General features: G+C 40.8%; 1 protein-coding gene and 1 long non-coding RNA gene across 2 annotated transcripts; both read right to left on the reverse strand.

Moving 5' to 3' along the window:
• Positions 1 to 106,408: 106,408 nt before the first annotated feature.
• LOC133773662 (uncharacterized) lies at positions 106,409 to 108,851 on the reverse strand. The gene is made up of 3 exons (XR_009867951.1): positions 108,766 to 108,851; positions 106,815 to 106,885; positions 106,409 to 106,494 (listed from the first exon to the last, which is right to left on the reverse strand). It is a non-coding gene; the product is annotated as an uncharacterized LOC133773662 (long non-coding RNA).
• A 321-nt stretch (positions 108,852 to 109,172) lies between these two features.
• On the reverse strand, positions 109,173 to 230,649 carry LOC133773479 (ankyrin repeat domain-containing protein 26-like). The gene is made up of 21 exons (XM_062210807.1): positions 230,590 to 230,649; positions 212,081 to 212,195; positions 211,756 to 211,929; positions 201,830 to 201,936; positions 197,266 to 197,336; positions 193,019 to 193,049; positions 189,821 to 189,893; positions 189,477 to 189,606; positions 189,144 to 189,199; positions 184,507 to 184,630; positions 184,181 to 184,233; positions 182,836 to 182,956; positions 182,497 to 182,537; positions 180,994 to 181,066; positions 144,768 to 144,860; positions 143,872 to 144,000; positions 138,093 to 138,277; positions 119,359 to 119,490; positions 114,762 to 114,844; positions 114,360 to 114,453; positions 109,173 to 109,271 (listed from the first exon to the last, which is right to left on the reverse strand). Exons 1-21 carry the CDS (start codon positions 230,643 to 230,645, stop codon positions 109,173 to 109,175), a joined length of 2,040 nt encoding a protein of 679 aa, XP_062066791.1. The 5' UTR covers positions 230,646 to 230,649.
• Positions 230,650 to 288,358: the final 57,709 nt, after the last annotated feature.

Consider the following 288,358-nt stretch of genomic DNA (forward strand, 5'->3'; position numbering starts at 1 on the left):
AAACCCACACAGGCACAGGCAGCTGAAGCCAAATTTTTTTTTCATTTATTAAACTTTTATTTAATAAATATAAATTTCCAAAGTACAGCTTATGGGTTACAATGGCTTCCCCCCTCCCAAAACTTCCCTCCCACCCACAACCCTCCCCTTTCCTGCTCCCTCTCCCCTTCCATTCACATCATGATTCATTTTCAATTCTCTTTATATACAGAAGATCAGCTTAGTATATATTAAGTAAAAATTTCAACAGTTTGCCCCCATATAGCAACACAAAGTGAAAAAAAAATACTGTTGGAGTACTAGTTATAGTATTAAATAACAGTGTACAGCACATTAAAGACAGAGATCCTACATAATATTTTTTAAATTAATTAATTTTCTATGCCATTTCCAATTTAACACCAGGTTTTTTTTTCATTTCCAATTCTCTTTATATACAGAAGATCGATTCAGTATATAATTAGTAAAGATCTCATCAGTTTGTACCACGCAGAAACACAAAGTGTAAAAATACTGTTTCAGTACTAGTTACAGCATCACTGCACATTACATAACACATTAAGGACAGATCCCACATGGGATGTAAGTACACAGTGATTCCTGTTGCTGACTTAACAATTTGACACTCCTGTTCATGGCGTCAGTAATCTCCCTAGGCTCTAGTCATGAGTTGCCAGGGCTATGGAAGCCTTTAGAGTTCACTGACTTTGGTCTTATTCTGATAGGGTCATAGTCAAAGTGGAAGTTCTCTCCTCCCTTCAGAGAAAGGTACCTCCTTCTTTGATGGCCCTGTTCTTTCCACTGGGATCTCACTAACAGAGGTCTTTCATGTAGGTCTTCTTTTTTTTCTTTTCCATGGTATCTTGGCTTTCCATGCCTACAATACTTTCATAGGCTCTTCAGCCAGATCTGAATGCCTTAAGGGCTGATTCTGAGGCCAGAGTGTTGTTTAGGACATCTGCCATTCTATGAGTCTGCTGTGTATCCTGTGAAGCCAAAATTAACATCTGGGATTACATCAAATTGAGAAGTTTCTGCACAGAAAAAAAAATAATAAAAAAACCAGGAAAGTGAAGAGGCAACTTACAGGAGAGGAAAATTATTTGCAAAGTATGCAATTGATAAAGGATTAATAACCAGAATCTATGAAGAGATCAAGAAACTCCACAATAACAAAACAAACAACCCACTTAAGAGATGGGCCAAAGACTTAAAGACATTTTTCAAAACAGGAAATACAAATGGCCAACAGACACATGAAAAAATGTTCAGGATCACTAGCTGTCAGGGAAATGCAAATCAAAACCACAATGAGGTTTCACCTCACCCTGGTTAGAATGGCATTCATACAGAAATCAGCAAACAACAAATGCTGACGAGGAAATCAGGAAAAAGGCACACTAACGCACTGTTGTTGAGAATGTAAACTAGTAAAGCTACTATATAGGACATTATGGAGATACCTCAGGAATCTGCATATAACCTGATAACAGGACCCAGCCATCCCACTCCTCAGAATTTACCCAAGGGAAATTGGAAAACAAAAGAGCTATCTGTACCTCCACGTTTATTGCAGCTCAATTTACAACAGCTAAGACATGGAACCAACCTAAATTCCTGTCAATGGAAGACTGGATAAAGAAATTATAGGATATGTACTCTACGGAATACTACACAGTGGTTAACAAAATGAAATCTGGTCATTGGTAACAAAATGGATGAACCTGGAAATCATCATGCTGAGTGAAATAAGCCAGCCCAAATGGAAAAATATCATGTTTCCCAAGATCTGTGACAACTAACTGACACCTAAAAGGAAACCTGTAGAAATGAAAAGGACACTATGAGAAGCAATGACTTGATCAGCCCATGTCCTGACTGTTGAGGAAAAACTTACTATTTTATTTCTTTTTACTATTTTATTTTTCTATTTAAATCCATTTGTTGAATTCTTTACTTAACACAGAATTATTCTTAGTGTTTAAATGCAATTGAAAATTGATCCCTGTAAAAAGTAAGAGAATAAGAGAGGGAGGAGATAAACATTTTGGCACATGTTCCCATGGACTTTCACCTAAGGGTAAAGCTAAATATTTGCTATGGGACTCCAAATTCTATTAAGTTGGCAGGTACTAATGCCATTCATGTTAAGTGTGTAACCAATCATACAGATAGGAATAAGTATCAAAGAGATCACATAAATAAGACCAAGTATGTGGTAATAACAATAGATAGAATTAAAAGGTAGAGAATGATCCAACATGGAAAGTAGGCCATAGAATGACCAATGTGCTAAATAGCACCCTGACCTCAAAATCAACCCTTCAAGCATCCAGATCTGGTTGAAAAGCCCATGAGAGCATTTCGGCATGGAAATCCAAGACACTGTGGCAAAAAAATTGTCTACATGAAGGATCTCTGTGAGTGAGATCCCCGTGGAAAGAAGGGGCCATCAAAAAAGGATGTACTTTTTTCTAAAGGGAGGAGAGAACTTCAACGTTGCTTATGTACCCTGCCTAAATACAGACAGAATTTCTGGACTCAAAAGGCTTCCTCAGCCTTCGCAGCTCATGACAAAAGCCTCAGGTGATCACTGACGTCATAAATAAAAGTATCAATTGTTAAATCAACAGGAGTCACTGTGCACTTGCTCCATGTGTAATACCTCTGTCCTTAATGAGCTGTACTATAAGAATTAATGATGCAACATGTATTCAAACAGTACTTTATACTTTGTGCATCTGTGTGAGTGCAAACTGTTGAAATCTTTGCTTAGTATAGAGTTGATCTTCTGTATATAAAGATAATTAAAAATGAATGTTAATGAAGAATGCTATAAAAGAGGGAGTAGGAGGTGGGATGGTTTGGGGGTGAGAGGGTGGGGATGGGGGGAAGAACCACTATATTCCAAAAAGCTGTACCTATGAAATCTATATTTATTAAATAAAAGCTTTCTAAATAAATAAATTTATAAAAATATTCAAAAATGTTTTCAGAAAACTTAATAGAAAAAAAAGAAAATGTAGTAAATACAGAAACAACAACTATAACATTCAGGTGGAAAATGAGGAAGGAAATTATCATGTAATTAAAAACCAAAATTAAAGTTATATAACAATTTTATGTTAGCTTTTAAATAAAATATATAGGCCAGTGCCACGGCTCAATAGGCTAATCCTCTGCCTTGCGGCACTGGCACACCGGGTTCTAGTCCTAGTCAGGGTGTCGGATTCTGTCCTGGTTGCCCCTCTTCCAGGCCAGCTCTCTGCTGTGGCCAGGGAGTGCAGTGGAGGATGGCCCAAGTGCTTGGGCCCTGCACCCCATGGGAGACCAGGAGAAGCACCTGGCTCCTGCCATCGGATCAGCGTGGTGCGCTGGCCACAGCATGCCGGCCACGGCGGCCATTGGAGGGTGAACCAATGGCAAAAAGGAAGACCTTTCTCTCTGTCTCTTTCTCACTGTCCACTCTGCCTTTCAAAAAAAATAAAATAAAAAAAGAATAAAATATATAAAATTCAGCCATACATTTTATAAAATTATAAAAACATCTAGTTGCTAAAGGCCTGAAACTTTTATGTTACACACTTATACAAATTTTTGAAACAATGACCAGTTTGGGAAGGAAGTTATAGGGGGGGCGAGCCATTGTAATCCATAAGCTGTACTTTGGAAATTTATATTCATAAAATAAAAGTTAAAAAGAATCAAAAACAAAGCAAATAAAGCAATACAGTGAATACAAGTAAAAGTACTAGAAAAAAAAATTATGTTTGTCCCTGGACATAATATTAACAATTTGCTTTCAAAATAAACTCAACATGAGTTTTTGACTTTAGGCTTCTAAGGTGTTCTGCATGCAAGAGGTCTTTAACCTCTGGTAAGTATTCACAGAGCTGACTACCTATCAACACCAAGACAGAAAGGCAGTTTTTATTTTTGTTTTAAATGAATTAAGATGATTGGTGATGAAAACACCTGTCCTCTTCTATTTAAAATATAATGGTACTTTGCTCTTGAAAAATAGTCTCAGGTAAATGCCTTCCATCTGTCAAACATACTTTCAGGTCTAACAAAATGACATTCTTCAGAGGCTTCTTGGGGGTTTTTCCTCCTACTGGTCAAAATAACCATTCTATTTAAAGTCTTTAATAAAATCTGAAATATTTTGCTTTTTTCACAGCTTAAGATATACCTTTGGTGGGTAAGTTTTTAACTAATTATTACTTGAAAATAAATATTTCAAATAATCACATGTTCTCCTTTTGGGAAATAATCTAGTAGAAACACCATGATGAAGGCTGACTATAGATTCCCAGAATGTATTACAATTTAAGTCTAAAATTAGATTGGCCAATGCAGCCTATATTCATAAGTCATCCACAGAGTGGAAAGCCAATGAAATGGAATGTTGAGATCTGTACAGGAATAAAAATGTACATATAGTTTTCCTATTTGACAAAACTGGAGGGACTTTTAAATTATTAAGGTGATAGTATTTTATATTTTTTCATTACTGTAAGGTTCTTAAAATCAGATACTATTTTTTCAAATGCCCAAACTGTCTAGAATCCTATTTCTTGTACTTGTGATACAATAAAAATATGGTTTGATAAGGAGTAGGTGGTGTTGTGCAGCTGCTTAAGCTTCCACTTGTGACACTCACATCTCAGACTGGAGTGCTAGTTTAATTCCTGGCTGCTCTGCTTCAGATCTGCTCTCTGATAATGACTCTAGGAAAGCAGTGAATGATAGCCCAAGTACTTGGGCCCTTGTCACCCACATGAGAGGCTTGAAAAGAGCTTCAGGCTTTTGGCTTTGGCCTTAACCAGTCCTGGCTATTGTGGGCATTTGGTGAGTGAATTGGAAGATCTCTGATGGAAGATTTCTCTCTCTCTCCTGCTCCCTTCCTCTCACCTTCCCTTTCTAGTAGATGAAAATAAATAAGCACACCATTTTAGAAATTTGGGGTTGATAGTTATGAGGCTAAATGAAAACATTTCTGCATCATTTGCTATTTGCTGCAATTAACACATGTTCAGTAGATTTTTCTCTGTAAAAATAGTATTATCCTTCAAAGAGCATGTCTTCCTTTAGACTTAATCTGATAACTGATTTCTTTTCTTTAGAGCAAGATTTGAAACTCAAATGCCTGAAAAGGCTTGGCAGGTTAACAGAGTGCAAGGGAATCAAGGGAATGAATGGGGCATGGTGGCAGGCTGTGTCACTAACTCAACTAATGCAGAAGCACTCTTCAGCTCCTGCTGAGTGCTCTATGCAATTATTTCTGTCTGCTGTATGCAAATCAACAGAAGTCAGAAAATAGGACTTACTAGAACTACTCTCAACTACTAGATGTTAGCGATTAATTAGAAAAAAAATATTAAACTTCACATAATAATGTGGGCATTTTATCCTATATAAGTACAACATATCATGGAAAACCAAACTGTGTGAGTGAAGTAAACATGTGCAGGATGCACTCATCCCACAGAGTAAAGTAACTGGTGGGCTGTCAAACCCTGTGAAATATAATGCAAGGTTGTCTCTCTATGTTCAGATTATGTCTTAAAATAACATTTACTATTGTACATTTTAGTCAACAAGTGTTCCCAAAAGTAAGGTCTTTAGGTTATTCTTATAACTATACATTATTTTTATTTATATTCTTTTATGTATAGTATTAGTGCCAGATACTTAATTTTTTTGACAGGCGGAGTTAGACAGTGAGAGAGAGAGACAGAGAGAAAGGTCTTCCTTCCATTGGTTCACCCCCCAAATGTCCGCTATAGCCGGCATGCTGTGGCGGGTGAAGCCAGGAGCCAGGTGCTTCTTCCTGGTCTCCCATGTGGGTGCAGGGCCCAAGGACCTGGGCCATCCTCCACTGCACTCTTGGGCCACAACAGAGAGCTGGACTGGAAGAGGAGCAACTGGGACAGAATCTGGCATCCCAACCGGGACTAGAACCTGGTGTGCCGGCGCCACAGCCGGAGGATTAGCCAAGTGAGCCACGGTGCCGGGATGCCAGATACTTAATTAGACACAACTTACTTCTTTGGTACAAGAATCCACTTCATGTAAAGCATCAGACTTGGGTACTAATTATTCTTTAGGCTCAACTGGAGAATATCTCTAATAGGTACAGACTAACCACACCCAGTTATTTTCTTAATTCCTAACATAGAAAAGAGGAAGTGTTACAGATACATTATAGTTGTTTTCTAAATTTCAGGTACTTTCAAGAAATATTGTGCCTTTTCCTATATTTCTTCATTTATTTTAAATTTTTTAAAAATATTTGTTTATTTGAAAAGTTAAATATGAGAGAGAGAGGGAGAGAGAAGAGGGAAATTTTCCATCTCCTGGATCACTCCCCAAAGTCCCATGAAAACCAAGGCTGGGCAGGCCAAAGCCTGGAACCAAGAACTTTGTCAAGGTCTCCCACATGAGAGGCAAAGACCCAGGTATTTGAGCCATCATCTGCTCTTCTCAGGATGTACTATCAGGAAGCTGGATTGGAAGGAAATGTAGGACTCAATCCCAGGCAACAATATGGGATGCAAGCATCCCAAATGATAGCTTAACTTTTCACAGCAATCACCTCTAACTTTAGACAACGGAAATTTTTAAGTTTCCTGTTATTTACTCAGTTTTGAAAATGAAAGTACTCATTAAATATCCTGTCACTGTGGGGTGCTCAAGTATGTTTTTTATAAATCCAGGCATAAAACAATTCCAAGCAAGTTACAAACAATCAGCTATAGAACTGCATTTACATTTGATCAGCTATAAAGTAGCATGCTATATATCTGAAGAACAGTGCTACCAGAACAGTGTGGACAGGCTGTAAAATCAAAGCTTCTGGATAAGAACACAGAGTTTGCTCTCTTGGCCCTGATCAGACCACTGTCTGTCTTGGTTAGTTCAACAGACCTCAGACCTTTCTCTGATTCCTTCACTTTACCTAATTAAAACCAGTGTCTCTAACACAGAGAACTGTCAACACAGGGTGGAGGAGCCGGGGGCAGAAGCTGCAAATAATTCTAAATACTCAAGCACAAATGTTTACTGAGAAACTGGCTGTTGTGTATCAGGCACTAGGCTGTGCATACTTCATGAATATTAAATAATATATCTTGCAGATATATGTACAGAAAATCTTCCAATAGATATAAATGACAAAAGGATGAATAAAATTCACACTTAGAAGAAATGCTGAATTTACAACAGATTTTTGTCATTAAATTTCTTCCAACTGATATTAAAAAGAATGTCTTTGAGATAGCCATTTTACCTAGCAGCTAGTACATGTTAAGATGCCCATATCAGGGGTTAGTGTTGTGGCACAGTGGGTTAAGCCACCACCTTCAGAGCCAGTATCCCATATAGGGCTTGGTTCAAGCCTTGGCTGCTCCATTACTGACTCTTCTCTCTGCTATGGCCTCAAAAAGCAGTGGAAGGTGGCCTAAGTTCTTGGAGGCCTGCATCCATTTGGGAAATCCAGAAGCCCTGGCTCCTGGCTTCAAATTGGCCCAGCTCCAGCTGTTGTGGCCATTTGGGTGGTGAACCAGTGGATGGAAGATATCTCTCCCTCTCTCTCTCCCCCCTCTCTCCCCCTTTCACCCTTCACCCTCTGTAACTCTGCCTTTCGAATAGATAAATAAATCTTAAAAAAAAAAAAACATCCACATCCATACAGAGTACCTGGGTTTGATACTCACCTACAGTAATTTTTAAAGATTTTTTTCAACTTTTATTTAATAAATATAAGTTTCCAAAATACAACTTTTGGATTATAGTGGCTTTCACCCCCATAACCTCCCTCCCACCCATAACCATCTCATCTCCTACTACCCTCTCCCATCCCATTCTTCATCAAGATTCATTTTCAATTATCTTTTTTTAAAAGTTTATTTATTTATTTATTTATTTTTATTTTTGACAGGCAGAGTGGACAGTGAGAGAGAGAGACAGAGAGAAAGGTCTTCCTTTTGCCGTTGGTTCACCCTCCAATGGCCACCGCGGCTGGCGCGCTGCGGCCGGTGCACCGTGCTGATCTGATGGCAGGAGCCAGGTGCTTCTCCTGGTCTCCCATGGGGTGCAGGGCCCAAGTATTTGGGCCATCCTCCACTGCACTCCCTGGGCACAGCAGAGAGCTGGCCTCAAGAGGGGCAACCGGACAGCATCCGGTGCCCCAACCGGGACTAGAACCCGGTGTGCTGGCGCCGCAAGGCGGAGGATTAGCCTATTGAGCCGCGTCACCGGCCTCAATTATCTTTATATACAGAAGATCATCTTACTATATACTAAGTAAAGATTTCAACAGTTTGCACCCACACAGATATACAAAGTATAAAGTACTGTTTGGGTTGTAGTTTTACCATTAATTTGCATAGTACAACACATTAAGGACAGAGATCCTACATGCGGAGTAGGTGCACAGTGATTCCCGTTGTTGATTTAACAACTGACCCTCTTATTTATGATGTCAGTAATCACCCAAGGCTCTTGTCATGAGCTGCCAAGGCTATGGAAGCCTCTTGAGTTCGCCGACTTTGATATTTAGACAAGGCCATAGTCAAAGTGGAAGTTCTCTCTTCCCTTCAGAGAAAGGTACCTCATTTTTTGATGGCCCATTCTTTCCGTTGGGATCTCATTCATAGAGATCTTTCAATTAGGTCATTTTTTTTCTTGCCAGAGTGTCTTGGCTTTCCATGCCTGAGAAACTCTCATGGGCTTTTTAGCCAGATCCAACTGCCTAAAGGGCTGATTCTGAGGCCAGAGGGCTGTTTAGGACATCTGCCAGTCTGAGTCTGCTGTGTATCCCACTTCCCATGTTGGATAGTTCTCTCTTTTTTAATTCTATCAATTATTATCAGCAGGCACTAGTCTAGTTTATGTGATCTGTTTGACACTTAATCCTATTTTTATGATCAATTATGAACTGAAACGGATCACTTTGACTAGTAGGATGGCATTGGTACATGTCACCTTGATGGGACTGAACTGGAACTTCACTTAGGCTTCCCATCACACAGTGAGCCATCTATCACTGCCCTTGCAGGTGCACTAGCAGTGAGCTGGATTGGAAGTGGGGCAGCCAGAACTTGAACTGATACTCATATAGAATGGCTGCATCATACGCAACAGCTTAACCCACTAATACGTGACACTAACCCCAGAAATTTATATTTTATGTAAAATCCTGTATGTCCAGAATTATGTTCCCCATTGTCTTCTGTGAAATATGTGAGGCCTTCTATGACCATAGCAACATTTTTCATAGTAAAACAAAAGTAGAAACCATGCCAATGTCCATCAATTAATGAAAGGATACAAAAGTTATACTGTAAATAAATACTCGATTTTCATGTATCACAATTTTGAATTGAAATCTTACTTGAATAATCAATTTTACAAATTCGGTCCATTCTTTCTATAAAGTTAAGTGGCCATGAACCAGTAGTAGCAGCAGTAGGTGTATGAGTACACAACACACACTTATCAATGAGAATTGTACGTTACTTGAAATAGTTACAATCTTCTAACAAAATCTCCCTTTTGGTATGGCAAAAGTTAAAAGATTGGCAAATGTTAAAAGTTAAAGATATTCTTGATATCCAGATATGAGTATTTGTATAATAAAACTGCACTATACCTGTTGTCATTTAAAGGAACTAATCAGTAAATCAAAGACCTCATTGATGTATCTCAGTGTTTACATGTGATCTTGTGATTGTAATTTTTATGAAAAATGATAGGATAATCCTCTTTTTCATGATAAATAGTTACACAGTTTTCACTATCCATCAATAAATTTGAATCCTGGATTATGCATCAATCTTGTGAGACTGAACTAAGACTATAAAGGCTAATGAACACAGACAAATGGGGAAAATTTTGTTTCTAAAACCTGCAAGGTCTCAGAGCTCTATTTCACCTTGCAAGTCAATGCTGGAGAAGTCCATTCTATTTCCTAACATCTATTTTCTTTTAAAAATTGGAAGATGTAACATCTTCCCTGTGGTACAAATCGTGTATAATGAATTAGTATCTATTCTGCACAGGGAATACAATTTACACATCAGAAAGGAATCCATTCTCAAAATCACACTGATAAGTTTAAATTCAACAAAACAGATTCAGAATTAAGTCCAAATCATTACTCAACCAAATTGGCATTTAAAGACATTGTGAATATTAGCCAGAACACCAAGTGGTAGCTGTACACTTGTGACCATAGCAACATATTTCTTAGTAGTCCAAAGATAGAAATCATGGAAGTGTCCATCAATTGATGAAAGGATACAAAGGGATATTGTAAATTAAATATTGGTTTTTGATGTATCACGATTTGAATCAAAATATTACTAGGAAAATAATTAATTTTGTGAAGTCTGTCCATTCCTTCTACAAAGCTAAATGGGCTTTTCCTGGTAGTAGCAAATAGTGTCTATCAATTCAAAAAACATATTTATCAATGAGAACTTTCATATTAGCTAAAATATTGTTGCAATCTTTAAAACTTTCTTTCCCTTTGGTCTGAAAGGGAGGTTTTTTTTTTTTCTACTTACTGTATACTTCGCTGATGGCGATGTGAATCTAGCTATGAGATTATTATTTAAGCTCTTATTTTGGCTATGCTATTACAGAAAAATGTTAGCCATCTCTTATAAGGTCTAAAGATTAAATTGTGCATCCTACAGATTCCTTCATAATAGAATTAGTTCCCTACCTTGAAGAGAATAGAGAAATGAAAGAACAAGTTGGGCTTAGAATAGAGAAATGAGGGAGCAAGTCCTAGATCACTTGCTGACAATAGCAATATTACATGAATACTTAGCAAACCGTTTATTTTCCTCATGGGCATTGTCTACCTTAGAAAAAGTACTACAGAACATGCCTGTGACTATAGACTTGTAGTTCAGGCCACCGAAGATTAGAGATGGGACATGGGCACTCCCTTGACTTGCATCCTCTGGTCTGCTTTAACACAAACCAGGAGGAAAAGAAAGCTAGGCATCAGAAGCAATGGGTGGCAGGCCTATTAATGGCTGATCTGTACGGTGATCTGCCCTCAAGGAGACCCAACAGGCCAGTCCACTGCAGTGGCTTTCAATGTGGTAAGCCTGGGCTTCAGCAGAAGTCAGCTTGTGAAGAGCCCTGGCAGCTCTGCCAAGAGTTGGATCACTGGAAATGGACCTGCCCTGGAGTCGAAGGATGCCCAGGTCAGAGCCACAAATCTTATTGGCTCCAAGCTGAAAAGCCCTTCACTCAGCCCAACTTCCAAAGTGACCACTGCAGCTGAGGGGATGGTCAAGTAGGGTCAGCAACATTGCAGGCAGAACTGTAAATTTCTTGTTAGAGATGCCACCTGCCTTTACCTGGCCAGCTCTCCTCCCAGGCCAGCCAAGTAATGAAAGTCAACAGAGTGCCTTCCCCTAGGAGGTTCACACCTCCCTTAGGATATACCCCATGTGAAGAGATAGATAGGTCTGGGCCTCTTAACTTACAAGGCCTAAAGCCCACCAGATTATTATCAAGCCCCTTCTATCAGGTTCCATTTGCCTCTCAATCAGAAAACTTAATTGTAGCTTAGCACCTTTCTTAGCTCCTCTAATAATGACTCTGTCCTTTGTTCTAGACCCTGTCTAGTGCACTTGGGCCTCATTCCTTTGTAATCATAACCTCTACTCTACCACCAATGACTCTACTCCCAACCTGTGTGTACTGATGGTCCTCTTCCCCACTTAATGCTGTATAATTGTTCAGACCTGGTAAATGCCACTCTTAGGATCATTGGTTACTATCCTCACCCTGTCTTTTATGACCTTGTCTAAATATGATCAGAGTCGGGGAACTTGGAAGGCTTCCATAGCCTTGGCAACTCATGACGACAGCCTAGGGTGGTTACTGGTGCCATAAACTAGAGTGTCAATTTGTTGGGTCAACAACAGGAGCCACTGTGCGCTTGCTCCTGATGTGGGATCTCTGTCCTTAATGTACTGTACATTTTGATTTAATGCTATAACTAGTACTCAAACAGTATGTTTCACTTTGTGTTTCTATGTGGGTGCAAACTGTTGAAATATTTACTTAATGTATACTAAATTGATCTTCTGTATATAAAGAGAATTGAAAATGAATCTTAATGTGAATGGAAGGGGAGAGGGAGCGGGAGAGGGGAGGGTTGCCGGTGGGAGGGAAATTATGGGAAGGGGAAGCCATTGTAATCCATAAGCTGTATACTGGAAATTTATATTCATTAAATAAAAGTTGAAAAAAAAAGAAAATTAGCACAAAAAAATATTGTTGCAATCTCTTAACAGAAGAATAAAACTCCTTTTTAGTGTGACAGAACTGGAGAGATTGACTTACTGAACCTGGTCTTAGCAGGTTTTTCTATAGTTCTTCAGTTCTGCCTTCTTTCTTTTGGAGGATACGTTTTAAATCCAAAATTTCCAATTCAAGCCTAAAATGTACAATCAAAAATAGTCACACATAATCTCTTAATAAACATCAGGAGGTATAATTATGTAAATTCAGAAAAATTTGGAAAGGAAATGTTTTGGCAACTATATCATGTCTGCTTGCATTTTGTGGATAATGTGTAATGAATGTTTATGGAGTATGTGCAAAATTTATGCATTTCGATGGAGTTGAAAGCTGAAATTTTACTCTGGCTTCACATAGATGTATTTATGATGATAAACAGGTGGTCTATTTCTCATTGTTTGTAGCTCCTGTGCTGTATAAAGATTCAAGGTATTTTACATGATATCTTGAATTACAATGCTTCCAGTGGTTTTGTGATGTCTTCAACTTTTGTACCACTTCTTGGTGCTAAGCTTCTGTCTCTTGGAACTAAAACAAATGATAACAAAAAGATTTGTACAATGACCAGGTACAAATATGCTCTTTAACTGTTTTTTTGGCTGTTTTTGTTTTTTCACAAAGATTTATTTATTTGAATGACAGAGTTAGAGAGAGAGAGAGAGAGAGAGAGAGAGAGAGAGAGAGAGATGTTTCATCTGCTGCTTTATTCAAAAATGGCTGTGATGAGTAGGGCTGGGCCAGCCTGAAGCCATGAGACAGGAGCTTCATCTGATTTTCCCATGTTAATGGCATTGTCCAAGTACTTGGGGTTCTTACTACTGCCTTCCCAGGTACATTAGCATGGAGCTGGATAAGAAATGGAGTGGTGAGGATTAAATGTGGTGACCATATGGGATGCCAGCATCACAGGCTGCAGCTTATCCCACTATGCCAAAGTGTTGACTCCTAATGCCTGCTTTTGTAACTGAAATTTTATTGATGGAGTGACATTGTGCCATAGTGGGATAAGGTGTAGCCTATCAAATCCCAGCTGCTCAGTTTCCAATCCAGCTCTCTGCTAATGCTCCTGGGAAAGTAGTGGAGGATGGCTTAACTGCTTGGGCCTCTGTATCCACATGGGAGACACAGAACAGACTTCTGGGTCCTGGTTTTGGGCTGATTCAAGGCCCAGCTTTGCAGCCATTTGGGGAGGAAACCAGAAGATGAAAGATCTCTCTCTCTCTCTCTCTCTCTCTCTCTCTCTCTCTCTCTCCTATTCTGCCTTTCAAATAAATAAAATAAATCTTTAAAAAATACATAAAAATGGGGTCAGTGTTGTGGCTTAGCATGCTAAGCCACCTTCTGTGACAGCAGCATCCCATATTGCACTGGGAAATTCAGCAGAGGCTGTCCCATGTGTGTGGGCCCCTGCATCCCCTTGTGAGACTTGGATGAAGCTTCTGGCTTTGGCCTGGCCCAGCCATAGCTATTGCAGCCATCTGGGGAGTGAACCTGCCAATGAAAGATCTCACTCTCATATCTCCCCTCTTTCTGTAAGTCTGACTTTCAAATAAATAAAATAAATCTTTAAATAAATGAAAATATGAATTATTATTATAACACACAAATGCCTATTCCTTTACACACTGCTCATAGATACATTTATGCTGTTACTGACAGTTCTCTTATTGCAACAGATACCACCTGGCAAAATACCAACATTTTATGGTCAAGAATAATTAACATTAATATATAATACTTGTATACCTTAAATATATATTTGTATTTTTTATTTGACAGAGTTAGACAGTGAGAGAGAGAGAGAGAGAAATTTCTTCCTTCCATTGGTTCACCCCTCAAATGGCTGCTATGGCCGGAACTATGCCGATCTGAAGCCAGAAGCCAGGTGCTTCCTCCTGGTCTCCCATGTGGGTGCAGGGGCCCAAGGACTTGGGCCATCCTCCACTGCCTTCCTGGGCCACAGCAGAAAGCTGGACTGGAAGAGGAGCAACTGGGACTAGAACCCGGTGCCCATATGGGATGCTGGCACTGCAGGCAGAAGATTAACCATGTGAGTCATGGAGCCGGCCCCAGCTAAAGCAATCTTAAGGAAGAAAAAAAAAAAAACAAAGGTGTAACCATCAGAATATCAGATTTCAAGACAGACTACAGGGCAGTTATAATCCAAACAGCCTAGCACAAAAGTAGACATGTAGATCAATGGAGTACTACTGAATCCCCAGATTAGTTAACCCATGCATCTACAATTCAAAAGGCCAACAGACACATGGAAAAATGCTCAGGCTAACCAGCCATTAGGAAAATGGAAATATAAACCAAAATGAGGCTTCATCTTACACCACTTAGAATGAGCATTCATTCAACAATCAAAGAAGAAGAATGTGGTACAAAGGTGCCCTAATGCACTGTTGTGGGAATGTAAATTAGTACAACCATTATATAAGACAGTATGGAGATTCCTCAATCTGAAAACATATAAACCTCATGACTCAGCCATCCAACTCCTGGATATTAATCCAAACCAAATGAAATCAGTATGTCAAAGGGTTATCTGTACTCCCATGTTTATTGCAGCTCAATTCATAATAGCAAAGATATGGAATCAATCCAGATGTCCATCAGCTGATGACTGAATAAAGAAAATGGGGTGTATATAAACTATGGACTCTATTCAGACAATAAAAGAAGGAAATCTTGTCATTTGCGACAAAGTGGATATACCCAAAAATCATGAAGCTTAATGATACAAGCCAGTTCCGCAGAGACAAATATCACATTTTTCTGATATGTTTCAGTTAATGTAGAATATAAAAAAATTACAGGAATGAAATGGACATCTTGTGATTTGCTTGTTGTTTTAAATCCCTTGTTTATACTCCTTTGGAACTGTGGTCTTCCTACTTTTTATTTGTTGAATATTATGCTTAGTGGTGAATTTTTTAAAAAAGAAATATTTTCTAAATAATATTTTCTAAATAATTCTCTGATTAATCTGACTTGCTTACCAATAAAAATAAACCTGAATAGAAAAAAGTCCTTCATTTTCTGTGAAAAAATGTTATATTTTTCAATTTCTAAACAGTGAATATAATTTTAATAAACAATGTAATTATAATAATAGACTTAGAGTTTAAGAAATAAGTGCATTGTAATAATCAGATGGTACTAAAATTTTAATATTCAAAAAATACTTAAATTTATATCCCAAAACTCTTACATCATTTAACAAGCTCTAGAATTCCTACTGACATGTTAAATATTATACGTACTTTTCTATTGATGTTACCTAATTTGTTCATTAGATACTTTGTCTTATGTTTTAACTTAAGATAATACTGTTTCATATTTTTCATTGATGCCTCTGATTCAGACTGCCTTTCCTCAATGTCATCATGTTTCTATAGCAGGTACTTCAGATCTACCAAATAAGGTAATTCTCTTACCATTTCATAAACAACCTTGCTGTTAAATAATGTTTATATTTTGATCAGAGTCGGCAAACTCAAAAGGCCTCCATACCTTCGGCAACTCATGACAAGAGCCTAGGGTGATTACTGATGCCATAAACAGGAGTGTCAATTTGTTAAGTCAACAACAGGAGTCACTGTGCACTTACTCCTCATGTAGGATCTCTGTCCTTAATGTGCTGTACATCGCGATTTAATGCTATAACTAATACTCAAACAGTATTTTTCACTTTGTGTTTCTGTGTGGGTACAAACTGTTGAAAGCTTTACTTAACATATGCTAAATTGATCTTCTGTATATAAAGATAATTGAAAATGAATCTTGATGTGAATGGAACGGGAGAGGGGAGGGTTGTGGGTGGGAGGGAAGTCATGGGGGGAAAAAAGCCATTATAATCCATAAGCTGTACTTTGGAAATTTATATTCATTAAATAAAAGTTTAAAAAAATTTAAAAAAGAACATCTACAAAAAAAGTTTATATTTAATTCAAAGGTATATACAACTGGTTTTATAGTTGTGATAGTTTGACATATAATTGTTCATCTTTATGATGGCACACAAGTGCTAAGCATTCATTGGACACATACTATGAAGTTTGATTTTTTCCTGAGGTAGCAACATGCCACACTATATGCTCTCAGAATGCTAAACAGCAGTAGTGAGTTCCAACTCCTACTCAACCACACAAACACAAGGGCAAATGTCCAACACTCAACAGTAGAATGTGTCAAGCCAGGATGTTGAGGATGTTAGATACATTATAAACATTGTTGATATACTTTATTTTTATATGCATTTAAGTTATACAAGTTTCATATACTTTCAATTTAACAATGAAATTATCAGAGAATCTTCCCATCAAATGTCAAGCAGCATCTATACTTTGGATAATATCACCATATACACCACTTAACCTTCTTTTCCTCAAGAATACACATTCTTGATGATTATTGTAATCAGGCAAGAGAGAAAGTGTCATCTTCCTTCACAATCAGTATTATGTTACTTAGCCAACAGTCTCAGTTCTCTATTTCTATCCTGATAAATTTGCAACACTTAACAACCTACAGAAGTATCACAGTGCAATGCTATCTGGGTAGAACAAAGGCTCTCATAGTTCTACAAGCTTGAACTCCTTTCCTCTTTTTAGTAACTTCACAACTCTTTACATTGTAAATTCTTTGCTGAAGTTCTTCAAATAGATTCCTACTTCAGAGCAAGAATGAAATTTCAGTGGATTACTTTGAAGGAATAAAAGCAAATTCATGAACTAAAGAAATCCATACATGACGTGCATGAAAATTTTTTCCCATGAAATTGAGATTTTTAAAGAGAAATCAAAATGAAATAATGGAAATGAAGAATTCAATAGAATAAATAAAAAATAGGTGGAAAGCCTTAAGAACAGACTCAGTGAGGCAGAAGAAAGAATATCTGAATTAGAAGACAAATCTCTGGAAATTTTGCAGTCTGAACAAAAAAAGAAGAAATTAGGAAACTAAAAAAGGGTATCGGAGATTTATGGGATGCTATCAAATGACGCAATATACAGCTCTTAGGAATTCTTGAAGGAATGGGAAGAGTAAATGGATTAGACGGTCTTTTCGGTGAGATAATTACAGAAAACTTCCCTAATTTGGAGAAAGAAAAGGACATTCAAGTACAGGAAGCACATAGAATTCCTAACAGACATGACCAGAAAAGATCTTTATCATGACACATTTTAGTCAAACTCTCCACAGTAAAGCATAAAGAAAAGATTTTAAAATGTGCCCCAGAGAAACATCAGCTTACTTTCAGAGTATCTCTGATTAGATTCACAACTGACTTCTCATCAGAAATCCTAGAGGCCAGGAGAAAATGTCAAGATATATTCCAAGTTTAAGAGAAAAAAAAAACTGTCAACCTGGAACATAGGTTGAATGAACTAAAAAACTAAGACCTACGTATTTGCTGCCTACAAGAAACACATCTCACCAACAAAAGACAAGCACAAACTGAAAGTGAAAGTAAGGAAAAAGATATTCCATGCTAAACGAAAGCAAAAAAAAAAAATTGCAGGTACAGCCATTCTAATACCAGAATAAATAGACTTTACAAAAAACCTTTAGAAGAGACAAAGAAGGGCATTATGTAATGATTAAGGGATCATTCAACAGGAAGATGTAACTATTATAAATTTATATGTATCTAATTACAGAACACCTGTCTATTTAAAAGAAATGCTAATGGATCTAAAGGGAGACATAGACTCCAATACAATGATAATGGGGAACTTCAATATTCCACTTTCTGCAATGGGCAGACGAACCAGACAAAAAAAAAATCACCAAGAGGCCGGCGCCAAGGCTCACTAGGCTAATCCTCAGCCTGCGGTGCTGGTACCTGTGTTCTAGTCCCGGTTGGGGCACCAGATTCTGTCCCGATTGTTCTTCTTCCAGTCCAGCTCTCTGCTGTGGCCCGGGGAGGGCAGTGAAGGATGGCCCAAGTGCTTGGGCCCTGCACCTGCACGGGAGACCAGGAGGAAGCACCTGGCTCCTGGCTTCGCATCAGCACAGCGCACCAGCCATAGCAGCCATTTGGAGGTGAACCAATAGAAGGAAGACCTTTCTCTCTGTCTCTCTCTCTCTCCCACTGTCTAACTCTGCCTGTCAAAAAAATCACCAAGAAAACAATAGAGATAATTGACACTATGGAATAAATGGACAAAATGGATACCTGCAGAATTTTTCATCCTACAGATTCAAAATACACATTCTTCTTACCAGTGCATGGAACTTTCTCTAGGATTGACCACATGTGAGGCCATAAAGCAAGTCTCAGAAAATAAAAAAATAAATAAAAAATTAATCATGCATCTTCTCTGACCACAATGGAATGAAGCTGGAAATCAACAACTCAAGACTCTCTAGAACATATGCAAACACATGGAGACTGAACAACATGCTCCAGAATGAACAGTGGGTCATAGAAGAAATCAAAAGAGAAATCAAAAAATTTCTGGAAACGACTGAAGACAACAATACAACATATCAAAACATATGTGACATAACAAAAGCAGTGTTAAGATAAAGTTTATAGAAATAGGTGCCTACATCAAGAAATTGGAAAGTCACCAAAAAAAAAAAAAATCTATCAATGTATCTCAAGGACCTAGAAAAACAACAGCAAACCAAACCCAAAACTAGTAGGAGAAAAGAAATAATTAAGATCAGAGAAGAAATAAACAAATTTGAGGCCGGCGCTGTGGCTTAACAGGCTAATCCTCCACCTTGCGGCGCTGGCACACCGGGTTCTAGTCCTGGTTGGGGCACCGGATTCTATCCCAGTTGCCCTTCTTCCAGGTCAGCTCTCTGCTATGGCCCAGGAAGGCAGTGGAGGATGGCCCAAGTGCTTGGGCCCTGCACCCGCATGGGAGACCAGGAGAAGCACCTGGCTCCTGGCTTCGGATCAGCAAGATGCGCCGGCCGCAGTGGCCATTGGAGGGTGAACCAACGGCAAAAAGGAAAACCTTTCTCTCTGTCTCTCTCTCTCACTATCCACTCTGCCTGTCAAAAAGAAAAAAAATTTGAAACAAAATAATATAAAAGATCAATGAAATGAAAAGCTGTTTTTTTGAAAAAATAAACAAAATTGACATACCATTGGCCCAACTAACCAAAAAAACAAAAAAATAGAGAGAGGACACAAGTCAATAAAGTTAGAGATGAAAAAGGAAATGTAAGGCTGGCGCCATGGCTCAATAGGCTAATCCTCAGCCTGCGGCACCGGCACACCGGGTTCTAGTCCCAGTCGGGGCGCCAGATTCTGTCCTGGTTGCTCCTCTTCCAGTCCAGCTCTCTGCTGTGGCCCGGGAGTGCAGTGGAGGATGGCCCAAGTGCTTGGGCCCTGCACCCGCCTGGGAGACCAGGAGAAGCACCTAGCTCCTGGCTTCAGATCAGTGAGGTGCGCCGGCCACCATGCACTGGCTGCAGCGGCCATTGTGGGGTGAACCAACGGAAAAGGAAGACCTTTCACTCTGTCTGTCTCTCTCTCACTGTCCACTCTGCCTGTCAAAAAAAAAAGAGAGGAAAAAAAAAAGAAAAAGAAAATGCAACAACAGACATCACAGAAATAAAAAGAATCATCAGAAATTACTACAAAGAGCTAGATGCCAACAAATAAGGAAAACTAGAAGAAATGGACAGATTCCTGGACACATTAACGCTACCTAAACTGAGCCATAAAGATATCGAAAACCTAAACAGACCAATATCCAACACAGAACTTGAAACAGTATGGGGCCGGTGCTGTGGCATAGCAGGTAATGCCACTGTCCGCAGTGCCGGCATCACATATGGGTGCTGGTTAGAGACCTGACTGCTCCACTTCCTATCCAGCTCTCTGCTATGGCCTGGGAAACAGTGGAAGATGGCCCAAGACCCAGAAGAAGCTCCTGGCTCTTGCCTTCAGATCAGCACAGCTCTGGTTTTGGTGGCCATCTGGGGAGAGAACCAGCAGATGGAAGACCTCTCTCTGTCTCTCTCTCTCTTTCTGTGTGTGTGTGTGTGTCATTCTCTGTGTAACTCTGACTTTCAAATAAATAAATAAGTCTTTCAAAAAAAGAAAGAAATTGAAACAGTAATAAAAACCCTCCTAGCAAAGAAAAGACCAAGACCAAATGGCTTCACTGCTGAATTCTATCAGACATTTAAAGAAACTCCAATAATTTCAATTCTTCTCAAGCTATTCAAAACAATTGAAAGGGAAGGAATCATCCCAAATTCCCTCCATGAAGCCAATATCTTTTATTTAATTATTTTATTCCTAAATCTGAAAAAGAAGACAACAGACCAATTTCTTTGATGAACATAGGTGCAGAAATCCTCAATTAAATACTAGTCAATCAAATCCAACAACATATCAGGAAGATCATTCACCTGGACCAAGTGAGATTTATTCCAGGTATGTAGGAATAGAACATTCATCAATCAATGTGGTACATAACATTAACAAGTTGAAGAACAAAAACCATATGATTACTTCAATAGATGCAGAGAAAGCATTTGATAAAACACAACACCCTTTTATGAAGAAAACTCTAAACAAATTGGGTACAGAAGGAACATTCCTCAACACAATCAAGGCAGTTTATTACAATCCCATGTCCAGTGCCATATTGAATGGGTTGGGAGGGTTTATAAAATGAGAAGATGAAACCCTATTTAGGAATTTCTTTGTCTCTATTCCAAGGACAATAATTAGCTATACCATACTATTTGTTTTCCAATGAGCTAAAATGTATTAAATTAGATATGAAATTGGAAACTATTGGTTCTGAAAGAATAGGTTGAAGGGGAATTTCACTTGCTGTATTATATGTTATTAAAGCAAACAAAACAGTATGAAACCAGATATTTAAATTCAAATCTTGATATAACTGTGGTTGATTATGTTCACTTCTTTCAAGGCATTCTTAGGTGTTGTTTGTAAGTCATTGTGTGTTGGAGAACTGACACATTCCAATTCAGCTGCCTCACTTTCATGGATACCAATTCTGCAATGGCTACACAACAGCTTCTTGAACATAGTCCATTTTGGTGTTCTTTCCTTGTTACTGTCTATAACAGCAAAAACACTGGGTCTTATTATTGGAATCAGACCCTTCAATTCTTTGCTGTGGGTAAGCCTCAAATCCAGAAGGCTCTCTAAACCACAATAGTGAGACAAATGTCTAGTATTTACTCAAATATGTTATTTTAACTAGCCATATTTTGGCATTTGTATTACTATGTCTAGAAACCCTGAAAGATCTACATTGTTAGTTAAATATATTACTTAGCATAGTATGATGAAAGCCTTAATTTTTTAAAATAGAAAGTAAGACTTATTTTTATCTTCTCAACTCAGAGTTTATGATTAAGCTTTCACTGACAGTTTATCTCTTCATGAAGAGATTTATTTTACTTCTTTGACAGGTGGAATTATACAGACAGAAAGATACACAGTTTCTATCTGCTGGTTCACTCTGCAAATGGCCTCAACAGCAAGTGCTTGGCTAGGCTAAAACCAGGAACCTGCAACTCCATCTGGATCTCCGGCTTGGGTGCCAGGGGTCCCATATCCTTGGGGCACTCTTCTGTTTTCCAGGGACTTTATCAGGGAGCTGTATATGAGGTGAACCAGCTGGGGACAAAATGGTGCTTCTATCAAATGCCAGCATCACAGTTAGCATTATAACCTACATTGACATGCTGCTGGCCCAAAAACTCTGCTTCTTTAAAAATGATAACAGACTTCTTGAGAAGACACTAGACATCTTCTTGTGTTATGAAAACTGGTTTAGGTGCTATGCTTTTAAATTGCACTGTCTTGGAACTACAAAAGTCATGAAGAAACAATGGCAAACAAGTCACTTGGGTAGGTCAGTACCTTTGTGGGTTACTGTCACTACCCTGGAGAAAATTGACAACTTCTTTCAAAGTCCATGTGAATTCAATAGAGAAGAAAGAAAGCAACACTCTAGGGGTGAGTACTTTTATATGATTTATTACTACATATCTGTTCATATGACTGATGCAGAACACTGCAATAACTGACACCTACAGTAGCACACACTTTTTATACTGTTAATGAAGACTGAAGGTTCTACTAGAATTAATATAGATTTTCATGTTATCTTAACATGATATAGTATTCTTTTTCTTAAGATTCACTTTATTTATTTTAAAGGACAAGTTATAGACAGAGTGGGAGAGACAGAGAGGTATTCCATCCACTGGTTGACTCCCCAAATGGCCTCAACAGTCAGGGCTGGACCAGGCTGAATCCAGGAGCCAGGAGATTCTTCTGGGTCTCTCACATGGATGCAGGGGCCCAAGCACCTGGGCCATCCTCTGCTGCTTTCCCAGGTGCATTAGCAGGGAGCTGAACTGGAAGTGGAGCAGCTCAGACTACAATCAGCATCATGGAATTTCTGTGCTGCAGGCTGCAGCTTATCCCACTGCTCTGCATTGCCGGTCTCTCTCTCTCTCTCTCTCTCTCTCTCTCTCTCTGACTTTTTAAAATAAAGAAATAAATCTTCAGATAAATGGGTTACTGCTCTCATGTCTATTGAAATACATCAATGTGCATATTCGTATTTAAACGTTTTCAGTTTTAATTTCTTATAGAGTAATTATGAGAATGAAAAGAATCTTACAATCTTCAACATATTAAAATAAAGAACCCCAAGTCCAAAATATCTGCAAATGGTTCAAAAGACAGCCTACCAGATAGTCACTAAGGAATGATTGAGTAGTTTGCCTATTTTATATGCACACACACAAGGATCTACTAAATAGAACATCAGGTAGGCTGAAGATCAGTGTAACAAAACTAAGATGATAGAATTAAAGTACAATGGACATGCTAGTTAATAATGCTTTTCTCTAGATAAAGATATAAATTTCCTAGCATTTTAAAGCATTAAATAGTTCTTAGTTGGGGCTGGTATTGTGGCAAAGCAGGCAAAGTTGTCACCTGCAACACCAGCATCCCATGTGGGTGGCAGTTTGAGTATTGGTGCTCCACAAATTTTTTAAAGATTTTTGTTTATTTACTAGACAGGTAGAGTTGCAGAGAGAGGAAGATAGAGGGAGAAATGTCTTCCATCCGCTGGTTCACACCCTAAATGGCCACAACAGCTGGAGCTGAGCTGATCTGAAGCCAGGAGCCCGGAGCTTCCAGGGTCCCACACAGGTGTGGGGCCCCAAGCACATGGGGCCATCTTCTACTGCTTTCCCAAACCATAGCAGAGCTGGATTGAAAGAAGAGCAGCTGTGACTAGAACCAGAACCAATAAGGGATGCTGGTACCACAGGCGGAGGCTTAGCCTATGGCACCACAGTGCTGGGCCCTGCTCCACTTCTGATCCAACTTCCTGCTAATGTGTCTGGGAAAGCAGCAGAAGATGCCCTAGTTGCTTGGGCCCCTGCATCCATGTGAGAGACCCGGAAGAAGCTCCTGGATGCAGTCTGGTCCAGTACTGGCCTTCGCAGTCATTTGAGCATTTGAGGAGTGAATCTTCAGATGGAAGACCTATTTCTGTCTCCCCATCTCTCTCTCTCTCTCTCTCTCTCTCTCTCTCTCTCTCTCTCTCTAACTCTGCCTTTCAAAAAATAAAATAAAAATTTAAAAAACAGTTCTTAGTATGTTAACTAGCTTTGGTGAATCCACATAAAACACAGGATTTTGAATTTCAGACTTCAGAATGTCAAAATACAAAGTACAGAAAGCTTAAACTTTTAAACCTCTTTATCGCATGCTAGTAAATATATTGTTTTTCAAAGGTGAATATGTAAGATGATATCAACATTATTTATCTCATATCCTTCTATCAAACTTGGAAAAATAGAATTTGAGCACAGAGGGGCAATTGAAATGTTTTCCAATGTCTTTTCCAGAGTAAAATTTGCTTTGCAAAATATATCTGATTTGGATGTACAGTCTTCATTCCTCTGGATTCATTCTGGTCACAATCTTGCATTTAAATGGAGGACTGAATTAATAATGCATATTTCCTACAATGTGTACTTAATATTTAAGATACAATATAGAAGTTATTACCTTCAAATTAGAGTAATTCTCAGGAGACTCTAAAAAGAAAAACCAGCATGTAATGAATTATATGCACATATGCCAGGCCAACCGTACAGTTTTGCCGGAGTTAACACCAAGATCAACCCTGTGTTTGGTTATAGAAATAGTTATTTCATGTGTGGAGACTTGCTTCTGAGTTTGGGTGGGAGGCAGGGTTGGGGGGAGGGCAGTGACAAGAGAAATACATGAACAAAATTCCAAGTAGGAGTTAGTTTGAAAGAATAAGTTTCTAGAGTTACACAGCAGAGTTGAATGTGTTTATAATAACTTAGTAAATATTTCATGAGCCAAAAATAAGGAGTTCCAACCTTGCAATCAAAAAATAATGTCAGGCCAGCGCTGTGCCACTGCAGGTTAAGCCACAGCCTGCAGTGCCAGCATCCCATATGTGTTCTGGTTCAAGTCCCAGCTGCAGCACTTCCAATCCAGCTCCCTAATAATGAGCCTGGGAAAGCAGCAGAGGATGGACCAAATAGTTGGGCCCCTGCACCCATGTAGGAGACCTGGAAAAAGCTCTTGGCTCCTGGCTTTGGCCTGGCCCAGCCCTGGTTGTTGTGGACATTTGGGGAATAAAACAGTGGATGGAAAATTTCTCTGTCTCTCCTTGTCTCTCTCTCTAACTCTGCCTTTCAAATAAAATAAAATAAATATCAAAAATGGGAAACTGATTACACTGATTTCACTGGTACATAGTTTACATACTTTGAAATGTCCCATTTATATATACATTATATATATATTATATAAATATACATAAGCTGATATAAACTATAGATATAAATCGCTAATATAAGTAAAATTTTAAAAATCTGATAAATTTGAATAAATAACCATATAGTTTTAATAAAACATGTTGTTTAAACTTCAAAAGTATGATTATGATTCAGAGAGGTGCAAATAAAATTTAAAGGCGCCCATATATCAATGTGAACATGCTGAATACTGGGGAGGAAGTGATCTTTAATCAGAAGAACAAATCAGGATCCTGAGAGGAGAACTGTGAAACCTGGTGAGAGAATGCATCAGCATGCCATTACTGTAACCCATCAGAACCATTTGTACAATTATGCTACAATCATGTCTTTCAGTGCTTCCTGTAATTTAGGAAATACATGTTTGTGATAACTGTGAACCTGAATATGTAAATAACTCGTAAGCAGAGCAACTTCTCAGCTGAGCAGCTTGGATATTTTTTAGAAGATTCATTAACAAGAATCATCCTATTTTTTCATACACATATTGATTGCTGCTATGCCTCTATAGTCTGCACCCTCTAGGTATTTTTAAAACATGATTGCAAACTTATCTATTTGAAATGCAGAAGTAGTGAGACAGATAGAGACAATAAAGAGAAGCAGTGAGCAAAATATCTTCCGTACTCCACAATAGCCATGGTTAGGTCAGGTTGAAGCCAGAAGCCTGGAATTCCACCTGGGTCTCACACATGTGTTGCAGGATCCCAACTACTTTGTCATCATCCACTACATCCAAGACACACTAACAGGGAGCTGGATCACAAGCATGTAGGAGCCAGGCCTTGAATCTGAACTTGAGCAGGATGCAGGCCTCCCAAGGGGAGGCTTAACTCATTGCACCATAATGCTTAACCCTCATTCAATTATCTTATGTTTCTTGATCCATTAGGCAAGAAGTTATATAAAACATATCTAACTAATAATGCATTATAAGATTTCAATACTGAAATATATTTATCAGAAAAGAAAAACATAGTTGATCTGTCACAGAATTTATTAGTACCATTTTAGATTTCAGTATTTGGGTAATATCTAATAAATATAATTTTGGTATGAAAGAATGAATTCTACAATGTCTTTCATTTACAAAAGTCACTTCATTTGGTGTGTTATATTAGTCTTCTAAAGGATTTGATGTAGGGTCCAGTGCTATGGCTCAGTAGGCTAAGCCTCTGCCTGGGGCACCTGCATCCTATATGGGTACCAGTTCATGTCCCAGCTGCTCCTCTTCCCATCCAGTTCTCTGCTATGGTCTGGGAAAGCAGTAGAAGATGGCCCAAGTGCTTGGATCCCTGCACCCACATGGGCAACCTGGAAGAAGCTCCTGTCTCCTGGCTTTGGATGGGCTCAGCTCCTGCCATTGTGGCCATTTGTGGAGTGAGCCAGTGGACGGAAGATCTTTCTCTCTGTCTCTCCCTCTCTCTCTGACTGTAATTCTACCTCTCAAATGAACAAACAAAACCTTTTTAAAAAGTATTTGATGTAGCATCTAATTTGTAAAACACTAGCTATTAGAAAACAAGTTGGCCGGCGCTGTGGCTCACTAGGCTAATCCTCTGCCTGTGGTGCCGGTACTCTGAGTTCTAGTCCCAGTTGGGATGCCAGATTCTGTCCCGGTTGCTCCTCTTCCAGTCCAGCTCTCTGCTGTGTCCCAGGAAGGCAGTGGAGGATGGCCCAAGTCCTTGGGCCTTGCACCCACATGGGAGACCGGGAAGAAGCACCTGGTTCCTGGCTTCTGATCGGCGCAGCATAGCGGCCATTTGGGGGGTGAACCAACGGAGGGAAGACCTCTCTCTCTGTCTCTCTCTCTCACTAACTCTGCCTGTCAAAAAAAAAGAAAGAAAGAAAACAAGTCAAAGTTTCAATCTTCAAATGACTCTCAGCTGAATAACTAATCTCCATGAAAAGTTGGTAATCATTGCTTGAGAGTTTTGTAAAGGAGAAATGAGTGCCTACAGTGTATTCCAATGGCAGCACACCATCTTGCTTTTAGTAATCTCTGGAATAGCAATAACCTAACCTTCTGCTTGCAGAAGCCAACATCCAATGGATTTCAATGTCCATTTTGAATGAGGTTCCCTGGTGATACTTAACATTGGATGATCTCTAGTCTTTACTGAGTATGCTTCCAAATTTTTTCCCTAATTTACATTTTTAGAATCTAACCTCAAGCTCTTCCATATCACATCTCCAAAGCTGAAGCAGCAGAAGACAGTAAAATATTATCCTGGACTATTTCTTGGGTATTAGCTTTCTTGATTTGTCCATAACTGACTGCTTTCTGTTACCTTCCCAAGTTAATTTTTGGCTTAAAATACTATGCAATGAAGTAGCAATATTTTATACAACACCAAATTATATATAAAGATGGATGACCATATACAAATTATTTTACGTTATCACCCTAAAGTATATATACTTGCTTCATTCCTTTCCTTTATTTCCTATGCTCTCTAATTTTCTCCTTCATTTCTTTCATTACTCTTGTTATCTTTATTTTCCTGGGTTTACTCACAGCATACATTATTTTTAACTGGAACTAATATTTCAAATTCATTAGAAGCACACAATTTAATTCATTGTTGACAACTAAGAAGGTACAGAGCAGCATGACAAGAGCCTTGGGTGATTACTGACATCATAAATAAGAGTGTCAATTGTTAAATCAACAACTGGAGTCACTGAGCACTTACTCCCCTTGTAGGATCTCTTTCCTTAATGTGTTATATTGTGAGAATTAATGGAAAAACTGGTCTTCAAACAGTACTTTATACTTTGTGTATAAAGTAGGCCTGGACCAGTCTTAAACCAGTGTCCAGAATCCATCATGCTCTACCACATGGGTGGCAGGGACTCAGACAGAGGAGTCATTGTTGGCTGCCCCCGGGATGTGCATTATGAGGAAGCAGAGCAGCAGGACTTGGGGTTAGACACTCCCATGTGGGATTCCAGCATCTCAAGCAGGGAACATAGACCACTGTACTGCACCGTCTGTCCAGCCTGGTACATTGTGAAACTAAAATAATAACTACAATAATTTATCTGCTCTTATTAAAGATTTCTGTGCCTTAAGATAATTCTTAGCTCAGAAAGAGTTACATTCATACCTAGTACAAGTATTTCCTTACTATTATTTGATCATTATGTACAAGAAAGTTTTTCTGAGCACCTCGACATTTGATTCAATCATCCTTCCTGTCAGTAAAAGTTTTAGGAACAATCTTCAGGAGGACAAGCTTTTGCCCTAATGATTCATCTTCCTGTTGTGGTGCCCACATTTCCTGTCTGGGTTCCTGGGTTTTTGTCCTGTTTCTGCTCCCAATTCCAGTTTCCTGCCAATGCCATTCTGGAATGCCTAGGTAATATCTCAAGTAGTTGGGTCCCTGACATGGGAGACTTGGATTGAGTTCTTGGGTCCTGGCATTGGGTGGCCTTTGCAAGCATGTTGGAGACAACCAGTAGATGGAACCTTTCTGTCTTGACTGCTGCTTTCTCCCTATCTGTCTCTGTCTATTCCTCATCCTATTTCTTGATATGTGTGTGTATTTTCAAGGTTTTCCAAATACTAAAAAAGTAAAAAAGAAAAAAAAGAAACCCAACACAAAATGGATGTCAAAATAAGTTTTTTACACATTTTTAAAGCTTCCTCATTATTCTATTATCACATACACATGTTCATTCTATTATTTAAGTCTTCAAAATTACTTTTAGAAGACTCATATCGCCTTGGATTGATGTCATAAAACTGAATCTTTTTTAAGCCATAAAACTTTTTATTACTCAAAGAATAAACAAATTTAAAAGGCAATCAATAAATAAGGGAAATGAAAATCAAAAGCATAATGAGGTTTCACCTCACCCCGGTTAGAATGGCTTACATACACTAATCAACCAAGAGTAGAGGCTTTCTAAGATGTGGGGGGAAAGGCACACTAACCCACTGTTGGTGGGGATGCAAACTGGTAAAGCCACTATGGAAGACAAGTTTGGAGATACCTCAAAATCTGAACATAGCCATACCATACGGCCCAGCCATCCCACTCCTCAAAATTTACCCAAGGGAAATTAAATTGGCAAATAAATGAGCAATCTGCACCTCAAGGCTTATTACTGCAGTTCAACTTACAATAGCTAAGAAATGGAATCAACATAAATGCTCAATAACAGTAGACTGGATAAGGAAATTATGAGATATGTACTCTATACAATACTATACAGCAGCAAAAAAAAAAGATATCTGGTCATTTGTAACAAAATGGAGGAATCTAGAAAACATCATGCTGAGTGAAATAAGCCAATCCCAAAGGGAGAAATATCATATGTTCTCCCTGATCGGTGACATCTAACTGAGCACCAAAAAGGAAACCTGTTGAAGTGAAATGGACACTATGAGAAACAATGACTTGATTAGCCTTTGTCCTGACTGTCGAGGAACAGCTTACTATTATATTCCTTTTATTTTTTTTTATTCTACTTAATACCACTGGTTAAACTCTTTAATTAACACACAATTATTCTTAGGTGTTTAAATCCAATTGAATATTGATCCCTGTTAAAAATAAGAGTGGGAATAAGAGAGGGAGGAGATATACAGTTCGGCACATGCACATTCGGACATACATCTAATGGCAGAGCTAGAATTTTGCCATGGGACTCTAAATCCCATTAAGTTGGCATGTACCATTGCCATCTAACTAGTTAAAATGTTCAATTTAAGTTCATAATTGATCATAAAGTTAGGATTAATTGTCAAAGGGATCACATAAACAAGACCAGTGTCTGTTGATAATAATTAATAGAATTAAAAAGGAGAGAATGATCCACCATGGGAAGTGGGATACACAGCAGACTCATAGAATGGCAAAAGCCCTAAACAGCACTCTGGTCTCAGAATCAGCCCTTAAGGCATTCAGATCTGGCTGAAGAGCCCATGAGAGTATTTTAGGCATGGAAAGCCAAGACACTCTGGCAAGAAAAAAACAGGCCTAAAAGAAAGATCTCTGTGAGTAAGATCCCAGTGGAAAGAACGGGGCCATCAAAGAAGGAGGTACCTTTCTCTGAAGGGAGGAGAGAACGTCCACTTTGAATATGGCCTTGTCTAAATAAGATCAGAGTGGGTGAACTCAAGAGGCTTCCATAGCCTTGGCAGCTCATGATAAGAGCCTCGAGAGACGTCATGAATTAGAGTGTCAATTGTTAAATCAACAACGGGAGTCACTGTGCACCTGCTCCCCATGTAGGAACTCTGCCCTTAATGTGCTGTACTATGAGAATGGTAAGACTGCTACTCAAACCGTACTCTTACTTTGGTTGTCTGTGTGGGTGCAGTCTGTTGAAATCTTTACTTAGTATATACTATGTTGATTTTCTGTATATAAAGATAATTGAAAATGAATCATGATGAAGAATGGGATGGGAGAGGGAGTGGGAGATGGGATGGATGTGGGTGGGAGGGAGGTTTTAGGGGGAAAAGCTGCTATAATTCTAAAGTTGTATTTTGGAAATTTATATTTACTAAATCAAAGTTGAAAAAAATAAAAGAGAAAAGAAAAAAAAGTCATCAATACCACTGCCATCAGGCAAATAGAAGCCAACACCACAATAAGATATCACCTCACCTCTTTTAGAATGACCATTATCAAAAACAAAGATACAACAAATTCTGCCTAGGATGAGAAGAAAAGAGAACACAGCTAGAGGGCATGTAAATTAGTGCAGCCACCAGGAAAACAGTATGGAGATTTCATAAAACTCTAAAAACAAAACTACCATATTATCCAGGAATGCTACCACTGGGTATCTCTCCAAAAGCCATAAAACCATTGTATCAAAGAAATACCTGGAGCCACATGTTTATTCCAACACTGTTCACAATACAGAAGTTACGGTTGGGGCCGGCACTGTGGCGCAATGGTTAAAGCCCTGGCCTGAAGCGCCGGCATCCCATATGAGCATTGGTTCTAGGCCTGGTAGCTCCTCTTCTGACCCAGCTCTCTGCTATGGCCTGGGAAAGCACTGGAAAATGGCCCAGGTCCTTGGGCCCCTGCACCCATATGGGAGACCTGGAAGAAGCTCCTGACTCCTAGCTTCAGATTGGCTCAGCTCCAGCCATTGCAGCCATTTGGGAAGTGAACCATTGATGGAAGCCCTCTGTTTCTCTCTCTACCTCTCTCTATAACTCTGTTACTTCAAATCAATAAAAATAAACCTTTAAAATATACAAATTATGGAATCAGTGAAGGTACCCATCATCAGATTAATGGACAAAAGAAATATGGTGACAGTGGCTGTGGATTCAAAAGGCTTCCCTATTCTTGGCAGCTCATGTCAAGAGCCTCAGGTGATCACTGTTGTCATATATAAGAGTGTTGATTGTTAAATTAACAACAGGAGACACTGTGCACTTACTTCCCATACAGGACTTCTGTCCTCAAAGAGTTGTATTATGGGAATTCACTATAAAACTTGTTCTCATAGAACAAGTTGTGTGTGCAAACTGTTGAAATCTTTACTTAGTATAGAGTTGGTCCTCTGTATATAAAGTTAATTGAAAGTGAATCTTCATTGAGAATGGGACTGGGAATTGGGAGGCGGCAGTGGGGGTGGGAGGGCAGGTATGGTGGGTTAGAATTACTATATTCCTAAAGTTGTACTTATGAGGCCGCCGCGGCTCAATAGGCTAATCCTCCACCTTGCGGCGCCAGCACACCAGGTTCTAGTCCCGGTCGGGGCACCGGATTCTGTCCCGGTTGCCCTTCTTCCAGGCCAGCTCTCTGCTGCGGCCCGGGAGTGCAGTGGAGGATGGCCCAAGTGCTAGGGCCCTGCACCCCATGGGAGACCAGGAGAAGCACCTGGCTTCTGCCATCAGATCAGCGCAGTGCACCGGCTGCAGCGTGCTGGCCGCGCCGGCCATTGGAGGGTGAACCAACGGCAAAGGAAGACCTTTCTCTCTATCTCCCTCTCTCACTCTCCACTCTGCCTGTCCAAAAAAAAAAAAAAAGACAAGCCCTAATGAGCGTGAGTGAGGTTTGCTGTTGTGGGTTTTGGTTAAAAAAAAAGTTGTAGTTATGAAATTTGTAAATGAAAGGTCTTTTTGGAACAAAAAAAGAAAGAAATATGATCTACATACAAACAATGGAATGCCATTCAACCATAAAAAGTACAAAATTCTGTCATTTACAGCAAAATGATAGAACTGGAGATATTAAGTGAAATAAGCCAGACACAGACAGACAAATACCACATGTTCTCTTTCATATGTGGCGACTAAAAAGAAACTCAATTCAAACACAAAATTGTGACTACTAAGAGCTGTGTTGGGCTGGAAGGATAGAGGGGGCAGATGAGTGTGGTTCATTAATTGTGACAAATATACTAATAAGAGACATAAAAATAAATGAAAATTTTAAACAGTTATCAAGTCCCAGTATTCTGATCTGTTTTCTATAACCTGCCCTCTGGAGCCAGCATCGCAGTATAGTAGCTTAAGCCCATCCCATATGGGTACCAGTTCAAGTAATGGCTGCTCTACTTCCCACCCAGCTCACTGATAATGTACCTGGGAAAGCAGCAGAACAACCCCCAGGTCCTTCAGCCACTGCAACCCATATGGAACACCTGGATGGGACTCCAGGCTCCTGCTCTGGTCTGTCCCAGGCCCAGCCTTTGAGACCATTTGAGCAGTAAACCAGGAGAGGAAAGTTGTCTCCCAGTCTCTGTCTCTCCCTCTCTCTGTTCATTTTACCTTTCAAGTAAATCAATAAATTTTTTAAATAAAAAAATCTTCCTTCTATGCAGTGTTTTTCCTCTGCAAACTAGCAGTTGCCTTTGAATTCCATTCTGGTCTTCTTTCATTGGGGTTCTTCTAATTCTTTTCTTATCTTCTTCTGTTGGGCACACCAGGCCATCTACCCCTCTAATTAAAACACACACATTTACAGCATGATAAAGCATGGGTACTGGCCTTAAAATGCAGGAAACTGGGTGCCTGCTTTGTGATAGAGTGGGCAAAGCTGCTACTTGCACGGCCGGCACCGTGGCTTAACAGGCTAATCCTCCGCCTTGCGGCGCCGGCACACCGGGTTCTAGTCCGGGTTGGGGCACCGGATTCTATCCCAGTTGCCCCCCTTCCAGGCCAGCTCTCTGCTATGGCCCAGGAAGGCAGTGGAGGATGGCCCAAGTGCTTGGGCCCTGCACCCGCATGGGAGACCAGGAGAAGCACCTGGCTCCTGGCTTCGGATCAGCGAGATGCACTGGCCGCAGCGGCCATTGGAGGGTGAACCAACGGCAAAAAGGAGACCTTTCTCTCTGTCTCTCTCTCTCTCACTATCCACTCTGCCTGTCAAAAAAAAAAAAGCTGTTACTTGCAATATTGACATCCCATATGGCTGCTGGTTCAGGTCCTGGCTGCTAACCTTCCAAAGGTCTCAGAAAAGCAGTGCAAGATGGCCCAAATGTTTGGGCCCCTGCCACCCATGAGAGACCCCTATATGGAGCTCTGGGCTTTGGCCCAGTCCAGTGCTGCCTTTTTTTTTATGACCATCTAGGGAGTGAACCACTGAACAGAAGATAGCTTTCTCTCCATTTCTATGACTTCCGAAATAAATAAATAAAAATTTATAAATGGGGGGGTACAGTAACTTCAAATCTCATTTCTGCCACTTATTCTACCCAGATAAATCACTTTAAAATCTGAGTTTCAGGTGTTCTACCTGAACAACCACTTGGCTAGGATGTGAGGCACAGGTTGGAGTACTATTGGGTTTTTTGATTATTTTCTAAGAGTCCTTAAGATTTTAACATTCTATGTGTTTTTGTTCTATCTATAAAAACTTGGAAATACTCACCAGGCAAACATGCAAAAAAAATAGAAGAACAAAATGACAAGAATGCAGGAAAGAAAATGCATGACAAAAATTTTAGAAATATCAAGGAAAGAGAAAAATATAACTGTAAAAAATATATAACTTGTTATAAAAGCACAAAACTACATGGCATTAAGGCAGGAGTCCTGGCCTGAAAGGAAAAACTACCCTGGAAAGATGATAAGTAGAGATTTCAATTAGAAATACCCTCTAAATAGAAGCTAAAAATATATTAACATAATATAGCCTATTGTGAGATATTCTTTCTCTCAGTAAAGATTAGAACTTGCCTAATCTTGGGAGAGCAGCAAGATGGCGGAATAGGAAGGGAGCACATTGATAGTTCGTCAAGACACACGTTAATATAAGTGGAGATACTGCAGGGTCAAGGAAGAGTAGGGGAAGAAACAGCAGAGGAAACTCTTCCGGAACTAGTGATTCACAGTGGACCTGCGTGGAGAGCGTGGGAGCCCAAGTTCGGGACACCAGTGGCAGACTCAACACACCAGCGCTGGAACGCGAGGTGAGCCGAACCTCAATAGCCCGAGACACCAGCGGGCAAGCGGAAACAGGAGACTAGAGGGAACGAGGCTTGAAACTCCGTGGGGAAAAGTTCACCAGGCTAACTAGAAGAGAGAGAGGAAAAAAAAAAAGTGACCGATACGGACACGAGTTTCTCTCTCTCCGCTCACCTCTCAAAGGCTAGCAAGACAAAGAGCAGGCGCCATTTTGGACATACGTCATAAGCAGGGCGACCTCAGGTCTGCATCGGCCCTGAGCCTAGCAGAAAAACCTACTCTGGGGGGAGGGGTGAAATAACAGGAGATTAGCATCTAACTTGGCAACCCAGTGGGAGACTGCAGGAGAATTGGAGCCCACACTGAGGGCAGCACAGATTCCCTGTGTGGTCCTTGGGAAAGAGCTTCTGATCTCTGGCTCCTGTGGGTATATCATTTGCCTGCTAACTACCTCCAATTATATTCAGCTGTGCGGAATTACTTCCCTTTTGAATCAAAAAAAGAAAGAAAGAAAGAGAGATTTACCACACCTAACCTGGGAGTGTCATCTTTGACACACCCTCAGCCCTGAGGAACCAAACACAGCTCTCAGTCCACACTCATCTCAAGCCTCTAAGGCTCCACCGAAAGCAGACAGTCCACTTAATATAGAGCCATAGTGTAACAAGAAAAAACACCACAGTGAAGAAACCAAATATCTCCAACATGCCAAACAACAAATGCAAAAATCGAGGTAACAAGAACAAGGAAGACACTATGACGCCCCCAAATGAAAAAGACACCCCAATGCAAGATTATGAAGATGATGAGATAGAAGAAATGCAAGAAGCGGATCTCAAAAAATTGATAAGAACATTAAGAAGTTCTCAAAAACAAATTCTTGAACTACAGAAATCCTTAATGGACAAGATAGAAAATCTCTCTCGTGAAAATGAAATATTAAGGAGGAATCAAAATGAAATGAAACAACTAGTGGAACAAGAAACTGAGATAGTGACGAGAAATCATAATGAAATGAAGAATTCAATAGATCAAATGTCAAACACATTAGAGAGCCTTAAAAACAGAATGGGTGAAGCAGAAGAGAGAATATCGGACTTAGAAGACAGAGAACAGGAAAGGAAACAGGCAAACCAAAGAAAAGAAGAAGAAATTAGAAATCTAAAAAATATTGTCGGGAATCTGCAGGATACTATTAAAAAACCCAACATTCGGGTTCTAGGAGTTCCTGAAGGCATGGAGAGGGAGAAAGGATTAGAAGGCATTTTCAGTGAGATACTAGCAGAAAATTTCCCAGGTTTGGAGAAGGACAGAGGCATCTTAGTACAGGAAGCTCCTAGAACCCCTAATAAACATGACCAAAAGAGATCCTCACCACGACATGTTGTAATCAAACTCACCACAGTGAAACATAAAGAAAAGATCCTAAAATGTGCAAGAGAGAAACGTCAGATGACTCTTAGAGGATCTCCAATTAGACTCACAGCAGACTTCTCATCAGAAACCCTACAAGCTAGAAGGGAATGGCGAGACATAGCCCAGGTCCTAAGAGAGAAAAACTGCCAGCCCAGAATACTATATCCTGCAAAGCTCTCATTTGTGAATGAAGGTGAAATTAAGACTTTTCATAGCAAACCGAAACTGAAAGAATTTGTTGCCACTCATCCTGCCCTGCAAAAGATGCTTAAAGATGTCTTACACACAGAAACACAGAAACATGGTCACCAATATGAAAGAAGGTAAAGGAAGGAAACCTCACAGCAAAAGATCACAGGAAGCTCAATTTCTCTTTGACATAGAATTAAACTCTGATGCTCTGTTAAAGCAATGTGTTAAAGTAATCTATTATGTTCTCTTGATGTCTGTTAAATTCTAATTGTTCAAAAACAGCTGAATTTTTATTAAGAGCTACGGGTTATGTAAATATGTGCTTATTTTCAAAGATTTGAATAATCACCTTGTAACAAGATCAAATTTGGTCTATGTTATGTCATGATTTTAAGGAATCTTATTTCAACCAGATATTTTCGATTTTGAGCCTTGTTGGCATTCTTGACAGGCATTCAAAAAATCAAAGTTTCAAACAATCTGGTCTGTAAAATTTCCAGTAAATCCTGTGTAAGACCCCTCGGCAGGTGTCTCACAATTCGACCGACTCCAGATGCACAGACTCCACTCCAATCGATGCAAAGAGCATGAGGAAGTTTATTACATTTGCAAATGGGCCATCTCAAAGTACAACAACACCCTCGGGTGCCGTGCAAAAAGAGAGGCCCCGATCATCAATCGCACAAAGTATTTAAGGCTTAAAACCACAATATTAGCATATTATGAAAAATTACAAAATAAAGGGTTTTTTCAGGGTAAAAAGGAACAAAGTACAGGGGGTTTCCAAAAGGGAACAAGTTATATGCTGTACATGCCTTGGGGTTTTTCCAATTTTTACTTGAGCAAGCAAGGACAGGGGGTCAACATGGTGTAACAGGACATGAGTTGGGTATATTTTCGGTTAACTTCTGCCTTTATAGTTCCTAAAACCTTAGCATAGTTCCTAAATCAGCTAAAATTCAGTTATCTTATGAAAGCATTTTGCAAGCAAGTTGGATTTTAAATTGGAACCCAGGATTGTAATCAGAAACATAAAACCTTAAGCCCCAAGTTCTTCCCCTTTTCCAGTCAGCAACGTTGGCTGCCTTTTTCCCTTTTTCTGTGAAGGAAATATTGAGGGGCATAGAGCAGTTGGGATCTCTCCCAGGAATAAAGTTACGGTGCACAGTAATCCAGTCCCAACTAGAGGAGGGTTTCCAATTTGCATGACCAGTGGTCTCACATCCCCAGGCCTTACAGTAAAAGGATTCTGCTCCCCCGCATCGCCTCTTTTCTTTAGTAGACCTGCCATCCTTAGGGCACACGTAAAATTCCTGTTGTTGTAATTGGCATCTTTTTGTCTTGGATCCACACCCAAGCCGCGGGGGGCCATGGACTAATGCGCCAGGGGCGAACGCGGCACCGTAAACCACAGGGATCCGCCCTCTAGCGGGGCCGGCAGGGTTTCCTGGGGTTTGGCTAGGTTCCCGTCTGGTGTATCCCAGGTGTCTATCCCTGCCACCAACCTGCATATATCAGGGTGTAGTGCAGGCCACCATGTCCCAGAGGGGGCCACGCGGGTAATGGACCACACGACCTCAGCAGTACCAGATTGCACCTCCCACGTGAGCCTCCCTGGGGCATGCAGGCCGCCCATAATAGGGGTAAGGAAAATTAAAAGTAGTACTAGACAGTTTTTAAGATTCTTATCTTGAGTGGGTTTTGAGTGCGTTGCAGTCTCCATTTCGGTATCGGCTCGTCGGCAGGGCTGTTGGTCTCTTGATTCTGTTCAGCTGCCGCCCTCTTGACGTGCAACACGTGAATCCAGGCGGCGATTCCGTCCACCTTTACCGCTGTCGGCGTGGTCAATAGTACTGTGTAAGGTCCCTTCCAACGTGGTTCAAGCGTCTTAGTCTGATGTCTGCGGACGTAGACAACGTCCCCAATCTGGAACGGGTGCGGGAGCGCGGGGCACTTGGACTGGTATACGGCAGTTAGCTGCTTCCCTATATGCTTATGAATTAGCTGCAAGGCATGGAAGCGGGTCTGCAAAGTAGAGGATGTTGCAAAAGAATCAATACTAGGTCCCAACAAATCTGCCGCAGGTGGAGGACCTCCGTACAATATTTCATAGGGTGTTAATCCACATACAGAAGGCGTGTTACGAGCCCTAAACAAGGCCATCGGCAGTAGCTCGACCCAGTCTCTAGTGCCAGTCTCCATTATTAATTTAGTTAAGGTCTCCTTAATTGTCCTGTTCATACGTTCTACCTGACCTGAACTTTGGGGCCTGTACGCACAATGTAATTTCCAATCAATCCCCAACACTTTGGTCACCAACTGACTTACCCGGGAGACGAAGGCGGGTCCGTTGTCTGACCCCAATACCTTAGGTAGGCCAAACCGCGGGAAGATTTCTTCTAATAACTTCTTGACCACAACTTGTGCCGTCTCCTTCTTTACTGGAAATGCTTCAGGCCAACCGGAAAAGGTGTCTACAAATACTAGAAGGTACTTAATTCCATATTTGCTCGGGCGAACCTCGGTGAAATCTACCTCCCAATTAACTCCAGGCCTAGCTCCCCGCATCCGGACTCCTTTAGGTATTTTAGAACATCTGGGATTCACCTTGGCACATGGGATGCAGGCCTCTATGGTCTGTTTTACTGCTGTGTTTAGTCCCAATAGAAAGTGAGAAATTTCCTCCCTATCCAGCAAGGTTTTTAGTTTCTTATACCCTAAGTGTGTCCATCTGTGTAAATCTTACACTAATCTTCTAGTTTCTTTTGCGGGCAGCACTACTTTGTCCTGTATTTTCCAGCTTTTAGTGGTCTCATCGTAGGTTCCTCCTAGCCGTTGTATGGCTGCCACATCTTGTTCTGTATAAGTCCACCTTGGCTCCTGGCTGGAAGGGTCCTGCGGGTCCTGCGCATCAATGTTTAACACATAGCTACTCAAGGCACTAGTTCTGGCCACCTCATCCGCCATCCGGTTACCCTGTGCCACCGGGTCCTCTCCTTTTTGGTGGCCTGGACAATGTATGATGCTTACCTTCTTTGGCCAGAAGAGGGCCTGCAGGAGGTCTAGGATTTCCTGTTTATTTTTGATTTCTCTGCCTCCTGAAGTCAACAGTCCCCTTCTTTTATATATTTCACCATGTACATGCGCAGTAGCGAAGGCGTATCGGCTGTCCGTATAAATATTTACCCTCTTCCCTTTTGCCTGTTTTAAGGCCTGAGTCAGTGCCACCAGCTCGGCTTTTTGTGCTGAAGTGCCTGGTGGTAAGGCGGAGGCCCAAACAATAGCCTTCCCGTTGACCACCGCCGCCCCTGCCCTCCTCTCACCTTGATGGAGGAAGCTACTGCCATCTGTATACCAGGTGTACTCTGCATCTGGCAGGGGCTGATCTGTCAAATCCTCGCGGGCTCCATGGACTTCAGCCAGCACCTGTTGGCAATTGTGGCTAACCTGCGTCTGGTCTCCCGGTTCCGGTAGCAGAGTGGCGGGGTTGAGAGAGGCTGTCGTTCCAAACCGGATGCGCTCGGGGTTGAGCAACATCGCCTGGTAGTGGGTAATTCTGGCATTTGATAGCCATCGATCAGGTGGCTGACGTATGACCACCTCGATGGCATGAGACGTTACTACAGTCAGGTGGCTGTCCCAAAGTCAGTTTATCAGCGTCTTTTACAACCGTGGCCACTGCCGCTATCATGCGGAGACACGGGGGCCACCCAGAGGCGACACTGTCCAACTTCTTTGAAAAATAGGCCACTGGCCTCTTCCAAGGCCCTAATTTTTGGGTCAGGACTCCTTTAGCAATCCCCCCTCTTTCGTCTACATATAAGGTAAAAGGCTTGTTGGGATCAGGCAGGCTCAGTGCGGGGGCTTCCAAGAGGGCCTTTTTTAGTCTATTGAAGGCCAATTGCTGTTCTTCTCCCCAGATGTAAGGGGAATTTATCTTCGTGAGGGGATACAAGGAGGCCGCAATCTCCGCAAACCCAGGAATCCACAGGCGGCAGAAGCCGGCACTCCCCAAGAATTCTCTCAACTGGCGTGGGTTTTTGGGTGGGGGTATAAGCGCCACCGCCTGTTTGCGTCCCTCCATTAGCCACCTTTTTCCCCCTTTTAATTTGTAACCCAGGTAGTCCACCTGCCGGGCACATATTTGGGCCTTTTTAGCAGAGGCTCGATACCCCAGCTCACCCAGCCTTTGGAGCAGGGATTCCGTACCTCGTTTACAGTCTGCTTCTGTTTCTGCTGCCAAGAGTAAATCATCCACATACTGCAAGAGAGTCCATTGGGGGTTACTCACCCTGAAACTTGCCAAATCCTGATGTAAGGCCTCATCAAATAATGTAGGCGAATTTTTAAATCCTTGCGGGAGTCTGGTCCAAGTCAATTGCCCTGAAAATCCAGTCTCCGGGTCTTTCCATTCGAAGGCAAACAAGGGTTGACTCTGGGGGCTCAACCTCAGACAAAAGAAAGCATCTTTCAAATCTAGCACCGTATACCAAGTGCGCGATGGGGGCAAGGTGCTCAGCAAGTTGTACGGATTTGGCACGGTTGGGTGAATGTCTTCAACCCGGCGATTTACCTCGCGTAAGTCCTGCACGGGTCGGAAATCATTTGTGCCCGGTTTTCGTACCGGCAGTAGGGGTGTGTTCCAGGGGGACTGGCAGGGCTTTAATATTCCCAAGTCCAACAGTCTCTTGATGTGGGGCCGGATTCCATCCTTAGCTTCCTTAGTCATAGGGTACTGCCGTACAGATATTGGTTCAGCCGTAGGCTTTACATTTACTATTATGGGTGGCTGCTGAATTGCTAATCCTATTCCTCCGGTCTCTGCCCAAGAACCCGGAAACCTTTTTATCCACTCAGGGGCTAGCGGAGTTCCTACTTTCTTTTCGTCGTATAGGCGGTGTTCATCTTCTAATTGCAGAGTCAATACTTGCAGAAGGCGCCCCCTAGAGTCTGTTACTGAGGCTCCTTCCTTCTGGAAGTGGATCTGGGCTCCCACCTTAGATAACAAGTCTCTTCCTAATAAGGGATATGGACAGTCTGGCACTAGAAGAAATGAGTGGGTGACCCGACCAGTGGCTAGGTCTACCTGGCGTTCTGTGGTCCATCGGTACATTTTTCTCCCAGTCGCTCCCTGGACACAAGAAGTTTTCAAGCTAAGGGGGCCAATATTTTTGTTTAAGACAGAGTGCTGAGCTCCGGTATCCACCATGAACGTGACCGGCCTGCCTCCCACTCTCAAGGTTACCCGGGGCTCAGGGGGAGGCTCCTGGCCCTGACTCCCCTAGTCATCGTCCTCCCCCAGGGGAAGGACTGGAATGTCTGTCTCCTTTCTTCTTCTGATGGCGTTCTTATTTGGAGAATCTCTGGCCCAGTGTCCTTTTTCCTTGCAAATCACACACTGGTCTCGTCCTATCCGCGGTTTATTATTGTCTCCCGGGTATTTCCTTGTCTGACCTCTACTATAACCAACCCTATCTTGTCTATTTGATTCGCTCACTGCGGTGACCAAGATTTTAGCTAGTTCCCTATTTTTCTTTTTGTCTCTCAGATCCTGTTCTTTCTGCATTCTTTCCTCTTTTTCCTCCTTTGTTTCTCTCTTGTTAAAGATTCTCTCTGCTTCTTTTAGGAGGTCCTGCAATGTATAACCCTGTAGGCCCTCCAGTCTCTGCAGTCTCATTCGGATGTCTGGGGCCGATTGGCCGATGAAGGACATTATTACATCCGACTGCCGGTCTGGAGCCTGGGGGTCAAACGGGGTATACATCCGGTATCCCTCCATTAATCTTTCCAGAAACCCCGCCGGGGTCTCTTCATTACCCTGGGTTATGGCACGTACCTTAGCCAAATTGGTGGGGTGTCTCCCTGCCCCTCTGAGACCTACCAGGAGAATCTGGCGATAGAGACGGAGTCGTTCCCTACCGGCTGCCGTATTAAAATCCCAATCTGGTCTGGTCAACGGGAATGCTGCATCAATCTCGTTTGGCAGTTGGGTAGGTTGACCATTGTCCCCTGGAACATTCTTCCGAGCCTCCGTGAGAACTCGCTGTCTCTCCTCCGTGGTCAGGAGAGCCTGCAGGAGCTGCTGGCAGTCATCCCAGGTCGGTTGGTGGTTAAAAGAATAGATTCAATCAATCCTGTCAAAGCTTGTGGGTCTTGAGAAAAAGGCGGGTTATGGGTTTTCCAATTGTACAAATCTGAGGCTGAGAACGGCCAGTATTGCATCTGATCCCCCACTGAACGAAGTGGGAGAGCCTGAGCCTCCCACTGGTCGCCCTCACTCCCCCCTCCCCGACGCAAGCGTAGCCTGGCACTCATGGGGGTTGAACGAGCCGGGGGATCCTCCCCTCTTTCCCCTTGCGTAGAATCTGGGGAAGGTGCCGTAGGCTCTCTCGGGGGGGGGGGGGGTACGTAAGGTGGTGGAGTATCAAAAAGCAAAAGATCCTCCTGCCCACCTGGGAGGATCGAGGGCTTTTTTGTCTTGAGGGGGTCTAACTCCTTCAATGGGTAAAGGGTCGAGGCAGGGCCGACCAACGAGTTTTGCGCCGGGTCTTCCCACACGAAAATGTCAACTGATGGGGGCCCGCCCTGATCCGCGAGTTGTGGTTTTAGGGGTGTTACGGACGGAGGCAGGGCAGGTATGGCACCTGGTCCCGCCACGATTCGGTCGGCTGGGAGAAAGGGTTTTACCCATTTCGGGGGGTATTGCGCCAGGTCCTCCCACACAAAGATGTAGGGCACTTGATCCGGGTGCCCTTCCTTCCCTTCCTTACAGACCTGGCTCTTCACCTGTAAGATAATTCGAGAGTCAAAAGTCCCATCCCGTGGCCACCCGATATTGAAGGCTGGCCACTTGGACGTGCAAAAACTTGTCCAGTTCTTCTTCTGCACTCTCACAGACAAGTTTTGGGCCCGCTCCCGGACCTCTCTCCAATGATCTAAAGTAAGACTTAAAGGTGTAGTTAATCCCTGTCCCATGTTGGAGAAGAAGGGTAGCAGCAAGATTATAACACAGAAGACAATTACAAAACTCACAAAGACACTGCGCGCAACCACAGACCGAGACAAAACTGAAAGCAGAACTTCCGATGGGAGCGGAGCGGCTGCCACCCGTCCGGCTCCCCGGGGAAGCTTTTCCCTACCAAATGGTGAGAGCGGCCTCGCGGACACGTCTGTCCTTAGCCAATCTCTCCCAGAATACCACCACTGGAGCGTCCTCCAGGGCCTGAGCCAGGGGTCTCGGACACGTTTGCCCCTTCCTTTTACTGGCTCCACTCCTTCGGCGCCTTGCGCCCGCTGCCTGGGCAGGTCTCCTTCACTAATAAACAATTAGACGCACAGAAATACACAGAACAGAAAAAAACTTACCTCCGATTGGGAGATGGAGCGTGAGTCTGGGGTCTCCAATCCCGGACGAGCCCCCAAAAATGTTAGACCCCTCGGCAGGTGTCTCACAATTCGACCGACCCCAGATGCACAGACTCCACTCCAATCGATGCAAAGAGCATGAGGAAGTTTATTACATTTGCAAATGGGCCATCTCAAAGTACAACAACACCCTCGGGTGCCGTGCAAAAAGAGAGGCCCCGATCATCAATCGCACAAAGTATTTAAGGCTTAAAACCACAATATTAGCATATTATGAAAAATTACAAAATAAAGGGTTTTTTCAGGGTAAAAAGGAACAAAGTACAGGGGGTTTCCAAAAGGGAACAAGTTATATGCTGTACATGCCTTGGGGTTTTTCCAATTTTTACTTGAGCAAGCAAGGACAGGGGGTCAACATGGTGTAACAGGACATGAGTTGGGTATATTTTCGGTTAACTTCTGCCTTTATAGTTCCTAAAACCTTAGCATAGTTCCTAAATCAGCTAAAATTCAGTTATCTTATGAAAGCATTTTGCAAGCCCAGCCATTTTGCACAGAAGCAGAACAATATGCAGTTAGCTCAAGCAACTCCATTTTAAACCTAACCTGCCTAATCCTTTCACCTGGACTTTGGTTTTTCCAGTTTGGGCCCAACTGAAAAAATCGAAGGACCTATGTCTCTCATCTTATAGAGACACCAACTAATCAGGCTATTTGGATCATATTAGAAGGACTGTCAAGATGTGATGTGGTACCAAACTTTAGTTTCTATAATGGAAAATGCTATCAATACAAATGTTTGAGAATTAAAAAGTCTAATGATCTTGTGTTACTAGACATGATAGTTATCTTAATGAGAAGGCCCCAGAGGCCTAAAAGGTTAAATACTTGTAAAATCCTACAGGTGCTTTCAAAAATACTGTGAAGTAAGCAAGTGTTTCTTGTTGGTTGATGAGTTTATAATTTTAAACATGGCGACTTAAAGTCTTTTGTCATCCACAGTTATATATGATGTGCTGCTCATAAAACTAAAGCGTTGTTGGTTCTGTGTTTAGCTGTCCTCCTATAGGTTCCTATGGACTTTTCCCAGCCACTTCCATTGTACTCAGTACTTTGGGATGGCTCTGTAAACAGATGAAGCCAATAATGTATTAACAGCACCAACTGAGAGAAAGTATGGTTAACTGAGGTTACTAAAAACAAAAAGCAATTCAAATCAATTGGCAATTTACAAAAAGAGTTAGATTTTAAAAGCTATTATTAAAGTTGCTATATTGGTCTATTATGCTATGTTATATGTGTGTACATATTGTATGTCCACATGGGGAAATTTTATTAAGAGTTTTATTTTAAATGGCTTATAGATAAGATTGTCCATAAATTTAAGCTGCTAAAATCAAAGATACATTTTAATTTGTGTGACCTGAATCTGTGTATCATATGTTTTAAACTTGTTGGTAGAAAGGAACTAAAAACATTTTAGATGGTTGTGCTTAAGTTTACTGGTTAAACAAACTACACCATGTTAGATATTTAAGAGGTGTTTTCAAATACATGATTCTTAAAATTTATAGAAGGCATTGGACCTTCTGGTAAATGTTTTCTTAAGTTGTTATCTAATGGTTGAAACGGTTTGCTAAGTATTCATGTAATATTGCTATTGTCAGCAAGCGATCTAGGACTTGCTCCCTCATTTCTCTATTCTAAGCCCAACTTGTTCTTTCATTTCTCTATTCTCTTCAAGGTAGGAAACTAATTCTATTATGAAGGAATCTGTAGGACACACAATTTAATCTTTAGACCTTATAAAAGAGATGGCTAACATTTTTCTGTAATAGCATAGCCAAAATAAGAACTTAAATAATAATCTCATAGCTAGATTCACTTCGCCATCATCCAAGTATACAGTAAGTAGAAAAAACCTCCCTTTCAGACCAAAGGGAAAGAAAGTTTTAAAGTGAGAATATAATTTTCCTCATGGGCATTGTCTACCTTAGAAAAAGTACTACAGAACATGCCTGTGACTATAGACTTGTAGTTCAGGCCAGCGAAGATTACAGATGGGTCTTGGGCAATCCCTTGACTTGCATCCTCTGGTCTGCTTTAACACAAACCAGGAGGAAAAGAAAGCTAGGCATCAGAAGCAATGGGTGGCAGGCCTATTAATGGCTGATCTGTACAGTGATCTGCCCTCAAGGAGACCCAACAGGCCAGTCCACTGCAGTGGCTTTCAATGTGGTAAGCCTGGGCTTCAGCAGAAGTCAGCTTGTGAAGAGCCCTGGCAGCTCTGCCAAGAGTTGGATCACTGGAAATGGACCTGCCCTGGAGTCGAAGGATGCCCAGGTCAGAGCCACAGATCTTATTGGCTCTAAGCTGAAAAGCCCTTCACTCAGCCCAACTTCCAAAGTGACCACTGCAGCTGAGGGGACGGCCAAGTAGGGTCAGCAACATTGCAGGCAGAACTGTAAATTTCTTGTTAGAGATGCCCCCTGCCTTTACCTGGCCAGCTCTCCTCCCAGGCCAGCCAAGTAATGAAAGTCAACAGAGTGCCTTCCCCTAGGAGGTTCACACCTCCCTTAGGATATACCCCATGTGAAGAGATAGATAGGTCTGGGCCTCTTAACTTACAAGGCCTAAAGCCCACCAGATTATTATCAAGCCCCTTCTATCAGGTTCTATTTGCCTCTCAATCAGAAAAATTACTTGTAGCTTAGACAGCACCTTTCTTAGCTCCTCTAATAAGACTCTGTCCTTTGTTCTAGGCCCTGTCTAGTGCACTTGGGCCTCATTCCTTTGTAATCATACCTCTACTCTACCACCAATGGCTCTACTCCCAACCTGTGTGTACTGATGGTCCTCTTCCCCACTTAATGCTGTATAATTTTTCAAACCTGGTAAATGCCACTCTTAGGATCATTGGTTACTATCCTCACCCTGTCTTTTATGACCTTGTCTAAATATGATCAGAGTCGGCAAACTTGGAAGGCTTCCATAGCCTTGGCAACTCATGACGAGAGCCTAGGGTGGTTACTGGCACCATAAACTAGAGTGTCAATTTGTTGGGTCAACAACAGGAGCCACTGTGCACTTGCTCCTCATGTGGGATCTCTGTCCTTAATGTGCTGTACATTTTGATTTGATGCTATAACTAGTACTCAAACAGTATGTTTCACTTTGTGTTTCTATGTGGGTGCAAACGGTTGAAACCTTTATACTAAATTGATCTTCTGTATATAAAGAGAATTAAAAATGAATCTTGTTGCAAATGGGAGGGGAGAGGGAGCGGGAGAGGGGAGAGTTGCGGGTGGGAGGGAAGTTATGGGAGGGGGAAGCCATTGTAATCCATATGCTATACACTGGAAATTTATATTCATTAAATAAAAGTTAAAAAAAAAGAACTTGCCTAATCTTGCTGTGTCCTTGAAGGACTGTCTTTGTTGTGTTAATTTCTTGGATAATTCAAGCAGAAGCATTTAGAAAATAGCTCCTGGGGGAAGATAATAGATTTCCTGCTAAATTGGAAATTTCAGGATCTCACTAATTAATTAGAAAAGGCAAAGATGTGACACTATTCGGAACCCCAAGCACAGGTGTTATACTTGGACTGACATAGTTAACATTGGGACCTCTCAGGTTAAAGGTCTCCAAATTTCCTGAGATAAAGAATCTGATGCCCATTGCTGCTTCTAAGTAGTCAACCCTTTTACTTGGTTTCTCATTGATGATGTATACTCACTGTCATTCTCAAAATCACAAAATCTTACCTCATCTAAAATGAAATAGTTATAATTAAATTTAGATGTCAATGAAACCTTGACTAGCATTTTACTGTCACCACTTACATATTAAATTCAAGATGAGAATGCTCCCCTGCAGAGAGTGCAGAGCTATCTTAACAAGATACAGACACCTCTTCCTGATGAAGACATGGTTGCTTTCTCCTGTGCAGCAAGCATGTGGGCTGTTCTAAACTAACAGATACATCACTGCCAGAAACCTCAATAAAGTTACTTAAGTAACTAACCTGATATATTTTATCAATTTAATGGCTTGCATATGTAGTATGCACCATTTACAAATATTAACAGACAGAGGCATCCTGAGAGCAAAGAGCTCATCCCTGTCAATTACCTCCAGGAACAAAGAGAAAGGATCAAAAGGCAGCCTCTGCTTCCATGGAGGTATTCCATTGGAGAAGTCACTAATTTAAAGTCCTTTAAAGGACAATAACTCTGTTGAGATCACTTATTTAAGCAACTGTTTAAACAGATAATTCTCCATTTTTGCCCTAGTTTGACATAATAAACTATGTATCACACTCAGTTGGAGGTCAGATAAGTGACAACTCTTTGCAGGCTTACAGCTATAATATTATTATGGTAATAATCATCATGATGGCTTCAGTTAACAATGCTGATAAGCATGTGCCAGGTACTGAATAAAATTTTATGTGTGTAAAATCTTGCAGAGGTAATCTTCACAAAGTCATATACCTAGCAGGTGGGACATCTAGGAACGAAAACTCAGTCTTGTGGGTCTTTTCACTTTCTTACCCATTACTTTTGTTCATTAAAAGAAAAGCTTATCGGGACCGGCACTGTGACATAGCAGGTGAAGCCGCTGCCTGCAGTTCTGGCATCCCACATGGGTGCCTGTTCAAGTCCCAGCTGCTCCACTTCCAATCCAGCTCTCTGCTGTCTCTTGAGAAGGCAGTAGATGATACCCCAAGTGCTTGGGCCCCTGAACCTATGTGGGAGATCTGTAAGAAACTCAAGGCTTCTGGCTTCAGATCTGCCCAGCTCCAGCCATTGGAGCAGCTCCAGGCCTTGCAGCCATTTGAATAGTGAACCAGCAGATGGAAGACCTCTCTTTCTCTCTCTGCTGCCTCTGTAACTCTGCCTTTCAAATAAGTAAATAAATCTTTAAAAAGAAAAAAAAAAGAAAAAGTTATCTAGCTAAAATTATCTTTCTTCTCTGCCCATATTAGTTAACAAATAAAAAATCAGGAACGGGCATTTACCCTAGCATTTAAAACACTGCTTAAGGTGCTTTCCTCCCATATCAAAGTACCAGCATTCAGCCGGCGCCATGGCTCACTTGGCTAATCCTCCGCCTGCGGTGCTGGCACCCCGGGTTCTAGTCCCAGTTGGGGCGCCGGATTCTGTCCTGGTTGCTCCTCTTCCAGTCCAGCTCTCCGCTATGGCCCGGGGGTGCAGTGGAGGATGGCCCAAGTGCTTGGGCCCTGCACCCGCATGGGAGACCAGGAGAAGCACCTGGCTCCTGGCTTCAGATGGGCGCAGAGCGCTGGCTGTAGTGGTCATTTGGGGGGTGAACCAACGGAAGGAAGACCTTTCTCTCTCTCTCTCACTGTCTAACTCTGCCTGTCAAAAAAAAGTACCAGCATTTGATTCTCAGATCCAGCTTCTGACTCCAGCCTCCTAGTAATGTAGATCCTTGAAAGGCAGCAGTGACAGCTCAAGTAATTGACCCCTGCATGTACCAGGGGGCATTCGATTGCATTATCAGCTACAAGCTTCATGTGGAAAAACTTGGAAAACACCAGTCACTATCACAAGGGAATCTGATTACTATCACATGTGCTTCTTTGTGCTGCACTATTTAACTGCTTTTGTAAATAATAGATGACTTGCGTTGTTTTTATTATATCTCAGTAATATGTTAATATTTAATTTATTACTTTAATACTTCTGACTTCAATCACCATTATGATACCTATTCATATTATCCACTGTGTTAACAATGTCTCTATTTCTAATTATAAATTTCACCATGTTCTCTTTATTTTCAGACAGCAACTAAAAGTGGTGTGATGCTATGCTGTAAAACATGAATAATTCGCAATTTTACACATTTCTCAACTGGACTGAAAACATTTCAAACCCTTCAAATTGTCAAACCCTACAAACTGTGAATACAGTATAGAAGTAAATGAACAGAAGCTCTTCATTTCCACCTCTGTGCTTTCACCTATGCTGCACCTTCCTTTTAAAAATCCCCTCTCAACAGCATCATCACATGAAATGCAGTCATCTCCAAAACACACTTTGAGCATTTACTAGCTCCAAGATGCTTTGCTTCTCTGAAAGCATTCTTCAGGCTGTAGTATAATTACTTAACTGCTTCCCACCCAAACCAAGAGCTTTTTGAGGGCAAAGACTGTATCTTATATACCTACAGCCCCAAACCCTAAGACATAGTAGTACAGGCTTTAAATATTGTTATTGAATCAACAACCTACATTATTATTATCTCTAGCAACGTTTTCTAATATATATTTCCAAGAATATTTATTTGCACACAAATTATGTACTGCACCACAATGGAAGGATTCCATGATATGTTTCACAAAGATTACAAAAGCATGTATCACGTGTTCTCCAGGTACAGACAGCAGCAACCTGGAGAACTTTGGTTCGTATGAGCAGGCAGACGATGCACAGCATACCACTCAGATTAGGAGCTCAAAGGATACCTGATTTGATTCTTTAAGGAAAGCTGGAAATTCAGATTTCTGTTAGGGTCTTCTAAATTTTATACACTGGCACAATTCATTAAGACAAACTAAAAATATTTCGTGGCCACATTCAGCCTAGCGTTTTTATATCAGCTAAGGGTCTGTTTCCAAATGGTTTTGTATACAGCAAGTACTGGCATGTCAAATCTTTATTTTCTTTAGTATCATCTATTTTACCAGAAAATCAGGCCCCAACATGTCATCAAAAGCACTCATAACACCCAATTAGCAATTTCCCAACACTTAAATTATAATCAACTTGTATTTAAATCTGCCAGGTTGTCCATCAAATGGATGTCCTAATGCTTTTGTAAAAGTATCAATGTTTAAGGTGAAGCCTTAGGCAATTATTTTACAATATTTCCATTCAAGAGATGCCTGAGCTTCCAAATATGGAAAACTGACTTTATGAATGGCTATATGATAACAAGCGTATTTTAAACAGTTTGAAAATAAAGTGGGGTGTATTATACCTTCTTATTTCAATATCAGCATTGTTTAGAATTCGTTGTTTTGCAGTTATTGTGTTCTCATGATACACTGCATAGTGGAGTGCAGTGTTTCCATTGTCATCCATATGGCTTGGGTCAGCACCATGCTGCAGTAGAATGGTAGCACATTCTTCTTTATACGTTGGGATCTGTCAATAATACACCAATAAATAGGTTGTAAATTCTAGGAATTCAAGATAACAGTTCACTGGTTTCATCAGCTACTTATGTCAGATGAGATAAATTTGTTTTTATTCTAAGCATTTTAACCAGAGCCTCTACATGCTGGAATGGCTGCCTTCTGTATACCTTCATCAGTACATGACAGGCAGAATGTCTAACTAGAAAATTTAAAAAACCTTGAGACACTTATTTCTAACACTTAAAGAGCTCACTTTGTGACAAAAAATGAGTCTTCCTATGTGAAAATACACAGCCTTCTCCCCCCTTCATAAGGTATGATATTAATAATTTCTCACCCAAATGAAACAGTTTCTTCCTTGGGCTTCATTCAGACTGTGGGTGTTTCTTAATCAATACAGAGATGATATACTCCCATTAAGAGGTATAGGCAAAAAGTATAAACTTCCCTAAAGGTGTGTAACCACGCATTCATATTGGATCGGTATGCTGCAGTATTATAAAATAATGCTAAATATATCACAGGTACATCATCAGCTATGTTCATGGTTTCCTTATTGTTGATTCCCCATCCAGTATGCTCTTCATGGGTAAGTGATCAGGGACTTGTGAATAGTTTCAACAGAGTGGGTGGTGATAAAATCTCAGTAAGGAAAAGGGTGTCTCTTTTAATAAATCTGTCATGGGAAACAAGGCTGCCTGATGCAAATGGGAGTGAAGAAGTAGGGTGGCATTTACCATAAGAGAAGACTTGAAACCATTATTGTAAAGAAAGTGGGTGCAAATCCGAGAGGTGGTCAGGTCTCCGTGCATTGTGCTGTGATCATTCCATATGATTATAAAAGTCACAAGTCTAAAAGGGAACATGAGCAAGATCCTACAGTTACTCATTGTACCAACCACTCACATGACACATGCCATTTTGCTACAAGTTTTGACAACATTAGAGAAAAGAATGGTCTTAGTGAGACCAACAAGAATTTTAACTTGCCACATATCAAAACATACACTGCTATGCTTTGCTGTTTACTCCTTAGCACTTATTTGTTAGAGCAGATTCTGGGATATTTTTTAAAGATTAATCTTTCACTAAAGGTGGTCTTAATGAAAATCGTACTTAAAAAGTACTATCAAAATTTAAAATTCACTGGATGGGACATAATAGACTTGACGTTGCAGAAAAGGGTAATTGATGAAATCTAAAAAAGAAAGAAAAAATAAGAATCCAGAATGTGTGAAAGAGAGCTGAATAAACCATGGAATGCATGAAACTTTAAGAAGAAATGAGGGAGGGGGGATGTGGCACTCTGGCATGGTTAAAGTGGGTTAAAGCAGGTTAAAGCCCTGGCCTGAAGTGCCAGCATCCCATATGGGCACCAGTTCTAGTCCCAGCTGCTCTTCTTCTGATCCAGGTCTCTGCTATGGCCTGGGATAGCAGTGGAAGATGGCCTGAGTCCTTGGGCCCCTACACCCATGTGGGAGACCTGGAGGAAGCTCCTGGCTCTTGGCTTCGGATCAGCACAGCTCCAGCTGTTGCAGCCATCTGGGGAGTGAACCAGCGGATGGAAGACCTCTTTCTCTCTCTGTCTCTACCTCTCTGTGTAACTCTTTCAAATAAATAAATAAATCTTTAAAAAAGAATAAGAAATGGGGAGGCTAGCTCTACAACATTTGGTTATGTTTAATCTGAGACACAGAACTATAGATTCAAGAAGCCAAGTGAATCCTAACCGAGATTAGATGGTGGGGGACAATAGCTATGGAACAAACTTTTATTATTGCTGTTTTACTAGTCAGATCATTGGTCAACCACACTTAATCATCAAGTGCTGTGTGCAGCACTCTCCTCAAATCTAGCCTTAAACCTTGCACTACAAGCTGACATCACATTAACGATATCCATGGAAGAGTTGCAGAGATTTAAAAGGATGAAAAGCCAGAGAAAAGTGAACAATGTTCTTCTTCCACTGGGCTAAACAGAGAAAAGAACAGAAGAGAAGTGTTCCTAAAAGCATGACAGGACTCACACAAGACAGCATTTGCATTGCTGGGGTTATTTATTTTTTATTTTTATTGTTATTTTATTTACTTTTTTATATAAAGAAAGATTTCATGTATTTCATATATTCAGTTTTAAGCTCAAAATGCTACAGGTTACACTTGCTCCCTCATCTTTCCCTTTTTTCTTTTAATTTTTGCAATAAAGTGCTTTCAATTTATTTTATCCAACAAGTAGAAAGTAGACAGGCCATTATTTTGCAGAAGGATAGAAAAGGGTTATAAACAATAATCAAATCTCAAGCTATAAATTTCACTTATATTCATTACATTTTTGGTACTCTCTATATATGCAAACCAGAGAAAAATACATTTGCCTTTGGGGCCTGGCTTATTTCTCCAAGCATAATGGTCTCCCATTGCATTCATTTTGTTACAAAAGGCAAGATTTCATTCTTTTTATGCCTTGAACCTAGATGACATTTTTTTAACTGCCTTGACAAATAGAATCTCAGGAAGTGATGCTGCATATTTCAAAGCTGAGTTATGAAAGACAACATAGTTTTTGCTTGGTGCTTGCTCTCATATTCATTCATTCTCTCTCTCTCTCTCTCTCTCTCTCTCTCTCTCTCTCACACACACACACACACACACACACACACACACACTGTTTCTGTTTCTGTTTCTATAAGCCCATATGGAGAGACTCCAGGGAAAAGAAGTCTCTATGAAGAGGAACTGAGACCACCAAAGAACTGCCAATGTGAACTGCCAGACACATGCATAATTTTAACTTGCATATCTTCCAGCCAAGAACTCCACTACTGGGGAACACAGATGAGCAATCAATGCTGTGACTTGTCTGAGCTCCTGAACCACAGATTCCAGGAACAGAAAAAATTGTTGTTTCACATTATATTGGGGGATAATTTGCTATGCAGAGTAACTGGAATGACAAAACAGTACATGGAACTTGAATGGTGGCAGTGGAGAAAGTGAGTCCATTTGAGCTGTTAAATGGAAGCAGAATTAGTAAGACATCATCGCGGCCAGTGCTGTGGTGCAGCAGGTTAATGCCCTGGCCTGAAGCACCAGCATCCCAAATGGGCAATGGTTTGAGACCTGGCTACTTCACTTCCAATCCAGCTCTATGCTATGGCCTGAGAAAGCAGTAGAAGATGGCCCAAATCCTTGGGCTCCTGCACCCACTTGGGAGACCCAGAGGAAGCTCCTTGCTCCTGCCTTCGGATCAATGCAGCCATTGCAGTCAATTGGGGAGTGAACCAATGGATGGAAGACTTTCTCTGTCTCTCTGTCTCTCTCTCTGCCTCTCCTCTCTCTGTGTAACTCTTTCAAATAAATAAATAAATAAATCTTAAAAAATAATATAACTCTGACAGTACAACCATAGTTAGGTTTGCTATGGCAATACTGTTCTGTCTCTTTTTGCAGCTCTAACTTCCAAGTCCTGGCACTGTATATTGTCAGTTTCCAACAATAAAATCCTTATGTAATTTATATCTGATCACTGGTTTAATAGAATCAGGTAATATGTGTACTGTTGGCACATCTCTGCTCCAACTTCTATCCATATCATCAGTCCCACAATCATTGGGCAACAATCTCATCATGAAAGCATGAGAGCCTATCCTGTAACTCACCTAAATGACACTGGGGCTTTCAGACTACAGGCTTCAAAAAAGTAAAAAATTATGGTGCATACCTAGTCACATGCTTGTTGGAAATTTTCATCACACAAACGATTGTTTGAAGCAGATTGGGTGGCCCACCAATGGGCACTCAGACATTTTGGACTGTGATAGTTGGGTGCAAGTGAGTTGAACAAGGGTCACATCAGGGGAGGTGTCAACCCACATATGGATAACTACTCTTCAAGTGCATAATATTGGAGTGATTTATAGTAATACCTATCCTTATTTCTCTGACTTGAGTCTATTCATTCCTATTTTCAATATACTCTGGGTTATTCCTCCATTTTCACCTAGATCCATTTCTCTCTGCCCTTTTACCTGACAGAGTCCTGAAACTGTGGACAGAAGGATGAACTAGGGACCCACTGTCAAGAAAATGATTACTTATCTTTGGTGTATCTTTTTAAAAGGCCTGTCATCCTCTACAGACTTGCACGGATACTGAGTGGACAATCCCTCTGCAGGGAGTTGCTGCCCTCAGTCTCCAAGCCCGTGTCGAGTCCAGGGGTTTATCTGGGTCATCTGGATCCATGAGTTGTAGACCACCAACTGCAGCAGAGGTAGACAGAATATCCATGAAAGGACTGAAGGGAGGCAGTGTTAGTGGGGAGAGTCTTCACAAGAACTAAGTCACCCCATTCCCACAGCAGCTCTGATTTCCATAGGGGATGACTTCTCAGACTCTCTTGTTCCATCCTCTGGATTGAATGAAGGGGAAGTAATGTGTCTAATTTGCTTGAGAACTGCTTGCTCTCAGAGAAGGCCATCAGTGACAAGAGGTCAGCTACATAATCTTGCCAAAGGACTTGGACAAGCCCAGCCCTGAAGAGACACTGCGATATTGAAGAAGGCCAAGGAGAGGACTGCAATTCAGAGGAGCTCTCAGCCTCTTGCACCAGTCTTTTCATATGTTTAATACACACTTGATCCTCTCCCATGTTCCTGACCACAGGAACAGTGCAGATATTGGATGCTTAAAGAGGAGGACACCCTCTGAATTTCTGTCAGCTTAAAAGCAGGTCCATTGTCGCTCTGTATCTAAGGTATCTAAAAGTAAATATACTATATTTCATGGTTATGAAAACTACTGTAGCCATTTGTCCTCCACAGGGAATTCTTCCAAACCTGAACTTGCTACACTAGTTATGCTATGGTACCCACAAAACTTCTTGTGGTTGGTTGTTATGAGTACATTCCCCTGCTGCTGTTTTTGATCTTAATGATACAGGAATCCCATCAACCGTGTCCTTAAGCCAGATTTTATGGTCCTGAAACTGGCGGGAGACCTCAGAGAAAAGGGTTTCAATCAGAGTACTTGAATCTAATGTCTGGCAGAGGTACTACCCTTAGCCTCCTGGACAGAGGAATTATGAATCATAGAAGGGTCAAGGAATCTGATAGAATGACAAAAATCACCTCCAACCTGCACCTCTAAAATGTAGGCCATTGAAAGAGCATTTAAAATGAATCCCAACAAAGGAAAACCAAGATAGGTGAACATGTGCTCAGGTATTGTATGCCATGCCAAATGATTTTGTCCCAGAAGTATCATGGGGGAGTTTTGCTGAATCATACAATATAATAGGACACACCACTAAGGTCTTTAAAGTCAGGAGTTAAACAGTTTGAAGGTGAGCCAAATGGTTCAGAAGACTGAGTGGTGGGTTCAGGAACTTGTATTTTGGCAATTCAGCAGAGAATATGAGGGCAATTTGAGGGACAGAGTGTGTTCTTGTAGCCATAGAATAACGGAAGGGATTGTGGCAAGCTGAGAAAGAAAAAGTAAAATGGAGGAAGTGTGTATAAGCCGTGTAGTGCTGGCATTCCAGCACTTGTGCCAGGAGTCACATATAAGAGGTGAGGTCCTGCTTTGATACAGTTTTCTAAATATTTTAATTGGTTTAAATGAAGCACAGAGACAGAGCAGCATCATTCCCAATTCATTTCAGTAGCCTGAAATGTCTTGTCAGACTTCTTGACTCACTATGAGTAGGACACTTGAAAGGGAAATCCAGAGTTTCACTTTTCATCCACTGAGGAGAGACATTCATCAAGAAGTAACAGGAAAGATGGCGCTGCTCTCAGCTAATATGGTATTTGAGTGGTCAGTGGCTGGGTTCCATTTCGAGACTTTTGGTTGCTCACTGACGAGTGCCTTGGCCTGAGCCCATGATCTCCAGATTTCCTCCAGCCACTAGCATCCAGAGTTTTGTAGTTCAAAGAAGTCGGGGATGATAGAAAAGGGAAAAAAGAGCAATAGCCTTCTCACACTCACCGTTGACATAGTCAGTGGGTATTCCCGATGAGTCCCCAAGATGGTGCAGCTTTGAACCTCCAGATCATGTTCTACTGACGACAAAGGATAAGGCTGATGAATGAGATGTGAAGGCAATGTTAGCAAAATGTTTTTTTTAAATGGGACAGGCAGAAGCATTGGCAAGATAGGATGGGAGAGAATTCTGCTACATTCTATTCTAGGGGTGGGGATTTATGTACGTAAAACATGAAAAGTTTTCACAGAACTAAGCACTTCATCTCAGGATTTTTTTTTATTTTTATTTTTTTTATTAAACTTTTATTTAATGAATATAAATTTCCAAAGTATAGCTTGTGGGTTACAATGGCTTCCCCCCTCCCACAACTTCCCTCCCGCCCGCAACCCTCCCCCCTCCCGCTCCCCCTCCCCTTCCATTCATGTAAAGATTCATTTTCAATTCTCTTTGTATACAGAAGATCAATTTAGTATATATTAGGTAAAGGTTTCAACATTTTGCCCCCATAGCAACATCGAGTGAAAAAACTACCATTGGATTACTAATTATAACATTAAATAGCAATGTACAGCACATTAAAGACAGAGATCCCACATAATTTTTTTTTTCAAAATAATTAATTTTCTATGCCATTTCCATTTTAACACCAGGTTGTTTTTTGTTTTTTTTTTTCATTTCCAATTCTCTTTATATACAGAAGATCACTTCAGTATACAATTAGCAAAGACCTCATCAGTCTGCGCCCACACAGAAACGCAAAGTATAAAAATACTGTTTCAGTACCAGTCATAGCATCACTTGGCTTTAGACGACACATTAGGGACAGATCCCGCATGGGGTATAAGTACACAGTGACTCCTGTTGCTGACTTAACAATTTGACACTCCTGTTCATGGCGTCAGTAATCTCCCTAGGCTCTAGTCATGAGTTGCCAGGGCTATGGAAGCCTTTAGAGTTCGCCGACTTTGGTCTTATTCCGATAGGGTCATAGTCAAAGTGGAGGTTCTCTCCTCCCTTCGGAGAAGGGTATCTCCTTCTTTGATGGCCCCGTTCTTTCCACTGGGATCTCACTCACAGAGATCATTCATTTAGGTCTTTTTTTTTCCCATGATATCTTGGCTTTCCATGCCTGCTATACTCTCATGGGCTCTTCAGCCAGATCTGAATGCCTTGAGGGCTGATTCTGAGGCCGGAGTGTTGTTTAGGACATCTGCCATCCTATGAGTCTGCTGTGTATCCCACTTCCCATGTTGGATCTTTCTCTCCCTTTTTGATTCTATCAGTTAGTATTAGCAGACACTTGTCTTGTTTGTGTGATCTCTTTGACTCTTAGACCTATCAGAGCTATCAATTGTGAGCTGAAATTGATCACTTGGACTAGTGCGATGGCATTGGTACATGCCATCTTGATGGGATTGTGTTGGAATCCCCTGGCACATTTCTAACTCCACCATTTGCGGCCAGTCCGATTGAGCATGTTCCAAATTGTTCATCTCCTCCCTCTCTTTTTCCACTCTTAGATTTAACAGGGATCACTTTTCAGTTAAAATTTAAACACCTGAGAATAATTGTGTGTTAATTACTGAGTTCAACCAATAGTACTAGAACAACAACAACAACAACAAATACTAAAAAGGATAAAGTATTACATTGTACATCTAAAGTCAGGACAGGAGCTGATCAGTTCATTGTTGCTTATAGTGTCCATTTCACTTAACAGGTTTCCTCTTTGGCGCTCAGTTGTCATCGATCAGGGAAAACAAATGATATTTTTCTCTTTGGGACTGGCTTAATTCACTCAGCATGATGTTTTCCAGATTGCTCCATCTTGTTGCAAATGACTGGGTTTCATTGTTTCTTACTGCTGTGTAGTATTCTATGGAGTACATGTCCCATAATTTCTTTATCCAGTCTACTGTTGATGGGCATTTGGGTTGGTTCCAGGTCTTAGCTATTGTGAATTGAGCTGCAATAAACATTAATGTGCAGATGGCTTTTTTATTTGTCAAATTAAATTCCTTTGGGTAAATTCCAAGGAGTGGGATGGCTGGGTTGTATGGTAGGGTTATGTTCAGGTTTCTGAGGAATCTCCAGACAGACTTCCATAGTGGCTTAACCAGTTTGCATTCCCACCAACAGTGGGTTAGTGTCCCTTTTTCCCCACATCCTCTCCAGCATCTGTTGTTGGTAGATTTCTGAATGTGAGCTATTCTCACCGGGGTGAGATGGAACCTCATTGTGGTTTTGATTTGCATTTCTCTGATTGCTAGTGATCTTGAACATTTTTTCATGTGTCTGTTGGCCATTTGGGTTTCCTCTTTCGAAAAATTTCTATTGAGGTCCTTGGCCCATTTCTTAAGTGGGTTGTTTGTTTTGTTGTTGTGGATTTTCTTGATTTCTTTGTAGATTCTGGTTATCAATCCTTTATCTGTAGTCTAGTTTGCGAATATTTTTTCCCATTCTGTTGGTTGCCTCTTCACTTTCCTGACTGTTTCTTTCGAAGTACAGAAACTTCTCAATTTGATGCAATCCCAAATGTTAATTTTGGTTTTGACTGCCTGTGCTGTTGGAGTATTTTCCAGGAAGTCTTTGCCTGTGCCTATATCTTGCAGGGTTTCTCCAATGCTCTCTAATAATTTGATGGTTTCGGGTCGTAGATTTAAGTCTTTAATCCATGTTGAGTGAATTTTTGTGTAAGGTGATAGGTATGGGTCTTGCTTCAAGCTTCTGCATGTGGAAATCCAATTTTCCCAGCACCATTTATTGAATAGACTGTCCTTATTCCAGGGATTAGATTTGGATCTTTGGTCAAATATAAGTTGGCTGTAGGTGTTTGGATTGATTTCTGGTGTTTCTATTCTGTTCCATTGGTCTATCCATCTGTTTCTGTACCAGTACCATGCTGTTTTGATAACAACTGCCCTGTAGTATGTCCTAAAATCATCAGGTATTGTGATTCCTCCGGCTTTGTTTTTGTTGTACAGGATTGCTTTGGCTATTCGAGGTCTTCTGTGTCTCCATATGAATTTCAGCATCATTTTTTCCAGATCTGAGAAGAAGGTCTTCGGGATCTTGATGGGTATTGCATTGAATGTATAAATTGCTTTTGGGAGGATAGACATTTTGATGATATTGATTCTTCCAACCCATGAGCATGGAAGACTTCTCCATTTTTTGGTATCCTCTTCTATTTCTTTCTGTAAGGTTTTGTAGTTTTCATCGTAGAGATCTTTAACGTCTTTGGTTAAGTTTATTCCAAGGTATTTGATTGTTTTTGTAGCTATTGTGAATGGGATTGATTTTAGAAGTTCTTCCTCAGCCGTGGCATTGCCTGTGTATACAAAGGCTGTTGATTTTTGTGGATTGATTTTATATCCTGCTACTTTGCCAAACTCTTCGATGAGTTCCAGCAGTCTCTTAGTAGAGTTCTTTGGGTCCCCTAAATAAAGAATCATATCATCTGCAAAGAGGGATAGTTTGATTTCGTCCTTCCCAATTTGTATCCCTTTAATTTCTTTTTCTTGCCTAATAGCTCTGGCCAAAACTTCCAGAACTATATTGAATAGCAGTGGTGAGAGAGGGCATCCCTGTCTGGTACCAGATTTCAGTGGAAATGCTTCCAACTTTTCCCCATTCAATAGGATGTTGGCCATGGGTTTTTCATATATTGCTTTGATTGTATTAAGGAATGTTCCTTCCATACCCAGTTTGCTTAGAGTTTTCATCATGAAAGGGTGTTGTATTTTATCAAATGCTTTCTCTGCGTCTATTGAGAGAATCATATGGTTTTTCTTCTGCAGTCTGTTAATGTAGTGTATTACGTTGATTGTTTTGCGAATGTTGAACCATCCCTGCATACCGGGGATGAATCCCACTTGGTCTGGGTGGATGATCTTTCTGATGTGTTGTTGCATTCTATTGGCCAGAATTTTATTTAGGATTTTTGCATCTATGTTCATCAGGGATATTGGTCTGTAATTCTCTTTCAATGTTGCGTCTCTTTCTGGCTTAGGAATTAAGGTGATGGTGGCTTCATAGAAGGAATTTGGGAGGATTCCCTCTTTTTCGATTGCTCTGAATAGTTTGAGAAGAATTGGAGTTAGTTCTTCTCTAAATGTCTGGTAGAACTCAGCAGTGAATCCATCTGGCCCTGGGCTTTTCTTTGTTGGGAGGGCCTTTATTACTGTTTCAATTTCTGTGTCAGTTATTGGTCTGTTTAGGTTTTCTATGTCTTCCTGGCTCAATTTAGGGAGGTTGCATGTGTCCAAGAATCTGTCCATTTCTGATAGATTTCCCTGTTTGCTGGCATACAAGTCCTTGTAGTAATTTCTGATGATTCTTTTTATTTCTGTGGCGTCTGTTGTTACGTTTCCCATTTCATCTCTGATCCTATTGATTTGGGTCTTTTCTCTTCTTTTTTTAGTGAGTTGGGCCAATGGGGTGTCAATTTTGTTTATTTTTTCAAAAAACCAGCTCCTCGTTTGGCTGATTTTTTGTAATTTTTTTTGGATTCAATCCTGTTGATTTCTTCTCTGATTTTAATTATTTCTCTTCTCCTACTGGGTTTGGGTTTGGTTTGCTGCAGATTTTCTAGATCCTTGAGATGAGTTGAAAGCTCATCTATTTGGTGCCTCTCCAATTTCTTGATGTAGGCACCTATTGATATAAACTTTCCTCTTAACACTGCTTTTGTTGTATCCCATAGGTTTTGGTATGTTGTGCTGTTATCCTCATTTACTTCCAGAAAATTTTTGATTTCTCTTTTAATTTCTTCTATGACCCGTTGTTCATTCAGGAGCATATTGTTCAATCTCCATGTGTTTACACGTGCTTTAGGGATTCCTGAGTTGCCAATTTCCAATTTCATTCCTTTGTGGTCTGAGAAGCTGCATGGTATGATTCTAATTCTTTTGAATTTGCTGAGACTTGCTTTATGGCCTAGTATGTGGTCAATCCTAGAGAGGGTTCCATGTACTGCTGAGAAGAATGTAAAGTCCTTAGATGTAGGATGAAATGTTCTGTAGATGTCTGTTAGATCCATTTGGGCTATAGTGTCATTTAAATCTACTGTCTCCTTGTTGATCTTCTGTCCTGTTGATCTGTCTATCTCTGAGAGTGGAGTATTGAAGTCCCCCAGTACTATTGTATTGGGGTCTAAGTCTCCCTTTAAGTCCCTTAACAAGTCTTTTAAATAAGCTGGTGCCCTGTAATTAGGTGCATATATGTTGATAATCGTTATATCTTCTTGTTGAATGGATCCCTTAATCATTATATAGTGCCCCTCTTTGTCTCTCCTAACAGTTTTTGTGGTAAAGATTATGTTGTCCGATATTAAGATGGCTACGCCCGCTCTCTTTTCATTTCTGTTGGCGTGGTATATCTTTTTCCAGCCTTTCGCTCTCAGCTTGTATGGATCATTGTTGGATAGATGGGTTTCTTGTAAGCAGCAAAAGGATGGGTTTTGTTCCTTAATCCAATCAGCCAATCGGTGTCTTTTAACTGGACAATTCAAGCCATTAACATTCAATGTGACTATTGAGAAGGAGTAACTTTGCCCTGCCATTTGCCAAAGATATTTTCTAATATCTGGTTTGAGATTCCTGTGATCTTTTGCTCTGAGGTTTCCTTCCTTTACCTTCTTTCATATTGGTGACCGTGATTCTGTGTTTCTGTATGTAACACGTCTTTAAGCATCTTTTGCAGGGCTGGACGAGTGGCGACAAATTCTTTCAATGTCTGTTTGCTGTGAAAGGTCTTAATTTCACCTTCATTCACAAATGAGAGCTTTGCAGGATATAATATTCTGGGCTGGCAGTTTTTCTCTCTTAGTACCTGGGCTATATCTCGCCATTCTCTCCTGGCTTGTAGGGTTTCTGATGAGAAATCAGCTGTAAGTCTAATTGGAGATCCTCTGAGAGTAATCTGTCGTTTCTCTCTTGCACATTTTAGGATCTTTTCTTTGTGTTTCACTGTGGTGAGTTTGATTACGACGTGTCGTGGTGAGGATCTCTTTTGATCATGTTTATTAGGGGTTCTATGAGCTTCCTGTACTAGGATGTCTCTGTCCTTCTCCAAACTTGGGAAATTTTCTGCTAGTATCTCACTAAAAAGGCCTTCTAATCCTTTCTCCCTTTCCATGCCTTCAGGAACTCCTAGAACCCGAATGTTGGGTTTTTTAATAGTATCCTGTAGATTCCTGACAGTATTTTTTAGATTTCTGATTTCTTCTTCTTTTCTTTGATTTGACTGTTTCCTTTCCTGTTCTCTGTCTTCTAATTCCGATATTCTCTCCTCTGCTTCATCCATTCTGTTTTTAAGGCTCTCTAATGTGTTTGTCATTTGATCTATTGAGTTCTTCATTTCATTGAGGTTTTTTTTCACTATCGCAATTTCCTGTTCCACTAGTTGTTTCATTTCATTTTGATTCCTCCTTAATATTTCATTTTCACGGGAGAGATTTTCTATCTTGTCCATTAAGGATTTCTGTAGTTCAAGAATTTGTTTTTGAGAACTTCTTAATGTTCTTGTGAATTTTTTGAAATCTGCTTCTTGCATTTGCTCTATCTCTTCATCTTCATAATCTTGCATTGGCATGTCTTGTTCACTTGGGGGCGTCATAGTGCCTTCCTTGTTCTTTGTACCTCCGCTTCTATGTTTCTTGCTTGGCATGTTAGAGATAATTTGTGGTGTTTTTGTTTTTGTTTTTTTTCTCTCGTTATACTATGCCTCTAAGTGAGCTGTCTGTTTTGTTGGAGCCTTAGGGGCTGTGATGGGTGTGGTCAGAGAGCTATGCTTGTTTCTTGAGGTTTAAGGCTGTGTAAAGAGCGACTCTCCCAGATTATTTGCTCCTTGCTGGGACACTCTCTCTCTCTTTTTTTTTTTTTGTTTTGACTTAGTTGGGAGTGGGGTTGGGGGTAGTTGAAATCTAGCCTCTGTGAGTATTCGTTTGATCTACCCCTGGGACTATACACAGAGTTTATGCAGCCCTCAATGTGTTCTCCAGTTTCGCTAAAGATACTGAGTTTGGCTGAGCTTTACATATGTAAAATCGCGGTGCTCTTTGTTTTGCTCTTGAGTGAAGGGAGAGGCCTCTGTTCCCCCTCCCCCCAATGTCTCGGACTTCTCAGGTCTTTGTCTTTCTTACCCTCCTCCGTTCCCGCTTGGCAAGTTAGAGATAATTTGTGGTGTTTTTTTTTTTTCTCTCGTTATACTATGCCTCTAAGTGAGCTGTCTGTTTTGTTGGAGCCTTAGGGGCTGTGATGGGTGTGGCCAGAGAGCTATGCTTGTTTCTTGAGTTTTAAGGCTGTGTAAAGAGCGACTCTCCCAGATTATTTGCTCCTTGCTGGGACGCTCTCTCTCTCTCTCTCTCTTTTTTTTTTTGACTCAGTTGGGAGTGGAGTTGAGGGTAGTTGAAATCTAGCCTCTGTGGGTATTCGTTTGATCTACCCCTGGGACCATACACAGAATTTATGCAGCCCTCAATGTGTTCTCCAGTTTCGCTAAAGATACTGAGTTTGGCTGAGCTTTACATATGTAAAATCGCGGTGCTCTTTGTTTTGCTTGGTGAGTGAAGGGAGAGGCCTCTGTTCCCCCTCCCCCCAATGTCTCGGACTTCTCAGGTCTTTGTCTTTCTTACCCTCCTCCATTCCCGCGCTGGCGAGATTCTGTGGCTCTGCCTCCTCTCCCGCCGCTGCCGCTCGGCTTGTCTCGGTTGGTTTTCCACGCGGTGGGTTCCCTGTAAGTCCTCTGTGTTTCCTCCACAAGATCCGGAAGCGATTCCTCTGCAGTTTTTTTCTTGAGTCTTTTCCTGATGCTACAGTAATTCCGATTTTATGAAAGTTTATTTTCCCAAACTAAGGCACACGTCCTCACTATCCGCCATCTTGGCTCCACCCCCTCATCTCAGGATTTATAATACACTTGGGATTTATCAGATGGAATTTATCAGATGTATGATAAACAGAAACTGGTGATCAGGCCATTTGCATCAATCTTGGCATCAGTGCTTGTTTTCCCCAATTAATTCATGGAGCCCTTTGCAATGCTTTACAAGGCTTATTTTTCCAACTGGGTTGATGATGCCCTTTACATTAACAGTGAAGCCCTCCACATACCCTACCTACTTCACATTTCCCACACTAACACATCTCTCTTATACCAAAAACTATGATCTGAACCTCATAGCATGAAAGCTTGAAAAAATCCTTTTGAGGGACCTTCTACACCAGTAGACTTCAGTCTTCAAATGAGGCACATTTATGTAGCTAATGGAAAGACTGACAAGCTGTTCTGAGTGTAGGGTGCTAAGAAATGTGACAAGAAATGTAATCCACGCATTTCAATGGGAACTTTTTGTCATAAAATGCACTATAGTGAGTAGCAAAAGTAGAAAATAATCTGAGGATTAAGAGAATGTATCAGGGCTACCTTTCTGATTTTAAGTTTGTGTTGTAGGTATGTAGAATGCTGTCATTTGTAGGAAAGTCACCCTAAAGTAATCTATGGTGATGGCCTAATGTCATCACTAGTTTATTCTCAAATGGCACAGGGGGAGACATTCTTTGTACTAGAACTTGGGACTTTAAGACTGTTTCCAAAATATTAGTCAAAAGTAAAAAACAAACAAAAAAACAGATAGGATGAAAAGCATAGGTAAGCATTATTTGCCTATAAGGAAAGATTTATTTACATCAGAAATTAAGGTTATATAAATTTGACACAATTATAACAATTGTAATATATCCAAACATAGACAACAGCCACAGTACGAGTATATGAAAATGATGTCTGTCAAAATATTTAGGTCTGTATATAGTGATAAAACTCTGAAAATACAAATAAGCTGTCAATTAACTCCTCCATATTATTAATGACAATTTGGGTTCTGTGTAACAGCTGGCAAATGGACATGAGTATGTCAGCAACACTGGATTTCCTTTGTAAAACCTAATCTTGCTGGCGCCGTGGCTCAATAGGCTAATCCTCCGCCTTGCGGTGCCAGCACATCGGGTTCTAGTCCCGGTTGGGGCTCCAGATTCTGTCCCGGTTTCCCCTCTTCCAGGCCAGCTCTCTGCTGTGGCCAGGGAGTGCAGTGGAGGATGGCCCAAGTCCTTGGGCCCTGCACCCCATGGGAGACCAGGAGAAGCACCTGGCTCCTGCCTTTGGATCAGCGTGGTGCGCCGGCTGCAGCACGCCAGCCGTGGTGGCCATTGGAGGGTTAACCAACGGCAAAGGAAGACCTTTCTCTCTGTCTCTCTCTCACTGTCCACTCTGCCTGTCAAAAAAAAAACCTAATCTAAAGGTTACATACAGATTCCAAGATAAAATTTAAAATTCCACCTAGTGCCCAAAATTGGACACAGTAGATAGGATTCTGTTTGGGATGCCCACAGCCCATAGTAGAGTACCTGAGGTGAATGCCAGCTGCACTTCTGATTCCAGCTTCCTGTTAATGTGAACTGTGGAAGACATCAGGTGATAGCTCAAGTAGTAGGGCCTCTGCCATCCATGTGAGAGACCTAGGCTGGGTTTCTGGCTACTGCTTTTGGCTTGGCTGAACCACAGCCATTGTAAGGCATGTGAGGAGTGTTAACAGTGAAAGGGGAACTGTCTCCCTGTGTCCTTCTCGTCCCATCTCTCTGCTTTCCAAGTAAAAGTAACAATATAAAAGACTATCTCTTCATCATATTTATATAATACAAAAATATGTTCTATAAAAAACTCAAATCATATATTGAAAAGGAAATCATGAAAATATGTAGAGTTCAGTCAAGAATATTTTTTTGTCTTTCAGAGTGTATCATTTTGTTTAAAATATTTGAATATTATTGTAATTCTCTAGACTATGAGTTGGATTTGATTTCTCATTAGTTTCCAGAGGGAGAGCCTGCAAGATCCATGTCCAGTAATACCTAGAAAGAAAAGAAATAATTATGTCCCTTATCTCAAAGACTTCATAGTTAACTAAGTCTAAGTCATTATAAAAACTGAGAACTTTATCGCCATTAAAAAGAGGGAAAATATGTACGCATGACCATAGTAGAAAGTTACTGTTATATATAATTTTCCCATAGATGTACATAGAGTTAATTGTCACTGTGAGTTAAGAATCAGAACTCCTGGTATAATCATGCTTTATCCACTTGTTTGCATCCACGTGCTAACTAATGGAATCACAACATGGGAGTTATACAATCTATATCTCAAGAAACATAAACTGAAACAAAACAAACAAATAGGTTATTTCCAAACAGAGTCATACAAAGGAGGACACAAAAGTGTGCAGCTGGAACACATGGAAAAGGCAGGTGTCTCAATTTTGTGTCAACATTTTAGGATTTGTGGCCGGCGCCACGGCTCAATAGGCTAATCCTCTGCCTGTGGCGCTGACACACCAGGTTCTAGTCCCAGTTGGGGCGCCGGATTCTGTCCCGGTTGCTCCTCTTCCTGTCCAGCTCTCTGCTGTGGCCCGGGAGTGCAGTGGAGGATGGCTCAGGTCCTTGGGCCCTGCACACACATAGGAGACCAGGAGAAGCACCTGGCTCCTGGCTTCAGATCAGCACGGTGCACCGGCCACAGCGGCCATTGGAGGGTGAACCAACAGTAAAAGGAAGACCTTTCTCTCTGTCTCTACCTCTCTCACTGTCCACTCTGCCTGTCAAAAAAAATAAATAAATGAATAAAAAATTACAGGATTTGTGGCAGGGGCATCACAGAAGTTGATTACTGCAGAACAAAGAAGAAGTATTTCAGAGTAAAGGAAAAGCAGAATATTGCTGAAGGCGAGGAAGAAGACTGGTGTAATTAATTACAGTATATTTTGGCTTGGCAAGATCCAAAGTAATTGGGATGTTTTTACAGCCTTCTAAGGAATTTGAAACTATTAGTAAGCATAAAATATAAACCAGTGACAAAGTAAATGACTAGAGATGTTAAATGTCACCCATAAAGTAACACCATATGAACTGTAACCGCTTGACTAAGTACTAATGGATGTTGAAGAGCTTTTGGCCTGATATCTCTACTGTAACCTGAAAAGCTGAGGGTGCTGCTGTGTTCTCTGGATGGTTATAGTATTCAGGCTGACAGTGCCACAGAGATGCAGAAGTGAAGAATGCATAAATCTTTCGAGATTTTACAAAAGCAATGGAGTGTGATGAGTGATTAGGGGATATTTTTTCATTATGGACTTTGTTTTCAAATATCTCATTAAATACATGTGAAAAATATATTTCATTTTATATCTGTTAGCTAAACAATGGAAAGTGCTGTTAATCCCTATATAGTTGATTTTAGGAAGCAACTCTTCTAAATTTAATTCACAAACTTTGGTAATATATCTATCTCTCTATTTAAATTGTTTTACATCTCCTCTAGTATGTGAAATTAATCAAACATTATTTATCCTGTTATGGTAGACAGGATATTTTATCATGGGAAATGTGCATCACTTACAAAATGAGCTCCTTCAATAATGCTAAGGGTTAACCTAACTTGAGGATGACATAGATAGAACAGATAGTCACATAAATAAAATTCTTCCATGTTTTGCCTAATACAGCACAGGTGTGCACAATGCTTTTTTGATTCAACTATTTAAATGTTCAATTAGTATTAGGCTGTGGAATACACAATTATTTTAGAAGAGTGATGTTTTATTAGTACAAAAGTTAAGCAACTCAAGTCATACTTTTCACTAAATGAACTTTTGTCATTTTTAGCAAAATTCTGTCCTTTATAAAGGTAAGTTTTTTGCTTTGTATTTCCCCTCAAATTGAAATTTCTATTCACCCCTTTTAGAAAATTTAAAACTTAAAGTATTAAAGTGAGTTTTTGGTGTATCCCATATCCAAGAGCTTTGTTTGATTCCCCACTCCACTTTGAATTTAGCTTTATGCTAATGCACAGCAGACATAATGCAAGGACTCTGTTTCTGTTGCTCACATGGGACACCAAGTTCCGGATTCTGGTTTCAGCCCAGACTTGGCTGTTGAGAGTATCTGGGGAGTAAACAAGCAGATGGAGTATCTCTGTCTCTCTCATTGTTTAAAATAAAACAAGTTATATTCTCTTTTAAACAAGAAAAGTTTTTTATAAAAGATTTTCTATATTTATTTGAAAGTCAGAGTTACACAGAAAAACAAAGTCAGAGGAGAATTTCTATATGCTGTTTTACTCCCCAGATGGCCACAAACAGCCAGAGCTAGGCCAGGCAGAAGGCCAGGAGCCAGGAATCCCATCTGGCTTTCCCACATAGGTGCCAGGGGCCCAGCACTTAGACCATCTTCCTTTGCCTTTCAAAGCACAAAAACAGAGAGCTGGATAGGAGTCAGAGCAGCTGAGATTCAAACCAGGGCTCTGATATGAGGTGGTGTCATAACCCACTGCACTCTAACACTAGCCCCCAAAACAAAGGACATTATATGCACAGAATTTTAAGTACACGATACAGTCATGATGTGAAATTTCTGCTGGCAAAGATTGACATTCCATACTGTTTGTAATATGACTTCATGTTTCTTTATTTACATGTACAGAAATATTCAAATATTTCCTTGAAGAAAGGGTAAATAAAGGTAAAAGCCTATGTTCAAGCTTAGTTTTTGATTCATGATTTTCTAGAATTAGAAATAAGGAAACATAGCACTTTAATCATAACTTTGACTAATTTTAGTTACACACTTAATTATAAAATGTGTGGACATATCTTATACTGTACCACTGGTGTCCCCATCTAGAGTATCAATACAATTTTTATATCAATGGTACTGTAGGGCTGGCATCCCAATATTGGAGTGCTTGTAGGATAAGCTGCCACATGGAATGCTGGCATCCCAATATAGGAGTGCTTGTTGGAGTCCCAGATGCTATGTTTCCAATCCAGCTTTCTGCAAATGAACCTGGCAAGGTTGATGATTCCTCAAGTGTTTGGGCTCATGACACCAGAATGACTTGTATAGAGTTCCCAACACCTGGCTTTGCCCTGGCCAAGTCATGGCTGCCATAGGCATTTGGGGAGTAAACCAGAGGATGGAGAACTCTGTCTCTCCCTCTCTGTCACTCTGCTTTTCAAAAAAATAAAATTACAAACGTATCCTCTTACTGAATGCCCCAAACAGGGACTAAACCAGTTCTATACGGAACGTAATAAATGCTTGGTGGTGATAAGGATCATGTGCTATCCAATATCATTATAAAATTTGGGTGTGAAGACAAACACCTTTTGCTGACAACCTCTTTAGTATTTTGAGAGCTATTTTTCCATAATATTAATAATATAATAATAATTTGGATGTATTTTATAAAAATGAAAAAATGAGATAATATCAATGCCAGGCAGGTCTTGTGAAAGCAAAACCTCAGTACCAGATGAAGGGAGAGGCTTTACTGAAAGCATCTCACAGTATCATTAATAAGCACTATGTGAAGTGCAAGTTACATTTTTATGAGCTGAATTAGGGAACTACCAATGTGTTATCTTTTTCCTTTATTCTGTAAAATACACTCTTCCTATATTTTTAGTGTTACAGGTTTAATTCATAAAAAACATATCTTGATTCTCTTAAATTATAAATGTCCTCATGAGATGAAATGTTTGCATGCCAATCATTAGCACATGATTAGGAGTAGAAAACATGGGATGGTATAACAAAATTTTAAACTGTCTAGAAGCACAGTCAATCCAAATAAGCTAAAAAAGAAGCCAATGTATCTCAAATTATACCTTTAATTAATAGTCAAAAACATTCAATTTCTAAAACCTAATTAAAATGCAACTTTAAAAGAAATTCAAAATATGTCAGCTTGGTTATATTTACTGCAGTATGTTATTTGAAAGTTGAAAAATGTGTTTCCTATCTAGATTAATGGAAATAATAATATTTACTTATATATATAAGTCAAATTCAGTATTCCACCACAATAAAATAATGATAATACTAAAATCTGACACCCAAAGGGACAAACTGATATATCTCACCAGATTCAAAGGGTGCTGCACACTGCAACTTGAAGTCTGTGGTACCGAGTCAGGAATCCTCAAGGTTTCATGTGGATTAACATCTCTATTGAGCAAAGAATCACAATGAAAATTTCCAGTACTAGGTGACTGTACGTGAGAACTCACAGGAAGAGTGCTGGACATATTGTGCTCTTTTTCCAGAAGTTTATTTCTGAGCATTGCTATTATTTCATTAGCCCTGTGAAGTTTGCAAAAGACAAATGTTTAGTAGTTCCCTTTTTCCAGGATGCTTCCAGAATAGCTAGCGCTGTTTAAAAAGTGGCCATAAGCATACATGATCTTTCCCATTAAGAAGCGTTTCAACACTGAACACACATGTCAGAACATACTGTATGCAATTGGTTTAAATTGTTCTAAAGTCATACATATACTTAGCGGGGGATTTTTCATTACCAAATGTTTCAAGCAAAGGAAGAGGTAGAGAAATGGTTACTATATACAGCTGATCATGTAACGTTTGCTGCCTTCTGGAATGGCTCTATTTAGAATGGCTCTACTTATAAGATGCTTGAGGATGACATTAGAAATAATTGTGTTCAAAGAGTGTCACTGTGAGAGGATGGATTTGTTGATTTTACTGACTATAAAAAACATTTCATTGTGGATAAATGTATCAACTATCATGTTGTACCCCCTTGAATACACACAGTAAAGAGTTTTTAAAAGCTGCAAATATTTATATTTAGCAATCCAGTTTAGATTTCAAACACCATCCCCCAAGACACTCTCAAGCACTTACTGTCACCACCTCTGCATTTCACACAATTCACCTGTCTCCTGAGAGAAATGATGCTGTCGGCACTGGAGGGTTAATTCAGAGCAACAGACTCTGAGAGAATGAGATAGCGGAGTTGTGATCAGGAAGTACTAAAACAACTCCAGAGGGGAGCTCAGAACGTTGTTATAAAGGCATCAGAGGTGGAACTTGCCCTTTCTGTCACTCAGGCCACCCTCTGGATGACAAACATCTTATTGTCTCATTTCTAAAGTCTCTCTGAATTATACTTCCCTTTCTCTCTCTGTTAATCCTCCCCTAATTCACAAGTAGAATGGAACAACCACAAAGGCTAGCTGCTCATAAGGACCCTCTCTAGTGATAACAACAGTGATCAAAATAAAGGCAAGTGAATTGAGTGAGTGCCAGTTTGTTCCAAGGGAAGTAAAAGTACAGAGCCTTATGGGACTAAGTTGTAACCTTTCCCAAAATTAGTTGTAGTGAGTGGTTAATATATACACAAATTGTTCTCTACTGGAACATCAGTGCCAAGTTCATTTACTAACGTTATTTCTCACAATTATACCCTTTGGTTTCACTTCTTACAAAGCTCATGAGCCCGTCTCACTAAAAATTGCACCTGAGAGGCACATTAATGAGCTCAATGTATTTTCTATGATTTTATATTTGACTTACTCATTTAGTTTTCTTGACCATTCTGTAATTTGTACTTTGTCTAAACAGAGGTGTTTGTATCTCTCCCCTTCACTTATATTCAAATCTCCTTGAGAATCTTTCATTTTAGAGAGACCATTATTTCTGTATTCCACCTGAGGCCTAAGTGAAGAAGCATTACTCTCTCTTAACCACACTGAACTTTCTTGATATGATTCAGGTGCCTAAAGCATATGAGAAAATACATTGTTAAAATCATTACAATCTACGTAATTTTTATATATTTGTTTCTGTTAGTTTTGCTGAATTATAACGAAAACAGAATCACTCTTACGCTAATACTTATGTAATATGAGAAAATCCAAGATAGCTGAATAGGGGAAAGATATGCTGATGTTGACTAGGGGAAGATAATGGAAGAAAAGCAGAGGAATTGTATTCCCAGGGGAGAGTTGGAGAGAAGTTTGCAGTGGAAATCTACAGAAAGGAGAGAGACACCATGGAGCAGTGTGGATAGCAGAAACATACAGTAGGGAGTGGGAACAGCAGCCACAACTTTCACAGCCAGAGGCTGGAGGAGATGCCATTTTGAGGAGCACACTGCAGCAGTCCATGTCACTAGTGATATCACCTGAAGAAGTCTGTGGACCACAATGACTTTGAGTTGGACCTGCAGTGCTAGAGCAGGTAGGGTACTGACCTAACTCCCTCAAGAAGCCATTTCCTTCTCCCCATTCCCTCAAAAGGGCACCTGATGACCATCAGGGAGAAAGTGCCATCTCAACTCAAGTATAGGCTGAGGTGGCTCACATGTCCGTGCAACTAGGGGATTTTACCTGAGGGACAAATTAGTGTTCTCCACTCACATGAGTCTGAACTGGAGGGTTGGCAGGAGGCTGGTCATTGGCTCAGGACTCTGAGGTGCTCCCACCTCCCCTCTATCACAGGCTCAGGGCTCAAACTGCCAATGTGGAGCACACACAGGCAGTGGGCTCTGGGAATGTCTGTTCTCACCATGAAGGGGGCAGGCTTGCAGGGTGGAGAGTAGACCCCTTGCTCCCTGTGCATATGGGAGCCCTGCAAACTATGATTGTGGGAATTCTGTCACTGCACAATTCTGTGACTGTACAGCTAGGTCTCCATGCAATCACTGTATCTTGCTTCAGAAACCCAGAGTCTCCTGGGTGCCGGGGTGGGTCACTGCAGAGGGTACCATGTTTACACTGAGGACTGCACAGATTCTTTGTGTGATACATGTGCCTGCATGGATTGGGGTGGCAGCCACTGTGAGTTAATCCTGGACACTGATTACCTTGGAAAAGAGTAGACAACGCTTTGTGATTACACCAGCAGACATGATCATACCCTTCTCCTTGACAACAAGAGAGGAGATCATCCTGAGTGTCATCCTGGCTCCTGGTCCCACCCTTGACCACTGACCAAAGTTCTCTGGGCCCACCCAGCACACACCTCTAAATATCCACTGAAAGAGCAGATACCCCACTAAGCAACAGAGGCACAGTTCAATCATAAAAGCCATCAGAGGAGAAAAATTAACAATATCTCCACAGATGCCTACAAATAAATGCAGAAACAAGAAATAAGAACAAGAAGGAAAATATGACTGCCCCAGAGGGACACAAGAACACTTCAATATTAGAGAGTGAAGAAAAACAGCATTATGAAATGTCTGAGAATGAAGTCAAAAAGAATGATAGTAAGATTATTCAGAAACACACAGAAACAAACTCATGAGTTAAATAAATTCATTCATCATATGAATGAAGAAATTTGCCAAGAGCTAGAAAACCTGAAGAGAAATCAAACTGAATTACTGGAAATAAAGAATTCCATATGTCAAATAGAAAATACATTGGCAGGCCTTAGCCGCAGACTTGATGAGGTAGAAGAAAGAATATCTGAGCTTCAAGACAAATCCATGGAAATATTTCAGTCAGACAAAGGAAAAAAATAGAAAAGCTGAAAATTGTGTTCAAGATGCATGGGATATTATGAAACAACCAAGCCTATGCATCTTGGGAGCTCTGGAAGGTGTAGACAGAGAACTGCAGGAAACTTCCCTAATTTGGAGAAAGATAGGGACATCCAAATTTAGGAAGCACATAGAACTCCTTAACCATGACATGTTATAGTAAAAATTTTCAGCAGTAAAACAAAGAAAAGGGTCTACAGTGTGCATGAGAGAAAGACAAGATCATCTTCAGGGGATCCCCAATTAGGCTAACAGCAGATTCCACATCAGAAACCCTACAGGCTAGTAAAGAATGGAGACACATAGTCCAACTCCTAAGAGGAAAAAAAACTGTCAACCAAGGATACTATGCTTAGCAAAGCTCTCATTCATAAGTGAAGGTGGATAAAGACCTTAGAAAATAAACGGAAACAGAAAGAATTTGTCACCCCTACAGCACCCTTGCAAATGATTCTTAAGGCTGCACTACACATAGGAATAGGTAAGTATAGTCTTTATTATGAAAGAATGTGAAGGCAGGAAAATCTCCTAGTCAAAGAACAAAGGAAATGAAAAGCAAACCATAGGGATATTTATGGGAAAATGGCAGGATCTAAATTCTCCACCTAAGAAATACAGACTAGCAGCATGGAATAAAAACAAGACCCATCTGTTTGCTGCCTACAAGAAACACATTCACCAACAAAGATACACACAGACTAAAAATCAAAGGCTGTAACAGATATTCCATGCTAATGGGAAGGAAAGCTTAGAAGATGTAGCTATGCTAATATCAGACAAAACAGACTTTAACACAAAAACTGTTAAAAGTGACAAAAAAGGTATTATGTAATTATTAAGGAATCAATCCACCAGGAAGATTTGACTATAGTCAATGCATATGCACTCAATTCTAGTGCACCTTGTTATACAAAACAAAAGTTAATGGATATAAAGGGAGACATAGATTCCAATACAATAATCTGATCTGTCCATTTTCACTCAATGGACAGATCAGACAGAAAATCAACAAAGAAACAACGAAGTTAATCTACACTATAGACCTAACTGATATCTAGAGTCTTTTATCTCACAATTTCAGAATACACACTCTTTCCATCAGTGCATGACACTTTCACTAGGATGAACCATATGGTAGGCCACAAAGCAAGTCTCAGTAATTAAAAAAATAAAATCATACCAAGCAATTTAAGAAACTCAAGAAAATATACAAACACATGGAAGCTGAATGGCAAATTCCAGAATGAACAGGGGTTGTGGAAGAAATCAAAACAGAAATCAAAAATTTCTAGAAATGAAAGAAGACAATGCCATACATCAAAACCTATGAGATACAGAAAAGAGTGTGAAGAACAATGTTTATAGCAATTATTGCCTGTATTCAATGAATTGGAAAAGCATCAAATAAGTGATCTGTCAATGCATTTCCAAGACCTAGAGAAACAAGAAAAAACCAAATCCAAAATTAGTAGGAGGAAAGAAATAACTAAAATTAGAGAATCAAGATTATTGAAATAAAAAAAATGATTTAAAAGATCAGTGACATGAAGAGCTGTTTTGGGGAAAAATAAAAAAATTGATACATCACTGCCCCAACTAACAAAAATAGGAAGAGCTAAGTCAATAAAATCAGAGAAGAAAAAAAGAGATGTGGGGTCAGCACCATGGTGCAGTAGGCTAATCCCCTGCCCGCAGCACCAACATCCCATATAGGTGCCGATTCTAATCCTGGCTGCTCCTCTTCCAATCCAGCTCTCTGCTAAGGCCTGGGAAAGCAGTAGGAGATGGCCCAGGTCCTTGGGCTCCTGCACCCATGTGGGAGACCGGGAAGAAGCACCTGGCTCCTGGCTTCAGATTGGTGCAGCTCCAGCCATTACAGCCAATTGGGAAGTGAACCAATGGATGGAAGACCTTTCTTTCTGCCTCTCCCTCTCATTGTCTGTAACTCTACCTCTCAAATAAATAAATAAAATCTTTAAAAAAAGAAAAAAAAAGTTGTAACAGCAGACACCACAGAAATAAAAAGAATCATCAGGAATTAGTACAAAACCCTCTATAACAACAAATTAGAAATTCTGGAACAACTGGATAAATTTCTGGACACATGCAATCAACCAAAATAGAGTCATGAAGACACATAAAACCTAAATAAACCAAAATCACTGAATCAGTAATGAAACCATTCCAACAAAGAAAAGTCCAGAAACAGGAGACATCACTGCTGCATTCTACCAGGGTTTGAATGAAAAAATAATCCAGATTCATCTCAAACTATTGAAAACAATTGAATGCTAAGGGATCCTCCCAAACTCCTTCTATGAGGCCAGCATCACCTAACTTCCAAAACCAGAAAAAGATAAATCAAACAGAGAATTATAGAATAATATCCCTGAATGATATAGATGGAAAAATCCTCAACAAAACACTAGCTAATTGAATTCAACAACATATGAGAAAGATCACTCTCAGACCAAGTGAGATTTATCCCAGGGATACAGGGATGGTTCACTACACACAAATCAGTAAATGTGATACATCATATTAATAAATGGGAGAATAAAAATGGTATGATTATCTGAACAGATGCAGAGAAAGTATTTGATAACATTCAGCATTGTTTAATCATTCCTCAACATGAGCATGGCAATTTATGACAAATCCATTACCAGCAGCATATTGAAAGGAGAAAAGGTGGAAGCATTTCCACTAAGTTCTAGAACCAAAGATGACCACCTTCACCATTGCTTCTTCCATATAGTGCTGGAAGTTTTCACCAGAGCCATTAGGCATTAATTAAAGGGATACAAGTTGGGAAGGAGGAAGTCAAATTAGCCCTATTCAGAGATGACATCATACCATATGGGCGGGGGGGCAAAAGACTCTACTCATAAGAGAGGTTGGTAAAGTGGCAGGTTATACCATCAACACAGAAAAATCAATAGCTTTTGTATGCACAAACAATGTCATGGCTAAGAAAGATCTTGTAAGATCAGTCTCATTCACAGTAGCTACCAAATAATTTAAATACCTTGGATAAATTTAACCAAGGGTGTTAAAGATCTCTACAATGAAAATAACAAAACATTAAAGAACTAGAAGACACAAAAAATGGAAAAATTCTTACATGTCCATGATTGCAAGAATTAACGTCATCAAAATATCCAAACTACCAAAAGCAATTTACAGTTTCAATGCAATCCCAATCAAAATAACAATGATATTCTTCTCAAATGTGGAAAAAAAATGATGCCAAAAGACATATTGAAGCACAAGAGACCTTGAATAGGTAAAGCGGTCTTATACAATAAAAACAAACCTGTAGGCATCACAATATAAGACTTCAATACATACTGCAGTGCAGCTATCATCAAAACAGCCTGATACCGACACAAAATTAGACTTACAGACCAATGGAGCAGGACAAAAAACACAGAAATTAATGCAAACATCTGCAGTCAACTGCTTTTTGAGAAATGAGCTAATATCAATCCTTTGAGAAAGGACCATCTCTATGACATGGAAAAATGGATCTATGTATGCAGAAGTATGAAAGAAGACCTCTACTTTACACCTTATACAAAAATCAACTCAAAATGATCGAAGATTTAAATTTATAACCTGATACCTTCGGACTAATACAGGAAAATATTAGAGAAACTGTGTAAGATACTGGCATAGGCAAAGACATCATGGAAAAGACTCTAGAAGTACAGACCCCAAAGTGACTATGAGTTACCTTTTGTTTCGGTATATTTCTCTGAAAATCCATATTAAAGTGACTGGTGTTCAAATCTCTAAAGGAAGTAAACCCTCTTTTTTCATAGGCAATTAGTTTCATCCTTGTTGTTTCTAACATTTCTTTCATGCTAAAAATGTACAGAAAAAGTAAGTCAAAATTTATGTCTAAATAGATATTATAGTTGATCTTATAAGAGAAATCTAAACTTTATGATCCTCCTATTTCTTTAAGATTCTTTGAGAGCATTCTAACATAATGGCCTTAGAGAAATAGTATGTGGCAGACTTTTGGTGACACATAAGATAGGCAGAATATTGTAACAATACGAAGAGTTATTCCATATGATTGATATCCAGTTTAGTATACTAATTGCAAACTTTAACTTATGATCAAATATTAGCTTTAACCCAGAGATCAGCACCAAAAGTGAATGAGAAAACCACATGTATATATGAATGCTCTTAAAACACACAAAATGCACCTTGGTATTAATTGACTCAGATTCTACAAGAAAAGGCAGTACAAACAAAAGCATCATGGACACCAGCCAAAATAGAAAAAGGGACAGGAAAGAACCATTTTTTATGGAAAAATTCAGTTTTAATTTTGAAATAACATATTTCAATTTATATTATAGTCAGAGGTTTAATGCTGCAATAACTAGAGTTGAAAAAATAATAATTTTGAAAAAAGCCCATGGTTCAGCAGGAACATAAGTCAGGGCTACAAATAAGAACTAAATGAAAAAATGTCACTGTCACTCATACAGTGAATCTTAAAATAACCACAGATCATTAAATCTACAGCATTATATTGTTCTTAACTGTTTGTCTGTAAAGATACAAAGCAAAGGCTCACAAAATTATCTGTAACACTGATACCTATTACCATGCAGTTATCATTAAAACAGGCAGGTACTGGCACAAAAAATAGACATGTAGACCAATGGAATATAACAGAAACCCTAGAAATCAATCTATACATAGACAGTCAGATAATCTTTAAGAAATGAGCTGATATCGATACCTGGAAAAAAGACAATCTCTTCAATTATGGTGCTGGGGAAATTGGATCTATGCATTCTGAAGTATAACAGAAGAACCCTACTTTTGCCTTACACAGAAATCAACTCAAAATGATCAAAGATCTGAATGTACAACCTGATACCATCAAATTATTAGAGGAAAACATCAGGCATTCCTTATTTTATTTTATTTTTTTTAATTAGCTCCTACATATATAACAGAGAACACGCAGTATCTGTTTTTCTGTTTCCAGCTTATTTCACTCAAAATAATTGAAAGGATAAAAACACCCTCCAGTTGCATCCATTTTGGTGCAAATGACAGAATTTTATTATTTTTATAGCTGAAGAATATTCCATTGTGCATATGTAAATACATAAATAAGTATTCCATTAAGAAAATAAACACTTTTGACATCCAAGATAGGGTGAGGGGAATGGAACAGAGCTCTAGGAGAAAGGAAATTTAAAGAGAGAGTGTGTGGAAAGACATGAGGAAAGACTGCATTAACAGTTCTAGAGAATGTAGTTAGCACAAGCTTACTCAAGTACTGAGAAAGTAAAGAGAAAAGCACTACTGCTGAAGGATTCAAATACATAAAGGAACATTCCATTTTTCTAATCTGTTGGTATAAGCACAACTACTCATTTACTTCTTTAATTCATACATATTTTTGTTTGCAATACATGGATACTTTGTGTACACGTGTGATATAAAAGGGAAATGAGTAAATTTCCATGATGGATTTTACAGCTAAAAAAGAAAATGTAAGCTAATCAAGAAAATTTTGAATTTGTTAAGGAATGATACTAATAGGTATTTTAAATATTTGAAGAATGTATGAATGCTGATGGGAAGGACAGAACCAAAAGAAGGAGAGATTCCAAAAAGAGCAAATATATCTTCAGAAATGCATACTCAAGGTACATGCAGAAGAGTACAATTGACATCATGTGCCAAGGGCATTATAAAGACTGCTTATGAAATAATAAAGAGAAAAATATAGTATTTTGGGAGTCAAAAAAGTTTTAGATGGTGCTAAAAATTCCCCACATAATGAACCATCAAGAAATGCAAACCAAAACCACAGTGAGATGTCATCTCACCCCTGTCATAGAATAGCAAAAAATGGAAAAGACTGAGAGTAACAAATGCTGGCAAGGATGTGGACCAAGGGGAATACTTTTATACACTGTTGGTGAGAATGCAAATCCCAGCAACCCACTGTGGAAAACAGTATGGAGATTTCTTACAAAACTAGAAATAGGTTTGCAATATGATCTAGCAATCCCCTCTGGGGCATATGCCCCAAAGACAGGAACATATCAGAGAAATACTTGCATTGTCATGTTCCTAGCAGCACTATCCACAGTAGCCAAAATATGAAATCAACCAAGGTGTCCACCATCAGATAAATGGATGAAGAAAATGTGGTATACACACACAATGGGATATTATTCAGCTATCAAAAATACTACCACTTTCATCAAAATGAATGCATCTGAAAGACATCATGTTGTGTGAAATAAGTCAGAGACAGAAAGAAAAATACCACATGTTTAAATTTGAAAAATTCAGAAAATTTAAGAAGAAAAAAGAAAAAGAAGTAAACCAAATGCCTAGATGTGTCAGTACTGCTACATATAATAGACTTTCGCAAAACTTTGTTTTATGCCTTTGTCAAACCAATCGTTAAGAATATTATACTACTACGATTTTAGTGATTTAGGATTACTTTAAACTTTACTGTATATGGGTGAAATTGTCACTTTTCCATTCAATTATTGCTTATAGCCATTGTCTATATTCCCACTGAATGGAGAGGTCTTTTTACTTTGTATTTGTTAACTTCTTATTAGGTGAAACATTAAAAGGCTTTGTACTGTAATGTAAATTTAAAAGATGTTATCTCAAAAACTAAAAGAAAGATAAGGTGGGAAAGAGGGAGGGGTGGGAGAAAGGAAAGGAACATCAATATATGCTTTTTGGTGTTGATAAATGGCTTTTATCTTGTATTTTTTTTAATTTAACAAACTTATTTATTTGCATGCATTCCATAAATACAATTTTAGGAACACAGTAAATCTCCCTACTGTACCCACCATCCCATCCACACACCCACCCCTCTTCTTCCCTCTATGTCCCTAGTCTTGTTTTTTACTCAGATCTATTTTGATTTAACTTTATACACAGAAGATTAATTTTTTGCCACAGTGTCTTGGCTTTCCAAGCGTGAAATGCTCCCCTGGGCTCTTCAGACAGACCAGAATGCCTTAAGGGCTGATTCTGACATCAGAGTGTTACTTAAGGTGATTGCCATTCTATGAGTGTGCTGTATGGATTGCTTCCCATGTTGGAGCATTCTTGGAATCACCATAATCTTAGAATTGTATCTACAAACTATATGGCATCTGTTAAAAACTAAAATTTTAAAAAAATAAAATGGCAGGAAAAGATGATTATAAAGATACACAGTGAATTTTCATTTAGGTTATAATACAGTTAAATTATAGATAAATCAACTAAGGAATGGCTGAAATAATCTGAAGTATTAAAATCTTACTTAGCACACTCTTCTTTTAAAGCCAAACATTTATCTGCCTCTTGATTCCATTTATGCTGTAGAGATTCTACCAGCGCCCAAATTTCGTCATTTTGCTTTAAAAAAGGTAACAAAATTATTATTTTTTTAAACACAGAGATCTTTCCTCAAGATATTCTTTCTCAGGAGTAACATAAACAACCTGATGATAAATATATTTCAAAAATAATGACTTTTATTAAAAACCTCAAATTGATTTACAGTTTTATCATTCCCTTTTCTGGAATTTTTTTATTAAACTTTTATTTAATGAATATAAATTTCCAAAGTATAGCTTATGGGTTACAATGGCTTCCCCCCTCCCATAACTTCCCTCCCGCCCGCAACCTTCCCCTTTCCCGCTCCCTTTCCCCTTCCATTCATGTAAAGATTCATTTTCAATTCTCTTTGTATACAGAAGATCACTTTAGTATATATTAGTTAAAGATTTCAACATTTTGCCCATATAGCAACATCAAGTGAAAAAACTACCATTGGATTACTAATTATAGCATTAAATAGCAATGTACAGCACATTAAAGACAGAGATCCTACATAAATTTTTTCAAATTAATTAATTTTCTATGCCATTTCCATTTTAACACCAGGTTGTTTTTTGTTTTTCATTTCCAATTCTCTTTATATACAGAAGATCACTTCAGTATATAATTAGTAAAGACCTCATCAGTTTGTGCCCACACCCACACAGAAACGCAAAGTATAAAAATACTGTTTCAGTACTAGCTAGAGCATCACTTGGCTTTAGACGACACATTAGGGACAGATCCCACATGGGGTGTAAGTACACAGTGACTCCTGTTGCTGATTTAACAATTTGACACTCCTATTCATGGCGTCAGTAATCTCCCTAGGCTCTAGTCATGAGTTGCCAGGGCTATGGAAGCCTTTAGAGTTCGCTGACTTTGATCTTATTCCAATAGGGTCATAGTCAAAGTAGAAGTTCTCTCCTCCCTTCGGAGAAGGGTACCTCCTTCTTTGATGGCCCCGTTCTTTCCACTGGGATCTCACTCACAGAGATCATTCATTTAGGTCTTTTTTTTTTTCCCATGATATCTTGGCTTTCCATGCCTGCTATACTCTCATGGGCTCTTCAGCCAGATCTGAATGCCTTGAGGGCTGATTCTGAGGCCAGAGTGTTGTTTAGGACATCTGCCATCCTATGAGTCTGCTGTGTATCCCACTTCCCATGTTGGATCTTTCTCTCCCTTTTTGATTCTATCAGTTAGTATTAGCAGACACTTGTCTTGTTTGTGTGATCTCTTTGACTCTTAGACCTATCAGAGCTATCAATTGTGAGCTGAAATTGATCACTTGGACTAGTGCGATGGCATTGGTACATGCCATCTTGATGGGACTGTGTTGGAATCCCCTGGCACATTTCTAACTCCACCATTTGCGGCCAGTCCGATTGAGCATGTTCCAAATTGTTCATCTCCTCCCTCTCTTTTTCCACTCTTAGATTTAACAGGGATCACTTTTCAGTTAAAATTTAAACACCTAAGAATAATTGTGTGTTAATTACTGAGTTCAACCAATAGTACTAGAACAACAACAACAACAAATACTAAAAAGGATAAAGTATTACATTGTACATCTAAAGTCAGGACAGGAGCTGATCAGTTCATTGTTGCTTATAGTGTCCATTTCACTTAACAGGTTTCCCCTTTGGCGCTCAGTAGTCACCGATCAGGGAAAACAAATGATATTTTTCTCTTTGGGACTGGCTTAATTCACTCAGCATGATGTTTTCCAGATTGCTCCATCTTGTTGCAAATGACTGGGTTTTGTTGTTTCTTACTGCTGTATAGTATTCTATGGAGTACATGTCCCATAATTTCTTTATCCAGTCTACTGTTGATGGGCATTTGGGTTGGTTCCAGGTCTTAGCTATTGTGAATTGAGCTGCAATAAACATTAATGTGCAGATGGCTTTTTTATTTGCCAAATTAATTTCCTTTGGGTAAATTCCAAGGAGTGGGATGGCTGGGTTGTATGGTAGGGTTATGTTCAGGTTTCTGAGGAATCTCCAGACAGACTTCCATAGTGGCTTAACCAGTTTGCATTCCCACCAACAGTGGGTTAGTGTCCCTTTTTCCCCACATCCTCTCCAGCATCTGTTGTTGGTAGATTTCTGAATGTGAGCCATTCTCACCGGGGTGAGGTGAAACCTCATTGTGGTTTTGATTTGCATTTCTCTGATGGATAGTGATCTTGAACATTTTTTCATGTGTCTGTTGGCCATTTGGATTTCCTCTTTCGAAAAATGTCTATTGAGGTCCTTGGCCCATCTCTTAAGTGGGTTGTTTGTTTTGTTGTTGTGGATTTTCTTGATTTCTTTGTAGATTCTGGTTATCAATCCTTTATCTGTAGTATAGTTTGCGAATATTTTTTCCCATTCTGTTGGTTGCCTCTTCACTTTCCTGTTTCTTTTGAAGTACAGAAACTTCTCAATTTGATGCAACCCCAAATGTTAATTTTGGTTTTGACTGCCTGTGCTGTTGGAGTATTTTCCAGGAAGTCTTTGCCTGTGCCTATATGTTGCAGGGTTTCTCCAATGCTCTCTAATAATTTGATGGTTTTGGGTCGTAGATTTAAGTCTTTAATCCATGTTGAGTGTATTTTTGTGTAAGGTGAAAGTTATGGGTCTTGCTTCAAGCTTCTGCATGTGGAAATCCAATTTTCCCAGCACCATTTATTGAATAGACTGTCCTTATTCCAGGGATTAGATTTGGATCTTTGGTCAAATATAAGTTGGCTGTAGATGTTTGGATTGATTTCTGGTGTTTCTATTCTGTTCCATTGGTCTATCCATCTGTTTCTGTACCAGTACCATGCTGTTTTGATAACAACTGCCCTGTAGTATGTCCTGGAATCAGGTATTGTGATGCCTCCGGCTTTGTTTTTGTTGTACAGGATTGCTTTGGCTATTCGAGGTCTTCTGTGTCTCCATATGAATTTCAGCATCATTTTTTCCAGATCTGAGAAGAAGGTCTTCGGGATCTTGTTGGGTACTGCATTGAATGTATAAATTGCTTTTGGGAGAATAGACATTTTGATGATATTGATTCTTCCAATCCATGAGCATGGAAGATTTCTCCATTTTTTGGTATCCTCTTCTATTTCTTTCTGTAAGGTTTTATAGTTTTCATCGTAGAGATCTTTAACGTCTTTGGTTAAGTTTATTCTAAGGTATTTGATTGTTTTTGTAGCTATTGTGAATGGGATTGATTTTAGAAGTTCTTCCTCAGCCGTGGCATTGCCTGTGTATACAAAGGCTGTTGATTTGGGGGCATTGATTTTATATCCTGCTACTTTGCCAAACTCTTTGATGAGTTCCAGCAGTCTCTTAGTAGAGTTCTTTGGGTCCCCTAAATAAAGAATCATATCATCTGCAAAGAGGGATAGTTTGAGTTCGTCCTTCCCGATTTGTATCCCTTTAATTTCTTTTTCTTGCCTAATAGCTCTGGCCAAAACTTCCAGAACTATATTGAATAGCAGTGGTGAGAGAGGGCATCCCTGTCTGGTACCAGATTTCAGTGGAAATGCTTCCAACTTTTCCCCATTCAATAGGATGTTGGCCGTGGGTTTTTCATATATTGCTTTGATTGTATTAAGGAATGTTCCTTCCATACCCAGTTTGCTTAGAGTTTTCATCATGAAAGGGTGTTGTATTTTATCAAATGCTTTCTCTGCGTCTATTGAGAGAATCATATGGTTTTTCTTCTGCAGTCTGTTAATGTAGTGTATTACATTGATTGTTTTGCGAATGTTGAACCATCCCTGCATACCGGGGATGAATCCCACTTGGTCTGGGTGGATGATCTTTCTGATGTGTTGTTGCAATCTATTGGCCAGAATTTTATTGAGTATTTTTGCATCTATGTTCATCAGGGATATTGGTCTGTAATTCTCTTTCAATGTTGCGTCTCTTTCTGGCTTAGGAATTAAGGTGATGGTGGCTTCATAGAAAGAATTTGGGAGGATTCCCTCTTTTTCGATTGCTCTGAATAGTTTGAGAAGAATTGGAGTTAGTTCTTCTCGAAATGTCTGGTAGAACTCAGCAGTGAATCCATCTGGCCCTGGGCTTTTCTTTGTTGGGAGTGCCTTTATTACTGTTTCAATTTCTGTGTCAGTTATGGGTCTGTTTAGGTTTTCTATGTCTTCCTGGCTCAATTTAGGGAGGGTGTATGTGTCCAAGAATCTGTCCATTTCTGATAGATTTCCCTGTTTGCTGGCATACAAGTCCTTGTAGTAATTTCTGATGATTCTTTTTATTTCTGTGGCGTCTGTTGTTACGTTTCCATTTTCATCTCTGATCCTATTGATTTGGGTCTTTTCTCTTCTTTTTTTAGTGAGTTGGGCCAATGGGGTGTCAATTTTGTTTATTTTTTCAAAAAACCAGCTCCTCGTTTGGCTGATTTTTTGTAATTTTTTTTGGATTCAATCCTGTTGATTTCTTCTCTGATTTTAATTATTTCTCTTCTCCTACTGGGTTTGGGTTTGGTTTGCTGCAGATTTTCTAGATCCTTGAGATGAGTTGAAAGCTCATCTATTTGGTGCCTCTCCAATTTCTTGATGTAGGCACCTATTGATATAAACTTTCCTCTTAACACTGCTTTTGTTGTATCCCATAGGTTTTGGTATGTTGTGCTGTTATCCTCATTTACTTCCAGAGAATTTTTGATTTCTCTTTTAATTTCTTCTATGACCCATTGTTCATTCAGGAGCATGTTGTTCAATCTCCATGTGTTTGCACGTGCTCTAGGGATTCCCGAGTTGCTAATTTCCAATTTCATTCCTTTGTGGTCTGAGAAGCTGCATGGTATGATTCTAATTCTTTTGAATTTGCTGAGACTTGCTTTATGGCCTAGTATGTGGTCAATCCTAGAGAGGGTTCCATGTACTGCTGAGAAGAATGTAAAGTCCTTAGATGTAGGATGAAATGTTCTGTAGATATCTGTTAGATCCATTTGGGCTATAGTGTCATTTAAATCTCCTGTCTCCTTGTTGATCTTCTGTCCTGTTGATCTGTCTATCTCTGAGAGTGGAGTATTGAAGTCCCCCAGTACTATTGTATTGGGGTCTAAGTCTCCCTTTAAGTCCCTTAACAAGTCTTTTAAATAAGCTGGTGCCCTGTAATTAGGTGCATATACATTGATAATCGTTATATCTTCCTGTTGAATGCATCCCTTAATCATTAAATAGTGCCCCTCTTTGTCTCTTCTAACAGTTTTTGTGGTAAAGTTTATGTTGTCCGATATTAAGATGGCTACGCCCACTCTTTTTTCATTTCTGTTGGCATGGTATATCTTTTTCCAGCCTTTCACTCTCAGCTTGTATGGATCATTGTTGGATAGATGGGTTTCTTGTAAGCAGCAAAAGGATGGGTTTTGTTCCTTAACCCAATCAGCCAAGCGGTGTGTTTTAACTGGACAGTTCAAGCCATTAACATTCAATGTGACTATTGAGAAGGAGTAACTTTGCCCTGCCATTAGCCAAAGATACTTTCTAATATATGGTTTGAGATTCCTGTGATCTTTTGGTGTGAGGTTTCCTACCTTTACCTTCTTTCATATTGGTGACCGTGTTTCTGTGTTTCTGTATGTAACACATCTTTAAGCATCTTTTGCAGGGCTGGACGAGTGGCGACAAATTCTTTCAATGTCTGTTTGCTGTGAAAGGTCTTTATTTCACCTTCATTCATAAATGAGAGCTTTGCAGGATATAATATTCTGGGCTGGCAGTTTTTCTCTCTTAGCACCTGGGCTACGTCTCGCCATTCTCTCCTAGCTTGCAGGGTTTCTGAAGAGAAGTCAGCTGTGATTCTAATTGGAGATCCTCTGAGAGTAATCTGGCGTTTCTCTCTTGCACATTTTAGTATCTTTTCTTTGTGTTTCACTGTGGTGAGGATCTCTTTTGGTCATGTTTATTAGGGGTTCTTTAAGCTTCCTGTATTAGGATTTCTCTGTCTTTCTCCAAACCTGGGAAATTTTCTGCTAGTATCTCACTAAAAAGGCCTTCTAATCCTTTCTCTCTCTCCATGCCTTCAGGTACTCCTAGAACCCGAATGTTGGGTTTTTTAAGAGTATCCTGTAGATTCCTGACAGTATTTTTTAGATTTCTGATTTCTTCTTCTTTTCTTTTGTTTGATTGTTTCCTTTCCTGTTCTCTGTCTTTTAAGTCTGATATTCTCTCTTCTGCTTCGTCCATTCTGTTTTTAAGACTCTCTAATGTGTTTGTCATTTGATCTATTGAATTCTTCATTTCATTATGATTTCTCGTCACTATCACCGTTTCTTGTTCCACTAGTTGTTTCAATTCATTTTGATTCCTCCTTAATATTTCATTTTCACAAGAGAGATTTTCTATCTTGTCCATGAAGGATTTCTGTATTTCAGGAATTTGTTTTTGAGAACTTCTTAATGTTCTTATCAATTTTTTGAGATCTGCTTCTTGCATTTCTTCAATCTCCTCATCTTCATAATCTTGAATTGGGGTGTCTTTTTCATTTGGGGGTGTCATAGTGTCTTCCTTGTTCTTGTTACCTCGGTTTTTGCGTTTGTTGTTTGGCATGTTGGAGATATTTGGTTTCTTCACTGTGGTGTTTTTTCTTGTTACACTATGGCTCTATATTAAGTGGACTGTCTGCTTTCAGTGGTGCCTTAGAGGCTTGAGATGAGTGTGGACTGAGAGCTGTGTTTGGTTCCTCAGGGCTGAGGGTGTGTCAAAGATGACACTCCCAGGTTAGGTGTGGTAAATCTCTCTCTTTTTTGATTCAAAAGGGAAGTAATTCCTCACAGCTGAACGTAATTGGAGGTAGTTAGCAGGCAAATGATATACCCACAGGAGCCAGAGATAGGAAGCTCTTTCCCAAGGACCACACAGGGAATCTCTGCTGCCCTCAGTGTGGGCTCCAATTCTCCTGCAATCTCCCACTGGGTTGCCAAGTTAGATGCTAATCTCCTGTTATTTCACCCCTCCCCCCAGAGTCAGGTTTTTCTGCTAGGCTCAGGGCTGGTGCAGACCTGCGGTCGCCCTGCTTATGACGTATGTCCAAAATGGCGCCTGCTCTGTCTTGCTCGCCTTTGAGAGGTGAGCGGAGAGAGAGAAACTTGTGTCCGTATCGGTCGCTTTTTTTATTTTTTTCCTCTCTCTCTTCTAGTTAGCCTGGTGAACTTTTCCCCACGAAGTTTCAAGCCTCGTTCCCTCTAGCCTCCTCTTTCCGCTTGCCCGCTGGTGTCTCGGGCTATTGTGGTTCGGCTCACCTCGTGTTCCAGCGCTGGTGCGTTGAGTCTGCTGCTGGTGTCCCGAACTTGGGCTCCCACGCTCTCCACGCAGGTACACTGTGAATCTCTAGTTCCGGAAGAGTTTCCTATGCTGTTTCATCCCCTACTCTTCCTTGACCCTGCAGTATCTCCACTTATATTAACCTGTCTCTCTCTCCAGACTAATAGTGTGCTCCCTGCCTATTCTGCCATCTTGCCGCCTCAGCTCCCTTTTCTGGAATTTAAATTACCAAAGTTCATTTGTTGAGAAACAGACGTTTAGGGGCAGCCTTTTATTTATTTATTTTTACTTAGTTATCCAACTCCTGGGAATTTACCCAAAGGAAAGAAAATCACCATATGAAAGAGTAATCTGTACACTCATGTTTCTTGCAGGGGCAGGCATTTCACATAGCAGATATGTTGCTGATTGGGATGTCTACAACCCAAATCTGACTGTCTATTTGGAGTCAGAGATATTTGGCTTCTGATCTGGATTTATGCTAATGCATACTGGGACAGGCACCAGATGATGGCTCAAGTACTTAGGTATCAGTCACCTGCATGAATGGATGATCAGGATGATCAGTCCACTTCTGGACTCCTGGCTGACCTAGCTCCAGTTGTCAAAAACATTTCAGTTGTGAACCAGTCAATGGACGGTCTCTCTCCATATCTTTCACATTCTCTCAATCTCTCCCTCAGTGCCTCTGCCTTTCTCTCAAATAAAAACTCAAGATAAAAAAAAAAAACCTAGGGTTTTCACACATAAAGTATCAAGAACTTATTAGCTATTTTAAAGGGTTATTTAAAAAAGAGTATTTTATATTTATATTTTAGTTCCTGAAGATGTCCTGGAACCATTTCGATCAAAAAACATAATACAGTTTCAAGATTTAGAAAATTCGTATCTAAGTCGTATTACAGTTTGGACCTTCACCTCACTGGAACCGAACATGAGTTAAATACTCACATTCCTATAAAGTGTTCTTCTATAGGTTCCATTTTTCCTATTATATTAACAATTGCTTTTTAAACAAACTTAAAATCTTCCCTATAAAATATAAATAATAATTTGCCTAACATTTGTGGTTTTTCTATCTACTGTCCTGTTTCGCCCCTTTTCTAAAAAAATTAATGCATATGATAAAGAAATCTATGTGAAGCACCTTATCATCTCCTTTATGCTAAAGTCTGATTTCTGATTTTATATTTAAATAAAAAATACCTTTTGATAATCATCCAGGAACAGCTTTTAGTTCTTATCCTGCTTTCCTTCTCAGTAGCTGCTGCACAATGACCACATCCTTCTTTATGGACTACCTCATTCTAAATGCAACAACACTTGAATTCCAGTCTTATCTCTTTCTCTTTGATGTTCGCTTTTCACAGATTACAACTTTCATTTATTTATTTATTTATTTATTTGACAGGCAGAGTGGATAGTGTGAGAGAGAGACAGAGAGAAAGGTCTTCCTTTGCCGTTGGTTCACCCTCCAATGGCCGCCGTGGCTGGCACACTGCAGCTGGTGCACTGCGCTGATCCGATGGCAGGAGCCAGGTGCTTCTCCTGGTCTCCCATGGGGTGCGGGGCCCAAGCACTTGGGCCATAGCAGAGAGCTGGCCTGGAAGAGGGGCAACCTGGACAGAATCCGGCGCCCCGACTAGGACTAGAACCTGGTGTGCCGGCGCCGCAGGCGGAGGATTAGCCTAGTGAGCTGCAGCGCCCTAGTGAGCTGCAGCGCCGGCCTACACAGATTACAACTTTCACCACACGCTCACACCACTACTTTGTGTGGGTTATATTTGTAAACAGTCATTTTATACATTTTATATTGATACTTTCAGGGGTGTCTCTCAGTGCTGTATGTCATGCTATTTTTTTTTACAGGCAGAGTTAAGACAGTGAGAGAGACAGAGAGAAAGGTCTTCCTTTTTCCATTGGTTCACACCCCAAATGGCTGCCACAGCCAGCCACAGAACCAATCTGAAGCCAGGAGCCAGGAGCTTCCTCCTGGTCTCCCATATGGGTGGAGGGCCCAAGCACTTGGGCCATACTCCATTGCCTTCCTGGGCCACAGAGGAGAGCTGGACTGGAAGAGGAGCAGCCAGGACGGAATCCAATGCCCCAACCAGGACTAGAACCCGGGATGCTGGTGCCATAGGCAGAGGATTAGCCTAGTGAGCTGTGGCACCAGCCATGTTAGGCTATTTTGAAGGGCCACCAAGATCTGTAGGATGTTGCCCAGCATACTTTGTCTTATTTTTTTCTTTCCTTAGTTTATTGCTAGGGGTCAGGTAATGGCTGTCTCTGCTTTCTTTTGAATATTTCTTTCTTCCAGAGGTATCAAGAGGAGACTTCTGAAATTTCAGATACAACTCAGCTATGTCACTTGGAGGCTGTAGTCAGCTAGAGTTTTTTTCTACATCCCAATCCATCTTCATCACTTCAAAACCAAGATATCCATCAAACATCTTCCCAGGTACTCTTTTTTTTTTTTTGACAGGCAGAGTGGACAGTGAGAGAGACAGAGAGAAAGGTCCTCCCCCTTGCCGCTGGTTCACCCTCCAATTGCTGCTGTGGCTGGTGCATCGCACTGATCTGAAGCCAGGAGCCAGGTGCTTCTCCTGGTCTTCCATGCGGGTGCAGGGCCCAAGCACTTGGGCCATCCTCCACTGCCTTCCCAGGCCATAGCAGAGAGCTGGCCTGGAAGAGGGGCAACCAGGACAGAATCTGGCACCCCAACCAGGACTAGAACCCGGTGTGCCGGCGCCACAAGGTGGAGGATTAGCCTGTTGAGTCCTGGCGCCGACCCCCAGGTACTCTCTAGTAGAGGGATTCATGAGGCAAGAATCTTCTGGGAAATTCAGGGGTTATTTGAGTTGACTGAAAGCTGTTTTGGACTGAATTTTTTATTTGTAGGGCAGATCTTACAGTGGGACTACTTCATTTCAGGTCTAGAGAAAGTAATTTATCAGTGTTTCCTAAACTAGGAGAAAGACCAATCACCGTAAATATTCTAGATACATAAACATGTATATCTGCATAATGAAACTGCACTGTAGTCTTGTGATGTCAAGAAGCTGATGAGTAGAATCAACAACCTCACTGCTCCATTGAGTGTATGTGTAATCTTGTGATCTTAATCCCTATTAAAGGAAAACATGAATGAAAGGAGAATGCATTTTTCACAGTTATTTAGTATTGATTATGCACTAATAAATTGGGATCCTGGATTATACATAATCTTTTCTGATATGGAACCACAGTTTGCTTCTGAACATGCAGTGCTCAGAGCATTATGTTACTCTATAATACTCTGCTTGAGTAGTCATTTATGTCTTCCCCTGGCATCTCTTACCATTTCAAAATCCAAACAGGAAAACATATACTCTGGGGGAAAAAAAGCTTGTGTAATGACCTAGCATCAAATCAGAATAAAGAATGTAATCTACAGAATCAAAACTAATTCATTTTAAAAGCCCCATGGAAGTGTTTAGATTACACAAGGAAATCAGAAATCAAGATCAAATTATCACACAATTTTCTCTGTATTTGAAAAGTTATATATTAACAGGGAACACAAGTAGCAGTTATACACCAATGTCCAAAACAACATTAGTCATAGTAACCCAAAGATGGAAATAACTCAGATGTCCATAAATCAAGGAGAGGTTACATAAAATGTAGTGGACGTAAAATATAATTTTAGGTATCACACTTTTAAATTATAACCTTACTATAAAATCATTTATTACATGAAATCAGGTGATTTCTTCTATAAAGCTAAGTGTTTCACCCTGCTAGAAGCAAACTGCATCCATAGGACTATATTGAGTGATATCAATGAGATATTTTACATTTTCTAAAATGGTCTTACAATGTCCTACTACAGAGATAAAAATTCATTATCAGCATGGAAGAAATTAAGGGATTGACTTACTGCTTTTTGTCTTCTCTGAAGTTTTTCCTCAAACTTTACAGTTCTGTCTGTTTGCTTTTTGCATCTATGTTTCAACTTAGGCTCAAGCCTAAAATGGGTATTTAAAATAATTATTCTCACACAATGTGAAATACACATAATTTCTGAATAAATCATAGAAGGTGTAATTATGTATTTTTCAAACTTTGAAAGGCACATGCTTTGATAACTGCATATCATTTCTAAACGTGTTTCTGTGGGTAATGTGTAACTTTTAGGAATAATGTACAAAAACTACACATTTCAAAATAGCTGAAAATTTTCCCTGACTTCATACAGATATATTTATGGTTATAACTACTTCTGTACTCATAGTTTGTATCTTATGCGCTCAAGTTATTTTGCATGGTACTTTGAACTGTAGTATTCCTGGCCATCTGACTTCTCAGCAATTTGTGAAAGAACTTCCTGCTGTTGAGCTGATGTTTCTTGGAACTAAAATGAAGAAATTAAAAACAAATTTTATCAATAATTGCTATAAATCTGCTCATTATATGGTTTTTCAAATAAAATCTTACTGGAAAAGAGCAACATCTACTATTTCCATAATGTGCTGTAACTGCAGGGTCAAATTGTTACTAGGATGATATGGTGCAAATTTAAAATAATGCACTCTGGTCTAGAGTTATTAATATTTCCCCAGATCCACATTAAAATGTCACCTTATTTCAGTAGACAACATTTTTTTTCAATTATAATTTATAGATTGCATTCTCTACTATTAAGTAGGCAATGATCATGAAATACAATGAAATCAAGATTTCTATATGGAGTTTCCCACACCTTATATGACCATCACAGAACTGAAAATGTTGTAGTCTATCAACAAAATCAATCTAAATCAAGTTTCCCAAATCAATTCAGCCCTGGGCTTTTCTAGCAAGCACTCTGAAGGTAAAGTTATACAGTTTGCCATCTCAGAAAAGCTGTAGCCACAATGTAAAGATCCATGGAATTATAAATCCAAGTCTGCCTATAAAATAAAAGAGTAAACTGACAGCTTTCTTAGTAAAACATATGTACTTAATATATAACAACTCCCCTCCTGAAATGTAGTATGCTAATTTTATAATTATTCGCTTAAAATGCATTTAGAATCAAAGATTTATCCTGAAGCTTTCTTTATAATTTTTATGGCAATGTCTCCAAGAAGAAATATTTGGTAGGGCATAGTGAATTTAATTTTGCACTAACAAATGTTGGGCCAAAGGTGACATGCTTAATATGTAACAGCAATGTCATGTTAAGTGAAAGAAGCCAGTCATAAAGGGCTACAACCTGTAGGACTCTATCTTATGAGATATCCCAAACAGATAAATCTTATGACTCAAATAACACCTGGTTGTCGCTTAGGACATGTATAGTTGGGGGATTCAATGGGTGATAGATAAACTGTTGTAGGCTTTCTTCTCAGGGTGATAACAATATTCCAAAATTGATTGTAGTTACACAACCTTGGGAATCCATGATAGGGTACTTAATATTATTAGGTAAAGTAGGGTATCATTATGGTATATGAAATATACAAGGGTTCTTTTAAAAGACTTAGCAAATAATGGGCTCAAGATATATTAAGATTTGCTTTCCGTGCAAAGGGTCCTGGAATCAATGGATTTTTATCTCAATAAATTTTATCTCTTTAAAAGACCATAGACAAGACAGGAATAATCTTAATTCTCTATTTTGGATGAATAAACTACACATGATCTGAACATCCCTATGCATATATCTATACATACAAGTATATGTATGTGTGAATACACATATATGTAAACTGAAAAAGGAGGAAATGCCTGATACTTATATTCTAAATTAATAAAAATACTTGCATTTCACACAATTGTATAAGGTGACTTCAAAGCAATTTATACTGATATGCATGAAATTATTAATATACATAAGTTTTGTATCCATGACATCCATGAAAATAACAAATTTGATTTATTGGAGAATCTTACAAATTTTATACTGATTTAATATACCTCGTTTCACCATGGTGATAGGGGTATCACTAAAAATATTGTCTAAAAGAAAACACAGTCTCTGAACTTCAGAAGTATGATACATTTCTCCACTTTCCTAAGAGTAAATATTACTATAATAAAGAATGCAATGATAATCAAAAAGAACATGAATGTTAGAGATCAAGAAATAAGTGAATTATGACAAATTGTACTAAAATTGTATGCAAAAAACTTATAATAAAACACCTATAGAATCCCTGTTAAATATCATACATACTTGTATTTTAAGTTCATTTAATTTGTTCTTCAAATCCTTTGTCTCAACATCTAACTTAATGGAATAACGTGCAATATCATCCAGTGATATCTGTGATATATACTGACGCTTGTCAATGTCAGCCAGGCGTTGCTGAAGATTCACCTGATAAAGTATGATTTATTATTTTAAAAATCATCTTACTGCTATGAGATATTATTTTCAAGATAAATACAACTGGGGCTGGTGCTGTGGTGCGGCAGGCTAAGCATCTGCCTGTGGTGCTGGCATCCCATATGGGCACCAGTCCATTTCCTGGCTGCTCCTCTCCTAATTCAACTCCCTCCTATGGCCTAAGAAAAAAGTAGAAGATGGCCCAAGCGCTTGGATCCCTTCACCTACGTGGGAGACCTGAAGAAGCTCCTGGATCCTGATGGGCCCAGTTCTGGCCATTGTGCTCCTTTGGGAAGTTAGCCAGAGGATTAAAGACCTTTCTCTTTATCTCTGTCAATAACTCTACCTCTCAAATAAATAAATAAAATCTTTAAATAAAGTACAATTGGTCCCATACTTGTGACAGTTTGACTTATGATTTTTCCACTTTATAATAGCCCATGCCACTCTTATGATGCTTGACAGCTGCACTGAACTACAGAGCCAAGGAAAAAACAATCACAAGGCCAAATGACCTACATTATAGAGTGTGCTGTGCTGCTAAATTAGGATGTTGAGAAGGGGAGGTAGCACCTGTGTTTGAATAAGAGCACCACATGTATCAATTCTTTTCACCATGCATAAACACTCCTGCTGATTACTAAACTCAGGTAATGCAGAGAAGGTGTTATCTTCCTGCACAATCAGTATTACATTACTTATCCAAGAAATTCAGTTCACTGTTCCTCTCAACAAATTTCTTTTTTTTAAACTTTTATTTAGTAAATATAAAATTCCAAACTACAGTTTATGAATTACAATGACTTTTTCTCCCCCATAACTTCCCTCCCACCCACACCCCTCCCATCTCCCACTCTCTCTCCCATTCCATTCACATCAAGATTCATTTTCAATTATCTCTATATACAGAAGATCAATTTAGTATGTATTAAGTAAAGATTTCATCAGTTTGCACCCACACAAAACATAAAGTGTAAAATACTGTTTGAGTACTAGTTATAGCATTAATTCACATTGGACAACACATTAAGGACAGGGATCCTACGTGAGGAGTAAGTACACAGCGACTCCTGTTGTTGACTTAACAATTTGACACTCGTGTTTATGGCGTCAGTAATCTCCCTAGGCTCTAGTCATGAGTTGCCAAGGCTATGGAAGCCTTTAGAGTTCGCTGACTTTGATCTTATTCCGATAGGGTCATAGTCAAAGTGGAAGTTCTCTCCTCCCTTCGGAGAAGGGTACCTCCTTCTTTGATGGCCCCGTTCTTTCCACTGGGATCTCACTCGCAGACATCTTTCATTTAGGTTGTTTGTTTGTTTGTTTGTTTTGCCAGTGTGTCTTGCTTTCCATGCCTACAATACTCTCATGGGCTTTTCAACCAGATCTGAATGCCTTGAGGGCTGATTCTGAGGCCAGAGGGCTGTTTAGGACATCTGCCATTTTATGAGTCTGCTGTGTATCCCGCTTCCCATGTTGGATCGTTCTCTCCCTTTTTATCAGTTAGCATTAGCAGACACTAGTCTTGTTTATGTCATCCCTTTGATTTTAGACCTATCAGTATGATCAATTGTGAACTGAAATTGATCACTTGAACTAGTGAGATGGTATTGGTATATGCCACCTTGATGGGATTGAACTGGAATCCCCTGGCACATTTCTAACTCCACCATTTGGGGCAAGTCCGATTGAGCATGTCCCAAATCGTACATCTCCTCCCTCTTTTATTCCAACTCTTATATTTAATAGAGATCACTTTTCAGTTAAATTTAAACACCAAAGAATAATTGTGTGTTAATTACAGAGTTCAACCAATAGTATTAAATAGAACAAAAAAAAATACTGAAAGGGATAAAGTATTAAATTGTACATCAACAGTCAGGACAAGGGCTGATCAAGTTACTGTTTCTCATAGTGTCCATTTCACTTCAACAGGTTTCCTTTTTGGCTCTCAACAAATTTCTAATACTTAACAACTTACTGAAGTATCAGAGCAATTGCTATGGGGGTGGAGCTAGTATGCGATGCTGTATTTCAACAGGATGAATTATTTCCCTCTCTAAATTTAGTAACTAAAGAGTTTCTCTCATTGTCAATCCTTTGTTCAAATTGTATTGATAGATTTCTATGTCAGAACAATAGTGAAGTTCTAATGGCTTTTAAGGCTGAAAGCCAAGAATGAAGAACCTCTTTGATGTCATTCAAGGTTCATACACATTTATCAATTTAAAAGTTAGCCTTCTATAGATGTACTGATTTTCAAGTCCCACCAGAACAAATGATTAGGCAGCTGGATGATCTCTGATACTGTCCTAGGCAAATCTGGTCTTCACTCTCCTTTGTGATACCAGCCACTAGAAACCTCTCCCTTACTCAAAATATCAACATAATTCATGAATCACTATAAAATAGGGATCTGATGCCAAATTAACAAACTACTGACAGCTACAACTATCTCTGTAATTAACTTTTATGGAAAAAATCATTAGAATTGAGCCTTGGTATGAAAATAACTGACAGATTATTCGCAAAAATGTTTAAAGTAGTTCATAAATACCAATGGGGAAACTGAATTCAACATAGTAAAAAAATTCACCCAATTTTTGAAAATCAGAGTTTAAAACAAAGTATGTGCCACTCAAGAATTACTGAGAGGTTGGAGAATTCCAAGATTCTTGAATAAGAAAAGACAAGTTGGTTTTTATTAAGAGAGGTATCAGGAAAACAGGATGCACCTGCATTCCAGGAGACAGCTGGGAAGAAGTTTTCAGTGAAAAGTCTACAGAATGAGACTCTGTATAGCAGCAAAGATTTCACAGACACAGAGCAGCTAGCAGGACACCACCAGTGGCTCCCATGATAGTGAGTAGCAGGGAAGCCATCTTCCCTGAACAAGGTGACAGGAGTCAGCAGATGCCTATGCTCCATAGGTGACCTTGTCTGAGGGAGAAACTAATGGCTCCCATTGACTTTGAGTCCAGGTAGAAGAGCTGGTGGGGGATAGGGTTCCTATATATCTATGAATAGAGAGTGCATCATTTCCCTACACTCCCCCCACCATAGCACCTGTTGACCAGCATGGGAAAAGGCATGTTCCCAGAATAAAGCAAATGAAGTCTGATCTGGACAGTCAGTGGGGTACATGGCACCAAAATGGCACATTGCTCCTATCCATCCCATTGTTCCCATCCCATCCCAACCAAAGCACTAGGTTCAAATTACCAGGGTGGAGCACCAACCACCCTCTGTCTGAAAAGTGCCTGGCTCCAAGGACAGGATGGCTCTGTCTTTGGGTGGGGAGGTTCCCAGGGCAGAATATCGATCCCCTGTACTCTGTGACTGTGGGAATTTTGTGACTATGTGATAGGCTAGGAGACAGAAGAAGGCAAGGGGTGTAGCTGGGTCTTTGGGTAATTTTGAGCTGGACTCCAGAAGCCCAGAATTTTCTGTGTACTGGAAATAGATATTACAGTGGGCTCCACGTTCACATTATGAATTGTAGGGATTTCTTTATGATTAATTAGTCAAGTGAGTAGGGAAGGCAGGCAAAGAGAGGTTAACTTTGGCACAGAGAAGGGTGGAGGCAGTCATCATTTGAGCCAGGGCAACCATCCTCTCTATCTTACAGATTGCAGAGGACATCTGCCATGCATAATTTGGGTGATATTCTGGACTTCTAGCCCACCCAAATGCTGACCAGAGCTCTCTGGCCCTACACAGCACACATATCTGAATATCCTGTGAAGGTGCAGGCATTCCACTATGTATAAAGGCATATTCCCAAGAATAAAGACTTCAGAGGAGATATCAAGAAGCATTTTTTCAGCTCAAAAATAACTACAGAAATACAAGAAACATGAACAAGGAAGGCAATATAACTCCCTGAAAGAAATGCAACAGTACTTCAATATTAGACTGTGAAGTTGAGATTGATGAAATGCCTGAAAAGGAATTCAAAAGCAAGATGGTAAGATTACTCAAAAACAGAGACAATTACATGAATTATAGCAATCTGAATGCCATGGATGAGAAAAATTTCCAGAAACAGAAATAGTAAAGAAAAATCAAATGGGAATATTAGAAATGAAGAAGTCAATGTGTTAAATAAAAAAATCCAGTGCAAAGCCTGAACAACAGATTCAGTGAGGCAGAAGAAAGAATACATGAGCTGAAAGACAAAGCTTTTGAAAAAGCTCAGTTAAGAAGAATGAAGGAAAGAAGAATGGAAGAAATTTGAAGAAAAAGAAGGAGGAGGAGGAAGAGAAGGAGAAGAAAAAACAAAACAGTGCTCTTAGTGCTCTTATATGTGTCTTAGACATTTTTGAAGGAGTAGTAAAGCAGAATAACATAGAAAGCTTATTCAGTGAAATAACAGCATAAAGTTTTCCTAATGTGGACAAAGATAAGTACTTCTTACTACAGAAAGCACATAGAACAAATAGACATGATCAGAAAATATGTTCATGAAGACATAATATTTACAAACTTCCAAAAGTAAAAGACAAAAAAAAAAGATCCTAAAATGCCTAAGGGATAAGAATGCCACATTACTTTTAAAGGATCTTTAAACAGATTGACAGAGTTTTCTCATCAGAAACCCCAGAGGCTAGGAGAGAACTGAAGACATACTCTAAGTCCTTAAGAAAAAAAATAATGAAACTGTCAGCCAAGAATATTCTATTCAGTAAAGTTCTCACTTAAGAATGAAGGTGAAATAAAGTCCTTCCCAAACAAATGGGAATTGAAAGAATTTGTCACAACCCAGCCAGACTTACAAATGATATTAAGTGTGCAGTACATTCAGAAACAGACAAAAGGAGCCACCATGGTGGTATAGCAGGTAAAGCCACCACCTGCAAGGGCCAGCATCACATAGGGGCACTGGTTCCAGTCCTGGCTACTCCACTTCTGATCCAACTCTTTGCTTGTGGCTAGGGAAAGCAGTAGAAGATGGCCCAAGCCCGTGGGCCCCTGAACACACGTGGGAGACCTGGAAGAAGCTCCTGGATCCTGCCTACAAATTGGCCTAGCTCTAGCTGTTGCATCCACCTGGGGAGTGAACCCGTGGATGGAAGACCTTTATCTCTCTCTCTCTCTCTCTCTCTCTCTCTCTCTCTCTTTTTTCTCTCTCTTTCTTTGCCTCTGCCTTTCTATAACTTTGCTTTTCAAATAAATAAATAAATCTTTTTTAAACTTTTATTTAGTAAATATAAATTTCCAAAGTACAGTTTATGGATTACAATGGCTTTCCCCCCCCCATAACTTCCCTCCCACCTGCACCCCTCCCCTCTCCCGCTCCCTCTCCCCTTCCATTCACATCAAGATTCATTTTCAATTCTATTTATATACAGAAGATCAATTTAGTATAAATACTTCAACAGTTTGCACCCACATAGAAACACTTTGACAGGCAGAGTGGACAGTGAGAGAGAGAGAGAGACAGAGAGAAAGGTCTTCCTTTTGCCATTGGTTCACCCTCTAATGGCCGCCGCGGTAGGCGCGCTGCGGCCGACGCACCGCGCTGTTCCGATGGCAGGAGCCAGGTGCTTATCCTGGTCTCCCATGGGGTGCAGAGCCCAAACACTTGGGCCATCCTCCACTGCACTCCCTGGCCACAGCAGAGAGCTGGCCTGGAAGAGGGGCAACCGGGACAGGATCGGTGCCCCGACCGGGACTAGAACCTGGTGTGCCGGCGCCAAGGCGGAGGATTAGCCTGTTGAGCCACGGCGCCGGCCTAAGAGTTAAAGATTTTAAAAGGTATTATTAAAATTGCTATATTGGTCTATTATGCTATGTTATATGTGTGTACATATTGTATGTCCACATGGGGAAATTTTATTAAGAGTTTTATTTTAAATGGCTTATAGATAAGATTGTCCATAAATTTAAGCTGCTAAAATCAATCAAAGATACATTTTAATTTGTGGGACCTGAATCTGTGTATCATATGTTTTAAACTTGTTGGTAGAAAGAAACTAAAAACATTTTAGATGGTTATGCTTAAGTTTACTGGCTAAACAAACTACACCATGTTAGATATTTAAGAGGTGTTTTCAAATACATGATTCTTAAAATTTATAGAAGGCATTGGACCTTCTGGTAAATGTTTTCTTAAGTTGTTATCTAATGGTTGAAACGGTTTGCTAAGTATTCATGTGATATTGCTATTGTCAGCAAGCGATCTAGGACTTGCTCCCTCATTTCTCTATTCTAAGCCCAACTTGTTCTTTCATTTCTCTATTCTCTTCAAGGTAGGAAACTAATTCTATTATGAAGGCATCTGTAGGACGCACAATTTAATCTTTAGACCTTATAAAAGAGATGGCTAACATTTTTCTGTAATAGCATAGCCAAAATAAGAACTTAAATAATAATCTCATAGCTAGATTCACTTCGTCATCAGCGAAGTATACAGTAAGTAGAAAAAACCTCCCTTTCAGACCAAAGGGAAAGAAAGTTTTAAAGTGAGAATATAATTTTCCTCATGGGCATTGTCTACCTTAGAAAAAGTACTACAGAACATGCCTGTGACTATAGACTTGTAGTTCAGGCCACCGAAGATTACAGATGGGACTTGGGCAATCCCTTGACTTGCATCCTCTGGTCTGCTTTAACACAAACCAGGAGGAAAAGAAAGCTAGGCATCAGAAGCAATGGGTGGCAGGCCTATTAATGGCTGATCTGTACAGTGATCTGCCCTCAAGGAGACCCAACAGGCCAGTCCACTGCAGTGGCTTTCAATGTGGTAAGCCTGGGCTTCAGCAGAAGTCAGCTTGTGAAGAGCCCTGGCAGCTCTGCCAAGAGTTGGATCACTGGAAATGGACCTGCCCTGGAGTCGAAGGATGCCCAGGTCAGAGCCACAGATCTTATTGGCTCTATGCTGAAAAGCCCTTCACTCAGCCCAACTTCCAAAGTGACCACTGCAGCTGAGGGGATGGTCAAGTAGGGTCAGCAACATTGCAGGCAGAACTGTAAATTTCTTGTTAGAGATGCCCCCTGCCTTTACCTGGCCAGCTCTCCTCCCAGGCCAGCCAAGTAATGAAAGTCAACAGAGTGCCTTCCCCTAGGAGGTTCACACCTCCCTTAGGATATACCCCATGTGAAGAGATAGATAGGTCTGGGCCTCTTAACTTACAAGGCCTAAAGCCCACCAGATTATTATCAAGCCCCTTCTATCAGGTTCTATTTGCCTCTCAATCAGAAAAATTACTTGTAGCTTAGACAGCACCTTTCTTAGCTCCTCTAATAAGACTCTGTCCTTTGTTCTAGGCCCTGTCTAGTGCACTTGGGCCTCATTCCTTTGTAATCATAACCTCTACTCTACCACCAATGGCTCTACTCCCAACCTGTGTGTACTGTTGGTCCTCTTCCCCACTTAATGCTGTATAATTTTTCAATCCTAGTAAATGCCACTCTTAGGATCATTGGTTACTATCCTCACTCTGTCTTTTATGACATTGTCTAAATATGATCAGAGTCGGCAAACTTGGAAGGCTTCCATAGCCTTGGCAACTCATGACGACAGCCTAGGGTGGTTACTGGCGCCATAAACTAGAGTGTCAATTTGTTGGGTCAACAACAGGAGCCACTGTGCACTTGCTCCTCATGTGGGATCTCTGTCCTTAATGTGCTGTACATTGTGATTTAATGCTATAACTAGTACTCAAACAGTATGTTTCACTTTGTGTTTCTATGTGGGTGCAAACTGTTGAAATCTTTATACTAAATTGATCTTCTGTATATAAAGAGAATTGAAAATGAATCCTGATGCAAATGGAAGGGGAGAGGGAGCGGGAGAGGGGAGGGTTGCGGTGGGAGGGAAGTTATGGGAGGGGGAAGCCATTGTAATCCATAAGCTGTACACTGGAAATTTATATTCATTAAATAAAAGTTAAAAAAAATGTGTTATACATACACTGTAGAATATTACTCATCCCTGGAAAGAATGAAATCCTATCTTTTGCAACAAAATGGATATAGCCAGAGACCATTATGCTTAGTGCAATAAGCCTGCCTCAAAAAGACAACTATCATATGTCTTCTCTGTTATGGAAATTAATATAGAATGCAAAAAAATATAAGAATGAAACTAACACCTTTGGATTTGATTATTATTTGTAATTCTTAAACTATATTCCCATAGAACAGTACTCTTAATTCTTTTGACTTGCTGGACATTATGGTTAGTGGTGCATTTTAAGCCTGTGACTATAAAGTATACCGAAAGTATACTCAGGAGGTGGGATGGGAGTGGAGGTGGGAAGGTGGGTATGGGGGGAAAAAACCACTATATTCCTAAAGCTGTACCTATGAAATGTGTATTAAGTAAAACCTTCTTAAAAAAAAAAAGAAAGAAAGAAATGGGACAGCCTGGACTTGAACTGCTGCCCATATGGGATTCTGGTGTTCCAGGTGGTAGCTTAACCTGCTGTATCACAATGTCAGCCCCAACAATAAGTGTCATAGGCATATTAAGTTTATCATAGGCATATTAAGTTTTTTACATTTCATTTTATTCTGGTGAATTAATAAACTGCTTCATTATTTTGTGAAAATTAAAAAAATCATTGTGAAAATTAAAGAAAAAAGAAAATAAGGATGGAATGATGATTGAGGCAGAGAGAGAGGAAATTATGTTTATTTTATTAGAATTTTATCTATGAAATACTTTAGATATGTTTTCTTCAGATTAAGAATTAAACATTAAAAAGAATGTGAAAAATTTCAATAACTAAGGACAAAATGTGAACAATGCATGCAAACACAATACTACTTAAATAATTTTGGTTAAATTATTTTTAAAAATGATTGGCCATTCATAAGAGCACATTGTGACTGAGAAAACTTCAGGTTTAAAGCAAATTATCATAAAAGTATATAATCTATAAATATACAAAAGCGGTACAAAGGTAAAGTATTATGGGGCACTATGTTTATACTCTAGTTCATCTGAAATCTGGAATGAACTGTCAAGATAACACACTTAATTGACTCAATTTAAAAATGTTTCCTGTAGATCCAAGCATTTCTGTTGACTTCATCAGAGCTTTAAAATGTGCCATAAGAGGGCTTTAAACTTGTCATTTTAGGAGTACAGAAATCATTTTAAACATTAGTCTATATGTATATCAATGATTTCTTAATCTAAAAATTTCACAAGTGGAACTCCCCCCTTACCTTAAACATCTCTCAGGTCTTTTATTTGCTGAATACAAGGTATATATTTTGAGCTGATGAAAAAATACTCTCATGATGTGTATATTTTTATACTCAGTGAGACTTAATATGTAGCCATAAGGAAACATGGCTGAATTTTCTTTCAGGGAATTTAAAATGATATCCTTGTCCCTGGTACTTGTAACTTACTTTCTCATTTATAACTTTCTTATTCACGTCAATTTTAAATGTAGGATCTTTTAATTGTAGTCCCATCCTTTTCTATTTCTCTTAGAAATTTCTGAGTGGCTTTTATCCAAGTCTTCAACTCAAATCGCCTACTCTATCATTTGAGTTTTGTCCCCATTAATGAGGTTGATTTACTCTATCTCCTTTTTCTATTTTACTTCCCATGGATGCTATCTTCTACCATATTCTCAGAAACACTCATTTTTGTGGATTCATTTTGTCGACAGTCTATTTTGTATGTTTTATGTTGGTTCTTAACAGTGTGTCTTTGAATCTAGTGTTGCTTTCTAATTTCTAATAAGGATGTTGAACAACAGAATTTGTCTTGTTTGCCTTTTCTAATGCAAAGCTTTCACAAGGGCCAGATTACAGTTTACCTCTGTTTTTGAGTATTTCCCTCCTTCAACAGTGATAGGCTCTAGGGAATTCTTCTGAGATTCCTTTCAGATACACATTCCACTAGATCAAATGAAGTCAGCTAGAGTTGTCTACTTCCTAATGCAGAGTCATCAATTCAAAACTGAATCTACAAAACATCTTAACCCAAGTACGTTCTGGCAGAGGGATTTATAGGATGAAAATTTTCTGGAAAAGGGAGGGGCTACGTATTGAGTTGGTTGTTAGCTATTTCTTATTGAACTTTTGAGTCATAGGCTAGACTTCCAAGTGTCTAACAATTCTATGCCATATTCCTAACTCATTTCTATATGAATTTACAGGAAAACATCTATATATTTTAACCTGCTCAATGAATATCAGGTACTAAAACAAACTTTTGAATGTTTACTTGCCTAACATATTTTAGTAGAATAATTTTGTAAAGGGATGTCTCTTGGTATTTTCACAGAAGACCTTTTATCAAAATACTCGCATCTCACACATATGACACTAATTTATCAAAGGTCTAGAGAAAAATAACCTTTCCTTGTTTCACAATTCATGAAAATGACTAGTCAACACAAATGTTCTAGATCCCTAGACAAAAGTATTTGTGTACTGCAACTAATCCCTTACCATTGATAGAGAAATTAAGTAGTAGCATCAAGAACTTCATTTTCAATACAGGAAATTACATGCAATCCTGAGTCTTACTTCTGATTTTAAGGAAAATGTGAATGACAGGAGAATCCTGCTTTTATGATCAATAGTTGCATGGTACTATTATATATCAATAAACTGGGATCCTTGATCACACACAAATCTTTTCTGAAATTGAACCACATCTATATAAAGGCTGACAATACAGACTAATGGGAAAAATTTGCTTCTGAACCTGCAGTGCTAGGAATATTATATACTGTGTATTACTCTGCTGAAGCAGTTCTCTGTTTTCCCTGACATCACTTTACTCCTAAAAATCCAGAGGAAAATGTATTCCTTTGAGGGAGAAGCTTGCATAAGGACCTAATATATATTCTAGAAATTTAAAAAGCAAAAATAATACATTTCAAAATTCCCTTGAAGACACCAGATTATAAAAGATATTCACAATGCTAGGTCAAATAATTATATTTGCTTGGTTTCACACTTATATATTTGCTTATATCACTTGGGACTCCAAGTAATAGCTATCCATCCGTGTCCATAGCAACATTATTAATAATAGCCCAAAGGTGGAAATAACTCAAAATCAAAAATGGATGAAAGTAGTATTCATAAAATTTGATTTTAGATATCATAGTTTTGAATTGAAACTTTACTACATGTATCATGCATTTTATGACATTAGTCAATTTCTTCCATAAAGCTAACTGGATTGGTACTGCAATAGCAAGTAATATCCATCTGAATATAACAAATATACCTGTCAGTGACACCTTTTACCTTATCAAAAATATTCTTATATTTTCCTACTGGAGAAATAAAAACTCCTTCTACCATGGCAGAAATAAAGAAATGGACTTACTGAAGTCAGTCCCATGAGATTTTCCTTAAGGTGTGCAACTGTGCCTGTTAGTTTGCTGATTGTTTCTTTTAACTCAGAAATCTCACACTCATGCCTAAAATATACAATTAAAGAATTTATTCTCAGATCAATCTAAAAAGCACTTAAGTGGATAATCTTAGGAAGTGCTACTAGGGAAAAGCATGAAAATTTAACAAGTAAATGATTGGCAACCCTATATCATTTCTATGTATATTTTTGAAGATAATTCACAACACTTAAAGAGTATGTAAAAAATATACACTTAAATACAAGTTGACATTTTCCCTGACTTTACACAGATGTATTTATGACCATAAGTCCTCTATATATCATAATTTATGGCTTATGTGCATTATAGGGGCCCATTATTTTGCATGGTCATTTAAAACATACGTTTCCAGGTGTTCTTTGGACTTTTCAGCACTTTTTATAGCTTCTTGGTATCGTGCCTCTGCTTCTTGCAACTAAAATGAAGAAATTTAAAAAATAGCTTTACTTTACTGGTAACTACAAATCTTCTCATTACCTGGTTTTGCAATGAAATCGCATTAGAACACAGCAACATCTCATCATCTGCACATTGGTCATTGTGCCATTTGTGTGGTAAGAGTAGAGATGTGTTGTTGAAACAAGGACCATGTGGCTCCAAATCTAAAACACAGCTATCTGGGTCTGCAGTTATTATTATTGATTTCGTATTTCTATAATATTTGATAGTTTAGAGAGGTAGCATGCCAACAAAAGTGGTCCCCAACAGAAGTCACACTGAATCATTGTTCAACCATTGAAAACAGAATCCAAAGGGGACATAAAGGCCCAAATATATCCCCAGGACTACATAAAACTTTCATGAATTGTGCTAGGTAACAGTCTTCATTCCCCAACTGACAAGTTATAGATGACTCTTAGTAATATGAAGTGGGCAATGATCCTAAAATGCAACATATAGAGAGGATTCCTAGACTGAGTTGCACTTATCTTTGTGACCATTAGAGACATGTGAAAGCCACAGACTTGTAAATTTGGGAGGCTGTTGCTAAACCATGTTTCCCAAATCAGTTCTCTCCTTGGCTTCTTCTGCAAGCACTCTGAAGGTAGAATAAGCTTATATTTGGCTACCTGAGCTGCTGTATGCAGAGCATAAAGAGTATAAACCTATAAATCCCACCTTTAGCTATGTACTAAAAGAATGTCAATTCAGGATTTTTTTGTTAGTAACATTTTTATATTTGACAAATTCTCCTATATGAGAATTGAGTATTTTAATTTTGTAATTGTTTGCTTAAAATGCATTTAGAGTATAAGAATTATCCTAAAGTTTTATTCAGCTTAAGTCTATGCCTCCAAGATGAGATATTTAGTATGGGGCCATGTGTTTAATTTTTTCCAAACAACTGTGAGGCTAAAATATTTCAATCTATACAAGGAAAGGTGACATCCATCATAGATCTTCCCCAAGGAAAATTTACATTCAGAAAAAGATTATCTGACAAAAAAACCATACAAGACGTATAATGCTTAGATCTGGATTATGCTGCACGAATTGGATGGTCAACCACTGAAAAGAGTGGGGAAGTTTCCCAGGAAGAAAAGTCTGCTGAAAAAGGGGAAACTTTTTGCAGAGTCCAGAGAAATGACATTAGATGAACAGAATAGAGAAGACAGAAAGAGCAACGTGAAGAATCTTGGAGATGGAGAAACAGGCCCAGTGAACTCAGAATTCAATTAAACCCAATGGCAAGGGAGAAAAATATTATTTCCACACAGCAAGTAGGAAATGAATGTTTCACAAAAGTGAAATAGGGGCTGCCATCACGGCACAGAGGGTAAAGCCACCCCCTGGGACACCAGCGCCTGTTCATGTCCTGCTTGTACCATTTCTGATCCTGTTCTCTGCTAATGGCCTATGGCTAGCAGCAGAAGGCCCCAGTGTGTGGGCCCCTGGCACCCGTGTGAGAGATCTTGAGGAAGTCCCTGGTTCCTGGCTTTAGCCTGGCCCAGCGTGGGTATTGCAGCCATGTTGGGTGAATCAGCAGATAGAAGAGCTCTTTCTCTCTGTGTCTCTTCACTTCTCATTGTAACTCTCTCAAATAAATAAACAAATCTCTAAAATATAGACATCACAATTTTAAATTGAAACCTTATTACCAATATCATTAACTTAATAAAAATTGATTTCTGTAAAACTAACTAGACTTGAACTGGTAGTAGCGAGTAAAAATGGTATGAATACACTAAACACAATTATCAATGAGGCTTTTCATATTATCAAAACATTCCTACAATTTTCTATTAGAAAGTAAAAATTCCATTCAGTAAGGCAGAAATTAAGAGTTGGACTTACTGAAGTTCGTCTGGTGAGATTTTCCTGAAGGTGTGCAATTGTGCTTGCTTGATTTTTGATTGTTTCTTTTAACTCGGAAACCTCACTCTCAAGCCTAAAATGTACATTTAAAAATTTTTATTCTCACATCAGTCTAAAAGGTACATAAATGGATAATCTTAGGAAGCATCATTAGGGAAATTCATAAAAATTTAACAAGGAAATGATTGGCAATCCTATATCATTTCTATGTTTCTATTTGAGGATAATATGCATCGCCTAATGAGTATATAAAAAGTACACATTTCAATATGACCTGAAATTGAACATTTTTCCTGACTTCACTTAGATGTATTTATGACCTTAACTGTTCTATATATCATAGTTTATGGCTTGTGTGCATTATAAAGATTCATTAGGATTCATTATTATTTTGCATGGTACTTTGAATTGTAGGTTTCCAGGTATTCTTTGGACTTTTCACAGCTGTTTAAAGCTTCTTGCTTTCGTGCCTCTGCTTCTTGCAACTAAAATGAAGAAATTAAAAAAAAAGAAGCTTTACTTTACTGGTAACTTTACAAATCTTCTCATTATCTGGTTTTGCAATGAAATCGCATTAGAACACAGCAACATCTCATCATCTGCACATTGGTCATTGTGCCATTTGTGTGGTAAGAGTAGAGATGTGTTGTTGAAACAAGGACCATGTGGCTCCAAATTTAAAACATGGCTATCTGATCTACAGTTATTATTATTGACTTCATATTTCTGTAATATTTGATAGTTTAGAGATGGCATGCCAACAAAAGTGGTCTCCTACACAAGTCACAATGAATCATTGTTCAACCATTGAAAATCTCATCCAATAGAGAACATGAAAACCAAAATATATCCCCAATACTTCATAAGAATTTCACCAATTATGCTAGATAACTGTATTTTTCCCAACTCATAAGATAAAAATTACTGTGTCGTGGCACTATGTAGAGGACAATGTTCCTAAAGTACAACCCATGGAGGCTTCCTAGATTGATTTGTATATATCTTGCATGACCCCCAAAGACAGGCAAAAGCCCAAGAAAATCAACTTTCTCAAATCAGTTCAATCCTGAGCTTCTTTCACAAGCTCTCTTAGGGAAGACTAAGGTTATTCAATGTTGCTGTCAGAACATCTGTAGGCAGACCACAGATGGTTATAAAACTGTAAATCCTAGGTTTTTTTTTTCATTTAAAATGATGTAAATTTAATTTTTTGCTTAATAACATACAAATATTTCATAAATTTTCCTCTAATGGAATTAAATACTTTAATGTTGCAATTATTTGCTTAAAATGCATTTAGAGTTATGTTGTAGCTTTGTTCATAATGCCTCAAAGAAGAAATATTTGGTATGGTGTATGTGTTCAATTTTATCCAAATGTCTGTGAGGTGAAAGTATTTTCAATCTATGCAAAGAAATCTGACATGCATAAAAAATCTTCTCTCCCAAGGAAAATTTACATTCTGGTTGTATTATCTGTCATGAATATAAATAAAATAATTGTAGCACAGGTCTTTATTATGCTTCAAAACATGGATGGCAAGAGTCAGGACTGTGAGAGTCAACAGTGTCACAGAAGGGAAAGTTTATTGACAAAAAAGAAACTTTGTGCTGGCTCTGAAGAATTTATTCTGAGATATATGAAAGTATCCACTTAAGTTTTGTAAACATTCACAAGTGAAAATAAAAAATATTTTTAAGAAATTTGTAATAAATATTACCTTCTGATTTTACCTTCCTTGTTTAACCATGGCAATTGATATCACAAAAAGTATTATCTAATAAAAAAGAACTTCCATAAGGTAAGATATATAACTTAACTTATAGGAAGGTAAACATTTTAAAAGAATGTAATAATAAGGAAAAATGAAAAAGTTAAGTGTGATAAGTATCATTATGTTTTTAAAACTGTTACATTAAATACATGAAATTTATTTCCTTTAGATAAAGAAAAAATTTTAAAAGTACATTGTTATCATAAAATTTGTCTACAATTGTAATGAAAATATTGAAGAGAGCTGTGGTTAGGGAAGGTCCTACCCTGAGACACTTATATTATTCTACCACCTACATCTTTCCTGTGGACACACTAAATATCATACGTACTTGTCTTCTCATTTCTCCTAACTCATTCTTCAAACCATTTGTCTCCTGAAGCACCTTATTACAACAAAATGTCAGTGAAGCCTCTGATGTAGACTGTCTTCTCTGAGTTTTATCCCTTTGTTTTTGAAGGTGTTTCACATCTACCTGATAAAATATTTGTTAGTTAGATAAATGTTACAATATTAAATTCAATGGTGTATGCAAATAGTCCCATACTTGTGATAGTGTGACATATGACTTTTCATCTTTATGAAGGCACATAAGAGATACATTCCATAGGACACACAAGTTGAATCTTTTTCTAGGCTAGCAATATGCCATGCTGTACACTCTGAGAGTGCTGGACAACAGCAGTGAACTGCAGCTCCCAGGAAGCCACAAGATCACAATGGAAGTGACCAACACTTCACAGAATTTTGTATTGCAAAACGAGGATGTTGAGGTTAGGTGTTTAAATGTGCTCTTCATTTACATTTTCCAGTTAAGAATCTTGAGTTTAAGGGGCATCTGTGCTTTGAATAATATCACCACACAAATCAATTCCTCTTCTTTTCTTCATGTCTAGATACTCCTGTTGATTAATGAACGCAAGTAACACATAGGTGTTATCTTCCTGCCCAATTAGTGTTACGAAACTTACCCAGAAAACTCAGTTCACTATTTCTTCCCTGAAAAAACTGCAACATTTAAGCAAACTTCTGAAGTATCAGAGCTATGACTATATGAGAGATTGGTATAATTCTATAGTGTTGAATTATTTCCACCTCTAAATTTAGTAATGACATAATGACCTTTTTTTAAAAGATTTATTTTTATTTATTTGAAAGACAGAGTTACAAAGAGAGGTAGAGACAGAGAGAGAGGTCTTCCATCCACTCATTCACTCCCCAAATGGCTGTGAAGGCCAGAGCTCAGCCGATCCAAAGTCAGGAGCAGTAGATTCTTCCAGGTCTCCCACACTGGTCCAGGGTCTCAAAGACTTAGGTCTTCTTCTACTGCTTTCCCAGGCCATAGCAGAAAGCTGGATTGGAAGTAGAGCAGCTGGACTCAAACCAGCACTGATACGGGATACCACACTTCAGGCCAGGGCTTTAATCTGCTGCACCACAGCACCAGCCCACAGAGATACTTTCATTATCATTCTTAGGAACGTAGCTCAGAAAAAGTGTTTCAGAACTAGAGATTTTAATGGCTTTTACAGTCCTCAACCAGGAGTGGGAACTTTTATTTTCTACCAATGGCTATTTGGAGAGTTATAAAATCATTCACTGGCCACACAAAATTAACTTAAAAATTAGCCTGTGGGGTCAGTGCTGTGGCATAGTAGGCAGCACTGGCATCCCATGAGTGTCTGTTCCTGTTCCAGCTGCTCTACTTCTGTCCCAGGTCCCTGCTAATGGCATGGGAAAGCAGTGGAAGATGCCCTAAGTGCTTGGCTTCTGGAATCATGTGGGAGACCTAGAAGAAACACCTGGCTCCTGATCAGCCCAGCTCTGGGCCATTTTGGTCATTTATAGAGTGAACCAGCATATGGAAGACCTCTCTCTCTGTCACTCCTGCTCTCTGTTAACTCTGCTTCTCCAATAAATAAATAAAACTAAAAAAAAAAAATAGCCTGGCATATTTGTATTGAATTTCAAGACCCAGGTTTGGTTGCCTTGACAGGGTCAGAGCAAATGATTAAGCAACTGCAAAATCCTCAACCCTGCACAAGACAACTCCAGTCTTCAACTCATTTCTTGATATGAGCTCCTACACCTCGCTCCTCTACCCAAAACATCACTGTTATTCATGACACGAGAGCTCTCATGACTCTGAAAACAGAGATCTGATGCCACATTAACAAACCACAGACAACAGCAATTATCTTTGTATTGGTCTTTTTATGCATAAATGATAAAAAATGAGCCTTGACATAAAAATATTGAATAAATGTATTGGAAAAATGTATAATGTACTTCACAAATATCAATGAGAAAATTAAATCCAATTTATTAATAATAGGAACCATTAAAGGATTCCTGAGAGATCATAAACACATCAACTGAGACTGAGAATCCATTAGGTTTAAAACAAATTGGCATGAATAAAAACCAATTTATATAAACTACAAATATATAAATATGGTACAAAGGAAAAGTTATGAGATATAGCATCAAAACTCGGATGAACTGTCCACATGACACATTTAATTGAATGTTAATTTCAAAGATACTTCCTGCTGGACTGAGCATTTCTATTGACTCTATCATAGTCTTAAAGTGTGTTAAGATGTGGCTAGCACTGTGGCATAGCAGGGGAGGCCACCGCCTGCAGAGCCAGCATCCCATGTGGTTGCCAGTTCAAGACCTGACTTCTCTACTTCCAATACATCTCTCTGCTATGGCCTGGGAAAGCAGTGGGGGATGGCCCAAGGCCTTGGGCCCCTGCACCCCCACATGGGAGACCTGGAAGATGCTCCTGGCTCCTGGCTTCAGATCGGCACAGCTCTGGCCGTTGTGGCCATCTGGAGAGTGAACCATCAGATGGAAGACCTCTCTCTTTCTCTCCCCCCCTCTCTCTCTCCCCCTCTCCCCCTTTTTGCCTCTCCCCCTTTCCCTCTCCCTCTCTCTGACTCTCCTGCTCTCTTTGTGTAACTGTGACCTTCAAGTAAAATAAATAAATCTTAAAAAAATAAAGTGTGTTAAGATGAAGATTGCAATGTGATTATTTCCCAAGTATGGAATTAATTACTACTGTTTGTATGTATCAGTATCAATGACTTCTTTACCTCAAAACTTCAGAAGTGGAACAGTGTCTTTACCTTAAATATCTCTTGGGTTTTTTAATTCCTGAATATAATGGTATTATTTAGCTGATAAGCAGATACAGTTATGAGCTATATGGTTTTATATTCAATATGTAGCCATAATCAAATCTAACTGCATTTTCTTTCAGGGAGTTTAAAATCACTTTATTGTCCCTGGTATTTATAATTCCCTGTACCTTGTGATTTTCATATTCACTCCATTTTAAAATGCAGCTGCTTTGAATTGTAGCCCCATGCTTTCCTAGTCCTTTTAAAATTGTTTGAGTTCCTTTATTCAAGTCATCAACTAACTCCAAAGACCAATTCTATAATTTGAGCCTTGTCCACTTTACTGAGGTCATTTTTACTTTATCTCTTACTTCTATTTACTTCTCATAGACTGTATCTTCAACCACACACTCATAAGCACTCACTTTACGAGGATTACTTTTAGAGACAGTCTGTTTTGTACTTGCTATGTTGGTTCTTATGGATGTGTCTTTGAAACTAATGTTGTTTTCTAATCTGTGGGGCAGCATCACCCTAAGGATGTTGAAGAGCATAGGAATACATTAAATTATTTATTGATGACGCTTTTCACATTATCAAAAATTTTCTCACAATTTTCAATTAGAAACTAAAAACTCCATGCGCTAAGGCAGACATGGAGATGGACTTACTAAAATTAGTCTTGTGAGATTTTCCTGAAGATGTTCAATTGTGCCCTCTTGTTTTTTGATTATTTCCTTCAACTTGGAATTTTCACATTCAAGCCTAAGATGTAATTAAAAATCGTTATTCGCACATAACCTAAAGAGACACATAACTGAAGAATCACCAACATATTACAAGCAAAGTTCATAAAAATTTAACAAGCAAATGATTGGTGACAGTGTATCAGTTTTAGGTGTGTTTTTTGGATAATGTACCATATTTAAATATGTATATAAAAGTATACATTTAATACACCTTAAAGCTAACATTTCCCTCACTTCACATAAATGTATTTAGATCAAAACTGCTCTATATATCATAGTTTACATCTTAAATGGTTTATAAAGACTCATTATTTTGCATGGTACTTTGAATTGCAGATTGTCAGATGTTCTTTTGACTTTTCAACACTGTTTTCAAATTCCTGGTGTCGTGCTTCTGCTTCTTGGAACTAAAAGGAAGAAATAAAGAAACACAAACTTTATTAGTACCTTTTAAAAATCACTTCATTATCTGGTTTTACAATGAAATTGTATTAGAGCACAGTAACATCTCATCACTTGCACATTATTCATTACTATGTTTGTATTGTAATGGCAGAGATGAGTTCTTGAAACAGGGATTATATGCCTCACATCCAAAACACTACTATCTGCTCTAGATTTATTACTATTTTTTTTTTGACAGGCAGAGTGGACAGTGAGAGAGAGACAGAGAGAAAGGTCTTCCTTTTGCCGTTGGTTCACCCTCCAATGGCCGCCGCAGTAGGCGCGCTGCGGCCGGCACACCGCGCTGATCCGATGGCAGGAGCCAGGTGCTTCTCCTGGTCTCCCATGGGGTGCAGGGCCCAAGCACTTGGGCCATCCTCCACTGCACTCCCTGGCCACAGCAGAGAGCTGGCTTGGAAGAGGGGCAACCGGGACAGGATCGGTGCCCCGACCGGGACTAGAACCCGGTGTGCCGGCGCCGCAAGGCGGAGGATTAGCCTAGTGAGCCGCGGCGCCGGCCTAGATTTATTACTATTGATTTCATGCTCCAGTAACATTTCATAGAGAGGTGGCATGCCAATGAAATTGGTCCCAAACACATTTCACACCAAATCTTTGCTTTCACCATTGGAAATGGAATCCAATGGGGAACATGACGTCCAAAGTACTGCATAAAACTTTCATTAATTACAGTAAGTGACAGCATTATTTTACCCACAAGTTAAAGATTACTGCCTCTTGGTTCTACGTCATGGGCAACAAGGCTAAAATACAACACACAGAGGATTCCTAGATTGAGCTGCAAACATCTTATGTGACCACCAGAGACAGGTGAAAGCCACACCTACAAATACTGGAATCTATGGTTAAATCAAGTTTCTCAAATCAGATTATTCCTGTGCTTCTTTAGCAAGCAATCTGAGGGTAGAGTAAGGTTATTATAATTTTCCCTATGAGAATTGCTATAGGCAGAACATAAAGGCCTATGGGATTTTAAATCTCATTTTTGGCTATATATTAAAGGAATGTACATTTAGATTCTTCTCCTCAGTGAATAACATATGAATATTTGATAGATAAATTCTCTACTGGAGTCAAATATTTTAATTTTGTATTCATTTGCATAAAAGTCATTTAGAGTATTAGAGTTATCCTGAAGCTTTATTCATAATGCTTATGTTAATGTCTTAAAGAAAAAAATTGTTATGGTATAGTGGGTTTAATTTTATCCTAACAACTGTGAAGCTAAAATATTTTACTAGGAAAAGTGAGGGAAAAACGACAGGCAGAATAGATCATGCCCCCCAAGAAAAAATTATATTCAGAGATTATCTGCCATGAAAATAAACAAATGTAGTATTAAGGGCTAAATTATTCTGCACAAACTTGATGACAAGCACAGGAAAGAGTGAGGACTCTTGAGATTCAAGTCTCACAAGAGGAAAAGCCTACTGACAAAAGGGAAACTTTGTGTTTTGTCTGAAAAAAGAGGTTAGATGAACAGAAACTAAACAGAAAGAGCAGCCAGAAAAAGTTGGAAAGATTGGGAAATATGCCCAGTGAACTCAGAGTTTGATTAAATTCAGTGGTAAGGAAGGAAAAAGTATTTCCACACAACTTGAAAAAGAATGTTTCAAAAAAGTACAAAGAGGGCATTGGAATCATGGCGTAGCAGGTAAAGCCACTGCCTGCCATCACTGGCATCCCTAATGAGTGCTGGCAGGTGTCCTGGTTTTTCCACTTATAAGCCAGCTCCCTGCTCATGGCCTGGGGAAAACTGCAGAAGATGGCCAAAACGTAGGCCCCCATCACCCACGTGGGACCTGGATGAAGCTCCTGGTTCCTGGAGTTGCCTACCCTCTTCCCAAACATCACAGCCCTCTGGGGAGTGAATCAACAGATGGAGCTTCTCACTCACTGTCTCTGTCTCTCAATCTCTCTAACTCTTTTAAATAAATAAATCTTTTAAAAATTAAAAAATGGAAATTGAAACAACTTAAATATTCATAATAGGTGAATGGACAGTTCATAAGCATAATAGTCTTCTACTACAGAACAAATTTACTTGACAAAATATTAATATATACTAAAGCATGGATGAGGATTAAAAATTGTTTACTAAGTAAATGAATCCAGCCACACATGGCTACACATTAGAAAACTCTGTTTATATAAAATTTAAATTTGGAAAGAAAAGGAAAATCTTTGAAGACAAATCTCAGAATGGTGTGTGCATAAGTCTAGGGGAGACAGAGCAAATAAAGGGGTGATTGATGCATGTGTGTTATAGGCTCTCTTTTCAAGTTGATCAATGTATTCTAAAATTGATGTGGTAGGGGTTACATAACTTCGGGTATCTAATGAAGGACACCAGATTTTATTAGTTTCAGTGGGTGAACTCTGTTATAAGAAACAAGTGAGGCCGGTGCCGTGGCTTAACAGGCTAATCCTCCGCCTTGCAGCACCGGCACACCGGGTTCTAGTCCTGGTTGGGGCGACGGATTCTATCCTGGTTGCCCCTCTTCCAGGCCAGCTCTCTGCTATGGCCCGGGAAGGCAGTGGAGGATGGCCCAAGTGCTTGAGCCCTGCACTCCATGGAAGACCAGGAGAAGCACCTGGCTCCTGGCTTCGGATCAGCATGATGTGCCGGCCGCAGCGGCCATTGGAGGGTGAACCAACGGCAAAAAGGAAGACCTTTCTCTCTGTCTCTCTCTCTCACTATCCACTCTGCCTGTCAAAAAAAAAAAGTGAAGATACTTTTAAAATTTTGCACAAAAATGGACTTAATAAGTGAGTTAGAGTGCAAAAGTTTAAAAAATAAACGTGCATGTTTTCACTGTGAACATTTCTTAAGAACTTCATGGAGTTAGAAATTTGCCAGGGGATTCCAATACAATCCCATCAAGGTGGCATGTACCAATGCCATCTCACTAATCCAAGTGATCAATTTTAGTTCACAATTGATCATACTGATAGGTCTAAGAGTCAAAGGGATCACACAAACAAGACTAGTGTCTGCTAATACTAACTGATAGAATTAAAAAGGGAGAGAAGGATCCAACATGGGAAGTGGGATACACAGCAGACTCATAGAATGGCAGATGTCCTAAACAGCACTCTGGCCTCAGAATCAGCCCTTAAGGCATTCAGATCTGGCTGAAGAGCCCATGACAGTATTTTAGCCATGGAAAGCCAAGACACTCTGGGAAAAAAAAATAGGACCTAAATGAAAGATCTCTGCAAGTGAGATTCCAGTGGAAAGAACGGGGCCATCAAAGAAGGAGGTACCTTTCTCTGAAGGGAGGAGAGAACTTCCACTTTGACTATGACCTTGTCTAAATAAGATCGAAGTCAGTGAACTCAACAGGCTTCCATAGCCTTGGCAATTCATGACTAGAGCCTAGGGAGATTACTGATGCCATAAACAAGAGTGTCAAATTGTTAAGTCAACAACAGAAGTCACTGTGTACTTACTCCTCTTGTAGGATCTCTGTCCTTAAATGTGTTGTCCAATGTGAAGTAATGCTATAATTAGTACTCAAACAGTATTTTACACTTTATGTTCTGTGTGGGTGCAAACTGATGAAATCTTTACTTACTATATGCTAAATTGATCTTCTGTATATACAGATAATTGAAAATGAATCTTGATGTGAATGGAATGGGAGAGGGAGTGGGAGATGGGAGGGGTGCGGGTGGGAGGGAAGTTATGGGGGAGAAAAAGCCATTGTAATCCATAAACTGTACTTTGGAAATTTTTATTTACTAAATAAAAGTTAAAAAAAAGGAAAAAAAAAAGAACTTCATGAAGACCCATAGCATCTCAATAAATCAATTTTAAAAACACAGTGAGACATTATCAAATTGATTTAATTATATTTTCAGATTATATCCTACACATGATCTGAACATTTACATGTATAAGTATGTGTGTGCATAAGGAGAAAATGCATATTTCTTCAGATTATTACCCAATCAAGATATTTGCATTTTCAGAAAAGTATAACTAAATTTTTGTGGAATTTACTTTTAAACACATGAAATTAAACACATAAGTTTTGTATCCTTTCATATAAGTGAAAATAAGAAGAGAATTGTTTGGAAAACTATACTAAATTTTAACTTCAAATTTTATCTACCCTGTTTGACCACAGCAACTGATACAACAAAAAGGTGTTATCTAACAGAAAAAGGTCTCTAACATCCATGAAAAGTGATGTACAATTCTCAATCTACTAAAAGGTAAATATTATTATTTTTAAATTTATTTGTTATACAGGCTTCATATATTTTAAAAATAATGTAATTATTAGTAAAATGGGTAGATTGAAAGAGTTTAAAGTACACTGTAATGACACAATTGTACTAAACTTGCAAGGGCAATAATAAAGAATTCTGTGGTTACTGAAGCGTGTTTCCTAAGACATTATTCATCCAGCTAAATGTTTCCTGTTGACATGTTAAATATCACACTTACCTGTCTTTGCATTTCACCTAATTTATTCTTCAAATCATTTATTTCATGTGATATACATCCCAGCGAAGTCTCCGAGGTAGACTCTCTTTTCTGAGTTTTGTCAATTTGTTTTCCAAGGTGTTTCACACCTACCTGTTAGAGTATTTCTGTTACTATTTTATAAATCACCTTATTTTTATATAATGCCTATAATACTAAATTCAAGGATACCTACATCAGTCCCATACTTGTGGTAGCTTATAACTTTTTATCTTTAGGATGGCGCATAAGTGATACACATTCCATAGGATACACACTTTAAATCTTTTCCTAAGCTACCAATATGCCATTTTGTACCATCTCAGAGTACTGGGCAACAGCAGGGAACTGCAGCTCCCAGACAACCACACAATCACAATGGAAATGACCAACACTTAATACTGTACTGTGTTACAAAGCTAGGATGTTGAGGCTAGATGTATTAAGTGCATTTTCTACTCATGTTATTTTCCTGTTTACAATGAGTTTATCAGGGGATCACCTTATCAAATGCCAAGGAGTATCTCTGCTTTGAGTAATATCCCATGTATCAATTCCCCCTTCTTTTCATGTCTAGACATTCCTGTTGATTACTGATCTCAAGTAACACAAAATGCTATATTCCTACACAAACAGTATTACATTGCCTAAGCAAGAAATGTGGTTTATTGTTTCTCCTGATCAATTGGCATTTAGCAACCTACTGAAGTACCACAGCATTGAGTATGTACTGGTGTGGATCTAGTGTTGAATTGTTTCCATTTGCAAATTTAATAACTCGAGTTCTACTCATTCTCAATTCTATGCTCAAAGCCTTTTGAAAGAGTCTTATCTCAGAAAAAGAGTGAAATTCTAAAGGCCTTAAGGCCCCAGGCTATAGATAGGAATCTTTCTCTCCCAAGAGACATTTGGTTCTTGATAGCATCATTCATGAACCATGTGAAGTTATCAGCTCAAAAATTAGCTTGATATATTTGTATCAAATTTCATGACCCATGTGTGTGGCCTTGGCAGGGTCATATCAAATGATTAGGTAGGGGCTGGCACTGTGGCATGGTGGGTGGGGCTGCTGCCTGTGGTACTAGTATCCCATGTGGATGCCGGTTGAAGTCCTGGCTGCCCCCTTCTGATCCAGCTCTCTGCTGTGGCCTGGGAAAGCAGTGAGGATGGCCCAAGTCCTTGGGCCCCTGCACATGTGTGGGAGACCTAGAAGAAGCTCCACCTCCTGGCTTTGTATTGGCACAGCTCTGGCTTTTGCAGCCAACTGGAGACTGAACTAGCAGATGGAGGGTCTCTCTCTCTCTCCCTCTCCTCTCCTTTTCTCTCTGTGTAGCTCTTTCAAATAAATAAATACATTTTTAAAAACAACGATTACACAGTGGATGATCCCCAACACTGCTCTAGGGAAACCTGGTCTTCAAACTCCTTCCTGATATCAGTTCCTGCAACACTCTTCGCTTTCTCACACAACTCTTAGTCATTAATCATGAGAGTTTCATATACCTCTGAAACTGGAGATCCAATGCCTAATCTATGAGTCACAGTACAGTCTTTGTACTGAACAAGTTAAACACAAACAACAGGAATGGAGTGTTGAAATGAAAACAAGCAAATTATTTGTTTCACTTTGTGTTACTACGTGGAGGCAAACTGTTGAAATCTTTACTTAATATATGTTAAATTGATCTTCTGTATATAAAGAGAACTGAAAATGAATCTTGATGTGAATGGAAGGGGAGAGGGAGCGGGAGGGGGAGGGTTGCGGGTGGGAGCGAAGTTGGGGGGGGGGGAAGCCATTGCAATCCATAAGCTGTACTTTGGAAATTTATATTCATTAAATAAAAGTTTAAGAAAAATAAAAATGTCCAAAATGAAATGTAAAGTATCAATGACTAAATGAAAGTGGATTTGGTAAGAAAATCCAAATTTTTGCAAAGTCCAGAATTTATTAGGAGATTCCATTGAAGAATGACCCACATCAATTGATACTGAGACATCTTCATGTTTAAGACAAATTGGCATGAATGAAAATAAAATTACACCATCTAAAATCATAAAAAGGGGGCCAGCACTGTGGCATAGTGGGTAAAGCCACCAGTTGCATTGGCAACATCTCATATAGGTGGCAGTTCATGTCTTGGCTGCCCCATTTCTGACTCAGCTCTCTGCCATGGCCTGGGGAAGCGGTAGATGGTCCAAGTCCTTGGGCTGCTGTCCCCATATGGGGGACCTGGGAGAAGTTTCTGGCTCCTGGCTCTTGGCTTTGGAATGGCCCAGCTCCAGCCATTGAGGCCATTTGTGGAGTGATCCAGCGGATGGAGGTTCCTTCCTCTCTATCTCTCTGCCTCTGCCTTTCTGTAACTCTGCCTTTCAAATAAATCACATATCTATATGCAAATATATACATATATAGATATGTGAAGCTCAAAGGAAAAGTATTGTCAGATGCAAAATCTATGCTTTAGTTCATCAGGACATGTAGGGGGAACTGTCAAGGCAACCCAGCAAACTGAATGTTTAAATTCCTAATAAGCCTTCTGTGAATGAGCATTTCTGTCAACATCATCAGAGTTAAAATATGCCATGATAAAGGCATGAAAATTAATATTTAGGAGTATAAAATCCTTTTTATGAGTCTATATGTATGAGCACTAACAATTTTCTAACTTAAAATTTCACTGGTAGAACAGTGTCTTTAAGTAAAATATTGCCTAGGACCATCTTTTTTCCCCCTGGAGACAAAGTATGTTTCTGAGCTATTGAGCACACACTTTTTTAAATTACCTGGCTCTGTATGTGACCATATTCAGCTATAACTGATTCATAGACTTGGTGCATTTTAAATTATTAAATTATTTGATTTGTGCTGGTATAGCTTTTATTTTTGGTTCCGATTTAATATCAATGTCCCTTTCAAATGCAGAAGCCTTCAAATTTTAGTCCTTTTTCAAATCCTTTAAAGATGTTCTCACTATTCCTTAAATACCATGCCTTCAGATCAGACTGCTTAGAAATGTTTCCTCTTTATTAAGCTCATCTTTAATCTCCTTCTTCACTACTCACAGATGACATACTGAATCACACAATAACATTCACATAATGTAGACAACTCAAATTTTGAACTTTATGTTGATTCTTATCAGTATATCTTTGAGTGAAACGTTGTTTTCTCATCTTAGGGGTAAGTTCATTCATAGGATGTTGACCAGAATAGTTTGTGTTGTTTGCTTTTCTAAGGCAAATCTTTCACAAGGGCCAGATTATGGTTTCTCTGTGCTTTCTTTTTAATAGTTCTCTCTTCTATAGAGATATGACCCTAAGGAAGCCTTCTGAGATTGTTTCCAGATATGTTCAACTACATCAATTATAGCCAACTGGAGCTAGGTCTACTTCCCAAAGCAGATTCTTCACTTCAAAATTGTGTCCACGAAATATCTTACTCAAGGTACTCTCTGGTAGAGATATACATGGGATGAGAACCTTTGGCAAAATTAGAAACTACTGATTGTGTTGGTTGAAAGCTGTTTCTTATTTAACTTTTGATTTATAGTTACTAAGGATTCTAATAGATTATGAATTAACTTTTCTACATGGATTTAGAGAAAATCACGAATTGGGAACAAGGACAGTTATAAATGTAGATTAACTGCATCAAATTTTGAGTGTCTACGTTTTTAGCATATTTCTGTATGACAACTGTGTAAAGGGATACCTCCTGGCATTTTCAATCACAGAAGTCCACACATATCAACATAATGTCATGTCATATATAGGGAACTATTTTATTATAGGTCTAGTTAAATAATCTTTCAAAGTTCTCTAAGTCATGAGAAAGACCAGTCAACCCACATTTCTAGATCTCTAATTATGTGTATCTGTACAGTTCAATTGTACTGCAGCCATTTTGCTTTCAACCCTTAGTAGAATCAGCTGTCTTACTGCTCAATATTAGAGCACCCATGCAATCCACAATTACTTCTGCTAAAGAGACAACATGAATCACAAGAGAATCCTGCTGTCTTGATAAATAGTTACATAGTACTCAATAAATATCAGTAAAGTAGGATCTTGGACTACACATCAATCTTTATTACATTTAAGTAAGTTTTTGTAAAGGCTGATGAACACAGATCAACTAGGAGAACTTGTTTTCCTGAACTTCTAGCGTTCAGAGCAGAGTTATTACTCAATAAGGTGATACTAGAATGGTCATTTTTTTTTCACTTTTCTCTGATATCTCCTTCTTTTCAACATCCAAAGAGGAAAACACATTCCCAGCAGGAAAAAAAGTTAATGCAATTACTTGCTATCCTTCTGGATAAGGAATAAAACATAAAATCAATAGTAATTATTTCCCATAATCCTACTGTATACTTTTGATTTCAAAAGAAATTCAGAACTCCAAATTTAATAGCCAGTTGCTTCTTAGCATCTTAGGAAATAAGAACTATTAAATTTTAGAAACTATTAAATAGTCTAGAAAATATTAACAGTGATTCCAAGTGACAGATGTATACCAGTGTCCACAGCAGCATTACACATGGAAGTCAAAAGGCGTAAATAATCCAACGTTTACCAGTGAATTAAGAGTTATACAAAATGTAACATACTCAAATATTGCTTTCAGATTACAAAATTTAAATTAAAACCTTATTAGCAGAATCATTAAAGTTATAAATTCAAGTGTGTCTATAAAAAGTTAAAAATATTTATTTATACTACCTAGAGCAAGTAAGATCCTTACGAATATGGTGAATGCATTTATCAGGGGTAGAGAATGTAATCTTTATAAGAAAAGGCTGCTGTGGCTCACATACAACTGGGTGAATTTCCTGGAGACATCAATTCCTGGACCCCACTGACTTTGAGTCTGACCTGCAGGGTTGGTAGGTGGCAGATGGCTTCATTGCTGAATTTAACCAAAAGTTAAAGAAGAACCATTCCCAATTCTTTTTAAATTGCTCAAAACAACTGAAAGGGATGCAATCATCCCAAAGTCCTAGGAGGGCAGCATCACCTTAATTCCAAAACCAGAAAAAGCACACACAAAGAAAGAGAACTATAGACCAAAATCCCTTATGAACATAGATGCCAAAATCTTCAGCAAAATGCTAGCTAATCTAATCAAAAACACATTAAAAGGATTGTTAAACTATACTAAGCAAGATTAACCCTTGGTATGCAGAGATGGTTCAACATAAACAACACAATAAACATGATATATTATGTTAACAAATGGATAAATAAAATCCTTAGGTTTATCTTGATACAGATAAAGAATTTAATAAAATACAATGACTTTTCATCATAGAAACCTTAAGCAAACTGGGTATAGTAGAAACATATCTCAACACAAGGCAGTATATGAGAAACCAACGGCAAGCAACATATTGAATGGAACAACACCCAAAGAATTTCCACTAAGATTTAGAACAAGAACAAGAATGCCCACTTTCACCATAGAAAAGCAACACACAAAAATCAACAGCCTTTGTATAAAAAATGCCATGACTATACAAAGATCTTCTACCATCAATCCCATTCACAAGAGCTACAAAAATTTAACAGCCTTGGGGTACAACTAACCAAAGATAGAAAACATCTGTACAGTAAAACTCACAAAACATTAAGGAAAGAAATAGAAGACACAAAAAATTGAACAAAATCTCCCATATTCACTAATTGGAAGAATGAATACCATCAAAATGTCCATGCTACTCAAAGAAATTCACACATTCAATGTGATCCCTATCAAGATAACAAACGTGTTCTCTCATATCCAGAAAAAAATGACCTAAAACACATGTGGAATCCCAAAAAACTCCAAATAGCTAAACCAATTGCACAAAATAAAAACAAAGCTGGAGGCATCATGATACAGGATTGGAAGACATATTACAGGGCAGTTATTATCAAAAAAGGCTGGTGCTGGCACAATAATAGACAGGTAGAAAAATGAAACAGATTAGGGACCTCAAAAGTTAATACACATGGATACAAACAAGTCATCTTTGACAAATTAGCTAAAATCATTCCTCGTAGAAATGACAAACTCTTCAACAAACGGTATGGGAAAATTGGATCTACACGTGTACAAGTGTGAAACCAGAACTCTACCTTACACCTTACCCCAACAATCAACTCAGAATAGATAAGGGTATATCTTATAAGAGGTATATATTTGCATTGTTGTTGAGTTCATGTTCAAATAAAATTTCACATTTTAGGCAAGAGACATAGCAATGTAAGTGATCTCCTATACTAGTTGGACTGAATCCTTCTTTATACTCAACCATTCAGCATGGCAGCAAACTTGGAGCAGGAAACTCAGAATGTATCCCCAGCTCTTTGTAAACCTTTCACTAATTTCATTAGTTTGTGATACTTTTTTCAGTTTATAATTGATAAATTACCTTATCTCTGTACCATTGAGTGGGCAATGATTATGAAATACAATGCAAATAGCACCCCATCAGACTCTATGGCTAAATCAAGTTTCCAAATCACATCATTCTTGGGTTTCTTTTGCAGTGTTCTGAGAATAGAGCAGAGCTCCATGGCTTGCTAAGGAAAACTGTGGCTTTTCCACTGGTAAAGAACATAAATCTATTAATCCCATTTCTTGCTACATAATAAAGGGACCTAGACTTAGATTTTACTTTCTCTTGATGTGTAAAGCATGCACATTCTATTCTTCACTAGGATTAAGTGCTTTTAATTGCATATTCAATGGCTTGAATGTATTTAGAATGAAAGCTATATCCTAAAGATTTAATCATAATGTTTATGTAAATTTCTCAAAGAAGAAATAGGTGATATGGTATGGAGTACTTAATGTTATCCCAGCAACTATTCAGCTAAAACATTTTCAATCTATACAAAGATAAGTGATGCACATAACATACTCTCCACTCAGGCAGCTTAATAGCACATTCTCCCCTTAGACAAGATTATCTTTTGTGGAGATAAATAAAAACAATATTAAACTAGGGAAAGGTTGTTCTGTACACACAATGTGACAAGTACTTGAAAGAGAAATGCTCCTAACAGTCAAAAGTGTGACAGAAAGCCACATAACACAAAGAGAATCTGGAGCTCGATCTGAATACATCAGTGTAGAGAAGAGCAGAAACTAAGAATTGTGAAGTACAACATGAAGAAAGTTGGAGAGATAGAGAAAGTGGCCAAAAAATCCCTCCGTCTTTGTTTAAGTCCACAGCCAAGGAAGTAAAGGCTTGCGTTTATAAAATAACTTGGAAATGAACGATCACAGTAGCATGATTAACAGTGGTCAGAATGTGAAATTAATCTAAATGTTCATCAGCTGATGAAAGGCTAACCCATACAACTAGAATAGTATTTTAGATTTTCGTAGGGGATGGCACTGTGACCTGAGGTGCCAACATCCCATATGGGCTCCAGTTTGTGTCCCACTACCCCTCTTCCAATCCAGCTCTCTGCTAATGGCATGGGAAAGCAGTGGAAGATGACTCAAATATTTGGAACCCTGCACACATGTGGGAGACCTAGAAGAAGCTCCTCAATCTGGATCATTCCAGCTTCAGCCATTGCAGCCATTTGGGGAGTGAACCAGTGGAAGAAGACCTCTCTCTGCCTCAACTCTGCTTCTCAAATAAATAAATCTTCTTAAAAATAATATTATAGAAAATTGTTTGGCAATAAAAGAAATAAATACTGATAGATGCTTCATCACCGATGAATCCTTTTTATGCTTAATGAAAGAAGCTAGCCATTAAGGGCTACATAGTGTAATATTCTGTTTACATGAAATTTCCAACAAGTAAATCTTTAGACACAAAACATAGATATTTGATTGCCTAGGATTAGTGAAGATCGAGGCATAATGGGTAAGCAATTTAGGGCTTTTCTTCAGAAGAAGGGCACTAGGCAATGATTAAGGGTTCAATTCAACAGGAAGAAGTGCCTACAATAAATATATACACACCTAATTACAGGGTACCTAGCTATTTAAAAGAAATGTTAATGAATCTAAATGAGACACAGACTCCCATACAATAGTAATTGGATCTTCAATACCCCGCTTTCAGCAATGGACAGATCAACTAGACAGAAAATCATCAAGCAAACAACAGTTAATCAATACTATAGAACAAATGTGTCTAATGGATATCTACAGAACTTCTCATCCTGCAATTGCAGAATACACATTCTTCTCACCAGTGCATGGATTTTTCTCTAGGATAGACCACAGGCTAGGCCATAAAGCAAGTCTCAGCAAATTCAGAATAATCAAAATCATACTGTACATCTTTTCAGCCCACAATGGAATGAAACTAGAAATCAACAACTCTAGAATCTCTAGAGCATATGCAAACATATGGAGACTGAACAACATGCTCCTGAATAACAGTGGGTCACAGAAGAAATCAAAAGAGAAATCGAGCCCAGCTGCCGGCGGGGACTCCAGTGGTCCTTGGGTGCTAGGCGCGGTGCCAGGCAGGGGCTGTGCAGCCTCAGGAAAAGACTCAAGAAAAAAACTGCAGAGGAAACGCTTCCGGATCCAGTGGATGTGACACAGACGACCTACAGGGAGCCCACTGCGTGGAAAACCAACCGAGGGAGACGATCCGAGCGGCGGGAGACGAGCCACAGAAACTCGCCAGCGCGGGAACCAACGGAGGAGGGTAAGACCTCAGAAACCCGAGACATTGGGAGGGGGAGGAACAGAGGCCTCTCCCTTCACTCACCAAGCAAAACAAAGAGCACCGCGATTTTACATATGTAAAGCGCAGCCAAACTCAGTAACTTCAGCAAAACTCGAGAACACATTGAGGGCTGCATAAACTCTTTGTGTGGTCCCAGGGGTAGATCAAACGAATACTCACAGAGGCAAGATTGTGTGGTCCCAGGGGTAGATCAAACGAATACTCACAGAGGCAAGATTTCAACTACCCTCAACCTACTCCCAACTGAGTCAAAAAAAAAAAACAAAACCATAAATTATCTCCAACATGCCAAACAACAAACACAGAAGCCGAGGTAACAAGAGCAAGGAAGACACTATGATGCCCCCAAATGAACAAGACACCCCAATCCAAGATTATGAAGATGAAGAGATAGAGGAAATGCAAGAAGCAGATCTCAAAAAAATGATAAGAACATTAAGAAGTTCTCAAAAACAAATTCTTGAACTACAGAAATCCTTAATGGACAAGATAGAAAATCTCTCCCATGAAAATGAAATATTAAGGAGAAATCAAAATGAAATGAAACAACTAGTAGAACATGAAACTGAGATAGTGACAAAAAACCACAATGAAATGAAGAACTCAATAGATCAAATGACAAACACATTAGAGAGCCTTAAAAACAGAATGGGTGAAGCAGAAGAGAGAATATCGGACTTAGAAGACAGAGAACAGGAAAGGAAACAGTCAAATCAAAGAAAAGAAGAAGAAATCAGAAATCTAAAAAATACTGTCAGGAATCTACAGGATACTCTTAAAAAACCCAACATTCGGGTTCTAGGAGATCCTGAAGGCATGGAAAGGGAGAAAGGATTAGAAGGCCTTTTTAGTGAGATCCTAGCAGAAAATTTCCCAGGTTTGGAGAATGACAGAGGCATCCTAGTACAGGAAGCTCATAGAACCCCTAATAAACATGACCAAAAGAGATCCTCACCACGACACGTCGTAATCAAACTCACCACAGTGAAACACAAAAAAAGATCCTAAAATGTGCAAGAGAGAAATGCCAGATTACTCTCAGAGGATCTCCAATTAGACTTACAGCTGACTTCTCATCAGAAACCCTACAAGCCAGGAGAGAATGGCGAGATATAGCCCAGGTACTAAGAGAGAAAAATTGCCAGCCCAGAATATTATATCCTGCAAAGCTCTCATTTGTGAATGAAGGTGAAATAAAGACTTTTCACAACAAACAGAAATTGAAAGAATTTGTCGCCACTCGTCCAGCCCTGCAAAATATGCTTAAAGATGTGTTACATACAGAAACACAGAAACACGGTAACCAATATGAAGGAAGGTAAAGGAAGGAAACCTCACAGCAAAAGATCACAGGAGTCTCAAACCAGATATTAGAAAATATCTTTGGCAAATGGCAGGGCAAAGTTACTCCTTCTCAATAGTCACATTGAATGTTAATGGCTTGAACTGCCCAGTTAAAAGACACCGATTGGCTGATTGGGTTAAGGAACAAAACCCATCTTTTTGCTGCTTACAAGAAACTCATCTTTCCAACAATGATGCATACAGACTGAAAGTGAAAGGCTGGAAAAAGATATACCATGACAACAGAAATGAAAAAAGAGTGGGCGTAGCCATCTTAATATCGGACAACATAAACTTTACCACAAAAACTGTCAGGAGAGACAAAGAGGGGCACTATTTAATGATTAAGGGATCCATTCAACAGGAAGATATAACAATTATCAATGTATATGCACCTAATCACAGGGCACCAGCTTATTTAAAAGACTTCTTAAGGGACTTAAAGGGAGACTTAGACCCCAATACAATAGTACTGGGGGACTTCAATACTCCACTCTCAGAGATAGACAGATCAACAGGACAGAAGACCAAGAAGGAGACAGTAGATTTAAATGACACTATAGCCCAAATGGATCTAACAGATATCTACAGAACATTTCATCCTACATCTAAGGACTTTACATTCTTCTCAGCAGTATATGGAACCTTCTCTAGGATTGACCACATACTAGGCCATAAAGCACGTCTCAGCAAATTCAAAAGAATTAGAATCATACCATGCAGCTTCTCAGACCACAAAGGAATGAAATTGGAAATTAGCAACTAGGGAATCCCCAGAGCACGTGCAAACACGTGGAGATTGAACAACATGCTCCTGAATGAACAATGGGTCATAGAAGAAATTAAAAGAGAAATCAAAAATTTTCTGGAAGTAAATGAGGATAACAGCACAACATACCAAAACCTATGGGATACAACAAAAGCAGTGTTAAGAGGAAAGTTTATATCAATAGGTGCCTACATCAAGAAATTGGAGAGGCACCAAATAGATGAGCTTTCAAGTCATCTCAAGGATCTAGAAAATCTGCAGCAAACCAAACCCAAACCCAGTAGAAGAAGGGAAATAATTAAAAATCAAAAAGAAATCAACAGGATTGAATCCAAAAAAACATTACAAAAAATCAGCCAAACAAGGAGCTGGTTTTTTGAAAAAATAAACAAAATGGACACCCCATTGGCCCAACTAACTAAAAAAAAAGAGAAAAGACGCAAATCAATAAAATCAGAGATGAAAAAGGAAACATAACAACAGACACCACAGAAATAAAAAGAATCATCAGAAATTACTACAAGGACGTGTATGCCAGCAAACAGGGAAAATCTATGAGGAAATCTATGAGAAATGGACAGATTCTTGGACACATACAACCTACCTATATTGAGCCAGGAAGACATAGAAAACCTAAACAGACCCATAACTGACACAGAAATTGAAACAGTAATAAAGGCCCTCCCAACAAAGAAAAGCCCAGGACCAGATGGATTCACTGCTGAGTTCTACCAGACATTTAGAGAAGAACTAACTCCAATTCTTCTCAAACTATTCAGAACAATCGAAAAAGAGAGAATCCTCCCAAATTCTTTCTATGAAGCCAGCATTACCTTAATTCCTAAGCCGGAAAAAGATGCAGCATTGAAAGAGAATGACAGACCAATATCCCTGATGAACACAGATGCAAAAATACTCAATAAAATTCTGGCCAATAGAATGCAACAACACATCAGAAAGATCATCCACCCAGACCAAGTGGGATTTATCCCTGGTATGCAAGGATGGTTCAACGTCCGCAAAACAATCAACGTAATACACTACATTAACAGGCTGCAGAAGAAAAACCATATGATTCTCTCAATAGACGCAGAGAAAGCATTTGATAAAATACAACACCCTTTCATGATGAAAACTCTAAGCAAACTGGGTATGGAAGGAACATTCCTCAATACAATCAAAGCAATATATGAAAAACCCACGGCCAACATCCTATTGAATGGGGAAAAGTTGGAAGCATTTCCGCTGAGATCTGGTACCAGACAGGGATGCCCACTCTCACCACTGCTATTCAATATAGTTCTGGAAGTTTTGGCCAGAGCTATTAGGCAAGAAAAAGAAATTAAAGGGATACAAATTGGGAAGGAAGAACTCAAACTATCCCTCTTTGCAGATGATATGATTCTTTATTTAGGGGACCCAAAGAACTCTACTAAGAGACTACTGGAACTCATCGAAGAGTTTGGCAAAGTAGCAGGATATAAAATCAATCCACAAAAATCAAGAGCCTTTGTATACACAGGCAATGCCACGGCTGAGGAAGAACTGCTAAGATCAATCCCATTCACAATAGCTACAAAAAAAATCAAATACCTTGGAATAAACTTAACCAAGGACGTTAAAGATCTCTACGATGAAAACTACAAAACCTTAAAGAAAGAAATAGAAGAGGATACCAAAAAATGGAGAAATCTTCCATGCTCATGGATTGGAAGAATCAATATCATCAAAATGTCCATTCTCCCAAAAGCAATTTATACATTCAATGCAATACCAATCAAGATACCGAAGACCTTCTTCTCAGATCTGGAAAAAATGATGCTGAAATTCATATGGAGACACAGAAGACCTCGAATAGCCAAAGCAATCTTGTACAACAAAAACAAAGCCGGAGGCATCACAATACCAGATTTCAGGACATACTACAGGGCAGTTGTTATCAAAACAGCATGGTACTGGTACAGAAACAGATGGATAGATCAATGGAACAGAATAGAAACACCAGAAATCAATCCAAACTTCTACAGCCAACTTATATTTGATCAAAGATCCAAAACTAATCCCTGGAATAAGGACAGTCTACTCAATAAATGGTGCTGGGAAAATTGGATTTCCATGTGCAGAAGCTTGAAGCAAGACCCATAACTTTCACCTTACACAAAAATTCACTCAACGTGGATTAAAGACTTAAATCTACGACCCGAAAACATCAAATTATTAGAGAGCATTGGAGAAACCCTGCAAGATATAGGTACAGGCAAAGACTTCTTGGAAAAGACCCCAGGAGCACAGGCAGTCAAAACCAAAATTAACATTTGGGATTGCATCAAATTGAGAAGTTTCTGTACTTCAAAAGAAACAGTCAGGAAAGTGAAGAGGCAACAGACAGAATGGGAAAAAATATTTGCAAACTATACTACAGATAAAGGGTTGATAACCAGAATCTACAAAGAAATCAAGAAGATCCACAACAGAACAAACAACCCACTGAAGATATGGGCCAAGGACCTCAATTGACATTTTTCAAAACAGGAAATCCAAATGGCCAACAGACACATGAAAAAATGTTCAAGATCACTAGCCATCAGAGAAATGCAAATCAAAACCACAATGAGGTTTCACCTCACCCCGGTGAGAATGGCTCACATCCAGAAATCTACCAAAAACAGATGCTGGAGAGGATGTGGGGAAAAAGGGACACTAACCCACTGTTGGTGGGAATGCAAACTGCTTAAGCCACTATGGAAGTCTGTCTGGAGATTCCTCAGAAACCTGAACATAACCCTACCATACAACCCAGCCATCCCACTCCTTGGAATTTACCCAAAGGAAATTAATTTGGCTAATAAAAAAGCCATCTGCACATTAATGTTTATTGCAGCTCAATTCACAATAGCTAAGACCTGGAACCAACCCAAATGCCCATCAACAGCAGACTGGATAAAGAAATTATGGGACATGTACTCCATAGAATACTATACAGCAGTAAGGAACAATGAAACCCAATCATTTGAAACAAGATGGAGGGATCTGGAAAACATCATGCTGAGTGAATTAAGCCAGTCCCAAAGAGACAAATTTCATTTGTTTTCCCTGATCGGCGACAACTGAGCACCAAAGGGGAAACCTGTTAAGTGAAATGGACACTATAAGAAACAATGACCTGATCAGCTTTTGTCCTGACTCTAGATGTACAATGTAATACTTTATCCTTTTTAGTATTTGTTGTTGTTGTTGTTGTTCTATTACTAGTGGTTGAACTCTGTAAATAACACACAATTATTCTTAGGTGTTTAAATTTTAACTGAAAAGTGATCCCTGTTAAATTTCAGAGTGGAAAAAGAGAGGGAGGAGATGCACAATCTGGGACATGCACAATCAGTCTTGCCCCAAATGATGGAGTTAGAAATGTGCCAGGGGATTCCAATACAATCCCATCAAGGTGGCATGTACCAATGCCATCTCACTAGTCCAAGTGATCAATTTCAGTTCACATTCAATGGCTTAGATAGGTCTAAAAATCAAAGGGATCACACAAACAAGACAAGTGTCTGCTAATACTAACTGATAGAATCAAAAAGGGAGAGAAAGATCCAACATGGGAAGTGGGCTACACAGCAGACTCATAGAATGGCAGATGTCCTAAACAACACTCTGGCCTCAGAATCAACCCTTAAGGCAATCGGATCTGGATGAAGAGCCCATGAGAGTATAGCAGGCATGGAAAGCCAAGATACCATGGAAAAGAAAAAAAAAAGAAGAAGAAGACCTAAATGAAAGATCTCTGTTAGTGAGATCCCAATGGAAAGAACGGGGCCATCAAAGAAGGAGGTACCTTTCTCTAAAGGGAGGAGAGCACTTCCATTTTGACTGTGACCCTACCGGAACAAGATCAAAGTCAGCGAACTCTAAAGGCTTCCATAGCCCTGGCAACTCATGACTAGAGCCTAGGGAGATTACTGACGCCATGAACAGGAGTGTCAAATTGTTAAGTCAGCAACAGAAGTCACTGTGTACTTACATCCCATGTGGGATCTGTCCTTAATGTGTTGTCTAATATGAAGTGATGCTATAACTAGTACTGAAACAGTATTTTTACACTTTGTGTTTCTGCGTGGGTACAAACTGATGAGATCTTTACTAATTACATACTGAATCGATCTTCTGTATATAAAGATAATTGGAAATGAAAAAAAAAACCTGGTGTTAAATTGGAAATGGCATAGAAAATTAATTAATTTTTTAAAAAAATATTATGTAGGATCTCTGTCTTTAATGTGCTGTACACTCTTATTTAATGCTATAACTAGTACTCCAACAGTATTTTTTTTTCACTTTGTGTTGCTGTATGGGGGAAAACTGTTGAAATCTTTACCTAATATATACAAAACTGATCTTTTGTATATAAAGAGAATTGAAAATGAATCATGATGTAATAGGAAGAGGAGAGGGAGTGGGAGGGGGGAGGGTTGTGGGTGGGAGGAAAGTTTTTGGAGGGGGAAGCCATTGTAACCCATAAGCTGTACTTTGGAAATTTATATTCATTAAATAAAAGTTTAATTAAAAAAAGAGAAATCGAAGAACATTTTTTCGTACTATTTGTTGAACTCTTTACTTAGCACAGACTTCATCTTCTGCAAATAAAGATAATGGCAAATAGGTTTTAGTTAAAAAAAAAAGAATGGGAATAGAAGAGGGAAAACAAGGGTGAGAGAGCAGGTGGGAGGATGGGTACTTTGGAAGAATCACTATGTTCATAAAGTTGTATTTATGAAATGCATTAAGTTTGTATACCTAAAACAAAAGCTTTCTAGAAAAAAGAGTTTCCGAAGCTATATGTCTCTTGAAAGACAGATAGATAAACAAATTAAGAAAGAGAAATCATGTGGTTTTTCTGCACTATAATTTAGAGAGCAGAAATAATCTATGTGTACATGAAATTACATGTTTACATAATATTATAGTATATATGGGCTATCTGTAAGTGGAACACCACTAAGTCAGATAATTATATAGAGACAAAAGCAAAGTGTCAGCAAAAAAGGGCAAGAAAAGGTCTAAATGTAAAGCTAAAGAAGAGAGGGAGATAGCATTAGAGGGAGGGGGTTGGGAGGGGAAGGGGAATGGAGAAGGGGATGGAGCAAGGGAGAGAGGGAGAGTGGGAGAGGAAGGGAAAGAGAGTGAGAGAGAAAGAGAACCTTCCACTGCTGGTTCACACTACAAATGCCTGCAACAGTAAGGACTGGGCCATGCCATGGCCAAGAAGAGTACTTCATGCGGGTCTACAACTTAAGTGTCAAGGACTCAGGTACTTAGCCATTGCCTGTTGCTTCCTAAGGTATGCATTAGATAAAAGCTGCAATTAGAGCACAGTGGGAACATAAACCCAGGCACTTTGATGTGGATCCTCAACAACCCAAGTGGTGCTTTAAGCATGAAGCCAATTTTCCACCATCCTCACTGTCCTCATTCTCAAATCTTTGCATTTCTGTAACTCTTTCTTCATTTAAACATATTTTGTATGTTTTATCAGTATGTGGGAGAGAACTCACATTTTCTAATTCAGGTTATCTGCAACATGTAGCCTAGCTATTTGTTCTATCCCATGACCATGATGAGCATCAAATTCAAATAGTTGTATATTTAATATTTCCCCCTTGTATTCCTGCTTGTATAGCTGTTTGCACTGAAATTAGCAAATAGCTTCTTCTTATACATGTTTTGTACTTTTTTTTAAAAGAAAATGCTTGTAACAACACAAACATTGTGCCTTTTTACTAGAATGATGTTCATTTGGGGTGTTTGTAAACTCCGAATCCCAGTGGCCTTCTGGACTTTTAGACTGAAGCATATATCTGGTGTCTAAACTTCAACTGGTGATACTTCGATTCACATAATCTGTCACTAACAAATCAACTGCTTGCTCTGGCCTCAGAATCAGCCCTTAAGGCATTTGCATCTGGCTGAAGAGCCCATGAGAGTATTGTAGGCATGGAAAGCCAAGATACCATGGAAAAGAAAAAAAAGAAGAAGACCTAAATGAAAGATCTCTGCGAGTGAGATCCCAGTGGAAAGAATGGGCCATCAAAGAAGGAGGTACCTTTCTCTGAAAGGAGGAGAGAACTTCCACTTTGACTATGACCTTGTCTAAATAAGATCGAAGTCAGTGAACTCAACAGGTTTCCATAGCCTTGGAAACTCATGACTAGAGCCTAGGGAGATTACTGATGCCATAAACAAGAGTGTCAAATTGTTTAATCAACAACAGAAGTCACTGTGTACTTACCTCTCTTGTAGGATCTCCGTCCTTAATGTGTTGTTCAATGTGGATTAATGCTGTAACTAGTACTCAACCAGTATTTTACACTTTATGTTCTGTGTAGGTACAAACTGATGAAATCTTTACTTAATGTATACTAAATTGATCTTCTGTATATAGAGATAATTGAAAATAAATCTTGGACGGCGCCATGGCTTAACAGGCTAATCCTCCGCCTTGCGGCGCTGGCACACCGGGTTCTAGTCCCAGTCAGGGCACCGATTCTGTCCCGGTTGCCCCTCTTCCAGGCCAGCTCTCTGCTGTGGCCAGGGAGTGCAATGGAGGATGGCCCAAGTGCTTGGGCCCTGCACCCCACAGGAGACCAGGATAGGCACCTGGCTCCTGTCATCAGATCGGCGCGGTGCACTGGCTGCAGCGTGCCGGCCACGGCGGCCATTGGAGGGTGAACCAACGGCAAAGGAAGACCTTTCTCTCTGTCTCTCTCACTGTTTACTCTGCCTGTGAAAAATTAAAAAAAAAATTTAAAAATTAAAAAAAAGAAAGAAAATGAATCTTGATGTGAATGGAATGGGAGAGGAAGCGGGAGATGGGAGGGTTGCAGGTGGGAGGGAAGTTATCGGGGGGAAAAGCCATAAACTGTACTTTGGAAATTTATATTTACTAAATAAAAGTTTAAAAAAATCAACTGCTTGTCTTCTTTCCTTTCAATTGTATCTACTGGGTTCCTTTCTTTTGAAATCATTTAAAAAAGAACAATAGGACATCTGCCATTCTATGAGTCTGCTGTGTATCCTGCTTCCCATGTTGGATCATTCTCTCCCTTTTTGATTCTATCAGTTAGTATTAGCAGACACTAGTCTTGTTTGTGTGATCTCTTTGACTCTTAGACCTATCAGTGTGATCAACTGTGAACTGAAGTTGATCACTTGGACTAGTGAGATGGCATTGGTGCATGCCACCTGTACTTAATATATACTTAACTGATCTTCTGTATATAAAGAGAATTGAAAATGAATCTTGATGTGAATGGAAGGGGAGAGGGAGTGGGAAAGGGGAGGGTTGTGGGTGGGAGGGAAGTTATGGGGGGGAAGCCATTGTAATCCATAAGCTGTACTTTGGAAATAAAAGTTTAAAAAAAAAGAACAATAAGAATCTCACTCACATGTGTTGAAAACATGTAGTGCATGTCCATTGTCATTTTTATATTCTAATATATTTCACTTAATTGAAGATTAGAAAATCAGTGGTTGGTATATCCCAGGAACTGAGAGTATATTTTGAGATAGAAAGACATTTTCAAAACCAGGTTCTTTCCTCCTTTTTAAGGAAATGTCAGGAAGAAAGAAACAAGGCTGAAAATACAGTCTGAATTAAAATATTTTATGCTATTGCTACATCTTTTCAGCCCAACACACACACACACACACACAGACACTCCTACTCATGGTGAAATACAATACAAAGCTTCTTGACCAAAATGGACATACAACCTGGAAAGAAGTAAAATCTCTAATGTGTATGTTTTTCAATTGTTATATGCTATCTTTTTAAAGCATATCATATACATACAAAAAGCAAAACAATATAAAAAAGAGAAATTCAAATTTTCACATGCCTGCAGCTGGTTGTTTTCACTTCCATCAAGTTTTTCCTTCTCTTTTGGTGTTGCTTCTATGGCATTATGCACTGGAGAAGAAATGACTTGCTCTGATTCTGGTTCCATGCTTGTATAATTCTTAATTCCATGATAATCACACGACTTCTTGACTATGGGTGATAGTAATCTTCTCTTATCAACGCCTACAATGCAGAAACATGGTGTCAATATTTGACTCATATGCTTCACTTCTTGATGTAGTTAAGTCTCAAATCCAAAAGACTTTCTGGACCACTAGAATGAGGCATATAGCCCTTATTTAATTCATTGTGCTATTTTACTAATCTTTTTATTGCTTAGTACCCAGAACAGACCTATGTAGTTAAATATACTTAGTATTAACAGCTAGATTAATAATGTTACCATATTCAATGCCATCTCACTAGTCCAAGTGATCAATTTCAGTTCACAACTGATGGCTCTGATAGGTCTAAGAGGCAAAGGGATCACACAAACAAGACTAGTGTCTGCTAATACTAACTGATAGAATCAAAAAGGGAGAGAAGGATCCAACATGGGAAGTGGGATACACAGCAGACTCATAGAATGGCAGATGTGGCCTCAGAATCAGCCCTTAAGGCATTCAGATCTGGATGAAGAGCCCATGAGAGTATTGTAGGCATGGAAAGCCAAGATACCATGGAAAAGAAAAAAAAGAAGAAGACCTAAATGAAAGATCTCTGCGAGTGAGATCCCAGTGGAAAGAACGGGGCCATCAAAGAAGGAGGTACCTTTCTCTAAAGGGAGGAGAGAACTTCCACTTTGACTATGACCCTATTGGAATAAGATCAAAGTCGGCGAACCCAACAGGCTTCCATAGCCTTGGCAACTCATGACTAGAGCCTAGGGAGATTACTGACGCCATAAACAAGAGTGTCAAATCGTTAAGTCAGCAACAGGAGTCACTGTGTACTTACATCTCATGTAGGATCTGTCCTGAATGTGTTGTCTAATGTGCAGTGATGCTATAACTAGTACTGAAACAGTATTTTTACACTTCGTGTTTCTGTGTGGGTGCAAACTGATGAAATCTTTACTAATTACATACTGAATCGATCTTCTGTATATAAAGATAATTGGAAATGAAAAAAAAAAGCTGGTGTTAAACTGGAAATGGCATAGAAAATTAATTAATTTTTTAAAAAATATTATGTAGGATCTCTGTCTTTAATGTGCTGACCACTGTTATTTAATGCTATAACTAGTACTCCAACAGTATTTTTTCACTTTGTGTTGCTATGTGGGGGCAAACTGTTGAAATCTTTACTTAATATATACTAAACTGATCTTCTGTATATAAAGAGAATTGAAAATGAATCTTGATGTGAATGGAAGGGGAGAGGGAGCGGGAAAGAGGAGGGTTGCGGGTGGGAGGGAAGTTTTGGGAGGGGGAAGCCATTGCAATCCATAAGCTGTACTTTGGAAATTTATATTCATTAAATAAAAGTTTAATAAATGAAAAAAAAATAATGACATTGGCAAAAACGTAAAAAAATCTAAATGAGTGCAGACTGTATAATACAGTTGTAACTTTACTGAAGAATTTAAATCAATAAATAAAAATGCACAGCAAAAAACATATAGAAAATAATATTTAATTTTAGCAATTGCAAGTTTAAATAAGCTTCATCAATCATTGAATACTCACTTCTTTAGCCAATGCTTTTAATTGTCCAAGGTCAACAAACTACTTCAAGAAAGACTAGATGTCTTTCTGTGTTGAAGGAGTTCAGAGCTGTTTTAAAACTTCTGCTTCTTAGATGTCTCAAGCTCATGGATAGTCAAGAAAAAAGTCATTTGGGTAGGTCTATAAATTTGGATGTGTGGCTTATCATTGCTACTCTGGAGAAAATTGATAATGTCTATGAAGTGCAATATTAAATGTACAGGTAACACAGAAAATAAAACTGTAGGGTAAAATATTTTATGATTCCTACATATCTAATCATATGACTGATTCAGAACACTATATTACCTGCTACCAACAGAATACAATTAGATGCTGTTAATAAACAGAGAACTGAAATTGACTGTCATGTATTATATTTAATGATATTGTGCTCTTTAGGCCGGCGCCGTGGCTCAACAGGCTAATCCTCCACCTTGCGGCGCCGGCACACCGGGTTCTAGTCCCGGTCGGGGCACTGATCCTGTCCCGGTTGCCCCTCTTCCAGGCCAGCTCTCTGCTGTGGCCAGGGAGTGCAGTGGAGGATGGCCCACGTGTTTGGGCCCTGCACCCCATGGGAGACCAGGAGAAGCACCTGGCTCCTGCCATCGGAATAGCGCGGTGCGCCGGCCGCAGCGCGCTACCGCGGCGACCATTGGAGGGTGAACCAACGGCAAAAGGAAGACCTTTCTCTCTGTCTCTCTCTCACTGTCCACTCTGCCTGTCAAAAATAAAAAAAATAAAAAAAAGATATTGTGCTCTTTAAAATCAGTATTTCTTGTGCACTGTTTTTCATAAAAATTTGAAGTAAGAGACTACATGGATAGAGCTGAGGAACTACTATTTAGCTAATTGTCAGTGAATCCCATAAATACTGACAAGTCCATTTCAGAAAATATAAAGTCATATAAGGTACAAAATAATTTAATATTTTGTTTTGGAAGATGATGTTTTAAAGATTTATTTATTTGAAAGGAAGAATTACAGAGAGACAAGGAGAGAAGGAACAGCACCATTCATCCACTGGTTCACTACCCAAATGACTACAGTGGCCAGGCCTCGGCCAAGCTGAAGTCACACTTGGAACTCCAGGGCTCAACTACCTGGGCCATGGTCCACTGTTTTCACAGGCACATTAGCATGCAGCTGGATCAGATGTAGAACAGCTGGGACTCCAAGTGGAGCTCACTCGGGATGCCAGTGTCACAGGCAGTGGTTCAACCCACTGCGCTACAACACCAGTTCTGTAAGATGATTTTTAGAAACAATATCATATACAGTTCTAAGTAATACTTGTAGATTCAGAGGTGGATGAATATAGTATGCATTATGTTGTGTTTCACTAGGTAATAACTGGATCTCTAGATTTCTCAGCTATTCAATCTTCTGTATATAATCCTAGAATCCACTCTAAATTTATGCTAAATGACTACAAAAAAGTACTCTTTACCCTAATTCTATGATTTATATGTGGCTTGGGTTACAAGAGTAATACAAAACTTGCAAAATGGTATTCTATTGATCGTAGGCTGCATAAAAGGAGTGAACAAAGTAAAAGGATTTTTTGGAATGTCAGCATGATGGCAATATGAAGACATTCAGAGGTACTTGAGGGTTGAGATATGATTTCTACTTACTATGTTTCAAATAGGTCAAGGAGAACAGAAATCTCTCATAGAAACATAGCTCCAACAATAATCATTTCTTCATCTTTAACAGATTTGTCATTTGTCAATTATCTAAGTGCTGTGGATGTGGACTGATTAAACATGGATCGCAATAAATATTTATATAGTCAATTCCCAAATTTCCAGATCTTTGACAATTTTTATTACTGAGCATCAAACTACTAGAATCGGTCTAAAAATGTAAAACTAGGGTTTTAAATTATGAGAATAGAAATAATATAACAAATAAGACTACTGTTTAAATTATTTTTTCAGAGAAGCAGCCCCAAGTCTTCCATTCTCTATGCCTCCTCACATCTCTCCTAAATGGTTTATTGCTTTTTTAATGTCCAATACCTGTCATTCACATAAGTGTGTAGTTATATTTAATTAACTATTGTCTTACTTTTTCTACATGTCATTTTTCAGTATTACTTTGACTCACTTAAACATTGTATCATACACTTTGCTTCCTAATGGCAGCATTTTTAGAAATAATCAGAAATCTACAGAGATTTTTTAGTAACAAAGTTCATGTACAGCCACTGCAAGTTTAAATATGCATCACCATCTTTAGGTTTCTACATTTGTGAAACAATAAATATGATATTCACAAACTGAAGATTAAAACCATATGATCATCTCAATAGATAATAACATCATTCCAACTAAGCAAAAAAAAGGAGAGAAAACTCAAATCAATAAAATTGGAGATAAAAAAGGGAATATAGGCCGGTGCCCTGGCTTAACAGGCTAATCCTCCGCCTTGTGGCGCCGGCACACCAGGTTCTAATCCCGGTTGGGGCGCCGGATTCTATCCCGGTTGCCCCTCTTCCAGCCCAGCTCTCTGCTATGGCCCGGGAAGGCAGTGGAGGATGGCCCAAGTGCTTGGGCCCTGCACCCGCATGGGAGACCAGGAGAAGCACCTGGCTCCTGGCTTCGGATCAGCACAATGTGCTGGCCGCAGCGGCCATTGGAGGGTGAACCAACGGCAAAAAGGAAGACCTTTCTCTCTCTCTCTCTCTCTCACTATCCACTCTGCCTGTCAAAAAAAGAAAAAAAGAAAAAAAAGGGAATATAATAACAAACATCACAGAAACAGACATCAGAAATTTCTAAAAACAGTTGTATGCCAACAAACTTGGAAATCTAGCAGAAATGGATAGATTCCTAGACACATAAAACCTACCTAAATTGAGCCATGAAGAAATAGAAAACCTAAACAGACCCACAACCATGACAGAAATTGAGCCAGTAATAAAGGCTCTCCCAACAAAGAAAAGCCCAGGAACAGATGGATTCACTGCTGAACTCTACCAGACATTTAATGAACTAACTCCAATTCTTCTTAAGCTACTCAAAACAACTGAAAGGGAAGGAATCCTCCCACATTCTTTCTACAAAGAAACCATTAAAAAAGATAAAAAGATAACCATTTTATCTTAGAGATTTACTTGTTGTTTAAAAAATTTATTTATTTGAAAGGCAGAGTTATAGAGAGAGAGGGAGAAGAAGAGACAGAAAGAGATTTTCCATCCAATGGTTCTCTCCCCAAATGGCAGTAAAGGGCGGGGGTGGGCCAGGCTGAAGCCAGGAATCAAGAGCTTCCTCCAGGTCTCCCACATGGGTGCAGGGGCCCAAGGACTTGGGCCATCCTTCCCTGCTTTCTGAGGCACATTAGCAGGGAGCTGGAGAGAAATGGAGTAGCTGGGACTCAAACTGGCACCTACATGGGATGCTGATATTTGCAGGAAGCAGCCCATCCCTCTAAACCACAGCATCAGCTCCTGCAGATTTACTTTTATTTTTGAAAGAACTTGTCTTGCTTCTTTATTTCTAAGAGCAAAGTAAATATTTGGAGCACAGTAAATAAACTTGTAAATCTCAAACAGAGAGGAAAGCACACCACATAAATCATCAATAAAGATCCAGAACTGTGTTGGGAATAATTACCAAAAGAAGTATATAGTTGGGGGCCAGCACTATGGCGCAGTGGGTTAAAACCCTGGCCTAAAGCATCGGCATCCCATATGGGCGCCGGTTTGAGACCCAGATGCTCCATTTCTGATCCAGCTCTCTGCTATGGCCTGGGATAGCAGTGGAGGATGGCCCAAGTCCTTGGGCCCCTGCACCCACGTGGGTGACCTGGAGAAGGCTTCTGGCTCCTGGCTTCAGATCAGTGCAGCTCTGGCCATTGTGGCCAACTGGGGAGTGAACCATCAGATGGAAGACCTCTCTTTGTCTCTCTCTCTCTCTCTGACTCTCCTCTCTCTCTATGTAACTCTCTCAAATAAATAAATAAATCTTTAAAAAGAAAGAAGTGTATAGTTGGAGACATATTCAGAAAACAGGTTTTTTTTAATTTAATTAAAAAGGTTTAAAAGATTTACAGCCAGTTACTTACTTTTGAGACTCTCCTTTTTAGTAGCTTCAGGCTGCTTAGTTTGAGAGTCACTTCTTGATAACGAAGCAATCTCCTCAGGCAATAGGTTTTCAATTAAGATTCCTTTTTCCTGGGCTTCAAGAAGAAGTGCTAAACAGAAGAATGAAAAAAAAACAAAAACAAAAAAAACAAACAGATGTGCAATGCAACTTTTGGCCATGCCAAGTAATCCTCAAATTTTACCCAAGGAGGTGAAATGAGAAATCACGTGGTCAGTTTTTGTCAAGTGTGTATGAAGGTAGTGCTGTTACTTTGGAAAATACTGACCATGCAAAAAAAAAACAAACAAAACCGACCAATAACTTTGCTTCTGTTCTTCAGTTAGCAGTGTCATCGCCCTTACACTTCAGGTCAAAGTGTAAATTATACATAAAACGTATATTTAAATGCTTAGTGAATCAAAGGAAAAGGTCTTCTGCTGAGTTTAGTTTTAAGACTCTCTTTGCGATTTGAAGATACTGTCACTTTTTTCCTAAAGCTTTTCCTCAATCTTCTGGAAACGTGGATCTTCCACCATTGCTCTAAAACTGGTTTTCTGGCTTTGGTGGATGCACATCCTATTCAGACATTTTGACCCATTTTCTGAAGTGGGAAATGTGCATAAATTTCAGTTTTCATGAGGGTGTATGAAAGAAACCTTGTCACATAGTAGTCATTGATCATTCAAACACTAATCAAAAGGTGTCAAGGCTTTCAATTTAGTTATCTAGCTATTTTAGGATATTCACATTTGTCAAAAATATGAAATTTCTACTAAATATACCTCAAATAAATATTCAAAAGAAAGACCAAAAGAAAGAAGATCTTCAGATAAGTTCTTAAAATAATTTAATGATATGTATAAATATTATACTTACCCTTTTGTCTATTCAGTCTAATTATTCTTTGTTTTCCTTTTCGCATTTGAGCTTCTGATTCCAAAGATTTTTTCTCAGGTGTAAGATCTGCATCTGATATTTTACGAGGAGATACACAAAGATATAATTTGGTGTAGTAAACAGAAAAATAGGTCAAATTTTAAATTTAAGATAAGCATACAGCAACATTGTCTCATTTTTATAAGGCTACAAATAAAATCTTATTGTGATCTTTCATGCTCAGCCATAAGAAATCACAAACAGATTTTACAACAATCATAGAGACTTCAATACCGTACTTTAAATAATGGATTGATCAACTTAGCATTAGATTAAGAAGAAAATAACTGAACAGCACTATTAACTAACTAGTGCTCTTTAGAAGTCTGTATGTATATACAGAATACTTCACCCCATAAGACAACTAAATGTTACTTTCAAATGTACTTGGAAAATTCTCCAAGATACACAAAATGCCAGGCTATAAACCAAGCCTTCATAAATTTAAAAAGATTGAATTCATGCAAATATTTTCCAATGCCTATGGAATTATATTAATAATAACAAGGAAACTTGGTAAATTCACAAATAAATGCTATTTAAATAACACAGTTCCGAATTACCAATGGGGCATGGAAAAGATCATAAAGAAAACTATGAAATATATTGAGATGAAATGAAACAAAAGAAAAAATGCCATATAAAATACAGATTAAGCTAACATGATTATTGTAAGAAAATTTATAGCAACAAACATCCATATAGAAAGAGAAAATGTACAACCAATAAACACAACTGCCATGTTGTAGAATAGAAAACAAAAGTAAATTAGAAAATAAACAAGTAGAAATAAGTAAATAATAAAGACTAGAACATAAAAAAACAGAACAGATACTGGAAAATAAAAAAAAATACTATGTTGGTTTAATATCCAAAATCAGAAAGAGGTATTGTGGCACAGTAGGATAAACTACCACGTAGGATGTTCACGCCCCATATCAGAGTTCAGGATAACTTCTGGTTACCCTGTTTCTGATCCAGTTCTTTGTCAATGTACCTGGGAAGCAGACAATAATGGCTCAAGAACTTGGGTCCCTGACATTTACATGGGAGACCTGTTTGGAGTTCCTGACTCCTGGCTTTGGACTGGCCCAGACCTAGTTTTTTCAGGCAGTTGAAAAGTGAACCAGCAGATGGAAGATCCCTTCCTCTCTCCCTCTCCCTTCTTACCTCTCTAACTCTGCCTTTCAAATAAATAAATATTTAAAAAGTAAACAGGGGGTTCCAAGATGTCAGAATAGTGTCAGGATGGTCTGATTTAAAAAAGGCAAAATAAGTATTTAAAAAGGGAGAGAAAGTATACTCTCAGGATAAAGCTGCAGGGGACTGCAATGGGAGATCCTGTAAAATCAGTAGAAACTGTCCAGAACCAAAAAAGAACAGACATGTAGCAAAAGACCTATCAGCTGGGATCTAGGGGGATAGGTGCCCACCCCAGCAAACTAGCTGAGAGTGGACTCCATGGGCCCATGGCACTGCTGATACAGTGGGAGGGAGGGCTTAGTGAACTGCAACTTTTAGACTCCCACTTAGATCCCCAAAACAGGGAGACTGGTTACCAAGAGGTGGGGAGGGGAAAAAACAGCACATCTCTCACCCTCTCCTCCACCCTGCTACAACAGAGACTTGCAGCCGGTGGTGGGAGGGCTGGTACCATTTTTGGACACAGGCAGGTAGCAGCCACCCAAGCTCCTGTGTACATATCCAGCAATTATTGGAATTGCCCTCTACTTAGTTGATGGGGCAACCACAGCAGTTCATGAGAAACCAAGCCAGTTGCACCTACCTGGCAGTGAGAAGGGAGGGGGAGCCATCCCAAGAGAAAGGAAGTTGCACCTGTGGGATGCTCCTACATGTCTAGCACAATGATGAAGACAGCAGGACTGTGGCGTATGGGTACTTTGCGTGCCTGAGACCACAGATCTAACCAAAGAGAAACACCTACGTTCCTTACTGACATCAAATCTGCTTGAGAGGATTGGACTCGATCCAGTGAGCTGGAAAACACAGACAGCAGCTTTGGGAACACCTTGGTTTTCTTCTGCACAGGACAGGCTAGCAGGGCAGAGTAGCCCATCAGCACTCCTTCACCCTGAGAGCCCTGGGAGCTAAGACTGAGAAAACACTGACTGTGTGAAAGGAGGCAGAGTGTGCCTGGGTTCTGGGCAGCTAAAAAGCACTTCTCCACACTCTCAGAGCTCCTTGGTTGCCTAGCACAGCTCATAGCAAAGGGAACCGTGGTCACAAGAAAGACTCCACAGATCATATATGTGGTTCATACAGTTGTGCAGATGAGTGTTGAGCACACTGGGGACTAACACCTGGGTATTCCTCAGCTGGGAGCAGAAGGGGAGGTCACACCAACAGAGGTGAGCATTACTCTCCATCCAGTTACACAGAGGAGAGCTATCACGCCTAACTTGGGTGTTACCATGGATACGTGAACAGAGTATGGCCATATTCACCATACACCCTTTGGTATTCACTGGAAGTATAGACATTTCACTAATCCACAGAGGCACAGATCAAAGATAAAAGCCATCAGACAAAAAAATTTTACAAATGCCTAAATATAATGGCAAAAATTCAAGAAACAAAAATAAAAAAGACACTGTAAGCCTCCTTAAAAAACACTATAACATTTCAATATTAGAATGTTAAGATGAATAGATTGGGGAAACACCAGATGGAATTTTAAAAACTAACCATCAGATTACTCAAAAGCAAATCAGAAACCAATCCACAAAATAAAAAACTATATATTATATGAATGAAAATTTTTCCCCTAAAATTGAGAACTTAAAGAGAAATCAAATGAAATACTAGAAATAAAACATTCAATAGATAAAATAAAACTGCAATGTAAAGTTTTAACAACAGAGTTGGTGAGGCAGAAGAAAAAATATCTGAGCTAGAAGACAAATCTCTGGAAATTACAGTTAAGACCAAAGCAAGAAGAAGAAATTAGAAAACTTAAAAACAGTATTGGAAATACATAGGATACTACCAAAAGACCCAACATATGAGTCTTAGGAGTGTCTGAAGGTGTGGAAAGAGAAAAGAGACTAGAAGGCCTATTTAATGAAATAATTACAGAAAACTTCCCTAACATTGAGAAAGTAAGGAATGTACAAGTACAGGAAGTGCATAGAACGCCTAACATATATGACCATAAAAGATCTTTACCATGACACATTGTAGTCAAAATTTCCACAGTTAAGTATAAAGGTTCTAAAATGTGCACTAGAGAAATGCCAGAAAGCTTTCAGAGGATTTCCAATTAGACTCACAGCTGACTTCTCATTAGAAACCTTAGATATAGTCCAAATCTTAAGAGAAGAAACTGTCAACCCAAAAGATTGTATCCTGCAAAGCTCTCATTTACAAATGAAGGTGAAATAAAGACATTCCATAACAAAAAGAAATCAAAGGAATTTGTCACTTCTCCAGCCTTACAAAAGATGCTTAAGGATGTGCTACACACAGAAACACAGAAAGCAAGCCATCACTATGTAAGAATGCAAAGACAGAAAATATCCCAGTAAAAGTGCAAACAAAATCCAAAGCAAATGATAGGAACATTTGCAGAGAAATGGCAGGGTCAAGTATTACTTATCAATTGTCAACATGGATGTAAATGGCCTCAACTCTACAGTTAAAAGATACAGGCTGGCTGAATGGATTAAAAAGCAAGACCCATCTATTCGCTGCCTACAAGAAACACACTTCACCAACAAAGATACACATAGATGAAAAGTTAAAGGAAAGAAAAAGAGATTCCACACTAATGAGGGGAAAAGGGAAGGTGTAGTCATCCAATTATCAGATAAAATAGACTTTAACATAAAAACTGTTAAAAGAGACAAAGAAGGAAACTATATAGTGATTAAGGGATCAATACAATAGGAAGACTTGACAGTAAATGCATATGCACCCAACTACAGGGCACCTGGCTATCTAAAAGCACTATTAACAGAACTAAAGGGAGACAGACTCCAGTACAATAGTAATGGTGGACTTCAACACTATACTTTCATCACTGAATATATCAACCACACAGAAAAGCAACAAAAAAACAGAGCTAATCAACACTATCGACCAAATGGACCTAACTGATATTTGCAGAACTTTTCACCCCACCATGGCAGAACGTACATTCTTTTCAGCAGTGCATGGAACTTTCTCTAGGATAGACCACATACTAATCCATAAAGCAAGTCTCAGCAAATTCAAAAAAATCAAAATCATACCATGCATGTTCTCTGATCACAATGGACTGAAGCTCAAAATAAACAACTCAAGAATTTCAAGAACATATGCAAATACATGGAGACTGAAAAATACACTCTTAAATGAACAGTGAGTCATAAAAGAAATCAAAAGACCAATAAAAAATTTTAGGAAAGGAATGACGATAACAATACCTCATACCAAAAAGTACGGGATACAGCAAAAGCAGTGTTAAAAGAAAAGTTTACAGCAATTAGTGCCTGTATCAAGAAACTGGAAAGGCACCAAATAAATATGCTGTCAGTACATCTCAAGGACTTAGAAAAACAACAAACCAAACCCCAAATTAGTAGGAGTAAAGAAATAATTAAAATTAAAGGAGAAATAAAATAAAAAATACAAAAGATCAATGAAATGAAGAGCTGTTTTTTGGAAAAAATAAACAAAATAGACAAGCCATAGGTCCAAATGACCAAAAAAAGAGGGAGAAGACCCAAATCAACAAACTCAGAGATGAAAAAGGAAATGCAACAAAAGACAGAAATAAAAAGAATCATCAGGAATTACCACAAAGAACTGTGTGCCAACAATTCAGGAAATCCAGAAGAAATTGATAGATTCCTGGACACACACAACCTACCTAAACTGAATCATAAAGATTGAATCAATAATAAAGACCCTTCCAACAGAGAAAAGCCCAGGTCCCAACGTATTCACCACTGCATTCTACCAGACATTTCAAGAAGAATGAATCTCAATTCTTCTCCAGCTATTCAAAATATTCAAAAAGGAGGGAATCCTCCCAAGCTCATTCTAAGAAGCCAGCATTACCTTAATTCTTAAGCCAGAAATTGATATTACAGAGAAAACAGCTAAAGACCAATGTCCCTGATGAACATAGATGCAAAAATCTTCAACAAAATACTAGCCAATCAAATCCAACAACACATGAGAGAGATCATACACCCAGACCAAGTGGAATTTATCCCTAGTATATAGGGATGGTTCAACATCTGAAAATCAATAGATGTATAAATGTGATAAACCACATTAGCAAACTGAACACCAAAATCCATATGATTATCTCAATAGATGCAGAGACAGAATTTGAAAAATTCAACATCCTTTTATGATGAAAGCCTTAAGCAAACTTGGTATAGAAGGGACATTCCTCAACATAATAAAGCAATTTATAACAAATCCACAGTCAGCATTCTACTAAATGGGGAGAAGTTGGATCTAGACAAGGATGCCCACTCTCACCACTGCTATTTTTTTTAACTTTTATTTAATGAATATAAATTTCCAAAATACAGCTTATGGATTACAATGGCTCCCCCCCCATAACTTCCCTCCCACCCTCAACCTTCCCGTTTTCCACTCCCTCTCCCCTTCCATTCACATCAAGATTCATTTTCAATTCTCTTTATATACAGAAGATCAGTTTAGTATATATTAAGTAAAGATTTCAACAGTTTGCCCTCACATAGCAACACAAAGTGAAAAATACTGCTGGAGTACTAGTTATAGCATTAAATCACAATGTACAGCACATGAAGGACAGAGATCTTACATGATTTTTTTTTAGAATTGATTAATTTTCTATGCAATTTCCAATTTAACACCAAGTTTTTTTTTTTCATTTTCAATTATCTTTATATACAGAAAATCGATTCAGTATATACTAAAGATTTCATCAGTTTACACCCACACAGACACACAAAGTGTAAAAATACTGTTTCAGTACTAGTTATAGCATTACTTCACATTGGACAACACATTAAGGACAGATCCCACATGAGATGTAAGTACACAATGACTCCTATTGTTGATTAAACAATTTGACATTCTTGTTTATGGCATCAGTAATCTCCCTAGGCTCTAGTCATGAGTTGCCAGGGCTATGGAAGCCTTTCGGGTCACCGACTTTGATCTTATTCTGACAGGGTCATTGTCAAAGTGGAAGTTCTCGCCTCCCTTCAGAGAAAGGTACCTCCTTCTTCGATGGCCCTGTTCTTTCCACTGGGATCTCACTCGCAGAGATCTTTCATTTAGGTCTTCTTTTTTTTTTCCCCAGAGTATCTTGGCTTTCCATGGCTAAAATACTCTCATGGGCTCTTCAGCCAGATCCGAATGCCTTAAGGGCTGATTCTGAGGCCAGAGTGTTCTTTAGGACATCTGCCATTCTATGAGTCTGCTGTGTATCCCGCTTCCCATGTTGGATCCTTCTCTCCCTTTTTGGTTCTATCAGTTAGTATTAGCAGACACTTGTCTTGTTTGTGTGATCCCTTTGCCTCTTAGACCTATCAGAGCCATCAATTGTGAACTGAAATTGATCACTTGGACTAGTGAGATGGCATTGGTACATGCCACCTTGATGGGATTGTATTGGAATCCCCTGGCACGTTTCTAACTCCACCATTTGGGGCAAGTCTGATTCAGCATGTCCCAAATTGTCCATCACCTCCCTCTCTTTTTCCACTCTGAAATTTAACAGGGATCACTTTTCAGTTAAAATTTAAACACCTAAGAATAATTGTGTGTTAATTACAGAGTTCAACCACCAGTACTAGAACAAAAAAAATACTAAAATGGATAAAGATTTACATTGTAAATCAACAGTCAGGACAAGAGATGATCAAGTCACTGTTTCTCATAGTGCCCATTTCATTTCAACAGGTTTCCCCTTTGGTGCTCAGTTAGTTGTCGCTGACCAGGGAAAACAAATGATATTTGTCTCTTTGGGACTGGCTTAATTCACTCAGCATGATGTTTTCCAGATTCCTCCATCTTGTTGCAAATGACCGGATTTCATTGTTTTTGACTACTGTATAGTATTCTATAGAGTACATGTCCCATAATTTCTTTATCTAGTCTACTGTTGATGGGCATTTGGGTTGGTTCCAGGTCTTAGCTATTGTGAATTGAGCTGCAATAAACATTAATGTGCAGACGGCTTTTTTGTTTGCCAATTTAATTTCCTTTTGGTAAATTCCAAGGAGTGGGATGGCTGGGTTATATGATAGGGTTATATTCACTTTTCTGAGGAATCTCCAGACTGACTTCCATAGTGGCTTAACCAGTTTGCATTCCCACCAACAGTGGTTTAGTGTCCCTTTTTCCCCACATCCTCTCCAGCATCTGCTGTTGGTAGATTACTGAATGTGAGCCATTCTAACCGGGGTGCGGTGAAACCTCATTTTCACCACTGCTATTTAATATAGTCCTGAAAGTTTTAGCCGGAGCCATCAGGCAAGAAAAATAATTCAAAGGGAACATATTGGCAAGGAGGAAGTCAAACTATCCCTATTTGCTGATGACATGATTCTACATATTGGTAACCCAAAAGACTCCATGAAAACACTAATAGAACTCATAAGAGTTTGGTATAGTGGCAGGATATAAAATAAACACACAAATATCAGCTTCCTTTGTATACACATACAATGCCAAAGCTGATAATGACCTAAGATCAATCCCATTCACAATAGCTACAAAAAATTTAAATACCTTGGAATAAAGTTAACCAAGTATATCAGAGATTTCTACAATGAAGATTATAAAACATTAAAGAAAGAAGAAGACATAAAAATGTGTAAAAATCTTCCATGTTCATGGATTGGAAGAATCAACATCTTCAAAATGTCCATACTACCAAAACCTATTCAGATTCAATGTGATCCTACCAAAATACCAATAACATTCTTCTCAATATAGAAAAAATGAGGCTAACATTCATACAGAAACACAAGAGACTCTGAATAGCTAGAGAAATCTTGAACAACAACAACAAAAAAGGTGGTGCCCTCAAGACATACTACAGGGCAGTTATAATTAAAACAGTCTGGTATTTGCACAAAAATGCATGTGTAGACCAATGGAACAGAATAGAATCTCCAGAAATTAATCCACACATCTACAACCAATTTATCATTGACAAAGGAGTAAAAATCAACCCCTGGAGCCAAGAGAGTCTCTTGAACAAATGGTGCTGGGTAAACTAGATCTCCACATGCAGAAGCATCAAACAAGAACGTTACCTTACACCTTATGTAAAAAATCCACTCAAAATGGATCAGAGACATAAAGCTATGATTTGATACCATCAAATTACTAGAGGACAATGGGGAAACACTACAAAACATTGGTATAGGGCAAGATTTCTTGGAAAAGACCCCAGAAGCACAGGCAATCAAAGGCAAAATTAACAAGTGGAATTAAATCAAACTGAAAAGTTATGCATTGCAAAAGAAAACACTCAGCAAAATGAAGAGGCAACCAACAGAATGGGAAAATATTTGAAACTATGAAACTGACAAAGGTCTAACTTCAAGCTTCTATAAAGAGCTCAAGAAACTAAACAACCATAAAACAAACAACCTAATCAACAGATGGGAAAAGTACCTGAACATTTTTTAAGAGAGGAAATTCAAACTGCTAATAGATGCATGAAAAAATGTTCAGGATTGCTAGATATCAGGGAACTGCAAATGAAAACCACAATGATGTTTCACCTCACCCCTATCAGAATGGCCCTCATATAGCAATCAACAAGCAACAAATGTTGGCTAGGATGTGGTGGAAATGTAAACTGGTATAGCCACTGCTGAAGAAAATATGGAGATATCTCAGAGAGCTTAATATAGACCCATCATGTGATCAGCCATCCCATCCCTGGGATTTTACCCAAAGGAAATGAAATCAGCATATGAAAGAGTTATTTGTACCCCATATTCATTTCAGCAAAATTTACAACAGCTAAAATATGGAATCAATTCAGATGCCACTGAGTACTATATAAAGGAATTATGGAATATGTGTACTATGGAATACTACACAGCACTAAAAATGTGAAATCCTGTCATTTGCAACAAAATGGATGCAACTGGAAACCACCATACTAGTGAAATAAGCCAGTCACAAAAAGATAACATATGGTCTATCTGATCTGTGGAAACTAATAGGGTACTAAAAATATTATCTACAGGAGCAAAATTATCAGTTTGAGATGCATTGACTTTGCACTGCTCTTGCCTTGTCTACTGAGGAACAATATTTTTCTTTGTTTTGTTTTGTTTTTTTTTCCATCACACTAATTGGTGAACTCTCTACTTAGTGTAGAATTAATTTTATGAGTATATAAATAAACTGAAAAATTGATCTCTGTAAAAAATAAGAATGGGAAAGGAAGAGGGAAGAGGAAGAAGGACAGGACGATGGGTGGGAGGAAGGTAGGGGAGAAAGAATCATCATGTTCCCAAATCTTCATATATTAAATGAATGAAACTGTATTCCTTAAAATAATGGCGGCTTCCAAGGTGGCAAAGTAAGGAGAGAGCTTACTGTTCTAGTCTAGGAGAAGATAGTTTAAAAAAGTGGAGAGAGTGCAGTCTCAGAGAAGAGTTAGGGAGAAAATGGCAGAGGAAATTCTACACAAATTAGAGGGACATGGTGGACCTATGTCAAGGGCCTGGAAGTCCACAACTCAGGACCCCAGCAGCCAAGAGCCTTCACACTAGTGTTGGAAAGTGAGGTGAGACCAAACCACAGAAGAAGCCACTGGCAATAAAGCTGCAGCAAGAGCATGGAGGGAAACTGGCTTGAAGCCCCATGGGGGATAGTATACCTGCTAAACTAGAGGAGAAAAAAAAGATGGATACATGTCTCTCTTCATGATCACTTAACAACAGCATCCTGTAACAAGCTGATAGAGTGGCTGCCATTTTGGATATACAAAACAGCTGCTCCAACTTGTGTCCATGCCCAGCAACCAGCTGAGTAGAGACTCCTGACTCTGGAAGGGAGAACTAACAGGGTGCTAGGAGCTTGTGACTGTGTGAGGCTTCTGTGCCAGGACAGTGAAAAAAACTGGGGGTATGCTGGAGGACTTACGGTTTGGCTGGGACTTTAGGCAGTCACAGTGGGAGACTCCACACCTGGTTACCTGGTTAGACATTTCTGGGGAAGCTGAACTTACTCTGAGTACTGCACAGATCCTTTATGTGGACAAATATTATACCCAATGGGGTTAGTGCTCAGGCACTGGTATCCTTTGAGGAGAGGAACTCAGCTGAGCAGAATAAACCTACCTTCTGATTAAAAAAAAGATTTGCCATGCCAAACCTGGGTGTGTCACCTTAGACACGCCCATCACCCTGGAAAATGAAACAGAGCTCAGCTCGATGGCCACACCCACTACAAGCCTCTAGACAAGCAGACACTTCACTTATCTACAGAAGCATAGCACAAAGATAAAAGCCACCACAGAAAAAAAAATACAAAGAGGGAACTAATGAGTATCTCCACAAATGCCAAACAACAAACACACCAATTTAAGAAACAAGGATAAGGAAGACAACATGAAACCTCCAAAAGAACACAACACTTCAATGCTAGATTGAAAAGATGATGAGTTTTAAGAAATGAAAGAAATGGAATTCAAAAAACAGATCATAAGATTATGCAGATGTAATCAGAAGCAAATGCACAAATTACAGAAATCCATATGGGACATCAAAGAAAATTTATCCCACGAAATTGAGATCTTAAAAGAGAAATCAAAATGAAATGAAGAATTCAATAGAACAAATAAAAAATTCAGTGGAAAGTCTTAACAACAGAATTGGTGAAGCAAAAGAGGAAATATCTGACTTAGAAGACAAAGCATAGGAAATTATACAGTCAAACCAAAAATAAGAAGAGGAAATCAGACAACTAAAAAACACTGCTGGGAATATACAGAATAATATAAATTGAGCCAACATATGGGTTCTAGGAGTTCCTGAAAGTATGGAAAGAAAGAATTAGATTAATAACAAAAAACTTCCCTAATTTGGAGAAGGAAAGGGACATCCAAGTACAGGAAGCACACAGAACTCCTAATCGAAATGACCAAAAAATTTCTTCACTGTGACACATTGTAATCAAACTCAACACAGTAACACATAAAGAAAAGAATCTAAAACGGGCATGAGAGAAACACCAGATTATTTTCAGAGGATCTCCAATTAGGCTCACAGCAGACTTCTCATCAGAAACCTAGGCTAGAAGAGAATAGCAAGGTATAGTTCAAGTCTTAAGAGAAAAAAACTGTCAACCAAGAATACTATATCCTGAAAAGCTCTCATTTATGAAAGAAGGTGAAATAAAGACCTTCCATAACAAACAGAAATTGAAAGAATTTGTCACCACCTATCCAGCCTTACAAAAGATGCTAAGGATATGCTGAAAACAGAAACATGGTCATCACTACAAAAAGGTAAAGGAAGAAAATCTCCAGTAGAAGTTCAAAGAAAATCCAAAGTAAACAACAGGATTATTTATGGGAAAATGGCAGGGCCAAGTCATTACTTACAAATAGTCACCTTGAGTATAAATGATCTCAACTCTCCAGTTAAAAGACGCATACAGGTTGAATGGATTAAAAAGCAAAACTCATCTATTTTCTGCCAACAAGAAACACATCTCACCAACAAAGATGTCCACAGACTGAAGGTCAAAGGATGGAAAAAGATATTCCATGCTAACATAAACCAAAACAGAGCTGGTGTAGCCATCCTAACATCAGACAAAATAGACTTTAACACAAAAACCGTTGAAAGAGACAAAGAAGGGCACTATGTAATGATTAAGGAATCAATTCAATAGGAAGATGTAACTATCATAAATGTATATGCGACTAATCACAAGAAACCTGGCTATTGAAAAGAAATGTCAATGGATCTAAAGGGAGACACAGACTCCCTTTAGAAGAGTATTCAGGGACTTCAATACCCCACTTTCAGTAATGGACAGATCAACCAGACATAAAATCAGCAAGGAAACAGCAGAGTTAACTAACTCTATAGACCAAATGGACCTAACACGTATCTACAGAACTTTTCATCCTACACTTACAGAATACATTCTTCTCACCAGAGCATAGAATTTTATCTAGGACAGATCACATACTAGGCTATAAAGCAAGTCTCAGCAAATTCAAAAACATGGAAATCATACCATGCATCTTCTTGTATCACAATGGAAAGAAGTTGGAAATCAGCAACACAGCAATCTTTAGAACATATGCAAACACATGCATACTGAAAGTCTGCTCCTGAATGAATAGTGGGTCATAAAAGAAATCAAAAAACAAATGAAAAAACTTCTGGAAGCAAATGAAGATGAGAATACAACATATCAAAACTTATGAGATACAGCAAAAGAAGTGTTAAGAGGAAAGTTTACAGCAATTGGTGCCTACATCAAGAAATTGTGAAGGCAACAAATAAATGAGCTATGAATGCATCTCAAGGATCTATAAAAACAACAGCAAACCAAACCCCAAACTAGTAGAAAAAAAGACATAATTCAAATTAGAGAAATCAACAAAATTGAATTTTAAAAATTCCAAAAGAGCAACAAAACGGCTGTTTTATTTAAGTAAACAAAATTGACACACCATTGGCCCAACTAACAAAAAAAGGAGAGAGAAGACCCAAATCAATAGAGATGAAAAGGAATCGTAACAACAGATACAACAGAAATAAAAAGAATCATGAGAAACTACAACAAAGGGTTGAATGCTAACAAACTGAGAAACATAGAAAAATGGATAAATTTCTGGACACATACAACCTACCTAAATTAAGCCATGAAGACATAGAAAATCTAAGCAGACCCAATACAGAAACTAAATCAATAATAAAGACTTCAAAACAAAAGAAGTCCAGGACTGGATGGCTTCACTGTGGAACTCTGCAAGACATTTAAAGAATTACTAACTCCAATTCTTCTCCAGTTATTCAAAATAATTGAAAGAAAGGATACTCTCCCAACTTTTTTCTATGAAGCCAACATCACCTTAATTCCTAAACCCAGAAAAGATACAACAGAGAAAGAAAACTACAGACCAATTTCCCTGTTAAACATAGATTAAAAAATCCTCAACAAATTTCTAGCCATTCAAATCCAACAACATATCAGATTCATCACCCAACAGGACCAAGTGAGATGTATCCCTGCTATGCAGGGATGGTTTAACATTCCCAGATCAATCAATGTGAAACATCACATTAACAAATTGAACAACAAAAATCAAATGATTATTTCAATAGCTGCAGAAAAAGCATTTGATAAAATACAACACACTTTCGGCCGGCGCCGCGGCTCACTAGGCTAATCCTCCGCCTTGCGGCGCCGGCACACCGGGTTCTAGTCCCGGTCGGGGCACCGATCCTGTATTTCTGAAGAAACACTCAGGAAAGTGAAGAGGCAATCGACAGAATGGGAGTAACTTTCTGCAAACTATTTAAGTGATAAAGAATTAATAACCAGAATACACAAAGAGATCAAGAAACTAAACAACAACGAAACAAACAACCCAGTTAAGGAATTTGAAAAGGACTTGAACAGGCATTTTTAGAAAAAGGAAATCCAATTGGCCAACAGACTCTTGAAAGAATGTTCAGGATCACTAGCCATCAGGGAAATGCAAATCAAAACTACAGTGAGGTTTCACCTCACCCCAGATAGAATGATGCTCAAACAGAAATCACAAACAACAAATGCGGGAAGGATGTGGAGAGAATGGTACCCTAATCTACTGTCAGTGAGAATGTAAACTGGTAAAGCCAATACGGAAGATAGTATGGAGATAATTCAGAAATCTGAATATAGACCTACCACAAGACCCAGTCATCCCACTCCTGGGAATTTACTGAGGGGAAATGAAAACAGTAAATAAAGTGTTATCTGCACCTCCATGTTTATTGTAGCTCAATTCACAATAGCTAAGACATGGAATCAACCTAAATGCTCTTCAACTGAAGCCTGCATAAAGAACTTATGGGATATGGAATACTACACAGCTTTTAAAAAAATGAAATCCAGTCATTTGCAAGAAACCGGATGAATCTGGAAACACCATATTAGTGAAATAAGCCAGTCCCAAAGGGACAAATACCATCTGTTCTCCCTGATCTGTGAGAACTACTAGAGCACCTAAAGAAAATCTGTAAAAGTGAAATTGACACTTTGAGAAGCAATGACTTGAACAGCCCTTGTCTCAACTGTCAAGGAATAGTTTTTTTTTTTTTCCTTCTTCACACTATTTGTCGAACTCTTTACTTAACATAGAGCCAATCATATGTGTATACAGTTAATTGAGAATGGACCTCAGTAAAATTAAGAGTGGGAATAAGAGAGGGAAGAGGAAGTTTGTAACTGTAAAGCTATATGGTTCTGCATACATTCCTACAAACTTCTAAGGGTACAGTTTAAAAACTTGTCATGGGATTACAAATCCCATTGCAATTGGTGATAAAAATGCCATCTTAATTGTTAAAGTGATATTAAGTGTTAAAGTGAATGTATAGACAGGATTAAGTCTTGAAGTGATCATATAAATAGAATCAAGTGTCTGGTAATAATAATGATAATAGAATTAAAGTAGAGAATGTTTCAACATTGGAAGCAGCCCACACAGCATCACTTTAAGTAACACTCTGACCCCAGAATAAGCTCTTAAGTCTTCCTGGTCTGGCTGAAAAGCCAAGACACTGTGGAAAATTCTACATGAAGGGTCTCTGTGAGATCCCAGTGGAAAGAAGTGGCCATCAAAGGACGGCGTACTTTTCTCTAAAGGGAGGAAGAACTCCCACTTTGCTTATAGACTTAACTGTAAAACGAGTTCTCAAAAAATAAAATAAAAAAGTAAACAAAAATCAATCAATATACTACATAATATTCACAGAATAAAGTACATGCCCATATACACATAAATGTATCATCTCAATAAATAGGAAGAGATGTAAAATTTAAATTATTCATTAATAAAGCACACTCACAGAACTAGAAATGGAAGGGAACTTCATCAATCTAGTAAACTCACCTACACAACCCCATTTCATTAACAGCATGAATAATGGTGAACATTCCCACTAAGGGTTAGAAAGGAAGACATGATTCTGTTCTCATCACTTCTATATAGCACTACATTGGAGCATCTATCTTGGGAAATTGGGCAAGATTAATAAAATGTACTCATACTGGGAAAGCAAAAGAAATCATTTAGATTTACAGATATTATATATAGAAAATTGTAAGAAAAACATGTTACAGAGAGAAAGAGAGAGAGAGAGAGAGAGAGAGAGAGAGAGAGATGGAAGGAAGAAATGGGGAGAGAGGGATGAGGAAGGGAGATATCATTATATTTTTCAGTTTGTAACTATGAGCTACATGACACTGTTCCCTTTGCATTATCATCACATTAACATGAGTATTCAGAAAAAATATAATAGTCCTTTTAGAAGAAATGAACCTAGCAAAGTTCAGATCACAAGATCAATATTCATAACTGAATTTTATTTCTATACGTTAACTTTGAATAATCTGAAAATGAAATTTTAAAAATTTACATTATCAAATGAATACTTAAGAATTATTTGAACAAAACAGTAAGTTTTATATACAAAAACCCAGAAATTATCATTGAAATGATCTAAGAAGATATAATGAATGAAAAGATAACTTATATGTTGTTACACTTAATATTGTTAAAGTAGTAATACATTCTGACTGATTGACAGGTTCAACATAACCTCAATCAAAATCTCAGGTATCTTTTTTACAGAAATTTATAAAGTGATACTAAATTCATTGGAAACTTAAGGGACCCAGAATACCCAAAATAATTTTTAATTATTAATTTAATTTTTAATGAGGAAAGATAACTGGGGAGAACTTACACTTCACAACTTAAAAGCTTAATAAAAATACAGTATTCAAGATAATGTAGTACTGTCATAAGTGCAGACACATAAGTAAATGAAACTAAATTGAGAGTTCAAACATAAATCTTTCTATTTATAAGCAATTTTATTATATTCATTTTATTGTGTGGTACAAACACACAGAGAATGTGTTCAGATATAAAACCTTAAATTCATGGTCAACAAATTTTCTTTTTTTTTTTTTCATTTTATTTCAAAGGCAGAGAGAAAGAAAGGTAGGCAGATCTTTTTTTTTTTTTTTTGACAGATAAGAGTTAGACAGTGAGAGAGAGAGAAAGGTCTTCCCTCCATTGGTTCACACCTTAAATGGCCTCCACTGCCAGAGCTATGCTGATCTGAAGCCAGGAGCCAGGTGCTTCCTCCTGGTCTCCCATGCAGGTACAGGGGCCCAAGCACTTGGGCCATCCTCCACCACCCTCCCGGGCCACAGCAGAGAGCTGGACTGGAAGAGGAGCATCTGGGACCAGAACCTGGCGCCCATATGGGATGCCGGTGCCGCAGGTGGAGGATTAACCAAGTGAGTCATGGCGCCAACCCCAAGGTAGGCAAATCTTTAACCCACTAGTTAATCCACTGGTTAATCTACCTCCAAGTGCCTGAAACAGCTAGGGCTCGATCAGGCTAAAGCCAAGATCCAGGGACTCCATCTGAGTCTCCCACAGGGATGACAGGAACCCAAGTGCTTGAGCCAGCATTGGGTGCCCTAAGGAATGGACCTTAGCAGGAAGCTGCATCTGAAGCAGACCCAGCTGAGACTCAAAACAGACATTCTGATATGAGACACCTTAACTGTTGTGCCAACCCCTTCCCCTATGGTCTGTTGCTTTTCTACAAGGACACAGAGAAAATTAAATGAGTAGAAGTCTTTTCAGAAATGATGCTAGGTACTGATCAATCACACATAAAAGAATGAAGCTGGACCCCCAACTTCACACTAGATACAAATTGAATTGAATTGAAAACATAATTATTGAGTTAGAACCATGACACTTATAAGAAAATATAAGAGTACAGTAGTATGGCTTTGGTTTAGATAATGGTTTCTTGGATACAGCACCAAAAGTACAAACAGTAGGTAATATACTTCATAAAATGGACCTCATAAAAAATGACTATTTTTTTTCATTCCAAGGGGCTTTTTTTCATTTTCTAGGGGTTTAATCACTTGCATATCTGCCCCAGGTGGGGCTACTGACCAGAGAACCAATACAGCACCTTTCAGTGCCTTACACTTCTTATTGAATGGCAAATGAGTTCTATTTTCTTTAATTTTTTTTTTTGACAGGCAGAGTTAGACAGTGAGAGAGAGAGAGAGACAGAGAGAAAGGTCTTCCTTCCATTGGTTCACTCCCCCAAATGGCCGCTACAGCTGGTGTGCTGTGCCAATCCAAAGCCAGGAGCCAGGTGCGTCCTCCTGATCTCCCACGCGGGTGTAGGGCCCAAGCACTTGGGCCATCCTCCACTGCCTTCCCAGGCCACAGCAGAGAGTTAGACTGGAAGAGGAGCAACCGGGACAGAACTGGAGCCTCAACTGGGACTAGAACCTGGGGTGCTGGCACCGCAGGCAGAGGATTAGCCTAGTGAGCCACAGCACCAGCCACAAATGAGTTCTGACACAGAGTATCTTGAGATACAGCTTCCAGAACCTATGTGTCCAAGAAAGCCAAGCAGGAGCCACACAGCGTCACTTCCAACTACTATTTATGCAAATTATTACAACCTATCCAGACGAACAGGAATGTATACAGGCTGCTCTTCCTAACCGAAGAGAACATCAACTTATTTGCAGCTGCTGTCATGAGTATGCTCATGAGCATAAATACAGGAAAGAAAACGAAAGGAAATCACAATGTATGGATATAATGAGCTCAAATAAATGAAAACGTAAAATGGGAGCCAAGAAGAAATTCTGCATCTGAAAGTCACAAAAGCAAAATTTTAAAATTCACTAGAACAATCAAGCAGCATATTTGAACAGATATAAGAAAGAATCTGTGAAATTGAAGACAGGACAATTGAAATTACCAACTCAAGTGAAGAGGGATAGAAAAATATTTGAGGCCGGTGCCGTGGCTTAACAGGCTAATCCTCTGCCTTGCGGCGCCGGCACACTGGGTTCTAGTCCTGGTTGGGGCACTGGATTCTATCCCGGTTGCCCCTCTTCCAGCCCAGCTCTCTGCTATGGCCCGGGAAGGCAGTGGAGGATGGCCCAAATGCTTGGGCCCTGCACCCGCATGGGAGACCAGGAGAAGCACCTGGCTCCTGCCTTCGGATCAGCATGATGCGCCGGCTGCAGCGGCCATTGGAGGGTGAACCAACGGCAAAAAGGAAGACCTTTCTCTCTGTCTCTCTCTCTCACTATCCACTCTGCCTGTCAAAAAGAAAAATTTTTGAGGAAAAAATGGATAAAAACCTTCAGAATTTGATGTAAGTTATGTAACTGTACATCCAAGACTAAATCAGTACCAAGTAACATAAAATCAAAAATAGCTCAGTGTGGACTCAGACAACCTATATCCAACTGTGAAGAGACAAGGGAAAATCAACTTAATGTCAGAATCCTAACCTGTCATGAACAAAGGTTCTTAATAAGAATAACAGCCAATTTTGCAACATGAACAATGGAGAACACAGGCAGTGAGATGACATACTAGAAATACCAAATGGAAAAAAAAGTCAGCTGAGAATCTTACAGGCATCGAAGTTATCCTTCAAAAAATGAGCAAGGAATTAAGATTTTCCCAGATAAACTCAAGCTGAGGGATTCAACACCACTAGCACTATATTACAAATAATGCAAAAATAAATCCTTCAGGGTCAAATTAAAGAAAACTGAACAGTAATTCAAAGTCATGTAAACAAGAAAAGCTCTTCATTAAAGCTTAGTGTATGGTCAAATGTAAAAGCCAGTGTTATTGTATTTTTTGTTTGTAGCTTCATTTTTCACTGTATGATTTAAAATAAAAATGATTTTTGACATTTTATACCTGAGTATACAATAAAGATGTGATTTGTGATAACAACATAAAATGGGTACAGGAAATGCAGTATAGTATCAGAGTTTCTCAAGGCTAGCTATTACACTGTGATCAATCCAAACTTCTATGAATCTAGAGTATTAACTGTTATCCCTACTTAAACCACAAAAAATAAATGTAAAAAATACACACAAAAGGGGAGCAGCCATTTAGCTTAGTGATTAAGATGCCCAAATCACATATCAGAATCCTGTGTTTGATTCCTGGCTCTGATCCTGAATCCAGCTTCTTGCAAATACAGACTCTGGGAGGTTGTGGTGATGGGTCCAGTGACTGGGTTCCTGACACCCATGTGGGAAGACCTGGCTTGTATTCCTGGTTCACAGCTCTGGCTCAGGCCCAGCACTAGCGATTATAGACATTTTTCAAATGAAAAATAGATAGGATCTCTCACTCTCTCTCCCCCTTCCTCTCTAATAAATTAGCTAAACAAATAAAAGGAAATGAGAAGAGTACTTAAAAATAGTTCACCTTTAAAAACTAAGTAATCATGGGGCCGGTGCTGTGGTGCAGCAGGTTAAAGCCCTGGCCTGAAGCGTGGGCATCCCATATGGGTGCCAGTTCTAGTTCTGGCTGCTCCTCTTCCAATCCAGCTCTCTGCTATGGCCTGGGAAAGCAGTAGAAGATGGCCCAAGTCCTTGGGCCCCTGCACCCGTGTGGGAAACCTGGAGGAAGCTCCTGGCTCCTGGTTTCAGATCAGTGCAGCTCTAGCCATTGCAGTCATCTGGGGAGTGAACCAGTGGATGGAACACCTCTCTCTCTCTTTCTCTCTCCCTCCCTCCCTCCCTCCCTACCTTTCTCTGTAACTCTGTCTTTCAAATAAATAAATAAATAAATCTTTAAAAAAAACCCAAGTAATCACAATTAAGAGTAAAGGAAGAAATGAGTGAAAAATTGTTTAAAACATACTAAAACAAATATTTAAAAATCACCAAAGTAAATCTCTTAATGCTGATTGTTTAAAACATAAATGGATTAAACCTTCCTTTCAAAAGATAGAAATTGGAAGATTGTAGAAGCACATACACACGATCCAATTATATTCTGTATATGAGACTCTATATGTACAGACATGAAAAAGTTGAAAGCATATCCATAAAGAATGACATTCTATACAAAAGTAGCCAATGATATCTGAGATGGCTATTCCAACAAACAAAAGAGGTTTCAAGTAAAAAAACTTTTTCAAGAGACAAGAACTGCTGACAAAGAATGTATACTTACAAAGGATCAATTCATCAAGCATATTTGATAATTATAAAAACATAAAAAACAAACAAAAGAATCCCACAATGCCTGGAGGCTACCACTGACAGAACTGAAGATTGAAACAGACATCTCTGCAATGCTTGGACTCATAAACAGCCTCCTTCCAATAATACATATTACAAACAGGAAAGTAGTAATAAATATAGGACTGCAGCAAAATATACATTTTTTTCTAGTGTATAAAGAACATTCTCCAGGACACACCATGTATTAGGACACAAAATAGTCAATACATTTTATGAGATTTAAATGAATACAAGCTATTTTTTATCTGAATGGAATTAAAACTAAAAATTAATCTAAGAAGAATTTTAGAAGTTACAATACATTCTTTTAAACACCAAATCAGAATATGGAAAATATCTTAAGACAAATTACAACAAAAACTACAACATATCTAAAGCTTGTAAGATGCAGTGAAAGCAATAAGAAAAATATGTACATAACGAGTAAAAAAAGACAAAGCTCTCAAATCAACAACGCAATATTATGAATTAAGGAACTAGAAAAATAAAAAGAATTCAAACACAAGTAAACAAAAGGGAGGAAAAAGTAAATATTAGGTCATACATAAAAGGAAATCAACAAAGAGAAAAATCAATGAAGTAAAGAGTTTGTCTTTCAAGAATATTGACAAATATTTAGTAATCCAGTAAAGAAACGAAAAAAGGGCTTGAACAGGCGTTTTTCTTTTTTTTTTCTTTTTCTTTTTTTTTTTCTTTTTGACAGGCAGAGTGGACAGTGAGAGAGAGACAGAGAGAAAGGTCTTCCTTTTGCCGTTGGTTCACCCTCCAATGGCCGCCGCGGTAGGCGCACCGCGCTGATCCAATGGCAGGAGCCAGGTGCCTATCCTGGTCTCCCATGGGGTGCAGGGCCCAAGAACTTGGGCCATCCTCCACTGCACTCCCTGGCCACAGCAGAGAGCTGGCCTGGAAGAGGGGCAACGGGGACAGGATCGGTGCCCCGACCAGGACTAGAACCCGGTGTGCCGGCGCCGCAAGGCGGAGGATTAGCCTAGTGAGCAGCGGCGCCAGCCTGAACAGGCATTTTTCAAGAGAGGAAATTCAAATGGTCAAAAGACATATGAAAAAATGCTCAGGATCATTAGCCATCAAGGAAATGCAAATCAAAACCATGATGAGGTTTCACCTCACCCCTGTTAGAATGCTCCCATACAGAAATCAACAAACAACAAGGGGCCGGCGCCATGGCTCACTTGGCTAATCCTCCGCCTCCGGCGCCAGCATCCCATATGGGTGCTAGGTTCTAGTCCCGCTTGCTCCTCTTCCAGTCCAGCTCTCTGCTGTGGCCTGGGAAGGCAGTGGAGGATGGCCCAAGTGCTTGGGCCCCTGTCCCTGCATGGGAGACCAAGAAGAGGCCCCTGGCTCCTGGCTTTGGATCAGTGCAGCACACCAGCCATAGTGGTCATTTGGGGAGTGAACCAGAGGAAAGAAGACCTTTCTCTCTCTCTCTCTGTCTATAACTCTACCTGTAAAAAAAAAAAAAATGCTGGCGAGGATGTGGGGAGAAAGTTTCCCTAATCCACTGATGGTGGGAGTGAAAGACTGGACAAGGTACTGTGGAAGATAGTATGGAGATACCTCAGAAATCTGAATATAGATCTACCATATGATCCAGCCATCCCACTCTTAGGAAATTTACCCAAATGAAAAGAAATCAGCATATGAAAGAGTTATCTGTATCACCATGTTTACTGGAGCTCAATTCACAATAGCTAAGATGTCCTTCAGCTAAAAACTGGATAAAGAAATTATGGTATGTGTGCAGTATGGCTACAATTCAGCAGTAAAAAAATGCAATCCTGTCGTTTGCAAAAAAATGGATACAACTAGAAACTATCATATTTAGTGAAATAAGCCAGTCCCCGCCTTTCTCTGAAGGGAGGAAAGAACCTCCACTGTGACACAGCCTTGACTAAACAAGTTCAGACTCCGTGAACTCAAGGGACTTCCATAGCCTAGACGGCTCATAGCAAGAGTCTCGGGTGATGGCTGACGTCACAAATAAGAGTGCCAATTGTTAAATCAACAACGGGAGTCACTGGGTACATGCTCCCCACGTAGGATCTCTGTCCTTAATGTGTTTTACTATGAAACGTAAAAAACAATACTAGTCGAACAGTACCCTATACCTTGTGCGGTTGTGTGAATGCAGCCTGTTGAAATCCTTTCTTAGTATATACTAAGTTGATCTTCAGTATATGAAGGTAATTGAAAATGAAACTCGATAAAGGGTGGGATGGGAGAGGGAGAGGGGAGGGCCATGGGAGGGAGGGAGGTTGGTGGGGGAAGCCACAACAATACAAAAGTTGCACTTTGTAAATTCACATTTATGAAATAAAAAGAGAAAAAAAAAAGAAAAATTAAACATAAAAAAAAGAAAGAAGCCAGTCCCAAAAAGACAAATACCATATGTTCTCCCTGATCTATGGTAACTAATAAATTTCCTAAAAGGGAATCTATAGGAGTGACATTGACACTTTGATATGCAATGATTTTTAAAAGTCCTTGGCTCCACTGTTGAGGAAGTTATCTTTCTTCATACTAGTTGTTCAACTCTTTATTTAGAGTACAGTTAGTTTCATGTGTATAAGGTTAACTGAAAATAGATCTTTGTAAAAATAATAATAATAATGGGAATAGGAGAGGGAAGAATAGTAATAATAATGGGAATAGGAGGAGGAAGGATGTGAGTGTGGGCGAGAGGGAAGGTAGGGTAGAAAGTATCATGATTTTCCTGAGTATGTATATATGAAATACATGAAATTTGTATACCTTAAACAAAATTTTACAGAAAGTTAGCATAATAATTCACATTACTAAAACAAAGAGAAAAAACTTTACATTATCATTACAAATGATACAGAAAATGCATTTTTACAAAATCTTATACCTTTTCAAAGTAAAGATCAAAAAAATTCTCAGAAAATTATAAATGGAAGAGAATTTCCATAATATGATAAAAGGACACTTATGAAAATACACATCTCAAATGGTACTCCCATTGGTGGGAATGTAAACTAGTAAAATAATATGGGAGACAGTATGGAGATTCCTCAGAAATCTGACAACAGATCTACCATATGACCTAGCCATCCTACTCTTGGGAATTTACCCAAATAAAATGAAGTCAGTGTATAGAAGATTTGTATCTCCATGATTATGCAGTTCAACTGACAATAACTAAAATATGGAATCAATCCAGATATCCATCAACTGATGACTAGATAAAGAAATTATGGTATATGTATACTATGGAATACTACTCAAGTGTTAAAAAGATGAAATCCTGTCTTTTACAACCAAATGGATGCAACAGGAAACCATTATGCTTAATGAAATAAGCCAGCCCCTAAAAGACAATTATGTTTTCTGTGATTGTGGCAACACAATTAATATACAACACAAAAAATGTATAGAAATGAAACATTTCTTGTGATAAGATGTTTGGGTTTTTTTACAGATTTATTTTATTTATTTGAAAGACAGAGTTACGGAGAGAGGGACAGAGAGATCTTCCATTTGCTGGTTCACTCCCCAACAGCCGGAGCTGCGCCAATCTGAAACCAGGAGCCAGGAGCTTCTTCTAGGTCTCCCACATGGGTGCAGGAGCCCAAGGACTTGGGCCATCTTCTACTGCTTTCCCAGGCCATAGCAGAGAGCTGGATTGGAAGAGGAGCAGCCAGGACTAGAACTGGCACCCATATGGGATGCCCACGCTTCAGGCCAGGGCTTTAACCTGCTGCACTACAGCACCGGCCCTGTGATAAGATGTTTGTAGCCCTTCTTTATATTCCTACAGAACCGTGGTCTATTTTTTACTTGTTGAATATTACACCTACTGGTACATTATGTATGTGATTATAGAATGGATTCAAAGTATGTCTTTTTCAAAATTAAAGAAATAAAAGTTGAGAAGGAAAGGGGGAAATTATGGGAAGACGTATGGTTATCTTCTTAGAACTGTACTTATGAAATATGCAAAATTTGTTCTTTATATTAATTTAATGCAACTCTCACACAACCTATGGTGAACAAAGAAACAAAATTCCCCTTTAAGATGAGCAAGTAAACAAAGGATGCCTGCTTTCAACAGTTACCCAACATTCTACTAGAAGTTCTAACCAGAGCCACTAGAAAGTAAAAAGAAATGAGAGAAACACAAAATAGAAAAGATGGAAAAGTATCTCCTTTCAGAAATGGGATTCTAGGGGAGAGCATCTGGTGCAGCACTGAAGATGCCTGCTTGGATCACAGTTCTGAATCTCATTGCAGCTTCCAGCTAAAGCACATCATGGAAGATGGTGGTTATGGCTCCAGAGTAGATGTCTCCCTCCCACATGTGTGGAAATCCAAATAAAAACTGCATTAAAATTTTTCATAGAAAACTTTTATTTAATAAATATAAATCTCAAAAGTACAACTTTTGGATTATATCAGCTTTTCCCCCAATAACCTCCCTCCCACCCACAACCATCCCATCTCCCACTCCATCTCCCATTCCATTCTTCATCATGATTCATTTTCAATTATCTTTATATACAGAAGATCAACTTAGTATATACTAAGTAAAGATACCACTAATTCTCATAGTACACATTAAGGACAGAGGTCCTACATGGGAAGTAAGTGCACAGTTTCTCCTGTTGATTTAACAATTGACACAATTGGTAATTGTGTCAATTTAATTAAACAATTGACCCCGAGGCTCCTGTCATGAGCTGCTGAGGCTATGGAAGCCTCTTGAGTTCACAAACGCCTACCTTATTTAGACAAGGCCATAGTCAAAGTAGAAGTTCTCTCCTCCCTTCAGAGAAAGGTACCTCCTTCTTTGATGGCCCGTGCTTTCCACTGGGATCTCACTCACAGAAATCCTTTGTGTAGATCATTTTTTGTGACACTATCTTGGCTTTCCATGCCTGATACTCTCATGGGCTTTCTAGACAAATCTGAATGCCTTAAGGGTTGGTTCTGAGGCCAGAGTGCTGTTTAGGGTATTTGTCATTCTATGAGCCTGCTGTGTATCCTGTTTCCCATGTTGGATCATTCTCTCCATAATTCTATCAATTATTATTAGCAGACACTGGTCTTATTTATGTGATCCTCTTGACACTTAATCTTATCTTTATGATCAGTTATGAATTTAAACTGATCATTTTAACTAGTAAGATGGCATTAGTACCTGCCAACTTATTGGGATTTGGAGTCCGATGGCAAGTTTTTAGCTTTACCCTTAGGTGTAATTCAGAGGGAGCATGTGCCAAACTGTACATCTTCTCCCTTTCTTATTTCCACTCTTTTTTTTTGACAGGCAGAGTGGATAGTGAGAGAGAGAGACAGAGAGAAAGGTCTTCCTTTTTGCCGTTGGTTCACCCTCCAATGGCCGCTGTGGCCGGCGCATCGTGCTGATCCGAAGCCAGGAGCCAGGTGCTTCTCCTGTTCTCCCATGCAGGTGCAGGGTCCAAGCACTTGGGCCATCCTCCACTGCCTTCCCGGGCCATAGCAGAGAGCTGGCCTGGAAGAGGGGCAACCAGAATACAATCCGGCACCCCAACCGGGACTAGAACCCGGTGTGCCAGTGCCGCAAGGCGGAGGATTAGCCTGTTAAGCCACGGCACCGGCCTTCCCACTCTTATTTTCAACAGGGATCACTTCAGTTGGATTTAAACACTTAAGAATAATTCTGGGTTAATTGAAGAGTTCAACCAATGATATTAAGTAGAAAAAGAAAATACTAAAAAGAATAAAATAGTAAGCTGTTCCTCCACAGTCAGGACAAGGACTATCAAGTCATTGTTTCTCATGGTGTCTATTTCACTTCTAGAGGTTTCCTTTTAGGTGCTCAGTTAGTTGTCACTGATCACGGAGAACATATCATATTTGTCCCTTTGGGACTGGCTTATTTCACTCAGCATGCTGTTTTCCAGATTCCTCCATTTTGTTGCAAATGACCAGATTTCATCTTTTTTTTTTTTTTTTACCACTGAGTCGTATTCCATAGAGTACATATCCCATAATTTCTTTATGCAGTCTTCTGCTGATGGGCATTTAGGTAGATTCCATGTCTTAGCTATTGTGAATTGAGCTGCAATAAACACTGAGGTTCAGATAGCTGTTTTATTTGCCAATATAATTTCCCTTAGGTAAATTCTAAGGAGTGAGATGGCTGGGTCTTGTGGTAGGGCTATATTCAGATTTCTGAGGAATATCCAAACAGTCTTCTTTTTTTTGCTGTTGACAGGTAGAATTTCAGACAGTGAGAGAGACAGACAGACAGAAAGGTCTTCCTTCTGTTGGTTCACCCCCTAAACGGCCGCCATAGCCAGCGCTGTGCCGATCCAAAGCCAGGAGCCAGGTGCCTCTTCCTGGTCTCCCATGTGGGTGCAGGGGCCCAAGCACTCGGGCCATCCTCCATTGCCCTCCCGGGCCACAGCAGAGAGCTGGACTAGAAGAGGAGCAACCGGAACTAGAACCCGGCACCCATATGGGATGCCAGCGCCACAGGTGGAGGATTGACCAAGTGAGCCACGGCGCCGGCCCCCCAAACTGTCTTCCTTAGTGGGTGTACCAGTTTTCATTCCCACCAGCCATGGATTAGTGTCCCTTTTTCCCCACATCCTCAGCAGCATCTGTTGTTAGTTGATTTCTGTATGTAAGACATTCTAACTGGGGTGAGGTGAAACCTCATTGTGGTTTTGATTTGTATTTGCCTGATGGCTAGTGATCCTGAACATTTTTCATGCGTCTGTTGGCCGTTTGGATTTCCTCTTTTGAAAAATGTCTGTTTAGGTCCTTGGCCCACCTATTAAGTGGGTTGTTTGTTTTGTTGTTGTGGAGTTTCTTGATCTCTTTTAGAACTGCATTAAAGTTTTGAGAAAGTATGAGAGTAGGTGAGACAGAGAGAGACAGAGAGACAGAGAGACAGAGAGACAGAGAGAGAGATTCCATTCGTTGGTTCACTCCCCAAATGGCTGCAATGGATGGGGTTGGGCCAGGCTGAACCTGAAGCTGAAGCCAGGAGCCTGGAACTCCATCTGGTTTTCCCATGTGGTTTGCAGAGGCCAGGTGTTTGGGTCATCACCCACTGCTTTCCCAGGTGCATTATCAGGGAGCTGGATCAGAAGTGGAGCAGCAGGGACTCAAACAGGTACTCATATGGGATGCTAGCATTGCAGGCAGTAGTTTAACCCACTGTACCACAATGCTAGCCCCTGAATGCTTCATCTTAAAGGAACGCCCATCAAGAGGCAAGCTTGTGGCACAGCAAAGGTTAGGCTGCTGCTTGTTATGCCAGCATCCAATATGATGCTAGTTCAAATTATGGCTGTTCCACCTCTGACCCACCTCCCTGCTAATGTGCTTGGAAGAGCAGTAGAGGGTGGCTTAAATGCTTGGTCCCCTGCCACCCATATGGGAGAAATGCATGAGGTTCCTGTCTTCTGGCTTCTGGTTTCAGCCCGGCAAAGCCCTAGCCATTGCGGCCATTTGGGGAGTGAACCAGTGGATGAATGATCTCCTCTCCTCCCCGCATGCCTCTCCTCTCCTCTTTCTTCTATTTCCCTCTACTCCCTCTCCCTCTCCCCACTCCTCTCCCCTCCTCTCCTCTAACTCTTTCAAGTAAATTATAAATGTACCTCTCCTCTCCCCTCCACTCCCATTCTCTCTTTCTCCCCCATCTCTGTAACTCTGCTTTTCAAATAAATAAATTTTAAAAACAAATTGCCAGTGATATAGATAGAAAGAAAATCTCAAAGGTTCCATCCTAAACATATTAGAGTTATGGTGCAAATTCAGAAAATACATAATGCATAATACAAGAGAAATATATAAAGTCAGTGATATCTCTAAACACTAACAATGAACCATTTGAACATTAAGAAAATACTTACAGCAGTATTGAAAGAATAAAATACTTAGAAATAAATAATATTAACCAAGGAGTTGCAAGAACTACACTGGTAGCTATGAAATACTACCAAAACAGATGAAAGAAGACCTAAATAAATGACAAGACATAGTGTTCATGAATTGAAGATTTAATATTGTTAAGATGATGCACAACTTATAAAGAGTTAATATCCAGAATCTATAAAAAGTTCAAGAAATTCAACAACAAAAGAAACAATCCAGTTAAGGAATGGGCAGAGTACCTGGACAGACATTTTTCAAGAGAGGAAATTCAAATGTTCAACAGAGACTTGAAAAGACGCTCAGGATCACTTGCCATCAGGGAAATGCAAATAAAAACCACAATGAGGTTTCACCTCACCCTTCTTAGAATGGCTCTCATATAGAAATCAACAAATGTTGGTGAGGATGTGGGGAGAAAGTTTCCCCAATCCACAATTCATGGGAATGTAAACAGGTCCAGCTACTATGGAGATAAGTCAGAAATCTCTAGTATGGAGATAAGTCAGAAATCTGAATATAGACCTACCATTAGCTCCAGCCATCCCACTCTTGGGAATTTACCCAAACGAAAGGAAATCAGTATATGAAAGAGTTATCTGTAGCCCCATGTTTATTGGAGTTCAATTCACAATAACTAAGATATAGAATCAACCCTGATGACACTTAACTAAAGACTGGATAAAGAAGTTATAGGATATGTACTCTGTAGAATACTATACAGCAGTAAAAAAAGAAATCCGGTCATTTGCAACAAAATGAAGGAATCTGGAAAACATCAGGCTGAGTGAATTAAGCCAGTCCCAAAGGGACAAATATGATATGTTCTCCCTGATCAGTGACAACTAACTGAGCACCTAAAAGGAAACTTGTCGAAGTGAAATGGACACTGAGAAGCAGTAACTTGATCAGCCCTTGTCCTGACTGTCGAGGAACTTACTACTTTATTCTTTTTAGTATTTTTTTGTTCTACTTAATATTATTGTTTGAACTCTTTAATTAACACACAAATATTCTTAGGTGTTTAAATTTAACTGAAAAGTTATCCCTGTTAAATATAAGAGTGGGAACAAGAAAGGGAGGAGATACATATTTCACTACATGCTCAATCGGACTTACCCCTAATGGCAGAGTAAGAAATGTGCCAGGGGATTCCAATTCAATCCCATCAAGGTGGCATGTACCAATGCCATCTCACTAGTCAAAGTGATCAGTCTCAGTTCATAATTGATCATAATGACAGGGTTAAGTGTCAAAGGAATCACATAAACAAGACTAGTGTCTGCTAATACTAACTGATAGAATTAAAAAGGGAGAGAACGATCCAACATGGGAAGCGGAATACACAGCAGACTCATAGAATGGCAGATGTCTTAAACAGCACCCTGGCCTCAGAATCAGCCCTTAAGGCATTTGGATCTGGCTAAAAAGCCCATGAGAGTATGTTAGGCATGGAAAGCCAAGATACTCTGGCAAAAACAAAAAAAGTGACCTAAATGAAAGATCTCTGTGAGTGAGATCCCAGCAGAAAGAATGAGCCATCAAAGAAGGAGGTACCTTTCTCTGAAGGGAGGAGAGAACTTCCACTTTGACTATGACCTTGTCTAAATAAGTTCGGAGTTGGCGAAATCAAGAGGCATCCATAGCCTTGACAACTCATGACAAGAGCCTAGGGTGATTACTGACGCTATAAACAAGAGTGTCAATTTGTTCAGTCAACAACAGGAGTCACTGTGCACTTACTCCTCATGTAGGATCTCTGTCCTTATGTGTTGTACTATGTGAATTAATGGTATAACTAGTACTCAAACAGTACTTTATACTTTGTGTTTCTGTGTGGGTGCAAACTGATGAAATCTTTACTTACTATATACCAAATTGATTTTCTGTATATAAAGATAATTAAAAATGAATTTTGATGTGAATGGGATGGGAGAGGGAGCAGGAGATGGGATGGTTGCGGGTGGGAGGGAGTTTATGAGGGGGAAGCCACTATAATCCAAAAGTTGTACTTTGGAAATTTATATTTATTAAATAAAAGTTAAAAAAAGAAGTTATGACATATATACACTATGGAGTATGACTCAAATGTTAAAAAAATGAAATTCTGTAATTTGCAGCAAAATGGATGCAACTGGCAACCATTATACTTACTGTAAACTTACCCAGCTCCAAAATGACAGATATCATATATTTTCCCTGATCAGGGGTAACTAATAGAGTACCTAAAATGTAATGTATTGGAGTGAAATGGAATTTGGAGATTTGATGATTGTTCACAACCCTTATCTCTTCTGTTGAGGAACAGTTTTTTGTTTTTTTTTTTCATACTATTTGTTGAACTCATTTACTTAGTTAGGGTTTACCTTATGATCATTAAGTTAACTGAAAGTGGATCTCAGAAAATTAAGAGTGGGACTGGGAGAGGGTGGAAGAAGTAGGGTTGGAGCATGTTCCCCCAAATAATCTTGAATGTCTTCTGTAAAATGAAAGAAGCAGCCTGAAATTTTGAGAATTCACATTTCCCCAGTTCAGAACGTCCTGCAAAACTACGTAAGTGAATATGGTTTTGTACTGGCATAAGGATAGACATATAAAGCAATGGAAGAGAACTGTGAGACCAGAAACAAACTTAACATCTAAAGTAGATAATTTTGATCAGGATGGGACAACTTGATTCCCACATACAAAACCATAAAGCCAGACTCCTGCATCACAATACATATAAATGTTAATTCAAAATGGAGCAAAGACATAATTATTAGATCTGAGTCCATAAAAACATCAGAATAAAATATAAATAAATGTTTATGACCTTAGATCCAGCAATGAATTCTCAGATCAGACATCAAAAGAAAAAAAGATAAAGGTAAACATAAATTGGGCTTCACAAAATTTTAAGAAAGTGCAGTTAAGGAACATTATCAAGACAGTGATAATGTGACACAGCAGGTAAAGCTGTTGCCTGCAATGCTGGCATCCCGTACAAGTGCTGGTTCATGTCCAGGCTGCACTAATGGCCTGGGAGAAGCGCTGTAAGATGGCTCAAGTGCTTGGTATCTGCCACACACATGAGAGACCTGGAAGGCAATCCTCGCTCCTGGCCTTGGCCTGACCCAGTCCTGGCTGTTGCAGCCATCTGGGGAGTGAACCAGTGGATGGAAGATTCTACTCCCTCTCTCTCTCCCCTTCTCCCCCTGTCTCCCTCCCTTCCTCCCTTCCTCTCCCTCTAACTCTTTCAAATAAATAAATATTTAAAAAGAAAGTGAAAAGACAAACTATAGAGAGAAAACATTCGCAAATAACACATCTGATAAAGATATAATCCAGAATATACAAAGAACATCTATAACTCAGAAACAACAACAAAAAAAGATAATCGAATTTAAAAATGGGCAAATGGGGAAGCAAGTTAAGGTGGCAGTGAGATAAGAATCTCCAGTAATGATTTCCCCATAGAAACAATGATTTTAAGAGCTATTCATGCATTAAACTAACCTTATAATATTTAAGGAAACAAGGTGAGAGATTACAATATTTGGCTTCAGTACAATAAGATGCATTGGACAAGGAATGAAAAAAATACCAGTGTGGCCTACATCTCTACTCCCCCCAACTCCAAGCCATGTAGCAAGTAAAAAGATGCTTCCTGGCTAGAGGGAGGGATGAATGAATTAAATCCAGGCCTTAGACTTGCAACGCTGTACCAGACCCAGTATGGTGAACCTAGTACTGGGCAGAATCCTCACAATTCTGAGCTCCTGGATCCACATAGCAACTGCCTCCCTCACTTTTTCCCGATCTCAGGCAGCACAGAGAAAGACTCCATAGTTCTGGGGGATACCTTAGGGAAGTAGACATAGGACATTGTCTTGGAATCCAACATTATACTGGTGAAATCCCAAAACCATGGGAACCCAGTGGCCCTTGTCCCCAATGACTAGGGAAAGAGCCTCTGGGCCCACCACAGTGCAGGCAGAGACCTGCAGCCCAAATCAAATGGACCTGTATTTTAGCCAGCATCACATGTGTGTGGCTGCAGTGGTCTTGGGCAATGTTACACCAAAGTAACAAGTAAGCCATAAAAGCACTGACCTTGGTCCTCTCTTTGAGGTACATAGGTCTAAGGGATATATGGACTTGAGGTGCAACCCAGCAATTTGTCATTGGTGACCATGGGGCTTCCAACCACATCCTCACCTAACCCCAGGCACAACACCGAGACCCAATGATAAAAACCCAAAGATTCAGTTTAAGAATAGACAAGAGACCTAAGTAGACTTTCCACAAAAGAAGATATACATATGACCATCAGGTATATGAAAAAATATTCCATATTACTAATCATCAGGAAATGCAAATCAAAATGACAAAGAAATATCAACCTATTCCAGTTAGAATGGCAATTATCAAAATGATGAGAGCATGTGATAAAAAAATGGAATCTTTGCAAAATGTTGGCAAAATGTAGATTAGTAGAGCCATTATGTAAAACAGTATCGATGTTCCAAAAATACTAAAACTAGGTCTACCACATGACACAGTTATACCAATTTTAGGCATGTACCCAAAGGAAATTAAATAATTATGCTGAAAAGACATCTTCTGGGGTCGGCTTTGTGGCACAGTAGGTTAAACCACTGCCACAGCACTGGTAGCCTGTATAGTTGCCAGTCTGAGTTACAGCTGCTCAACTTCTGACCCAACTCCCTGCTGACATGCCTCTGAAGACAATGGAGGATAGCCTAAGTTCTTGGGCCTCTGCACCCATGAGGGATACCGGGGTGAAGCTCCCAGCTCCTAGCTTCAGCCTGGTCCAGCCCTTGTCCAACCTGGCTGATGCAGCCATTTGGGGAGTGGGCCAGTAGATGGAAGTGCTCTTGCCCGCTCTCTGTGACTCTTTCTAACATAGAAATAATTAAAAAAAAAACACATCTTAACTAACATGTTTAATGCAGCATCATTCACCATATCCAAGAAATGAATATAATCTACGTGCCCTCTATAATAGATGAATAGTTAAAGAAAATATGTTATAAATAAATAACAGCATATTTTTCAACTATTACAAAGGATAAAATCCTATCATTGTGACAAAACGGACAGAACAGAGTTCATAATGCTAAATGTTAGATTAAGCAAGGCACAGAAAGAAATACCACAGTTGAGCATTTGGTATGCAGTTAAGACGCCACTTGGGATGACCATATTCCATATTAGATTGCATGAGTTCAAGTCCTGGCTCTGTTTCTGATTCCAGATTCCTGCTAATTCTGACTCAGGGAAACATCAGATGATTCCTCTTGTAATTGAGTTTCCTCCACTCAGGTGGAAGACTCAAATTGAATTCCTAGCTCCTAGCTTCAGCCTGGCCCAAAACTAGCTGTGCAGGCATTTGGGAAGTGAATCAGAGAATGGGAGCTCTCCTCTGTCTGCTTGTCTTTCTGTCTTTCTCCTTATGTCTTTCAAGTTAAGTATTTTTTAAAAGAAAGACAAATACAGCATACTCTTACTAATATATGGAGTCATAAATTGTTGATCTGATAGAGGCTGAGATAGTAAAATACAGCATATTCTTACTAATATACGGAGTCATAAAATGTTGATCTGTTAGTGGCTGAGATAGTAACAGTGGTAACGGGACTGAAGAGGGTGGTGGGGAGGGAGTATGGGGAAAGATTGGTCAATGGATTTAATGCAAATTAGGTAGCAGGAAAAAGTTTCAGTGTTCTATTGCACAGCAGTTTGACTATGGATAATAATTATATACTGTGCATTTCAAAAAAGATGGATTTTGAATTATTTTTTAACATTTATTTGAAAGTGAGAATTAGAGGCAGGGGGAATAGAGAGGTCTTTGAACTCTGCAGGTTCACTCCTCAAGTGGCCATGATGGAAAGGGCTGGGCTAGGCCTGGACCAGGCTGAAGCTAGGGGCCGGGAGCTTCACCTGGGCTCTCCAGGTGGGTGGCAGGGGCCCAAGCTCTTGGGCAATCTTCTGGTGCTTTTCCCAGGCCATTAGCTGGGAGCTGGATCAGAAGTGGAACAGTTGGAAATAAACTGGAGTCCATACAGCATGCCAGTGTCCCAATGTTGGCCCTAAGATTTTGAAAATTTTCACCATAAAAATGATTAATGTTGAGGAGTTATAGATCTTTACCCTGATTTGAACAGTGAACAACACATACATACTACAAAACATAGTACAACTAAATATGTACAATTTTAATTTACCAATTAATTTAACATTGCCCCCAAAATGGGCAAAGGATTTAGACATTTCTCCATAGAGGACTCATGCAAATGACTGCTCAATATGTGAAAAGAAAAGATGTTAACGTAGCTAGGAATGTACACGTGTTTTCTAATCCCGTTAATCTTTATTACATGGAGGCAATTTTGTTGAACTAGAAAGTAATTAGAGATTACCTGGATCTGGTTAGAGAGGAAGTGAAAATTGTTGCTTAATGGGGTTTTTTTGGGGGGTGAGAAAATAAGTATAGTGGTGATCATATAACACCATAAATATAAATAATGCCACTGAATTGTATACTTTAGCATAGTTAGAATGGTAAATCTTATCTTATATATATTTTACAACATTAAAAGTTTTTAAGTCCATTGATTAAATTCCACTCAACTGCTGGTTAAAATTCACTAAAATCTGAGTAAAAGAAAATATTCTGGCTGGCGCCACAGCTCAATAGGCTAATCCTCCACCTGCGGTGCCGACACACCGGGTTCTAGTCCTGGTCGGAGTGCCGGATTCTGTCCCGGTTGCTCCTCTTCCAGTCCAGCTCTCTGCTGTAGCCCGGGAAGGCAATGGAGGATGGCCTAAGTGCTTGGGCCCTGCACCTGCATGGGAGACCAGGAGGAAGCACCTGGCTCCTGGCTTCAGATTGGCATAGCTCTGGCCACAGCGGCCACTGAGGGGTGAACCAATGGAAAAAGGAAGACCTTTCTCTCTGTCTCTCTCTCTCACTGTCCACTCTGGCTGTCTATATATATATATATATATATATATATATATATATATATATATTCTGGGGACTGGCGCCATGGCTCACTTGGTTAATTCTCTGCCTGCAGCGCCAGCATCCCATATGGGTGCTGGGTTCTAGTCCTGGTTGCTCCTCTTCCAGTCCAGCTCTCTGCTGTGGCCTGGGAGGGCAGTGGAGGATGGCCTGAGTACTCGGGCCCCTGCACCCGCACGGGAGACCAGGAAGAAGCATCTGGCTCCTGGCTTCGGATCAGTGTAGCACCGGCCATAGCGGCCATTTGGGGTGTGAACCATTGGAAGGAAGATCTTTCTTTCTCTCTCTCTCTCTCTCTCACTGTCTATAACTCTACCTGTCAAAAAAAAATATTCTGACCATAACAAGAAATATTTATCTCAGGTAGCCAATCATCACAGGTAACACAAGAGAAGCATTCCCATTTCAAAATACATTGAACAGTGATGCTCCTGACCCTATACCACAAGTATTACATTTCATCTTGAACATTCATATAGTCCAATAAAATACAGGTTTAATATTAAAATCATTTATCATAGAAATAATAATTTTTTGTTTTTAAACATATAACACTAAAAGAATCTAGAAAAAATTAATTATTCATACAAATAATCTTTTTCCTGACATGCCCAGATGCATTTTTGGTATAATATTATGCTAAGAATTTACTATGCCAAATACTATTATTTGGTTGAGGCAAAGTTATCTTTTCTCTTTGACACAGATATAGTTGAAACAGACTCTCTGAATAACAATGAGAACTCTCCAAATTAATTTTATGTAATTGTCAGTATACTATCTTCTAAAGAAGTTACTTATATACACAATAGTGCTCTCCCTTAATTTGTTTATAATTATACAGAGGGAACACATAATCATTCACATTTCATCTTACTCAACAGAAAATCTTTTTACCTTGAGATTCTTTTGCTGCTTGTTCAATTTCGTTTTCAGCCTTCTCTCCTAATTCCTCTTCTGAAATATCAACCTTAATAACAAAAGTTTTAATAAGTAATTGTAAATTATATATTTCATTATTTAATTGCCTTCTTTTAGATAGAGTGCTAGCTTTTACTCTCACACACAATGTTACTACAGAATCATTTCCTTACAATATCAAATTAAAAAGTGAGAACAATTAATGGATCTGAGAGGCATTGAGGGAGATAAGGTAATTTTGTGATTTTCCTTAGTAAATATCTATTAGAAATATTATTAAGGGGCCATCAAAGGATGTACTTTTCTCTGAAGAGAGAAGAGAACTAAACACTGATGGAGCTTGTGGTCACAAAAGGCTTCCATAGCCTTGGCAGCTCATGGCAAGAGCCCTGGGTGATCACTGACATCATAAATAAGAGTGTTGAAATCTTTACTTAATATATACTAAATTGATCTTCTGTATATAAAGATAATTGAAAATGAATCTTGATGTGAATGGGATGGGAGAGGGAGCAGGGGATGGGAGGGTTGTGGGTGGGAGGGAGGTAAGTGGGGGAAAAAGCCATCGTAATCCAAAAGTTGTACTTTGGAAATTTATATTTATTGTATAGAAGTTAAAAAAAGTGCACTAATGAAGCATAATGCATTACTAATATATGCATTACTAATTATACCATGACAATGTAAGGAAATAATTCCTAACGGCCACAAAGAGTTGTGGAAAAAAAACAAAAGTCAAGCCATCCACTTCATAAGTATTTGTTACGGCTCCTCAGATACTGGTTAAGACATCTGCATAAAACATGAAAGTTGCTTGGTTCCATTCTGGCCTCTGCTTTCAGGTTAAAACTTCTTGCAGGACCAGCACTGTGGCCCAACAGATTAAAGCCCTGGCCTGAAGGACCAGCATCACATATGGGCGCCAGTTCTAATCCCGGCAGCTCCTCTTCTAATCCAGCTCTGTGCTACGTCCTGGGAAAGCAGTAGGGATGGCCCAAGTCCTTGGGCCCCAGCATCCACGTGGGAGATCCCACAGGATGCTCCTGGCTCCTGGCTTCGGATCAGCACAGCTCTGGCCGTTGCAGCCATCTGGGGAGTGAACCAGCAGTTGGAAGACCTCTCTCTCTGTCTCTACCTCTCTCTGTAACTGTCTTTCAAATAAATAAAATAAATCTAAAACAAACAAACAAACAAACAAACAAAAAAAAAACCCTTCTTGCTACAGCTGACTCAGGGAGGCAACAGGTGATGGTTCAATTAGATGCTAACCACGGGGGAGACCTGGAATAAATTTCTGGCTCCTGGCTTTGGCCTAGTCTTGGTTCAGCTATTGAATAACTTGAGTAATGAAATGGCATATGGAAACTCTGTCTCAGTGCCTGGCTTTCATCTCTCTCTGTATCTCAGCATCAAATAACCTTCTGTGTAATCACTCAATGTTTACATCTAAAAATCACACACATGTACAAAGGGCAGTACCTCAGATTCCAAAGTAGATTTTATAGCTTTATGTTCTTCTCCTAAGGAAGATACAATATTTAGAAAACATAGTCAAACATCCATGCATCGGAACATTAATCACTGTGAATTTAAATACACATACTCAAAACTATCCCCATTTATGAGTATTTCAATAAAATAAAATACCAAGAAAATTTAGTTCAGGAGATTGAATCAGTTTCAGAAGGGACAAGTTGATCATACAGAAAGCAAAAGGAAAACACCCAAAAGAAATAGATTTCATAGTCAGATCTAAACATTTCAATTTATACAACAGCATTTAAACACAAAGTTTTTTTTATATATATATATACTCGCCACTTGTATTTTCTTTATGGACTCCAGAAATATCAGTTAATGAGTTTTCATTTGTTTCTTCTCTTGCAGCACATGGAATGACAGTAATAACTTTTTCATTTGGTGATGGAGAGAAGCTTTTCTATAAAAAGAAAAAAAGCCACAAATTCAGAAAGCACATTCAGTTGCTCAAGTACTCACTCATAAATATACTCCATAAGACAACTTTTACTGCATCCATCAAGTCATAGGCAATATCGGAACAAAAGACAAAAATACAAACAAGAGGCAGATTCTGCCCTATGTTCAAGTGAGAAGGTAGACATAACTAAACACGAAGCCACACAAGTAAACTTCAATAGTTATAACTGCGAAATGAATAAAGTATAGCAAGGTCAAAAAGGAGAGAAGCATCAGTTCAACCTAGAAAAAGGCCCAGGAAAGGCTGCAAAAATACAGTTATGTTTTTAAAGACAGACCAAGGCCAGGGGGATAACTTGTAGTGTATTCTTGACAGGACAGCATGAACAAAGAGAGGAAGTAGGGAACAACACGACAAAGGAGGAACACTGAAGTAAGGAAAAACTGGAACAGACTGAATAGGGACTAGATAGAAAATGCAGGGGAGATCCAGAGCAAAACCCCGAATATGTTGGCATCTACTACATAAGCAGTTTAGTCACATCACCACAAATACATTTTAGAAAGGAAAATCTGTGTTCACACTGTTCTTCATCAGCTGCTTTGAACTTTCTCCACTGAAGAGGCAGATTCTGGAATTCCATGGCTGATCAGCTTGCATCTGCTCCAGACCTTGTTATCTCACCCTGTGTTATACTAGGTACATGAAACAAGCCATGTGATTTCTAGAGCTGACTAATGCAGAAGGATAATATGTAGAGCACATTACTAAGTGTGCAGTGAAATGTAAGCAAATGGATCCTAATCAGCATACAGAGAGGTGAGAAAGAAAAGCCAAGCCCTGCCCTTAGCATGGATTTGCCATAGCATTTCAGATGCCAGATAGGACAACTGCACTCATCATGATAGTAATTGCTTTCCATTCTTGGGCCCAACTCCTGATTATAGCATCTTACTAAAATAACCTCAAGGAGGCAATAGGCAAAGGCTCAAGAAGCTGTATCTCTGTCACTCATAAGGGAGACCTGGGGTGAGTGTCTCATTCCTGGCTCCAGCATGGTCCCTTGCAAATACCTGGGAACTAGTGCATTGGAGTTCTGTCTGTGTGTTTTTGTCTTTGTCTCTCTGCCTGTCAAATACTTGAAAAAAGGAAGAAAAAACAAGCACCACTTCTGCGTTTCAATATCACTCAAATCTTACAATTACAAATCATAAGTGACAGTACCTGAGAATCCCAAGATACATCTTGAAAATCAGATTCAATGGGAGACACCATATCTATAAAATAGTGACAGTTTCACTGAATAATAACACTTATTACTGTAAATTTTATGTAATATATACACAGATATATACACTTCTAAACACATACATCTCCAGTCATAAATATTTAAATGAATATAAAAGCAATAAATAGTAGCAAAGAATTTAAGGGAGTTGAAGGGATTTCAATAAGAAAATTTGATTGAATGAAAAAAAAAAACCACCAGAAAATGGTATCTAATTTGGATCTACTCATTTCAATTCATACAACAGCATTCACTCACTTACCACTAGTATTGCTGGCAGACACATAATGGAAATTTGATTCCTCTTGACTGGTTTTCTGACTCTGAGCACTTTCAATGATAGCAAAATCTTCACTCTCACCAGTAGCTGACAAGGAAGTGTGTTTCTACAGCAATAAATAAAATCGCAAATTCAGGAAATATTCAACTTCTCAGTTAGTAATAGACCATTTACTTTGTATTCTACACCATGGGAACAATACTAGCAAACCTGAAAGTACAAATTGAAGATTCTGCCCTACATTAAAGTGTGCATCGACATAGAGGAAAGCAAGTACAGAAAAGTATAACTCGCCATTTCTAAGCATTCAAGTCAGTAAAAGACAGTAAGATCAGAGACAGGATCAACACTATGATAATGGAAGCTCATGAACTATGGCAAACATAGGGCCATGTACAGAAAAGGGACTATGAAGTGCATTCTGGACAGGAGAAAATGTAGGAATAACATGGCAAATTAGGGGTCCCAAAGTAAGGGAGTAAAATTGGAACATAATTTTTGGGAATTGGATAGAGAGGTGCAAGTGAGATTTCCAACCCAACTACAAAAACAAGGGTGGCCACACAAGAGTGTGAACTCTCCCCTTTCAGGAATGGGGATACACTGAATAAGCCCATCAAGAACCACAATGAAAGCAATGACTCAACAGACACCTTGAATTCCATCAAAAATGGCATTCCCATGAAGAAAAACAACTGTTACACTAGGTGCAAACATGTCAACATAGGAACACAGGAAGTATGAAGAAAGAAGGAAGCACGCTCACAAAAGAACACATTAGTTTTCCTGAGATAGGTCCTGATTTGGAGGAAATCTATCAAATGTTTGAAACTCTTCAAAGTAAGAATTCTAAAGAAAGTCAATCTGATGCAAAAGGGAAGACAATTCAAAGAAATGAGAAAAGTACTGTATGATATGAATGAGACATTCAACAAAGAGAGAGAAATGATTAAAAACAATCAAATGCTGGAATCGATTATTCTAGTCAATAAAGCAAAAATACAATTGAGAGCTTCAACAACAACAGAATATATAGAATTTTTGATCTTGAGATGAGGACTTTTTAAATAATGCAGTCAGTCAAAAATTAAGACATAGGAATAGAAAAAAACAAAGAAAGCCTACCTGATATATTGGATACCATTAAGCAAGTGATATTCATATTACAGAGATATCTGAAGGAAAGGAGAAGGGGAAAGGCACTGAAAACTTACTTAACTAATAGTTTGAAACTTTTCAAGTCTTGAAGAATACGGGGATATCCACATATGGGGAGTTCAACCAAAAAAAAAAAATAGCCAACAAAGGACCTTCTGCAACACATTTTAGAGTAACATGGTCCTAAGTTTAGAACAAGGAGAGAATCCTAGGGCCAGCAAGAGAAAAACATCATGTTACAGATGAGGAAAATCACTGGACTAACAAGTGACTTCTCAACCTAACTTCTACATACCAGAAGAGAATGGGATGATACATTCAAGTTTTTAAAGAAAAAAATCAAAACCCAAATACTATATCAAGTGAAGATACCCTTTAGAAATGAGGGAGAAATAAAATATTTCCCATAAAATCAAAAACTTTAGAGAAGTCTTCACCTCTAGAACATACCTACAACAAATCCTTAAAGGAGGACTACATTACAAGGGACATGATTTATAATAATCATGAAAGTAGACGACAGTACCAAATTTACTAACAGAGTAGATACACAAAAGAGAAAGGAAATTCTATCTTATTGTGAAATGACAGAAAGCCTCCAAAATACAATAACAAACAATGGGAGGTAATACAAACCAGAATATACAAACAATAAGAAAGCAACAAAATGACAGGATTTAGTCTTATCTCTCAATATTAACCTTGACTATAAACTGATTAAATTTCCCATTTAAAAAACATAGGTTGGCTGAGTGGACAAAACAAAAAAACAAAAACAAAAACAAGGACACACACAGATTGAAAGTCAAGGGTTAGAAAAAGTCATACCATCCAAATGGAAAACCAAAACCAACAGAAATAGCTATACTCATATCAGATTAAAAAGAGACTTTAAATTAAAAACCATAAAAAGAGACAAAGGAGAACATTATATATTGGTAAAGGATTGATAAAACATGAATACACTCAAGTACAGTAAACTCAAGATCAACCCAGATATGTAAATCAAACATTAATATACCTAAAAGGAAAGATATAATCCAATCCTAATAGTACAGGATTTCAATGCCCCACTTTCATCAATGGACAGATCATACAGACATAAACTCAACAAAGATACATCAGAGTTGAACCATACTGTATAGCAAATGGACATACAGTTATTTACAGAACATTTTGCCTGCCAGCCACAGAATATACATTCTTATCATAATCAAATGCTTCTCTTTCCAGGACAGAGCATATTTTAGACCATAAATCAAGTTAATTAAGAAACTTGAAATCATATCACATAATTTCTGAGAACATGAAAGAATAAAAGTTGAAATCAACAACAAAAGAAATAAAAGATTTGGGAAAGACATGCAACTGAACATGCCCCCTGACAGACCAGCAGATTACTGAAGAAATTAAAAGGTAAATCAAAAATTTTATTGTAGCAAATGATAACAAAACATTTCAAAATATATGGGATACAGGAAAGGCAGGATTAAGAAAAAATATTTACACCCAGAAGTACATACATTTAAAAAATAGAAATATTTTAAATTTAAAAATATAGCGATACATCTGAAAGTCTTCGAAAAGAAGGAACAGACCACATCCAGTATTAGCAGGAAAAACAAATCTCAAGAATAGGAAAAGAAATAAAATAGAAATTAAAACACTATAAAGGATCAATAAAATGAAAAGTTCTTAAAGATAAAAAGTCTTTTGCTAAAGTGTCAGATAAAATGCAAGTAAAATCAGAGATGAAAGAGGAGCCATCACAATGTGTACTGTAGAAATATAAAGGATCATAATACTACTTGCTAACAAATTGTAAATATTTGAGGAAATGGATACACACACAAGCGTAAATCAGGAAGATATAACAAATCTTAACAGATCAATAACAAGCAATTAAATTGAAGAACTAATTAAAAGTCTCCCATCCAGGACACGATGACTTGACAACTGAATTCTGTAAAACAGGTAAAACAGAGCTAACTGCAATGCCGCTCAAACTATTCCAAAATGTTGAAATAAATGGAACTCTGCCAAATTCTGAGGACAACATTACTCTGAAACTACAACCAGACACAGCACAAAGAGCAAAATACCCTCACTAAACAGAAATACAAAGACTCAACAAAATATTAGCAAGCTGAATCCAACACTACATCAAAAAGATCAGACTTCAGGAACAACTGGGATTTATTCCAGGGGTGCCAGGATGGTTCAATATTTTCAAATTAAAGATGAGATAAATCAAGTGAACATAATGTAAAACAAAACCAATATGAGCACCACAAAAGATGCAGAAAAAAGTTGTAAGATTCAACTCCCATTTATATCATATATTCTATCAAAATACTAATGATATTCATTACAAAACACAATCATAAAATTTAAATGAAACCACAAAAGACCCAGATAGTCAATGTGCTGAGCCTTGCCCTATCTCACTGTACAGTTGTCATCAAACAAAAATCACCATTATTTTAAAATTATGTTACTATTACTATAAATAGCAAAAAAGTACTCAATTATTGTCAAAATGGTTTCTATTTGTGAAAACATCACAGAGCCACACTAGCATTGTTATAGTCCTATATATTAATACTCCCCATGGGGTACTTTGTCTGGAAATGTTTCTTGCAAATCAATAGTTGGCAATCCAAATATAATAACAATGCTGTGAAATTTCAGGTAGTTCTTTTCAAGATCAAAATTATAAAAAAAAAAAAACAAATAGGACAGCCCCATGGTTTCTCTTTAAATATCACTAGTATGACTGGTCATCCATAGATACAAGAATCATACATTTGGTACAGGTTCAGTTGGAATACTCCTTTACTTTTTAAAAAGATACACTGAATTTAAGAACCCAAACTGATTTCCTGTGTCATGTAGGCCTTACTTTTTTTTTTTCATTGTTCTAACTGGTGTCATATAGATGCATCATACACAACACAAATGTAACAACACAAATGTAACAATATAATACATACGACACAACGCACTACAGATTGTAAGATGAAATGTATGGAGGTAATTGCTATAGGCTGTACACAGAGGGAAGAAAGTCAAACCAACTCCTTCATGGGCATTTGCCCCAGCAGTCAGATACCAAGGAGGTCACCTACATTCACTAGGAGAGACCCTCATTTCCATCCCGGGCTCTGGATCCTGTTTACACCTTCCTGCTAATGCAGACTGAGGGAGGCAGCAGGTGATAGATCCCTACATCCCTGAGCAATACCTGGAGTGAGTTTCTGTTTCCTGGCTCTGGCTTTGGCCTGGCACTGCTCCAGCAATTGCTGCATCAGGACAGTGAACTAGCACAAAGTAACTCTGTGTGTCTGTGTCTTCTGTCCCTCTGCCTCTCAAATAATTTTTCAAAGAAAAAAAAGCATTTTTCTTTATACTTCTAACACCATGTAATATTTATATTTAAAAATTCTAACAAGAGACAATACCTCAGGATCCAAAGTTGATTCTAGAACTTCATCTTCAGCTCCTAAGATTTTCATATCTATAAAATATTCACAGATCCACTAATGAGAATAATTAATACAGTGATTATAAATATATAAATACAATATAACCTCCATTCACGAATAACTCAATAGAAGAAACATCAAGCATTTCAGAGGGTGGAAGCAATTTCAGGAGGAAGAAGTTAGTCATATGAAAAAAATAGCAAAAGAAAGATAAAAAGTAAATTGATATTCTATTTGCATATTCATATTTTACATCATATGACATTTAAGCAGAAATGATCCAATCACTATATATTTACACCCACTAACCATCTGGATGATTTTTGTGCAAGCCATGAACAGAATTTATTCTGCCTTTATCTCTTTGTTCTTTTTGAGCACTGTGAAAGCCAGCAATACCATCTTCATTATGTACACCAGCTGAAGTCGATGGTCCTTCCTAGAGAAAGAAAAAAAAAAACAGCTTTAGCAAAGATACTCAGTTGTTGCACCACTCATTCATTAAGATAGCGTCTATTGTATCCATCAAATCATAATAAAGATAAAAGAATCTATAGAAGACAGATTCTGCACTATTTCAAGTGGGCATGCATATATAGAATACTAAACTAAATTCACAGCAAGAAAATTAAATTCACAATAGAGTATTTTACCATGGTATTTAAACTGAAGTCTTGTGCATCCAAAACAGTCAATACGTCAGCAACATCAAGTTTGTTCCAAAACCTTTACAGCAAAAATAAATAAAAGGGGTAAATTCTTTCCACAAAAAATAGGTAAAAGGCCAGCTATGCATACATATGCTAAAGCTGTTTTGTGATGATTAAAATTTCACTTCTGTTTTAGAAAAGCTTTCTATTGCCTATTTCTGCCTCCACCTCTCTCACCTCACTGAGATAACAAATGATAAATAATGAATGAATGGTAAAAGTTTGGGTATCAGTCAAATACCCAAGTATCTGTGGCTTATACCCAGAAACTATTATTTCATGATTAGTGGATTGATGTTAATAGTCAAAAATATTAAGAGTGGAGACAATAAAATTATGGGATCTAGCTCAGGAGCCTACTGGTCACTGGGGCCTCTCCTCTGAAGACAGTTCTCCTGACAGTGTTGAATGGTATACAGCTATTCTCTCCCTGATTCCTGCATCGCCATGTCTTTCTCCCTCTGCATCCATCTCACCATCCACCACCCTCTCAAGGTACCAGAGTAATGGTGGCATCTAGTTTTAGACTGAGAACCTCAAAACTAAGCCCAAAGTAAACATCTTTCCATTATGTTAGCCCCACTCTAGTATTTTAACCAACAATCCACTGAAGCTCTAGAACTGATTTGCCAGCCAATCCTACCACTATCCTAACCCTACACGTATATGGGAAGGACAACAAAAATTAAAGGAAAGAGGTAGAGGTGAGGGGATATTTGAATTGGGCCAAAGTTCTATGTAGTTCAGCAACTTGCAGTCCCATTTTATTCAAGGGGTTATACACTACTCTAAGTAGGTGTCAAAGTAGACAATACTACATTCCACCTGAACAACCACTTTGCTAGGATGCTAAACACAGACTGGAGTACTACAAGGTGTTTTTCTTATGTTCTAGGAATCATTAAAATCCTGATATGCTATGTGTTTTTGCTTCTGTCTATAGAAAAATGGAATAATAATGGCAGAAATGGAACAATAGAAGAACAAAAGAGAAAATGAAAAAAAAAAGCAGAAAAAAGTAAAAAATAGAGCAGGCAATGTGGTGTACTGGGTTAAGCTGCCACCTGCAATGACAACATTCCATATGGCTACCACTTTGTGTCCTGGCTGCTCCTCTTCTGACCCACCTCCCTGTTAACATACCCGAGAAAGCAGCAAAAGATGGTCCAAGTACTTTGGCTCCTGCAGCCTGCCTCCCCTAACCCTAGCCATAGCAGCCATTTGGGACGTAAATCAAGAGATGGAATCAATCAATCAATCAATCAATCTCTCTCTCTTTCTCCCTTTTCTGTCTTCTCTTTCCCCTATCAAAATAAATAATTCTTAAAAAAATTATTTAAAAAACTCAAAATTATTGAATAATCATAAATGAAGAACAAACAACTCTAATAAAAAAAAACTACATGTGACCATCTGAAAGGCAAAAGCACTCTGGGGAATCAGTAAGTAGAAACATCAATTACGAGCACCACATAAACAGATGCAAATGTATTTAATGTAACGGTGTATATAAGATATTCTTCTGCTCAGTAAATATTAGGACATGACTCATTTTTCTTGTGTCTTTGTTACAAACTATGGTCCTGTGACCACTGCTAAACATGATACCAGTTACCACTGCAAATGACAAAATCTTGGACTAACCAGGCTTCTTCAAAATTCTAAAGCAGAGTTAAAATGTAACTGCATCTAAGTTTTTTAATTAATCTGAACCAGACCTGTAATCCAGATCCCAGTATTGCACAAGTGTCTATCATTCTATGCTAAGGAGCACGAGAACTGAATTTAGAAGATGCAGGCTGACAATCAAATCACGAATCACCTACTTGTTAACAAGGCTACTGAAAACAGATCTTTGTAAAAATTAACAGTGGAAATAGGAGAGGGAGGAGGAGGATGGGAATGTAGGCAGCAGGGAAAGTAGAGTGGGAAATATCATTATATTCCTAAATCTGTATATATGAAATTTGTATACCTTGACTAAAATTTTAAAAAATTAATCACCAAGCTGACTTGCCCCAAACGGTAGTTAGAAACTTGCGAGGGGATTCCAATTCAATCCCATCAAGGTGGCATGTGCCAATGCCATCTCACTAGTCAAAGTGATCAATTTCAGTTCACAATTGATCATAATGATAGGGTTAAGAATCAAAGGGATCACATAAACAAGACTAGTGTCTGCTAATACTAACTGATAGAATTAAAAAGGAGAGAATAATCCAACATGGGAAGCGGGATACACAGCAGACCCATAGAATGGCAGATGTCTTAAACAACACCCTGGCCTCAGAATCAGCCCTTAAGGCATTTGCATCTGGCTGAAGATCCCATGAGAGTATTTTAGCCATGGAAAGCCAAGACACTCTGGAAAAAAAAAAAAGAGGACCTAAATGAAAGATCTCTGCGAGTGAGATCCCAGTAGAAAGAACGGGCCATCAAAGAAGGGGGTACCTTTCTCTGAAGGGAGGAGAGAACTTCCACTTTGACTATGACCTTGTCTAAGTAAGATTGAAGTCAGCGAACTCAAAAGGCTTCCATAGCCTTGGCAACTCATGACTCGAGCCTAGGAAGATTACTGACGCCATAAACACGAGTGTCAATTTGTTAAGTCAACAACAGGAGTCACTGTATACTTACTCCTCTTGTAGGATCTCTGTCCTTAATGTGTTGTCCAATGTGAAGTAATGTTATAACTAGTACTCAAACTGTATTTTACACTTTATGTTCTGTGTGGGTGCAAACTGATGAAATCTTTACTTACTATATACTAAATTGATCTTCTGTATATAAAGATAATTGAAAATGAATCTTGATGTGAATGGAATGGGAGAGGGAGCAGGAGATGGGAGGGTTGCAGATGGGAGGGAAGTTATGGGGGGGAAAAGCCATTGTAATCCATAAACTGTACTTTGGAAATTTATATTTGCTAAATAAAAGTTAAAAAAATTAATCACCTTCTCTGAATTAAAGTTACCTTTGTAAGAAGTAGACTATATTAACAAAATTCCAAGTTACTTGATGACTATAAAAATGAAAATTAAGTACATGATATCTGTCAAATTCAGAGTAGAACATTCAACAAAGATTAATTATTTACATTTCATTAGTTACATATAATTATTAAAATCTGTAAAATCATACCTTCTTGTATTGAGTTCAGGACTTTCACCTCCTATTAAAGACAGTAAAATGCATTTCAAAAAAGCAGAGTAACACAGGATTTTAAAAGTATGATAAACTAACACCTTCTTTCAAAGTATATGTATGGGGGACAGGTGTTTGGCACAGCAGCGAATATACTTCATGGGAGGCCCACATCCCACATTGGAGTGCCTGGGTGTAATAACTTGGTTTCCCAATCCAGCTTACTGATAAGGCACACCTAGGAAGAAGATAATGGCTCAACGAATTAGGTCCCTAACACCCACATGAACCTAGATTGAGTTGTCGACTCCTGGTTTTCTTCTTGCCCAACCCCAGATGTTAAAGCCATTTGGGGGCATAATCCAGATAAAGTAAGGTATCTCTCTCTCTCTCTGCACTTCAAAGAAATTTTTAAAAAATAAATAAATTTAAACAATGAAAATATTCCTATGGGATCATACTTGTAGATTATATGAAAATCATTATTTATTACACTTCCAATAGGCAATTATTATATGAAGAATACTTACGTCTGCTCCTTTGCATTCATCAAATGTAACATGAAGAATAGAATTAAAATTTGATATGGAAAAGAGAGCTGCTATGTACAAGAACTATAATCATAATGGAACTCTATCAGACTGACAAAGTGGTAAAAGTAAAATCAGTATCAAAGTCTGGCAATATCCAATTATCATGATTTTTCAGGACTAACAGCACTAAGAACTGTTAGAAGAATGCACTTATTTAGTTTGGACAGAACACAGCACCTCTTGTCTTTTAGTCAACTGTTCAGGTTAGGTGCTGGTGGTATGGTACAGCCAATTAAGCTGCTGCTGGCAACACTGGCATACCATATCAGAGTGCCTATTCAAGTCCTGGCAGCTCCACATCTGATCTAGTTCCCAGATAATGTACCTGGGAAAGCAGCAGAAGATGGTCCAAGTGCTCAGACTCCTGACTCCCATGTGGGAGGCCAGGATAGAGTCCCTGGCTCCTGGCTTCAGCTTAGCCCAGCCCCAGCTGTTGCAGACATTTGGAAAGTGAAAGCATACATGCACACACACATCATGTGACTTTCTTTGCATTTCTCATGACAGAGAATACAGTGAATAAAAAGTCAACCATGTCATAACAATATAGACCTCTCCGTAGTCATCCCTTGCAGGAAGTAGAAAAGTGAAGAGCATATTGACTCATCTATAGCAATCCCTCTCTGCCGTCATTTCGAATCGCAGGGTAAGAATGAAAGACTTGGTGGTGTCAGTTTTGCCAAATGCAACCCTGCCTTTATGGGACTGTTTCATTCCACTGGGACTCATCCGGTCCCACTTCATGCAACAGGATGGTCCAGCAAGATGATGCATGATGTAATTTCTCTCAATCCTCCCCCATTATATAGTAAATGCTTATCAAAATCATACTTTGTCAACAAGTAAAGCATGTATCAGTGTCTATGCTGATGAGCAAAAACAAGGGAAAATGAAAGGATAAATGATATATTAAATACTCTTTAAACTCAATTATTTTAGGCCACAAACTTTTGGGGCCAGCCCTGTGGCATAGTGGGTAAAGCTGCAACCTGCAATGCCAGGATCCCATACAGGTGACAGTTCAGACACAGCTGTTCCACTTCTGATCCAGCTCTCTGCTATGGCCTGGGAAAGCAGTAAAAGGTGGTCCATGTGCTTGGGGCCCTGCATCCGCATGGAAAGACCCAGAGGAAGCTCCCAGCTCCTGGTTTCAGATCAGTGCAGCTCTGGCCATTGCAGTCAACTGGGGAGTGAACCAGTGGATGGAATTCCTCTCTCTCTTTTTTCCGCTCCTTCTCTCTCAGTGTAATTTTTTCAAATAAATCAATCAATCTTTTTTTAAAAAGTACTCAAACTTTTAGAAACCTAAAAAGATACTCATTGTATTATTCCAAATATATGGCTATTCTAGGAACAGCAAAACTATGGAGATACTAAAAAACAATAGAATCCAGCATTTAGGGGACACAGAGGAATGAATGAATAGGCATAGCATGAAGGATTATTAAGAACAGTGAAACTATCTCTAAATGATACCATAATTTAGATATAGATTATTATGTATGTATCCAAATCTGAGCCCCAATGTAAAGTATGGATTTTGAGTGTTAATAATGTGTGAAGGTAAAGTAGGTCCATCAATTGTAAAAACTGCATCATTTTCATGGAGTATATTGAAGATAATAGAGAAAGCTGGGTGTGCAGGCAAGTCATTGTGTGGGGAAATTAGTTACATGATGGACCCCAGGGGAAGTAAGGTGGGCGGAATCCAAAGTTGTTTACCACTAAAACTGATTGGTTGCGCAACATCAGGGGAGGTAACAAAACTAGTAACAAGTGTATAGACATATGGCTAGTCCTATAGAAAGCCCCCCGTAAGGTGAATTTTTAAGTGGTTGGCTGGTCCTTAGCCCTGCCCCAATGACTCTGCAGTTTTGTACTATAAAAGGTTCTGTTTCTCAGGAAGTAAATGAGTCCTTGCTAGACTTGGCTCCCCGCTGCGTCTGATTGTCTCCGGGATCGGGAGGCTGGGGAACGGACGAGCTGCGCACTCACCTTTCCTCGGACCCAGTCCATCCTTGTACGGGTGGACTAAGACCCAGCATCATTGGGCACATGGGAAATCTCTGTGCCTTACTCTGAAATTTTCTCTGAATCTAAACCTGCTCTAAAAATTAAACTGCTAATAAAAATATGATAATCAATGAATGTCTTCTTACCACACGTTACAATATGGAATAATCAGCTCAAAAACAAGAGATCAATAAAGATCAGTGACAGAGTAAGAATATTATTTCCCAAGTTCAAATTCATGCAAGTATATAAAAGGGGCAGTGTTTGGCATAGCAGTTAAAACACCTCTGGGGATGCCTGCAACTCACATCAGAGTGCTTGTGTTTGACTTCTAGCTTCCTGCTACTGTACACCCCGGAAGGCACCAGGTGATGATCGAGAGAGTTGGGCCCCTGCCATCCATGTGGGAGACGAGTTTCTGACCAACTCTGCTATTGCAGGTATTTAGGGAGTGAACCAGAAGATGGGAGGTCTCTATTTTATCTCTGCATATTATACACAATTCACACATAAATATTATAAACAAAAAATTATTAAGTATTTATAATGCTTTAAATTTTAGAAAGAAATACATTGACTAACTACAAATTTTAAGTTACATCTGATAACCAGATACTCAATCCATTGCTCTTAGTTGAGTGGCAGACTGTTTGAGTCATCATCTGCTGTCTCCAAGGTATTCATTAGCAGGCATCTGAATTGAGAATGGAGCTGGAACTCAAACTCAGGCACTCCAATATGGTATGTGGGCACCCCAAGCAGCATCTTCACCATTACATCAAATGTCTACCTTGTGATTTTAATTGAATACTTAGGCAAGAAAATAACTGATAACATGTTATTTTGACAACACAAGTAACTTTTTAGTGATACAAATTGCTCAAAATAATGGATACACCTATGCTAAATTCAATTCATTCATTAAAAACATTTTTTTTAATTTATTTGACAGAGTTAGACAGTGAGAGAGATGAGAGAGACAGAGAGAAAGTCTTCCTTTTCCGTTGGTTCACCCTCCAAATGGTTGCTATGGCCTGTGCACTGCACCAATCCGAAGCCAGGAGCCAGGTGCTTCCTCCTGGTCTCCAACGCGGGTGCAGGGCCCAAGCACTTGGGCCATCCTCCACTGCCTTCCCGGGCCACAGCAGAGAGCTGGACTGGAAGAGGGGCAACCGGGACAGAATCCGGCGCCGTGACCGGGACTAGAACCCAGAGTGCCGGCGCCGCAGGCAGAGGATTAGCCTAGTGAGCCACAGCACCGGCCATATTTATTTATTTAAATGCAGAGTTATAGAGAGGCAGAGGCAGAGAGACAGAGCTCTTCCATTGCTGGTTCACTCCCCAGCTGGCCATAATGGCCAAAGCTGGGCCATTCTGAAGCCAGGAGCTTCCTCTGGGTCTCTCACATGGGAGCAGGGACCCAAGGACTTGGGCCATCTTCTATTGCTTTCCTAGGCCAAAGCTGAGTGCTGGATCAGAAATGGAGCAGCCAGGACTTGAACTGATACCCATATGGAATGCTGGCACTGTAGATGGCAGCTTTACCTGCTGCGCCACAGCATTGGCCCTGAAAAACATTTCTTACTCATCATATCTAAGGTGGAACCACTAGAAGTAGTTTACTATCAAAAGCCTTACCTGGATCTCTCTTTTTAAGCATTTCATAGCTTTGTTTTTCTTTATAATCCAAAATAAGCTGGTGATGTTTCCTATGTATAAAAAAGTGATAAAATTATGATTTTGCTTGCTCTCAACCAAACTGCTGAGAAGCAATAAAGTTATGATTTCAATATTGGTAAGCATTTAATAAATTCTTAAAGAGTATTTCTAACAGCATATCTGGTATCAGAACTTTGGCTATTACAATATGCTTAATAGTTATATATTCTACAAACTTTTTATAAGAGTACAGTTAAAAAAGAAAAAATGTAAGGTGAAGTGGCGATGAATTGAATGTGCTACAGCTCACTAAATTCAATAGCATGATGTAATGAAAGGTACCCTAAATTCAAGTCTTAGCTCTACAACCGACAGCTACTTCTTCTTGTACAAGTCATTTCCTTTAGCCTCAGTCTTCTTCTAAAACATAAGAACCTTCCAACAATTTTCACTAGGCTCTTATAAAGATTTAATAGATTAATATAAAATAAACATTCAAGAAAAAGTCAATCTATGGAATACTTTGTTGTTCAAATTCATTAAAGCATTTTGGAATCCCAAAGAAAATCTAATGTGTATTTTTCTTTGGTTTTATTAGTTACATATGTGGTAGTTTTTAGAAAATGTTATTAATTTTGGTTATTGGCTGTTCCATGTGGCTTATAATTCTGGCTATCTCAGGTATCTCAGCTACTTAATAATTTTTTTTGACAGAGTGGACAGTGAGAGAGAGAGAGACAGAGAGAAAGGTCTTCCTTTTCCATTGGTTCACCCCCCAATGGCCGCTGCAGCCAGCATGCTGCGGCCGGCACACCAAGCTGATCCGAAGCCAGGAGCCAGGTGCTTCCTCCTGGTCTCCCATGCGGGTGCAGGGCCCAAGCATTTGGGCCATCCTCCACTGCACTCCCAGGCCATAGCAGAGAGCTGGGCTGGAAGAGGAGCAACCGGGACAGAATCCGGCGCCGTGACCAGGACTAGAACCCAGAGTGCCGGCGCCGTAAGCAGAGGAGTAGCCTATTGAGCCATGGCACTGGCTGCTACTTAATAATTTTAACTACATACATCATTGCATTAAGTTAGATAACATAAATGGCCCCCTATAACTGACTTAATCATTCACACAAAGGCCAGAAAACTGTCAAAAACTGATGCAAACTACTACAATTCCTTCTAACATCCTGAACTCCTAACCAGTTCATCTTTGTTAGAATGATGCTTAACCTCTCTGTTCAACTCCAGCTGACTTGGAAGACCAAACCCTAATCTTATACTTGGAACCTAATGATTTATGGATGGAGCACAGCACTTTTACAGCCAAGTAACGTACTTCAGATTCAGAGAATGTTCAAGAATGGCTTCCTATAGGACAGAATTTGAAACTATTATGAACATGTGATCTGAGGTAGAGATGAAGTACTCTATTATTTGGCATACTTTCATTATTGCAGAAAACAGATTAGTTGAGGGGCCAACCCCACTTGATGCCCCACTCTGGGGAATAGTACATGGGCATTCCACAACCCAAAAAAAGATGCACACAGGACCTATGTGTCCCTTAGTGTACATATATGGTAGCAAAGCATACAGACACTGATATTTTACTGAAACATTTACTGAACCTATCACAGACTAAAATGATCCCAATGAGTATTTGCTAGCAAAGAAGACAAACAAGAGCCTTAAAACTAAGTCACCTTGAAGGATTAGGCTAAGATGCGGATTTCACCTAAGATTTTCAATGGATGAATCAATTTTCTCAGTATGTATGTGGTTAAACCTAGGCCAAGCTGCCTGAGTGGGGTGCTGATGCTTTGGGTACAATGGCTGAGTATGTAAGCATATGTAAGTCAACAAAGCATTTTAGCCTAAAAGTGTAAGGAAGGATCACCAAGGAAGAGTGGGGATTTGCATCAGTGAGGAAATCCTGGTAGCTTGGTTCAGTCATTATCAGACTGCAAGTGCAGTTTCAATAGCAACAGTGAAGGAATAGAAAAAAAAATAGAATTATTATAATGTCTCCAACTAATCCCCATCTGACTTGTGAAGGAAGATTGCCTTTGTTTGCCTTAAGGCACACCTTTGGCTCCTGAGAAACTCAGGAAGGATTTAGGAGATAGCTCCTGAAGGAACATATAAGATCTCCTGCAAAACTGGACCTTTCAAGGCCTAACACATTAGAAAAGTCAAAAATGTGACATTATTTGGACCTCCAACCACAGGAGTTAGACTTGCAATGATTCGGTCAATGTGGGTATAGCTAACCATAAATATCTTCAAATTCCTGAGACAAACAATCTCTTACCTTTTGCTACTTCTAACCAGTAAACACTTTTGCTTGGTTTCTGACTGATGAAGTATGCTGGTTCACTGTCATTCCCAAAGCCACAAAATCGTACCTCATCTAAAACATGCAATAGCTATAAATATTTTAAACTTCACTTTTCTGTTGACTAGTATTTGAATACAAAGGCTAATATATTAAATTGAAGAACAGCATACTTCTCTGCAGGACATCCAGGACTATCTTGGTGAGATACATCAATCTTCTGTTCCAGAAGAAGATTGACTATTCTGGTTGATCTATTCTGTTGGGCTAACATGAGGGTTGTTCTAAAATAAGAGAGAGATAACTTCATTATTAAAAACTTAAAGTTGTTTAAAAAGCTATTTCGATGTATTTTACCCCTTTAATGTTTGCCTATGTAGAACTGGCCATTTACATGTATTAAAAGACATAAGCCTTCTGGGAGCTCAAGTACTCATTTCTAGAAATTACCTCCAAGGCTAAAGGAAAAAAGATCAAAAGGCAGCCCCTGAGGTATTCCACAAGAGAAATTGCTAATTTAAAGTCATTTAATGAAAAATAACTCTGTTGAGATCACTTATCTCAATCAGGCAAAGATTTAAACAGAGAACCCTGAATTTATCCCCTACTTTGACCTACTATACTATATATATTATAGTCAACAAGAAATCAGACAAGTGAAAGCAATTTGCAGGCTTAAAACTACTATAATGGTAATTATGGTGATAGCAGTTTGATTCAACAATGCTGAGAAGCATGTGGTAGGTACTGAATGAAATTTTATATGCATAGAATCTTACATAGGCAATCTTTCCAAGATCATATATCTTGTATTTGGAATTTCTGGGAATTAAACACAGTCTGTTGTGTCTTTTCACTTTATCACACACTATTTATCTTCATGAAAGGAAACGCTTACGGAACTAAAGTTCTATTTCTTCCTTCTTCCCATATTAATTACAAATAAAAATATCAAGAGCAGGTATTTAACCTGGCAGTTAACACACTGCTAAAGATGCTTTCTTCCCATATCAGAGTACCTAGGTTTAATTCCAAGATGCAGCTTCTGATTCCAGGCTCCTACCAATTCGGACCCTGATTTGTAGTGATGACTCAAGGAAGTGACTCCTGCAACCCATAGGGGAGACCTGATTGTGTTTTCAGCTCAAAGCTTCAACTCAACCCAGCCTGGGTTGTTGCTGGAATTTGGGCAGTAATACCGTAGCGTTTCTGCGTTTCTCTCTCTCTCCTTCTCTCCCTTTCCCTCTGGATGTAACTCTCTCTCTCCCTCTGATAAAATTTTAAAGCACAACTTTAAAAATAAAACAAAATACCAAAATGCGCTGAAAATGAAACAGAAAACAAACAAACCTGATGTAACCACAGTATCTGTAATAACAACTTCTAGTCATATGGTGATAACCTAACACCAATCCTCTTAAGAGAAGGTAATTTAAGGCAAAAAGTCATTCAAGAGACAAAATGATTTTCAACTCCTATTTATGTTTAACAAAGCATCTTTAAAAGAAAGGTATGTAAGAAATATTAAAATACTAAAAATTAGAAAGCTCAATATTGAGTCATAAAGTGAATTCAAAGCTAAAAGTCCATACTTTGTCAAACTAGTAAAACTGAATAAAAGGTTATATAACCAAAACAAATCAGATTCTAAATAAAAAACACCAGTTGTTGGCCAGCGCCATGGTTCACTTGGCTAATCCTCCACCTGCGGCACAGGCACCCTGGGTTCTAGTCCCATTTGGGGTGCCAGATTCTGTCCCACTTGCTCCTCTTCCAGCCCAGCTCTTTGCTGTGGCCCGGGAAGGCAGTGGAGGATGGTCCAAGTGCTTGGGCCCTGCACCCGCACGTGAGACCAGGAGGAAGCACCTGGCTCCTAGCTTCAGATTGGGGCACTGTGATGGCCGTAGTGGCCATTTGGGGGGTGAACCAACGGAAGGAAGAACTTTCTCCCTGTCTCTCTCTCTCTCTCACTGTCTAACTCTGCCTGTCAAAAAAAAAAAAAAAAAACAGTTGCTATCACAAGGGAGTATTAATTTATTGTTCCTTTTGCTACCCAGACTGAATAATTACTTTCCTTAATAATAGGTGAGTTGTGTGGCTATTTTCATTATATCTTAATAATATGTTAATCTTATTTTTATTAATTTAATGTTTATGACTTCAATGACTGTTGCCACTTGACCATTACTAATGTTATAAAAGAGTGAAATATTGTACCTATTCATGTTATCCACTGCATAAATATCTGCTTTGTTCACAATTAAAAATTCCACCATCTTCTCTCTATTTTCATGGACAGCAATTAAAAGTGGTGTGAAGCCATCCTGTAAAAAAATTCATAGTTCACAATATTACATATTTCTCAACTGAACTGGAAACATTTCAAATGATTCTATACACTTAAGACATACAATATAGAATGTAAGTACACTAGGCTCTTCATTTTCACCTCCTTGCCTTCACATGTGCTTTGCCTTCCTTTAAAAAACCGCCTCCCAATTGCCTCATTGCATGAAATCGTCATTTCTAAACTACACTTTAAACGTTTACTGGTTCCAAGAGTCTTTGCTTCTCTTAAAGCAATCTTCATAGCATATTCCAATTATGTGATTGCTTCCAATACAAACCAAGAACCTCTTGAGGGCAAAGGCTGTTATTTTTTAACTCTGTATTCCAGCACCCTAAGACACAGTTTCAGCAGCTTTAAGTGTTTTTATTGAACTGATTATCTACAGCAATGTATCTCTCTCTCATTCTATATATGTTTATATATATTATATATATGTTTATATATATATATTTTTTTTCTGCACAAATTATGTATTGAGCCTCAACAGGATTCCATGATCACCTATGCTTGAGAAAGTTTACAGAACTATGCACCACACATTCCACAGGTTTCAGACAGTAGCAACTGGAAGACATGTGCCTTGTACTGAAGGGGACAGCCTCTGCATGGCATACCACTCAGTATTATGAGGTCAGGGATACCTGATTTGATTCTTTAAGAGAACCATGAAATTCAGGTACTGCCTGGGTCCCCTATATCTTACACATTGACATAATTCATTGAAGCAAATTACACAATCTCTGAACCAAATTCATTCTATTTCCTTCATGGTTTTCTATCAGCTAGAGATGTGATTCTAACTGGTTTTGTATAAAACAAGCATTGACATGTAAAACCTTTACTTTCTTTAGTATGCTCTATTTTATCAAATATCAAGCCTAATATGTCATAAAAGACTCATAATGCCAAATATACAAATTTCTAACACTTAATTACATTCCATTTGTATTTAAACATGCCAGATTGTTTATCAAATGTAAATATTTAGTTCAAAAGACTGTTGATACTAAACTATTAAAAGAATTTCCATCTGTATTCTTACTAACATCATAGTTTTCAGTTTTAAATCTGCCATAATGATTAGGTGCCAGCGTTCTATGAACTTAACAGACATACAGAGATAGTCTATTACATAGCTTCAACTAGAAAAATGTTCACAATTTGCTCTTATTCTTTTTTGTGCCAAACAATTTTTATTTTCAAAAACAACTTTATTCATGACACATATTAAAAAAAATTCCCACCCTCAATAGACATGATCACTGGACCAGCACTGCCTGGAGGTGGACTCATATTCATCTGCTTCTCTACCTCATTCTGCAGCTCTTTTAGCTTCTCAGCTTCCTCCTCCACCTCCCTGACTAGGGCTTTGATCGCTTCCAGCTCCGGGTCCTCAATGGCGCTGTCCCCGGGTCACCCTCCACCAGTCCCAGCTCTTCCTCCTTGTTAGGAAACTGGCACAGTTTTAGCCAGGTGGCCGCACAGACCAGCTACCTGAGCCAGGCTCCACCCTCATCCTAATGGGATTCCTGCTCCTGCTTCCCTGCCTGCCCTCAGGCAAACTTTTAAAAGGGCCTGTTCCTGAACACGTACTCTCTTGGCCTCTCTTGGCCTCTCTCCTCCTCTCGTCTCTCTTCTCCCTCCTCTCCGTCTCTCTTACAGTCTCCTTCTCTTTTTCCTTCGCTGCCCCTTCACTCCGGTCTGTAGGGTGTTCCCCAATAAACCCTTTCCCTTACTCCGGTGTCCGGTGTGCGATGGCTAACATTAAGATAAGATATAACACTCCTGGTTGCCGGGGGCTCCCGAGCCAGGCCCAGGGCCCACAGTTCCCGGGGGTGCGCGGGGCTGGGGAGGCTCCTCTTTGGGCTCGGGCTCTGGCAGCAGCTCCCCAGGCTCCAGTTCCTCAGACTCCAGGCCATTCCTGTAGTCCCTGGGGCCCCCCGGGCCCCCTCCCCAGCCTCCCCACCAGCCTCTACTTATTAAAAGACTATCCATAGCAAATTTCTGAAGCTCCATAGAATGGCAGGGAATGACTGATGTTTGGCAGCTAGAGGGTGCTATTCTGTAAGCTGAGAGTCATCACCAATATTATTCCCAACTACAGAAAAAAAAATGAAGGTTTATGCTGTTGAAATAGGGCTAAGGGAAGTAGCTTCTAACAAACTCCAACTGTGCTAAAGATCTCTTAAGTTCTGGAGATCTGGGAAGTTAACCAGGAGTTTCTCAGAATCTCAAATATTTTTAAATACTCAATATTCATTTCCATGCCTTTTGTGATTTACTGCATAAAAATATTCGTATGATGAGCCTAGACTTGCAAGTCTTCTTGAAATGTCCACAGGTCACTGTGATGTACTATTCCAGCTGAGAACTAGTACAAGATACAACTACCACTTTCATCTCTTTTCTCGCCCAAAAGACCAGTTTCCTTCACCATTTGTGGACTCGACCAAAGAGAAATGATTAAGAGACAGACTCACTGAAAATTCCATTTAATTTTCTTGGGGAGGAGTAGATCAAGACTAGAAACTGACATTTTGAGATTTGATTATTGTTTACAGCCCTTGTCTACATCCTTAGAAATAGTGGTTTTTCTATGTACTATTTGTTGTACTTTTTACTTAGTGGAGATTTAAGCCTGTGATTATAAAGCAAATCCAAAGCATACCATTGCAAACACTAAGAGGACAATAAGGATGGAAGAGAGAGGGTGGAAGCAAAGGGAAGAGGGGGAGAGAGTGGGAAGTATAATTATGTTTTTCCCCCAAAGAAACCATTTATTTAATGAGTACAGATTTCATAAGTACAAATTCAGGAATACAGTGATTCTTCCCATCATATCTGCCTTCTCACCCTCACTCCCACCCCAGCTCCTCCTCCCTCTCCCTTCCACATTCTCGTTCTCCATTAAGAAAAAACAAACAAACAAAAAAAAACACTTCCTAGACAATCAAGACACAGACTGTTCAAGTCATTGCTTCTCAAAGTGTCAATTTTACCTCCAGCTTTGTTTTTGTTGTTTGAGACTGCTTTGGCTATTCGAGGTCTCCTGTGTTTCCATATGAATTTCGGCATCATTTTTTCTAGATCTGAGAAGAATGTCTTTGGTATGTTTTTGATTGGTATCACATGGAATCTGTAGATTGCTTTTGGAAGAATGGTTATTTTGATAATATGGATTCCTCCAATCCATGAACATGGAAGATTTTTCCATTTTTTACATCTTCTATTTCTTTAATGTAACTCCATTGTAGAGATCTTTGACATCCTTGGTTAAATTTATTCCAAGGTAATTTCTTTTTTTGGTAGCTATTGTGAATGGAATTGATCTTAGAAGTTCATTTTCAGCCCAGGGTTTGTCTGCGTATACAAAGGCTGTTGATTTTTTGTATTGACTTTATAATTTTGTATTTATTTTTGTATTGATTTTATGAGTTCCAATAGTCTCTTGGTGGAGTATTTTGGATCCCCTATATAATCATGTCATCTGCAAATACAGATAGTTTGATTTCCTCTTTCCCAATTTGAATCCCTTTGATTTCTCCTTCTTGCCTAATGGCTCTGCCTAAAACTTCCAGGACTATATTGAACAGCAATGGAGAGAGTGGGTTCCTTGTCTGGTTCTGCATCTCCGTGGGGATGCTTCCAACTTTTCCCCATTCAATAGGAGGCTGGCAGTGGCTTTGTCATAAATTGCCTTGATTGTGCTGAGGAATGTTTTTTCTATACCCATTTTGCTTAAGTTTTCACCATGAAAGGGTGTTGTATTATATCAAATGCTTTCTCTGCATCTACTGAAATAGTCATATGATTTTTCTTCTTAAATTTATTAATGTGATATAGCACATTGATTGATTTGTGGATTTTGACTTGCATACCAGGGATAAATGCCACTTGGTCTGGGTGAATGATCTTTCTGCTGTGTTGTTGGATTCAAGTCACAAGAATTTTTTGAGGAATTTTGAATCTATGTTCATCAGAGAAGTTGGTTTGTAATTTTCTTTCTCTGTTTTATCTTTTTCAGGTTTAGGAATTAAAGTGATGCCGCATTCATATAAAGACTTTGAGGGGCTGGTGCTGTGGCACGGTGGGTTAACACCCTGGCCTGAAGCGCCAGCATCCCATATGGGCGCCAGTTCAAGACCCGGCCACTCCACTTCCTGTCCAGCTCTCTGCTATGGCCCGGGAAAGCAGTAAAAGATGGCCCAAGTCCTTGGGCCCCTGCACCCACGTGGGAAACTGGGAAGAAGCTCCTGACTCCTGGCTTCGGATCAGCACAGCTCTGGCAGTTGTGGCCATCTGTGGAGGGAACTTTTGGATGGAAGACCTCCCTCTCTCTCTCTCTGCCTCTCCTCTCTCTGTGTAACTCTGACTTTCATATAAATAAATAAATCTTTTTTTAAAAAAAGACTTTGAGAGGATTCCTTCCCTTTCAATTATTTTGAATAATTTGAGAAGTAGAGTTAGTTCTTCTTTAAATGTCTGGTAGCATTCAGCAGTGAATCCATCTTGTCCTGGGATTTTCATTGTTAGGTGGGTCTTTATTACTGATTCAATTTCTGTCCTGGTTATAAGTCTGCTTAGGCTTTCTGTCTTCATGGCTCAATTTATGTAGTTTGTATGTGTCCAGGAATCTATTTCTTCTAGGTTTCCCAATTTGTTTGCATACAACTCTTTGTAGTCATTTCTGATGAATCATTTTGTGGTGTCTTTGTTAAACTTCCTTTTTCATCTCTAATTTTATTAATTTGTGTCTTCTCCCTTTTTTGGTTATCTGGGCCAAAGGTATGTCAATTTTATTTTTTCAAAAAAACAATTCTTCATTTTGCTTTTCCTTTTTTTTTTTTTTTTTTGGTTTCTCTAATTTGAATTATTTCTTTTTTACTACTATACTACTAGTTTGGGGTTGTTTTTCGATAACCTTGAGATGCATGGATAGTTCATTTATTTGGTGCCCTTCCAGTTTCTTGATGTAGGCACCAATTGCTATAAACTTTCCTCTTAGCACTGCTTTTGCTGTATCCCACAAATTTTGGTATGTACTATTGTAATCTTCATTTGTTTAATGACATTTTTTATTTCTCTTTTGATTTTTTTCTATGACCCACTTTTCATTCAGGAGCATGCTGTTCATTCTCTATGTGTTTGCATGTGTTCCAGAGATTCCTGAGTTGCTGATTTCCAGCTTAATTAAATTGTGGTCTGAGAAGATGCATGGTATTCTTATTTTGAATTCGCTGAGATTTGCTTTATGGCCTAGCATGTGACAAATCTTAGAGATGGTTTCATGCACAGATAAAAAGAATGTGTATTCTGCAACTGGAGGATGGAAAGTTATGTAGATATCCATTAGGGCCATTTGGTCTATAGTTTGATTAATTCTGCTGTTTCCTTGCTAATTTTCTGTCTGGTTGATCTGTCTATTGCTGAAAGTGGAGTACTAAAATCCCCCATTACTACTGTATTTGAGTCTAGGTCTCCCTTTAGAGCTCTTAACATTTCTTTTAAATGGCAAGGTGCCCTGTAATTAGGTGAATATATGTTTATTATAGTCACCTGTTCCTGTTGAATTGCTCCCTTAATCATTACATAGTGACCTTCTTTGTCTCTTTTAACACTTTTTGTGTTAAAGTCTATTTTGTCTGATATTACGATGGATACACCAGCTCTTTTTTGGTTCTGTTAGCATGGAATATCTTTTTCCATCCTTTCACTTTCGGTCTACACGCATCTTTATTGGTGAGATGTATTTCTTCTAGCAGCAAATAGATGGGTTTTGTTTCTTAATCCATTCAGCTAGTCTTTGTCTTTTAACTGGAGAGAGAAGGCCATTTACATTCACTGTGACTGTTGATAATCAATGACTTTGACCTGCCATTTTTCCAAATATATTCTTATTTTTTACTTTGGATTTCCTTTGTGCTTTACTGGGAGCTTTCCTTCCTTTACCTTCTTCTGTTGTGATGGCTGTGCTTCTGTGTTTCTGTGTGCAGCACATATTTAAGCATCTTCTGCAGGGCTAGACGGGTGGTAACGAATTCTTTCAGTTCCTGTTTGTCATGAAAGGTCTTTATTTCACCTTCATTCTTAAATGAAAGCTTTGCCAGGTATACGTATTCTGGATTGACAGTGTTTTTTCTCTTAAGATTTGGACTGTATTTTGCCATTCTTTTCTAGACAGTAGGATTTCTGATGAGAAGGCTGCTGTTAGTCTACTAGGAGATCCTCTGAATGTAATATGGCATTTCTTTTGTGCACACTTTAGAATGTTTTCTTTATGTTTTACTGTGGAGAGTTTTATTAGAATGTGCTGTGCTAAAGATCTTTTCTGGATATGTTTATTAGGTGTGCTATGTACTTCCTACATACTTGGATATCCCTTTCGTTCTCCAAATCTGGGAAATTTTCTGTTATTATTTCACCAAAAAGGCTTTCTAATCCTTTCTCTCTTTCCACACCTTCAGCAACTCATATAATGTTGGATCGTTTGTTAGTATCCTGTAGACTACCAACAGTGTCTTTTTAGTTTTCTAATTTCTTTTTTAAAAATTATTTATTTATGGCCGGCGCCGCAGCTCAATAGGCTAATCCTCCGCCTTGCGGCGCCAGCACACCGGGTTCTAGTCCCGGTCGGGGCACCAATCCTGTCCCGGTTGCCCCTCTTCCAGGCCAGCTCTCTGCTGTGGCCAGGGAGTGCAGTGGAGGATGGCCCAAGTGCTTGGGCCCTGCACCCCATGGGAGACCAGGATAAGCACCTGGCTCCTGCCATCAGATCAGCGCAGTGCGCCGGCCACAGCACGCCTACCGTGGCGGCCATTGGAGGGTGAACCAACGGCAAAAAGGAAGACTTTTCTCTCTCTCTCACTGTCCACTCTGCCTGTCAAAAACTAAAAAATAAAAAATTTATTTATTTATTTGAAAGTTACACAGAGAGGGAGAGGGAGGAAGGGGGAGAGGGGGAGGAGGAGGTCTTCCACCCACTGGTTCACTCCCCAATTGGCCTCAACAGCTAGAGCTGAGCCAATCCAAAGCCAGGAGGCAGGAGCTTCTTCCGGGTCTCCCACGCAGGTGCAGCGGTCCAAGGACTTGGGCCATCTTCTACTGCTTTCCCAGGCCATAGCAGAGAGCTGGATCAGAAGAGGAGAAGCCAAGACTCAAACTGGTTCCCATATGGGATGCCGGTGCTTCAGGACAGGGCTTTAATCCGCTGCCACAGTGCCGGCCCCTAGTTTTCTAATTTCTTTTTCTGTTTGGTCTGCCTGCATAATTCCCGATGCTTTGTCTTCTATGTTGGATATTCTTTCTTTTTCTTCAGCAATTCTGTTGTTAAGGCTCTCCACTTATTCTTTATTTGTTCTATAGAGTTCTTCATTTCCAAGATTTCATTTTGCTTTCTCTTTAAGATTTCAATTTCATGAAGAAATTTTCTTTCCTGTTATGTATGGATTTCATTAGTTCATGCATTTGCTTCTGATTACTTCTAAGTAATCCTATGATCAAGTTTTTTAATTCCATTTCTGATTTTTTATATCATCATCTTCACAATCTAGTATTAACGTGTTTTGTTCCTTGGGGGGTCATGTTGTCTTCCTTCTTTATCCTTGGATTGGTGCATTTTTTATTTGACATTTGTTGGGATACTCATTGGTTTCTTTGATTTTTCATTCTTGTATCTTGTCTTTGGATTATGTATGATTGTATAGGTGGAGTGACTGCTTTCAAGGAATAACTACAGGCGTGTGGTGGGAGTGGCCAGGGAGCTCCATTCAGTGCTCCAGTGTGAAGGGCATGTCTGAGGTGACACAATCAGGTTTGGTGTGGAGAATATATATTATTTTAATCAGAGGGGAGGTTTCTCGTCTGTTGGTGTAGACTCAGCTAAGCTCCTCTCTTTGATGGAGACAAGTGGCTGGGTGCTAGTCCCAGTGAGTATATTATTAGTCCACTGTGCCACAAGGACCACACAAAGGATCTATGCAGTCCTCAGTATAAGCTCAGATTTCCCAGCAATATCTCTCACTGGGTAATTAGGGATCCCTGATCATGTGGAGCCTCCCACAGTGACTGCCCAATGTCCCAGCCACACCCTGGTTCTTCCCAAACAGCCTCATTTTTTTCACAGCCCCAGAACACAAGCCTCCCATAGTCACAAGTACATAGCCCCTTGTCTATTCTCCTCACCAGACTCAGGAGTCTCCACTTGGATGGTTGCTGGGCACGGTCAGGAGCTGGTACAGCTGTTAGGATTGTCCCAAATGGCACCTTCTGTCAGCTTGTTACAGGATGCCTTTGCAGGATGATCAGGGAGAGAGAAAAGTACCCCTGCTTTGTTTTTTCTCCTCTAGTTTGGTGGGTACACTATCCACCACAGAGATCCAAGCTGGATTCCCTCTAGGCTCTTCCTGAAGATTTTTCACCAGTTGCTTAGGCTGCTGCAACTGGTGCAGTCTGGTCTCACCTTGCTCTCCAATGCTGGTACAGAGGCTCTCGGCTTGTGGGGTCCTAAGTTGTGTGTGTCTTTGCCCTCCACGTAAGTCCACTGTGTTCCTCCAATTTATGTCGAGTATCCTCTGCTATTTTCTCCCTAACTCTTCCTTCTAATTATGTTCTTAAAACTGTATATGTGAGTTACAAAAAAATTTGTTTCCTTTAGATAAGTAGCATACATTTTAAAAAGAGAACCCTTAGTGATAATGCTTTCACCTTGTTCCATTCAATATGAAGAATAAAATGCTCCATAACCATACACAAATTCTAAAGATCACAATACTTAGAATTCTGGTACACACAACTTGTTAAAAATACAGTACTATGTTAAACAAACTTAATTTATACTTTTCTTGGGGGCTGGTATTATGGCAATAGCAGATTAAGCTGCCACCTCCAACACCAGCATACCATAAAGGCACTAGTTCAAGTCCCAGCTGCTCCACTTCTGATCCAGCTCCCTGACAATGCACTTGGGAAAGCAGCATAAGATGGCCCAAGTCTTTGAGTCCCTGAACCCATGTGGGAGAACCATCAAGACACTATAGATTTGAGAACTGAATTTAAACTCTTATCTAAGCAGTTCGTTTTAACAACAGACTGTCAGTTAATTATGAATTCTTTCAACTCCTTTGCCACTTGATTGCCTCCTATTCTCTCCATATCTGGTTTTCCCCAAATGTTTCTATAATGAGTCTCAAGGTAAGTTTAGAAATTAGTTAACTTCATTTACCATAGTATGAACAATTATACCCAAAACTGAAGAACACTTTGTCTAAACATAGAAGAAAAAAAGATCAAAATATCATCGTAGTATTTCTCCTCAATTAACTAATTTCCAGATTTCGGATGGCTCTCCCCTTTTCCTTCTCCAAGTTTCACTCACAGTCCTTGCCAGTGAGATTACTCCATTTTTAATACATTAATTTATTCAGAAAATTGACAACAGTAAGATTTCTATATAACGATTTTGTCTTGAGTTTTAATCTAAAGCCATTAAAAAGAAAAAATTTGCTTTTCTATTTTGTATTATAATAGAAACAATGTGAATGTGAAAATACATGAAAAAAAGGTTTTAACAACCCCACTGTGTACACAAAGACTGTCTACAAATGCATACAAGGAGTCTGCACTCAAATTCTTTCATAAAAGTATCAATGTATAAAGTGAAATGATAAACGATCATTTAGAATATTTTTATTCCATACATGCTTGAGTTTCCAAATATGGAAGACTGACTCTACACATCAGAATATTAAAACAAAGGTATTTCAAATAGTTTGAAAATACATTGGTTGAACGGTACCTTATTTATTCTTTCAATATCTGCATTGTGCAGAAGCAGTTGTTTGCCTATTTTTAGGTTCTCATTACAGGCAGCATAATGAAGGGCAGTGTTGCCATTCTCATCCATATGGTTTGGGTCAGCACCGTGATGTAGTAGGATCGCAGCACATTCCTCATGGTTATATTGAGTGGCCTGTCAGGAATACACCAATAAATAGATTGCAATTTCTAGGAATACAAAATAAATATTCCACTGCTTTCACAATTAAACGATATAAATTCATTTTTACTCTGTGAATGTAAACAAAATCTTCCACACATTAGAAATATTGGGTACTATATACCTTCATCAGCGGTGTCATGTTCACATTGTCAATGGCATCGATATGACAATGCTGCTCTATCAGGAGCTTCACGACTTCTATATGGCCGTTGGTGCAGGCCAAATGCAGAGCAGTCCTGTGAAAACGAGAGGGCTTTTATGAAAATGATAGCATACAATCTCCTGACAGATAATTATTCAGGCAACTGTAAGTATTCAATAGCATATTCTTCAATCCTGAAAGTCTTCTTCTCCTAAAGAAACATAGTATTTATGAGCTTTTATTGCTCACTACACTAATTACAGAGCAGTCTGTTTGAAAAGAAAGAGCATGGACCTAACATTCAGCACAATGCAATACAAATCCTACTTGAAGTTGTCACTTATTAGCTATCACTTGGCCTCTCTGGGCCTCAATTTCCTCATTAATAAAATGGGGAGGGGGGAATAATACTTATCTCTATCATATAAAGTTTTCTCTGCTATCTTGTATTTAATATAGAACACACAAACAATGTATAAGAATGAAACTGGCATCTTATGATTATTATGTATAGCCTTTGTCTATATTCCTGTGGCACAATTATCTTTCTACTTTTTACTTGTTGAACATTAAGGTTAGTGGTGCATTAAGCCTGTGATTATAAAGTAAACTGAAGGTTCATCATTGCAAAATTAAAGGAACAAAAATGAAATACAAGAAGGAGGGGGTATTGAGGGAGGGATGGAGGAAAGGATAGAATTGTATCTATGAAATCTGTTATCATTGTATTTATAAAAATTCTTAAAAATATTTATCTCAGTTTACAACTGTGATGCTTGAATGAGTATCTATGCAAAATATTTAGAGTACTGACCAACACAACTAAAACACCTCAAAAATTACTCAATATGCTCACTACTATTGTTACTACTTATCAAATATACTATTTCAATTTAGTAAAATAATACAAATGTCCCAACTTCACAGGTGTGTTTCAGATATTAGAGATAATATTGTATTTCAATGACTCAAACATGCTCATTTCCTCTCATTTTTGCATATCTGGCATTGGGTGATCCTTAGCATAATTCATGACTATTTCCACTCTAATTTGCAGCATTTGGAAAATCCTCTCATTGACACATAAAATGGGCATCACACAATCCACGGTGTCTTGTTTAGTGCTACATGGCATATACAGCAGGTCTATGGCAATTCTAGTTATACAGATTCCATTTATGTAAATTTTAGTTTCTAAGTCTTAAAGAAGAGGACTGAGGTAACAAAAATACTTAAAAACAAAGTATTTCTCAATTTTCAAAATTAAAGTCAAAGGAAACTTGAGATTCAAATAAATACCTATACCTGACTGTACTCTTTATTTATGCTTAGAGAATGAATGAAAAATCTAATGACTAGTATTAGCATTTAATGCTCATACAATGAGAGCTAAAGTTATATTTTATAATGTCTTTCACACACACTTTTATTTGAAAAGAGGAAAGAACACTTTCCAATGAGATCGAGTCCTAGTACTTCAATTTTAAATCTCTCAATTTAATGAGGATGGGCAGGGAAAGATAAACTTGTAAAGGATACAAGAGATCTAAGATACAGAATATGCCTGTCTGTTACATAATATGTATTCAGGTTACAGTTGATGAATAAATTGGTTGATGAATAAAACCACTTGGGGATTTCAATATCTTTAAAGAAAGCTTTTATAAATCAAAACTTCTGCAATAATAACAGTCATTTATGTTTGTTATTTTTTCTTTTCAGAAGGACACATTCCAACTAAAATTAATCAATACTCATTCTTATAATAAATATATATAGTAAAAACAAATGTATATGACAAAAGGTCTACATAATGACACAAGTAGATAAAATGATTCCCTTTACTCTGCACGAGGCTAAACATAGGCAGGAGATTCCAAACCCCACACAGAGATACAAATATTAAGTGAGAAATTAGGTTTATCTGTGGATACATATTTCTCCCCCTCCCAAGGATTATCTCAATGATACACTTTATTACTTGAGTTTCTTACAAATGTTCACCCTAGAAATCATAGATAAGAAAATTTCACATATAATTCAAATACCCCCAAATCACTGAGTTTACCACATTCTGTACATTTTGCTGGCTAACAGAGGGCATAGTCTATATAAATGTATAATTAAGCTGCCTTTTTTCTCATAACAAATTGCCCATTTGCATATTCACATACATCAGTGTCTATCCCACCTTCAGTGGTCTCTTATCAATGCATGCTAACTTATAAAATCCATTCTATGGGTTCTTATTACTACATTATTACAACAAGCAGTGATGCGAGAAACAAATCCTATGTCTGTTTCCTAAAGATGATTTGATGGAATAGAATTGAAGGGTAGATGGCGTATACATTTTTAAAATGTGATACAGTATTTTCCACCAAATTCTCTATTCCAAAATTCATAAGCAATTTAAACTTTAAGCAGTGGCAAACATAACACTACTCTTCATTCTCAAAAACTATGTGGTTGGAACAACTTTTCATTCCTCCTTCAACTTAAATTTCTTCTCTCACCAGGATTGCTAAATACTGTTTTCTATGTCTATGGATCAATTGCAATCTGCAAAAAACTATGCCCAATTTCAAATTAGAGTCTAACTTTTTTGTTCACTTGAATAAACTGTGTAAAAATGAAGATGTTTCATCCAAAATATATATGCTGTGAATGTTTTTGCAAGTGTGTTTTATTTTGTAACTTTTCTTGATACAAAGCTGTAAATTTTATTTTGCTAACTAAACTTTCAAAATGCTTCTGATATCATTTTAAGATCTTTGTTAAGAGAAAATGTACTGATGAGCATCTGTGTTTTTCTTCAAGAACTTTTCTCATTGTGTATTTTTTTTTTTATTTTTACTTTTTATCCCACCAGGAACTTAGCTTTGTAACATTAAAAATCAAGCTGGTTTCCTCCGGTTAAGAGGCATTTCATTCATAAATAATTCATGGTTTCCTAATAATATTAAATGTAACCAGTATCAATTTCTAAATCTTTGCATGGATTTTGATGTTTCTGAATGTCCTACTCAGTTCTTCATCTATTGGCCTACTGTAGGTAAGTGGTTAGCTTCTGGAAATTAACAGCGAATTTTTATATGTGGAATTTTGCTCACTACATTATGACTTAATGCCACCACCACAGTACATGGCAGGCAGAATATCTAACTCAAAACTTTTAAGACTTGGCTACTTCTATGTGATTTATGCGGAACTGGTAAACACTTAAGGGAGACACAGGCATCGCCCCACTTCAGTGTTTCCAGCCACAGATCCCCCTGTCCAGAACACGGACACACAGGCGTGCAGGGCCATCGGATTTTATTCAAAGAACTCTAGCCCAGGACTGATCATGGAAATGCTCTCACTATAGGGTTGTGATGAGCGGCTGCACAGGATTAACTTGTGGGTTGTCACACTAACCGGTCCATGGAAATGAGCAGTTCAAAACCCTTTTAAAGTTGCTGTCCCCCACTCCAGGGCGCGGCGGGGCGCTCAGGGGGTCTCCGTCCCCGGTGCGGGAGGCCACCGTGCAGGGACAGGAGAGGCGGGAGGGGAGCGCTTCGTCCGCCCGGGCCGCCCCGCCCCGCCCCGCGCACCGTTACCTGTTGCTCTCGTCTCTGTCGTTAACTTTGCTTCTCCGAAGCAGGAGAAGGAGGCGAACCCTGTACGCGTCGCCCTCGCTGGCAGCCCTCTGGAGCTCCCCGAGTTCCTCCTCCACGACGCGGCCACGGGACTGGGGTCGAACCTCCAGCCCGTTCCCGCGCCCGTCGGAGGACGTCTGGAGCACCTGGCGCCTCATGGCTGAGTAGGAAAGAAATCGCTTCATTTCTGAAGCGGACGGCGGCTTTCCGCCACCTCCGGAGCCCAAAATCCGATTAAACGAGCCGTCTGGCCACCACGTCCACGCAAGGCAGGTCCGCGGTCTCCAACTCCTCAGCACCGGAAGACGGTCGCCCAGCAACCGCCGCCACGCGCCAGTGAGCGCCCCCCCCCCCGCCCTGGCAGGCGGCCCCGACGCGCACACGCAGAACCTCCCAACTCCCAGCAGCCCAGCTGCAACCAGACTTGGGTGGGTCTTTGCTAAGGAAAAACACCAATCATTCGAAAAGCAGTGTTTATACTCAGCTGGAGCTAGAGTGGCTTGAAACTGCAGAATTCTGGCCGGCGCCGCGGCTCAATAGGATAACCCTCCACCTTGCGGCGCTGGCACACCGGGCCGCCGGATTCTGTCTCGGTTGCCCCTCTTCCAGGCCAGCTCTCTGCTGTGGCCCGGGAAGGCAGTGGAGGATGACCCAAGTGCTTGGGCCCTGCACCCGCATGGGAGACCAGGAGAAGCACCTGGCTCCTGCCTTCGGATCAGCGCGGTGCGCCGGCCGCGGCGGCCATTGGAGGGTGAACCAATGGAAAAAGGAAGACCTTTCTCTCTCTCTCACTGTCCACTCTGCCTGCCAAACAACAAACAAACAAAAAGAAACCACACACACACACGACTGCAGAATTCTGAAGGCCTACAACGCCTCTGAAAATGTCTAAAAAAAAAAAAAAAGAGAGAGAAAGAAAATGTTTCAGCTCCTTATCTTTCAGTTTATTTCCTTTCAACATCACCTTTGTTCCACTGGTCTCCATGGAAATTTAGCAGGTGCAAACACAAACCACTTTTCATGCTTGCAGAGGCCATGGCTGTCAGTGTGATCTAGAGGAAATCATGGCATTTTTTCAAGAAAAATGAAAACCAAATTCTTCATCATTCCTTCCCTCCCTTTCAGCCCAGCTTAAGTTTACCTTTGCATTACTTTGTTTTTTACTGTTCCTGTACATATTTGAAGATTTCGTCCAGCCATGATTTATTTTGGAGTAATGTGTAACTTTTAAGAACCTTTTTATTGTTAATGGCTGTTCACTTCTCCCAAACATTTCCTTATTCAGTACTGAGTTAAAGTGGCACTTTATTTCACCTTAAGTTTTCAGTTTTTTGTTTGCTTGTCTCGTTGCAGTCTGCTTCGTGCATCAGTACTCCTCTAACTTCATCAATAAAATTTACTGTGTATGTGAATCTAATCTCATTTGCACCTCTTTTGTATCTGCTAATCTGCCAGGTCATTTTCAGGTGGCAGAGGATAACTTTATCAGAAGCTGGTGGAGCCTTCACACTGGCTGAAGCTATTTTATGTCTTCTGTCTCCTTTAACCTTTACAAAACCTCCTTTGGGAAGAAGCTTATTTATTTATTGCATTGTACACAGAAAACTTGGGGATTGGCCGGCGCCGTGGCTTAACAGGCTAATCCTCTGCCTAGCGGCACTGGCACACCAGGTTCTAGTCCCGGTCGGGGCGCCGGATTCTGTCCTGGTTGCTCCTCTTCCAGGCCAGCTCTCTGCTATGGCCTGGGAGTGCAGTGGAGGATGGCCCAAGTGCTTGGGCCCTGCACCCCATGGGAGACCAGGAGAAGCCCCTGGCTCCTGGCTTTGGATCAGCACGATGTGCCGGCCGCAGCGGACATTGGAGGGTGAACCAAGGGCAAAAAGGAAGACCTTTCTCTCTGTCTCTCTCTCTCTCTCTCACTATCCACTCTGGCTGTCAAAAAGAAAAAAAAAAGAAAACTTGGGGGTCAAGTATTAGAAATTGATAATTGAAATCAGAAATACACAGCTAGCAAGAGGCAGAGGGCCTCAGACTTAGCCCTTCCTGTTCCACATCCAGCATAATTTCAAGAACACACTCAGACCCAAGCAGGTAACCATAGGCCATGTTATATGATCATCAGGAAAGCTGAATAGTTACATCTTATTTAAAACATTAAAAAACACAAATGCAACTTTTCAGCTTAATATTTTACAATAAAATATGAAACTCTTTACCACAACTAAACAAACCGACTATCCTAACCCTGGCCTTCTAAATGTTCATTAAAATACTTTCAGTTCCTTACTAATTAGAATTTTATAATAAAAAGTACTACACAGATTCACTGAGGCCCTTCTCCAAGAAACCAAAAGTCCTTCAGAAACACTACCTTGGAACACAAAATGACAAGAGCTGGCATTGTGGTGCAGCTTGCAATGCCAGCAACCAATCTTGGAGTGCCAGTTTAAGTCCCAGGTGCTACACTCCTGATCCAGCTCACTGCTAATGCACCTGGGTGGCACAGAGGAGGCCCAAGTATGTGAGACCCTGCCTTCCACGTGGGAAAGCTGGACAGAATTCCTTGCTTGTGGTTTCTGCCTGGTGCAGCCCTGGCTGTTGGGGCGTTTGAGGAGTGAAGCAGTGGATGGAAACATGCTCTGTGTGTGTGTGTCTTTCTCTCTCTTTATCCCTCTCTCCCTTTCTGTCATTCTGCATTTCAAATAAATAAATAAATGTATTTTTTAAAATATCACCACCTTTTGCCTTGGAGAAATGTTCACCACCCCAACCCCCCCACTAATGCTGCCTCATAATTCTGGTTTAATGAGACTGTTTATGGGACTGATCAACTTCAAGACCAATCCCATCAACTGTCCAGGAATGCTCCATCCATTCAAAGCAATCACAGGTTTGGCTCCACACTAAGGCAGGCAGGTATGGACTGAGAAACACCTCCTATACCTAAGCATGCCCAGACTGCCAAGTGGACTGCACAGAAGGGGTACGTAAGTCAAGAGCATCTTTCTTTGATTAGGAGAAGGATTCAGCAGCACCATCAGTAGAAGCTGATGTTGTATACAGTATAGAGGTCTTCCCAGTTCTTCCACTGGCTAACAATGTCCCACCAGAGCTCTGATGCTTCCAATGGCTTCTCATCTGGTCCACTCATTCATTCAGTACAGGCCCTGTCGCTGACCTCTCCCCAGATGCAGACTAGTAGAGTCACCAATCATCAGAATCTGGCCCCAACCTGTACATCCAGGCCCACTTCCGTCTACTACCTCCCAGACAGTCTTGGATCTCATTACCATGGTGGCAACCAACTCAGTATAGGTAACCCATAGCACAGTCCCTTCCACAGGAATATGCACGGAGTCCTGGAGTACAGACACTGCACATAACATTGACATCAAAACCTGGCAACGATCACACCTTGTTTGTAATCACCCTGGTGAAGGTTGGGAGGGGCCCTTTTATGCCCTTTCCACTGGCTCCCTGGGGCCAGCATCCTAGCACAGCCAGAAATAGAGGCGGTCCAGTTCCAAGTTCATGGATACTCCCACCCCCCTAAACACATGCCTGCAAGGTTACAAATGCTAGGAACATTTCTTCCCGGACAAGGCCAAGAATAAAAACAGTGAAGAACCTCACCCTCTGCCCTTGGCAGAAACTGGGAAAGACCATCAGATACTACTTCATAATCTCCTCTCTTTACTATCTGATTCACTTGAGTGCTTATGAACTTCTGGCTACCAGTGGCCAACCTGGTAAGCCAATGCAAGGTTGTTTGTAGCAAACATTTTTCGGGTGAAAAGGAAAGGTCACTAGAATCCATCTACTCCATCAACAAATAGGCAGTTCTACGTATCACACTGGAAACTGGCTCAAAATGCTACAAAAATTCATCCCTTCCACCTCTAAAACCTACACTGAAGGGTCAGGCGTCTCCAACTTCCCCTCCCAAGGGCTCTCCTGGCCATTCCTCAGCTGCCCTGATGCCCTACCATCCTGCCTGGCTAGAAATCTCCCGCAATCTGGGCCCCCAACTCATTCATCCTCCAGGTACTCAGCTAGACAGAAAAGTGGTCTCAGACGTTGTAGACCTTGGAAGAACTGAGGCAGTGCCTTGGGGTTCTGAGCCCTCCCCGCGAGGCCACTCACCCATTCTGTTCCTGCTGAAAACCTGGCACCTCCAGGGCTTTATTCAACTACGCTTCACGGGCTTTAGGAAAAGCAGGCCTGGGAATGAGGAGGTGGTCTGGGAGGACAAGTGGACCTCCACCCATAGGATCCACAGTCTTTGCCTCACGAATCCACATCCTTCTCTTCCCAACTGTGCACCCACCTCCCACACCGCCCCCTAGCAGCACTGGCAAGTAGAGCCTTGGGCCACACCCAGGACATCCCTGCCTTCCCCCTGCCACTGGATGTGACAAGTTACAGATTTTTATGTTAGGTTATTTACTCCGTGCATCTGTGGCAGTAAATGAGATGTCAGAGTTGGTGTTTGACTGATCTCTGCAACTGTGCATGACAAGAGACCTGGAAAATGATATGCATGTCCCACAGGAAGGGGTGGGGAAAGCCAGAGAGCTGGACATTTGGACTGGCAGAGACAATAAAGCTGAGGAAGTAATGGATAAGAGTCTAAGAACTTTCTGGACTGCAAAGGAAACATTTGACAAAGTGAAGAGGCAACTGATAGACTGGGAGAAAAGCCTGAGAAGTATGAAACTGAAAAAGAAGTGATATCCAAAATCTCTAAAGAGCTCAAGAAACTCAAAAGCAACAAAACAAACAATCCAGCTAAGGAATGGGCAAAGGACTTCCACAGGCATTTTTTCAAAGGACAAATTTCAAATGGCCAACAGACACACATAAACATGCTCAGGGGGCCGGTGATGTAGCGCAGCAGGTTAAAGCCCTGGCCTGAAGCCCTGGCATCCCATTTGGGCGCCAGTTCTAGTCCCAGCTGCTCCTCTTCCGATCCAGCTCTCTGCTATGGCCTGGGATAGCACTAGAAGGCGGCCCAAGTCCTTGGGACCCTGCACCCACATGGGAGACCCGAAGAAGCTTCTGGCTCCTGGCTTCAGATCGGCACAGCTCTGGCAGCTGTGGCCATCTGGGGAGTGAACCATCGGATGGAAGACCTCTCTCTCTCTTTCTCACTCGCTCTCTCTCTCTGCCTCTCTATAACTCTTTCAAATAAATAAATCTTAAACAAAAAAAAAAAAAACATGCTCAGGACTACTACCGTCAGGGAAGTGAAAAGCCAAACCACAATGAGAATTCATCTCACACTAGGCAGAGTGGTTATCATCCAAAAATCAAAAAACAATAAATTCCTGCAAGGATGTGGAGAAAACGATACCTTTCTACTGCTGGTGGGAATACAAATTAGCACAACCATTATGGAAGATAATATGGAGGTTCTTCAGAAATCTGAAAGTAGTTCTACACTCAACCATCTCACTCCTGGTAATTTACCCAAATGAAAAGAAACCAGCATATGAAAGAGTCATCTGTACCCTCATGTTTATTGCAGCTCAATTCACAAAAGCCAAGCTATGGAATCAACCTATATGTTCAGTAACTAAACACTGGATAAAGAAAATGTGGTATATAAACAATATAGAATTCTACTGAGCTAGAAGAAAAAAGAATGATACCCTGTCTTTAGCCAGAAAATAGATGCAACTAGAAATCAATATGCTTAGTGAAATAAGCCAGTCCCAAAAAGACAAATATCATATGTTTTCCCTGATTTGTGGTAACTAATACAGAGTATAAACATTAATGTATATGAGCATAATTGAGATCAACAATGGACAAAACTGACATTTGGAGATTTGATTGCTGTTTACAGCCTTTGTCTATGCTCCTGAGGAGCAGTGGTTTTTCTACTTACTACTCATCGAATTCTTTATTTACTGGAGGGTTAAGCTCATGATCATCAAACAAACTCAAAGTATGTCACTGTAAAAACTGAAGGAGAAAGTAAGGAAAGGAGGAGGATGATGGTGGGAGCATGGGAGAGGGAGATGGGTGGGAAGTATCATGGTGCTCTTAAACCTATACATATACATATATATATATGAAATATGTGAAATTTGTTCACTTTATATAAATTAAAAATGTAAAACAAGAAAAATTCAAATTTCAACTGGATTTGTATTTTCACTCTGAAGTCTAGGTCAAAGCCACCAAACTATAAAGGCTGCTGATGCTTCTTGACTAATTGTTCTTCATCATTTTAAAGAAAACATCATGAATAATATCCATCCTATGGATCTAATGGCAAGTCAATGACAAACAGGAGATACGTATGTACAAATGCAGGAAAAAGTTAAATGACCAGGTATTTCCAACAAAAGTTATTATAGAGGTGCAGGCTTCTGTCTGAGTGGTTAAAGATATCCACATCCGATCCTTATCTCTGCTTCTTATCCAGCCGTCTACTTCACAGGGACCCATGGAGGCAACAGATGACATCTCAATACTTGGGGCCTGCCAACCAAGCGGTAGATCTGGATTGAGTTCCAGGCTCCTGGTTTTGTCTTGGCCAGACCCAGCTCACTCTTGTGTGCCTTCTCTCTCTCTTTTTCTATTTCTTCGGTTCAAACAATTGAATAAATATTTACCAAAAAAAAGAAAAACATATGGGCTGACTAGCAATCATACACTCTTGAGAAATCTGCTGAGCTTTAAAAAAATTAGTCTTAGTTATTCACTACATGTAAACTGTTATACAGAGAAATTTTTCTCTATTTTAGATTTTAGAAATCAATTCAGGTATAACAATAATCACTCTAGGGACACACGTCTGGTATAGAGGTTAAGACACTGCTTATGACACCTACATCCCATGTCAGAGGGTCTCGGATCAAGTTCTGGCTTCACTCCTGTTTCCAGCTTCCTTCTGATGCCTGCCCTGTGAGACAGAAGTGATGGATCAAGCATCTAGGTCCCTGCCACGCAAGTAGGAGACTCAGATTGTGTTCATGGCTCCTAGATTCAGCACTGCCCAGCCTTATCTATTGTGGGCATTTGGGGAGTAAATCAGCAGATGGGATTTCTCTCTCTCCACCCCCTCTTCTCCTTCTCCTTCCTTTTAAATAATGATAATAATAATAACAATAATCACTTTGAATGTTAATGATTTCATGCTACAATTAAACTTAACAAGAGCTTGTCAAAGTGGATCATGAAGCAAAACCCACCTATAGCCTTATACTGTCCTCAGGAGACTCATTTAGATATAAAGACATATGTGTAAAAATTAAGCAGATAGAGAATAAGCCATGCTAACACTAATCAGAAGAAAGTGGAAGTAGATATATTAATTTCACACCATGCAGACCACAGAGAAGGAAAAGTTCTCAGTGATAAAGAAGGGCATTAAATTGACAGTAGGATTGATTCTCTAAGAATGCTTAGTGGTTCTTAAAGAGAACATAAAAATAGGAGGCAAAGTTACAAGAACAGAAAGGAGGAATTCATGAATCCATCTTTATCATTGGAGACTTCAACATACCTCCACCAGAAACAAACAATTCCAAACAATAAATACATAGTCAAATTCAGCAACACCATCAACTGGACACATTAAACACCTGTAGATTTCTTTACTGACAACAGAAGAATATATATTTTTTCTCAAGTTCAGGTGGACAAGTTCAAATGGACTATCCACCAAAGTATTCCACATTCTCAGGCATAAAATATACTTCAACAAATTCAAAGAAGCATCATACAACGTATGCTCTCATATCATAATGGAGATATTCTTGAAATGAATAATAAAAAGATAACCTGAAAGATTCCAAAATAGTTGGAGTTTAAACAACACACTTCTGCATAACCATGAGTCAAAGAATAAATCTCAAGAGAAAATTCCAAATATTTTAAACAAAATGAAAATCAAAATACAACTTATTTGTGGGTTGCAGCAAAAGCATTACCCAAAGAAAACTTGTGGCAATGAATGCATAAACTACAAAGAATATGTAAAATACATAATCTAAACTTCTACAATAAGAAAAAAAGAAGAGCAAATTAAATTCACAGGAAGAAGTAGGGAAAAATAGAGCAATAAATTTCTCTAACTACTTTATATATAAGCTATTTAGGAACATATTCTTGAGTTTTATTTCCATTTATTTACTCTCAAAATCTGCATAAGGAAAACCAGGCTTTATTATCATTTTTACTGAAACAGAAAATCATTTTAAAGAAACAGCTTTGGAAAATTAAGTGAGTTTTCCAATGTTACAGCTACTTTAACCAGTTCCGGCAGTAAATATTGGGTCATAGAAGTTCATTTCTTTAATTGGGTATATTAACCTAATTGCTAACCAATTGTGTGTGTGTGTGTGTGTGTGTGAGAGAGAGAGAGAGAGAGAGAGAGAGAGAGAGAGAGAGAGAGAGAGAGAGAGAACACCATCAAATTGCTACAGGAACGCATGGGGAAAATGCTGCAACCAATAGTAATGAAGATGTAGAGAAAGGGGAACTCTTACAGACTGTTGGTGGGAAGGTAAATCAATGTAGCCACTGTCAAAAACAGCATGCAGACTGTTTAAAAACATAGAAATAGACTTTGCACTATAATAAAGAAATCCCCCTGCTGGATTTATACCCCAAAGACATGAACACATTGTGTAAAAGAAAAACTATTCCACCATGTTTATAGCAACACTATGCACAAAAGCCACAGTGTGGAATCAACAGAGTTGCCCATTATAATATCAATGGAAAAAGAGAATGTGTTACATACAACAGAATTGCAGCCATCTGGGGAGTGAACCATGAAACAGAACCTCTTGATCTCTCCCTCTCCCTCTCTCTCTCTCTGCCTCTCCTCTCTCTGTGTAACTCTGACTTTCAAATAAATAAATCTTTTTAAAAAATGAAATTCTACTATTTGAATTAAAATGGCTGGAACTGGGGGACATTTTAGGTGAAATAAACTAACACAGAAAGGCAAGTACTGCATGTACTTCACTTAAATGTGGGAGCGAAATTTTTAAAAAAAGAAAAAAAGAAATGCCTGTGTGTTCTGTTGTGTTTTGTTGCAAATAGTGTTTTGTTAAACTTTGTTCAAAATCATCATTTTTTGCTAGTGAGGTCAGACACTTCTTTTACATTTGGGAAAGCTATCTTTAAAAAATATAAAAAATAAACAAGGTAGGGGAGAAGCTTGCTGGTATTTGACCCACAAGCTTATGTGCTCTGAGAATCATTTCAGCCAGTTGAAATCTAGAATACATTGTGCGCCCCATGACTGATTCCGTGCAGTCTTGGCCAACATCATGCTGGGTGGTGGTATATTAGGAAAAGGTTCACTAAAATGGGGTGAAGTGAAATAGGATGTCTTAAACACAATACTGAACTGTATTTTTTTTTAATTATTTCATTTGACCCTGAATATTTTAGAATTACAAGAATCTTCAACAATGTTTATAAGTCCATATCAGTGTTTATGATAGTATGCTTGAACCCTAAAACAAAACAAAGGACATTGTTTATTTACATATCTACCTAGATAATCACCACAACTTAATTATGTAGCTTTCAAAGGCAAATATCATTTCTGGCTCCCTCTTCAGCTCCCCTTTCTCAGGGTAAGCACAGATGCTATTCAATGAATGAATATGTGGTAAACTGTAAGAAGATCACATGTGTCCATCCTGAACAAGCAGTCTTCTGTATGTCTGATTATCTTTGATGGAAAAATTTCTCTAAATATTGCTTCTATGTGTCTCAGTAATGTAGTGTTATTATTATATTTGGATTAACACTGAAGACAATTTAAGTGTGAGCAAAAATAGGTTGTGAAGATCACAGAGCGTGAGCCTACTGAAACAGAAAGTTCAAGGATTCTGCAAAATTAACTCTTTCCTGTTGACCAGTAAACCTTCACTTGAGTTCTCTCTACTTCATCCTATTAAACGTTGACATCAATAGTTATGTCATATAGCTGTTCTGTGATATATATATCATTTAATAAGTATTTGACAAATATTAATAATTACATATATACATATATATAATTATGGTTACTACTTTTACTGGTAATGCGTGGCACAACAATGCAAGCTCTGAGCACAAGAGTACCTGACTTCAAATCTGAAAACTGTCAATTACTAGTTGATTACTATTGAGAGTTCTATTCTGCTTTGTTTGAGACCATTTTTATACTAACCCTTCCCCCTCCTCTTTAATGTGCAGGTATTGTGATACTTACTCCCCTAGAATTTTTATAAAGATAAAATAATGATCTCAGCACTGTGATGGATGTAACAATGTAATCAGCTCTGCCTATTATATGAAATCTTGCTTTTACTGACCTCTTTTTATTCATAACAAACAAGAAAGGATGAATTTTAGTATATGTTTCTATGTAACTTTCAAATGAAATTTGAAAAAAGTATTCAAAATTCAAAAAGTATCATGAGAACAAATAAACTGGCTGAGATCATGATTCTTGTCTTCCTGCAGTAACAACATGTAATCATTCTGAAATCCTGCAGACTTACCTAAAGCAAGAATGAGTTTTAGACCTATAATTTCTTCAAATGCTGAGTAAGTCCATGGTTTTGGAAGAAAAATAAATAAAAATACTAATATATTTCATAATAATGAAATAATTCAACAAACATATAGGGGAACACATTAACCATTATTTCCCATGATAAATATCTAAGTTCCAAAATTAGTAAGAAGTTGCATGCTCATGACTGAAGTATTTAAATTTTATGCATTTAAATCAATATGTAGATACAGTCATGCAAATTTAGAGTGCTAACAAATTTGACATTTGATTTTTTATATAAAATCAGCAACTAAAAATACATGATAGTGGCTGGCATTATGACACAGTTGGTTATGTCAGTACAAGAAGGCTTGAATGCTTGGCCCTGCCACCTATGTGGGAAATCCAGATGGATTTCAAGGTTCCTGGCTTGAGGCTGTCCCAGAGCTGTCCCTTGCAGCTATTTGAGTAGTGAATCAGCAGACTGAAGATCTCTGTTCTTCTGTCTCTAACTCTGACTTTCAAGTAAATAAATAAATAAGTATTTTTAAAAGTATGTGAAATAAATCACATATTGTAGCTTATCCCTTTTCTTAGAAAAATACTGTTGACGATTTTATAATTTAGTTCATTCAGATTAAACCTTAGTAATTACCATCAAAGTTTCTATTATCCAGTCAAGGCTTCTCCAACTTTTCAAAATTGCATGGTATTACTAATTTATTATTTTATTTTATTTATTTTTTTTTTGTTGAAACTTTTATTTAATGAATATAAATTTCCAAAGTACAGCTTATGGATTACCATGGCTTCCCCTCCATAACTTCCCTCCCACCCACAACCCTCCCCTTTCCCGCTCCCTCTCCCCTTCCACTCACATCAAGATTCATTTTCAATTCTCTTTATATACAGAAGATCAGTTTAGTATATATTAAGTAATTTATTATTTTATTGATTTATATGTTTATTTGTTCAAGAGAACATATTACTCTCAAGCTTTACCATGAATTTTGAGAGTGCTTACCAATAAATAATATAAAAGTTTCCGCTCTAAATGAGATTACATTACACATTTCATTTTGCAAATCAGCTAATATTAAAGAAATTGGTAAATAATTCCTATTATGCATAAATGCTTCTTATTAACATCTCTATGGTCTTGTTCTTAAGAGGAACCATAAATATTAGAATTTGCAGACACTAAACACATAAACTATGTCATTTAAACAAAAATTATTATTTTTTGACAGGCAGAGTGGACAGTGAGAGAGAGAGAGAGACAGAGAGAAAGGTCTTCCTTTTCTGTTGGTTCACCCCCAAATGGCCACTGTGGCCGGCGCCTGCAGCCGGCACACTGCGCTGATCCGAAGCCAGGAGCCAGCGGATGCAGGGCCCACAGCAGAGAACTGGACTGGAAGAGGAGCAACTGGGACAGAATCCAGCGCCACGACTGGGACTAGAAACCAGTGTGCCAGCACCACAGGTGGAGGATTAGCCTATTGAGCCACGGCACCGGCCAACAAAAATTATTTTAACACCCATTATAAATTAAAACTGTTTTATTTAAAATGACCAAAAACTCACAGTTGTAGCCAAATTTACACACACACAGTTTGTTTTTCATATCCAATGCAGTGCATCTCACTACAGTATGCTACTTAAAGATCAAAGATGCTTCTATCTTATAATTTCACCTAGGCAGAATACATTGGTTTCATTTGTGCAAGCTAAAATGAGAGATTTTGGAAAGCATGAAAGTAATTTCTTAACAGTCTTGTAGAGATAGGCATATGATCTTTTGATGTTTCTAATGGAAGTCAAGATTGGCCAGTTGAGCTACTTAGTGCCATAGGGGCTATATAATGTGAATCATGTGGATATTTAGAAAGTATAAGTCTTCTGGTCACCAAATAGCTTTTTGATTCTTTTAATGTAAAAAGATTCTCATAATGTAAAATGACAAGTTGTATAATCAATTTTAAATATGAAGCCAGAAAAAATTATAGTCACTAACATACATGTACATGTATGTTCAAAATGTCTGTATGTTATGAATATAAAAGTTATTAAGAATTAAATTCATGAGAAGTCTTATAACGTTCAGAAAAAACAAGTATTGTGAAAAAACTACAAGGAATTAAAAATTTTTAACAAAATAGATATCTTTTAGTTTCAGTTACCCATGATTTTTAAAATTAGTCTCATATATAATAAATGCATCTATAACCATATATAGTGGAAAAACCTTTATATATTTATCTAGACACATACATGCATACTCTAACATTAGAACAGGATAATGATAGGAGATACTTAGCAGGAAGTAATCTGGAGGAATTTAAATGTTCTCAGGAAGTCATGAGTAAAAGCTTTCAGAGCTTACAATAATTGGTAGGAACTTTCTTAATTAGATCCTCTGATCTTGCTTCTACAAGTGGCTTCTAGACTTTACCTAGTCCCCAAAATAATATTTTAAATATTTGGAAAGTTCCTTTTACCTGATCAAATTAAGCAATGTCTGAAATTATTCTTGGACCTCATACTCTCTTGGAGTCTACATAGCCTTCCAAGCATGCTTTATGCATGTGAGTGAAAAGACACATAGCACTGTTTTATTTTTTTATTTTTTATTTTTTTGACAGGCAGAGTGGACAGTAGAGGTAGACAGAGAGAAAGGTCTTCCTTTTGCCGTTGGTTCACCCTCCAATGGCTGCTGCGGCCGGTGCACCGCGCTGATCCAATGGCAGGAGCCAGGTGCTTCTCCTGGTCTCCCATGGGGTGCAGGGCCCAAGCACTTGGGCTATCCTCCACTGCACTCCCGGGCCACAGCAGAGAGCTGGCCTGGAAGAGGGGCAACCGGGACAGGATCGGTGCCCCGACCGGGACTAGAACCCGGTGTGCCTGCGCCGCAAGGCGGAGGATTAGCCTAGTGAGCGGCGGTGCCAGCAGCACTGTTTTAAACAGATTCTTTTTTAATGATATAAATATTAATTTGAAAGTCAAAGTTAGAGAGAGAGGGAGAGACAGATCTTCCACCTACTGTTTCACTCCCCATATGGGAGCAATAGTCAACTGGCTGGGCCACACTAAAGCCAGGATCCAGGAACTCCATCCAAGTCTCCCAGGATATGCAAAGGCCCAAGTACTTAGGCCATCTTTGGTTTCTCTCCCAGCTGTATCAGGAGGGTCTTAAATTCTTAAAATTACTTTTCTCTTTGATTATAGCAGAAATTAAACGAAATGACATAGCTTTGTTTAAAAATTATGAAATTTTTAATGTTTATTACTGACTTCAATATTACCTACATGAACTCCTCCGTCACCTGAACACACATCTCTCGATGATCACACACGTGTTGTCTGGGCTCCCTGCCACCAGCTCCCTCCCCAACACACATCCAAGTAAAGGATGTCACTGCAAACCTCCCGAATGCAGGGCCCGGTGTGGGTCAGTGCCACACAGGGAGCATCCGGCACCTTTGCTGCAGCTCCTGTCAGGCACGTGGCCCAGCCCTCTGAGAAGTCCGGGACAGTCCAAGGACACCCCCTAGTCCTATCCTCGACCTCACGCCCGTGGTTCTCGCCATTCTCAGTGGAACGGTGCGGGTCATCCTCTTGCCCTTCTGCTTCTCCTCTCATCCTCTGGCCCAGTGGCCCTTTGAGCCCTGTGGCTGCAGTACCACAGACAATCCTCAGCCACTCATTGAAACCGGGGGTCGGGGGCGTGCATTTCCGGAATCCACGGAAGCCCACCCAAGCCCACTCAGCTTCCAATCCCAGAAACTCGTTCTGTCTGAGAGGGAACCGGCTAAGAGCGTCCCGACGGACCACAGACACAACTCCCGCGCCACCTGCCGCTGTCCTACCCAGAGCCACGGGGCTGTCAGCCCATCCACGCGGCCAGCAGGGTGCCTGGCACCTGCAGCTCGCACCCGCCCCTCCGCCTGGCTCCCACAGGGTGTCAGGAAGCACTCTCTGGACCCTGGCGGGAAAACCCGCCATGCCCCATAGGGGAGGATGCCAGAGCATGCAGCTTCCCCCTCCCCTCCGCCGAGGACCAAGCCTCTGCCGGCCCCCACACCTTCCCTCCTGAACCCACACTCCAGGCACCGGGCTTGCCCCACCCCCTCTGGACACCTGGAGGGCCTGGGTGCGGGCCCCCAGTGCCCGCCCACCCAACAGTCCCGGCGCATTCGGCTTGCCAGCACGCCCCGCGCTCCCTGCTCCATGTCAAGCTGGCCCGGGCCTGGGCCTGGGCCTTGGCCTGGGCCTCGGCAGCATTTGGGGGGGCCGACGCCGCAGCTTCTTGACCTCCCCGTGCACAAACTCACCGTTTCCGTGCGTCCCGAGAGAGCCGGTCCCAAGACAGCCACAGGCGGGGGCACATCGGGCTGAGGAGATTCCTCCCGAGGTCACCTACCACTCAGCCAGGTGCTCCGACTCGCCTCCGCTCGCTGCACTTGGACCTGCCAAGCTGGCCGCCTCCACGGGATCACGCCCCCGCCCTCCGCCCTCCGCCCACGCACGCAGACGCACCCTGACGCACCCTGACGTCACAGAGGGCAGGGCCAGGGAGCCCCGCCCCAGGGCTCGCCCCTCAGCCCGAGGCTCCGCCCCCTTCTCACCTACCATGGGGGGCCCCCATCACCTCTTGACACCTGCCTGGCCTCTCCACACCTGGCAGCCAGGCCCGCCTCGCACCAGCCACACTCCTCCTCGCTTTCCCCAAGCAAGACCTTTCACATTCATCAATGCAATGCATCAAGCTTTGCTTTAGATCTTGCCTTGGGGGTTGCACTGGAAACTGATCATGGAACCCAAGATCACTTTTCTTCGCCTCAGCACATTGTACCTTAGGCATCGACATACCTCATGCTCCCTGAGTTCAATGTTCTGAAAATGCAACTTTTGTTTCGGGTTCGCTTGTCATTTTAATTCACTGTGCCTAGAGTGGCTTCTCCACCTCTGCTTGCTCACATCCACCATTTCCGCGGGCGCAGGACATGCGTGGCTCCCATGAGATCCCCACACAGGACCTGTGGGGCAGAGGGGGCACCTCGAGAGGGCACTGCCTTCGGTTCCGCCCACTCCAGCCATTGTGGTCATCTGGAGAGTGATCCAGAAGCTGGAAGTCCCCTCCCTCCCTCCCTCCTCCCCTCGCTCCCCCCACCCCTCTGCCTCTGTCTCTGCCTCTCCTAACTCTGTGTTTCCAACAAATAAACAACATCTGTTTCATAATGGAATCCCGTTTGTCTCTTTTTGTCGTCATGGCCTGTGCTGTTGGGATCTTGTCCAAGACGCACATCCGTGCCTCGGAGCTCTGGACGCCGCCACTCACATGGCACAGCCCTCTGAGGTTCTTGGCTCCTGCTTTCCTCCTGGACCATCACCGGCACTTGGGGGCCTTTCGAGCGTGTGGCAGGAACAGGGACGGTTTCCCGCCCCGTGCTAGCATGTCCCTGTGTCACACTCTCCTCTCGTGCCGTGTATCCGTCCCCACAGATACTTGGATGACTTCCAAGGCACTGGAAATTCAGGAACACTCTAGTTGTTAGTTTTTGGGGGGGGGGGGGTCGGGGGGGGAGTTTCTTGTTTGTTGAGATTTGCTTCTTTGTTTGAAAAGCAGAAACAGAGAGGCAGAGGGAGAGGCAGAGGCAGAAAGAGAGAAGGAGAAGGAGAGAGAGAAAGGACTTCCCAGCTTCACCGTGATTCCCTTACGGACGTCCTGCTGTCTTCCTTGAGCCCAAGAAATGCTGAGGGGTCTCTGCTTTCTCACTCGTGCACTCAGCACAGGCCGCCACCTAGAGCTCACCGATGCACTCAGAGTCACCACTTCACAGGCTGCTTCCAAGGCTGTGCAGCTCGCCTCACCTCAAAGCTTCTTTGGGCTCCAGTCATCACAGACGCGTCACATGCCCTCTCCCACACCACAGACAAAAATGCCTCCTGGCACGGCGCTACAGCCGATCTCCGTCTCTATTGCCTTCCCAACTAGAAACGGGAAGTCCCCCGCCCCAGAGCCCGATTCCAAGAGGCCCCATGCCAAAACCAGTGGACAAAGCGCTGGTCAGGGCTCAGCTTGTCCAGAACCCCAGGACCCTAAGGCGCCCGCAGCAGAACGACACAACTTCCCCCGTGGGCTTCAAAGCGATACACGGCACGTTCGTTTCCACAGAAGCAAGCGCTGTCTTGTCCATCCAGAAGACACTAGGCCCGTGCGCAAGAATCCTCTGTGCACACAAGGGAGGGACACCGGAGGAGCCATATGCAAACGCAAGGGAGAACAGGGAGAAGAATGGCAAGGGATCGGGAAAGGGGGAAGCCAGTCCTTACTCCTCCACCTGCAAGGAGCTCCCTGCTCCCCACCAGGCTTTGAGGAAACAGTCCACAAGCACAAAGCGGGACGCTCCCTTGGATCCTGCCAAGCCTCGTGTCGCCACAACCCTGGGCACGCCTGCCTCGCACTTCCAGGACACTGTAGCTCCTACAAGAGCAGAGGACTTTGCTCTGTGTCCTTGGGTTTTCTGTTGCTGCTCTCAGCCCTACTGGGGAGCTCAAGAGGCATCAGCTGCACGAAGGACAGGAGGCTTGTCCTCTCCCGAGGTGCCACGACATGCAACTGCACTCAATTCAGCTGGCACAGAGAGAAAACCACCCCAACAGACACCAAGTCCACCTTTTAAGGGAAGCACACACGCTGGCATTCGTGTCCCATGGTCTGCGTCCCAGCAACCAACATGAACTCCTCCGTCACCTGAACACACATCTCTCGATGATCACACACGTGTTGTCTGGGCTCCCTGCCACCAGCTCCCTCCCCAACACACATCCAAGTAAAGGATGTCACTGCAAACCTCCCGAATGCAGGGCCCGGTGTGGGTCAGTGCCACACAGGGAGCATCCGGCACCTTTGCTGCAGCTCCTGTCAGGCACGTGGCCCAGCCCTCTGAGAAGTCCGGGACAGTCAAGGACACCCCCTAGTCCTATCCTCGACCTCACGCCCGTGGTTCTCGCCATTCTCAGTGGAACGGTGCGGGTCATCCTCTTGCCCTTCTGCTTCTCCTCTCATCCTCTGGCCCAGTGGCCCTTTGAGCCCTGTGGCTGCAGTACCACAGACAACCCTCAGCCACTCATTGAAATTGGGGGTCGGGGGCGTGCATTTCCGGAATCCACGGAAGCCCACCCAAGCCCACTCAGCTTCCAATCCCAGAAACTCGTTCTGTCTGAGAGGGAACCGGCTAAGAGCGTCCCGACGGACCACAGACACAACTCCCGCGCCACCTGCCGCTGTCCTACCCAGAGCCACGGGGCTGTCAGCCCATCCACGCGGCCAGCAGGGTGCCTGGCACCTGCAGCTCGCACCCGCCCCTCCGCCTGGCTCCCACAGGGTGTCAGGAAGCACTCTCTGGACCCTGGCGGGAAAACCCGCCATGCCCCATAGGGGAGGATGCCAGAGCATGCAGCTTCCCCCTCCCCTCCGCCGAGGACCAAGCCTCTGCCGGCCCCCACACCTTCCCTCCTGAACCCACACTCCAGGCACCGGGTTTGCCCAACCCCCTCTGGACACCTGGAGGGCCTCGGTGCGTCCCCCAGTGCCTGCCCTCCCAACATTCCCAGCGCATTCGGCTTGCCAGCATGCCCGCGCTCCCTGCTCTATGTCAAGCTGGCCCGGGCCTGGGCCTTGGCCCGGGCCTCAGCGGCTTTTGGGGGCCGACGCTGCATCTTCTTGACCTCCCTGTGCACAAACTCACCATTTCCGCGCGTCCCGAGAGAGCCGGTCCCAAGACAGCCACAGGCGGGGGCACATCGGTCTGAGGAGTTTCCTCCCGAGGTCACCTACCACAAAAAACAGTGCTCTTATTTGTCTCTGCTCGCTGCTGCAATACCCACCAAGCTGGTCTCCTCTACAAGATTACGCCCCTGCCCTCCACGCATGCATGCAGATGCACCCTGAGGTCCCAGAGGGCAGGGCCAGGGAACCCCGCCCCAGGGCTCGCCCCTCAGCCCGAGGCTCTGCTCCCTTCTCACCTCTGGGGGGCCCTCATCACCTCTTGACACCTGCCTGGCCTCTCGATACCCTGCAGCCAGGCTTGCCTCGCACCAGCCACACTCCGTTACCATTTCTCTAAGCGAGACGTTTCACATTCATCAATGCAATGCATCAAGCTTTGCCTATTTAGATCTTGCCTTGGGGGTTACACTGGAAGCTGATTATGAAACGCACGATCCAAACACCCCAAAAAGGAGCTGCCGCCACTGCCCACGGCTTCCCCACCACCACCCCTACCTACCTGGGCTTCTTCGCTGACCACTGACTTCTCGACCTCTCAGAAGTCAGCACCACTGCCGCTGCATACTTCCTTGCCACTGCCGGCAGATGTACTAGCCACTCCGGCCACGGCGTCCAACACTACGGTGCAGACGCTGTCCCTACTGCAACACCACACAATACACTGCCCTAGGGCCACGTTGGACGTCATGGGCAGAGCAGCTCGGTTCATTCGCCAGAGGCTGCGAGCAAGCACGCAGCGGTAGCGGTGCGATTTCTGAGAGGTCAAAAATTCCGCGGTCAGCGAGGAAGCCCAGGTAGGTACGGGCAGTACTGGTGAAGCCATGGGCAGCGGCTGTGGAACAGGAGGCAGTGGTAGCTCCGTCCAAGGCAGAGCCGCAATTCCCTCCTAGGACACTGACACGGAGCCGCTGTGGCCACCTGTATTCCTGCCACCCCACACAGTCGTTGCCGAACTGCCCAAGGTTTCAGCAGCACCGCCTCTACCTACCTGTGCTTCTTAGTTAACCAACCTTTTTCCTACCTTTTTTTTCACAGGCAGAGTACAGTGAGAGAGAGACAGAGACAAAGGTCTTCCTTTGCCGTTGGTTCACCCCCCCAACGGGCACTGCGGCCTGTGCACCGTGCTGATCCGAAGGCAGGAGCCAGGTGCCAAGCACTTGGGCCATCCTCCACTGCACTCCCGGGCCACAGCAGAGAGCTGGCCTGGAAGAGGGGCAACCGGGACAGAATCCGGCACCCCGACCGGAACCAGAACCCGGTGTGCCCGGGCCGCAGACGGAGGATTAGCCTAGTGAGCCGCTGCGCCGGCCTTTCCTACCTTTTAGAAGAGTCGCAGCATCCTTTCCTGCTGCCGCCGGCAGATGAATCCAGCCGCTCTGCCCATGACGTTCCACGTCCCTGACGCAGAGCTGTGTGCGACGTCAGCATCAGCGTCCGTGTGCGTAGTGGTGTCGACGTCAGCATGGCTAGGTTTAGTGTTAGGGTTATGATTAGGATTAGAGCTAAGTATATGTCACAATTAGTGTTATATTTAGTTTTGTGGTTAGAGCGAGGGTTAGTACTAGATTTATTTTCATGCTTTGGCTAAATTTAATCTTTGATTTGTGTTAGGCTGAGGCTAAGGTGAAAGTAGGGTTAGAGTTAGAGTTAGGATTATGTTTAGGAATAGGGTTAGTGCTGTGTGACAGGGTTGTTGATAGAATTTATCATTGGTGTTTATGATAGGGATAGAGTTATGTTTAGCACTAATGCTAAGTACAGGTCAAATGTGAGGCTTAGGTCCAGGGCTATGGCTAGAGTTAGGGTTTGCAATAGGATTAGAGCTAGGCCCCTGGTGCAATTAGTGTTATGTTTAGTTTTAGTGGTTAGGGTGAGTGCAGGGATAGAGTTAAGTTTAGTGCTTGGGCTATGTTGAGGGCTATTCTTTGAGTTAGGCTGAGGCCTAGGGTTAGGGTTAGGGTTCTGTTTAAGGTTAAGGTTAGGTTTAGGAATAGGGGTAGGTTTATGTGGCAGTTAGGGTTACTGATAGAATTTGTCATTAGTTTTAGGGATAGTGCTGGAGTTAGATTTAGCACTAAGTCTAAGTCCTGGCAAGTATGAGGATTAGGGCTAGGGCTACCATTAGATTTAGGGCCAGGGTTAGATTAGGGTCAGATATAGGGTTAGGTTTAGGTCTAAGGTTTTGCTAAGGTTACGATTCATGTTAGAAGTAGTAGTTAAGGTGAATTGTAGAAGATTTGGTTTATGGCTTGGGCTATGGCTATGACTACTGTTTTGGTTAGGTAAAGGCCTGGGGTTAGGGTTAGATATAGGGTTAGGATTATGTGATGGTTAGAGTTAATGTTTGAATTAGTTGTTAGTATAAGCTTAGGGCTAGAGCTAGTCATAGCAGGGGGGTAAAGTTAAGAGCTTTTTTCAGGCTTAGAGCCAGGGCAAGCGTTAGGGTGAGTTAGAGTGAGTTTTAATAGTGGGGTAAGGTTGAGGGCTTGTTTCAGGCTTAGAGGCTGGGTAAGTGTTAGGGTGAGTCTCAGGGCTAGAGTTAATTTAGTGCTTGGGCTAGAGAGCTATCATTTGTGTTAAGCCAAGGCCTAGGGTTAGGGTAAGAGTTAGCTTTAGCAATAGGACTACAACTATGTGACAATGTTATTGTTAGAATTTGTTGTTGGTGTTAGGGATAGGACTAGAGTTAGGTTTAGCTCTAAAGCTAAGGCTAAGGCTAGTGTGAGGCTCAGGGCCAGCACTAGGGTAGGGTTAGGGTTAGGATTAGGACTAGGGCTAAGGCTAGGGCTATTCTACAGTTGGTGTCATTGTTAGGATTAGTGGTTAGTCTGAGCATTAGGAGTAGAGTTAAGATTATGCTTGGAATAAGGCTAGGGACAGAATTAGGATTATGCAGAGGCCTAGGGTTATGGTCAGGGTTAGTATTAGGGTTACTGTTAGGATTAAGGTAAGGGAATAGTGTAAGGGTTAGCTATAGAGTTAGGTTTAGCGGTAGGGCTTAGGTGAAGTCTGGTGTGAGGATTAGAGCCACGGCTAGGGATAGGTTTAGGGTTAGGGTAGAGCATAACCTTAGCTTTAACACTAAGTAAGGCTAACTCTAGCCCTATCCAAAACATCAACCAGGAATTCTAAAAATATCCTTGTCACATAGCCCTAACACTATTCCTAACCATAAACCTAACTCTAGCCCTCAAACAAACACAAAATTAGCCTACACCTTACCCTTGGCACTAAACTTAACTCTAGCCCCTCACCCTACCCTCTAAAACTAAGTGGACACTAACCCTAGCATGGCCCTAGCCCTAATCCTAACCCTATACCTAACCCTACTCCTAACCCTTACCCTAATCACAGCCCTGGATCTAACTGGCCCTCTCCTTAGCCCTACTGCTAAACCTATCTCTAGCCCCAACTGTAACATTAACCACTAATTATAACAATAACCTTAATTGTAACATAGCCCTTACCCTAATCCAAAACCTAACCCTAGGCCTCTGCCTAACCCTAATGCTAGCCCTAGCCATAGCCTAAACCCTAAACATAACTCTATTAGTAATCCATGCCCTAATCACTAATCCTAATAGTAACTCTAACCAATAGCATATCCCTAACCTTAACTGTAACCTTAAACCTAACACTAGCTCAAGTCCTGGTCCTAAGCCTCACACTAGGCCAGGCCTTAGCCATAGTACTAAACTTAAATCTAGCCCTATCTCTAACACTGACCATAAATTCTAACAATAACTTTTACTGTTACATAGCTATAACCCTATTCCTAACCATAAACCTAAACCTTACCCTATTCCTAAACTTAACCATATCCCTAGGCCTTAGGCTAACAAAACAGTAGCGTACTACTTAGCCCAAGTACTAAATGTAAATCTACCTGTAACCCTAACTCTAACCACTAGTTCTAACAATAACCCTAAAAGAAGCATAGCCCAAATCCTAATCCTAAACCAAACCATAACACTAACCTTAACTCTAGGCCCAGCCTAACCCTAATACTACCCCAAGCTATATTCCAAGTCCTAAATGTAAGTCTAGTCCTAACTCTCACCCTAACCAAAAATCTTAACACTAACACTAAAAGTAGCACAGCCCTATACCTAACCTTGAACCGAACTCTAGCCCTAACATTGACCCTGACCCTAAGCCTCACGCTAACCTAGGCCTTAGACCTAGTGCTAAACCTAACTCTAGCTGTATCACAACACAGAACACTAACTTTACCAATAACCCCAGCTGTAGCATAGCCCTAACACTAGTCCTAAAACAGTCCTAACACAAACCCTAAGCCTAATCCTCGGCCTAGACCTAACACAAACTGTAGCCCTCAGTTGAGCCCCCCAAAATCCCCAAACATTATCATATCCCTAACCCTAAACCTAGGCCAAAACCAAACCTTAACCCTAACCTAACCCAAAAACTGTAGGTAAACTCATGGCCAGCCAGAACCCTAACCCTAATCATCTTCCTAACCCTAACCCTAAAATCTAACCCTAACCCTAACCCTAACAAAATGCAAAGCATATGCATATCCTTAACCCTAGGCCAAACCAACCCTAACCTAACTCTAACCCATATCCTATAGTTAAATCTTAACACAAACCTGGACCTTACCCTTAACCTGAATCCTAGTCTTAACTTTACACTCTAAACCTAACCCTAACCCTCACAAAACCCAAAATAATAGTGTACCTCTAACCCTACTCCTAACCTAAGCTTAACTCAAACCCTATCTCTAACACTAACCCCAACTCTTAACACTAACACTAACCTTAACCCTAACAAAACCCGAACCTAAGCATATCCCTAACCCTAACACTAACCCCTAGACCAATTCCAAAATCTAACTCTAACCTTACCCAAACCCAATAGGTAAATCTAATGCAAGTTCAAACCTTAACCCTAACCCTCCCCCTAATTTTAAACATACAACCCAAAACTAATCCCAATCCTAATGAAACCCCAAACCTAAGCACAGTCCTATTCCTAACCCTATCCCTCTTAACCCTAACCCTAGGCCAAAATCAGACACTAACTCTAAACTAACTCAAAAACTATAGGTAAACCTAATTCAAGCCCCACCCTAATCCTAACCATCATCCTAACCCTAACCATAAACATTAATACTAACCCGGGGCCAGCATCGTGACTCACTTGGTTAATCCTCCACCTGCAGTGCTGACATCCCATGTGGGCACCAGGTTCTAGTCCCAGTTGCTCGTCTTCCAGTCCAGCTCTCTGCTGTGGCCCGGGAAAGCACTGGAGGATGGCCCAAGTGCTTGGGCCCCTGCACCTATGTGGGAGACCAGGAGGAAGCACCTGGCCCCTGGCTTCGGATTGGCACAGCACCAGCCATAGTGGCCATGTGGGGAGTGAATCAACAGAAGGAAGACCTTTCTCTCTGTCTCTCTCTTACTGTCTATAACTTTATCTGTCTAATAAAACAAAAAAATTAACACTAACCCAAACCTTAGTGAAATCCAAAATTTAAGCATTTCTATAACCCTAACCTTATGACTAACACTAGGAAAAACCAAACCATAACCCCAACAAGAACTCAAAACCTATAAGTAAACCTAATGCAAGGCTGAAATTTAAAACTAATCCTCAACTCAGCCTCACTACACTATACTGTAAACCTAAAGAAATCCAAAATATTAGCATATCCCTAATCCTAACTCAAAATATAACCTCAGCTTGGACACCAAGCCTAAACCCTAATCCTAGATAGAAGATTAACCTTTGGCCTACTCCTAACACTTACTCTAAACCATAATAGTAACCCTAACTCTAATGAATCTCAAACATAAGGGTAGCCATAGCCCTAACCCTAACCCTAACCCTAACCCTAATGAAACCCAAAACCTAAAGTATATCTCTAACTCTAATGCAAGCAAGCATCTTAACCCTAATCCTAACCATACATTAACATTAAACCTTTTTTAAAGATTTACTTATTTATTTGAAAGTAAGAGTTACACAGAGAGAATAGAGGCAGAGAGAGAGAGAGAGAGAGAGAGAGAGAGAGAGAGGTGTCTTCCACCCGATGGTTCACTCCCCAATTGGCTGCAATGGCCAGAGAGAGAGAGAGAGAGAGAGAGAGAGAGAGAGAGGGAGAGAGAGAGATAGAGAGAGAGAGAGAGGTGTCTTCCACCCGATGGTTCACTCCCCAATTGGCTGCAATGGCCAGAACTGCACTTATCCAAAACCAGGAGCCAGAAGCTTCCTCTGGATCTCCCATGTGGGTGCAGGGACCCAAGGACCTGGCCATCTTCCACTGCTTTCCCAGGCCATAGCAGAGAGCTAGATTGGAAATGGAGTAGCTGGGTCTCGAACCAGCGCCTGTATGGGACACGCTGGCACTTCAGGCCAGGGCGACTACCTGCTGTGCCACAGCATTGGCCCCAACGTTATACCTCAATCCTAACCTCAACCCTAATGAAATCCCAAATATTAGTGTAGCCCTAGCCCTAACCCTAACTCTAACATATGCCTGAACCTGAACCCTAAACCTAAGCCTAAATGTGAACCCTAGCCAGAAGTCTAACCCTAACATGATCACTAGCCCTAACCCTTAACCTAATCCATAACTCTAATCCTAATTCTAGTGAAACCTGAAACCTAAGCATTTCCCTAACCCTAAAAAAGGAGACCCTAGCCCTAACCCTAAACCAAACTTTATAGGTAAACTGAACAGAAGCCAGAAGCTTCACCCTAACCCTCATTCTAACCTTAAACCTACAACCTAATCCTAATGAAATCCCAAACATTAGCATAGTCCTAACACTAACCCAAACTGTAACCCTAACACAAACTCAGCCTTAACCCTAAGTTTAAACCTGAGTCCTAGCCAGAAGCATAACTCTAAAGCTAACACTAGCCCTGATACTTACCCTAATCCCTATACTAACCCTAAACCTAATAAAATCATAAACCTAAGCATAGCCCTAATCCTAACTTTAACCCTAATGTCAGTCTGTAACCCAACCTTAGCACTGAAACTAATCTGAAAACTATCAGTAAACCTAACGCAAGAGGGAACTCTAAACCTGCCATCCTAACCCTAACCATAAATCCTAACACTAACCCTAACCCTAGGACAAAACCAAAGCATATCCCCAAACATTAGCATAGCCCTAACCTTACCCCAACTCTAATCCTAGTACACTAGGATTAGTACACTAATCCTAACCCCAGACCTAAACCCGAACCATAGTCAGAAGCCTAACTCTAATACTAACACTAGCCCTAACCCAATGAAACCATAAGTCTAAGCATAGCCCTAACCCTAACACTAGGTTGAAATCAAACCCTAACTCTGACCTAATCTGGAAAAAATATAGATGAATGTTATGCAAACCAGAACCCTAACCATAGGCAAAAACCAAACCCAAACCTGAATCCAAAAACTAAAGATGAGCCTAAAACAAGCCTGAACCTTAAACCTAAACCCCATTCTAACCATAACCCTACACCCTAATCCTAGTCATAACTATAACAAAGCCTGAACGTTAGCGTAGCCCTAAAACAAACCTTAACTCTAGTGCTAGCCCAAACCCTAATCCTAAACCAAAGCCTAAATCTGACCCCAAGCCAGAATCCTAACCCTAACGCTAACACTAGCCCTAACACTTACTCTAAACGCTAACCCTAACCCTAATTAATCCTCAAATCTAAGTGTAGCCCTAAAACTAACCTTAACCCTAATTCTAGGCTGAAACCAAATCATAACCCAACCTGAACCCAAACCATATAGGTAAACATAATGCAAGCCCAAACCTTAAAACTAACAATCATCCTAATACTAACCCTAAACCCTAATGCTAACCCTAACCCTAACCAATCCAGAAACCTAAACATATCTCAAACCCTAACCCTAACCCACATCCTAATCCTAATCCCAATCCTATCCCTAACCTTAAAGGAAACCCTACACATTAGTGTAACTCTAACCCTAACCATAACTCTAACTCTAACCCAAACCCTAACCCTAAGCCAAAGCCTAAACCTGACCCCTAGCCAGAAGCCTAAACCTAACACTAACACTAGCCTACAACTTACCCAAAATCCTAACACTAACCCTAATGAAACACCAAGCCTTAACATAGCCCTAACCCTAACCATAACACTAATCCTAGGCTACAACCAAGCCATAACACCAAATCTAACCTGAAAACTATAGTTAATATCAATGCAAGCCTGAACACTAACCTTCACTTTCATACTAATCCTTACCCTAAACCCTAACATGAAACCTAGCCCTAAAGAAACTCAAACCCTAAGTGTAGCCTTAACCCTAACACTAACCCTAAACCTAACTACAAGAAAAACCAAACCCTAACTATGAACCTAACCTCAAAACTACAGGTAAACCTAAAGCAAGACCCCAAATGAACCCTAACTGTATTTCTAAATCCAACCTTAAACCCTGACACGAACTCTAACAATAATGAAACCAAAAACCTAGCAACTCCCTAACCCTAACTGTAACCATAATCTAGGCATAAAGCAAACCCTAACACTAACCCTAAACTGAAAAATATAAGAAAACCCAATGGAAGCCAGAACCTTCACCCTAACCCTACTCCTAACCATAAAATTACACCCTAATTTTAACCCTAATAGCAATGAAATCACAAATATTAGCATAGCCCTAACACTACCCTTAACTCTAACCTTAGTCTGAACTCTAACCATAACCCTAGGTCTAAACCCAGGCTCTAGTCAGAGCCTAATCCTAACACTAAAACTATCCCTAACACATAACCAAAATGCTAACACTAAACTTAACCCTAATGAGATCCTAAAACTAAGTGTAGCCCTAACCTGAACCATAACAGTAACCCTAGGCTGAAATCAATCCTAACATTGAACCTATCCCCCCCAAAATAGGTAAACCTAACACAACTTTGATCCCTAACCCTAACCATCATACTAATCCTAATCTTAAACCCTAAACTAGCCTTAATCCTAATGAAACCCAAAACAGAAGCATATTCCTAACCCTAACCCTAAAATTAACCAGATTGTACAACATAACCCAAGCTTGAAGCTTAGCACTATCCTTCATCCTAATCTTAGCCCTACACTCTGTTCCTAACTTTAACCCTAATGAAAACCCAAACACTAGCATAGCCCTAACCCTAATAATAACTCTCAACCTAGCCCAAATTCAGCCTTAATCCTAAATCTAAACCCAAACCTTAACCTAAACAACAGTAACATTGAAACTAACCCAAAAACTACTGGTAAACATAATGCAAAGGTGAACTCAAACCCTAACCATCATCATAACACTAACCTTAAACCCTAACACTGACCCTAAGCACAATGAAATACTAAACTTAAGCACATTCCTAACACCAAAACTAACCCAAATCCTGGGACAAAACCAAACCCTATCCCAAATCCAAACCATATAGGTAAATTTAACATAAGCCCAATTCATAGCCCTAATCCTCTTCTTAGCCTTAAAATTTAAACCTACACCCTAATCCTAAGCCTAGTCCTAGTGAAACCTCAAACATAAGCATAATCCTAACCTTAATGCTAATACTAACCCTAGCCCAAACCCTAAACCTAAACCTAAGCCTAAAACCGAAACCTAGCCAGAAGTCTACCCCTAACACTAACACATAACATTACACACTAAACTAATCTTAACCCTAATTAAACCTGAACCCTAAGGGTAGCCCTAACCCTTACACTTACCCTAAACCTAACAATAAGCTGACCCCAAACTCTTCCACTGAACTTAACCTGAACACTGTAGGTAAACCTAAAGCAAGCCCAAAAACTAACCCTGCCTTCCTAAACCTCACACCAACCCTAAACCTAATGAAACCCAAAACCTAAATATATCCCTAACCCTAATCCTAACCCTAACCTTAGGCAAAAAGCAAAACCTAACTCTAACCCTAAACTGAACCCTATAGGTAAACCTAACATAAGCCCAAACATTGATGCTAACCCTCATCCTAACCTTAAACCCATACTCCAATCCTAACCCTAAACCTAATGAAATCCCAAACATTAGCATAGCCCTAACACTAACCCAAACACCAACTCTAGTGCAAACTCAGCCTTAACCCTAAGTCTAAATCCAGAACCTACTCAGAAGCCTAACCCTAACCCTAACACTAGCCCTAATACTACCCTAATCCCTACACTAACACTAGCTTAATGAAATCACAAACCTAAGGGTAGCCCTAATCCTAACCCTAACCCTAATGTTAGGCCATAACAATACCCTAACACTGAAACATACACAAAATTTATTGGTAAACCTATTGCAAGAGGGAATCCTAACCCTAATCATCATCCTAACCCTAACCTTAAATGCTAACACTAACCCTAACCATAATGAAACCCTAAACCTAAGCATATCCCTAATACCAACCCTAATCCTAACCCTAGACAAAAACAAAACTCTAACCCAAACCCAAACACTTAGGTAAACTTAACCCAAGCCTGAAGCTTAACCTAAAACACAGTCTAACCTTAACTTTACACCTTAAGCCCTAACTCCAGTGAAACCCTAAACACTAGAGTAGTCCCTAATCAGAAGCCTAACAATAACACTAACACTAGTCCTTAGACTTAAACTAAATCTTAACATTAAATCTAATCCTAATGAAATCCTAACCCTAAGTTTAACCATAAACTTAAGGCTAAACTTAAACCTAGCCCTAAGCTGAAACCAAACCCTAACTTTGAACCTAACTCAAAAGCTATAGGTAAAACTAAAGCAAGCCCAAACCCTCATCCTAAATGTCATCCTAATTCTAACAAGAAACCTTAGCACTAACCATAACCCTAATGAAAGCCCAAACCTGAGCGTATCCAAAACCCAAACCCTAATTCTAAACTTAAGCCAAAATCAAAACCTAACTCTAACCTTAAACCTGACAGAAGCATGAACCTTCTCCCTAACCCTCATCCTAACCTTAAATCTACACCCTAATCCTAACCCTAATGAATTCCTAAACATTAGTGTTGTCCTAACACTAATCCAAACTCTGACCCTAACCCAAACTCAGCCTTAACCCTAAGTCTAACCCCAAACCCTAGACAGAAGCCTAAACCTAATGCTACCATGAACCAAATACTTAACCTAATCCCTACATTATCCCTAACCCTAATGAAACTACAAACCTAAGCATAGCCTTCAACCTATTCCTAATCCTAATATTAGGCTGTAACCAAACCTCAACACTGAAACTAACCCAAAAACTATTGGTAAATCTACCAGTCATCTTAACCCTAACCTCAAAACCCAACACTAACCCTAACCATAATGAAACCCTAAACCTAAGTATATCCCTGATACTAATCCGAATTCTAACCCAAACTCAAACACTTAAACACAAGCCTGAACCTTAACTCTACACCACATTCTAACCTTAACCCTCACCCTAATCCTATCCCTAACCCCACGGAAATTCTAAACATTAGTGTAATCCTAAACCTAACCATAACTCTAACCTTAGCTCAAACTCTAACCCTAAACCAAAGGTTAAAACTGATCCCTAGTCAGAAGCCTAATTCTAATATTAACACTAGTCCTTACACTTAAGCTAAATCTTAACATTACCCTTAATCCTAATGAAAATATAGCCCTAAGTTTAGCCATAAACCTAAGGCTAACCTTAAGCTAAAACCAAACCCTAACTCTGAACCTAATCAGCAAACTATATGTAAACCTAAAGCAAGCCTAAACCCTAACCCTAAATGTCATCCTAGCCCTAATTCTAACCCTAAACACTAACAGTAACCATATCTATAATGAAACTCCAAACATAAGCCTAGCCCTAACCTTAACCCTAACAGGCTAAAATTAAAACCTAACTCTAACCCTAAGCAAACCTTATGGGTAAACTTAATCCAAGCCATCAGCACTGCCATTCCTACACACTACTACCTTGCCGACCACCAGACTCCGGTTGGAGTGGTTCATTTTGTTTGCCTGAGAGGCAGAGAAAGAGCCTGGACAGACACAGGAGGGCTCCCATCGCTCCCTAAGTGCTGGCAGCTGAGGGATTCTGGGGGAGTTGGGGGCCTGAACAGCACACACTTCCAACGCCACAACTACATACTGCTTCCTCGCTGGCCGGCTATCTTCCTTTCTCTTCATTTAGCATATATGACTATCATAACTACTTTTCCTACCCAAGCTGTTATTTTGAAATGCCTACCTGATGCTGACACCACTGCCGACTCAAGCTGCCAACACCCAGCCTCTCTCTGCCGCTGCCCACTGCCGTCACTGCCGCCTCGTTCACCGCCACCGTCCACCGCCACCGTCCACCGCATCAGCACCGCCGGGTATAGAAACTGCTTCCTTGCCAGCCGCTCAATGCTACAGACCACCAGACTCCGCATCAGAAAGGCCCTGCTGCCGCGTGTATTTCCTCGCCACCTCCCACCGACAAACTGTGCTACCCACAGACAAACTGTTTTACTCATACACGGCACCCCACGGGACTCTGACACTGACAGCATTGCTACCGGGTTCTCCGCCATCACAGGACGATTTGCTGCTGCAGCCATCACCAACAAACACCGAGCCTTTCTGCTTAGGAGGCCAAAGGCGTCAAGTTAGGCTGAGGCAGAGCCGCACTTCACCACCCAGGACACCCGCCACGGAGCCGCTACCACCGCCTGTTTCACTGCTTCCCCTCACTCTGCCGCCTACCCCGCCACTGCAGAGGGATCACCACAGCCCCACTTACCTGTGCTTCCTCGGGGACCTGACCACTGCTCACCTCTGAGAAGAGTCGTCAGCGCTGCCTCTTCATCCTTTATCACCGGCCGATGAACTGAGCATCCCGCCCACAACGTCGCATGAAACCTGGACGCTAGGGATGCTGACGCCAACGCCGCTACGGACACGGACACTGACGAAGCTTCGGACACGGACGCTGATGCTGACGCAGCTACGGACACGTACGCTGACGTGGACGCCACTACGGACGCTGACGCCGACGCCGATGCCGCTACGGACACAGAAGCTGACGCCGACGCCGCTACGGACATGGAGCCGCCCCCACCGCCTGTTTCACTGCATCCCCTCACAGTTGCTGTCGCCTCTGCCGCCTGCCCCGCCACTGCCAACGGTTCACCACAGACCCACCTACCTGCGCTTCCTCGCTGACCTGACCACCGCTCACCTCTGAGAAGAGTCGTCAGCGCTGCCTCTTCATCCTTTCTCGTGACAACGTCGCAGGCAACCCCGACGCTAGGGATGCTGACGCTGACGCCGCTACAGATGCTGACGCCGACGCCGCCTCGGACGCTGACGCGGACCCCAGCGCCACTACAGAAACGGACGCCGACGCCGCCTCGGACCCAGATGCTGACACCGACAACACTACGGACACGGACACTGACGCCTCTACAGAAGCTTACGCCGACGCCGCTACGCACATGTGAGCTGACGCCCACGCCGCTACGGAAACGGAAGCTGACGCCGACGCCACTACGGACAGGGACGCTGATGCCGACGCCGCTCCGGAAGCTGATGCACAGAAGAAGAAGCACAGATAGTTAGGGGCGGTGCTGCTGAAACCTTGGGCAGTTCGGCAACGACTGTGTGGGGAAACCACAACCTGGTTTGGCCGGGCCGCAAACGGAGGATTAGCCTAGTGAGCCGTGGCGCCGGCCTTTCCTACCTTTTAGAAGAGTCGCCGCATTCTTTCCTGCTTCCGGCGGCAGATGAATCCAGCCGCTCTGCCCATGATGTTCCACGTCCCTGACGCAGAGCCGTATGTGACGTCGGCGTCAGCCTCCGTGTCCCTAGCGGCCTCGGCGTCAGCGTCTGTAGTGTCGTTGGCGTCAGTGTCCGTGTGCGTAGCGGCGTCGGCGTCAGCTTCCGTAGCAGCGTCGGCATCAGCGTTGGTAGCGGCGTCGGCGTCAGCTTCCGTAGCGGCGTCGGCGTCAGCGTCCGTGTGCGTAGCGGCGTCGGGGTCAGCGTCCGTGCCCGTAATGGTGTCGGAGTAAGCTTACGTAGCGGCATCGGCGTCAGCGTCCGTTTCCGTAGCTGCGCTGGCGTCCACGTCAACGTCGGCGTCAGTATCCCTTCCGTAGCGGCGTCGGCGTCAGCGTCCGTAGCGGCGTCGGCGTCAGAGTCCCTAGCGTCGGGGTTGCCTGCGACGTTGTCACGAGAAACGATGAAGAGGCAGCGCTGACGACTCTTCTCAGAGGTGAGCGGTGGTCAGGTCAGCGAGGAAGCGCAGGTAGGTGGGTCTGTGGTGAACCATTGGCAGTGGCGGGGCAGGCGGCAGAGGCGACAGCAACTGTGAGGGGATGCAGTGAAACAGGCGGTGGGGGCGGCTCCGTGTCCGTAGCGGCGTCGGCGTCAGCTTCTGTGTCCGTAGTGGCATCGGCGTCGGCGTCAGCGTCCGTAGTGGCGTCCACGTCAGCGTACGTGTCCGTAGCTGCGTCAGCATCAGCGTCCGTGTCCGAAGCTTCGTCAGTGTCCGTGTCCGTAGCGGCGTTGGCGTCAGCATCCCTAGCGTCCAGGTTTCATGCGACGTTGTGGGCGGGATGCTCAGTTCATCGGTCGGTGGTCATGATAAAGGATGAAGAGGCAGCGCTGACGACTCTTCTCAGAGGTGAGCAGTGGTCAGGTCCCCGAGGAAGCACAGGTAAGTGGGGCTGTGGTGATCCCTCTGCAGTGGCGGGGTAGGCGGCAGAGTGAGGGGAAGCAGTGAAACAGGCGGTGGTAGCGGCTCCGTGGCGGGTGTCCTGGGTGGTGAAGTGCGGCTCTGCCTCAGCCTAACTTGACGCCTTTGGCCTCCTAAGCAGAAAGGCTCGGTGTTTGTTGGTGATGGCTGCAGCAGCAAATCGTCCTGTGATGGCGGAGAACCCGGTAGCAATGCTGTCAGTGTCAGAGTCCCGTGGGGTGCCGTGTATGAGTAAAACAGTTTGTCTGTGGGTAGCACAGTTTGTCGGTGGGAGGTGGCGAGGAAATACACGCGGCAGCAGGGCCTTTCTGATGCGGAGTCTGGTGGTCTGTAGCATTGAGCGGCTGGCAAGGAAGCAGTTTCTATACCCGGCGGTGCTGATGCGGTGGACGGTGGCGGTGGACGGTGGCGGTGAACGAGGCGGCAGTGACGGCAGTGGGCAGCGGCAGAGAGAGGCTGGGTGTTGGCAGCTTGAGTCGGCAGTGGTGTCAGCATCAGGTAGGCATTTCAAAATAACAGCTTGGGTAGGAAAAGTAGTTATGATAGTCATATATGCTAAATGAAGAGAAAGGAAGATAGCCGGCCAGCGAGGAAGCAGTATGTAGTTGTGGCGTTGGAAGTGTGTGCTGTTCAGGCCCCCAACTCCCCCAGAATCCCTCAGCTGCCAGCACTTAGGGAGCGATGGGAGCCCTCCTGTGTCTGTCCAGGCTCTTTCTCTGCCTCTCAGGCAAACAAAATGAACCACTCCAACCGGAGTCTGGTGGTCGGCAAGGTAGTAGTGTGTAGGAATGGCAGTGCTGATGGCTTGGATTAAGTTTACCCATAAGGTTTGCTTAGGGTTAGAGTTAGGTTTTAATTTTAGCCTGTTAGGGTTAAGGTTAGGGCTAGGCTTATGTTTGGAGTTTCATTATAGATATGGTTACTGTTAGTGTTTAGGGTTAGAATTAGGGCTAGGATGACATTTAGGGTTAGGGTTTAGGCTTGCTTTAGGTTTACATATAGTTTGCTGATTAGGTTCAGAGTTAGGGTTTGGTTTTAGCTTAAGGTTAGCCTTAGGTTTATGGCTAAACTTAGGGCTATATTTTCATTAGGATTAAGGGTAATGTTAAGATTTAGCTTAAGTGTAAGGACTAGTGTTAATATTAGAATTAGGCTTCTGACTAGGGATCAGTTTTAACCTTTGGTTTAGGGTTAGAGTTTGAGCTAAGGTTAGAGTTATGGTTAGGTTTAGGATTACACTAATGTTTAGAATTTCCGTGGGGTTAGGGATAGGATTAGGGTGAGGGTTAAGGTTAGAATGTGGTGTAGAGTTAAGGTTCAGGCTTGTGTTTAAGTGTTTGAGTTTGGGTTAGAATTCGGATTAGTATCAGGGATATACTTAGGTTTAGGGTTTCATTATGGTTAGGGTTAGTGTTGGGTTTTGAGGTTAGGGTTAAGATGACTGGTAGATTTACCAATAGTTTTTGGGTTAGTTTCAGTGTTGAGGTTTGGTTACAGCCTAATATTAGGATTAGGAATAGGTTGAAGGCTATGCTTAGGTTTGTAGTTTCATTAGGGTTAGGGATAATGTAGGGATTAGGTTAAGTATTTGGTTCATGGTAGCATTAGGTTTAGGCTTCTGTCTAGGGTTTGGGGTTAGACTTAGGGTTAAGGCTGAGTTTGGGTTAGGGTCAGAGTTTGGATTAGTGTTAGGACAACACTAATGTTTAGGAATTCATTAGGGTTAGGATTAGGGTGTAGATTTAAGGTTAGGATGAGGGTTAGGGAGAAGGTTCATGCTTCTGTCAGGTTTAAGGTTAGAGTTAGGTTTTGATTTTGGCTTAAGTTTAGAATTAGGGTTTGGGTTTTGGATACGCTCAGGTTTGGGCTTTCATTAGGGTTATGGTTAGTGCTAAGGTTTCTTGTTAGAATTAGGATGACATTTAGGATGAGGGTTTGGGCTTGCTTTAGTTTTACCTATAGCTTTTGAGTTAGGTTCAAAGTTAGGGTTTGGTTTCAGCTTAGGGCTAGGTTTAAGTTTAGCCTTAAGTTTATGGTTAAACTTAGGGTTAGGATTTCATTAGGATTAGATTTAATGTTAAGATTTAGTTTAAGTCTAAGGACTAGTGTTAGTGTTATTGTTAGGCTTCTGATTAGGGACTACTCTAGTGTTTAGGGTTTCACTGGAGTTAGGGCTTAAGGTGTAAAGTTAAGGTTAGACTGTGTTTTAGGTTAAGCTTCAGGCTTGGGTTAAGTTTACCTAAGTGTTTGGGTTTGGGTTAGAGTTTTGTTTTTGTCTAGGGTTAGGATTAGGGTTGGTATTAGGGATATGCTTAGGTTTAGGGTTTCATTATGGTTAGGGTTAGTGTTAGCATTTAAGGTTAGGGTTAGGATGATGATTAGGGTTAGGATTCCCTCTTGCAATAGGTTTACCAATAAATTTTGTGTATGTTTCAGTGTTAGGGTATTGTTATGGCCTAACATTAGGGTTAGGGTTAGGATTAGGGCTACCCTTAGGTTTGTGATTTCATTAAGCTAGTGTTAGTGTAGGGATTAGGGTAGTATTAGGGCTAGTGTTAGGGTTAGGGTTAGGCTTCTGAGTAGGTTCTGGATTTAGACTTAGGGTTAAGGCTGAGTTTGCACTAGAGTTGGTGTTTGGGTTAGTGTTAGGGCTATGCTAATGTTTGGGATTTCATTGGGTTTAGGGTTAGGATTGGAGTATGGGTTTAAGGTTAGGATGAGGGTTAGCATCAATGTTTGGGCTTATGTTAGGTTTACCTATAGGGTTCAGTTTAGGGTTAGAGTTAGGTTTTGCTTTTTGCCTAAGGTTAGGGTTAGGATTAGGGTTAGGGATATATTTAGGTTTTGGGTTTCATTAGGTTTAGGGTTGGTGTGAGGTTTAGGAAGGCAGGGTTAGTTTTTGGGCTTGCTTTAGGTTTACCTACAGTGTTCAGGTTAAGTTCAGTGGAAGAGTTTGGGGTCAGCTTATTGTTAGGTTTAGGGTAAGTGTAAGGGTTAGGGCTACCCTTAGGGTTCAGGTTTAATTAGGGTTAAGATTAGTTTAGTGTGTAATGTTATGTGTTAGTGTTAGGGGTAGACTTCTGGCTAGGTTTCGGTTTTAGGCTTAGGTTTAGGTTTAGGGTTTGGGCTAGGGTTAGTATTAGCATTAAGGTTAGGATTATGCTTATGTTTGAGGTTTCACTAGGACTAGGCTTAGGATTAGGGTGTAGGTTTAAATTTTAAGGCTAAGAAGAGGATTAGGGCTATGAATTGGGCTTATGTTAAATTTACCTATATGGTTTGGATTTGGGATAGGGTTTGGTTTTGTCCCAGGATTTGGGTTAGTTTTGGTGTTAGGAATGTGCTTAAGTTTAGTATTTCATTGTGCTTAGGGTCAGTGTTAGGGTTTAAGGTTAGTGTTATGATGATGGTTAGGGTTTGAGTTCACCTTTGCATTATGTTTACCAGTAGTTTTTGGGTTAGTTTCAATGTTACTGTTGTTTAGGTTAAGGTTTGGGTTTAGATTTAGGATTAAGGCTGAATTTGGGCTAGGTTGAGAGTTATTATTAGGGTTAGGGCTATGCTAGTGTTTGGGTTTTCATTAGGGTTAAAGTTAGGAACAGAGTGTAGGGCTAAGATTAGGATGAAGGATAGTGCTAAGCTTCAAGCTTGGGTTATGTTGTACAATCTGGTTAATTTTAGGGTTAGGGTTAGGAATATGCTTCTGTTTTGGGTTTCATTAGGATTAAGGCTAGTTTAGGGTTTAAGATTAGGATTAGTATGATGGTTAGGGTTAGGGATCAAAGTTGTGTTAGGTTTACCTATTTTGGGGGGGATAGGTTCAATGTTAGGATTGATTTCAGCCTAGGGTTACTGTTATGGTTCAGGTTAGGGCTACACTTAGTTTTAGGATCTCATTAGGGTTAAGTTTAGTGTTAGCATTTTGGTTATGTGTTAGGGATAGTTTTAGTGTTAGGATTAGGCTCTGACTAGAGCCTGGGTTTAGACCTAGGGTTATGGTTAGAGTTCAGACTAAGGTTAGAGTTAAGGGTAGTGTTAGGGCTATGCTAATATTTGTGATTTCATTGCTATTAGGGTTAAAATTAGGGTGTAATTTTATGGTTAGGAGTAGGGTTAGGGTGAAGGTTCTGGCTTCCATTGGGTTTTCTTATATTTTTCAGTTTAGGGTTAGTGTTAGGGTTTGCTTTATGCCTAGATTATGGTTACAGTTAGGGTTAGGGAGTTGCTAGGTTTTTGGTTTCATTATTGTTAGAGTTCGTGTCAGGGTTTAAGGTTGGATTTAGAAATACAGTTAGGGTTCATTTGGGGTCTTGCTTTAGGTTTACCTGTAGTTTTGAGGTTAGGTTCATAGTTAGGGTTTGGTTTTTCTTGTAGTTAGGTTTAGGGTTAGTGTTAGGGTTAAGGCTACACTTAGGGTTTGAGTTTCTTTAGGGCTAGGTTTCATGTTAGGGTTTAGGGTAAGGATTAGTATGAAAGTGAAGGTTAGTGTTCAGGCTTGCATTGATATTAACTATAGTTTTCAGGTTAGATTTGGTGTTATGGCTTGGTTGTAGCCTAGGATTAGTGTTATGGTTAGGGTTAGGGCTATGTTAAGGCTTGGTGTTTCATTAGGGTTAGTGTTAGGATTTTGGGTAAGTTGTAGGCTAGTGTTAGTGTTAGGTTTAGGCTTCTGGCTAGGGGTCAGGTTTAGGCTTTGGCTTAGGGTTAGGGTTTGGGTTAGAGTTAGAGTTATGGTTAGGGTTAGAGTTACACTAATGTGTAGGGTTTCCTTTAAGGTTAGGGATAGGATTGGGATTAGGATTAGGATGTGGGTTAGGGTTAGGGTTTGAGATATGTTTAGGTTTCTGGATTGGTTAGGGTTAGGGTTAGCATTAGGGTTTAGGGTTAGTATTAGGATGATTGTTAGTTTTAAGGTTTGGGCTTGCATTATGTTTACCTATATGGTTTGGGTTCAGGTTGGGTTATGATTTGGTTTCAGCCTAGAATTAGGGTTAAGGTTAGTTTTAGGGCTACACTTAGATTTGAGGATTAATTAGGGTTAGGGTTAGCGTTTAGAGTAAGTGTTAGGGCTAGTGTTAGCGTTAGGGTTAGGATTCTGGCTTGGGGTCAGATTTAGGCTTTGGTTTAGGATTAGGGTTTGGGCTAGCACTAGAGTTAAGGTTTGTTTTAGGGCTACGCTAACGTTCAGGCTTTGTTATAGTTATGACTAGGATTAGGGTGTAGGGTTATGGTTAGAATGGGGTTTAGGTTTAAGGTTCAGGCTTGTTTTAGGCTCATCTTTAGTTTTTGGATTCAGGTTTGGGTTTGGTTTTTGCCTATGGTTAGGGTTCTGGTTTGCATAACATTCATCTATATTTTTTCCAGATTAGGTCAGAGTTAGGGTTTGATTTCAACCTAGTGTTAGGGTTAGGGCTATGCTTAGACTTATGGTTTCATTGGGTTAGGGCTAGTGTTAGTATTAGAGTTAGGCTTCTGACTATGGTTCGGGTTTAGGTCTGGGGTTAGGATTAGTGTACTAATCCTAGTGTACTAGGATTAGAGTTGGGGTAAGGTTAGGGCTATGCTAATGTTTGGGGATATGCTTTGGTTTTGTCCTAGGGTTAGGGTTAGTGTTAGGATTTATGGTTAGGGTTAGGATGGCAGGTTTAGAGTTCCCTCTTGCGTTAGGTTTACTGATAGTTTTCAGATTAGTTTCAGTGCTAAGGTTGGGTTACAGACTGACATTAGGGTTAAAGTTAGGATTAGGGCTATGCTTAGGTTTATGATTTTATTAGGTTTAGGGTTAGTATAGGGATTAGGGTAAGTATCAGGGCTAGTGTTAGCTTTAGAGTTATGCTTCTGGCTAGGACTCAGGTTTAAACTTAGGGTTAAGGCTGAGTTTGTGTTAGGGTTACAGTTTGGGTTAGTGTTAGGACTATGCTAATGTTTGGGATTTCATTAGGATTAGGTTGTAGGTTTAAGGTTAGAATGAGGGTTAGGGTGAAGCTTCTGGCTTCTGTTCAGTTTACCTATAAAGTTTGGTTTAGGGTTAGGGCTAGGGTCTCCTTTTTTAGGGTTAGGGAAATGCTTAGGTTTCAGGTTTCACTAGAATTAGGATTAGAGTTATGGATTAGGTTAAGGGTTAGGGCTAGTGATCATGTTAGGGTTAGACTTCTGGCTAGGGTTCACATTTAGGCTTAGGTTTAGGGTTCAGGTTCAGGCATATGTTAGAGTTAGGGTTAGGGCTAGGGCTACACTAATATTTGGGATTTCATTAGGGTTGAGGTTAGGATTGAGGTATAACGTTGGGGCCAATGCTGTGGCACAGCAGGTAGTCGCCCTGGCCTGAAGTGCCAGCGTGTCCCATACAGGCGCTGGTTCGAGACCCAGCTACTCCATTTCCAATCTAGCTCTCTGCTATGGCCTGGGAAAGCAGTGGAAGATGGCCAGGTCCTTGGGTCCCTGCACCCACATGGGAGATCCAGAGGAAGCTTCTGGCTCCTGGTTTTGGATAAGTGCAGTTCTGGCCATTGCAGCCAATTGGGGAGTGAACCATCGGGTGGAAGACACCTCTCTCTCTCTCTCTATCTCTCTCTCCCTCTCTCTCTCTCTCTCTCTCTCTCTGGCCATTGCAGCCAATTGGGGAGTGAACCATCGGGTGGAAGACACCTCTCTCTCTCTCTCTCTCTCTCTCTCTCTCTCTGCCTCTATTCTCTCTGTGTAACTCTTACTTTCAAATAAATAAGTAAATCTTTAAAAAAGGTTTAATGTTAATGTATGGTTAGGATTAGGGTTAAGATGCTTGCTTGCATTAGAGTTAGAGATATACTTTAGGTTTTGGGTTTCATTAGGGTTAGGGTTAGGGTTAGGGTTAGGGCTATGGCTACCCTTATGTTTGAGATTCATTAGAGTTAGGGTTACTATTATGGTTTAGAGTAAGTGTTAGGAGTAGGCCAAAGGTTAATCTTCTATCTAGGATTAGGGTTTAGGCTTGGTGTCCAAGCTGAGGTTATATTTTGAGTTAGGATTAGGGATATGCTAATATTTTGGATTTCTTTAGGTTTACAGTATAGTGTAGTGAGGCTGAGTTGAGGATTAGTTTTAAATTTCAGCCTTGCATTAGGTTTACTTATAGGTTTTGAGTTCTTGTTGGGGTTATGGTTTGGTTTTTCCTAGTGTTAGTCATAAGGTTAGGGTTATAGAAATGCTTAAATTTTGGATTTCACTAAGGTTTGGGTTAGTGTTAATTTTTTTGTTTTATTAGACAGATAAAGTTATAGACAGTAAGAGAGAGACAGAGAGAAAGGTCTTCCTTCTGTTGATTCACTCCCCACATGGCCACTATGGCTGGTGCTGTGCCAATCCGAAGCCAGGGGCCAGGTGCTTCCTCCTGGTCTCCCACATAGGTGCAGGGGCCCAAGCACTTGGGCCATCCTCCAGTGCTTTCCCGGGCCACAGCAGAGAGCTGGACTGGAAGACGAGCAACTGGGACTAGAACCTGGTGCCCACATGGGATGTCAGCACTGCAGGTGGAGGATTAACCAAGTGAGTCACGATGCTGGCCCCGGGTTAGTATTAATGTTTATGGTTAGGGTTAGGATGATGGTTAGGATTAGGGTGGGGCTTGAATTAGGTTTACCTATAGTTTTTGAGTTAGTTTAGAGTTAGTGTCTGATTTTGGCCTAGGGTTAGGGTTAAGAGGGATAGGGTTAGGAATAGGACTGTGCTTAGGTTTGGGGTTTCATTAGGATTGGGATTAGTTTTGGGTTGTATGTTTAAAATTAGGGGGAGGGTTAGGGTTAAGGTTTGAACTTGCATTAGATTTACCTATTGGGTTTGGGTAAGGTTAGAGTTAGATTTTGGAATTGGTCTAGGGGTTAGTGTTAGGGTTAGGGATATGCTTAGGTTCGGGTTTTGTTAGGGTTAAGGTTAGTGTTAGTGTTAAGAGTTGGGGTTAGTGTTAGAGATAGGGTTTGAGTTAAGCTTAGGTTAGGAGTAGGGTTAGAGGTACACTATTATTTTGGGTTTTGTGAGGGTTAGGGTTAGGTTTAGAGTGTAAAGTTAAGACTAGGATTCAGGTTAAGGGTAAGGTCCAGGTTTGTGTTAAGATTTAACTATAGGATATGGGTTAGAGTTAGGTTAGGGTTGGTTTGGCCTAGGGTTAAGGATATGCATATGCTTTGCATTTTGTTAGGGTTAGGGTTAGGGTTAGATTTTAGGGTTAGGGTTAGGAAGATGATTAGGGTTAGGGTTCTGGCTGGCCATGAGTTTACCTACAGTTTTTGGGTTAGGTTAGGGTTAAGGTTTGGTTTTGGCCTAGGTTTAGGGTTAGGGATATGATAATGTTTGGGGATTTTGGGGGGCTCAACTGAGGGCTACAGTTTGTGTTAGGTCTAGGCCGAGGATTAGGCTTAGGGTTTGTGTTAGGACTGTTTTAGGACTAGTGTTAGGGCTATGCTACAGCTGGGGTTATTGGTAAAGTTAGTGTTCTGTGTTGTGATACAGCTAGAGTTAGGTTTAGCACTAGGTCTAAGGCCTAGGTTAGCGTGAGGCTTAGGGTCAGGGTCAATGTTAGGGCTAGAGTTCGGTTCAAGGTTAGGTATAGGGCTGTGCTACTTTTAGTGTTAGTGTTAAGATTTTTGGTTAGGGTGAGAGTTAGGACTAGACTTACATTTAGGACTTGGAATATAGCTTGGGGTAGTATTAGGGTTAGGCTGGGCCTAGAGTTAAGGTTAGTGTTATGGTTTGGTTTAGGATTAGGATTTGGGCTATGCTTCTTTTAGGGTTATTGTTAGAACTAGTGGTTAGAGTTAGGGTTACAGGTAGATTTACATTTAGTACTTGGGCTAAGTAGTACGCTACTGTTTTGTTAGCCTAAGGCCTAGGGATATGGTTAAGTTTAGGAATAGGGTAAGGTTTAGGTTTATGGTTAGGAATAGGGTTATAGCTATGTAACAGTAAAAGTTATTGTTAGAATTTATGGTCAGTGTTAGAGATAGGGCTAGATTTAAGTTTAGTACTATGGCTAAGGCCTGGCCTAGTGTGAGGCTTAGGACCAGGACTTGAGCTAGTGTTAGGTTTAAGGTTACAGTTAAGGTTAGGGATATGCTATTGGTTAGAGTTACTATTAGGATTAGTGATTAGGGCATGGATTACTAATAGAGTTATGTTTAGGGTTTAGGCTATGGCTAGGGCTAGCATTAGGGTTAGGCAGAGGCCTAGGGTTAGGTTTTGGATTAGGGTAAGGGCTATGTTACAATTAAGGTTATTGTTATAATTAGTGGTTAATGTTACAGTTGGGGCTAGAGATAGGTTTAGCAGTAGGGCTAAGGAGAGGGCCAGTTAGATCCAGGGCTGTGATTAGGGTAAGGGTTAGGAGTAGGGTTAGGTATAGGGTTAGGATTAGGGCTAGGGCCATGCTAGGGTTAGTGTCCACTTAGTTTTAGAGGGTAGGGTGAGGGGCTAGAGTTAAGTTTAGTGCCAAGGGTAAGGTGTAGGCTAATTTTGTGTTTGTTTGAGGGCTAGAGTTAGGTTTATGGTTAGGAATAGTGTTAGGGCTATGTGACAAGGATATTTTTAGAATTCCTGGTTGATGTTTTGGATAGGGCTAGAGTTAGCCTTACTTAGTGTTAAAGCTAAGGTTATGCTCTACCCTAACCCTAAACCTATCCCTAGCCGTGGCTCTAATCCTCACACCAGACTTCACCTAAGCCCTACCGCTAAACCTAACTCTATAGCTAACCCTTACACTATTCCCTTACCTTAATCCTAACAGTAACCCTAATACTAACCCTGACCATAACCCTAGGCCTCTGCATAATCCTAATTCTGTCCCTAGCCTTATTCCAAGCATAATCTTAACTCTACTCCTAATGCTCAGACTAACCACTAATCCTAACAATGACACCAACTGTAGAATAGCCCTAGCCTTAGCCCTAGTCCTAATCCTAACCCTAACCCTACCCTAGTGCTGGCCCTGAGCCTCACACTAGCCTTAGCCTTAGCTTTAGAGCTAAACCTAACTCTAGTCCTATCCCTAACACCAACAACAAATTCTAACAATAACATTGTCACATAGTTGTAGTCCTATTGCTAAAGCTAACTCTTACCCTAACCCTAGGCCTTGGCTTAACACAAATGATAGCTCTCTAGCCCAAGCACTAAATTAACTCTAGCCCTGAGACTCACCCTAACACTTACCCAGCCTCTAAGCCTGAAACAAGCCCTCAACCTTACCCCACTATTAAAACTCACTCTAACTCACCCTAACGCTTGCCCTGGCTCTAAGCCTGAAAAAAGCTCTTAACTTTACCCCCCTGCTATGACTAGCTCTAGCCCTAAGCTTATACTAACAACTAATTCAAACATTAACTCTAACCATCACATAATCCTAACCCTATATCTAACCCTAACCCCAGGCCTTTACCTAACCAAAACAGTAGTCATAGCCATAGCCCAAGCCATAAACCAAATCTTCTACAATTCACCTTAACTACTACTTCTAACATGAATCGTAACCTTAGCAAAACCTTAGACCTAAACCTAACCCTATATCTGACCCTAATCTAACCCTGGCCCTAAATCTAATGGTAGCCCTAGCCCTAATCCTCATACTTGCCAGGACTTAGACTTAGTGCTAAATCTAACTCCAGCACTATCCCTAAAACTAATGACAAATTCTATCAGTAACCCTAACTGCCACATAAACCTACCCCTATTCCTAAACCTAACCTTAACCTTAAACAGAACCCTAACCCTAACCCTAGGCCTCAGCCTAACTCAAAGAATAGCCCTCAACATAGCCCAAGCACTAAACTTAACTCTATCCCTGCACTCACCCTAACCACTAAAACTAAACATAACACTAATTGCACCAGGGGCCTAGCTCTAATCCTATTGCAAACCCTAACTCTAGCCATAGCCCTGGACCTAAGCCTCACATTTGACCTGTACTTAGCATTAGTGCTAAACATAACTCTATCCCTATCATAAACACCAATGATAAATTCTATCAACAACCCTGTCACACAGCACTAACCCTATTCCTAAACATAATCCTAACTCTAACTCTAACCCTACTTTCACCTTAGCCTCAGCCTAACACAAATCAAAGATTAAATTTAGCCAAAGCATGAAAATAAATCTAGTACTAACCCTCGCTCTAACCACAAAACTAAATATAACACTAATTGTGACATATACTTAGCTCTAATCCTAATCATAACCCTAACACTAAACCTAGCCATGCTGACGTCGACACCACTACGCACACGGACGCTGATGCTGACGTCGCACACAGCTCTGCGTCAGGGACGTGGAACGTCATGGGCAGAGCGGCTGGATTCATCTGCCGGCGGCAGCAGGAAAGGATGCTGCGACTCTTCTAAAAGGTAGGAAAGGCCGGCGCAGCGGCTCACTAGGCTAATCCTCCGTCTGCGGCCCGGGCACACCGGGTTCTGGTTCCGGTCGGGGTGCCGGATTCTGTCCCGGTTGCCCCTCTTCCAGGCCAGCTCTCTGCTGTGGCCCGGGAGTGCAGTGGAGGATGGCCCAAGTGCTTGGCACCTGGCTCCTGCCTTCGGATCAGCACGGTGCACAGGCCGCAGTGCCCGTTGGGGGGGTGAACCAACGGCAAAGGAAGACCTTTGTCTCTGTCTCTCTCTCACTGTACTCTGCCTGTGAAAAAAAAGGTAGGAAAAAGGTTGGTTAACTAAGAAGCACAGGTAGGTAGAGGCGGTGCTGCTGAAACCTTGGGCAGTTCGGCAACGACTGTGTGGGGTGGCAGGAATACAGGTGGCCACAGCGGCTCCGTGTCAGTGTCCTAGGAGGGAATTGCGGCTCTGCCTTGGACGGAGCTACCACTGCCTCCTGTTCCACAGCCGCTGCCCATGGCTTCACCAGTACTGCCCGTACCTACCTGGGCTTCCTCGCTGACCGCGGAATTTTTGACCTCTCAGAAATCGCACCGCTACCGCTGCGTGCTTGCTCGCAGCCTCTGGCGAATGAACCGAGCTGCTCTGCCCATGACGTCCAACGTGGCCCTAGGGCAGTGTATTGTGTGGTGTTGCAGTAGGGACAGCGTCTGCACCGTAGTGTTGGACGCCGTGGCCGGAGTGGCTAGTACATCTGCCGGCAGTGGCAAGGAAGTATGCAGCGGCAGTGGTGCTGACTTCTGAGAGGTCGAGAAGTCAGTGGTCAGCGAAGAAGCCCAGGTAGGTAGGGGTGGTGGTGGGGAAGCCGTGGGCAGTGGCGGCAGCTCCTTTTTGGGGTGTTTGGATCGTGCGTTTCATAATCAGCTTCCAGTGTAACCCCCAAGGCAAGATCTAAATAGGCAAAGCTTGATGCATTGCATTGATGAATGTGAAACGTCTCGCTTAGAGAAATGGTAACGGAGTGTGGCTGGTGCGAGGCAAGCCTGGCTGCAGGGTATCGAGAGGCCAGGCAGGTGTCAAGAGGTGATGAGGGCCCCCCAGAGGTGAGAAGGGAGCGGAGCCTCGGGCTGAGGGGCGAGCCCTGGGGCGGGGTTCCCTGGCCCTGCCCTCTGGGACCTCAGGGTGCATCTGCATGCATGCGTGGAGGGCAGGGGCGTAATCTTGTAGAGGAGACCAGCTTGGTGGGTATTGCAGCAGCGAGCAGAGACAAATAAGAGCACTGTTTTTTGTGGTAGGTGACCTCGGGAGGAAACTCCTCAGACCGATGTGCCCCCGCCTGTGGCTGTCTTGGGACCGGCTCTCTCGGGACGCGCGGAAATGGTGAGTTTGTGCACAGGGAGGTCAAGAAGATGCAGCGTCGGCCCCCAAAAGCCGCTGAGGCCCGGGCCAAGGCCCAGGCCCGGGCCAGCTTGACATAGAGCAGGGAGCGCGGGCATGCTGGCAAGCCGAATGCGCTGGGAATGTTGGGAGGGCAGGCACTGGGGGACGCACCGAGGCCCTCCAGGTGTCCAGAGGGGGTTGGGCAAACCCGGTGCCTGGAGTGTGGGTTCAGGAGGGAAGGTGTGGGGGCCGGCAGAGGCTTGGTCCTCGGCGGAGGGGAGGGGGAAGCTGCATGCTCTGGCATCCTCCCCTATGGGGCATGGCGGGTTTTCCCGCCAGAGTCCAGAGAGTGCTTCCTGACACCCTGTGGGAGCCAGGCGGAGGGGCGGGTGCGAGCTGCAGGTGCCAGGCACCCTGCTGGCCGCGTGGATGGGCTGACAGCCCCGTGGCTCTGGGTAGGACAGCGGCAGGTGGCGCGGGAGTTGTGTCTGTGGTCCGTCGGGACGCTCTTAGCCGGTTCCCTCTCAGACAGAACGAGTTTCTGGGATTGGAAGCTGAGTGGGCTTGGGTGGGCTTCCGTGGATTCCGGAAATGCACGCCCCCGACCCCCAGTTTCAATGAGTGGCTGAGGGTTGTCTGTGGTACTGCAGCCACAGGGCTCAAAGGGCCACTGGGCCAGAGGATGAGAGGAGAAGCAGAAGGGCAAGAGGATGACCCGCACCGTTCCACTGAGAATGGCGAGAACCACGGGCGTGAGGTCGAGGATAGGACTAGGGGGTGTCCTTGACTGTCCCGGACTTCTCAGAGGGCTGGGCCACGTGCCTGACAGGAGCTGCAGCAAAGGTGCCGGATGCTCCCTGTGTGGCACTGACCCACACCGGGCCCTGCATTCGGGAGGTTTGCAGTGACATCCTTTACTTGGATGTGTGTTGGGGAGGGAGCTGGTGGCAGGGAGCCCAGACAACACGTGTGTGATCATCGAGAGATGTGTGTTCAGGTGACGGAGGAGTTCATGTTGGTTGCTGGGACGCAGACCATGGGACACGAATGCCAGCGTGTGTGCTTCCCTTAAAAGGTGGACTTGGTGTCCGTTGGGGTGGTTTTCTCTCTGTGCCAGCTGAATTGAGTGCAGTTGCATGTCGTGGCACCTCGGGAGAGGACAAGCCTCCTGTCCTTCGTGCAGCTGATGCCTCTTGAGCTCCCCAGTAGGGCTGAGAGCAGCAACAGAAAACCCAAGGACACAGAGCAAAGTCCTCTGCTCTTGTAGGAGCTACAGTGTCCTGGAAGTGCGAGGCAGGCGTGCCCAGGGTTGTGGCGACACGAGGCTTGACAGGATCCAAGGGAGCGTCCCGCTTTGTGCTTGTGGACTGTTTCCTCAAAGCCTGGAGGGGAGCAGGGAGCTCCTTGCAGGTGGAGGAGTAAGCACTGGCTTCCCCCTTTCCCGATCCCTTGCCGTTCTTCTCCCTGTTCTCCCTTGCGTTTGCATATGGCTCCTCCAGTGTCCCTCCCTTGTGTGCACAGAGGATTCTTGCGCACGGGCCTAGTGTCTTCTGGATGGACAAGACAGCGCTTGCTTCTGTGGAAACGAACGTGCCGTGTATCGCTTTGAAGCCCACGGGGGAAGTTGTGTCGTTCTGCTGCGGGCGCCTTAGGGTCCTGGGGTTCTGGACAAGCTGAGCCCTGACCAGCGCTTTGTCCACTGGTTTTGGCATGGGGCCTCTTGGAATCGGGCTCTGGGGCGGGGCACTTCCCGTTTCTAGTTGGGAAGGCAATAGAGACGGAGATCGGCTGTAGCGCCGTGCCAGGAGGCATTTTTGTCTGTGGTGTGGGAGAGGGCATGTGACGCGTCTGTGATGACTGGAGCCCAAAGAAGCTTTGAGGTGAGGCGAGCTGCACAGCCTTGGAAGCAGCCTGTGAAGTGGTGACTCTGAGTGCATCGGTGAGCTCTAGGTGGCGGCCTGTGCTGAGTGCGCGTGTGGGAAAGCAGAGACCCCTCAGCATTTCTTGGGCTCAAGGAAGACAGCAGGACGTCCGTAAGGGAATCACGGTGAAGCTGGGAAGTCCTTTCTCTCTCTCCTTCTCCTTCTCTCTTTCTGCCTCTGCCTCTCCCTCTGCCTCTCTGTTTCTGCTTTTCAAACAAAGAAGCAAATCTCAACAAACAAGAAACTCCCCCCCCTGACCCCCCCCCCCCAAAAACTAACAACTAGAGTGTTCCTGAATTTCCAGTGCCTTGGAAATCATCCAAGTATCTGTGGGGACGGATACACGGCACGAGAGGAGAGTGTGACACAGGGACATGCTAGCACGGGGCGGGAAACCGTCCCTGTTCCTGCCACACGCTCGAAAGGCCCCCAAGTGCCGGTGATGGTCCAGGAGGAAAGCAGGAGCCAAGAACCTCAGAGGGCTGTGCCATGTGAGTGGCGGCGTCCAGAGCTCCGAGGCACGGATGTGCGTCTTGGACAAGATCCCAACAGCACAGGCCATGACGACAAAAAGAGACAAACGGGATTCCATTTTGAAACAGATGTTGTTTATTTGTTGGAAACACAGAGTTAGGAGAGGCAGAGACAGAGGCAGAGGGGTGGGGGGAGCGAGGGGAGGAGGGAGGGAGGGAGGGGACTTCCAGCTTCTGGATCACTCTCCAGATGACCACAATGGCTGGAGTGGGCCGAACCGAAGGCAGTGCCCTCTCGAGGTGCCCCCTCTGCCCCACAGGTCCTGTGTGGGGATCTCATGGGGGCCACGCGTGTCCTGCACCCGCGGAAATGGTGGATGTGAGCAAGCAGAGGTGGAGAAGCCACTCTAGGCACAGTGAATTAAAATGACAAGCGAACCCGAAACAAAAGTTGCATTTTCAGAACATTGAACTCAGGGAGCATGAGGTATGTCGATGCCTAAGGTACAATGTGCTGAGGCGAAGAAAAGTGATCTTGGGTTCCATGATCAGTTTCCAGTGCAACCCCCAAGGCAAGATCTAAAGCAAAGCTTGATGCATTGCATTGATGAATGTGAAAGATCTTGCTTGGGGAAAGCGAGGAGGAGTGTGGCTGGTGCGAGGCGGGCCTGGCTGCCAGGTGTGGAGAGGCCAGGCAGGTGTCAAGAGGTGATGGGGGCCCACCCCATGGTAGGTGAGAAGGGGGCGGAGCCTCGGGCTGAGGGGCGAGCCCTGGGGCGGGGCTCCCTGGCCCTGCCCTCTGTGACGTCAGGGTGCGTCTGCGTGCGTGGGCGGAGGGCGGGGGCGTGATCCCGTGGAGGCGGCCAGCTTGGCAGGTCCAGGCGCAGCGAGCGGAGGCGAGTCGGAGCACCGGGCTGAGTGGTAGGTGACCTCGGGAGGAATCTCCTCAGCCCGATGTGCCCCCGCCTGTGGCTGTCTTGGGACCGGCTCTCTCGGGACGCACGGAAACGGTGAGTTTGTGCGCGGGGAGGTCAAGAAGCTGCGGCGTTGGCCCCCCCAAATGCCGCCGAGGCCCGGGCCCAGGCCCAGGCCCGGGCCAGCTTGACATGGGGCAGGGAGCGCGGGGCGTGCTGGCAAGCCGAATGCGCCGGGACTGTTGGGTGGGCGGGCACTGGGGGCCCGCACCCAGGCCCTCCAGGTGTCCAGAGGGGGTGGGGCAAGCCCGGTGCCTGGAGTGTGGGTTCAGGAGGGAAGGTGTGGGGGCCGGCAGAGGCTTGGTCCTCGGCGGAGGGGAGGGGGAAGCTGCATGCTCTGGCATCCTCCCCTATGGGGCATGGCGGGTTTTCCCACCAGGGTCCAGAGAGTGCTTCCTGACACCCTGTGGGAGCCAGGCGGAGGGGCGGGTGCGAGCTGCAGGTGCCAGGCACCCTGCTGGCCGCGTGGATGGGCTGACAGCCCCGTGGCTCTGGGTAGGACAGCGGCAGGTGGCGCGGGAGTTGTGTCTGTGGTCCGTCGGGACGAAAATAGCCGGTTCCCTCTCAGACAGAACGAGTTTCTGGGATTGGAAGCTGAGTGGGCTTGGGTGGGCTTCCGTGGATTCCGGAAATGCACGCCCCCGACCCCCGGTTTCAATGAGTGGCTGAGGGTTGTCTGTGGTACTGCAGCCACAGGGCTCAAAGGGCCACTGGGCCAGAGGATGAGAGGAGAAGCAGAAGGGCAAGAGGATGACCCGCACCGTTCCACTGAGAATGGCGAGAACCACGGGCGTGAGGTTGAGGATAGGACTAGGGGGTGTCCTTGGACTGTCCCGGACTTCTCAGAGGGCTGGGCCACGCGCCTGACAGGAGCTGCAGCAAAGGTGCCGGATGCTCCCTGTGTGGCACTGACCCACACCGGGCCCTGCATTCGGGAGGTTTGCAGTGACATCCTTTACTTGGATGTGTGTTGGGGAGGGAGCTGGTGGCAGGGAGCCCAGAGAGCACGTGTGTGATCATCGAGAGATGTGTGTTCAGGTGACGGAGGAGTTCATGTTGGTTGCTGGGACGCAGACCATGGGACACGAATGCCAGCGTGTGTGCTTCCCTTAAAAGGTGGACTTGGTGTCCGTTGGGGTGGTTTTCTCTCTGTGCCAGCTGAATTGAGTGCAGTTGCACGTCGTGGCACCTCGGGAGAGGACAAGCCTCCTGTCCTTCGTGCAGCTGATGCCTCTTGAGCTCCCCAGTAGGGCTGAGAGCAGCAACAGAAAACCCAAGGACACAGAGCAAAGTCCTCTGCTCTTGTAGGAGCTACAGTGTCCTGGAAGTGCGAGGCAGGCGTGCCCAGGGTTGTGGCGACACGAGGCTTGACAGGATCCAAGGGAGCGTCCCGCTTTGTGCTTGTGGACTGTTTCCTCAAAGCCTGGAGGGGAGCAGGGAGCTCCTTGCAGGTGGAGGAGTAAGGACTGGCTTCCCCCTTTCCCGATCCCTTTCCGTTCCTCTCTCTGTTCTCCCTTGCGTTTGCATATGGCTCCTCCGGTGTCCCTCCCTTGTGTGCACAGAGGATTCTTGCGCACGGGCCTAGTGTCTTCTGGATGGACAAGACAGCGCTTGCTTCTGTGGAAACGAACGTGCCGTGTATCGCTTTGAAGCCCACGGGGGAAGTTGTGTCGTTCTGCTGCGGGCGCCTTAGGGTCCTGGGGTTCTGGACAAGCTGAGCCCTGACCAGCGCTTTGTCCACTGGTTTTGGCATGGGGCCTCTTGGAATCGGGCTCTGGGGCGGGGCACTTCCCGTTTCTAGTTGGGAAGGCAATAGAGACGGAGATCGGCTGTAGCGCCGTGCCAGGAGGCATTTTTGTCTGTGGTGTGGGAGAGGGCATGTGACGCGTCTGTGATGACTGGAGCCCAAAGAAGCTTTGAGGTGAGGCGAGCTGCACAGCCTTGGAAGCAGCCTGTGAAGTGGTGACTCTGAGTGCATCGGTGAGCTCTAGGTGGCGGCCTGTGCTGAGTGCGCGTGTGGGAAAGCAGAGACCCCTCAGCATTTCTTGGGCTCAAGGAAGACAGCAGGACGTCCGTAAGGGAATCACGGTGAAGCTGGGAAGTCCTTTCTCTCTCTCCTTCTCCTTCTCTCTTTCTGCCTCTGCCTCTCCCTCTGCCTCTCTGTTTCTGCTTTTCAAACAAAGAAGCAAATCTCAACAAACAAGAAACTCCCCCCACCCGACCCCCCCAAAAAACTAACAACTAGAGTGTTCCTGAATTTCCAGTGCCTTGGAAGTCATCCAAGTATCTGTGGGGACGGATACACGGCACGAGAGGAGAGTGTGACACAAGGACATGGTAGCACGGGGCGGGAAACCGTCCCTGTTCCTGCCACACGCTCGAAAGGCCCCCAAGTGCCGGTGATGGTCCAGGGGGAAAGCAGGAGCCAAGAACCTCAGAGGGCTGTGCCATGTGAGTGGCGGCGTCCAGAGCTCCGAGGCACGGATGTGTGTCTTGGACAAGATCCCAACAGCACAGGCCATGACGACAAAAAGAGACAAACGGGATTCCATTTTGAAACAGATGTTGTTTATTTGTTGGAAACACAGAGTTAGGAGAGGCAGAGACAGAGGCAGAGGGGTGGGGGGAGCGAGGGGAGGAGGGAGGGAGGGAGGGGACTTCCAGCTTCTGGATCACTCTCCAGATGACCACAATGGCTGGAGTGGGCCGAACCGAAGGCAGTGCCCTCTCGAGGTGCCCCCTCTGCCCCACAGGTCCTGTGTGGGGATCTCATGGGGGCCACGCGTGTCCTGCACCCGCGGAAATGGTGGATGTGAGCAAGCAGAGGTGGAGAAGCCACTCTAGGCACAGTGAATTAAAATGACAAGCGAACCCGAAACAAAAGTTGCATTTTCAGAACATTGAACTCAGGGAGCATGAGGTATGTCGATGCCTAAGGTACAATGTGCTGAGGCGAAGAAAAGTGATCTTGGGTTCCATGATCAGTTTCCAGTGCAACCCCCAAGGCAAGATCTAAAGCAAAGCTTGATGCATTGCATTGATGAATGTGAAAGGTCTTGCTTGGGGAAAGCGAGGAGGAGTGTGGCTGGTGCGAGGCGGGCCTGGCTGCCAGGTGTGGAGAGGCCAGGCAGGTGTCAAGAGGTGATGGGGGCCCACCCCATGGTAGGTGAGAAGGGGGCGGAGCCTCGGGCTGAGGGGCGAGCCCTGGGGCGGGGCTCCCTGGCCCTGCCCTCTGTGACGTCAGGGTGCGTCTGCGTGCGTGGGCGGAGGGCGGGGGCGTGATCCCGTGGAGGCGGCCAGCTTGGCAGGTCCAGGCGCAGCGAGCGGAGGCGAGTCGGAGCACCGGGCTGAGTGGTAGGTGACCTCGGGAGGAATCTCCTCGGCCCGATGTGCCCCCGCCTGTGGCTGTCTTGGGACCGGCTCTCTCGGGACGCACGGAAACGGTGAGTTTGTGCGCGGGGAGGTCAAGAAGCTGCGGCGTTGGCCCCCCCAAATGCCGCCGAGGCCCAGGCCCGGGCCCAGGCCCAGGCCCGGGCCAGCTTGACATGGGGCAGGGAGCGCGGGGCGTGCTGGCAAGCCGAATGCGCCGGGACTGTTGGGTGGGCGGGCACTGGGGGCCCGCACCCAGGCCCTCCAGGTGTCCAGAGGGGGTGGGGCAAGCCCGGTGCCTGGAGTGTGGGTTCAGGAGGGAAGGTGTGGGGGCCGGCAGAGGCTTGGTCCTCGGGGGAGGGGAGGGGGAAGCTGCATGCTCTGGCATCCTCCCCTATGGGGCATGGCGGGTTTTCCCACCAGGGTCCAGAGAGTGCTTCCTGACACCCTGTGGGAGCCAGGCGGAGGGGCGGGTGCGAGCTGCAGGTGCCAGGCACCCTGCTGGCCGCGTGGATGGGCTGACAGCCCCGTGGCTCTGGGTAGGACAGCGGCAGGTGGCGCGGGAGTTGTGTCTGTGGTCCGTCGGGACGCTCTTAGCCGGTTCCCTCTCAGACAGAACGAGTTTCTGGGATTGGAAGCTGAGTGGGCTTGGGTGGGCTTCCGTGGATTCCGGAAATGCACGCCCCCGACCCCCGGTTTCAATGAGTGGCTGAGGGTTGTCTGTGGTACTGCAGCCACAGGGCTCAAAGGGCCACTGGGCCAGAGGATGAGAGGAGAAGCAGAAGGGCAAGAGGATGACCCGCACCGTTCCACTGAGAATGGCGAGAACCACGGGCGTGAGGTCGAGGATAGGACTAGGGGGTGTCCTTGGACTGTCCCGGACTTCTCAGAGGGCTGGGCCACGCGCCTGACAGGAGCTGCAGCAAAGGTGCCGGATGCTCCCTGTGTGGCACTGACCCACACCGGGCCCTGCATTCGGGAGGTTTGCAGTGACATCCTTTACTTGGATGTGTGTTGGGGAGGGAGCTGGTGGCAGGGAGCCCAGACAACACGTGTGTGATCATCGAGAGATGTGTGTTCAGGTGACGGAGGAGTTCATGTTGGTTGCTGGGACGCAGACCATGGGACATGAATGCCAGCGCGTGTGCTTCCCTGGGATGCCTTCCAGGATTGGCGCGTCTTGAGGCCAGAGGCAGGCGTGGTTGGGTGACGCTAAGCGTCTCGTGTCCTCCAACCTGCTGACCTCACCCGCCAGGTTGGAGGACACGAGACGCTTAGCAGTGTTCTCTGGGTCGCACGTGTTTTCTCGGTGCTCTCTGGAGAAGTGGCCCAGGCCCAAGACCAGAGAGCTGCATGAGAAACCCAAGGAAGCTGCGGGTCTGCTGTGTCCCCTTAAAAGGTGGACTTGGTGTCCGTTTGGGTGGCTGGGCTGACATTCCCATGACTCTCAGTATGACAGCTCTAGGTGGCGCGGTAGTTGTCTCTGTGGTCGATCCGGACGCTGTTAACCGGTTCCTTCTCTCACAGAACGAGTTTCCTGGACGTCCTAGGCAGGCATGCGCAGATTTGGCCTGATGGGAGGCTGACAGGATCCAAGGGAGCATCCGACGTTGTGATTTTGGAGTGTTTCCTCAAAGCCTGGAGGGGAGCAGGTAGCGCCTTGCAGATTTACGAGTAAAGACAGGCTTCTCGCTTTCCCCACTCCTATTCCTTCTCTGTTTTTTCTCCGTTTCCTGTTATGGCTCTTCCAGTGTCCCTCCCTTGTGTCCACAGAGTATTCTTCCTTTCGTTCCCAGTGTATCTTATAGATGGAGAAGAAGTCACTTGCTTCTGTGGAAATGCACTTGCCATGCATGCTTTGCTGGGATGCCCATAGGGGAAGTTCTGTGGTCCTGCAGTGGGCAGGTTAGCATATAGGAGTCTGGCTGGTGCGAGTCGGGGCTGCTAGGTGTCAAGAGGCCAGGCAGCTGGCAGTTTGTGGCAGGAGTGAACCTCCATTTCAGGATGGCAGCCCCAGTGTCTGGCGCAGCCCTCACTAATCTTGGAGGGTATGGGAAGCAGCCCCCTGGTAAAGTTGCTGGGCACTCCTGTGTTTCTGCTGTTTGAAAATCTTGTTTGGTAGTTTATTTATTTTTGTCTTTTTCAGTAAAAATCGTTACCTTGTTTTTATTAAGTTTAAAAGGAAAAACAATGAATGCATTCTGGAATATTTTTAAATTAATGGGATAGGGATAGGTATTTGAAATATTTTTGTCTTAGATGATTTACAGTGTGGAGAATTTTTCCTATTGTCACAATTTGAGTTTCTTTTCATCGTTTTATGTGGCCAGAACCTTTTTAGAATATAAAGTGTTTTTTTTTTCTTATTGTTGCTGTTGTTTCCTATTTATTTATGTTGGCACGAATTGTTCCTATCAGAGAGCTATTAGCCAGTGCAAAATGATTGTTTTTGGCCAGCACTCTTTGTTATGAAATGAGGCCCTTACTAAAGAGGAAAATTCATCATTGTTATAATATGCGAAATGGAGAGAATGGAAGATATTCAGACAAATCCAAGGGAGGTTTTCTTTAGCTTTCAAAGATCACCTAAAACTAGTTTTAGGCTTTCTGACAACTCTTGGGTGTCATTTGTCAGTGTAAGAATGTTCTTGGGGGCACTGCTTGTGATGTCAGACCCTGTGTTACAGAATTCTGGATCCATTTCCAATTCTGGCTTTCCTGGTAATGTGTGTCCTGGGAGACAGTGTCTGGAGCCTTGTCAGCTACATGGGAGACGGAGTTCCTGGCACCTAACTTCAGCCTGACCCAGTTCTAGCTGTTTGCAGGCATTTGATGTGTGAGGGAGTAGATGGGAGAGCTCTGTCCCTTTGCCTTTCAAATTAATAGTTAAAATTTTCAAAAACATGATTTTTATCTATTCTTAATATTTATTTCAGAGGCAGACACTCATACATGCACATACAGAAATGCACACACACAATATGCAAGAAACAGATATAAAGGGGACTCCTATCTGCTGGTTCACTTCCTAATTTCCACAACTACTGAGCCTGAGCCTGGCTGTGTTGAGTTGGGAACTCATCCCGTGTTTCCCACATGGATGATGAGTACCCAAATATTTGAACCCTAACCACTGTCATCCTGGTCCACATTACAAGAAGCTAGAGTCAGGAGCCAGAAACAGGTACTCAATTTCTTGAGCTATCACAACATACCTTCTAAGTCCCCATTAATAGGAAGTAGTGCCAGGAGCCAGAAGTGAATACTGAACCCAAGTACTTCTGGTATGAAATGCAGGTGAACTTAATGGGCATGTTAACTAAGATCTCAAATCCTTTTCCCTTGAATTATAAAAATCATTACAGTTCTTAACAGTTTTAAAAGGAAACTTAGAACTTACAATGTGTTTTAATTTTATTTACTTCATATAGTTCTCTTTGTGAATTATCTTCATCTTTTTCATGTGTGTATACACATTTCATGTAATTGCATTAGTACTATGTGAAGTTTTCTCTTGTGACATTATATGAAATTTATTAACGTATCACACTGATTATAGTTAATACATTTCAGTATTTGTTATTTACTTAATGTACCTCATTTTCTTAGTTCTATACGAAGTTTTGCATTTTTTGCAAATAGGTAAGCAGTGATGTAGGGAACAAATTAATGTGCATTGTTTTCCTCAGGATTTATTTATATATTGTTTTTATTTTAATAGTGTTTGTAACAGACTCAGTGTGCTTTTAGACGCATTGTAAGAACACAGGGACATTCCCTTCCTCCCTCCCCATTTCTCCCTTCCACCATGTTTCCTTCTCCCTTTTCTTTCTGTCTTTGGTTTAGTTTTTGAGAGAGCCAATTTTCAAATTATATTACAGTAAAAATGCTTAATACAATATCGAATAAGTTTAACAAGTAAAATCAAAATGCCAGTTTAGTGAGAATATAGACTGAATATGAAGAGTGATTTTCACCCTTGTGCAGTATATCTTAAAGTAATTACAGATCAATAAAATATGATAGCATAACATCTTTAATTGTTGGTTTCACCTAAGTATAAAACAAAGTTTTACAAAACTGTATTTGTAGCAATACTGATACACAAAACATTTCTTTCTTCTTTTTTATTTTGTAAGATTTCTCCCTCTTCCAGAGTATATAAGTGTTCCCATTTCACCACATCCTTGCCAGCATTTTTACTCTGTTTTGGATTTTAGCCATGCTTATAGGGCTGAGAAGAGACCTCCTTGTGGTTTTGATTGGGGTTTCCCTGAAGCCTGGAGATGTTGAGCATTTCTTCGTGTGTGTTTTTTGCCATCTGTATTTCTTCATTTTGAGGATGGTCTGTTGAAATCCTTTTCCATTTCTGAACTGGATTGACTTCGTTGTTGACTTTTTTAAGTTGCTGATATATTCAGGATATCAATCCTTTGTCTGATGGTTTGCAAAGCCTCTCCACTCTAATTATCATGTCGTTTGCTTTTGAGTTTGATACAGACCCATTTACTTAGTTTTGCTTTTGTTGCCTGTGCTTTGGGGTTCCTGTCCAAGAAGTTGTTCCCTGCACCAGTGTCTTTGAGTGTTTCCCCTATGTTTTCTTTCAGAAACTTCATAATGTCAGGTCTTAAATTAGGTCTTTGAGCTATGTTCAGTTGATGTTTGTGTGTGGTGAGAGATACAGATCTAATTTCATTCTTCTACATATATGAATCCAGTTTTGTCAGTACCATTTTGAAGATATTATCATTAATTCCACTGTGTGTTCTGAGCACTTTTGTCAGAAGTCAGCTGTAGGTATGTGGATTAAATTCTGGGCTCTGTCTCCTATTCCATTGAGCTAAATATCAGTTTTTATGCCAGTACCAAGCTGTTTTAATTATTATAGCTTTGTTGTATGCTTTGACATCAGGTATTGTGATGCCTCCAGCTTGGGTTCTCTTGTTCAGGATCACTTCACCTATTCTTGGTCTTTTGTGATTCCATATGAATTTTAGGATTGTCCTTTCTAATTCTGTGAAAAATGCCATGGGTATTTTGGTAGGGATTCCATTGAATCTGTAAATTACTCTGGCAGTGTGTGTGTGTGTGTGTGTATGTATGCATGTATGTATAATCCTAACTTTTCTAATCAATGAGCAAGGAATATCTTTCCATTTTTGTTTGTATCTTTCATCAATGTTTGATAGTTTTGATTGCAGGGATCTTTCACTGCCTTGGTTCAATTTATTTCTTTTTTTTTAATTAAACTTTTATTTAATGAATATAAATTTCCAAAGTACAGCTTATGGGTTACAATGGCTTCCCCCTCCCAAAACTTCCCTCCCACCCACAACCCTCCCCTTTCCCGCTCCCTCTCCCCTTCTAATCACATCATGATTCATTTTCAATTCTCTTTATATACAGAAGATCAGTTTAGTATATATTAGGTAACAATTTCAACAGTTTGCCCCCATATAGCAACACAAAGTGAAAAAAAAATACTGTTGGAGTACTAGTAATTTATTTCTAAATATTTGATTTTTTCAGCTGCTATTGTTAATGGAATTTCTTTCTTGAATTCTCTTTCTGTGAGTTCACCAGTAGCCTCCAAAACTACTTTTTTGGGCCTTCACTGTGGAGCAACCACCTGCAGCTCCTGCATCTCATGTGGCTGTTGGTTCATGTCCTGGATGCTCCATTTATGATCCCAGTTTCCACTGTGGAAGGCAGCCAAAAATGGCCCAACTGCTTGGGTCCCTGCCCATGTAGGAGGCCCAGATGGAGCCTCTGGCTCCAGGCTCCAGGCTCTGGGCTCCTGGCTTTGGCCTGGCTCACCCTCAGCCCTAGTCCTTGCAGCCAAGCATGGCATGAACCAGCAGGTGGGAGATTGCTCAATCTCTCTCATCTTTTGCTCTATTTCTTTCTATCTGTATCTCTCATTCTATAGATTTGACATTCAAAACAATTAAAACAGCCTTTTAAAAAAGCTACTTTTCCCATGTGTTTATTTTGTACATGCAAGTTTACTGAATTGAAGAATTTTAAAATTCTAGTCCTTGCAGTCATATTTTTTTCCTCTACTTCATTTATTCTACTGTTAAAGCTATTGATTTTATTTTTTCCACTGATTGGGTGTTTCATGTCCAAAATTTCTATTTGGTTCTTCTTGGTGAATTTTATCTTAGTAATATATTCATTCATGTTACTCACTGATTTTCTCATTTCTTTATCTATCTGAATTCTGCATCTCATTGAGCTACATTTATTATTTTGAATTTTTTTCTTTCATTGCAAAAATTTCCTTCAGTTTAGCATCTGATTCTGGAGGATTACTGTGTTGTTTGGAGATGTCATGCTACTCAGCTTTTTCATGTCTTCTATGTGTCTATGTTATTGTCTGCCCACGTTCTGTATTTGTCCTTTCATCTTTATGATAAAGAATGTATGGTTTGGCCAGCACTGTGGCTCAATAGGCTAACCTGTGGTGCCGGCACACCGGGTTCTATTCCCGGTCGGGGCACTGGATTCTGTCCCAGCTTCCCCTCTTCCAGTCCAGCTCTCTGCTGTGGCCCGGGAGTGCAGTGGGGGATGGCCCAATCCTTGGGCCCTGTACCCACATGGGAGACCAGGAGAAGCGCCTGGCTCCTGGCTTTGGATCAGCGCAGTGTGCTGGCTGTAGCGCACCAGCCACAGCGGCCATTGGAGGGTGAACCAACAGTAAAGGAAGACCTTTCTCTCTGTTTCTCTCTCTCACTGTCCACTCTGCCTGTCAAAAAAAATTAAAAAAGAATGTATGGTTTAACTGGCTTATAGGGTATCACTTGTGTTGTTCCTTTGGGTTTAGATCTAGATGAAGCCAGGGGTATAGTCTCTGAATGATTTTCTTTTGTCTTAATATCAGCTGTGTTTATCCTGTGCCCCACACATTGCCCTGAGTCTGTGATACTGGTAGAAGAACAGAGGCATACTGCGTGCTTTTTCACTGTGGAATTTGTCACTCTGAAATTGGGGTAAGGAAAGGAAGCAAGGCGGTTTCCCTGCTGTATGCCCAATGGTTGCTCACATCCCAGTCGGCTCACCAGGCTGAAGTACAAGCGAGTGAGTCTCTCTCTGTGCCTCTGGTTCTCTGTAACTCTGCCTTTTAAACTAACAAAATTTTTAAACTGGGGGAGGCTGTGGCATAGTGGATAAAAGTGCCAGCATCCCATATGGGCACTGGTTCAAGTCGCTGCTGCTTCAGTTCTGATCCAGCTCTCTGTTGTGGCATGGGAAAGCAGAAGATGGCCCAAGTTCTTGGGCCCCTACACCCAGGTCAGAGACTGAAGGCTGCTTCTGTCTCCTTGATTAGGATTGGCCCAGCTCTGGCTGTTGTAGCCATTTTGGCAGAGAAACAGCAGATGGAAGACTTCTCCACTCCTCATTCCCCCCCCTCCTCTCTCCTCTCTCTCTTCCCCTTTTCTTCCCCTCCCTTGCTCCCTCTCCCTCTGACTTTCAGATAAATAATTAAAACTTTAAATAAACATTCAGTGGGTGGCTATGGAATTCCCTGTAAGCTAAAAGAGTGAGCAGCTGGTTTGTTTCAATTTCCTTTTACCTTTACCTCATGTGGAAGCTGGCAGCTGGCTTTGCCACTCAGCTATGCTTCCAACTCAGCTGGCTTCTGTGGGGCCTGTGTCTTTTCTAGTCCTGGGGAGGCTTCCTTGTTTGTTGTTCCTCCCCCATCAGTCAGACCCCTGGAAAGGTAGTCATTCTTTTGTATTTTTCATATTTCAGAGCAACTTAGTGTGGCCATGCTCAATTCAACCATATTGAATCTCTCTATGTAATTTCTTGGAAATGGGATTATTTTTTCAAATTGTGTGAGTATTTGTGTACTTTCATTGATATTGCTTGTATGTAGCTTACAAATCCCTTATTCTCTACCTTCATTCTTGACAGTGAAACACAGGGGAGAAATACAGAAAGAGTACAGTGTTTGAAAAGTAAAAGAAAAAAAATCTGATTCACTATCAGCTATTCTTCCAACTTCCTGTATTTGTGATTTCATTTTAAAAAGCAAATCAATACTTACTACACTTAATTTAATCATATAAAGTGAGTTCTGGTTCCACTGCCATATCCTGGGTGAGGCATCAAGTGTGTTGGATCATGTGTGTTGGATTTCTACCACACATGTGGTATACCTGCTTTGAGCTTCTATCTTAGTTTTCTTTTCTGTCATCTCCCTAGACCCACAGGTAGTATGATTTGTATGCACATTAAGTAGTTGAGGTAATATCCTGTGGCCAGGCCATCAGATGCCCAGCAGAAATGATGACTGACAACAGAGAAGCTTCTAACTGCTGTTACCAAGAAACTTAGTGTGTGTATATTTGATCTACTGCAACAGTCATATGCCTCAGTCATTTTTGGGTTTTGTTACCCCTGCCTTCTTTTCAAGAGACCAATTTAGATTCACACCCTAATTTTCTCTACCCCATCCCCTACATTTTTCCCCCATGTTTGGAAGCCAGGGGACTCAACTTGAAAAACTTGTATGGAGAAGCTCACTTCTGCCGACTGCCCTCCCACCCCACCCCTAGTGCACCTGAGATATAAAAAGGTCCAGCCTACTGGGGTCTGGGCACTCTGCCATGTGTTTTGTGTGCATGCTAGCAGTGGGGCACCCACATGTGCGGATTTATTTTCTTTGAATAAGTTTGGTCTGGCTGAGAGTTCCTATTCTGTCTTTGCTCTGCTCTGCACCCTTTTGCTTACATTTGGTGTTCCGTGTGAGGAGTGGAGTGAGGGATCAGCATCTTGCCCCAATGTGCCACTCCTGTATTCTCTAAGAGCTATGACCCCTCCCCACTCTTTATCTGAATGTTCTTCTGCTTTCTGAACTGCTTCCCCTTTGTACTATCTCCACCAAGCGCTACCTTTCTCTTTCCTACAGTCTCCTTTTTCCCTTCTGACCTGGATGGCCCTGAGAGAAGTCTTCAGAATGCTTTTTCACTCCCACTTTCGCTTCTCATTTCCCAGTGAAGTCACTGCCAGTGCCTTTGCCACATCTCATCACTACATGCTGACATAGGACCTAATTATCAACCCATCAGACTGGAATAGAGGCCTCTCTTACCTCATGGTGTTCAGTCGGTTTCTCTCACTGTCTCCTCTTAGAGGACTCGGAATTTAGGTTCTGGGGTTGGGGTGATTCTTTCCTAGGGAAGCCCTGTGAATGGACCCTATTCCCTCAGACCCTATTTTGCTTAATCCATGGGTTCCAAATTTTGACTCCCCTTTGGCCTGCGTCTTAAAGTAAGACCTTCACAATCTGGGTCTGAAGGGGTGATAAAGTAAAGGCAGTTACTCAACCTCTGCACGAATTTGACAATTTTTGTCTCAAAATTCCCTAAGACTTTAGTAACTTCACACAGAGAGATGGCAAATGGTCAGAAGCCCCTATTCCATGCCTTTTTCCTCCATTGGGGTCAACTTTCCTCACTGTGATTTCTCATGGAGGAAGAAGGCCTAGAGTCACCCCTTAAATGTTCAGCCTCCCCACCTCTCCCTTCTCCCCCCCCCCCTGACAAGCTGGCATCTCAGGAACACAGTCCTTTGCTCACTGCATTCCCCCCTCTCTCCAGCACCTCCTTTTTCCTCTCCAGTGGCAGCAGGGACAGGTACCTCCCTTCCAGCCTCTCCTTCCCTGAATTTCCTTTATCCTGCTCTCCCCAAGGGTGATAAAACTTCCTGGAAGCTCTCTGCCCCTCCGTCCCATCATCCTCTCTGAGATCCTAGCCCAGGAGTGTGACCCTCTCCCTTACCCGCCCCAGGGTCCTCCTGAGCTTCCACCTGGTGATTCCTCTCTGGTGGACCCACCCTATTCCTTTGAGGTCAATATTTCTCATTCCAACCCCTCAAGCCAGAGAAACATTTGGACCCTTCTCTCGAACCCTAGACTTTCCCTTCCATTCTTGTCTTAGGGATGCTGCTGGCTCTGGAAGATGACCCTCTACTTAGCCATTCCTCCTGTCTGTGTCTTCCCCACCCGTCAATGGCAGCCAAAACAGCCTCTCCTCTCTTCCTGACCTCTCCTCTTCCATTCTGTCACCCTCTCCCCCTGAATGTAGAAAGACAGTGTGAAGACTAGCAGAATGTTTATTGCTCTGGAAAGCCCTGCACCTGGGACATTTCAAACTCATACTAAAATTCACTGTGATCTTCATCTAGGACTTTTCTCATTTTTTCTGCCCAACATATAAGGGTCCATGCAGTGCTCTGCATCTCCCCCAAGTAGAAGCTTAAGAAAGCTTAACAGAGAGGAGGAGATATACAGTTCAGCATGCACTAACTGATCATAAAGATAGAATTAAGTGTCAAAGGGGTCACATAAATAAGAAGAGTGTCTGCTAATAATAATTGATAAGAATTAAAAAAGAGAGAATGGTCCAACATGGGAAGCAGGATACACAGAAGGCTCATAGAATGCAAATGCCTAACCAGTACTCTAGCCTCAGAATCAGCCCTTAAGGCATTCGGATCTGGCTAAACAGCCCATGAGAGTATTTCAGGCATGGAAAGCCAAGACTCTGTGGCACTAAATGACCTAAATGAAAGATCTCTGTGAGTGAGATCCCAGTGGAAAGAAGGAGCCATCAAAGAAGGAGGTACTTTTCTATGAAGGGAGGAGAGAACTTCCACTTTGATTATGGCCTTGTCTAACTAAGGTCGGACTTTGAGAACTCTCAAGAGGCTTCCATAGCCTTGACAGCTCATGACAAGAGCCTTGAGTGATTATTGACGTCATAAATAAGAGTGTCAATTGTTAAATCAACAACAGGGTCGTTGTGCACTTGCTCCCCATGTAGGAATTCTGTCCTTAATGTGTTGTACTATGAGAATTAATGGTAAAACTAGACTTCAAAGAGTACTTTATACTTTGTGTGTCTGTGTGGGTGCAAACTGTTGAAATCGTTACTTAGTATAGAGTTGATCTTCTGTATACAGGGATAATTAAAAATGAATCTCGATGAAAAATGGGATGGGAGAGGAAGTAGGAGATGGGATGGTTTGCAGGGTAGGAGGGTGGTTATTGGGGGAAGAGCTGCTATAATCCAAAAGTTTTACTTTTGAAATTTATTTTTATTAAATAAAATTTTCTATTAAAAAAGGCTGTTCAGATGCACTGAAGCCTGACTTCAACACCACACCCACACACCTAACCTGGCCCTCTGTCCCAGGGAGCTCAAGCCCCTACTCTCTCCTTACCATCCCCCCCATTCTGTCCTCCCTAAAATAGTTTTCTCTAAGTAGCTGTCTCCTCTTCTCCTATGAACCCTAAAATCCTAAGCCTAACATAATGGAGCTGCATCTCGCACTGCTGCTCTGTATCACATCTAAATTCTCACTCACACAAAGACAAAACCTCCGTGTCAGCCATCTCTAATAATGTGTTTTGCAGAGCTATCAAGGAAAAACTCAAGAACAGCGGTAATTCCTGAGCAACATTGCTGCAAAGAATGCCCCATGCCTATCATCTTCTGTCTGTTCCCCTCCCTTTTCTAGTGGCAGCCAAATTCTCTCTTCTAATACCTGGAAGTGTTTTGTTGTTCTCTCCTGTAATGTGTTATATCTTTGTACATATTGTATGTCTACATGGGAGAATTTACTAACAGGTCTGTTTCAGTTGGCTTGTACTTGTGTTAGACAGTCAAGAAATATTTCCAACTACATGTACCCCTAAAATTGGTAGAAGGCATTGGACCTTTTGATAAATGATTTTGTAAGTTACTTGACAGCTTAAATTGTTTGTTAAGTTTTCACTTTATTTTGTTACTGACAGTGAGCAATCTGGGATGCCTGACTCATTTCCTTGTTTCTCTTTTCTCTTCAAGATGGGAAACTGATTCCATTCTGCAGGACTCTCCATCAGGGTGTAGTTTGATCTTCAGACCTTATAGTAGACAGTTTGGATAATGTGATCTTACCCTTTGATCTTACGTAGAAGGACATAGCTTTCCTCACAGGCATCATCTTCCCTCACAGGAAGAATATTGTCGTTACATGCCTGTATCCCTAAGTGTCTAGCTCAGGCCACCAAAACTAGGGAAGGGATTGAGCAACCCCTTGGTGGACATTCCTAAAGGCTGCTTCTGTGTTCTATTTTAACAGAAACCCGAAGAATGAGGAGTGATTGAGGCAGCAGGAGAAATGTAAGGATAGGTGGTAGGCCAATTAATTGCTGCTTTACATGGTGATCTGCCATCAAGGAAACCCAAGAGGGCCAGTCCACCCCTGGATGGCACCTGTTTAGGAAATGAGGAGTCAGAGCATTGGGCAAGCAGCTGTCATAAAGAGCCCTGTCAGCTCTGCCAAGAGCCAGGCCACTGGAAATGGAACTGCCCCAGGGGTTGAAGGACTCCTGGGTCATAACCACAGACCCTGTTGGCCCCAGGCTACGAACCCCTTCCCTCTGCCCAGCTTCCAAAGTAACCACTGCCATCAGGAGGACAGCCTAGGGTCAGTACCAATCAAGGCAATGCTGCACAGATGCCTCCTATTCGATACTAACCTCCTATTCAGGCCAGCCCTCCTCCCCAGCCAGCTAGGTAATGGCCATCAATGGGATGTCTTCCCCCAAGGACCTTCACACCTCCCTTATGATGTCTCATCCAGTGCTCCCTGTGAAGAGATAGATAGGTCTGCGCCTCACAACATACCTGGGCCAGTCCTTAAAGCCCACCTGATTATTATCAAGCCCCTTCTGTCACTTTCTGCCTACCTCTAAATAGGAAAGCTCCCACCTTTCTTTGATCCTCTAATAATGACTCTGTCCTGTTTTTCACCCTGTGTACTGTTCTGCTTGTTAGACACCTTTAATAAAATGGGAGCACTCAGAAATATAACTGTCTTCCCACTAATTGGACAGGCCTCTTTCTGTCCTTTATCCTCCATTGTCCTCATTTTGGCCATCTTTTCCACTGGGGCAATTTTTTAAAAATTTCTCCATTTATCCCCGTAATCGCAGTGCTCCTATTCCTACCACATACATTTGAAATGATTCAAAAGCCCTTGGAGGAGGGCATGACTTCTAGATCCGGAGCCATCATGCAGGAGCAGCACAAGGCTGCTTGCTTTCCTTCCCCAATCAATCCGATCCAGTGTATAGATACTCTGTCCCATGTCTACACCCTGTATCAGCAAGAAGTAGCCAGAAAGAGACTGATGCCCCACCTCCTTATCTATACTCAGAATCTGGATTGAGGAAACAAGTATACAAGCCTCAGCCATTTTAAGTTCTGGTTACTCCTGCCTTCTTCCCAGGGGCCAATTTCATCTCTCATCCTGTATTCTCATTCTTCCCCAGGTTTCAAAGCCAGGAGGAAAAACTTGAGAAACTTTTATGGAATGCTCCCCTCCGCCTATGGCTCCCCACAAAAGGGCCCAGCTTACGGGGGTCTGGGCCATCTGCCATGTGTTCAGTCTGTGTGCTTGCTGGCAGTTGGTCCAACTGTGAGAGTTTATTTTCTTTGACTAAATTTGACCTGGCTGTGAGTTTGTTTTCTGACTGCTGTGGATCTGCACCCTTTTCCCTGCATTTGGTGCCCAGTGTGAGGAGGCACTGCTCTGCACGCACCCTTTTCCTTACAGTTAGCACTGGACTTCTGTTTAGTCTTTACTTCAAAGTTTGTATGACAATTTGTCAGAAACAACCTGGGCCGGCACCATGGCTTAACAGGCTAATCCTCTGCCTTGCGGTGCCAGCACACAGGGTTCTAGTCCCAGTTGGGGCGCCAGATTCTATCCCGGTTGCCCCTCTTCCAGGCCAGCTCTCTGCTATGACCCGGGAAGGCAGTGGAAGATGGCCCAAGTCCTTGGGCCCTGCACCCGCATGGGAGACCAGGAGAAGCACCTGGCTCCTGGCTCCAAATCAGTGAGATGCGCCGGCCGCAGCGGCCATTGGAGGGTGAACCAACGGCAAAAAGGAAGACCTTTCTCTCTCTCTCACTATCCACTCTGCCTGTCAAAAAGAAAAAAAAAAAAAGAAAGAAAGAAACAGCCTGACACTTGGCAGCTTCTGAAAGGTTGTGGCCTGTTCCATAATTTGCTGTGGCCAGTTCTTCAATTTTTTTTTTTTTTGGTAGCTGATAGCCAAAACAAAGCAATACTAGTAAAATTATGTTTCTCTGGGGGTATTTTGGGTAGGATGTGAGGTGATGAATAAAATTTTTTGAGCTTAATGGTTAACTTTTGAAAAACATTCTTTAAAATTTTTGAAAGGTATAGTTACAGATAGTCACAGAATGATGGGGGCCGGGGAGTCTTCCATTGACTGGTTCACTCCCTAAATGTATGCCATTTCAGGGCTGGTCAGAGCAAAAGCTATGAGCCTGGAACTCAATCCAGGTCTCCCACATTGGTGGGAAGGCTCAAATACTGAGCCATCTGCTTGCTTGCTGGGTGCGTTAGCTGGAGGTGGGGTTAGCAGTGGAACAGCTGGGACTTGAACCAGTGCCCATGTGGGATGCTGGCATCACAGGCTGTGGTTAATCTGTGCCTCAGTGCTAGACCAGCTGAGGAGCAGTTTTGCTGATAGTTTCCAGGATCATAGAAGTATCTGCCTGTTGATTGTGGAGAGATGCATTCTGGTTTGGGATGGCTAAGAAAGTAGGAATTCAGCGTAGATAGGTTGAAAGGAATAGGGTTCTCTGTTACTTTCTGCCTGTTCTCTATGTCTTGTGCTGATTTCTGTTTCTGCTATCTCTTGCTCCTTAGAAGTAATCAAAACCATCCGTGTTTAATGCTGAATTCAGAAATACCTGAGTCTGTATCCATGAGACACTGAAATGATAAAGGCTAGTACGTACTAATTCATGAAACTTCCCTTTTTAAAAATCTAGGATGAATGATTTTTAGATACAATGCATATGACTTTTAATATTTTGGCCCTCTAGATTCCCCAATTAGTTTGACCTGGACTAGTTTTATATATGCCAACATGTAAATTTTTAAGCTTTGCTGTTTTGTTCATACTGGATAGATTCTTATGCAGAGTTGTCATTTTTTATTCAGGCCAAAATGTAATTTCAGTTTTAATTTGTTTGACCCAGATCTACTTTTGTCAAATCTAATTTTATGGCTTTTTGTAAGTATCATTTTCTTTTTATCTCTGAGTACTTTAATTGTGAAAATGTGTGTCACAGAGACCTCGGTCCATTGATGAAAGTCTTTATAGAATAAATATATAATACAAAGCTCTTATGTCAACTTTTACTTGATCTGCATTTCTTTCCTTACAAGTGGAATTAACTGTCTAATACACTGGGTTTCATTTCTTGCTTACAAAGCTTTACGTGTCCTGTCTTTATGTTTGCATGAATGTTTGTAACTGTTTTTGTAATTTGTTGTCTGAGTCTATATCTGGGGACATGCCTGAAGAATGGTTTCTTTGTATTTATTTGAAAGGCAGAGTTGTGGAGAGGCAGAGGCAGAGAGTGAGTCTTCCATCCACTGGTTTGTTCCCCAGATGGCCACAATGGCCAGAGCTGTGCTGTTCCGAAATCAGGAGCTTCCTCCAGGTCTCCCACATAGGAACAGATGTCGAAGTATTTGAGCCATCGACTACCACTTTCCCAGGCCATAGCAGAGAGCTGGATCGGAAGTGGAACAGCCAGGACTCAAACCAGTGCCCATATGGGATGTTGGCGCTGCAGGTGGTGGCTTTACCAACTATGCTACAGCATCGGCCTCAAGAATGATTTCTTGACATTTATATACATGTATAGTGTGTGTATGTAGGCAGGTAGATAGGTAGGTAGATAGATAGATGATTTCTTGAAGTTTATATACATATGTAGTGTGTGTATGTAGGTAAGTAGGTAGGCAGATAGATAGATAGAAACGCACACACACAAACACACACACACATGATAAAGTGTGGTCTGTTATCCACTGGTTCACTCTTGAGATGGCCACAACAGCCAGGCTAGGCCAAAGCAAGGAGCAAAGAATTTAATCCAGGTTTACCCACATGGGTGGTAGATGTCCAAGCACTGGGGTTGTCTTCTTCTGCCCTCCTAGATGCATTAGCCAGGAGCTGAAGCAGAAGCAGAAGAGCCAGGATTCAAACTGAAAGGCCCATATGGGAAGCTGGTGTCCAAAAAGCAGTTTAACCCTTTGTACCACACCTCCAGATCCACTCAGCTTTATCCAATATCAGACATAATCTACTTTGTATTATTGAGTGTTAAGCTCATTTTCACACAAGATCTTGCACTTGTAATGGATCAGGGAATTCTGATAAATGGGAGTTTGGAAAGCAGTATGGAAGTAGATCTTCAGGAATGCAAGATTCAAAAGGAAGATTGGGCCAGAGGTGGGAAAATTGTTTCTCAGGTCCATAATTTACCCTCCAGAAAGGTAGAAATAGCAGACAGCATGTGTTCTCATCTGTTACCGAGTAACCCTTCCATGTTGGAATGTTCCCCTCTGCATATTCTGGAAGTGCTTTTATTTTGTATAAATGAAAAAAAAAAATAGTCTCTATACCAGTGATGCCAGGAGTTGCTTCTCTTCCAGACCTTTCTTAGGGTCTTTAAATTTTTGTATCCATCTGTGTAGTTGAGGTACACATTTGAACATCTAGTAGATGTTTCTGCCTTCTGGACTTTTCCCCAATTCTATTCCACCCAGTGTCTCCTTTTCAGTTGATGACAATTCTACCTTTCTGTTGCTTTCTCCTTTTCTTTCATGTCCCATAGCCAATGCATTGGGAAATCCTTTTGACTCTACTGGTATACCCAGACCACTTCATCACCTGAACACCTGCCAGTCTCCTTCAAACCCATCATCCTTGCCTTGCAGTAGTTTAACAGGTTTTTGTGTATTTCATTGCTCTAGTCATTGCCTTCTGCTATAATTTAAATATGCCTTGCCCCCCCCACATCATGCAGACATTTAAACTTAAAGCCATATATTAATTGTAATCAGAGGGTAGCAACTTAGTTCAATTATGGTGCCTTAAAAGGTGGACGAAGAGAGACATCCTTAGGCCATTAGGAGTGTGTCCTCAGAGAACAGTTCATGTGAGATTTTGGTTATGACTGAATTGGGCCTGGCTGATTTCAGCCTCCCCACTTGCCAGCCAAGTGTTCCTCCGCACACATTCTGCCTGTGCCATACTTCTCCCTCAGTCTTTGACTTGAACCTCCAATCTGTGAGCTGAATAAACATTTCTCATTATAAAGTTAGGTTGGCAGTCACCTGCCAGCAGACAGGCTACTCCAGATGTTACAAACCTTAGAAATAGACTATCCAAAACATGCTTTCTCTGCTAATCAATCTATACCCATGGCACTGTGTGCGTTTATGGATGGCAACAAGTTACTGTTTGGAATAGTCATCAAATCCTCAACACAAAAAGATAAGATCCATGTAGAACCCCACAGGGGACCAGTACAATTGGGAGAAATAAGGAGAATAATCAAGGTTCTACTTCTTAGCCAGGATGGGCCAGTAAATATATTTTTCGGACAGCAAATACTCAGTACAGGTAGCAAAGACAATCCCTTTTGCAGTCTTTAACCCGACCAATCAGCAAATTGACCAGATGTTCACAACATTTAAAGAGCTAACTGAGAACTGAAAACACCCATGGTATATCTTACACGTAAGATCACGTACTGGGTTACCTGGCTTTATTAACCAAGGCAACAAAAAGGTTGATCGTCTTACCTCCTGTAACACAGCTTCCATTGGACACCTAGAACAAGCCCGCATTCTACACCAAAAATTTCATATGTCAGCAAGCAACATAAAATTGCTTTCCCCCAGAGTTAACAATGAGCTAATGCAAACACCTAGTGCAGTCTTGCAAGAATTGTGCACTCCTCGCCCCATTAGGCTACTGCAACAAACCCGCAAGGCCTTGCTCCTAATAAGCTCTGGCGAGTGGATGTCACCTGCATTAACTCCTTTGGTAAACTTAAGTTTGTCCATGTGCTGGTAGATACTTATTCAACAGCCCAATCTGGAGAAAAGGCTAGTAATGCAATAAAGGCAGTTAAATCAGCCATGCTGGTCCTTGGTGTCCCCTGGACCATAAAGACTGATAATGGGCCAGCATGTACATCACAGGAATTTAATTCCTTCCTGAAATCCTGGAAAATACAGTCTGCTACAGGTATCCCATACAACCCACAGGGACAGGCAATCATTGAAAGAACTCATAGAACAATTAAAGATCTCTTACAAAGACAGAAAAACAGTCATATGCCCCCAGACCCACAGCTTGCTTTGAATAAGGTCCTTTTCACTATCAATTTTCTTAGTTATGATTCCCAAGAGATCAGCCCAGCTTATAAACACTGGGGATCCTTTCCATCCCAGACCCCAGCCCCTATGGCTGGGTGGAATGACCCCTCTGTCAGGAGAATGGAAGGGACCACACCCTCCACTAACCAAGGGTCGAGAATATGCTTGTGTCTTTCCAGAGAATGCGGGACAGCCCATTTGGGTACCAGCCAGAAACATCAAGCCTGCAACTGACAGCCAACCAGAACCAGCTGAACAAGACTGAGAGTCTGCCTTGTTAGCGGATACACCTGCCCTATCATCCTACCCTGGGGAAATTGCCCATAGCCACATCCATTACTGTTTTATACCCCACTAGCTCTGGTCAGCCACTCAAATGACCCAAGGCCTGTGTGCAGTCAAGACATTCCTGATGAATATTGTTCCTCATTCCTACCCCCATCTGAGCAAGCACTCCTGTGGTCTCCCATTTTGAGCGCTGGTTAGTCAACGACGGGTAAGATCCCCTGGGGGACAACCTAAGACAGGCACAGCCGCATATGGAGACCACATGGAAATGGGGTCAACAATGGTATGGCCAAGAATCATGCCTCCCGTTGCTCAAAAATAAACCGAAAAGGGGGAAATGCGGTGGAATGAGAAGTCCATGCCAAGGTGGCCGCTGGTAACAAAGTCTGGCTGGTAACAGAGTCTGGCTGGCAACAGGCTGTGATTGGATGGTTTCAGAAACCACATGACAGTGGAGTCTGCCTGGCAACAGGCTGTGCTTGGTTGGCTTCGGAAACTGCCTGGCAACAGGGTGTGATTGGTTAGGGCATAGACCGCCCCTTGACTGGATTGACTGCCTTGGCTATATAAGCTGTTGTAACAACTGAAATAAATGAGTCTGCGGGCTGCTTGCCTCAGGCCTGCTTTCACCCAACTCCCGGGGTCTGTGTGGTGACTCCGCGCCTCTTGCCCCCACCAGGCTCCTCTTCACAGAAATCAATCCACAGCAACAGTTAGTTGCCTCTGATCTTCTGATGCAAAATTCAGTTATACACCTTCTTTTCATGTGAACATGGTAGGTTGCCACGCCCACAGCTGTGATACCCGCGTGGCAAGATGTTGCTGCGTTGGGGGTCTAAGGCTGCAGGGTTTGAGGTTAGCGCTCTGTGGAGTGGAGCCTCAGGCGGTTCCTGTGCAGTCCGCGGTTGTAATGACCCCCGACTCACATGAGGGGAGCCGAAGACTGTCCTTGCTGACTTTGGGGACACTGTGTCTCTGCTCTGTTGATGATCTCATTATGCATTATCTACCAGCTGTGTTTACACTTTACTACTTACTCTCACAATTATCAAAAACAAGAAAATCAAGAAAAAGAAGTTAACGTTTCCCATAAGATTATAAAAAATATCAAACAATCTTTGCCCCTCTGTTTACTAAAGCTGTTTACGAGGGAGCTAGGAATGCAAGTCAAAACATATCATTAGGTTCCCATTATAGTGACAGAAAAATGTTAAGATTTCTCAGGGATTATCTCCAAATATCTATAAGGCAAACAAAACTTTGGGTAGTAATTCCCCTAAACAATTCATAAAACAAAACTAAGCCAAAGGTCAATTCTCATTCTCAGTAAATTGTCTAAAAACAATGCCCCCACTATGTTCCTCATAAAACCATTCATATGACATCATTGTTTTAACTCATTTTGTCAACCTTTGTAATAAAAGTTTTACATTTGCCTGTAGCATTGTCCTTTACTATATAAACCCAAGCCTTACTACAATAAATTGCAGCAGCATACTCATAACGTGTGTGTCTGTCTGTCATTTCCCCGCCGATTCCTGATTCTCCTAAGAGCCTTCACCCCTGTTTCTCCCTCGGTCGGTGT

The sequence above is a fragment of the Lepus europaeus genome, chromosome 14 (genome assembly GCF_033115175.1).
Source record: "Lepus europaeus isolate LE1 chromosome 14, mLepTim1.pri, whole genome shotgun sequence".
NCBI classification, from domain to species: Eukaryota; Metazoa; Chordata; class Mammalia; order Lagomorpha; family Leporidae; genus Lepus; species Lepus europaeus.

What these genes read in the sequence shown, in the direction of transcription:
- LOC133773479 (XM_062210807.1), bottom strand. Translation starts at nt 230,645, where the DNA reads ATGTGCCCCCGCCTGTGGCTGTCTTGGGACCGGCTCTCTCGGGACGCA. An exon ending in GTCTGCCAGCAATACTAGTG is followed by an intron (nt 184,234 to 184,506) that starts GTAAGTGAGTGA and finishes ACTATTTTATAG; the next exon opens with ATATGGTGTCTCCCATTGAA. An exon ending in CTGACAATCTGCAATTCAAA is followed by an intron (nt 114,454 to 114,761) that starts GTACCATGCAAA and finishes ATTACATCTTAG; the next exon opens with GCTTGAATGTGAAAATTCCA.